Below are 242,994 nucleotides of genomic sequence, written 5' to 3' on the forward strand. Positions count from 1 at the left end.
CCTTTTGGCTTCTTTTCAAATTCCAAATCTTCTCTCAGACCCTTGACCTTCTTTCTTAAGCTCTTTAAAAGGCCTTGAGATCTTCTTTGACACATTTCAGGGGTATAATGAATAATAATGCCTTGCCCTAGCTGGTTTGCTCATTGGTTAGAGCATAGGCCTGCAGACTGAATGATCTTGGATTCGATTCCAGTCAAGGGTACGTACCTGGGTTAGGCTCAATCCCTGGCCCCAATCAGGGATCACCTGGGAGGCAACCAATCTCTCTCTCTCTCTCTCTCTCTCACACACACACACACACATAATGGTATACACTTATATCTGTAATACCATTCCATAGTTTACAAAACTCATTCACACACATTTAATTCTCACAATAGTCCTGGAAAGAAGGGATCATTCCCATTGTATAGATGAGGAAACAAGCTCAAAAGATTCAGCTATCTGCTAAAACTCACGTAGTAAGTGACAGAGCGATAATGAAGTCTACTGCTTTCTGCTTTTCACCAAAGTTGCCTTCCATGAGTCTGTGTGTATCAAGCACAGCAGTACTTTTTCATGCATTTTCTCTATATAAAGCCAATTAAGGGATTTGTGCTCTTCTTGTTGACTATTTTAAAGGTTATTAAATTATTACTGGGGAAAAATATGACTTTGTGAACATTTAAGGAATAGCAAGAAACATTAGAAATGTGGAAATCTCATTAAAAAAGTAGAAATCTCATCTTATTAAATAACTAGAGTCCTGGTGCAGGAATTCATGCACGGGTGGGGTCCCTCAGCCTGGCAGGTGATTGGGGCCGATCAGGGCCTGCCAGGGGGAGGGACCATGGGAGGTTGACTGGAAGCAGGAGGTTGGCTATGGCAGTGCACTGACTACCAGGGGGCAGCTCCTGTGTTAAGTGTCTGCCCCCTGGTGGTCAGTACACATCATAGTGACCGGTCAACTGGTTGTTCGGTCACTTAGGCTTTTATATATATAGACTATATATAATTTGTGCACTTGGGGGGGGGGGGAGGGGGGTCCCCCAGCCCGGCCTGTGCCCTCTTGCAGTCTGGGACCCCTCGGGAGATAATGACCTGCTGGCTTAGGCCTGCTCCCGGGTGGCAGAGGGCACGTCCAATCCCTAGGTGCAGCCCCTGGTCAGGCTCAGAGCAGGGCCGATTGGGGAGTTGGGGCGCCGCCCCTTCATGCACAGAGCAGGGCGGATTGGGAGGTTGCGATGCCACCCTCAGTCACACTCAGGGTAGGGCCGATTGGGGGGTTGGGGCACTGCCCCATGTCACACTCAAGGTAGGGTCGATGGGGAGGTTGCGGCGCCACCCCCTGTCATGCACAGAGCAGGGCCAATCAGGGGGTTGGGGCGCTGCCCCCTGTCACTCACAGAGCAGGGCCCATCAGGGGGGTTGGGGCACTGCCCCCTGTCACACACAGAGCAGGGCCGATCAGGGGGTTGGGGCGCTGCCCCCCGTCACTCACAGAGTAGGGCCGATAGGGGAGTAGGGGCACCGCCGCCTGTCACACACAGAGCAGGGCGGATCAGGGGGTTGGGGCGCTGCACCCTGTTACACTCAGGGCAGGGCCAATGGGGAGGTTATGGCTCTACCCTGTCACACACAGAGCAGGGCCCGTGGGGGGGTGGGGGTTGGGGCGCCGCACCCTGTCACACACAGAGCAGGGCCGATCAGGGGGTTGGCACGCTGCACCCTGTCAAACACAGAGCTGCAGGGAAATCAGGGGATTGGGGAGCTCCCCCCTATCAGGCACAGGGCAGGGCTGATCAGGGGGTTGGGGCACCGCACTCTGTCACACACAGAGCCTCAGGGCGATCAGGAGATTGGGGAGCTCCCCCTATCAGGCACAGAGCAGGGCTGATCAGGGGGTTGGGGCGCCTTCCCCTGTCACGAACAGAGCAGGGCGGATAGGGAGGTTGTGGCCCCGCCCCCTGTCACACACAGAGCCGCAGGGCGATCAGGGGGTTTGGGCGCTGCCCTCTGTCACGCTGATCCCGGTGCCGGGAGCCTCGCTGCTCCGCTGATCCCGGTGCCGGGAGGCATATTTCCCTTTTACTATATAGGATAGAGGCCTGGTGCATGGGTAGGGGCTGGCTGGTTTGCCCTGAAGGGTGTCCTGGATCAGGGTGGGGGTCCCCACTGGGGTGCTTGGCCAGTCTGGGTGAGGGGCTGAGGGCTGCTTTCCGGCTGGCGAGTGACTGAAGCTCCCAACCGCTCCTTCTTTTCTTTTTTTTTTTTTTTTTAATTCTGGGCCAGCTTTAGCTCTGAGGCCTCGCTGCTGAAAACATCGATACAATGTTGCGGTCTGGCTGGCTTTCAGTCCGGCTGGTTTCTGGGGTTTTGTTTAGCTTCTTATTTGCAACATAGTACATAGTTGCTTAGAGTTGCAGCTGAGAGGCCGGCAAGTTAGGCGGGGAACGTTGGAGTCTGCAGTCACTGAAGCAAGGAAGCCTCCCTGCTTGCTTCAGTGCATGGCTGCCAGCTGCCATCTTGGCTGACAGTTAATTTGCATAAGGATATGCTGATTAGCCAATGGAAAGGGTAGCGGTCGTATGCTAATTACCATGTTTCTCTGTTATTAGTGTAGACTAGAGGCCCGGTGCATGAAATTTGTGCACGAGGGGGGGGGTGTCCCCTCAGCCCAGCCTGCACCCTCTCCAATCTGGGACCCCTTGGGGGATGTCCAACTGCTGGTTTAGGTCAGTCGGACATCCTCTCACAATCCGGGACTGCTGGCTCCTAACTGCTCACCTGCCTGCCTGCCTGATCGCCCCTACTGGCCCCCCTGCCAGCCTGATCACCCCTAACTGCCTCTGCCTGCTGGCCTGGTCGCCCCCAACTGCTCGCCCCCCGCCAACCTGGTCACCCCCAACTGGCCTCCCCGCCGGTCTCATCGCTCTTAACTGGCCCCCCACACCAGCATGGTTGCCCCTTATTGCCCCCCCTTCTGGTAAGGTCACCCCCAGCAGCCCCCCTCTGCCGGCCTGGTTGCCCCTAACTGTCCCCCGCCAGCCTGGTCACCCCTTACTGCCACCCCTGCAGCCTAGTTGCCCCCAACTTCCCCCCCCCCCGCCAACCTGGTGGCCCCCAACTGGCCCCCCTGCTGGCCTAGTCATGCCTAACTGCCCCCTGTAAGCCTGATCACCCCTTCCTAGGCGCCCCCCCCGCAGCCTGGTCGTCCCCAACTGCCCCCACTGCCAACCTGGTTGCCCCACACAGCCTGCTGTTCAGTCGTTTGATCGTCCCTCACTGCCCACTCTGCCAGCCTGGTAACCCCCAACTGCCCCCCCTGCTGGCCTGGTCACCCCCAACTGCCCCCCTCCCTGCTGGCCTGGTTGCCCCTCACTGCACCCCCTGTGGCCTGGTTGCCACCAACTGTGCCCCCTGCCGCCTGGTTGCCCCTCACTGCCCCCCTCTGCCAGCCTGGTTGCCCCACACAGCCTGCTGTTCAGTTGTTGGGTCATCCCTCATTACCCCCTGTCAGCCTGGTCACCCCACACAGCCTGGTGCTCAATCGTTTGGTCGTCCCTCACTAACACCCTTGCCAGCCTGGTTGCCCCATGCAGCCTGCTGCTCAGTCATTTGGTCGTCCCTCACTGCGCCGCCTGCCGGCCTAGTCACCCCACACAGCCTGTTCAGTCGTCTGTTTGGTTGCGATGGCCCCTGGCTCTTTATATATAGGTTATCTGAGTAGAGTCAACTGAGGAAATAGAATAGAGGGGCTATGGGGATAACAAAAAATAGAAGCTGCATTTCCTAGCTAAAGGTTGAGAACATCAAAACATTTTCCTGAAGTGTTTCATAAAGAATTACTAAATGCCCAATACAAAGTACTTATGAAAAGATTTTGTGCTTCCATATATCAAATTAGTCTAGAAGAGAATCATTCCATGGTAAAGCTAGCATATGTAAAGCATCATCTCCTCCAAGACAGACAAAAACCCTACATTCAAGCAAAACCACAGAAGCTATAAGATCATGATACTACAGGATTTACACTCAACAGAATCTTCATTTTGCACATATTCACATCTTCCTTTGGCTTTTTGGAAGCCCTTAGCCAGACTGCCAGGGATGACACAAAGGGAGTCGAGGTGATGCAGGTGAGGGGCAGAGCTGGCCGGGAAACATAGTCTGCTTTACTCTGGCTCCCCCAGAGAACACATGGCCCACCCTTGTGAACCATGTTTCTGATGGGAGAATAATTGTCTTCAACAGGGTAATTAAATATTCCCATGTTCCAGGAACTATTTGAAGATAGCAGGGATAATTGATATACAAATAGCTCCATTAGAGGTTTGAACTTTATCTTTCAGCAGCCCATTTCCCAACTTTGCTAAAAATAGCAAAATTAACTCATTTTATTTTCTTTGTCTTTTCCTTCCCCTTCCTCTCCTCCTTATGAGCTCTGAAGAGGAACAGGCCTGGTTGGATTCCGAAATTGAATAGTTTAAGCAATTAAGATCTAGCTGTAGAGCTAAATATGATATATGAGCAAGGAGTCATTTAATTTAACACATGGATGATATGTTAAAGAACAAGCCATTATAACTTTCATTGTATTAAAAAATTATGTTAAGAAATTACACATTTCAAATGTGTCTAAGAGGGCAAAATAATTGTGTATTTCATAAATGCATTCACTAAAAGGTACCTTTAAACAGGGAATTCGTTGGATGCATTAAGAATATTCAGATTACACACAGGAATAATCCTTTTGCTTAAAATGGGCTATATCTGTGGCTCTGGACTTATAGTATTTTTCATGCCTTTTTCTTAAAATATTTTTCAGGTACTAACTCATTAACTAGATGACAGTATCTGTTCTACTTTCAGAAGGGGAAACTGAGGCTCTAAAAGAACCTGGGGAAGAACCTGGTTGCTGATCCCTATTTCTGCAATAACAGACCTTCATAAGTTCAGGGCCACTGCCTAATAGGTAGAGTTGCTCTAAAAGCAGTTTATTTTTTTAAATTGACATATAATTGACATAAAGTGTTCTCTTAGTTTCAGATGTATAACATAATGATTTGATATTTATGTATATTGTGAAATGATCACCACAATAAGTCTAGTTAACATCCATCACCACACATAGTTACATGGTTTTTTCTTGGGCTGAGAACCTTGAAGATCTACTCTCTTAGCAGCTTTCAATATGCAATACAAGATTGTTAACTATGGTCACCATGCTGCACATTACATCCCCAGGACTTATTTATCTTATAACTGGAAGTTCGTACTTTTGATCCCCTTCAATCATTTCACTCACCCCACCCCAGCAGTGTATTATTAAAGCAAAATCAGTAATAGAATAACACACTATGATTTTTGCCAAAATAATTTTCAGCCAATTAGTTGAAAAAAGCCATATACATTGGATATGGGGTGGGGGAGACTATTTACGTATATTTTAAAAATACACAGCCTTCATGCACTTGCCCAGCAAAGAAATACCCCTACCGTGGCAATGGCTGGATATCTTTAAATAAGTGAAAAGTATCTAGTAACTGAAACAGGAGGACCCACGTGTGCCAAGGCAGTGTGACATTTCAGCACCAGCCTGTGGCTGCCCACCCCTCTGGGCTCTGATCGCTATCCCCCACAGGCCTTGTTTGCTATCTCGCAGGCCTTCCATTTCACCAGGGCTTGCCTTCCAGCGGCAGCCAATACTGCCCTCGGGGAAAGAGCCTTCTTGGCAGCTGGTTCAAGATTGTGAAGTGATGACCCAGTTCTCTTCAAAGTCAAACGGGAGGGAACCGTGCTGAGGGGCAGAGACAGGAGGGCCAGACCCCTCCTCAGGTCCTGCTGGAGCAGCCCTGAATTTCAGAGATGGGAAGACCGTCCTCCCCACAGCCTTTGTTTACTAGGCACAGGCTCAGGCGTTTTTTGTGGGAGACCCAGAATGACAACTCCTGACCCTGCTCATATTAACATTCTGATGTCAATTACACATTATAAAGCCACTGAATTTTCTCTCTCTCTTTTTTTTTTTTTTCCATGAGTGGAAAAGAACCAAGAGGCTTGGCATAAAAAAAAAACTTGGGGATCTATTGCAGTTCTAATAATGACTGAATTCCCTTGTTACTAGTAAGCAGACAAGTTGGAATTAAGCCCTGGTTTGTGAGATGTTACTGCCACCTGATAAGTACTCCTCACAGTAGAGTCCAGCTCAGACAGTCAACAGCTCCCCAAATTCGGCCCAGCCCCAAATTCAGCCCTGCATTCCTCTGACTGGTCCCCAAATACCCTCTTTGCTTGGATCCCTCACTCACTTCTTCTGTGGCCAGAATAAATACTTCCCATGCTGTCCCTGCCCCCACCCCTTGCCTGGCTGCTGACATACTGACCTGTTAAAAGATGTAGCTGATGCTTGAACCTCAGGTTAAATGCTGCTTCCTTCATGGAGATTTCCTGAGTGTCCTCCAAACATCTCTCTCTCTCTCTCTCTCTCTCTCTCTCTCTCTCTCTCCCTCCCTCCCTTCCCTCTCCCCCTAACCCCCTCTCCCCCTCTTTTCCTTGATTATTCTGTCTGGTGCTGTGGGTGTTTCTATGCCTGTCTTCCTTAGCTCCCCCAGTGGATTGAATCTTTGATCTCTACACCCAGAGCCACTTTTTCATCCCCTTCAGCACCTGGCACATGGAACACACTCACCATATTAACAATTAAGCCTATTTGGAGTAGATAGAAACCAAATGGAAGGGGCAAGGAAGAGACTAGGGCAGTGGTTCTCAACCTTGGCTGCACATTAGAGTCACCTGGGAATCTTTTTAAAATCCTGATTTCTGAGCCTCATCCTCTGGAAATTCTGTTTCTTTGTTATGGGGTGGGGCCACAACATTAGTAACAAAGAAACAGAATTTACAGAGGATAAGGCCCAGAAATCAGGATTTTAAAAAGATTCCCAGGTGATTCTAATGTGCAGCCAAAGTTGAGAACTACTGGACTAGGGGGTCAAGAAGTAGAGGCAGAAAAAAAAAAAAAAAAAAAAAAAAAAAAAGAAGTAGAGGCAGAATGTCGGAGGGGAAAGACAGGGGAGCAATACACTGATTGTTCATAGGGCAGCAGGGTTGAATATAGACAGTTTTTCAGCAAGTTTGATGGAACCAGGAGCAAAGGACACTACAGGAGGGTCTGCATTGACGGGTGTTGCCCATAAAAGGGCCCACAGAACTCGGGCAGTGGAGCAGAGTGTTAGTGTCTCAGAGCAGCACCCCCTCAGGAAACGCCCTGTAACAAACACACTGTCCATATTCTTGCCAGAGCTAAATTCTACCCACGCGGGTGCTGAGGAGGGGAAAGGCCTCCGTGTCCAGGGTGATCACAGTCCATTCCAGAGGTTCCTGTTGAGATGACCAGTGCTGTTCAAGCCACTCAGCAGGTTCCGGATTAGAAAATAGCATGGCCTCAGGAGACATTCCTCCAGCCCAAGTAGATATGAGCCTCTAGCCTATTTTTTTAATTTTCCAGAAGAAGAATTTTATTCCTTTCTTTTGGGGGAAGGACAAGAGCAGGGCAAGGTTTTTTCCTTAGTCACTTAGGTTAGTTAAGGCCGTGTCAGGGGACGACTGAAAAGTGTTTTGTGAGGCCCTGGTCCAAGGAAGGCAGGTAGCATTGCCATCCAGTCCTGAGCTCTCTGGACCTTAAATAGCAGAGAGGACCCTGCCATTTGCTATAGCCACTGGGCAGGTTAGATTGTATATAGAATTTTCCTTGTGCTTTCTGGACTCTGAAAATAGCCCAGTGGCAGGGGTGGTGAGTGGGATGAGGAGTGGGTTGTGGTGGGAGGAGAGGCATTTTTTCCAGAATCAGGGTGAAGTCACATAGTGAGAAAGGAAAGACCGAGAGACCCGGAGTTGCCCCCCACAATGGGCCTCAGACTGTAGGCCAAGAATAACCACAGTGTGGGGGAGAAGAGCCCCAAATAACTGGAGGCAAATCCTGACTAAAGGCTATTCTTTCAGAAATGTATGCAACCCTGGTGATGAAACCTGAAATGGAGCCTGAGTGATTGCCTCACTCAGAGATCCTGGCGAGCGCTGCCAGCTTTGCCAGGAGTCAACCAGCAGAAGAAACAGGGGCTTTTGTTATTATTTCCATGGGGGTGCAGCCTTTTCCCTCTAATTCTTAAATGCTTTACTTTGCAGTCAGCTGCACTGCTCGGCGCAGCTCTTTGCCTGGGTCTACAGCATCTTGGGATATCATAGTGTGTGTACCCATCACCAGAGGCCCAATCCAGACTAATCGCCTTGTGGGCAATTCAGGGCACCCCACACAGAACCCAGTTCTAATTCTGACCAAACAAACAGACCCATGAGTTAGTTGTCTGAGGGGTTGCACTGTATCCTGCCTACCTTTTTCCAGGAGAGCTTCAGACTAGAAAACCCTGCCTCGTAAAAACCGGATGTGGTTAATTTGAAACAGCTTTAGGGGCAGTGTAGAGAAAAGGAGCCAAGGGCCTTTTAGGGACTCATTTAAATCAGTTGTCATTGTGGGCTAAGTTGTGTGTGTCCCCCCCCCCCCCCCCAAATTCATATGTTGAAGCCCTAACCACAGTACTTCAGAATGTGACTGTATTTAGAGGTAGGGTCTTTAAAAGGGGGATTCAATTAGAATGAGGGTGCCCTAGCCAGTTTTCTCAGTGGTTAGAGTGTTGGCCCGTGGGCTGAAGGGTTGCAGGTTCAATTCCCATCAAGGCCTGTACCTCAGTTGCAGGCTCCATCCCGGCCCTGGTCAAGTGGTGTGTAGGAGGTAACCAATTGACATGTCTTTCTCACATCGATGTTTCTCTCTCTCTCTGTCTCACCCCCTCCCTTCTATTCTCTCTAAAAATCAATGGAAAAAAAATCAATGGAAAAAATATCCTCAGGTGAAGATTAACAACAAAAAAATTTTTATTAAATTAGGTCATTAGGGTGGACTGCTATCCTTATTAGAAGAGGAAATCTGTACACAAAGACAGAGGAAGACTATGTGAAGACACAGGGAGAAGGTGGCCATCTACAAGGTGAGAGGCCTCGGAAGGAACCAATCCTGCTGACACCTTGACCTCAGACTTCAACCTCCAGAACCAATTGTTGGTAAGCCCCCCAGTCTGTGGTTCTGTCTAATGGCAGTCTGAGCTGACTAATACGCTACGCTGAGGTGTAGGGCATCAGGAACAAGGCCTGGGAGAGGGAGGCAAGGATTGGAGACTGAAAGGAATGCTCTGAAATGATAAGAGCTTAAATGGACTGTTCCAGGTGAGGAAGAAGGACAATTGTAAGTAAGGCTGGATTAGTAAAAGTAATAAACTGCTCTAACTTTCCTCCTTCTGTTTCAGTTCCCCTATCCCATCCACCCTTCCCTTTTCACAGCTGCCCATATTGTTTTCATTGGTCCTTGCCTGTCTAGGGCCTTATTATGTCTCTCAGGAGTATACACAATTTTTTAGGGGACCCTGGAGATGGAAAAATACCTTGTTCCTCCCTCAGGAATCTCTGTTGGTGGAATTTCATGATGGTGGTAGAGAAAGAATTTAGAATAAAGGACTTTCCTAAGTGGCCCTCAGATTTCATCACTCTGGAGACTGCCTCCTACTTTTATTTTAAGGCTGCCCTGATTGAAGAAGAAAATGATGTTTTAAAATTATGGACTGGGTTGTGAAAGTGAGTTTAAAAATTGAATAAAATCTCCAATATGGAGTTCTCAGATGCCTGTCTCTTGGTGTCAGATCTTGATTCTTGATTAGTATCTTAAAACAAAACCAACAGCCCAACATAATTTAGAGAAGGGCCAATATTGGAAATTCTGTTGAGTGGACTCAGTGCTCCCTGTAAGTTTGTGTCTTTATTTCTCCATGTGTAGAACTGTGGGTCATGCTACCTACGGCCTCCTTGCTCAAAATACTGTCAGGAACATTCAAGATAAAAAGATATTCAGGTTCCCTGCCCTGGCCAGTGTGGCTCAGTTGGTTGAGCATTGTCCCATGTACTGAGAGGTTGCCAGTTCAATTCCTGATCAGGGCACATGCCTGGGTTGTGGGCTCGGTCCCCAGTATGGGACAGGCGGAGGCAGCCAGTTGATGTTTCTCTCTTTCCCACTCCCTTCCTCTCTCTAAAATCAATCTAAATATATATAAAGCCAGAGACCAATGCTGTCACGACCATAACGACCTAATGACCAGTCGCTATTACACCCACTGCGGCCAGCGAACCAGCCTGATCTGGGCCGATCGCCCCAACATCCTAATCAGTACAGGGCCAGCCAGCCAACTGCCTTGGCTGGCAGAAATTTTGGGTCCTGGGACCTTGGAGTTGCTCGGTCTCAGTCTCGGGCAGCTGCGCGGGCAAAGCTCTCCTTTGGTGGAAACGGACCCAGGATCAGGGCGCTGGAGTCGGGGATGGGGTGGGGAGGCTTCCTGGTGGCCACAGCAGACCCCGTGGGCTGCGCACAGCACCTGGGTGTCTGGCCCTGGTCGGAACAGCGGCAGGAATAGGGGCCGCGGGGCACAGGGGGCAGTGGCACACAGGAGCCAGGAGGTGTGAGGCCCGACATGGGCTCTTACCCCGCCGCCGGGCCCAGCAGCACCAGCAGGTGGGCCATGATGTGCAGCGAGGTGCTGGGCCACAGACAGGAGGGGAAGCGAGCCAGGAGGGCAAGGCCCCATGCCTGCCAGAGCCCTGGTGGCGTGGGTGGGCCCAGAGCTGGAAACCCTGGCAGGGTGGGCGGGGCTGCATCCCTACACCTTATCAGCTTTGGCCTTGGAATTCAGAGGTCAGCCCCACTTTAAGAGAGAGGATGTGGCGGAAAGTGGCAAGGCCACAGGAGGGGTAGGAAATGTGGCTATCTTTGGGAAACACAGCTGCCGCAGTTTTCAGTAACTATGAACAGATAATCTTTGCTCTTGCTTCTACAGAAGAGGAAGCTGAGACTCAAAGAAGGGAGCCTCCCACAACACCTCACCCACTACTCAGACCTGACTCTGTGCAGCATTGTTTTCGTTGAAAGTAGAGGATCCAAAATGTTTTTAGATCTTTGCTATTTTAGGCAGGAAAGAATTTAGCACAGGGAATTGGTGCTTGGGAAATCATCAGAAAGCTGGAGGAGTGAGTATTAGGCTGGGACCCCCAGAAAAGACTCCCTGCCCAGCAGGAGGAGCTGTCCCCTCAGCCACAACTGAATTCTAGAACACTTTGGCACAGCTGTGACCCGGGGATCAGAAAACTGCTGCCCCCGCAAGTGCCCTCCAGCTCCCACAAAACAGGTCATTGGGCACTGCCTCTGCCACAACTGCCTGTGCACAGCCTGGATTCCACTGCAGAAAACCTCCACATCTCTGCAAACATGATCACCAGCAGCAAACAGCCCAAACTGCAGGAAGATGCCTCTGCCCCACTTCTGCCTTCAAAATATTGTGCAAGTGCACCCAATCGGCAGAAACGAATTCATATCCAGAAACCTAGCTGCGAAGGAGTTTGGGCAATTTCAGACATCCGTCTAGGAGTGAGATCTTGCCAATGCACCTCATGTGCCTGGTATTGATAAAAATGGGGCCTGGCTGGTTGGGCTCAGTGGTTGAGCATTGATCTATGAACCAGGAGGTCATGATATGATTCCTGGTCAAATTTTGGGCTTGATCCTCAGTAGAGGTGTGCAGGAGGCAGCTGATCAATGATTCTCATCATTGGTGTTTCTATCTATCCTTCTCCCTTCCTCTGAAATCAATAAATACTTATTTTTAAATATATTTTATTGATTTTTTTACAGAAAGGAAGGGAGAGGGATAGAGAGTTAGAAACATCGATGAGAGAGAAACATCGATCAGCTGCCTCCTGCACACTCCCTACTGGGGATGTGCCCACAACCAAGGTACATGCCCCTGACCGGAATCGAACCTGGGACCCTTGAGTCCACAGACTGATGCTCTATCCAATGAGCCAAACTGGTTAGGGCAATAAATATTTTTTTTAAATGGGGTCATGCTGTATATATGTGTTATAACGAGTTTTTCACTTCATAGATCACTAATGTCTTTCCTGTTAAAACCATACTTGGAGAACATTATTTATTTATCATTCATTTTAATTGATCTCAGAGAGAAGAAGGGAGAGAGAGAGAGAAACATTGTTCCATTGTTTCTTGCACTCACTGGACTGGGTATTGAATCTGCAACCTGGGCATGTGCCCTGACTGGCAATTGATCCACCACTTTCTGGTGTATGGGACAATGCTATGCTGGTACCCTGACCCCAAATTCCAGCTTCTAGAACTGTGAGAAAAATATATTTCTGTTGTTTAAGCCATGCAAATTTATGATATTTTGTTATGGCTGTTTGAGCTGACTAATCTATTTTAATAAAAGGATAATATCCTAATTAGACCAGGTGGACCGGACATCTTCCGGTCGTCCTTCTGGACAAAGCCATGGTGGCAGGGGCCAAGGCAGAGACGGTTAGGGGTGATCAGGCCGGCAGGGGAGCAGTTAGGGGAGATCAGGCAGACAGGCAGGCAGGTGAGCGGTTAGAAACCAGCAGTCCCGGATTGCAAGAGGGATGTCCGACTGCCAGTTTAGGCCTGGTCTCCTGAGGGGTCCTGTATTGGAGAGGGTGCAGGCTGGGCTGAGGGACTCCCTGTCCTGTGCATGAATTTCATGCACCAGGCCTCTAGTAAAATCATATTTTAAAAAAATATTCAGGTTTCCAATAAATAATGGGTATGTATCTAGTGCCAACATACTTCCTAGTAGAAGTGGGAAATACAGTAAACTGAGATGTGAGTTCTCCCTTTTAACTGTTGAGATTGGAAGGGACTACTTGCTTTTTTCTTTTTAAGAGAAAACACTCATTTTGCTCATTAGATTGTTATAATTTTCTTTCTAATAATAGGTCTGGAATTGGTAGAAATTCCCTGAAACTGTGGAAGGAATGGCTTCTCATCTCATTATAATTTTGATAATTATAGCTAACAACAGCTCAGTTAGTTGACATCATTTGGAAGAACTGAAACTTATCTCTGAGTGTCATGTTTTGATAGAATCTCTTCAAAATCCATCAGACATCCATTTTTTCTTCTTAAACATGGTCCACTGGGTACAACTTAGATGTTTTATTCCTTGGGGTCATCATAACATTCCTGTTATTCTGAGGAGTAACTTGGTGATGTTGCCCTTGAGGTTAAATGATCATGTTTTAATCTACTGCAGGTGTCAGAAGCTCTGGTGACAGTTTTGAATGCCATCTCAACCTGCTTTACTGCCTTTCCAATGGTCCCCGATTTCTTTTGAGGACCCATGTATTTCTATTTGGGGCTCAAAGATTGAAACACTTGAGCTCAGCTAAGCCAATTAGCACATTGCATTCCCCTACCTAGGCATGTGATTTGCCCAGAGGTGAGCAATGCCCCCAAGCAGGTCCAGAGTGATGTCAGCCTCTCTAGTTCATGCTGATCTTTCTCTGGATGTGAAGACAAAGCGGATAGCCTGGGTCTGTCAGCAGTCATCTTGCCACCACTGGTGAGTCAGCTTAGGATGAGGCTGATATCAAGGGAGGCAGAATGGAAGAAGAATCAAAACAACACTTTGGTGACATTCTCTAACCACTGGATCAACCATTGCCTAAAGCTCTCACTACCTCTGGATTATATTTTTATGAGACTTTACATGAAAAATTTTCTTATTGTTTAAGCCAGTTTGAGTTAGCTTTTCTGCTTTGTGCATCAAAGAGAGTCCCAATTGACTCATAATGTAAAACAATTTAGTACTTGGACTTGGTATAAAACCTCTTTGGTAACTCAGAAGATATTGTTGGTACACTTTCCGGGAGTACAAGGGTATCCACCTATTCTTTAAATTGTATATATGTATTATATGCACTTTGTATAGATGATATTTTAGTATAAAAAGAAAATAATTAATATTTTATACCCATCTAGGCAGAATGAACAATAACATTTATTTTAAAATATTTATTGAATGTCTATTTTATGCCAAACATGTTCTAGGTCCTAGAGATATAGGCATGGGATAAGAAAAAAACCCCACTAAAAAGATAAATTTTTAAAAAACTATATATATATATATATATATATATAAATGTCAGGTAAGGATATGTGCTATGAAGAAAAGCAAACCATGCTAAAGGAAAGACAAAGATGTACTGGTATTTTAGGCAGCATGGCTGGGAGGCCTCTGACAAGATGACATGTGAGCCTTGTCGATATCAGGGATTTGGGAAGAGCTCTCAGCAGTGGGAACTGTGTGTGCAAAGGTCCTGAGGTGAGAGTGAGCTTGGAGTGCTCTGGAAACAACCTGGAGGCTGGTGGGCTGGAGTGCAGGGGGGGGGGGGGGGGTTGGTGGTAATCAGAGAGGCAGCCAGGAACACAGCCTCCTAAACTATGGCAAGGACTGATTAAATTCTGAGGATGAGGGGACATGTTCAGAGGATTATGATTAGGGAATCTTAGGATTTGACTCAGCATTCAGAGGACCACTGCTGCTGTGTGAAGTGTGTAGAGAGAAAGGGTGGACATGGGTGGATGGTTAGGACGCCCTTTCATTATTCCAGGTGAGAGAAATAGTGGCCATAGGGATAGTGACAGGTGGTCAGACGCTGAAGGTGTCTGGGAAACTTTGTCAGGGAACATGGATTGGATGTGACAAGAGAGACCATGAGAGGACTCGAGATACCTTAGGAACCCTTGGAAGAGGAGCAGGTGTGGGGAGAGAATCAAGAGTTGTGTTCTGGACCTGTGAAATTGGTGATGCCTGATGAGATATCCTAGTGGGGCTCTGGTAGGCAGATGGATATACAGATGTGGAATTGGGAGAACATGGGGCAGTGTTTAGAGAAGCTTTATTTAGCCTTCCCATTAGTTAGCCTATCAGTGACAGGTGGAAAACAAGACAAATCAATGGATGGAAACTTCATGAGAACACTGGTGGTCTTTCTTACAATTTCCAAAATGTAGTGGCTCGAAAACTTTGGAGGGAGCTCCTGAGGTTGACTGGTTCCATATTTGATCAGGAAATCATGCTATTGGAGGATACTACACGGATGACACGAAAACCCTCTCTGTGTGCAGGATCCACCACTACAAGGCAATTTAAACTGCGCTTTGATGCTGCTTGCTTCAGCAACCTTCGAAATAGCAAAATGCACAGGCCTGCAAGTGAACACACAGGTTGTTGTATCTTTTGTCCCCAAAGTCACGAGCACTGTGGATTCTGTCCTTCTGCATCTGATGCCATTCTCCCTGCTCAGTGACTTAGGAGCCTGTAAATACAGCAGCAGTATTAGGAGCAGATAATGATCCTGCCTGTGACTTTGGGGAATGTGGGAGACCCTGCCCTGGTGCTTGGTAACCTCTGACCTTTGTCCTCCAGCTCTGTGCAGCCTAGGCTGTGCTAACATGAAACCATAGGCCATGCTGATTCCCGGGGCTCTGCCTCTTCCATTCTGTCAGACACATTTATACCTTAGCCCTTGGACTGGTTCTCTGTAAAATGGCTTAATCTAGATTACAAAATGAACACCATATGTAAATGTTCCAGGAGCTCAAATAAAAAATGCTTGCTTAACCAGCAGAATTCCTTCTCCACTTTTTTCAAAGGGAGAAGGCAAGAAGAAGAAGCATGACAGAGCATTAATAACTCTTCAGATGGTCCCGGAGAACTCTTCCCGTGGAAAGATTAAAGGGTCCCTTGAGGCACTCAGCCGAAATATCATCCTGTAGTTTTGCATTCAAATTAACTAATGAGATGAGCCTCTGGTCTCAGTTTCCTGTCTTTGGTTATAATTGTTGTTGCAGACTTCCTATTCCTTTCCTGCAGCTCTTCCTTCTTTGGCTATGATAAGTATTAATGCCTTTAATTTTTCATTCCTCCTTTGGGTCTGGAATTCCATTAAGAGTGAAGTTTTCTTGTTTTCCAGTCTGCCTTTTTCAGCAATGAACAATTTTCATTTTCTATCACAGATGTTTCTAGGTTAGTTTTTAATTCAGACCTTCACTTTTGTTTTTCTTTGTTCTAAAAAAAAAAAAAAAATGAGAGGCTTGGCAGGCTTCTTTTTCTTTGTTTTCCCTTTAGAGTCCCTGATTTGGGCTTCCAGGGGGTGGGTCAATTCCCTGAAATTATAGGTGACATTTTTTGTGTGTGTGTGTAGGAGTATGTGCTTCTCCCACCCCCAGAGAAAGATGTATTTTTATTAAAATAAGTTCAAAAACCCTGCTTAGCCCTAACCGGTTTGGCTCAGTGGAGAGACTGAGGGGTCCCAAGTTCGATTCCCGTCAAGGGCATATACCTTGGTTGTGGGCACATCTCCAGTAGGGGGTGTGCAGGAGGCAGCTGATCAATGTTTCTCTCTCATCGATGTTTCTAACTCTCTATCCCTCTCCCTTCCTCTCTGTAAAAAAATCAATAAAATATATTTTAAAAACTCTGCTTAATCATTATAAGGATGATTGCTTTGGGCAAAGCTGGTGATTTATTCTTACCATACCTGGGAACAAACAATCATATCTTCTAGAGACTGTAGGGGGAAGGCTATTTCCTTTTCTCTTAGAATCACAGAGAATTTGAACCAAAAATGATTTCCCCTTCCCCACACCTCTTCATCTTTCTACAATTGTTGGAACAGATTTCTCAAAATGGTAGATGATCTACCTCAAACCTCACAGCTAGGTAGTTGCAGAGCTGGGTCTAGAACCCAAGTCTTTTGGTTCTTGGTTCAATATTCTGTTTGCAGTCCATAGTTCATCAACAGCAAGATAACATGTCGCATCCTAAATTCGTCTCTCTCTATTAGAGTGCACCAGTTCACTCTCTCTTCAACAGAATCAATTTCATTCCAAGTCCCTAAGTAAAAGCATCTAAATAATCTTTAGTAATTGAAAAGAAACCTTCCAAACCATGTAAAGGGTCTGTATGTCATAAACTTAAGATATCATATCTTGTCCTTCCCAGCCTCCAAAGAACTTACTTTTGCTGATTGTAGACTCCAATCATTGCATTTATTACTTATCTCTTTGCCTCCATGCTCCTCATTTCCCCCAGGATTTTAGAGGCCCTGAAGAGAAGGACCTTCTCTTTTTTAAAAAAAATATATTTTATTGATTTTTTTACAGAGAGGAGGGGAGAGGGATAGAGAGTTTGAAACATCGATCAGCTGCCTCCTGCACACTTCCTATTGGAGATGTGCCCACAACCAAGATACATGCCCTTGACAGGAATTGAACCTGGGACCTTTCAGTCCGCAGGCCGACGCTCTATCCACTGAGCCAAACCAATTAGGGCAAGAAGGACCTTCTCTTGAATGCATTTCTATCTCAGAGAATCTAGCACACAGCCCTTTTGATAATGCAGATGTTTGTGGAACATTAGCACTATTTACACATTCCATTACATTTAGGACATTATCTAGGTGTCATCTCTGTGGACCATAATTTATAAGTTCAAATACCTTCAAGAGTCAGGCAGATACTTTAAATTAATGAAGCAAAACAAGTATAGAACCATAGGGGTAGTGAAAACAACATAAAACTGGGAATTTCATGCCCCACTACATTAAAAAAATTTAAAACGCACTTTAGAGGCCAATCTTCCAGCTATGGTGTCATGAAAAGGTCAGCAAATACTCCCTCTCTCCCCCCATAAAAGCAAGTATAAAACTGGACAAAATTGTCAAAATCAACCCTTTTGGGGTCGTGGAAATTGGCCAAAGGCAGACAACAAGTTGAGAAGCATTTACTCATACAAAATAGCTAGGGGCTTTGTCTTGAATATCACTGTACTAGTATGTCCTGCATCTGGAATGGTGCCCAATAAACATCTCTCTGTTTCAATGTACCCAAACCAATTAAGTTTCTCCCAATACTCTTATATCTTCTAAGATTTCATCTAATTTGATCTTTTGATTTGTCATCTAAGGTCAGCATTTCTTTCATATCATAGAGTAGTAGTTATTCAGAATTAAAGACACAAGAACCACAAAAACCTGTAAGAGAAGTTCTAATGTCCAGTGAAAAATCAATGGTGATTTTAATTTGGGATGAGAACGTTTAATGTTAAAATACCTTAACTGCAAAATGACATCCTAATTAAGTTATGAGAAAGTATACCATCTGATTTCTATAGGTAGGTAGAATGCATCTGTTTTTATTTGAGTCCCCAGAATAAAGCATTATGTATAATGGGATTGTGTCTGATTTCACTTTGAAAGATGGCCCATCATAACAGGTGGGTAACTGAATGGTGCTCCACCATTTGAAGGTACAGGAACAGTTATTAGAAGGCCTAGAGTAGAGCTCCACACAGCTACATGGCAATACATCCTGGAGTGCTCTCAAGGGGTCAAGCACAGTTCTAGGAGCTTGATGTCATCACTTCTCTTTATAACTAAGAGTTACTCAGCAGCACATAAAGAGTAACCTCATTTTTGTAAAATAAAATAGTATGTTTATACTCATACAAAAGATTTAGGAAGAATAAACATCAAAATGTTAATAAAAGTTCTGGGTCTTCTCAGCATAAGTGAGTGACTTCTCTGTATTTTCCAATCTTTTACATCAAATGCTTATTAATATTGTCACCAACAAGTGGGAGGGTTTAAAATAGCTGCTGGAAAGAATAAAGATCTGTTGCACAGAGGTTTTTCCACAAAATATTGCCAATTCCTTACCTACTCACTCCTCAGGGGCAGGGAGAGAAAGGGGTCACTTGAGAGAGCACCCTTAGCCAGCAAATTAGCAAAGCTCATAAGATCAGAACATAAAAGGCATGAAACTAGAAGTTAACTACAATAAAAACATTCAAACATATAGAGGCTAAGTAGCATGTTATTAAACAATGATTGGGTTACCAATGAGATCAAGGAAGAAATAAAAAACTTCCTGGAAACAAATGAAAATGAACACACAACAATCCAAAATCTGTGAGACACAGTGAAAACAGTCTGGAGAGGAAAGTTCATAGCATTACAGGTCTACCTCAAAAAAACAAGAAGAGTTTCTAATAAACTATGTAACCCTACAACATAAAGAACTAGAAAGAGAACAACAAGAAAAGCCAAGAATAAGTAGAAGGAAGGAAAGAATAACAATCAGAGCAAAAATAAATGACATAAAGACTAAATAAATAAATAAATACCAAAGAGCAATGAAACTAAGAGTTGGTTCTTTGAAATGATAAACAAGATTGATGAACCTTTAGCCAGACTTATCAAGAAACAGAGAGGACCCAAATAAATAAAATCAGAAATGAAACAGGTAGAGAAACCAAGATGGCGGCATAGGTAAACACCGGAAATTGCTGCCTCCCACAACCACTTCAAAAATACAACAAAAAGACAAAAGGGACATCATCCAGAACTACAGGAAGGCTGGCTGAGTGGAAATTCTACAACTAGAAGAAAGAGAAAAGCACACTGAGACTCAGAGGAGCTGTGGAAGTAAAGTGCAGAGGTACGGAGGCTCGAGTGCGCACGGAAAGGGGCTGGCACCTGAGGACGCAGCTGTCTTTTTGAATCGGGAGGGAGTCACAAGCTCCCGACTGCTCTGAACTCTGGTTCCGGGAAGTCTCTGGGGATTCAGGGCTCATACGGGGAGAAACTGGACTGTCTGGCAGCAGGCAAAACTCGGAACTTGAGGGCGGCTTTCCCTCAGAGGTGCTTGCAGCAATTACCAGGACACTGAGACGCGGGGCCCCTTAGGGCAGGGCTGAGGATCAACCATAGCTGCTTGCTCTGCCCTGTTGATTCCTAGACCCCGCCCCACCCAGGCTGCAGCAGAGGCTTTTGCATATGAATGCCCTGACCTTTTGCAACCTGAAAATTACCTAACAAATTGCAGCTGGGCCAGACAGTCCCAGAACTTCCAAGAGAAGGCCCAAGGCCCCACAGCAGCTTGCATTGCTTCACAGCTGGGCCTCACCTGGGCACCTCCAAACCCCAAAAAAGGAAGGGGAATCTGCAGATCTCTCCGTAGCTCCTGCTGGATAGTCTCAGGCAGAGGCTAAATTAGCACCTCCTTAGAGATCCAAGTGCCAGTATACCCAGTGGTCAGAGTGGGACCATCCAATTACAACTCCTCAGATCCATAAGGGACACACTCAGGGGGCAGACTCAGTGAGCACCAAAGCCCCACTGAAGCAAGTCTTGCCCCAGAAGGGTGTCTCCAGCACAGAAGTTCTCCCACTGCAGACACAGCTGATTCTCACAGCCAATTGGCCTGGAGGTCAATTCCTCCCAGTGATACCTACAACAATCAAGGCATAACTACAACAAGACTGTGCACAAAGCCCACAAGGGGGTGCACCAAGAGTGTCCACCTCAGGTAACTGAGGAGGCTGAGCCACTGGGCCCTATAGGACACCTAGCACACAAAACCACTCTACCAACACAGGGAAGCATAAAAAATGCGGAGACAAAGAAACAGGTCACAAATGACAGAAATGGAGGAAAGCAAACGACTGGATATAGAGTTCAAAACCACATTTATAAGTTTATTCAAGAATTTTCTGGAAACCGCCGATAAATTTAGTGAGACCCTGGAGGATATGAAAAAAGACCAACTAGAAATTAAGCATACACTGACTGAAATAAAGAATAATATACAGAGATCCAACAGCAGACAAGAGGATCCCAAGAATCAAGTCAAAGATGTGAAATACGAAGAAACAAAAAATACCCAACTGAAAAAGCAAAAAGAAAAAAGAATCTAAAAATATGAAGATAGTGTAAGGAGCCTCTGGGACAGCTTCAAGCGTACCAACATCAGAATTATAGGGGTGCCAGAAGAAGAGAGAGGGCAAGATATTGAAAACCTATTTGAAGAAATAATGACAGAAAACTTCCCCTACCTGGTGAAAGAAATAGACTTACAAGTCCTGGAGGCGCAGAGAACCCCAAACAAAAGGAATCCAAAGAGGACCACACCAAGACACATCATAATTAAAATGCCAAGAGCAAAAGACAAAGAGAGAATCTTAAAAGCAGCAAGAGAAAAAAAGTCAGTTACCAAAAGGGAGTACCCATACGACTGTCAGCTGATTTCTCAACAGAAACCATGCAGGCCAGAAGAGAGTGGCAAGAAATATTCAAAGTGATGAATACCAAGAACCTACAACCAAGATTACTTTATCCAGCAAAGCTATCATTCAGAATTGAAGGTCAGATAAAGAGCTTCACAGATAAGCAAAAGCTAAAGGAGTTCATCACCACCAAGCCAGCATTATATGAAATGCTGAAAGGTATTCTTTAAGAAGAGGAAGAAGAAAAAGGAACTCTTACCATTTGCCACAACATGGATGGAACTAGAGAGCATTATGCTAAGTGAAATAAGCCAGTCAGAGAAGGATAAATACCACATGATCTCACTCATTTGTGGAATATAATGAACAACATAAACTGATGAACAAGGACTGATCCAGAGACGGAGAGGCATTGATTGGACTGTAGGGCCTTGGAGGGAAGGTAGGGGAGGGTGGGGGTAAGGGGGAAAGATCAACCAAAGGACTTACATGCAAGCATATAGGTCTAACCAATGGACACAGACAACGGGGAGGTGAGGGCATGAGCGGGGGGGCGGGGGGGGGGGGGGGGCGGGTAGGGGGTAATGTGGGGAAAAGGACACATATGTAATATCTTAATCAATAAAAAATATATTAAAAAATAAAAGTAAAAAAAAAAGAACACTAAAAAAAAAAAAAGAGATGATACAGCAAAAAGATATGCTCAGAAAATTGTAAACCAAAAAAAAAAGAAATGAAACAGATAAAGTAAGAACTGAGACCACAGAAATATAAAGAATTGTAAGCAAATACTATGAACAACTACATGCCAACAAGCTGGACAACCTGGATGAAATGGACAAATTCCTAAAAGAATACAATCTTCCAAAATTGAATCAGGAAGAATCAGAAAACCAGGATAGGCCAATAACAACTGATGAAATTGAAGCAGTAATTTAAAAACTCCAAGCAAACAAAAGCTCTGGTCCAGACAACTTCACATGGGAGTTTTACCAAACATTCAAAGAAGAATTAACACCTATCCTCCTCAAACTATTCTAAAAAATCCAAGAGGAAGAAACACTTTCAAACTCTTTTTATGAGGTCAGCATTATCCTAATTCCAAAACCAGATAAAGACACTACAAAGAAAGAGAACTACAGACCAATATCCCTGATGAATATAGATGCTAAAATCCTCAACAAAATATTAACAAATTGGATCCAGCAATATATTAAAAAAGATCATGACCAAGGGGGATTTATTTCAGGGATGCAAGACTGGTACAATATTTGCAAATCAATAAATGTAATACACCACATAAGCAAATTGAAAGACAAAAATCACATGACCATATCAATAGATGTAGAAAAAGCATTCAATAAAATCCAACACCCCTTTATTTTAATCCTCACCTGAAGATACTTTTCCTTTGATTTTTTTTTTAGTTTCTGTGCTAACTTGCCCACCTCTGCACCACTGAATTGCCTGCCTGCACTCTTTCCATTGATTTTAGAGAGAGTGGAAGAGAGAAAAAGACAGAGAGAAATATTGATGTGCAAGAAACACATCGATTGGTTGCCTCCTGCACATGCCTGACCAGGGCCCAGGCTGGGGAGGAGCCTACAACCAAGGTGGAGGTGCGTGTCCTTGACTGGAATCAAACTTGGGACTCTTCAGTTCACAGTCTGACACTCTATCCACTGAGCAAAACCGGCTAGGGCCCAACACCATTTTTGATAAAAAACAAAAAACAACTCTCAGCAAAGTAGGAATAAAGGGATCATATCTCAACATAATAAAGGCTATATATGACAAACCTGCAGCCAATATCATACTCAATAAGCAAAAACTAAAACCATTTTCCCTAAGAACAGGAACAAGACAGGGATGTCTGTTTTCACCACTCTTATTCAACATAATACTGGAAGTCCTAGCCACAGCGATTAGAAAAGAAGAAAACATAAAAGGTATCCAAATTGGAAAGGACCTGCAAGTAAAAATTGTCATTTGCAGATGACATGATATTGTACATAGAAAACCCTAAAGACTCCACCATAACACTACTAGATTTAATAAATGAATTTGGAAATGTAGCAGGATACAAAATTAACACCCAGAAGTCTATGGCATTTTTATACACCAATAATGAACCCTCAGAAAGAGAAACTAAAAACAAATTTCACTGCAACAAAAAATTTAAGATACTTAGGAATAAACTTAACCAAGGAGGTAAAAAGCCTGTAATTGGAAAACTACAAAACGTTGGAAAAATAGGTAGAAGAATATATAAAAAGTGGAAGAATATATTGTGTTCACGGATTGGTAGAATTAACATCATTAAAATATCCATACCATCCAAATCAATGTATAGATTCAATGCAATCCCTATTAAAATACCAACAGCATATTTCATAGATCTAGAACATTTATTCTAAAAATTTATATGGAACCAAAAAAGACCCTGAATAGCTGCAGCAATCTTGAGAAAGAAGAACAAGGTTGGAGGGATCACAATACTAGATATCAAGCCACTGTAATCAAAACTGCCTGGTACCCACCCTAGCCGGTTTGGCTCACTGGATAGAGCGTCGGCCTGGGGACTGAAGGGTCCCAGGTTTGATTCTGGTCAAGGGCATGTACCTTGGTTGCAGGCACATCCACAGTGGGGGATGTGCAGGAGGCAGCTGGTCGATGCTTCTCTCTCATCGATGTTTCTATCTCTCTATCCCTCTCCCTTCCTCTCTATAAAAAATCAATAAAATATATATTTAAAAAAACACAAAAACAAACAAACAAAAAACTGCCTGGTACTGGCACAAGAACAATCATATTGACCAGTGGAACAGAACGGAGACCGCAGAAGTCAACCCAAGTCCTTATGCTCAATTATTATTTGACAAAAGAGACAAGAGCATACAATGGAATCAAGACACTCCCTTCAATAAATGGTGTTGTGATAATTGGACAGATACATGCAAAAAAATGAAACTAGACCACCAACTTATACCATACACAAAAATAAACTCAAAATGACTAAAATAAACTTAAATGTAAGTCATGAAACCATAAAAATCTAGAAGAAACCATAGGAAGTGAAATCTCAGACATTTCTCATAGCAACATGTTTGCCAATACAACTCCCAGGGCAATGGAAACAAAGAAGAAAATAGCAAATGGGACTACATAAAAATACAATGCTTCTGCACAGCAAAAGAAACCATCAACAACAACAACAACAAAAAGGGATCCCACTGTATGGGAGAACATATTCACTAACGATACATCTGATAAAAGCTTAATTTCCAAATTTCCAATATAAAGAACTCATACAACTTAACAAAAGGAAGACAAACAACCCAACTAAAAAATGGGCAGAAGACCTAAATAAACACTTCTCCAAAGAGGACATACAGATGGTCAAGAGACATATGAAGAAATGCTCAAAGTCACTGATCATCAGAGAGACGCAAATTAAAATACAATGAGGTATCACCTTGCACCTGTTAGAATGGCTACCGTCGTTATATCAACAAGCAAGAAGTGCTGGTGAGGATGTGGAGGAAAGGGAACCCTGGTACACTGCTGGTGGGAATGCAGACTGGTGGAGCCACTGTGGAAAACAGTATGGAGTTTCCTCAAAAAATTAAAAATGGAACTGCCATTTGACCCAGTGATCCCACTTCTAGGAATAAATACTAAGAATCTCAAAACATGAATCAGAAAGAATATATGCACCCCTATGTTCATAGCAGCATTACTTATGGTAGCTAATATCTGGAAACAGCCCAGTGCACATCAGTAGATGAGTGGATACAAAAGCTGTGGCACATTTACACCATGGAATGCTATGCAGCTATAAAAAAAGAAGGATCTCTTTGAGACAGCATGGAGAGACCTGCAGTGTATTATGCCAAGTGAAGTAAGCCAGTCAGAGAAAGGTAAATATCTCATGATCTCACTCATATGTAGAATCTAATGAACAAAATAAACTGATGAACAAAATAGATCTGGAGATATGGAAGCATGGAACAGACTGATGAATGTGAGAGGGAAAGTGGGGGTGGGGGGATGTGAGGGGAGAGATTAACCAAAGATTGTATATGCATATATGTATAACCCATGGACACCGACAAAAGTGTGGTGAAGGCCTGGTGGGGCAGGAGTGGGGTGAAGGGGGTAAGTGGGGAGAAAATAGGGGACATCTGCAATACTTTCAATAACAAAGATAAATTTTAAAAAGAGTAAGTTACCAAATAGTGCCTGCATTTAACAACATACACACAAGTAAAAGTGCGTGGCTTTGAAAATTAAAGAATTTTAAACTTGTTAAGCCAAAAGATATTGGGAAGAATTATTAGGAAAACAGATATGAAAATATTTGCTTGAAGAGAACATTGGAGAGCAGTAAGAAAAAAATCCTCTACTTGTATAACAGTGGTCAAGTCTGGGAGAGCAAAGAGAAGCTAACAGGAGTAATGAGATTTGAACTGAGCAAGAGTTTGATTTTATGATAGAAATGAAGGCCTTGAATTTGCCACTGATGACTAAATATCCCCTGGGAGGACTTTATGATCAGTGTTTTACACCGTCTGGAGTAAAGTCATTCATTTTATTCATTCAACACCCATTCAATACCTGAGCCCTTACCACACACCACACACATTTTTAGGTGCTGGGGATGTTGCTCTGACCAAGATAAACAAGGTACCTATTCTCATGAAATTCACTTCTAGTAGAAGGGTCAACACACAGTGTTGCCCATCACACCTCATACTCATGGCTCAGGATGGCTATTGATCTCCAGCTATTGTATCTTCATTCCAGAAAGCAGGGTGAAATGAGATAAGGGAAATTTTTTCAGAGTATCCACATAGCACAGTGCTTACATGTTACTGGCCTAAAGCCTAGTCACATGTTCACATCTAGCTGCAGGAGAATCTCAAAAATGTAATCTTATTGCTGAGTAACTAACATAGAAGGGAGGACTGGGTATTGGAAAGTAACTAGCACTCTATGCCACAATCTGTAAGGAACGATTAGAAAAGTTTCAACCTCAGGAATAATCATGATAAAATTTCATGGCCCTTTGTAAGCATATATGAAAAACTTATACAAGCAGGTCTGCAATAACCTTTTCTGAAGCAAATAAGACAGAAACAGAGGAGAGGGGCTTAAACAGAATGAAACTAGGTCAGGTGCAAGAAAGATTGTATGGCAGTCAAGTGATCAGGATTACACAGTGTATGTGACTAATAGGGCTCCATATTGAGTGTTATGACTGGTGGTTCTTATAGAACAGAATTTTGTGTGTAAGTAATATGTACATTTCTCGTTGGCTGAATATCATCATCATATTCTCAAAGGCATATGTGAACAAAAATGCTTAGAATTACTATACCTGATATGATGTAGAACAACTCTCATTCCCAACTTCAAAAAATTCTAATCAGGATTTTTTAGTAAGTGGGGCATTCAATGGTGCTGATATTCACATTTTAGTAAACCGTCCAGTGCCTTTTCCACCTGTTTCTTTCCACACCTTCTGAACTCCTCTCCCATCTTCTCTCTTCTCACAGCATATAGGCTTCTTTCTGTCAAGTGAGATGGGAATGCTAATTTATTTGACATGATGCTCTGAAAAAAATAATGAGGGTTTTAGTTTGCCATACCATCAGGGCAGTTAATGCTTATTGGACAGGCCAGTTTTGGCCCCAAATGTCCACTGTGATTATAGTCCCAACCCCCAGGGCATTTTATGAGACAAGTTCTAAGAAGGGCCTGAAGTTGCCGAGAGTAGGGATTTCTTTTTTTCTTTCTTCCTTTTTTTTTTCTTTCTTTCCTTTCTTTTTAGGTGGTCAGTAAGTTTATTAAGTAAATGTCAGTAGGAAAAATGCCCTTTTTCTCTCCGGTGAGTTTAGTGAGGTGTGTGTGCATCACACATTTAATGGTGTCTAGCTGGCTTAAAATATCCCTTAAAAAAAAAATAACCTGCCTCAGCTCAACACTGAGGCTTCAAAGTTGAGTACAGATTTGTCAGTCTGTTCCATGCTTCATGTCTCTGGTTTGTTCATCACTTCCTGAGCCTACAACAGTGCTCAATAAATAACTAAGTTAATTAATTTTGTGTTCTGAAAAATCCAGCTGTAAGAGAGAAAAATTAACCACCTTTTGATTCTACACAAAATAGTGCAAGTAAAATCTACAGATAAAACAACTTAAATAACAGTTTTAACTTCCGCCTTCTCCAACATTCTTAAAAGTACCAGGCCTCCCATTACTTAAAAGTAACGCCAGCCCGAGGCCTCCGGAAGGCCTGCCCGGAGGGCTCCCTTTAGTTAAGAGGGGCTCTCGGTGCCTCAACTGTTTGTACAAACAATGTGGTTTGTATTAAGCATGGGCTTTCCTGCTGGGGTCTGGAACTTGGCTGTGTGCCAGGTACTGGATGCCCCCATGATCAGGAACAAAATCTGGAGGCACTGAGTCTCTGCTGGCAGCATTTCGGTGCTCCCCTGTGACTGCCCGGAAAGGGGACCTTAGGGGCCTGTGCTTGATTCCCCCCGAATTCTCCACTGGAGACTTTGCAAATTTTGCCCTGTCCTTCCCCTGCAATAAATCAAAGCCAGGAGTCCTCCTAATGAATCTGCAAGCCTGGGGGTCTTGGGAACCCCAATCTATTTAGCAAAACAAAGTCAATGTTTATTCTTGCCAGTTTTTCCTCCCCTTGAACACAGAAATGGCTAAACTTTTTAAAAAAATTGATTTCAGAGAGGAAAAAAGAGGGAGAGACAGAAACAACAATAATGGAAAGAATCATTGATCAGCTGCCTCCTGCATGCCCCACACTGGGAAGGGAGCCAGCAACCCAGGGCATCTTCTCTGACCAGGGCATCTGCCCTGACCAGGAATCCTACCCTGACCTCCTGGTTCATAGGTCCGTGCTCAACCATTGAGTCACACCAGCCGGGCAATGGCTAAACTCTTGTTTTATACAATAAGTTGCCTATTATTACTAATAACTTAATAAACTTGTGTGTCTAAGGTAAGTGTCTATAGATTAACCAGTGGTCTGCAATCTGTGGCTCGCGAGCCACATGTGGATCTTTGGCCCCTTAAGTATGGCTCTTCCTAAGCCTTAGGAATACCCTAATTAAGTTAATAACAATGTACCTACCTATATAGTTTAAGTTTAAAAAATTTGGCTCTCAAAAGAAATTTCAATTGTACTGTTGATATTTGGCTCTGTTGACTAATGAGTTTGCCAACCACTGGATTAACCTGACAATCAGTCGCAGGCATTACCTTCCGTCTCCACGGGGTCCTGCCTCTCCCTAAGCTGAGACCTTCCTCCTGGGGCACTCTGGGCCCGCTCCCCAAGGTGGGACCGCGAGGACTCCCTGGACTGCCAGGCGCTCTGGGTGGAGGCGGCACCATTGCCCACGTCCTGAATATCTCAGGAAGCTCTTTCTCCACACTTGCATTCAACTATTTTACTCAGATTCCTCTTATTTATTGCTTGTTTGCATAGCGCTTTTTTTTGCTACTTTAATCCTAACCTGCTCAGGCAAAATTTTGTTTCTAAACTAAAGTCTGCAGTGGACTCAATGTCTTGCTGGTAACAGAAAGAAATGGCTGTAGGCAATCTCATGTCGGGGTGCTAAGCCGCCTCAGGCACAGGACAGGAGTCACTAGAACTCCGTGTTAGCGAGAGGCTGGCGCCCTCTGCAGCTGAGCGGGCATTCGCAGTGAACCCGGCGGCAGGTGAGCTACAGAGCTGTCTCACCGGGTGGAGCTGCCCTGGGCCCGTGCGGAAGCAGGTTCTGGGGCGCTAAGCCGCTGCCGCCAGGAAGCCGCCTTCCACCTCCGTGGGGGAGCAGAGGACTTGCTGCCGCAGCGGGTACTCGCCTTCCTGGTCTCCACCAGGTTCCGCCGGGTGGCCTAGCCCCGCACCGCGTCCCAGTTCTCAGCACCCAGGCCCGCCTGCCTGTCTCCCGCTCCCAGGGTCCAGGGCACGGCTGCCTTACTGAAGTTAGAATCATTTTTCTTGCAATTATTTAAAATGTTCCTCTCAGTTTCTTCTAGGAACCTTTTTGACAGCAGCCCTCTTAAATCAAGCTGATGTTGGAAATGCTGTAGGAATTTCACTAAAGTTGACAGCAGGGAAACGTTTAAAGAAGTCTTTTTAACCAAATTTGTCCCCTACAAACAAAGCTCATAGATTTTAGGACACAGTCTTTTCCCCAATGGTGGTGCTATTGCCCTATTGTGGAGACAAATCTGTTTTTATCTACAGCGTGGCATCCACCCTGATAATGGAACTTCTACATCTTAAACTTTCGATTTTTCCCAATATTTCTCTGCATGCTATTCTTAGAGGTAAATTTTAGAGGGGAAAAAAAGTTGTCATGTTGAGGCAAAAAAAAATCCCATTAGATTTTTATTGACACAGGGCCAAAGCCAACTAATTTGAAGAAAACATACTTTTGTAATCTTCCATCTAAGAATATATTATACAACTCTATTTATATAAGATTTTACAATATTTTCAACAAAATTTTACACTTCTTCACATTTCTCATTAAAGTCATTCCTAGGTATTTTGTTCATGGCTCTTCTGAATGAGTCATAAACAAAATACCAAGTAATGTTTAATTATAGTTCAAGTAATTTTTAATCAACTTACTTTGATTTTCTAAGCCACACAGTTTGTCATTCTTAATGCACATATATACTAATTTAAACAAGTTATAGTCACATTTTTAAATATGGAAATAATCCAAGTCATAAAGCATACTGTTAGTAGAATGTATATAGTGATGAAAATTATGCTGATAAAGAGTTTATAATAACATAAGAATTTATGTCACAATATTTAGTGAGAAACGAGGATGAGTTTAAAATGTATATGCTTTCCTAAATTTCACTATACTCTATAATAAAGATATATTGATTTTATAATAAAATCAGAGGCCTGGTGCATGAAATTCGTGCACTTGGGGGGGGGGTCCCTCAGCCCGGCCTGCGCCTTCTCACAGTCTAGGACCCCTCAGGAGATGTTTGACTGCCAGCTTAGGCCTGCTCCCTGGGGGGGATCTGGCCTAAGTCGGCAGGCAGACATCCCCTGAGGGGTCCTTAGTGCTGCCGCAGAGGTGGGAGAGGCTCCTGCCACCACAGCTGCGAGCCTGGCTTCTGGCTGAGCAGTGCTCTCCCTGTAGGAGAGTACTGACCACCAGGGGGCAGCTCCTGCATTGAGTGTCTGCCCCCCTAGTGGTCAGTGCAAGTTAAAGCAACTGGTCATTCTGCCGTTTGGTCGATTTGCATATTAGGGTTTTATTATATAGACTAGAGGCCCAGTGCATGAAAATTCATGCACTGGAGTGGGGGGTCCTCAGCCCAGCCTGGCCCCTCTCACAGTCTGAGAGCCCTCAGGGACGGGAGGTGACCTGGTGATCAGGGGAAGGCGATGCCCCATCATACCTCTGCTGCTGCCAATGCCGCAGCACAAGCCTTGGCTGGCCCTGGTTACCTGAGCCTTGGGCAGCCCTGGGCGGCTGGGGGGCTGAGGGGACTGGGTGCCGCCATCTTGTGGCTATGAGCGCCACCATCTTTGAGGGTGTGGCAGTCAATTAGCATATTCCCTCCTTATTGGCTGTGGGTGCTGCCATCTTTGCGACAGCGTGAAGGTCAATTAGCATATTCCCTCTTTTTTTTTTAATTAAATCTTTATTGTTCAGATTATTACATTAGTTACTCTTTTTTCCCACCATAACTCCCCTCCACCCAGTTCCAACCCCACCCTCTGCCCTCACTCCCCACCCACTGTCCTCATCCATAGGTGCACGATTGTTGTCTAATCTCTTCACTCACCCCCACACCCCTTTCTCCCCTCCCCCCCCAAGAATAGTCAGTCCATTCCCTTTCTATGTCCCTGATTCTATTACAATCACCAGTTCATCAGATTATTTATTCACTTGATTTTTAGATTCACTTGTTGATAGATGTGTATTTGTTGTTCATAATTTGTATCTTTACCTTTTTCTTCTTCTTCCTCTTCTTACAGGATACCTTTCAGCATTTCATATAATACTGGTTTGGTGGTGATGAACTCCTTTAGCTTTTTCTTATCTGTGAAGCTCTTTATCTGGCCTTCACTTCTGAATGATAGCTTTGCTGGATAAAGTAGTCTTGGTTGTAGGTTCTTGGTATTCATCACTTTGAATATTTCTTGCCATTCCCTTCTGGCCTGCAAAGTTTCTGTTGAGAAATCAGCTGACAGTCGTATGGGTACTCCCTTGTAGGTAACTGATTTTCTTTCTCTTGCTGCTTTTAGGATTCTCTCTTTGTCTTTTGCTCTTGGCATTTTAATTATGATGTGTCTTGGTGTGGTCCTCTTTGGATTCCTTTTGTTTGGGGTTCTCTGCGCTTCCTGGACTTGGAAGTCTATTCCTTTCACCAGGTAGGGGAAGTTTTCTGTCATTATTTCTTCAAATAGGTTTTCAATATCTTGCTCTCTCTCATCTTCTGGCACCCCTATAATTCGGATGTTGGTACGCTTGAAGCTGTCCCAGAGGCTCCTTACACTATCTTCATATTTTCGGATTCTTTTTTCATTTTGCTTTTCCGGTTGGGTGTTTTTTGCTTCTTCGTATTTCAAATCTTTGACTTGGTCCTTGCGACCCTCTGGTCTGCTGTTGGGAGTCTGTATAATATTCTTTATTTCAGTCAGTGTATGCTTAATTTCTAGTTGGTCCTTTATCACAACATCGAGGGTCTCATTAGATTTCTTGAGGATCTCACTACATTTATCGGTGGTCTTACCAGTCTTTTCGAGGGCTTCTAAACAGTTCTTTAAAGACCTTAAAAGTGTGGTTTTGAACTCTATATCCAACAGTTTGCTTTCCTCCAATTCTGTCGTTTGTGTCCTGTTTCTTTGTCTCGGCATTTTTTTATGCTTCGCTGTGTCGATAGAGTGCCTTTCTGTGCTAAGTGTCCCAATTACCTAAGGTAGACACTCTTGGTGCACCCCCTTGTGGGCTTTGTGCACAGTCTTGTTGTGGTTAAGCCTTGATTGTTGTAGTTATCACTGTGAGGAATTGACCTCCAGGTCAATTGGCTGTGAGAATCAGCTGTGTCTGCGGTGGGAGAACTTCTGTGCTGGAGACACCCCTCTGGGGCTAGACTTGCTTCGATGGGGCTTTGGTGCTCACTGAGTCTGCCTCCTGAGTGTGTCTTTTATGGTTCCACGGAGCTTAAAGCTGGATGGTCCCACTCTGACCTCTGGGCTTCCTGGCTCCTGGATCTCTAGGGAGGTGCTAATCTAGCCTTTGCCTGAGGCTATCCAGCAAAAGCCTCCCTGCAGGGCTTGGGCGGGGCGGGTCCCACGGGATCAACAGGGCGGGGTTAGCAATTATGGCTGCTCTCAGTCTTGCCCTCAGAGGCTCTGCTTCTCAGTGTCCCAATAGTTGCTGCAAGCCCCACAGAGAGAAAGCTGCCCTAGGGTTCTGAGCGATGCCAGACAGTCCCGCTTCTCCCATATGAGTCTGGGTCCTTAGAGACTCGCCCGGAACTGGAGCTCAGAGCCTGAGACTCCCTCCCGATTGAAAACAACCGCGCCCTCAGCCTCCAGCCCGCTCCATATGCACTCCGAACCTTAGTATTTTACTTCAGCACTGTGCCTCCTCTGAGCCTCGGTATGCTTTTCTCTTTCCTCCTAGTTGTAGAACATCCACTCAGCCAGCTTTCCTGTGGTTCTGGATGATGTCCGTTCCGTCTTTTAGTTGTATTTTTGAAGTGGTTGTTCGAGGCAGCAAACTCCCGTGTTTACCTATGCCGCCATCTTGGTTTCTCCTCAGCATATTCCCTCTTTATTAGATAGGATACCATATACCTATATATAATTACAACTATTTAACAATATGTAAGGGACATAGTTTTTTTTAAAAAAAGCTATAGAAACATATAATTGTGACTGTACTTGGATATCAGAATTACAGATAATTTCTTCTTTTCCTAAAAGGTCTGCGAAATCGTGTGGTACTCTTTAATGGGAAATGTATTTTTAGATCTTTTTGCATCCTTACTGGCTCCCTGTCTCCTCATGATAAAAATCTAAAATTCTACGCATTGCATTGAAGGATCTTTTTTCCTTAGGGCTGACCCTCTTCCACGAGCAGTGTGAGATCTGTGCAGTCACACAAGGAGCTGATGCTGTTGTATATTCTTTGTTTTTATATTTTATTTTTATTTTTAAATTACAGTTGGTGCATAATATTATATTATCAGGTGTACAACCCTGTGATTAGACATTTATATGACTTATGAAGTTATCACCCTGATAAGTCTAGTACCATCTGTTACCATACATAGTTATTACAATATTATTGACTGTATGCCTTTGTCCTGTACTTTACATCCCCATGAATATTTTTGCAACTACCAAATTGTACTTCTAAGTCCCTTCACCTTTTCACCCATCCTCCAACCCCCTTCCCATCTGGCAACTGTCAAAATGTTCTCTGTATCTATGAGTCTGTTTCTGTTCTGCTTGTTTATTTTATTTTATTTTAATGCCACTTATAAATGAAATCATCTGGCATTTTTATTTCTCTGTATGACTTACTTCACTAGAATAATACTCTCTAAGTCCAATAGATGTTGTTGCAGATGGCAAGATTTCATTCTTTTTTATGCCTGACTCATATTCCATTGTATATATGCACCACTTCTTTTTTCATTCATCTATGGATGGACACTTAGATTGTTTCCATATCTTGGCTATTGTAAATAATGCTGCAATAAACATATGGATTGTGTATGTCTTTTATGATTACTGTTTTGGGTTTCTTTGAATAAATATCCAGAAGGGGAAATACTGGGTCCTTCTTTGTCTCTTGTTGTATATATAGCCTTTGTCCTAATTTTCATTTTGTCTTGTATAAGTATGACTACCCAAGATTTTTTTGTTTCCATTTTCATGAAATATCTTTTTCCATCCCTTAACTTTCAGTCTGTGTCTTTTAATATATATATATATATATATATATATATATATATATATATATTTCAGAAAGGAAGAGAGAGAGATAGAAACATCAATGATAAGTATGAATCATTGATCGGCTGCCTCCTGCATGCCCCACAATGGGGATCAAGCTTGCATCCCATCCGCATATGCCCTGACTGGGAATTGAACCTTCTGGTTCATAAGTCAACGCTCAACCACTGAGCCATGCTGGCTGGGCTGTGTGTATCTTTAGATCTGAAGTGAGTCTTCTGTAGAGAGCACATGTAAGGATCAATTTTGTTATTCACTCAGTTTTTTGATTGGAGGATTTCATCCATTTTCATTTAAAATAATTATTGTTAGATATGTATTTATTGCCATTTTATTATTCATATTTTAAATCTTTTTTTCTTCTTCTTTTTGAAGAAGACACTTTAACATTTCATTTCCATTTTATTTTATTTTTGTTAATCCTCACCTGAGGATATTTTTTCCACTGATTTTTAGAGAATATGGAAGGGAAGGGGAGAGATACAGAGAGAGTGCTGGGGCTGACCAGCAGCCCCTGAATGATGGATGAACAGGTTACTCAGACAGTTTCACTGTGAAAGAGAAGGCTAAGGGATGGCCCGGCTGAAGAAGCCAAGCAGCCTCGATTGCCTGCCTCTTTAGGCTTTTATTGGAATTTTTATCTTTAGATACAATCAGTAGGGTAAGTAATCTTGGGAGGACACATGTGTTTACATTATCTTCTAGGCAAGGGCATCTAGGGATTAAGCATAAGGATTCCAGTAAACACCCAGGGGTCTGCACAAGCACAGACTTGTTTGGAAAGGTCAAGGAATAATCAGGGGTGCCGCCTTCGACACTCCCCTAAGTCTCCCCTAAGTTGGAACTCTGATAAACAGGGCAGGTGGCCTTCCACACACTTCTCCTTTCTCAGAATGTCCTCCTTACAACTTTCCAACCAAGTTTCTTCTACTCCCCAACAAGAGAGAAACATCAATATGAGAGAGACACATTGATTGGTTGCCTCCACACATGCTCCAACCTGGGCTTGGGATTAAGCCTGCAACCAAGGTACATGTCCTTGACTGGAATTGAACCTGGGACTCTTCAGTCTGTGGACCAGTGCTCTAACCACTGAGAAACCCAGCTAGGACAACATTTCTTGTAATACTGGTTTGGTGGTGATGAATTCCTTCAGCTTTTTCTTGTCTGGGAAGCTCTATATCTGTCCTTTGATTCTAAATGATATCTTTGCTATTTAGAGTAAACTTGGTTGTACGTCCTTGCTTTTCATCACTTTGAATATTTTGTGCCAATCCCTTTTGGCCTGCAAAGTTTCTGTTGAGAAATCAGGTGACAGTCTTATGGGAGTTCCCTTTAGGTAACTAACTGCTTTTCTCTTGCTGCTTTTAAGATTATCTCTTTGTTATTCACCTTTTGCATTTTAATTATGATGTGTCTTGGTGTGGGCCACTTTGAGTTCACTTTGTTTGGGACTCTGTACTTCCTGGACTTGTATATCTATTTCCTTCACCAGGTTAGGCAATTTTCCTGTCATTATTTTTTCAAATAGGTTTTCAATTTCTTCTTTCCTCTCTTCCCATGATGAGACTGTTGGTACACTTGAAGTTGTCCCAGAGGTTCCTTAAACTATGCTCATTTTTTAAATTCTTTTTTATTTTTTACTGTTCTGATTGAGTGTTTTCTGCTTCCTTATCTTTGAAATAATTTATTTGATCCTCAGCTTCATCTACTCTACTGACTCCCTGTAATGCATCCTTCATTTCAGTTATTATATTCTTCATTTCTGACTGGTTTATTTTTATGTTTCCTATCTCTGTTATTATGTTTTCTATATCTTTGATGAAGTCCTCACTGAGTTCCTTTACTCTTTCACTAAATTTATGGAGCATCCTTCTAACCAGTGTTTTTAACTTTGTTTTTCTCCATTTTGTTTAGTTCTTTTTTCTGGAGTTTTGTTCTGTTCTTGCATTTGGGACATGTTTCTTTATCTCCTCATTTTGGCAGCCTCCCTATGTTTGTTTCTATGTATTATGTAGAGCTGCTACTTCTCCCAGTCTTGGTAGAGTGGCCTTATATAGTAGGTGTCTTATAGGGCCAAGTGATGCAGCTTCCTCAGTCCCCCAAGTTGGGTGCTCCAGGTGCAACTCCTGTGTGGGCTGTGTGTACCTTCCTGTTATAGTTGAGACTTGATTGCTATTGGCATGTTAATTGGAGAGATTTACTCCAGGGTGATCAGTTGTGAGGACTAGCTATGAACATCACGGAGGATCTGCTGCACAGGGGTTGACCCAATAGAGAACAAACTTCAGTGAGTCTCAGGTACCCACTGAGTCTACCCCTTAGTTGTGTTGCTTCTGAAGGTGGATGGGTGGTGCTCTGCTGTGGTTTAAAGCTTTCCACTGGTTTCCCTGTCTCTGGGGCACCCTGGGATATATAGGCCAAAGTCAGCTGCTGCCTGTGCTGTGCCCTGGTTTACAACCAGTATTATTCTGACAGATGTAAATAAAAATCTATCCTGAAGGAAGGCACTTTCATTCAAGATCTCAGGATATACTGACAAATATTGTTTGTCAAGTCAAAAATAAATCTGCCCTGGCCAGTGACTTCAGTGTTTAGCATCTGCCCGCGTACTAAAAGGTCACAGTTTGGATTCCCTGTCAAGGACACATACCTGGGTTGCATGTTCAATCCCCAACCCTGGTTGGGCATGAGCAGGAGGCAACCAATGGATGTGACTCTCTCACATCGATCTCTCTCTCACTTTCTCTCTCTCTCCCTCCCTCCCTCCCTTCCACTTTCTAAGTATCAATGCAAAAATATCCTCAGGTGAAGATTATAAAAAAAAAGAGAGAAAATAAAATCTGGCACATGCAGAAATAGGGAGCTATGATAGAAAAACGAAACAAAACAAGACAAAACAAAAAAACCAACAGAAGCACCATACAGCAGAAACATGTTCACAGACTTTAGACTAGAACTATCAGATGGAGATTTAATATATTTAAAGAAATAAAAAGCAAGCTTGAAAATAATTGAAGGGAACAAGAAATGATAAAAAAAAGTCATAGCAGATTTGAACAATAATTAGAATTTAAAAATGAAAAATGTAACTAAAATAATAGCTCAAGGCATACTTTAAAAAAATATATATTTTTATTGATGTCAGAGAGGAAGGGGGAGGGAGAGAGAGAGAAACAACCATGATGAGAGAGAAGCATGGATCGGCTGCCTCCTGCACGCCCCACCCTGGGGATCGAGCCCACAACCCGGTCATGTGTCCCGACCAGGAATTGAACCCGGGACCCTTCACGATGCTCTATCCACTGAGCCACACCAGCCAGGGCAAGGCATACTTTTAATAGCATTGAACACACAAGAAGACAAAACTAGTAAAATTTAAAGAAAGAAAATAAAATAAGAAATTACTCATAAAATAGTACATTGAAACAAGAGTGGAACCCAGAAGATAGTGAGGAGATAACTTTAATGTGCCAAAAGGAAATAAATGCCAACCTAGAATTCTACGCCCAGGGGAAAATATCTATCAATATTGCAGGCAAACAAAAACTAAAATAGTTCATTACCAGGTGAAGTACACATAAAGAGAGTCATTTCATAATGTTAATTTTCAACTTAGTAGGAAGATATTACAAATTTAAATTTGGTTAACAATAACCTCAAATACATGAAGCAAAAATCTGACAGAAATCCAAGAAAAAAGAAACAATTCACCATTCACTCTGGGACACTTTAACTTTCTCAGTCATATGAAAAAGTAAATTTAAAAAATAATCTACACTAATAAAAGAGAAACATGGTAATTAGCATACAACTGCTACCCTTTTCATTGGCTAATCAGTGAGTATATGCAAATTAACTGTCAGCCAAGATGGCGGCTAATTTGCATATGTCGGCTCCAAGCCACAGACTGAGGCTTTAGGCCTGGGTAAGGGAGGAGCCAGCCAGCGATCCGTTGAGCCAGCGATGGTTGATGGCGGCGATGGCGGGGGGAACCGGGGTGGAGCGAGCCAGCCAGCGATCATAGATGGCGGTGGCGGAGGGGAGCTGGGGGTGCCCTGGCCCAGGCCTAAAGCCTTGGCCAGAGGCTTTAGGCTTAGGTCGGGGAGGAGCCAGCCAGCGATTGTTGATGGCGGCGGAGGTGGGTAACCAGGGTGGAGCCAGCCAGCAATCAGCTGAGGAGGGAGCTGGGGGTGCCCCAGCCCAGGCCTAAAACCTCGGCCTGAGGCTTTAGTCCTGGGTCAGGGAGGAGCCAGCCAGTGATCGTTGATGGCTGCGGTGGCGGGGACCTGGGGGTGCCCCGGCCCAGGCCTAATGCCTCGGCCAGAGGCTTTAGGCTTGGGCCGGGGAGGAGCCAGCCAGTGATCCTTGATGGTGGTGGCGGCCCAAACCAGGGTGCAGCCAGCCAGTGATCCTTGATGGCCACGGTGGCTTGGAGCTGAGGGTGCCCTGGCCCAGGGCTAATGACTTGCCAGAGGCGTTAGGCCTGGGCAGGGGCCAAACCAGCAATTGGTGTGAACTACAGAGGAAACACCTTTTCTGACCGCTCATTGGCTAAGCTCCCTGTATGCCACTGGTAATATTCTTAGTAACTTTGGTAATAAGAGTCCAAAAAGTGATCTAGGGTTGTTTTTTTTTACCACACTCCTGGAGAAAAAAATGAAGGTCTGCTGCTGGAGGGTTAAGAAACGTCATATCCTGTCCTAGCCAGTTTGGCTCAGTGGATAATGCCTCGGCCTGCCCAACGCAGATTCTGGGTTCAATTCTGACCAAGGGCATGTACCTAGGTTGCAGGTTCCTCCCTGGCTCCAGCCCAGGTCAGGGCTCATGCAGGAGGCAACCAATCAAAGTGTTCCTCTCACTTTGATGTTTCTCTCTGTCTTTCCCTTTCTCTTCCACATTCTCTAAAAATCAATGGAAAAATATCCCCAGGTGAGGATAAAGAAAGAAATGTCATATCCTATGAAAGACACTTCTTGAAAATGCCTAAAGTAAGTTGTCATTTTTTCATGGTAAAGGGACTGGAGTCCGTGTTGATGAAAACACCTTGGTGGCTGTGGTGACTGGCAGTGGCTGCAACAGTGCGGTGATGGGGCTGGTGCCTTCCCCTGATCAGCCCGGTCGACTCCCACAAAGGGAGGCCAGACTGTGGCTTAGGCCCGCTCCCCAAGGGGAGCAGGGAGCAGGTAGTAGGACATCCCCTAGGGCTCCCAGTATGTGATAGGGGGCAAACTGGGCTGAGGGAACCCCCTCCCCAGTGCACAAATTTTTGTGCACCGGGCCCCTAGTAATAATAATAAAAGGCTAATATGCAAATTGACTGAACGGCAGAATGGCCAGTTGCTATGATGCACACTGGCCACCAGGGGGCAAATGCTCAATGCAGGAGCTGCCCCCTGGTGGTCAGTGCACTTCCATATGGGGAGTGCCACTCAGCCAGAAGCTGGCTCATGGCTGGCCAGCGCAGAGATGGTGGCAGGAGCCTCTCCCACCTCTGTGGCCGCACTAAGAATGTCCAACTAATGGTTTAGGCCCGATCCCTTGGGGGCCTAAGCCTTTAGTCAGACATCCCCTGAGGGCTCCCTGGCTGCCAGAAGGATGTCTGACTGCAGGCTTAGGCCTGATCCCCCAGGGAGTGGGCCTAAGTCAACAGGTGGACATCCCCCAAGGGGTCCTGGACTGCAAATGGGCACAGGCCGGGCTGAGGGACCCCCCCCAAGTGCACAAATTTTTGTGCACTGGGCCTTTAGTAGATAATATTTGAGGAACAAGTAGCAAACAACTTAACACATATACAGACCACTACTACAGAATTTCAGAATACTGCCTTTTCATGAACATGCACATTACAAAATGGACCATTCACAGCCTGAAATATTATACAATGAGAATGAGTGATATGCAGCTATCCACAACAATATGGATGAATCTCACCAATAATCACATTGAGAAAAAGATGACAAAACAAAAATATATATGCTGTATAATTCCATATATGTAAAGTGTAAAAACAGCCAAACTAATCAAGGCTATTAGAATCTAGAATAGTGATCACACTTGGGGGATGTGACTGGAACTTCTGGTGTTCTGACAATGTTCTGTGTCTTGATCTGTGTGCTAGTTACATACCAGTAGGTGTGTTCAATGTGTGAACATTTATCCACCTGTAATTTACAGTGTGTGCACTTTTCTATATGTATATTATAATTCAACAAACAAAAAGTTTTTTAGAAAATGACTATAATGGGCTGCAAAGAAAATTTCAACAAATATCAAAGAATTAAAATCATACTAGATATGATTTGAAGACAGTGAGACATAACTAGATATCTATAACCAAAATATTATAGATTATCTCTATTTTTTAATACCTCTGTGTTTGGATATTGAAAAAAAAACATATTTCTGAATAGCCTATGGATCAAATAAGATATTACAAAGGAAATTAGAAAATGTGTTGAATCCTTGATAAAGAAAATATTACATATAAAAATTTGTGATGGCCCTAATCTGTTTGGCTCAGTGGATAGAGCATCGGCCTGTGGACTGAAGGGTCCTGGGTTTGATTCCGGTCAAGGGCATGTACCTAGGTTGCAGGCACATCCCTAGTAGGGGGTGCGCATGAGGTAGCTGATCGATGTTTCTCTCTCATTGATGTTTCTAACTCTCTATCCCTCTCCTTTCCTCTCTGTAAAAAATCAATAAAGTATATTTTAAAAAAATTTGTGATGGAATTATTGAGACTTTCTATATGGCCCATATTATGTTTAATTTTGGTCAATGTACCATTAAGCATTTAAAAAATGTTTGTAGTCTGCAGTTGTTGGGTGATTTTATACCTACACACTTGTTTATTAGCCTTAATATTTAAATCTTCTATATCCTTATTGATTTTTTTTGTCTCCTTGTTCTCTCTCTAAAATTTCCCATTCTGGTTATGAATTTCTCAATTTCTCCTTAGAGCTCGGCCATTTTTGCTATATGTAATTAAAGATGGTATTAATGCACTGAAATTTACAATTGTTTTGTCCAGATGAATTGACTCTTTTATCATTAGGTAATGTCCTATTTATATCCAATGGTTTTCTTATCTTAAGGCCTACTATAAGTGATATTTTATAGCTAGCTTCCAGTTTCTTTTTCATCTGTGTTTGCATGGTATCTCTTTCCATTCTTTTACTTTAAACCTTTTAATAAAGGTGTGTCAAATAAATGAGATATGGTTGTTGAATACCTAACCAGCCAGACCATGTTTGTTAATTGGAGGGTTTAGTCTGTTTACATTTAATGTAATGAGTGATATACTTGGATTTAAATCTGTCATCTTACTTCTTTTAAAATTCCATATGTTCTAATTTCTTTGCCCTTTCCCCTTATCTTCTTTTAGATTAACTAAGTATATATTTATCCTACTGTCTCTTCGTTATTAATGTATTGGTTACACAATCTTTTTTGTTTTTCAATCCTCACCCGAGGATATGGTTTTTTAAAAATTGATTTTAGAGAGAAAGGAAGAGAGAGAGAGAAACATAGAAACATCAATGTGAGAGAGAAACATCGATCAATTGCCTCAGACCCCAACCGGGATTGAACCCACAACCTAGGTATGTGCCCTGCCTGGGAATTGAACCCACAACCTTTTTTTTTGTATTCCCACAATGTTCCAACCAACTGAGCCACCCAGCCAGGGCAATTACACATTCTTTTAATATTTTAAATGGATTACCCTAGAAGATAAAATATGCATTCTAACGTGTTATATTAAAGTCTAACATAAATTTTTACTTTACCACTTCCAGGACAATACAATGGCCTTTAAAAAATATATATATATATATATATATATATATATATATATATATATATATATATTTGGTTTCAGAGAGGAAGGGAGATAGAGATAGAAACATCAATGATGAGAGAGTATCATTGATTGGCTGCCTCCTGCACGCCCCCTACTGGGGGGGATGGAGCCCACAACCCAAGCATATGCCCTTGGCCGGAATTTAACCTGGGACCCTTTAGTCCGCAGGTCAACGATCTATCCACTAAGCCAAACCGGCCAGGGCACAATAGCCTCAAAATCTCTTAATTCTATTTACCTATCTCCATATTTTTGTTATTGTTCTCATATATTTCAGTTCTTTTTATATTTTAAATTCTATGCATTATTGCTGTTGTTTTATTCATTAAATATATTATCTCTTTTGCTTCCTTTATTTCTTTTCTTCCCTTCTTTCTCCCCTCTTTCTTTCCTTCTCTTCCTCCTTCCCTCCCAGCCTCCCTCCCACCTTGCCTTCCTAATTTCTATGCTTCTACCTGAAAATATTTTTCACATACCTAAAGAATCTCTTACTATTTCCCTCACTGCAGATCTATTTGAGATGGGTTTACTCAGTTTGGGTTCATTTGAAAATATTTTTATTTACTTTCTTTTTTGAAGAATATTTTTTCCGTGTATAAAATTCTAGGTTTGCAAATGTTCTCTTTAAGCCCTTTAAAGATGTCATTTTGTTGTTTTCTGGCTTCCATCTTTTTTTTTTAGCTTGTTTTAAACTAGCCCACATCCTATAGAGCAGACGATAAGCACTGAGAGGCCAGCTTCAGTATTATTTTTTCTCCTTTTACGAACTCCAAGAGTGGTGTTCAAATCAGATGGAAAAGGGAACTGGAGGGTTCCATTTTCTTTTCTTGAGTGCTTAGTAGTCAGTCTTAACCTGACAAAGGGTCTCTGAAAAAAAAATCAAATAATGTATTCATATTAAATATTAAAAACTTTCTGAGAACAGGAATAAGAAAAGACTACCCATTATCATTTCAGCTAAAAAAAATGCCACAAAACTATAAAACAAAAAACCACTATATGACTACAAAGTACATAAATAACACTAATACTATGTGGAGATGACATGACAATACATGTAGAAAACATAAAATAATATAAAAATGTGAGATTTTAAAATAAATTTAGCAAGGACACTGTATACAAAGTTAACATCAAAACCAGTTTTATATCTATATGCCAGCAATAACAAAAAAAGTAAAATGAAAAAATTTAAATAGTACCAGAATAAAAAATATCTATGAAAGTTGTACAATATTTCTACACACACACACATACACACTCACACACACAAACATTGAAAGAGGAAAAAGGGGAACATCTGTAATACTTTCAACAATAAAGATAAATTTAAAGCTTAAAAAAGAGTATAGTATAGTAAATACATAACAAATACCTAAACCAGTAAAAAAATTGAATGAAAATAAATAAAATAAGTGGAAGAATATACCATGTTAATGTAAGAGACGTTTATGGACATATTGTCATTATGCCAATAAACTCTATATTTTCTATAGTTGATAAAAATTCAAATAAACTATGTCAAAATGCCCTGTATTTTCTACAGATTTAACGTAATGCCAATTAAAATTAGAGGGTTTTATTTTTTTGCTACAAATTGACAAACTAATTCTACAACATCTATACAAATATAAAGGGGCACAAAGAGCTAAATTAATCTTGAAGCTGAAGAACAAAGTGGGAGAATTTACACAATTGTATATCAATGCATATTAAAAGCTACTGTATTTAACACAGCTTCATAAACAAGAAAAAGCTAGAGTTCATCACCACCAAACCAAAGTTATATGAAATGTTGAAGGGCATTATTCATGAAGAAGAAGGAGGAGGAGGAGGAGGAGGAGGAGGAGGAGGAGGAGGAAGGAGAGATAAAAATATGAACAATAAAATGGCAACAAATACATATCTATCAACAATTGAATCTAAAACTCAATATAGAACTGGGTGGGGAAAGGAGGAGGCGCACAGAGACCTGAGCTTCAAAATGGGTGAACTGCTAAGACAGGCAACCTGCAGATAACCAACCAAGACAGGCTGTAACAACCCCAAGAATGTTATTAAAGCAGAATTCTTTTTTAAAAATATATCTTTATTGATTTTAGAGAGGAAGGGAGAGGGAGAGATAGAAACATCAATGATGAGAGAGAGAGAGAGAGAGAAAAGAAACCAAGATGGTGGCATAGATAAACACCGGAGATTGCTGCCTCGCACAACCACTTCAAAAATACAACTAAAAGACGGAACATACATCATCCAGAACCACAGGAAGGCTGGCTGAGTGGAAATTCTACAACTAGAAGGAAAGAGAAAAGCATATCGAGACTCAGAGGAGGCGCAGTGCGGAAGTAAAATACTAAGGTGCGGAGGTGCATGTGGAGCGGGCTGGTGGCTGAGGGCGCGGTTGTCGTTTTCAATCGGGAGGGAGTCCCAGGCTCTGAGCTCCAGTTCCGGGCGAGTCTCTAGGGACCCAGACTCATACGGGAGAAGCGGGACTGTCTGGCATCGCTCAGAACCCTAGGGCAGCTTTCTCTCCGAGGGGCTTGCAGCGATTACTGGGACACTGAGAAGCAGAGCCTCTGAGGGCAAGACTGAGAGCAGCCATAATTGCTAACCCCGCCCTGTTGATCCCGTGGGACCCGCCCCGCCCAAGCCCTGCAGGGAGGCTTTTGCTGGATAGCCTCAGGCAAAGGCTAGATTAGCACCTCCCTAGAGATCCAGGAGCCAGGAAGCCCAGAGGTCAGAGTGGGACCATCCAGTTTGCAGCTCCGTGGAACCATAAAAGACACACTCAGGGGGCAGACTCAGTGAGCACCAAAGCCCCATCGAAGCAAGTCTAGCCCCAGAGGGGTGTCTCCAGCACAGAAGTTCTCCCACTGCAGACACAGCTGATTCTCACAGCCAATTGGCTTGGAGGTCAATTCCTCACAGTGATAACTACAACAATCAAGGCTTAACCACAACAAGACTGTGCACAAAGCCCACAAGGGGGTGCACCAAGAGTGTCTACCTCAGGTAATTGGGACACTTAGCACAGAAAGGCACTCTATCGACACAGCGAAGCATAAAAAATGCCGAGACAAAGAAACAGGACACAAATGACAGAATTGGAGGAAAGCAAACTGCTGGATATAGAGTTCAAAAGCACACTTTTAAGGTCTTTAAAGAACTGTCTAGAAGCTGCCGATAAATTTAATAAGGCCCTCGAAAAGACTGGTGAGACCGCCAATAAATGTAGTGAGATCTTCAAGAAGACTGGTGAGATCACCGATAAATGTAGTGAGATCTTCAAGAAGACTGGTGAAACCCTGGATGTTGTGATAAAGAACCAACTAGAAATTAAGCATACACTGACTGAAATAAAGAATATTATACAGACTCCCAACAGCAGACCAGAGGATCGCAAGAATCAAGTCAAAGATTTGAAATACGAAGAAGCAAAAACACCCAACCGGAAAAGCAAAATGAAAAAAGAATCTAAAAATATGAAGATAGTGTAAGGAGCCTCTGGGACAGCTTCAAGCGTACCAACATCCGAATTATAGGGGTGCCAGAAGAAGAGAGAGAGCAAGATATTGAAAACCTATTTGAAGAAATAATGACAGAAAACTTCCCCTACCTGGTGAAAGAAATAGACTTCCAAGTCCAGGAAGCACAGAGAAGCCCAAACAAAAGGAATCCAAAGAGGACCACACCAAGATACATCATAATTAAAATGCCAAGAGCAAAAGACAAAGAGAGAATCCTAAAAGCAGCAAGAGAAAGAAAATCAGTTACCAAAAGGGAATACCCATATGACTGTCAGCTGATTTCTCAACAGAAACTTTGAAGGCCAGAAGGAAGTGGCAGGAAATATTCAAAGTGATGAATACCAAGAACCTACAACCAAGACTACTTTATCCAGCAAAGCTATCATTCAGAAGTGAAGGCCAGATAAAGAGCTTCACAGATAAGAAAAAGCTAAAGGAGTTCATCACCACCAAACCAGTATTATATGAAATGCTGAAAGGTATCCTTTAAGAAGAGGAAGAAGAAGAAAAAGGTAAAGATACAAATTATGAACAACAAATACACATCTATCAACAAGTGAATCTAAAAATCAAGTGAATAAATAATCTGATGAACAGTATGAACTGGGGATTGTAATAGAATCAGGGACATAGAAAGGGAATGAACTGACTATTCTTGAGGGGGGAAAGGGGTGTGGGGGGTGAGGGAAGAGATTGGACAATAATCGTGCACCTATGGATTAGGACAGTGGGTGGGGAGTGAGGGCGGAGGGTGGGGTGGGAACTGGGTGGAGGGGAGTTATGGTGAGAAAAAAGAACTAATGTAATAATCTGAACAATAAAGATTTAATTAAAAAAATAAAAATAAATGAACAAAATAAACTGGTGAATAAAACAGAATCAGAGGCATGGAAGCATGGAACAGACTGAGGAATCTCAGAGGGAAGTGGGAAGGAAGGGCGGGAAGAGATTAACCAAAGATCTTATCTATGGACACAGACAGTAGGGTGGTGAAGGCATGGGGTGGGGCAGGAACTGGGTGGAGGGAGGCAATGGGGTGGGAGGGAGTGAGAAAGGGGGACATCTGTAATGCCATCAACAACAAAGATTAAAAAAAGAAAATAATAGTCGCTGACAGTAACATGAGGGACTAAAAAAAAAAGTAAATAAACCACTGCAGCAGAATTCAGAATTGAGAAACAGTCACTTGGATTATGACAAAGGTAGCAGGACAAAGCAGTGAGCAAAAGATGGTCTTTTTATTAAATGGTGCTGTGTATGTAGAAAATCAAACTGGATTTCTACATGGAAAAAAATGAATCTCAGCTCGTACATTATACAAGAACGAATAAAAATTTCAGATGGATTTGAGAATCTAAATGTGTAAGTTAAAACAAGAAATCTGCAGGAACTATGGCAACCAATAATCAGATATGGCTATTTCAATTTAAGCTTAAATTAATTAAAATAGTAACATTAAAAATTTAGTACAGTTTCAACTAGCCACATTTTAAGTGCTCAGTATGTCCTATATATGCAGATATAGAAAATTTTCAATATATAAGAAAGTTCTCTACTGGACAGTAATCTATATATATAAAACCCTAATATGCAAATAGACCTAACAGCGGAACAACCGAACAGCCGAATAACCAAACAACCAGTCACTATGCTGTGTGCTGAACACCAGGGAATGCGCACAGAACATGGAGGGCATCAGCAGCAGGCAGCAGAGTGTGGAACATGGTGGGCATCAGTCGCAGCCGGATGGTGGAGCAGGTGAGCGGGGGCACCAGACTAAGGCTGGGCACTGGTTGCTGTCATCGGGGCGAGCCTCTGATGGTTACTGAAAATTCTTTGCTTCCACACGCCACAGTCCCACCAGGTGCTTGCACCTGCTGCTGGCACCAGCCCTGCTCACACTCGCTGCTGATACTGGAGCTGCCACTTGCACCCGCCTCTGGCACCTGGTGCCAGCCCCAATTGCTCTGTGCCATCAGCGGGTGTGAGAGGCAGCTGCCGGCCCTGATCTCCCCTCAGGGCTTCTCCACCTCCCCCTGCTCCTGAGGGGTGATTGGGGCCGGCAGCTGCCGCTCACACCCACTGCTGGTGCCAGAGCCACTGCCAGTCCCACTCGCACCTGCCCCAAAAGCTCCGCGCCATCAGCAGTGAAAGTGGCAGCTGCTGACTCTGATCACCCCAGGGCTTCTCCACCTCCTCCTGCTCCTGAGGGGCGATTGGGGCCGGCAGCCACCTCTTGCAACGCTGCCAGCGATGGTCCAGCTTACATCCGCTGCTTGCACCCACTGCTGGTACCGGCCCCGCTTGCACCTGCAGCCAGTGCCAGAACCGCCACTTGCACCCGCTGCCAGTGCCCAGTGCCAGTCCCAATTGCTCAGCACCAACAGTAGAAGTGAGTAGCAGCTGCCAGCCCCGATCACCCCTGAGGGCTTCTCCACCTCCCCCTGCTCCTGAGGGGTGATCAGGGCAGTAGCTGCTGCTAGCACCTGCTGCTGGCAGACAGGGGACTGGGGGTTGTAGCGGGAAGGGCTGGGTGGGGGTGCAGAGGATGGACCGAGACCCACCCCTGTGCCCACAGCAGTCTCTCAGCCCACAGTTCCTTTCAAGGTGCACAAATTCATGCACTGGGCCCCTAGTGTTCTATAAAATAATATAAGATCATATATTCATGACTTTAAAGTAGGCTGCATGTTTCTTACAAAGATAGAAAGGGTACTAAGTAGAAAAGAGAATATTGATAAATTAGATCTTATTAATACCAGGGGTTTCTGTTAATCAAAAAATATAATTAAGAAATAGGGAATATTTCTATATACCACTGTAGAATAATCATCAGTTTATATTTTTAAATGAAGAATCAAAGTGGAGAAAAATGTGTAATGTATGTTAAAATAGCTTAAAAGCAGAAGATAGACACATATATTTGCTTATATTTTATATATATACTTACATTAAAACAGAAATAGTGAAAGGATAAATCATAAAATATGATGACCTATAAGAGGAGAGGACTAGAGTGGAGGAGCAGGGATAGTAGATGCTAGACTTCTCTAAATATTTTTCCTTTTATAAATTTATTTTGGAACCATGTAAACATTTCACATAACTATTAAAATTAAATTTTAAAAAGCAAGTCCTCAAAGGACTTGTATACATGCATATAAGCCAAACCAATGGACATGGACAACAGGGGGATGAGAGCATGAGGGGGCGGGGGAGGATGGGGGTTAATGGGGGGATAAGGACACATTTGTAATACCTTAACTAATAAAGAATTTTTTTAAAAAAGTAAAAAAAAAAAAAAAGCAAGTCCTAACTTTGAAAGGAACTTGAAACAAATGAACCTAACTCTGAATGTAGTGTGTGGCTTAACTACACAGAGATAAACTATTCCAAGATACTTTAAAATACAATAATTTGCACTGTGAGTGCCTAGTGAGATATACCCTACAAATGAAAAGAATGGCAAAAATAGAAAACTGTTACTGTAATCATATTGTTGGTGAGGTGCTGGTATTGTTTTCTAAGTCTATTGTTTGAGTAGTATGGCAGTAACGAATGAGTAATTATGTTGATGTAAATGAAAACCAGTTTTGTTTTGGAAGATTGATGAAATAAGTAAAAACCTTATAGTGCTGAACTTGGAAATATTAGTATTGAACTTGTGATGCCTAAATCTTTTTAAAAATGCACAGTAACTGAGGATACCTAGAAACACTAATTGAACCCTGTAGCAATAAGCCCACCGATTGTCCAGATTATATCTCTAAATATCATCTCCCAAAAAAAGGAAGTGAAGGGTCCTTGGAGACTAGTTGATTCCAGGTCTGAGACAGAAAATTTACAAAATGAACCTGGATATTTGTAATACCAGAAAGCAGACATTATCTTTAAAATAAATTAAATGAGCCCTAACCGGTTTGGCTCAGTGGATAGAGCGTAGGCCTGCGGACTGAAGGGTCCCAGGTTCGATTCTGGTCAGGGGCATGTACTGTGGTTGCGGGCACATCCCCAGTAGGGGGTGTGCAGGAGGCAGCTGATCAATGTTTCTCTCTCATTGATGTTTCTGACTCTCTGTCCCTCTCCCTTCCTCTGTAAAAAATCAATAAAATATATTTAAAAAAATAAATTAAATGAGTCTGTCATTGCAAGAAAAACAACTGACAGTATTTGCTGTGAATGATAACATGTAAGATTTTGAATGAGAATTATAATTTTGGAAAACTTGTGTCTACCACTGTGAGCTTGCTGTTTCTCAATACTAAAAGACTCATGAGATCAGTGGTGTTGACAAATGTGATTTTTTTTGTTATTGTATAATAACATGTGTCTATATTTAGAAGATCTGCATAGCTCTGTGAACCAATATTTCCCAAACAACCAATAAACCTGACTTTTATAAAGTATATAGTGGAAGGGATGAATGGTGTTAGCATTTCAATATCACTTATGTAGACTGTTCAGTATTCAATTATTACATTGCATGAAAAAATAATACAAATCTAGAACTAAAAAACAATGAGATACTAGTACACACCACTGTAAGAATGAAAATTTTAAAGGTAGGTAATGCTAAGTATTACAAAAATGTAAAATAATGGGGACTCTCAAATACTGGGAGAGTAAATTGGAACAACTATTTGTGAAACTGTTGGCAGCATTAAAGCTGACCATACACCTAATAACCAAGCAATTTCCACTACTAGCTACATATGCAGTAGAAATGTGTGCCAAGAGACATGAGAAAAATATTCATAGCAGAACTGTTTGTAATAGCAAAAAATAAGTGACATAATGTCCATCAACAGAAAAATGGGTAAATAAATTGTGGTATATTCATACAATGCAATACTAGTATATAGCAATTTAATGAATGAATCATATCTATACACAACAGCCTAAATGAATGTCATATGTATAATATTGAGTGAAAGGATTCAGACAGAAAAACATAATCATACTATATGATTCTATTTTTATAGTGTTGGAACTCATGATAATGGTTATATTTCAGAGGGGAGCAATGATAGGGGAGGATCAAGGGAGTTTGGAGGTGCTACTATTGCTCTTCTGTACCTCTGTAGTGGTTACATGATTGTGTTGGTTTTGAACCCTGTTATACACTTATGATATGTGAATCTTTATGTGCATTTACTTCAGTTAAAATTTTTAAAAATAAGGTTTGTGTGAAGCAGCTAATATCATGCTTAAGTGGAAAATTTTCAGCTTTAAATCCATACATTAGAAACAACAAAACTTGAAAATCAGTAAGCTAAACAAGAAGCTAGAAAACAAATAGCAAATTGTATACAAAGGAACTATAAAGTTGGAAATAAAGTTAAGAGCAGAAATCAATAAAATACAGAGCAAATATATTAGGAAAAACGAGAGGTGACAATAACTAACATCAGAATTGAAGAAGGTGGGTAAAGACAGGGGGAAAGGGGGACATCTGTAATAGGGTCAACAATCCTATCTAATAAAAGACAAAAAGGGTAATGAACCGTACCTCCGCTACACTTCCCATTGGCTAATCAGGACAATATGCAAATTAACTGCCAAGAAAGATGGCGGTTAATTTGCATACATAGGCGCAATGCTGGGAGGTGAAAGGGGAAAGATGGAAGAAGCCCCCTGTCACTCGGTGATCAGAAACCCAGGTGGCAGCTAAGAGCCAGGTGGCAGGGCAAAGGTGGCCCTGGGGCTCAGATGGAAGGAGGTGATGGTGGGGGCCCCCGCCCCCTGTGCGGCCTGTAACGTGTGTGGCCAGGCCATCAGCGGGGGGGGGGGGGGGGGGGCTCAGAGGGAACGAGGCGATGGCGAGGGCCCCACCCCATGTGTATCCTGCTCCGTGTGCAGCCTCGGCCAAGGGCGCGGGGCTCAGACGGAATGCGGGAATGGCGGGGGGGGGGGGGGCGCCCTGTGTGCATCCCGCCCCGTGTGTGCCCCAGCCATGGGCATTGGGCTCAGGAGGCTCGACCAGCAAAGCGGGACTGTGGATTGGGAATGGGCACAAGGCAGACCTCCTGGTCCTTCCCCTCAGCTGGCAGGCTCCTATCAATCTTCAGTTTCTACTGAAAGGAATGTGGTGCCTCCACTGTGCAGCCTCCCAGAACTTGGACTCGCAGGCTCCGGAGTGGAGACTTCAACAAGGACTTCAGCGCCTGCTCAGGGGAATAACCGCCACCTCCCTACTCCACAGCTGCTTCTGTGTCTGCAAGAAACTGCTCATGCTCCTCTCTGTGACATGGGTGGGGCCAGAGCCTGAGTTGAGGGCTTCCACCATAGCATAGCAGCTGGACCAGTGCAGGGATAGAGAGAGGGAGGGCGGGGAAGGATCAAGGGGGAAGCCCTGGTTCCCTGCTCCTCCTCCCACAGGCATGGCCCTTGCTGCTGTTGTGATAAAAGGAGTTGTGTTTTTCTAACTCTGTCTGGGTAAAGGAAACAAGTGTCTGTTGACTTCTGATCTTATTCTCAGAGCTGCCAGTTAATCCCTCTGGATGCATCATATCCAACCTCCATAGGATCCGAGGGGCAGGATCAACCTTCGTTCTATAGTTGAGGAAACTGACCAATAAACACAGGTGTCTCATGCCTCAGTGTTAACTCCCACAGAAATCTCCAGGTAATGACTCAGATTCTATATCTAAGGGTATATTTTCTTCTGTTTTCATGTTTAATTCAGCCCCAGGAATCAAATAATACAATAAAGAATAAAATGAGTTCAGAGGGCTCAGCATTGTATTCCCAGGGCTTTTGGTCCCACACAAACCTCAGAGCTCAGTTATCCTGAGATGAAAGGAAAGGAAAGAGAAACGTGAAAGGTTTCCCAGCTCAGTTACAGAGACATCTCATAACCACATATTAAGGACATGACATTAACTTAGGGATGGAAAGGACACAAATGGAATAGAATATGGAGCCACTTGGAGTGAGCAGGCCAGCAGGGGGACAATGGGGGCAAGCAGGCAAGTAGGGGGTGGGGGCAGTTAGGGGCAAGCAGGCCAGCAGGGGGGCAGTTGGAGGCAAGCAGGCCAGCAGGTGGGGGCAGTTAGGGGCAAGCAAGCTGGCGGGGGGGGGTAGTTGGGGTGAACACACTGGTACAGGGGGCAGTTGGGGGTGATCAGGCTGGCGGGGGGGGCATTTGGGGGCGAGTAGGCTAGTGGCGGGGTGAAGTTGGGGGCAAGCAGGCTGGTAGGCAGAGTGGTTAGGGGCAATCAGGCAGGCAGGCAGGTGAGTGGTTAGGAGCCAGCAGTCCCAGATTGTGAGAGGGATGTCTGACTGCCAGTTTAGGCCCGATCCCTGTAAACCAGCAGTAGGACATCCTTCCAGGGGTCCCAGATTGGAGAGGGTGCAGGCCGGGCTGAGGGACACTCCCCTCCGCCCCCGAGTGCACAAATTTTTGTGCACCAGGCCACTAGTCTACACTAATAAAAGACAAACATGCAAATTGACCATACCTTTGCTACGCCTAAAGCTACGCCCACCAACCAATCTACTATATGCAAATTAACCCAACCAAGATGGTGGCAGGCAGCCACAGAGCTGGAGCAAGCAGGAGGCTTGGTTGCCCCAGTGATGGAGGAAGCCAAGCTTCCCGCTTGCTGTGGCCCTGAGCTCCACTCACAGCAAAAAAGTTTCAATTATAGAAGGTAAATAAATCCCAGAATAAAAAAAAAGAAAAAAAGGAGAGGCTGGGAGCTTCTGTCTCCAGGAGGCTTGGCCAGCCTGAAAACAGCCCTCAGCCCCTCACCCAGACTGGCCAGGCACCCCAGTGGGACCCCCACCCTGATCCGGGACACCCTTCAGGGCAAATCAGTCGGCCCCCACCCGTGCATCAGGCCTCTCTCCTATATAATAAAAGGGTAATATGCAAATTGACCCTAACAGCAGAACGATTGGGAATGACTGGTCATTATGACACACACTGACCACCAGGGGGCAGATGCTCAATGCAGGAGCTGCCCCCTGGTGGTCAGTGCGCTCCCACAGGGGGAGCTCTGCTCAGCCACAAGCCAGGCTGATGGCTGCCAGTACCGCAGTGGTGGTGGGAGCCTCTCCCACCTCCTCAGCAGCGCTAAGGATGTCCAACTGCAGCTTAGGCCTGCTTCCCACTGGCAAGTGGACCCCTGAGGGCTGCCGGGCTGCTAGAGGGATGTCTGACTGCCATCTTGGGCTTGATCCCCCAGGGAGCGGGCCTAAGCCAGCAGGTGGACATCCTCTGAGGGGTCCCAGACTGCAAGAGGGCATAGGCCAGGCTGAGGGACCCCCAGAGTGCACAAATTTTTGTGCACCGGGCCTCTAGTTAATAAATAACACTGTATACACACTATATATCCTGGCAAAAGAAACTGCTTTAATTCCAGAAGAACAATACATTGATATAAGATTGCTATGATCAAACTATAATTTTCATGTGGAATATTTAACAAAGTCAGTTGTACACTGTTGTGCATTTTGCTACAAAAATACTTATTATCTAAAAAATTTTCCAATGCACTTAACTTTAAATGTTAAGTAGAAATTTATATCTCAGAAGTACTATCTTAGATAACAAACTAAAAAATAAAATTGCCCATTAAGAATTTTAATGAAAAAATTGACATGAGACACATGCTTTCTGCTTGTTGTACAGTGTGCCAATTTTGTTTATATCTGTTAAATATTGTCAGTAGGAGAGATACAGATATGAATGTTTCTCTAAATTTCTTAAACTCAGATTTGAGTATTGTAAACTATGTTAAAATAGATTGTAAACTAAAATAAGCCAGAAGAGCTTAGAATTTGAACAAAATATAAACAAGTATGCATTAACATGATTCTGTATGACTCAGGCACATAGTTGAATTGATAAAATTAGACCCATTTCAAAGGATTTTTGTTTTATAAAATTCAAGCAATAAGTATTTTATTTCTAGAATTCTGTTATTATTATTAAGGCATTCAGTGAACACAATGACAAGCATTTTTTTTCTAAAGAATCAAGATTGGGTTAATATGCAATAGGATAGGAATAAATAAATAATAAATGCCTGTGTGACTTACAAATACTCCAGCTTGATGAAAGTTACTTCACCCATGTTTTTATGCATTATATATTTTTTATATATAAGGAAATATCCAGCCCCAAAAGTTGTTAGCAGAGAATGGACTACCTAAAAAGTGATCAACAATGATGGAAAAAGATTGCTTAACTGGATGAATGGGGTGCCACAATATTCCTGCATGTAATGAACATTATAGCTTTGTTACTTTATCACTTATATAAGTTTAAAATTTTAGTCCCGGGGGACATTTTTCTTCATTATTAGTTATTTTTTTCCTTTTAAATAGTTTTCCTTCTAACTTCAGGTCCATTGGTTTTCCTATCACTTATATATTCTTTTCTAATCTAGTCAAAATGTGTTTCTCAAATAATTCTTGACTCCAAAACTTCATGGACATTACTCATATTCTCATCTGAGTAATAAAAGAAATAAATGGTGAGAGTTTATGCATTGTTTTGATACCTAAAATGTTAATATTTTGTGCACCATTTTCTCCCTTAAAATTAATTCCATTTTAATTTGCATTCACTGCAAATTTCACCTGTAATGAAGTGCCCCTCTGTTTAACTGCATCTGTGGAAAGAACTGATGGAGCTTTACCATATTGGCTGAGATTCGGAAAAGGCTACAGTCAGGAGCCTGAGAGATATGAAAGGAGCCACTATCTGCCTCCCCTGCTACCACTTTTGTAACCAAGTGTCCAGTTCTGGTAGAACAGAGCACAATTTCCACAGGGACAGAGCCATTCCTGGGCAAGGGAAACAAGATGACAGGAACATTGTCCTTCCCATCTACCACAAACAAGTTCATGGCCACAGCTGCACTTCTGAGAGGAGTTCCACCATAATGGGCTTCCACATGAAAGTGAAACCCCTTGAGCTGCTGAAAGTCAAAGGAAGTTTTGGCAGCGATAGCCCCACTGGATGATTCTTCTACCACCAAGCTAGAGGCTGTGTGCCCTTCAGAGATAATATGCAACAGTTCATACAAGACAAGGCCATTCTTCCCCTGGTCCGGGTCATGGGCAAACACGGGCCTTAGGTTCCAGAAACATGTTTTTAGACATGAAAAAGTTCCTGTTGAGGTTGAGGAAAGCTGGATATACTGCCTGTGAGTGCTAAGCCGGTCGAGCCACCACCTAAGGCGGTGATCAGGACCCGCCATTCGCTGACCTGCTCCCAGTTCAGGGAGCCATAGGTTAGTAAACTGTAGTAATTGTCAAACGAAGCCTTCAGCTTAAAAGGGCCTCTATTGGACATGCTACAAATGACCTTTCCATTGGGACCGAAGTCCTCGTCCCCAAGGAGAGAAATCATTGTGTCAGGGCGGTGTCCTTGGAAAGTGGCCTGTAGAGTCAGCAGGTGCACCTCGGGGGCACGATCGTTCATGTCAGCCACTCCCACCAGCAGTTTGGCGGTGCTGGCAAGACAGAAGGCACTTGGTCTCTCGCCTGGATGGATGCCTCCAACAGTTTCAGGAGGATCTAGCAAAGCAGCTCCCCGCACCTCCCCATTTCTAGGGTGCACTTGAGAGTGGTTTCGCAGCTTTGCTTGTGTGCTATTGTTTACTGAGTTCCGGATTTCCCCACTGGGGCCTTCAGCCAGGTCCGAGGCCTGAACTCGAATGACTCAATCCCCTCCGGTACATTCTCTGGCACCTCTGCGCCATAAACTGTGCGCTCAAATGCAGGTGCATCGTGGTCTGTGTCCACCAGAGCTCGTGGTCCGCCCCGCATTCCCGATGGATGAGCGCCAGCCGGTGGGTGGCGCGCTTCTCGGGATCCAGAGCTTTCTCCAACCAATTCCGGCTACTCGCTGCGGCCCACCCGCAGCCCCAGGTGCAGGCGAAAGTGCTGGCTGGGACTCAGGCGGTAGCTTAGCACCCCGTTGCTTCTCTGGTTGGCATCTTGGGCATTAGGGAGAGGAAAGCGGGCCCCAGGCACCAGGAACTTGGGGATGCGCAGCTGCAGCGCTGGCAGGGAAGTGAGGTGAGTTGTTGGTATCCAGAATGTGAACGCGCATCTGATGTGGTTCCAGCGGGTCCTTTTGCACCGGCGGGTCAAGACGCAAGCAGCTTTGCGGTCCGCGGGCTCTCGGACCACCAAGCTACCACTGGCCATCTCCACCTGAAGTAGGGGCTGGTCGTGGCTGAAAAGGAAGCGAAAGTTCCGCAAGGACAGAGCACCAGCTGACATCCTCAGTCCAAGGTGACTGTTGCTACGGCTCTGCCCCGCTGGGTCTCCTCCAACACTGAGTATTCCAGCTGCCCCGCGGCAGAGCTGCAGGACACCCACAAAGGCCCGCACCGTCCACACCCCGACCATGCTCCAAACTCCCGGAGAGCAGGAGCCGTGGTAAAGAGCAAGGCCAGCTAGCCGCTGCTGCCCGCTAGAGGGCAGAGACCCGGGACGCCCCCTCTGAATACCGGGATCTCCCGGGGCTGGCGGGGGTGGGGGCGTTGGGGGTGGGGAGATCGGCCTGCTGGACCAGAGGCTAGGCAGCCGTCTGGCAGAGGAGCGCAGCGCCACCTAGGGATGCAGAGACGAGGTAACTGTCCGGGCTTGGGAAGCGCCGCCTCCGTTCCTAGCGGGCTGGGATCTCGCCTGGAGGCCTGGCAGCGGGAGCCGGGCAGGCAGGAAGATTCTCCGAAAACCCAACACATCTACCCTTAATCGGTGTTTCCTAGGACAACGCCCCGAGGCCACCCCGGTCTTAGCCTCCACAGCCTCTGCCTGAGAACTGTAACTGGGCTAAGCTCAGCTGGGTTTCTCTCGGCAGCTGTCAGTCCCCAAGGCACGGACCCAGGGGTCTCCCACAGGGCCCCCTGAAGGCGCGGGACTCTGAGGAACCCCGGGTCTTTATGATGTAACTTTCATCCATCTCTTAAGCAGATCTGAAATGCATTAATTTTTAGTATACTGAGGCTGCTTACTCACAAGGTTAGCTTTGGTTTCTGTTTTTCCATGGACATTTTCGGTCCTGGGCAGCCAATCATCCCATATTTTAATTTCTTTTGTATGAATAAGGGGAATGCATTTCAGATCTGGAATTACTAGGTAGCTGTACTGACAGAAACTCTGGCGTGGACCTCCTTTCGACCTAGTTTTGTCCTTAGGTGGTCACACAGAAGACAGAGGCTAACTAGTTTTCCGTAATCCCACCTGAAACTGTGTCCTCTCCTTGCACAGCAATCAAACCTCTGAAAGCACTGGGGGCTCTACACGCGGGGACTACACAGGCCCCATGGCAGATGTGTAACCCGAGGTTAAATACTAGCCCTGAGTCAAATAGCTAAAGGATGAGATTGGTTCACTTTGACCTCCTAAATGTGCCACCTACCAAGAACCTTAAAATAAAAGCTACAAAACGTAAAGACAGAAAGCAATGAAGACAAATGGCTCTTTTGTCTAAACCATTCCTTGGAACTTGTGTGGAAGGAAAAGAAGAATAAAAACACAATAGAAAGCAAGGAAATTCTAAAAGAACATGAGGATTTCAGAGAAGCCTATGTAGCCAGGCATCAGAAATTTTCATTTAAAAAATCAAACACTTATGTAATTGATATGTAGAACTGATTTTAAAAATTCAGGTACTACAAATAGGTTAACTAAAAGATCATTTCTACCCTAAAGATAAATTTGAATTTGCTCTACTCAATTTTTTCAAAGCTTAATTTTAAGAGGGTATATACACATTTTTTTTTTATCACTGATTCCCATGTGTGTAAATTTTAACACTGGATATTAACTGATAAAATTTTAAATATTTACTCTCCCTAAATTTCCAAAGAAAACTGTCCAAATAGGCTATTTCTTGGTTCTTTCTGTAGTTTACACAAAATAAACTTTCACCTGATTTGAATTCTTTCTGCAGTGATGGTGACCTATCCATCCATTCCAATGCTCTCCTTAATAAGCAGCATGCAACTAACAGAAACTATCCAAGAATAAAGTTTATAGCCAGAAAACAAAAACATTTTCTTTGAAGAAACTAACTGGCTCTCCTACGGAGGGAGTAAAAACAATACTTTAGCATGAGGCTATGATCAAGGAGACCACCCAGTCACCCAGGAATGCCAGTGGTCCCTTCTCATGAAAACAGACACTCAGAGCACAGAAATAAGCAATGTCATTCCCACTTTCCCATCAGGGCCTGTCTCCTGTTCTGGACCTGTCACCAGAACTGGCCACACTGAAATTCTTACTGTTCTCTCTTGGGAAGCACAGCCACCAGAAGCCCTCAGTTTATGGCCCACTAAGCAGTGTCCCATTTCCAGTCTCCACTACTGGTTCACTAGGCCCTTCCCTTCTTGGTTCTCTCCACCAACTGACAGCCTTCCAGTCTGCTCATCCCAAACTCTGCCCCAGCAGCACTTGGGCACCAGAGCTCTTTCCTCATGCCACCTCCTCCCAGAGTCCACTTAGGGGGGAAGATACTGGAACAGTTTTCCCTTACAAGGGGTCTGCTACTGCTGGCAGCCTGACGTGGAACATTTTCTAATAGAAACAATTATAAAGGGTGGTCAAATTCCATTATATTATTAGTACAACAGTCCAGCTATTTTATGAATTAAGTAGGTTTTTATAGTAACACTAGGGGCCCGGTGCACGAAATTCGTGCACGGGGAAGGAGGGGTCCCTCAGCCCGATCTGCACCCTCTCCAATCTGGGAGCCCTCAGGGGATGTCCTACTGATGGCTTAGACCTGCTCCCCATGGTCCTCTGCTCTCTGCGGACCTGCCTGCTTGAGGCCACCGTAGGCCTGGTGTCTGCTCTCTGTAGGGGCTTGCCTGTCCTTCGCCGCTGGGGTCAGGGGCAAGCAGCGCCCTGCTGTCTTCTCTCTGGTTCGCCACCGCAGGGGCAAGCAGGGCCCTGGTGTCTGCTCTCTGTGGGGGCCCTGCAAGGCACTGCTTGCCCCTCGCTGCCACGGCCAGTGGCAAGCAGGGCCCTGCTGTCTGCTCACTTGCTGCAGGGGACATTCCCGCCCCCCTCCTGGCCGCTTGGGTGTGCGCCAGCTTGGAGTGCCTGGGTCCTAGGGATGTTCCCACTCCAACCCCAGCCGCTTGGCACCTGCAAGCATAGGCCGGACATTCCGGACTTCGGCCACTCAGGGCCTATGCACAGGCCTACAGGCTCAAAGCGGCCTGGCTCCAGAGGATGCCTGTCCCTGTGACAGGGCTGTGGCCAGTTTCCCCTCCTGCTCCCAGCCACTCCTGCTGGGTTTCCCCTCAGCTCCCAGCCAATCCTGCTGGGTTTCCCCTCCCGCTCCCAGGCTCTGTGGTGGGTTTCCCCTCCCGCTCCCGGGCGCTGTGGCTGGTTTCCCCTCAGCTCCCGGGCGCTCAGGAGGGTTTCCCCTCAGCTCCCGGGCGCCTTGGCGGGTTTCCCCTCCCGCTCCCAGGCGCCTTGGCGGGTTTCCCCTCAGCTCCCGGGCGCTGTAGCCGGTTTCCCCTCCCGCTCCCAGGCGCTGTCCATTCACCTCCCACTCCCAGGCGCTGCCCATTCCCCTCCGAGCCACTGCCCCTCCTCGCAGCCGCTGTGGCTGGGCTTGCCCTCCCACCTCCTATCTCCCACCTCCCACCTCTGCAGCCTTGGCTCCGTTTCTGTCCTTGAGGCCTCTACTTAGCTCCTTTCTGTACCTCTTGGCCTCCATGTTGTCCTCAGTCTTCCCTTGCAACTGGTATATGCAAATTAACCACCATTTTTAGCTTCTATAATTGAAACATTGTATCTTTTGGAGCTGTTGCTTCAGGAGCTGAGAGCCAGGCGGCAGCAGGCCTGGGAACCTTGGCTTCCTCCGTCACTGGAGCAAGCAAGCCTCCTGTTCCGCTTCCAGCTGCTTGGCTGCCCACCGCCATCTTGGCTGACAGTTAATTTGCATAGGATATGCTGATTAGCCAATGGGAAGGGTAGCGGTTGTACACCAATTACCATGTTTCTCTTTTATTAGTGTAGATAATATTGTTTCTATGGGAAAATTTGTTCCAAGCCTTAACCAACAATCTACAAATTTTGAAATTCAGTCCCAGATGTGAAATGAACATTGTTCACATCCAGTATACGATCTGAAGAATCTTTACACCTACCTTAAAAATGACTAGAAAATACAGTGTGGTTTGAAAGTTTAATATTCAATACATTATTTCTTTAATCCCAAAGACAGTTCAGATTAATCTCCTGTTTAGTGTTCAAGCTTACAAATATTTGTGTTGGTCTGTTGATAAGATGATGAAATAAATTATTTGGGTGCTGGTTGGTCATAGACATTCCCTTCCAATTCAAGGCAAACTATTGCAGTAATTGGGGGAAGGACCAGAGTTGGCAGGGTGTTTATATTTTCTAGAGGTGGGAATTGTAAGAAAAGAGGGAAGATGGCACTATATATGAGGTTCCTTTTGTGCAAACTGCCAAAATGACTGCTGGAGGCACTAGGCAACTGCCTAAGTAAGAGGTTTATTAAGTAGTAGATTCTTCAAGTTTGGAGAGCTCTTAGAGGTTGGCCACTTCGTCATTTCTAGATGGGGACATCATGACTCTGAGAGTTAGTAACCCAAGGTGCTACGCCATTTAGTAGCAAATATGTGTTGGAAACCCAGGTCTCTTTCCTGTCCTTCACTGTCCATCTCAAAGATGGCAGGTTTACACCTTTTTAATTTCTGAGGGGCTAAACTTATACCCTTGGTGTGATCTTGCATATTCATGTGTGTTGAAATACCAGAAATGGATAAATCATGGTAACAGAGAGCTTCTATACCATTTGACAAGTCTAGGTGCTGATTTGAAATTATTTCTGTGTCTAGGATAATTTTTGACATGGTCACAAACCTGTAGTTTGTTAAGACTCCCATTGACCTGACCCCTGAGGCTCTTCCCTTAATTGGGTTTCTCCTGGAGTCACTCTCTCTATTGAAGGGATTATCCAGGAATCTCTGCCTTCTGATTTCTGGTTAACTTGTTGGCCTCCCTTTAGGATGTCAACCCAGCTCTTCAGGGGATGCCTAGAGGGCTGTGGTGGACACCATTGGAATCTCCTCAACTTCACAGACCACTTGGGGCTCCTTCTCCTGATGTCCTTGAGAGTCTCTCTGTGGAACTGTTCCTGGGGCATTTTTGTTGCTAGCAACTCCACCACTTCTCCTCATGGTTGTCATATTTGCCTGGTTGATGGTAACATCCCACAGGCTCAGATCATACAAGCTCTGAGGTAGAGCAGCTTAGAGAACTCAGAGACCTTGTCCCAGAACAGGGGATTTCCTTTAAAGAGACAAAGGCACTGGGAACCTCTTTGCAGATGCAATCTGACACCAACCTGAATTTATGAAACAGGTTAAGGTGGGGTTGCCCTAGCTTGAGCTGTGCAGATTGGGGACCCCAGAACTCATGGAATCTCACCGTATCCCCAAAGGCATGTCTGAAAACCCAGGGTCTCAAAAAACATAGTTTAAAAGTATGCCGAGACCTATATTGCTCCTTTTAAAGGTGAGCTTTGGGGATGGGGGGACAAGGAGGGATAAACCAAAGAACTTACTAGATTATACTTATATGAATAGCCCATACCCCAGTGTGGTAGGGACGGCCCCAGTGAGGTTGAAACTGCCCCGGTGTGGTAGGGACGGCCCCAGTGAGGTTGAAACGGCCCTGGTGAGGTCGGGACGGCCCCGGTGAGGTTGAAACGGCCCCCATGAGGTAGGGACGGCCCTGGTGAGGTTGAAACGGCCCCAGTGTGGTAGGGACAGCCCCGGTGAGGTTGAAACGGCCCCCGTGAGGTAGGGACGGCCCCGGTGAGGTTGAAACTGCCCCGGTGTGGTAGGGACGGCCCCGGTGAGGTTGGAACGGCCCCGGTGAGGTCAGGACGACCCTGGTGAGGCTGTAACGGCCCTGGTGAGGCTCAGACGGCCCTGGTGAGGTTGAGACTACTCCAGTGAGGTTGGGACAGACAAAGGGGACCAGTATGGACTGATGAACAGGAGTAGATACAGAGGTAGAGCAACATTGAACAGACTGTCAAACTACAGTGGGAAGCCTTGGGAGGGTTTGGGGGGGATTAAGAGATCAACTGAAGGACTTATATGCATGCATATGAGATTAACCAATGGACACAAGACACGGGGCGGGGGGGCGGGTGGTGGGTAGGGGCCGGGGGAATGTCAAGGGGGGGAAAAAAGGAGACATATGTAATACTCTTTGTAATAATTTAAGAAATAAAAATTATTTAAAAAAAAATGAATAGCCCATAGACACAGGAAATAGGGTGGTGAAGACCTGGAGGTGGGTGGGGAGGAGTAAAAGGGAGGGGCGGGGAATGGGAGACATCTGTAATACTGTCAACAATAACATATATACGTGAGCTTTGGAGCCCAAGTGGTATGCCGAATTGCATAGGGAGTATCTTTTCTTTGACCAATAACTCCATGAGCAACAGTGAAGAGGTGGTTTCAATGATTTTTCTCTCTTAATTCTACCAGGTTGTTTGTGTGTGTACATGTACATGGTAAGGATATATATGTGCTTATTCGTGTTAAGTCTTTACCCAAGATTGAAGGGTTACCTATTAATTCCAGGGACAGTGGTGTCTTATGTGCATTATTTCACTTAGTCTTTACAACAAATTAAGGAGGGCAGGTCAGTTGCCCATGGTGAGTGGTTTAGAGTTCATCAAACTCACAGCTGTTTGACCCTCTACTCAGGCATCCAGTTACGGCTAAAATGGAAATCCACATGGCCAGGCCAGGCTGGCTCAGTTTGCAGATATTTAACTTCGTGCCCTGCACCACATTTCTCATGAAACAATTTCCAGAATAAGGGTGTAAAAGAGCTAGACTTGGTGCCAGACATGAAGAGAGCCTCTTGAACCATCCAGTCTGTCTTATGTGGGTTGGGTATTCAGGCTAATTATTATGAATAATTTAGGTAGCACTAATGAGCCCTATAACTCAAGACCAAAGCTTAACTAATCCCACAACTAGAAGACAAAATGATGTAAAAATGTTGTAATTTACCTCCCAGAGTTTAATGTTGTGTGATTTTTGCCATCTTTGAAACAGTTAATTTGTATATTTGACTTCATACAGCATCATTTCCTACGGAGAGGCTAGGCAGGCTTGAAAGGGAAAAGCAATGAAGTTTTCACGTGAGCTAGAGATCCTTTAATCTTTCTTGGACCCAAGTTTCCCCAGGCTTGTTTTTTCAATCCAAAGTGTGACTCCCTTCCAGTATTATTTACATTCTTATTAATTTTTTACATTCTTTTTAATGTTTTAGATGATGGAACAGAGAGTACCTCATTAAATTTTCCCGTGCCCTCAAATTTGATTGGTGACTATGACTATGAGAACCAGACAAGATTAAAAGTGACTTAGCTATGTGATATTAGATGGGTGTAAACTTGGAGCTAGTACTGACAAGCATGGGGTAATAGACTTAAGGAAGGAGAACATCTGAACCATTCAAAAAGGGGAGCCTGTCCAGTGACGTGTTGCAGGAACATGACATAATGTGAATTTAGTATCTGAGAAACATGAGGTAATGAAGACTTCCTAAGAAGCACACTTTTTTTGGGATTGCTATTAAATTTGGAAACTTGTGATTGAAGCATGGCAAAATACAGTGAAGGGGTACAAAAATGATTAAAAGTTTAGAAAGTAGGTTCTATAAAGAAATTACTTACTGCCCTAGCTGGTTTGGCTCAGTGGATAGAGCATTGGCCTGTGGACTGAAGGGTCCTGGGTTTGATTCCTGTTAAGGCCATATGCCCCAGCTTGATCCCCAGTAGGGGGTGTGCAGGAGGCAGCCAATCAATGGTTCCCTCTCATTATTGATGTTTCTATCTCTCCCTCTCCCTTCCTCTCTGAAATCAATAACAAATATATTTTAAAAAAGAAACGAGTTATAGGTATGATATTTCTTTACCAAGATGAGGTACAACTGAATTATAGCATCCAAGTATGTTTAACAACGTTTATTTGTTTCTTTATTCAAGTTAATATTTACTAGTATGAGCCACTGTGGAGTCATGAAGATGGTACATTCCTGCAGTGGCAGATTTTCTCTATTTCATGCTAGAATGGGGTGAGGAAGAAAAAGACAAAAAGGCCAAATTGAAGTCAAAACATATGGATACACTGAGATTTATTATTAAAGTTGTAAGAACCTTGGTAATTAAGGAAAAATGGGATTTCTTGCTCTGACTGAAGAAGACAGTAGAATAGTATGTTTATGGGGAGTATTTGAATATGGCAGAGCAAGAAATGCTGGTGTTTCTGACAGCCTTCCAGTCTCCCCATCTAGTTAAATGTATTTTAACTAGAATGTAATTTTAACTTTTTAAAATTTTTATCTTTATTTTTTAAAATATATTTTTCTTGATTTTAGAGAGGAAGGGAGAGGGAGAGACAGAAACATCAATGATGAGAATCATTGATCGGCTGCCTCCTGCAAACTCCCCACTGGGGATGGAGCCTGCAACCCAGGCATATGCCCTTGACGGGAATCAAACCCGTGACCCCTTGGTCCACAGGCTGAAGCTGCAGGCCGATGCTCTAGCCCAACGGTTCTCAACCTGTGGGTCGTGACCCCTTTGGGGGTCGAACGACCCTTTCACAAGGGTCGCCTAAGACCATCGGAAAACACATATATAATTACATATTGTTTTTGTGATTAATCACTATGCTTTAATTATGTTCAATTTGTAACAATGAAAATACATCCTGCATATCAGATATTTACATTACGATTCATAACAGTAGCAAAATTACAGTTATGAAGTAGCAACGAAAATAATTTTATGGTTGGAGGTCACCACAACATGAGAAACTGTATTAAAGGGTCGCGGCATTAGGAAGGTTGAGAACCACTGCTCTAGCCATTGAGCCAAGCTGGCCAGGGCTTATCTTTATTGTTGAAAGTGTTACAGATGTCCCATTTCCAACCCCTCCCCCATTGACCCCTTCCACCCCACACCTGCTTTCCCCCCTCCCCAGGCTTTCACCACACTATTGTCTGTGTCCATGGCTTATGCATATATATGCATATAAGTTCTTTGATTAATCTCTTCCCACCCACCAACCCACCCATGCTTTCCCTCTGAGATTCCACACTCTGTACTATGCTTCTATGTCTCTGGATATATTTTGCTCATCAATTTATTTTGTTCTTTAGATTCCATATATGAGTGAGATCATATACTTGTCTTTCTCTGACTGGCTTATCTCACTTAGCTTAATACTCTCCAGGTCCCTCCATGGTGTCTCAAAGGGTAAGAGATCCTTCTTTTTTTTTTTTTTTTACTGCTGCATAGTATTCCATGGTATAGATGTGCCACAGCTTTTTTATCCACTCATCTATTGATGAGCACTTGGTCTGTTTCCAGACCTTAGCTATTATAAATTGCACTGCAATGAACATAGGGGTACATACATTATTTCTGATTGGTATTTCGGGTTTCTTAGGATATATTCGTAGAAGTGGGATCACTGGGTCAAATGGAGTTCCATATTTAAATTTTTGAGGAAATTCTGTACTGTTTTTCATAGTGGCTGCAGCAATCTGCATTTCCACCAACAATGTATGTACTGGGGTTTGTTTTCCTCCACATCCTCTCCAGCACTTTTCATTTGTTGATTTGTTAATGGTAGCCATTCTGACAGGTGTGAGATGATACCTCACTGTCATTTTAATTTGCATCTCTCTGATGATTAATAACTTTGAACATTTTTTCATATGTCTCTTGGCCAACTGTATATCCACTTGGGAGAAATGTCTATTTAGGTCCTTTTCCCATTTTTAATTGAATGGTTTGTCTTCCTTTTGTTAAGTTGTATGAGTTCCTTATATATTTTGGATATTAACCCCTTATCAGATGTATCATAGGCAAATATGTTCTCCCATACAGAAGGCTTCCTTTTCATTTTGCTGATGGTTTCTTTGGCTATGCAGAAGCTTTTTATTTTGATGTAGTCCCATTTGTTTATTTTCTTTAGTTTCCCTTGCCTCCAGAAGATGTATAGGCAAGCATACCACTATAAGAAATGTCTGAGATTTTGCTGCCTATGGTTTCTTCTAGGATTTTTATGGTTTCACGACTTACATTTAATTCTTTTATCTATTTTGAGGTTATTTTTGTGTATGATGTAACTTGGTGGTCTGGTTTCACTTTTTTGCATTTATCTGTCCAATTTTCCCAACACCATTTACTGAAGAGACTGGCTTGACTTCATTGTATGCTCTTGCCTCCTTTGTCAAATATTAATTGAGTGTAAAGGCTTGGGTGGCTTTCTGGCATCTCTGATTCCTTCCATTGACCTATATGGCTGTTCTTGTGCCAGTACCAGGCTGTTTTGATTATAGTGGTTTTGTATTATAACTTGATATCTGGTATTGCGATCCCTCCAACTTTTCTTCTTTCTCAAGATTGCTATGGCTATTCAGGGTCTTTTTGGTTCCATATAAATTTTTGGAGGATTTGTTCTAGATCTGTGAAATATGCCATTGGTATTTTAATAGAGATTGTATTAAATCTATAGATTGTTTTGGTTAGTATGAACATTTTAATGATGTCAATTCTACCAACCCATGAACATGGTATATTTTTTAGACTTCTTAGTATATACTTCTAAAAGTGGGATCACTGGGTCAAATGGCAGCTCCATTTTAATTTTTTGAGAAAATTCCAGACTGTTTTTTTATAGGGGTATAACAATCTGCATTCCTACCAGCAGTGTACTAGGGTTTCTTTTTCTCCACATCCTGGCCAGCACTTGTTGTTTATTAACTGATTGATGGTAACCATTCTGGCAGGTGTGAGGTGGCACCTCATTGTCATATTAATTTGCATCTCTGACAATTAGTGATGTTAAGCATTTTTTGATATCTCTCTTGTCCTTTTTATGTCCTCTCTAGAGAAGTGTCTATTTAGGACCTCTGCCCATTTTTTAATTGCGTTGTTTGTCTTACTTTTTTTGAGTTGTATGAGTATTTTTTATATTTTGGGAATTAACCCCTTATCAGGTGTTAGTTCTTCTTTGAAAGTATAGTAAAATTCCCCTCTAAAGTCATATGGACCAGGGCTTTTGTTTGCTGGGAGTTTTTAAATTACTGCTTCAATTAATCAGTTGTTATTGGCCTATTCAGGTTTTCTGATTCTTGATTCAGTTTTGGGAAATTGTATTTTTCTAGGAATTTTTTCATTTCATCCACACTGTCTTGCTTGTTGGCATATAGTTGTTCATAGTATTTTCTTATAATCCTTTGTATTTCTGTGGTGTCGGTTGTTACTTCACTGTTTTCATTTATGATTTTATTTATTTGGGTCCTCTCTGTTTCTTGATGAGTCTGGGCAATGATTCATCAGTTTTATTTATCTTTTCAAAGAACCAGCTCTTAGATTCATTGATCTTTTATATTGGTTTTTGGTCTCTATGTTGTTTATTTCCACTCTGATCTTTATTATTTCCTTCCTTCTACTTACTCTGGGCTTTTCTTGTTGTTCTCTTTCTAGTTGTTTTATTTGTAGTGTTAGTTTATTTAGAGTTTTTTCTTGATTCTTGATGTAGGCCTGTAATGCTATGAACTGCCCTCTCATAACTGCTTTTGCTGTGTTCCGTAGATTTCAGGTTATTGTGTGTTTATTCATTTTTTCCAGGAATTTTTTAATTTCTTTCTTGAGTTCATTGGTAACCTATTAATTGTTTAATAACATACTATTTAGCCTCCATCTGTTTGAATTTTTTTGAGAGTTTTTATTGTAGTTGATTTCTAGTTTCATGCCATTGTGATCTGAGAAGATGCTTGGTATGGTTTCAATCCTCTTGAATTTGTAGAGACTTATTTTGTGTCCTAACATGTGGTCTATCTTTGAGAATGTACCATGTACACTTGAGAAGAATGTATATTCTTCAGCTTTGGAATGGAATGTTTTGTTAAATGTCAATTAAATCCACCTGGTCTAGTGTTTTGTTTAAGGTCTCTGTTTCCTTGTGTTTTTTTTTTGTCTGAAAGATCTATCCAGTGATGTCGTGGGGTGTTAAAGTCCCCTACAATGACTGTATTGCTGTTGACCTCTCTCTTAAACTCCTCCAAGAGCTTTTTAATATATTTAAGTGCTCCTATATACGGTGCATAAATGTTTACCAGGGTTACATCCTCTTGTTGAATCCATCCCTTTGGTATTATGTAATGGCCTTTTTTGCCTTTGCTTTGAAGTCTGTTGTGTCAGATATAAGTATTGCAACCTGAGCTTTTCTTTTCATTTCCATGGAAAAAATTTTTTTCCATCTCTTCACTTTCATCCTGTGTGAGTCTTTTGTTTTGAGGTGGGTCTCTTGTAGACAGCATATATGTGGGTCATGTTTTCTTATCCATTCAGTTACCCTGGGTCTTTTGATTGGAGCATTTAATCCATTTACATTTAAGGTTATTATTTGTTGCCATTTTTATTCTTTATGCCTATGTTTCTCTCTATATATATTTCCTCTTATTTTTTAAAAAAATATATTTTATTGATTTTTTACAGAGAGGAAGGGAAAGGGATAGAGAGTTAGAAACATCAAACATCAATGAGAGAGAAACATCGATCAGCTGCCCCCTGCATACCCCCTACTGGGGATGTGCCCACAACCAAGGTACATGCCCTTGACCGGAATTGAACCTGGGACCCTTGACCTCTTGTAGCCCTCCCCACCTTATTTCCTCTTATTATTACAGCAGTCCCTTTAACATTTTTTGCAATGCTGGTTTGGTGGTAATGTACTCCTTTAGCCTTTTCTTGGGGGGAAGGGGGTGTCTGGGAAGCTCTTTGTTTCCCCATCTATTTTGAATGATAGTCCTGCTGGATAGAGTAGTCTTGGTTTCAGATCCTTGGTTTTCATTACTTTGAATACTTTGTGCCATTCCCGTCTGGCCTACAGTGTTTCTGTTGAGAAATGAGCTGACAGCCTTAAGGGAACTCCCTTGTAGTTCACTGACTGTCTCTCTCTTACAGCTCTTAAGATTCTCTCCTTGTCCTTAATGTTTGCCATTTTAATTATGATGTGTCTTGGAGTGGGTCTCCTTGGGTTGCTTTTGTTTGGTATCTTCTGCGCTTCCTGAAATTGTGTTGCTTTTTCCTTCACCAGCTTAGGAAAGTTTTCCATCATTATTTCTTCCAACAGGTTCTATCACTTGCTCACTTCCTTCTCCCTCTGGTATCTAGAATGTGAATGTTGTTTCATTTCATATTGTCCCAAAGTTCCTTAAACTGTCCTCATGCTTTTTAAGTATTTTTTCTTTTTGCTGCTCTGATTGAGTAGTTTTTCCACCCTATCTTCTAATTCACTTATTTAATCCTCTGCTTCATTGAGCCTGCTTTTAATTCCTTCCAGTGTATTCTTTTTTCCTCTTTTCTTTTTGGTTAATCCTCACTTGAGGATAATTTCCCATTGATTTTGTAAAGAGAGTGGAAGAGAGATGGAAAAACAGAGAGAAACACTGATGTGAGAGACACACATCGATTGGTTGCCTCCTGCAGGAGACCAGATCAGGGCCTGGGCTGGGGAGGAGCCTGCAACCAAGGTTCATGACCTTGACTGGAATTGAACCTGACCCTTTGGACCGAAGGCTGACGCTCTATCTGCTGAGCCAAACCGGCTAGGGCTCCAGTATATTCTTGAGGTCAGATAAAGTATTCTTCATTTCTGTCTGGTTCTTATTCATAATACCTGTATATTTTTTCATGCCAATGTAGCTTGCACTAAGTTCCTTGTAATTCCATTAAGTTCCTGGATTTTCCCATTCAGTTTCTTGTAATTGGTGCTCAGTTCCTGGAGCATCTTTACAACCATTGTTCTGAAATCTATGTCTGATAATTTGCTTGCCTTGATTTCTTCTAGGCCTTTTTTGGGCAATCCCCTCTTTTCTTTAATTAAGGGGTTGTTTCTTTGTTTCCCCATTTTGTGTTTATATCTGTGTATTATATCTATTTGCTATGACTTCTAGTCTGTGAGGTGGGCTTTTGTAATGAATGTCCTGTGGGACCTAGAGGTGTGTTTTCCTTGTACTTCTGAGCTATTTGCTCTAGATGTGTCCCTTTTGTGGATATTGGGACTATTTTGTTATGATTTGATTTAGACTATTATTGTCCCTTTTAAGGGAGGACACTTCTTTGAGGCTGGTTGTGAGGCTTAGTTACTACCACCTCACGTGGGCTGTTGTACAGGTGCAGTCTCTATGTTGTTTCTTCAGTGCTCCTTAGTCAAAATATACCCAATCAGCTGTGCTTTTCTTTTTTCCAAGCTAACTGCACTGTATTTTAGCTGTAAATACAGTTCGTGGCTGGGAGCAAGGGCATTCAAACTTCTGTTAGAGTGCAGCCTTTTCATTCTTTCTAATTCTTTAAGTTGTAGTGTTAGGGAGTTTATTAGAGCTTTTCCTTGTTTCTTGAGGTAGGTCTGTAATGCTATGAACTTACCTCTTCAGACTGCATTCTATGTGTCCCATATATTTTGGGTCATGGTATGTTCATTTTCATTTGTTTCCAGGAAGTTTTTAGTTCTTCATTGAGTTCATTGGTAACCCATTCATTGTTTAGTAACATGCTATTTAGCCTCCATGTGTTTGAATGTTTTTGAGTGTCTTTTAAAAATATTTTTATTGATTTCAGAAAGAAAGGGAGAAGGAAGGAGAGATAGAAACATCAATGATGAGAGAGAATCACTGATTGGCTATCTCCTGCACACCTCACACTGGGGGGTAAGCCTGGAACCTGAGCATGTACTCTAACTGTGATGTCCTGGTTCATAGGTCAATGCTCAACAACTGAGTTACCCTGGCAGGAATTGAGTGTTTATACTGTTGTTGATTTCTATTTTCATGCCATTGTGATCTGAGAAGATGCTTGATATGGTTTCAATCTTCTTGAACTTATAAAGACTTGTTTTCAAATACATTGAGGCTAAGTAGCATGTTATTAAACAATGAATGGGTCACCAATGAGATCAAGGAAGAAATAGAACTTCCTGGAAGCCGTGGCTGGTTTGGCTCAGGGCTTAGAGTGTCGGCCCATGGAACAAAGGGTCATGGGTTTGATTACCAGTCAAGGGCACATAACTCAGTTTCAGGTTTGATTCTTGGTGCCTAATGGCAGAAGGCAATCAATTAATGTGTCTCTCACACATCCATGTTTCTCTTTCATCCTCCTCCCTCCTTTCCACTCTCTCTAATAATCAATGGGAAAAAAGAATCCTTGCATCAGGCTAGAAGGGGACCATGGGGAAAAAAGAAGATATATGTAATACTTTCAACAATAAAGATTTAGAAAATATATTCTTGTATAAGGATTAAAAAGCAACAACAAGAAAACTTCCTGGGAACAAATGAAAATGACCACACAACAATCCCAAATCTCTGGGACACAGCAAAAGCCATCCTAAGAGGGAAGTTCATAGCACTACAGGCCTACCTAAAAATAAAACTTAATAATGAACTATTTAACATTACAACTTAGTGAATTGGAAATAGAACATCAAGTAAAGCCCAGAGTAAGTAGAAGGAGGAAAATAATAAAGATTAGAGCAGAAATAAATGACATAGAGACTAAAAAAAAAAAATCAATGAAACTAAGAACTGGTTCTTTGAAAAGATAAACAAACCCTAGCTGGTTTGGCACAGTGGACAGAGCATCAACCTGTAGACTGAAGGGTCCTGGGTTCAATTCCAGTACAGGGCATGTACCTCAGTTGCAGGCTCCTCCCTGGCCCAGGCCCTTGCCTGGCTCATGAAGGAGGCAACCAATTGATGTGTTTCTCTCACATCGATATTTCTCTCTGACTTTCCCCCTCTCTTGCACTCTCTCTAAATACCAATGGAAAAATAACCTTGGGTGAGGATTAAAAACAACAACAACAAAATACAAAAAGGAAAAAAAAAGATAAACAAGATTGATGAACTGTTAGTCAGACCCATCAAAAAACAAAGAGAGAGGACCTAAATAAATACAATCAGAAACAAAAGCTGAGAAGTAATAAGTGACATCACAGAAATACTGTGTAAGAAAATTTTAAGAAATTGCTATGAAAACTATATGCCAACAAGCTGGATAATGTGGATGATATGGACAAATTCCTAGAAAAATACAATTTCCCAAAACTGAATCAGGAAGAATCAGAAAACCTGAATAGGCCAATAACAACTTAGGAAATAGAAATAGTAATAAAAATAACAAAAGCACTGGTCTGGACAGCTATATAGGGAAGTTTTACCAAACATTCAAAGCAGAACTAACACTTCAAACTAACACTCCTCAAACTATTCCAAAAAATCTAAGATGAAGGAACATTTCCAAACTCTTTTTATGAGGCCAGCATTATTTTAATTCCAAAACCAGATAAAGACACAACAAAAAGAGAGAATTACAGGCCAATATCCCTAATGAGCATAGATGCTAAAATCCTCAACAAGATATTAGCAAATCAGATCCAGCAGTATATTAAAAAGATCACACAACATGACCAAGTGGGATTTATTCCAGGGATGCAAGGCTGATACAATATTTGCAAATCAATAAACGTGATACATCACATAAACAAATTGAAAGACAAAAATCACATGATCATATCAATAGATACAGAAAAAGCTATCGACAAAATCCAACACCCATTTTTGATAAAAACTCTCTGCAAAGTGGAAATAGAGGGATAATACCTCCACATAATAATGGCCATATATGACAGATCTATAGCCAACATCACACTGAATGGGCAAAAACTAAAACCATTTTCCTTAAGAACAGGAATAAGACAGGGATGTCCACTTTTACCATTCTAATTCAACATAGTACTAGAAGTCTTAGACACAGCGATCAGACAAGAAGAAATAAAAGGTATCCAAATTGGAGAGAAGGAAGTAAAACCTTCATTATTTGCAGATAACATGATACTGTATATAGAAAAACCTAAAGACTCCACAAAATAACTACTAGATTTAATAAATTTGGCAATGTAGCAGGATACAAAATTAACACCCAAAAATTGATGGCTTTTTTATACAACAATAATGAATTCTCAGAAAAAGAAACTAAACAAACAACCCCATTTTCAATTGCAACAAAAAAATTAAGATACTTAGGAATAAACTTAGCCAAGGAAGTAAAAGTCTTGTACTCAGAAAACTACAAGATATTGAAAAAAGAAACAGAGGAAGATATAAACAAGTGGAAGAATATACCGTTTTCATGGATTGGTAGAATTAACATAATTAAAATGTCCATACTAACCAAAGAAATCTATAGAATCAATGCAATTCAATCCTTATTAAAATACCACCAGCATATTTCACAGGTCTAGAACAAATAAATTTTGGAGTATTTGTTCTAGATCTGTGAAATATGCTGGTGGTATTTGACCCAGTGATCCCACCTCTGGGTTATATGCTAAGAAAACCAACATACCAATCAGAAAGAATATATGCACCCCAATATTCATAGAAGCACAATTTAAAATAGCTAAGATCTGGAATCAGCCCAAGTGCCCATCAGTGGATGAGTGTATAAAAAAAGATGTGGTATATTTACATCGAATACCATGCATCTCTAAAAAAGAAGGATCTCTTACCCTTTGAGACATCATGGAGGGACCTGGAGAGTATTATGCTAAGTGAAATAAGCCAGTTAGAGAAAGACAAGGGTCATATCATCTCATTCATACATAGAATCTAAAGAACAAATAAACTGATGAGCAAAATAGATCAGAGACATAGAAGCATGGTACAGAGTGTGGAATCTTGGAGGGAAGGCGTGGGTGGGTTGGTGGGTGGGAAGAGATTAACCAAAGAACTTATATGCATACATCCATGCCCATGGACAAAGACATGGTGAATGCTTTGGGGGGAGGGCAGGTGCGGGCTGGAGGGGGTCAGTGAGGGAGGAAAAGGGGATATCTGTATAACTTTCAATAATAAAATTAAAAATTTAAAAAGAGCTTAGTACCATGACTAGCACAAAATATGATGAATAAATATTACCCGCTATATTCAGTGTTCTTAAGATTCTGGTCCTCTATATCATTAGTCTGCTCAGGATGCCATAAAAAAAATACCAAGGATTGGTTGGCTAATTTTCTTGCAGTTCTGTAGCTGCAAGTACAACCTCAATGTGCCATCAGGGACTTAATAGTGAGGCCTTTCTTCCTGGCTTATATATAGGCATCTCCTTGCTGTGTGCTCATATGGCCTTTGTTTGCTTTCACATGGAGAGAGAGAGAGAGAGAGAGAGAGAGAGAGAGGGAGAGAAAGAGAGAGAGAGAGAGAGAGAGAGAGATATCTCTGGTGCCTCTTCCTCTTCTTATTAGAACACCAGTTTTATTCAATTAGGGCCCCATATTTATAACCCCTTTTAACTTTAGTTTCTGTTTACAGGCTTGATCTCCAATACAGTTACATTGGGCATTAGGGCTTTAACATATTGATTCAACAGAGACCCCATTCAGTCTATGGTATCCTCATTAACCTGACATTCCGGACTCATCTCTCTCTAGTAACACTCATGCCAGGTTCTGCCACAGTAGTATTTCATCACTAAAATGTACACCCTGCCCTCTTTTCTAGTAAAAATTATGACCAGTTCAAACTTCTGAAGATTTCTCCAGTACAAATAATGACTCCTTTTTTTTTGCTCCTATGGTACTTTGTTCAAACCATTAATGTAGCTAACTCAAGAATAGTATTTACCAATATGCATATTTATTTCACACTAGAGGCCCAGTGCACGAAATTTGTGCATGGGGGGTGGGTCGCTCAGCCCGACCTGCACCCTTTCCATCTGGGAGCCCTCAGGGGAACCGTCTCCAATCCAGGAACCCTGATGGCTTAGGCCCACTCCGTATGGTTTTCTGCTCTCTGCGGGGCCTGGCTGCTCCGTGCCTGCTGCCCAGAGGCTCTCCATGGCCCAGAGGCTCTCCACATCCCACCCCAGCTGCTCCACATGCACGCTGCCCAGAGGCCCTCCGCAGCCGGGGCGGCACGCTTGCCTCATTGCTGCGGTGATGAAGCAAGCATTCCATCAGGCCACTCATACTGCCCGCTCTCAGCGGCCACCCCCCCAGGACTGGGGGACTCTGGTGGGGCTGAGGGGACTGGGTGCTGCCATTTTGTGGCTATGGGCACCGCCATCTTTGTGATGGAGTGATGGTTAATTTGCATATTGCCCTTTTACTAGATAGGATATGGTTTGTATTAAATCCCATAATCATTATATGTAGTTACTATTAATAAGCTTATTTTATTAATTTCTCAAGTGATCCTCAAAGAGGGTATTTATTCAATACAATCTGTGAACATAAAAAATGTGCTTTTTTGTAGATGATGGTACCTTTAAATGATTATGAAGCATTGAAAGAGGAGCAGGTTTTTTGGAAAAAAATGTTTGACTTGACACATATTTAGTTTGAGATGCATGCAACACATCCAAATGTGAAAATATTATATACTTGTTTAATATAGCCAGTCTTGGATTGATACACAAGTTGGGCTTTGACCTCATTTTATAATATTAGCACAAGCAAGTGATAAGTGACAAATAATCTCTTTTATTCTGTGTTAATGAAGAATAATGCTAAATTATCTCTTTACTCTATTTACTTGCTCAATATTCTTCTTCTTTCCACTCTTTCCATGTATTTTAACTTCTAAACTACTAATTTTTAATATCATAAAACTGGACAGGATCTGAAGTAACTGGGATCTTAAGAGTTTATCTAAATTAGTTACTTTCATTTGTAGATGAAGTAAGCCCACTATAGCTAGTTAAGTAGTTAAGTGACTCATCCAAGGTCACAGTGAGTTCTAAAATAAGAACTAACATTCATATTTTCTAATTCCAATCATAAGTCTATTCCATTATACCAGCAATTCCTGAACAATATTCTTCAGAACAAAACTGCGAGAATCTCGGTGAATAAAATAATTTAAATGTGTCTTTTAACACTGAATACAATCCTCTCTCTTGAACAGTTATAATGAACAACTTGTTTAACTTTATTGAACCCAACATCTATATATATAAAAGCCAAGCGACTAGAATGACCAACGACTGGAACGACTGGAACCACTGGTTGCTATGATGTGCACTGCAGCTGGCCAGCCAATCTCCCACGTCCCCTCCCCCAGCTGGCTGGCTCCAATCGGCCCTGATCAGAGCAGGCCAGCTGGACCCCACTTGTGCACGAATTCATGCACCAGGCCTCTAGTTTAAAGATAAAAACCATTCTCCACCATCTGAATATGGTTCGGGCACTTTTAACAATTCCTTTTAACTACAGCAAAGATTGCTGAAGTCAGAAATAAAGTATAATGCTAATAGGAAATGCTTTGGGAAATGATGTACTGTGTCATCCTTTACTAGTACTATGACAATACTTGGTTTAAAAGGAACTCAGTATGCTTTGTAAAAACATTTATCCTGCTGAGATAAGGTTAGGATAATGCAAAGAGTTTTTTTTCTTTGATAGATTGATGGTGTTATTGGAAGACATAGGCCATATAAATTAAATAATTGCATTATGAAATGAGAATGAAATAGTTTTATTAACCTGTCTAGAACTTACTAATTTTATTGTAGGGTGGATTTTTTAAAAAGACTTGATTTCTCCTTGGTAAGTGGTGGTACAAATACACTAAAATAGGAGTTGAGGACTTCCAGTTGGAGAATTGTTCTTTTCATGGAAATGTGTAGGACACAGGTAATGAAGCTATTGTGCTTTTATTTTTCATGGAAGTTTTGGGAAAAACAGAAAAAGAATTAAACACAGAGTTAGAGTTTGATAATAAGAAATTAATTTTGTTACTGTGAAGTAGTAAAGAAAAATCACAGATCAAGAAATATTCCTTTTTTTAAAACTTTGTTATTCAATCCTCACCTGAGGATATGCCTTTTTTATTGGAGAGAGAGAGAGAGAGAGAGAGAGAGAGAGAGAGATATCTCAATGTGAATGTGAGAGCAATGTGAGAGAGAAATGTTGATCCCCACAGGAGCCCCGACTGGGGATGGAAACAGTAGCTCCTTGGTATAAGGGATGACACTCCAAACAAATAAGCCACACCAGGTCAGGGCAAGAAATATCCCATTTTTAAAAAAACATGTTTTTATTGATTTATTTTAGAGAGAGAAAGGAAGGGAGAGGGATAGAGATATAGAAACATTGATGAGAGAGAAACATCAATTAGCTACTCCCTGCATGCCCCCTACTGGGGATCAAGTCCAAAACCTGGGCATTTGCCCTGACCAGGAATCAAACCAGTGACCTCTTGGTTCATGGGTTTAAACTCAACCATTGAGCCACACCAGCCTGGCAAGAAATATTCAATTTTTAAAACTACATTTTAAAAGAATAGCTTTTTCTCCATATCTATAGATAATAAAATCTATCTGTATATTAATAGGAAGAAAATGACTGTGATGTACTATATTTCTATACATTAATGGGAAGCAAAAGTGTGGCAGACCTCTGAATTGTGATTTTAGAGGTATGCCTCTTTTAGGCTCTATGAACACAAACCCTTTATCTTTCAGGAAGAGAAATAATTATGCAAGATGTAAACCACCATGCAAATTAATTAGACACTAGAGGTCCGGTGCACGAATTCGTGCATGGGTGGGGGTCTGGGTGGCCTGCCCCAAATGGGGTCGATCAGCTGTGGGGAGGGGCTCCAGGTGGTTGAGGGGACAATTTGCATATTAGCCTTTTATTATATAGGATTTAAGTGTACTAGTCAATACTATATCCCTGATCCCTCATTTGCTGGAAGATAGTGAATTCTTAAGTTACAGTAAAGTTCCATTCCTTCACTAATACTTACTGAAATCCAGCATTGTTCAAGGCTCCATACTAGCTACTATGAATAAGACAGGTCCTTGGCCTCCATAAATTTATATCTTGGGGAAGAGTAAATAATTCTTTGCAAATATAAGAATGACAGTAATTGTCATAAGTAGATAAGGTAGGTACTATGAAATTTTAGGAGCCAAACTTTTTACTTTAGAGATGGTAAGGACTGAAGAAAGCTTTATTAAAAAGTGGCTTTTTTAAAAAAAAATATATTTTATTGATTTTCTACAGAGAGGAAGGGAGAGAGATAGAGAGTTAGAAACATCGATGAGAGAGGAACATCGATCAGCTGCCTCCTGCACATCTCCTACTGGGGATGTGCCCGCAACCCAGGTACATGCCCTTGACCGGAATCGAACCTGGGACCTTTCAGTCCGCAAGCCAACGCTCTCTCCACTGAGCCAAACCGGTTTCGGCAAAAAAAGTGGCATTTTTACTAAATCTTGAAGAATAGGTAAGGTTGGTTTGCAAAAAATAGTGTAAAGGAAGTAAAAATTAGGAGGAAGTCTATGGTTATGAGTCAGGCACTTTGAACAATTCTTTTTAACTAAAGCAAAGGTTGCTGAAGTCAGAAATAAAGCATAAATTAGCAAAACCCTCTTACTTGCAAACTGTAAGGAATCCAACAAATTTTGTCCTTTTTAAAATTCAAAGGTCAGAGAATGGTAAGATCTCTTCCTTTGAAGCAGCACAAAGAGAAGTTTCCACACCCACTAAGTTTAACTGAATGCCTGACAATGATTCAAACCTGGACTTTAGCTCAGGTGTTCCCATACATCCTACAGTCTCAAAAAGTAGAAATGAGAATGCTCTACCATTTACAAACAGGCTACTTTCAATCTGTTTTCCTACAAATAGCTTTGTCATTCTGCGTTACACCTGGTAGAGACATTTCTAATTCACATTATGCCACGTTTGGTTATGTTTTTAATAGTTGGTTCAACTTTATATGATTTCTCCAGGCACAGAGGCTGATGGCCTTCAAACTAATGGGGGGATCTCGACACAAATATGTATGTTTCTTCACTGAGACTCAACCATGGTCTTAGCATAAATATTACAAGTTTTAAAGAATAGGCTATGCTCTAGGCCAGTGGTTGGCAAACTCATTAGTCAACAGAGCCAAATATCAACAGTACAACGATTGAAATTTCTTTTGAGAGCCAAATTTTTTAAAGTTATCAAGGGGCCAAAGAGCCACATGTGGCTTGCGAGCCACAGTTTACCGACCACGGTTCTAGGCCCTAGCGCAGTGATGGTGAACCTATGACACCCGTGTCAGAGCTGACACTCGAACTCATTTTTTTGGTTGATTTTTCTTTGTTAAATGGCATTTATATAAAATAAATATCAAAAATATAAGTCTTTGTTTTACTATGGTTGCAAATATCAAAAAAATTCTGTATGTGACACGGCACCAGAGTTAAGTTAGGGTTTTTCAAAATGCTGACACGCCGAGCTCAAAAGGTTCGCCATCACTGCCCTAGGGCTTGGACTTAGCCTCCAGCTAAGACCACAGCAGTGTGCAGAGGAAGCGTCCAGGATTTCAGAAAAATGGCAGCGCCCAGGGATGTGGCGTGCCTGCCAATACCAGAGCTTCCACTCTGCCGCGGCGGGTGTGGCCGTCTGCTGGAGCATCCTTTTACACCAAAAGGTGGCGGGCTCCATTTCCCGCGGGGCACATACCCAGGTTGCGGGCTCCTCCCCAGTCGGGTGCATGAGGGGGCCACCCATTCATGTTTGTCTCTTACAGCGATGTCCATGTCTCTCTCTCTCCCTTCCTCCCTGTAAAATAAAAACAACTCGGGCCAGGGACTGAGCTCAGGATGACCAGCGGCTTCCACAGAGGTCCGCACCTCTTTCCACGCCCACTTCCGCTTCCGGGGAGGTGACTCCCGGGTTCCTGGGTGTGGTGGGGGTGGGAGCGAGAGAGGAGCCGGAAGTGGGTGGTTCGGTACTTCCGGTACGGGAAACTTAGCTGCCGCTGGAGCGGGCTTGACAGGCGCAGTCCCTGCATGCAGGTCTTTCTCCTTTCGCCGGCCTCGCGTCTAAGCTTCCAGCGGCTTTGGCTCTGCCGTCCCGCAACTCCTGTCTCCAGAGCCGCCCCTTCCCCATGTTCCGGGGCGGGAGTCCTGAAAGCCAAGACCCGTTCGCCGGTACCCCATCATGTCCGAACAGACTAAAGAGCTGGTGGAGCTGGTGTGGGGCACCAAGAGCAGTCCCGGTCTCTCTGACACCATCTTCTGCCGCTGGACACAAGGTACCCGGGCCGGGCTCCCACTTCCAGCGCCGCCTCCTTTGCTCTGGGTCCGGCCGTGGCGCTTCTCGCGCGCCCCGCACTCTGTCCCAATTCCCACGCCCCGCTCAGGAACTGGACTTGCTAGAAACGCCCCGCCTGCCCTGGAGGGAGAGGTGGAGGAGGAGAATGGTTACATTAAAGCCCGAGGCGCCTCCGCCGCTCCCGGGACTGCCCTGCGGCTGGAGAGGAGAAGGGGTGGCTGCTGGGCTGCGGTGACACCGAGGTGTGCCCTGCGCCCGGGGGTCAGTGTCCCGAGAAGGGCTGTGGTCGCCTGAATCGTGGGCACCTAACAAGGCTGTCTGCTATTGGCGTTTGGTCTGATTTTAAAGGGAGGGGAGTCCCCTGTAAAGTAGAATGGCTAATCCCAAAAGCAGTTTTGTTGTTTGTGTTTTAATTATGTGGTTAGGCATGGTACTCACTACATAAAGACAGTGTTGGTTGCTACAAAGTGTTTTCTTCACCCAAAGTATCTCCGGTTTTGAGATGGTTTAGTATCAGTTACAGTTAAAAAGGTATATAAATCATAGCATTTCCGGTGGCAGTCTAATTACCCAGTCAAGATTTCGAGTTATATAAGAAGTTTTATTGATAATATGAGTAATACTGAAATAACAATCACATTTATTAAATTTATGCACTGTGCCAGGCCCTTCACTAGGCACTTTATACCTAATTCTTAAGTTTTAGTACTATAACACAACGGACACATCACTTAAGGTGACTTAAGGCTGGCAAGTTAAGTGAGGTTAAGAGCATAGTCTTTTGTTAGTAAGGTATCAGTAATGTAGGTGTGTATGTAAAACAGGCCAATAAATAATAGCTATTTATAACTATTATTATTAAAACTTTTTTTAGAGAATACCTGTTCTCAAAGGATTTGGAGGAATTTTACCATAGTAAATCTGTCCCTACTTCATAATGTGTATTCTGTAATATAAATTCAGGTATAAGTAAACCTTTCTGCCTCCCAGATATTTATCTTTTAACAGCTGGTAAAAATTAGGATAATAATGTATTATCATCAGGTTATTTAGTCTATCACTATTTTTTGCAGATGAGTCATGAAGGAAGGGTAAATGACCAGGCCAAAGTCGCACACAAATTGATAGAAATTGGGAGTGAATTTATGTGTAATTAGTTTGGCTCTTTTTACACATTTGCTTAAGTCATGTAACTAATATTTTCTGAAAGGTTGGACACCCACATTTGCAGATTTTATTTTGAAAACATACTTTCCACTTTGATTTATTTATTCTAATTGTGAACAGCTGTAAAGTACACAAGACTGTGGAGGATTAAGAAACTTTTACTTCCCCTGGAATTAGCCAACATTAATTAAACATTTACAGTGTAGAAAAAGATAATATTCAGCTTAATTTATATTAATACTATAATGTAGATTCAAGGAGAATTAAGAGAGGCAGTTCTTGTAATGGTTAAGAGCAGGCTTTGGAATAGGCATACTTGAGTTCTTGGTTTAAGCTATTCTTTAACTTATTTAAGCCTCAGTTTTCTTCTCTGTAAAATGGAGATAATAGAAGTGTCAATCTTATAGGGTTGTTGTGAGGATTAAAGACATGTAACTATACTTACATGCTTAGCACAGTACCTGACATATAGTAAATACTCAGAAAATGGTAGCTTAATTTAAAAAGTGTTTGGTTGTAGAGTAAGGCAAAGATCTCTCTCTGGTAGGCACTTGACAATTACAAGAAATTATTATTTATTTGATGGATAATCATTATTTAAAATAGAACTTTATAATGACATTCTAATGCTCTGCCATCTTGTAATCAACCTAAGTTCCTTAACAAGATTCATTCAATCAATACCATTTCAAAATAAAGAATTTATTTATTTTTTGGCTTTTTAGAGAGTGCAGTTATATTGTGTATATGTAATTCTTCAAGGTCTTACATTGATCAAGGTTTCAGGCAATCAAATACGTGTTTTTAAGTTTGTACCTCTGAATCAGAAGGATGTTGTTACTGGTTTTGCTATATTAACTGTTTTATTCATTCTTAGAGACAGAAACCATTGTGAACAATTGCTGTGGCAGTCATTTGGGATTATGGGACTAGGCACAAGAGACACTGCTCTGCTGTACTTGCCTTACTGCATTCATAATGTGACATTAACTTTGGCTTTAATTCAGTCTGTAACTGTGCTTTGAATTGGCAACTGTAATCTCAATAGTCAGTTGGAAGCAAGTTATAGGTGCCAGTAGTTTGGAGTAAATATTTATAAAATTATCTAGGGATATTTCATTTATGAAACTATATTGATTGGTCATGTTAAATTGTTGTTTTTTAAATCCTCACTTGAGGATATATTTTTACTGATTTTAGAGAGAGAGGATGGGTGGGATATATATATCACTTGGTTGCCTTCTATATGTGCCTCACCTGGGGATGGAACCCACAAGCTAGGTATGTGCCCTGACCAGGATTTGGACCCACAACTTTGTATGGGAAGGTGCCCCAACTATCGAGCAGGCTTTGGAATAGGCATACTTGAGTTCTAGGGCAGGTCTTATTAAATTCTTTTGATGTGTTAAAACAGTAAGCTGCAGGAGTTTACATAGTACAAAGTCTCGCCCCCCACCCCCCTGTCTTAATTGATTTGGCATTTTTAGATAATATGTTAAACAACAAGCCTCAAGAGTGGCACATCGTTGTTGTTTTTTAAAAATCATTTGGCAGTTGTAGATAATTCTCTCCTCTCCTGCAAATCCTTTTTTTTTCTTCTTTTAAAGAGTAGAGTCTTGGGGAGTTTGCCAGTTTTTATTTTAAAGGAAAAAGTCACATAATTTAAGGGTTTCAAGTTTTTTAACTTGGAAAATTTTTCTCGCCTGCCTGCTCTCCTTCTACTCAGTTGAGGAAAAGCATATATTTTTCTACCTCCTTATTTATAAGCATCATTTATTCTCCTCTCCCTTCTTCCCACAAACTACAAGTGTTCCAAGGCTCTGCAGCTTAGATTTAGTAGGGTGGGAGAGAAGATAAATAATAAATATAATATAGCAAAAATTAAGTATATATAATAGTTAGAAGGTAAAGAAATAGGGAGTTATGGAATGGCGTAGCCTGGATAGGCCTCATTTGAAGATGAGATTTGAGCAAACACTTCAAGTAACTGAGTTAGTAACGCAGATAACTGAAAACAAAAAACAAAAAACAAACAAACCAAAAAAACAAAACCCCACAAAAAATAAACAAACCCAATGTTCCGGGCAGGGAGAATGGCCATTATAAAATACTTAATACAGAATATTCCTGGCTTTTTGTTCAAGGAACAGGAAGGAGGTTAGTTTGGCAGAAGAGGGAATGAGGGAAGGGGAGAGTAATAAAAGATGAGGCAAGAAAGAATATGTCCCAAATTATATAAGGCTTTATAGGCCATTTTAAGCTTTGGCTGTTATTCAGAATGCAATGAAAGGTCATTGAAAGACATAGAGCAAAGGAAAGACATATGGGACAATTTTTTAAAGGATTGGTCAGACTGCTGTGTTTGAGGATAGACTGTAGTAGTTTGAATGAGACAACAAGATCAAATGAGAGATAATTGTGGTAATCCAGCGGCTTTGGACCAGGTTATTAGTAGTGGAGATTGTAAAAAGTAGTCAGTTTGATCACATCCCAGCAGAACCAAAATAAAAGTTATCTAGATCGAACAGAAGCAAATATTAATCTCATTATAAATGAAAACATTTTGACTTACTGGAATTTGTTTTTTTTTAAAATTTACATTCTTTATTGTTTGGAATTTGTTTATTTTAGTATTGATCGTCTAGCTCATTGTTTGGTAAACATTTTCTGTCCAGGCGAATGTCTTTATTAACTCATTTCTGCCATTGCTGCAAAAGCAGCCCTAGATAATATGGGTGTGGCCATGTTCTAACGCTGCATTTACAAAAACAGCCTGATCTAGATTATAAACTGAAAAACCATTTTCCCCCTTTTTAGCCCCCTTTCTCCAAATTTTATTATGGTTTCACATAAGGATTAGCCAGAAAAGGAGAAACCCAGTTTTGCTATTTATAACAATTCAGTGTATGGTGGGTTTTTTTGGGGGGGTGGTGGGGAGATGGCGGGGGAGGTCTAGTTAATTGAAATGAGAATTTTGGACTTGCAGTCAAGGACAATTTTTGTTACATAATATAAAAAAATGAGATTTAACAAATAACTTAGGAAAACTTAGGGATTAGTTAAGATATAAGTATAAAATATATTTAGGAAATAATACATTTGGATTCAAATTCCAAAATATAGTTGGATGCTTATTATAAAGTGATTTAACATTTTACCAAAGTTATAAAATGATACACAAGTATCATTAATTTTTTTTCCAAAATGAGGATAAGTTAAAACTGTGGATCATATCATTTTAGAGATTTTTGTTGCTGTTGGAAGCCTTTTATTTCTCTAAATTATAGATTTTTTCATTCTCCAACATACCTAAATTATTATTCATCTAAAATCCAACTTTTTAAAACTCAGTTTGTAATTTTATATGATAGTTTGTTTCTTAGTCTTTTGAATATATAATCTGTTTTTTAGTTCATAATATCTTATATTTGTATTATGATTTACAGTTTTTAAAAATCTTATTTAATCCTTGCAACTATCCTGAGAGCTAGCAAAGGATAAATGTAGTTATCATTTCTATAGATGAGGAAACTAAGGCCTGGTGCAGATGTGACTCAACCAATATCATGTAACTTGTAATGACAAGCCATGTCTTCCTGTGGCCTTTTGTTTACATGGAAGACTGGAAAGGTAGAGGCAGTAATTGTCAAACTGGTTTGAATACTATAAGTCATATGAAAATAAGAGACTGGAAAATTCAGAAGTTCATGGCTGAGATTTAAGTTAGTTGTGAGTTATAAGACTGATAAAGACTTCTATGTCTGCAGTACAATGGAATGTGATACAAAATGGAATATTTAGGATCAGAAGTTTTTGATGGCTATTTCTAATGTAATCAGAAAAAAACAACCATTTTATGATAAATTAATTCCATTTAAAACTAGGAAATGATTTGATAGAGAACAGATGACAAGAAAAATAACTATGTCCTTAAAAATTCAAACTCAAGTGAAACCTTGTAAAAGGAGAAACCTACTTAGCATAGTCCTGTTTTAGGGTAGAATACTTAATTTTTATTTAGCTGACTTCATTTCATTTTAAGCTCCAATAACCTTTGTTTATTATCAGTTAACACACTCAAATATATGTACTGTAATTGAACAGAATTTGGCATAAAGCAGATCTGCCTAGAATTTTCTCCATGGGGTTTTTATATCTAAAGTACAAAAGCAACTCACTATAATACAGTTTAAACTATAAGCCCACCCATGGTTCTTGAAAAATGCATTACATTATTAGTAATTTTATGGAAGGCAAGAATATAAACCCATTACTGATTTATATTTCTTACATATCCTGAAAGTTTGACAGAGCCTAATTTTGCTTTTGAACATAGGCCCAACACGAGGGACTCTTTCCTTATTCCCAGTAAGGGAAGAATTAGACAAATAGTGGAGGCCTCTGGCTTTGCCTCTTTTTCCTAGGTTAGACCTCAGATTTGGTTGTCTTAACATGAAAACCAGCACCATTTCATTTGTCCTTCTTAAAATTTCCCCATCTGCCTTACCTCTTTCCAGTCCTCCATTTAGCCTGTCATCTACTTCTCCCAGGCTACTGTGTATTGCTAGAAAAAATTGTGGCCAGCAAGAGTACAAATGTAGTAATCAAACCTTAGCTGAGCCCTCAATGTTTCTCTTAGTTCTGTATACTTGCTAGCTTATATGTTTTTCAAAATTAAAATTCGCCTCTTTTATTTCCCTCCCTCTTAATGAGTAGCATCTCTTTATCTAAATATTTTACTTAGAAGCCAGCTAAGAGTTATTTCTCCTGGGTCAGTGGCTGTCAACTTTTTTGAACTCAGGGCCCCTTTACACTCTAAAAATTATTTGGGATTTCAGTATGAAAAAAGAAAAATTAGTGAGACCTGTGGCATTGTTCTACATTTTTGCAGATTTCTTTAATGTCTAGCTCATCAGAAGAAACTGGATTCTCCCCCTTGCTTCTCCATTTAGTCTGCTGCAATATGTTGTTTTGGTTGAAGTGCATGCAGAAAATTCAGCCTCACACAGATACATAGTTGCTAAGGAAGGGGTATTGTAATAGCTTTTTCAGACAATTATGGATATTCTTCTTTGATAATACACTACTATAAGTGGTAGTTTCTTAGAGGTTAGTTGCAATACAGAATCTGAAGCCATATCTGTAAACTTTTTGTGCTCTGTTAAATTGAAATCCATTGTTTGGTCTTGTACTTTGAATGGATCTTTTACCCATACATTAGTTTCTAACAGCATGCATTGGTCATTTGGAAATTATCGGTCCATTGGTTTATACAGAGCTTTCAAATGTTAACACATTTCATTATATTATATCAAAGGTCACATTTATTATTATAACTACTGATCTCATTAGAGAATGAGTATTGAGAAGCTGTGAAGCTGACAGTGGTAGACACAAGTTATTTAGAATTTTAGTTATTGTTTGAAACCTTGAAATGTTATCAGTGGCAAAAATAATCAGTTATTTTCCTTGAATTATCAGGCTTACTTCATTTGTGAGAAATTGTCTGCCAAATACTCATGTCTGAATAATCGTAGTTTGTCAGCAGCACCTCACAGTAAAAACAGGGCTCCACAATAAATCAGATCAGCCTGCAGTTGAAACAATTGTTCATGAGCTTTTCTTTGAGACAGCTATCAACCTTAGTATGTAGCAGAAGGGCTTTATGGGTAGCTTCATTTTGTCACATAGAATATTTTTTAAATGGGCATTGTATTCATGGTCAAGATTTAATAAAATTAGTAGTTTTTACTGCATCAGTAAGGACATGTCTAAATTAGCTATCTCTGTGTGTTTGAGAGCATATGGTAGTGTTTATTAGAGCAATGACTGCTGGTATAGCTCAATGTCACTGCCTTGATGTGTGTTTAAGGCACCGGCAGTTTAACTCAGTATTGCTTTTGCACCATTACTGTGAATGAAAAGGGCAAGGAATGTATTGGTATGGCCATGAAAATGATGTTAACCTCTAGCAGATCAGCCAAAAGGGTCTTTGACTTCCAGAGCTCTGTAGACCTTACTTTATCCACAGCTAGCACCACCTCACCACTTTCTCAGCTCTTTCAGGACTTAGAATCCTTAAACTTCTTCTTTCCCACATAATCATTCTTTTCATTTTTTAAAACTCAGCCCTTTAGTCTATAAAAATACAGTGGGGCCTTGATTTACGAGTTTAATTCGTTCCGTGACGGAGCTGGTAACTCAAATTACTCGTATGTCAAATCATAAAGTGAACGAGTGAGACACGTGATGCTGGGCTGATGTGGCGTTCACTGTGACGTTCGCTGCGCCAACTAGCGGTGGGGTATCTGAAGCTGGCTCGTAACCCGAATTTTAGCTAGCAACTCAAAAAATTGGCCCAGAGACGGCTCGTATCTCGAAAAACTCGTTAGTCGGGACACTCGTAAGTCAAGGCCCCACTGTAATTATTCTTTATCCAGCTATCCTTCACACTGTCATCCTTTTCCCCTTTACTTGTTTAACAAGTAGTTTGCATTTACTGTTTCTCCTTGTATTCTGAATCACACCATAACCCTTTAAAATAGGGCTACTCTCCCCAGTGCTCTAAATTTATTTTTTTAGTATTCCCAGTGACATGCGTAATTCAGTTTTGTAATTTATGTTTTAACTCAGCAGCATTTGTACTGATTGACTAGTCTTTGCTTCCTGATTTTTCCCTTCTAGGACCTCAGTGTATTTTTCTCTTACCTTTTTAATCATTGTCAATCTCATTTGCTGACTCACACTCTGTTCACTTTTGGTTCTTAACTTCATTATCTTTGTTCTTCATGTTCTTATTCATTTTAACTGTCAAGCTGATGTTTCAAATTGCTATCTTTAATCCTAACTCCCTACCCCATGATCCAGACCTATAATTCCCATCCATTCTGAATGTTGCCAAATGGTTGTCTTATATTTTTGAGACTTAACTTGACATGCCTAGAAACAAACTCCCATTATCTTCCCTCCCAAAACTTCAACAATAATTTACTGAGCATTAACTATATGACATAGTAGGAAAACAGTGGTCAGTGGAACAGACAAGCTACCTATAAGGCAAGAAATTTAATAAACAAGTAACAAACAGTGTAATTACAGAATATGTGTAGTAAGTACTGGTTGTGCTGAGATGGTAGGAGAGATCTACTTAGATAGGTTTGTCAGAGAATATATATCTGAGGAGTTAATACCTAGATTGAGTCCTTGAGAATGACAAGGTTTCAGCTATATGAAGAGAAAAGGAGAAAGAATATTTCATGCAGAGGGAATAGCAAACATCAAGGCCCCAGGTAAAGACCTTGGGATGTTCTAAGGGCCTAATGCCTCTGTAGATGATGAAAGTAAGAGTGAACTAAGGGAAGGTTGGATTGATTGATCATACATTGTCTTTAGGTCATAAAAAGGAGTTTGCATTTCATTCTTATTTTTTTTTGTTTTGTTTTTTGTTTTTCTATGCATTTCATTCTAATTGCAGTGAGAAACCTTTGAAATATTTTAAGCAGGCTGTGACAAAATTACATTTCCATTTCTAAAATATTCCTGTGGTAACTATGGTGAACCCTTGTTGAGGGTGGGGGTGGGGTGGAATGGAGAGATCTGATTGGGAATTCTTCACAGTATTCTAGGTGAGAAAGAGATGATGATGGTTTGAACCTGAAGGTAGACTAGAGATGTGATAGAAGTGGACAGACAGAAGGTATGTTTTGGAGCCTTGAACTAAGAGGATCTTATCTTAAGGTGAAGCCTAAAGGTCAAGTTGGAGTTTTATCAGAGAAAGGATTAGCATATATTTCAAGCTGAGGGAACATGTTCAAAGAGTAAGAAACCAGAAAGAAAATTGATATTTGAGGACCTGAGAGAAGTTGAGCATGCTTGGAGTCTTAAGAGAGAGCGTGGAAAAGGATGAGGTAGGAGACATATCCAGAAGCCAGATCACACAGGACCATGTTAAAGTGTTTAGAGTTTGTCTATGTCTGCACTAAATCCTGGGAGTAGATGAGTTACCCTGGGAGAATGTGTAGAGTGAAAAGAACATAGATTCTAAAGCCAACACCTGAGGAACATTAGCATTTAAAAGGAGTTGATCAAGGAGACTGAGAAGAAATAGAACAGTTTGGAGAAAAAGGAACCAATAAAGCCAAGGGACAAAAGGTTTTTAAGAAGTCAGTGGTGCCCCAGCCGGTTTTGCTCAGTGGATAGAGTGTAGGCCTGCGGATGAAAGGGTGCCAGGTTCGATTCTGGTCAAGGGCACATACCTGGGTTGCAGGCTCAATCTCCAGGAGGGGGTGTACAGGAAGCAGCCAATCAATGATTCTCTCTCATTGATGTTTCTCTCCCTCCTTCTCCCTCTTTGAGATCAATGAAAAAAAAAAAAAGAAAAAAAAGAAGTCAGTGGTCAACACTTCCAATGATTTTCTGGGAGATTATAAAAAGAAAAGACTTGAAGAAATAGCTTTTATTGGTCAGTTTCTGAGGGGAGGGAGTATTAGTTTGATTATTTGATCAGACCTAACAGTGAGAATGAGTTTGTGTAGCCACAGGCTGAAATCAGATTATTGTGGATTAAGTAAATTGTGAGATAAGGAAATTTAGACAGTGCATATAGACAACTAAGTGGGCTTTGATAGAGTGATTGGTGATTAGAATTTTTGGTGAAATGTCTTATTTTTTTTATGGTCAAATGAGTTTTTAAGTTAAAACTTTAATTTTTTAGAGCAGTTTTAGGTTCACAGCAAAATTTTGGGGAAGGTACAGAGATTTCCCATATACCCCCTGCTCCCACAATAATATGCATAGCCATCTCTATTATCAGTATCCTCCACTAGAATGATGGGTACCTTTGTTACAATTGATAAAGCTATATTGATACATAATTATCATCCAAAGTCCATACTTTACATTAGGGTTCACTTTTGGTGTTCTACATTTTATGGGTCTTAACAAATGTAAATGACATGCCAACATTGTGGTATCATAATGTTGTAGGCGGTGGGAACAGCACCAGGTATTATACTAGTGGGGTCAGACCAAACCTGGGTTTAGCAACCTCAGTACTTGGGTTCTGGCTAGGAAAGAATTCAAAGTCCAGACCCAAACTGTAAGAGAACATTTATTGGGTAAATTAAAGAGGTAGAAATAGTAATTCCTAGAAGAAGTGGTCTTAGGAAACAAGTTATAGAGGTAAAGGAAGGGCTCTTGGAGCTTGGGAGTGAGGAAGCTAATGGTAAAGTGCCTGAGTCAAGGAGGAGGAGGGGGAAGGAAAAGGGAAAGGCGCAGGAGTGTTCCCTGGAGAGAGAGCACACTGAGTCCTCTATCCTAAGTGTTTTTAAGGGTAGAGATTTTAGCGGGGGCGGGGGGGGGGGGGGGGGGGGGACGGCAGCGCGCAGATCCCAGGAGAAGATCTCAATGTAATATTCAGCCGTTTTCTAGGTGTGTTCTTTCAGGGTTGTGGTCTCCACTGATTGATTGGTTGACACCAGCGCAGGTGGTCCTTATTCAATGCAGCTGGTCCTGAGGTTGGTTTTGTTGAAACTGAGGCATAGATGTTATCTCTAGGGAGGAAGAAAGGACAGGGGGTCCAAACTGCTTGACCAGCAATATCCTAGGGGAGGAAAAGTCACTGGGGGCAAGGTCCCACCCTACAATTGATTGCCCTTTGCTGGGCACCTGGCCCATGGTCCTTGCTCTGCTCAAGTCTGTCTAATTGCCTACAACAATAGTATTTTCAGTGGCTTAAAAATCCTCTGTGCTTCACCTATTCATCTCACATCTCTCCCTTCTCCTACCCACTGGCAATCACAGATCTTTTTATTGTCTCCATAGTTTAGTTGGAATTATACACTGTATGTAGCCTTTTCACTTTGGTTTCTTTTATGTAATAATATGCATTTAAGGTTTCTTCATGTCTTTTCACAGCTTGCAAGCTCATTTCCTTTTTTTTCATATTTTACAAAGAATTTTATTTATTTATTATTTTATTGTCTAAAGTTTTACATATGTCCCCTTTACCCCCAATTGACCACCCCCTCATTTCCTTTTAACACCGAATAATATTCTATTGTCCAGATGTACCACAATTTATCTATTCACCTTCTGAAAGATATCTTGGCTGCCTCCAAGTTTTGGCAAGTATAAATAGAGGTTTATAAACATCTGTTTGCAGGTTTTTTGTTGTGGACATATGTTTTCAACTCCTTTGGGCAAATGCCAAAGAATTTTTGGTGGATCTGAAGGTGTTTTTGTTCTTAAATATATGATACACATATAAATACTGTTTGCAAGAGATTAAATGGTAAAGAGAGAGGAAGTGGGTTGGGATGGGATCCTCTACATCTACAATTTAAAAAAAAAATTTTATTGATTTTTTTACAGAGAGGAAAGGAGAGGGATAGAGAGTTGGAAACATCAATGAGAGAGAAACATCAATCAGCTGCCTCCTGCACACCCCCTACTGGGGATGTGCCTGCAACCAAGGTACATGCCCTTGACTGGAATCGAACCTGGACCTTCAGTGTGCAGGCTGATGCTCTATCCACTGAGCCAAACCAGTTAGGGCTACAATTTTTAACCTTTTTCATCACATGGCACACATAAACTCATTACTAAAATTCTGCAGCACACCACAAAATACATTTTTGCCGATCTGACCAAAAAAAAAAGGTATAATTTCTGATTGATTTACAAAGATAAAAATAATAATTACCTACCCTTTTTTGCTCCAAAGTGATTTTAAAAAAAATCAGGTGTCTATACTTGTACATAAAGATTTCTAGTATCATACCAAGAATTAACTAATCAGATGTAACCTTATTATGCAAAGTGACCAATAAGATTATATGACCTATCCTTTCTAATAAAGAGGTAATATGCTAATTGACTGCCCTGCCCTCAAAGATGGCGGTGCCACACAGCCACAAGATGGTGGGGCCCCGTCCCCTCAGTCCCGCTGGGGCAGCAGGCGTGCCTGCCTCCAAAGTCCCCCAGTCCCCTCAGTCCCCCTGACACCCAGGGCTGGCCCAAGGCATATGCAAACCTTGGATGGCGGCTGCCCAGCCACCCAGGGCTGCCCGAGGCTCAGGTAACCAGGGCCGGCTGAGGTTTGCGCTGCCAGCAGTGGCAGCAGCAGAGGTGTGATGGGGCGTCATCTTTGCCCTTGAAGGCTCCTGGACTGTGAGAGAGGTCAGGCTGGGCTGAGATACGCCCCCCTCTAGTGCATGAATTTTCATGCACCGGGCCTCTTGTGTGTGTGTGTGTGTGTGTGTGTGTGTGTGTGCGTGCGCACCAGAGGCCTGGTGCACAAAAATTTGTGCACTCGGAGGGGTCCCTCAGCCCGGCCTATGCCCTCTTGCAGTCTGGGACCCCTCGGAGGATGTCCACCTGCTGGCTTAAGCCCGCTCCTTGGGGGATCAGGCCCAAGCTGGCAGTCAGACATCCCTCTGGCAGCCCAGCAGCCCTCAGGGGATGTCCACTTGCCAGCGGGGAGCAGGCCTAAACTGCAGTCGGAATCCTTAGCGCTGCTGAGGAGGCAGGAGAGGCTCCCACCACCACTGCAGTACTGGCAGCCATCAGCCTGGCTTGTGGCTGAGCAGAGCTCCCCCTATGGGAGTGCACTGACCACCAGGGGGCAGGTAGCTCCTGCATTGAGCTTCTGCCCCCTGGTGGTCAGTATGTGTCATAGTGACCAGTCATTCCCAGTCTTTCTGCTGTTAGGGTCAGTTTGCATATTACCATTTTATTATATAGGATAGAAGCCTGGTGCATGGGTGGCGGCCGGCTGGTTTGCCCTGAAGGGTGTCCCGGATCAGGGTGGGGGTCCTGCTGGGGTGCCTGTCCAGCCTGGGTGAGGGACTGATGGGTGTTTGCAGGCTGGTCACACCCCCTGCAGGGTGGGGTTCCCCCCTGGGGTGCCTGGCCAGCCTGGGTGAGGGGCTGATGGCTGTTTGCAGCTGGTCACACCCCCTTCAGGGTGGGGGATCCCCACTGGGATTCCTGGCCAGCCTGGGTGAGGGGCTGATGGCTGTATGCAGGCTGGTCAAGCCCCCCCCCCGCCCCCCCCCCCCAGTGGGGATCTTTACCCCATAGAGGTTTGGCCAGCCTGGGTGAGGGGCTGATGGCTGATTTCAGGCTGGCCACACCCCCTTTAGGGTGGGGGTCCCCACTGGAGTGCCTGGCCAGTCTGGGTGAGGGGCTGAGGGCCATTTTCAGGCTGGCCAAGCCCCCCCCCCCCCCCCCCCCGACGGAAGCTCCCAGCCTCTCCTTTTTTTTTTTTTTCTTTTTTTTTTTATTCTGGGATTTATTTACCTTCTATAATTGAAACTTTGTAGCTTTGAGAGGAGCTGAGAGCTGGCCAGGGTGGGTGGGAGGGAAGCTTGGCTTCCTCCATCGCCAGGGGCAACCCACTCCTGCTCGGTCCAGCTCCGTGGCCACGGCTGGCTGAAAGCAGGTATCTGGGGTTTATTGACCTTCTATAATTGAAACTTTGTTGCTTTGAGTGGAGCTCAGAGCTGGCCACGGCAGGCGGGAAGCTTGGCTTCCTCCATCATTGGGGCAACCAAGCCTCCTGCTTGCTCCAGCTCTGTGGCTGCCGACCGCCATTTTGGTTGGGTTAATTTGCATATAGTCGCTTGGATTGGCTGGTTGGCATGGCTTAAGGCGTAGTGAAGGTACAATTTGCCTGTTTGTCCTTAATTAGTGTAGATCAGGGGTCCTCAAACTATGGTCCGCGGGCCACATGCCAATACAAATACTGTATTTGTTCCCGTTTTGTTTTTTTACTTCAAAATAAGATATGTGCAGTGTGCATAGGAATTTGTTCATTGTTTTTTTTTAAACTATAGTCTGGCCCTCCAACGGTCTGAGGGACAGTGAACTGGCCCCCTGTTTAAAAAGTTTGAGGACCCCTGGTGTAGATATTTACGGTTCAAGACGGAGCATTCACAGTGGATAGCTATTGTGTTGGCTGTTGTCATTTTTTGACAGTCTAAGGCAGTGGTTCTCAACCTGTGGGTTGCGAACAATGAAAATACATCCTGCATATCAGATATTTACATTATGATTCATAACAGTAGCAAAATTACAGTTATGAAGTTGCAACGAAAATAATTTTATGGTTGGGGGTCACCACAACATGAGGAACTTTATTAAAGGGTCGTGGCATTAGGAAGGTTGAGAACCACTGGCTAAGGGAAAAGAGGTCAGTGCCCCTGACTGAGTAATCAGGTATTGCAGGTTGTAAAAATTCCTGCAGCACACCTGTTGGAAAATCACTGCTCTACACTACTTATTACTTCACTTGCTATCACGTAGTATCTCAAGCTAGACACTTCAGTCAGCTCTAATTTCTTTTGTACCAAGCCTTTGTCCCACTTGCAGGTATTCATCACATCTTAATGTTTACCACAGAAATATTGTTTGGATATAGTTTCTCCTCCACACTGTGTTGCTTTTATCAGTTTGGCACTGTTTCTATAGGGCTGTTGAAACAACTTCATCCCCATTCTAGTCACTTACAAAAGAAAAAAAAGTATGATAATATTAGTACTTGTCAGGGTACTGTTATTAACCTATTATTAACCTCTTGTCAGTATTCCCTCCTCCCTTTACCATCTCCTCTATCCTACCCCTATATTGCCTTTCAGCTACATTAAATTTCCCTTTGATCCATAAACGTGCCCTGCTCTTACCCTGTATCCTTTAATAAAGGTTTTCTTTACCTGAAAGTTATCTTCCCACCCTTGCCTCTCTGGAAAATTCCTATTCTAGATCAACCTCAAAGTCACCTGTTATAATTTGACTTGGGGCAGAGTAAGTCATTCCTTTTTTTTTTGTTAATCCTCACCCGAGGATATTCTTCCTATTGATATTTAGGGGGAGAGAGAGAAGAGAGAGATTGTTTGCCTCCCGCATGTGCCCCACTAGAACTGGGGATCGAACCTGCAATCCAGGTAGGATCCCTTGACTGGGAATTGAGTCCAAGACCCTTCAGTCCGCAGGCTGACTCTCTAACCATTGAGCCATGCCAGCCAGGGCAGTCATTCTTTTCTGTATCCACAACTCTGTCTTCATACTTCTGTTTTAACATTCATTTCTTTATTTTAGTGTTTGTTTATTTATTTATATGTCTGTCTTCCCCTGAACTGTTGGCTCCTCCAGACTACGGACTCATTCATTCATATATCTAGATGCTTGGTGCATTATCTGATGCTTATTGAATATTTGTTGGATGAATGACTGAAATATAATCTTTCATGAAACTTTACATATTCCTAGCCTGTTGGAATTGGAAGTGATCATTTTAAAGATGACTGAGGCCTACAGATGTGAAATGATTTCCTAAAAGTTATACACATAGTAACTCAATTCTCACTTCTGTCCTTGTGCTGCAGTGTGCCAGTGCTCTCTGTGGCAGCTTCTACTAGCTGCTCTCAGACAGTATTGGTTGGGGAATATTTAAATTAAGACAGAGCCAATGTGAGTACATTCACTGCTATGTATGATACCATTTAATAATTTTTAGCTTATAGAATGTGAGACAGAAAATTGGGACAAAAAATACATGTACTGTATGGAAAGGGTCCTAAAATTTTGTTTGAATTCAGTAGATTGACTAGTCTTCAAGTAAATGAAATTATATAAAAGTCAGATTTGGTATCCTTTTCCACACTTTATCCCCCTAGTCCACTTAGAGGGGTCCCTGGATACAAAATATTGTGTGTGCATGTGTGTGTAAGTGTTTATGTGCACTGTGTGGGGAAGCATAGGTTCCATATCTTTTTTCAAAGGGTTCCTTGATCCCCCCCAAAAGTTAACACGGCTTCTGACTTGAAAATATGTTGCTGTGTGATAAGTGATCTTTCTCAAAGCAAAGTACATTAAAAATTCTTTTAGCTGCTACTTGAATTACATTTTTAATCTCTGCTACTTGCTTTCATTTTTAGGGTTTGTGTTTAGTGAATCAGAGGGATCTGCATTAGAACAGTTTGAAGGTGGCCCCTGTGCTGTTATTGCACCTGTTCAGGTAACATAGACTACTTTATCAACTCCTTAGAGGGACGTGTTCAAACATTTCATACTTTACTTTTTGCTTTCTAATATATATGCTCTGTAATCATGATGCATGGTCAGTTACCTCTCAACTTTTGTTCATGTAAATTGCTATAGATATAAAAAATATAAGTGCATTCAGCGGAGACACAACAGTATGGTGATTGCCAGATGTGAAGGGGGTTTGGGGGAATTAGAAGAAGGTATAGGGGGAATAAATAGTGATGGAAGGACACTTGCCTTGGAGTGGTGAACACACCAATGATGTATTGCAGAATTGTACACCTGAAACCTATATAATTTTATTAACCAATTTTATTAAATTCAATAAAAAAGAAAAAAAGTGAATTCAGAACATGAGTAGGTTACACAGCAATAGCCTTTGGAATATTATATGTGTGTGTGTATATATATATATTTTAAAAATACGTATTTTTATTGATTTCAGAGAGGAAGGGAGAGAGATAGAGAGATAGAAACATCAATAATGAGAGAGAATATCATTGATTGGCTGCCTCCTGCACACCCCCTATTGGGGTCGGGGGCAGATCGAGCCTGCAACCCGGGCATGTGCCCTTGGTCGGAGTTGAACCTGGGACCCTTTAGTCCGCAGGCTGATGCTCTATCCACGGAGCCAAATCGGCTAGGACTGGACTATATTTTCAAGAAAACATAGTAAGTGTTCCCTGATTTTCAGAAAATGAGGAATTAATGATCATGTCATTTTTCTAATACAATGATCCTGTTGAATAATAACATTTTATACTACAGATAAGTACATTATAGCAATGATACTATTTTTATTTGATCTCTCTATAAGAATGATATTCCTAAAATGTTGAATATTTTCATGACCTAAAATTTTACAAATTTTTAAAATAATTTGGCAGATTATACTATTTTAGGGTATAGTTTTGGCCTTTAAATTAAAATTAGTAGCAACTAATTTAAAACAGAATTTGCAAAATAAAAAGATTTTTTAATCTTTATTTCTATTTTATTAATCCCATAAAAGATAGGGTTAATCTGAATATATGTATTTGATTTTGAATATTGATGTGTAACATTGTTTGAATTTCAAAGACTGATTTGTTATAACCATTACATTGTTAAAACCAAAAATTGAATTTTCAGTTTACTGTTACACTTATGTCTGAAACAGCAATGTAACTTTAGAACTGTTACAAAAGAAGCTTGAATTTGTTGTTTATGTTCAGTCAGCAGGTTTTGAAAATAAATATTTAATGTGGTATTTATTAATTCATTGGGCATAAAGAATGCATTCCTGAACTGTTAGCTTCAAAGTAAATTTCTCAAAACTTATACTTTATACACTTACATTATTAAATGAAAAGTATATTCCTTGAAGGAGGGGGGAAAAATCTCCCTTCATGGCAGATTCTAAAATAATATCCTTTTAGGTCATTATTTTATTTCTTTAAAGAGTTGATATATTTTTTACATTAGTAGAATTATTAAAAAATTAAGAAAAAATTGAATGTTTGAACTTTGCTTGGGAGTTACTGAATATAAAGAATAAAATTTAACCATAAATTGATTAGAGAAATTATGTTGAATAACAGGCAAATTTTGGTTGCTAGTAGGAATCTTATTATCTAAATTTGAAGATTCCTTGTCCTTCTCATTTCCAATAGATTATATTAACTTTGCCCCTCTTGTGCCATTAATAGTACTTTCAGGTCTTTATTTATTGTAAGTCAATGAATGTAATTAAATGCAAGATATACCACAGGAGTTTTTTGTTTTATAAGATTCATTACATTTCCAAAATGGCAGTTATTTTTGCAAGTGGGGTTGTTGTATAAAAAAAGATAATTGTAATGTTCAAAATCCTGATGTGTCTTTGAGGTAGTAATTTAGTTTCATAGTCACATAAATCTTTTCAGTCATAGAGGAATTTTGTTTATATTGCAATTTCAAGTAAAAGTCAAAACTAAACCATTAAGAATAATGAAGGGAAATGAGCAAGTCCAGGTATTAAAACTTTTTAAATTATAAAAAATAAGATATGCGCTATTGCTAAAAGAATAGTCATATTATAGAACCAAGTAATCAGTGGTGGAGAAAAATGAAGTTTACTGAATTTCACTGATATGACTGGTTGGCAGTTTGAGAGAGAAAAATGAATTTAGATAATCTCATATCATATACCAAATATATTCTTAAGGTCATATTAAACCACAGAAAAACTAAAAGTAATGTATTGTCAACCATCTAAGAGAAAGTATGAGTTCCAGACTCAGAAAAACATTTGCAGTGAATATTAACAATAAATAGATGTTGTCTTTCTTAAACAAAGAATTTGAACAAATTAGTTATAAAACACAAAGACCCCAGAGGTGAAATGAGCATGTATGTGCAATCAGAACAGGTGAAATGGTGCTGGACAGCCAAAGAATCAAGATGTTCAACCTCAGTAGGAACCCAAGAAAGTACAAATAAAACTGTAACTAGAGTCTACTGCTTACTCTTTTTAATCTTTAAATAGAAAATAATTGCCAGTACATGTAAGGTAGGATATGCTGGCATACTCATATATCACTATATAGTACAAATTTGTACTTAGATTTTGGAAGGAATTTTACATTATAATTGGAACCATGATAATGCAGTTTTTTTAAATGTAATAATTGTACTTCCCTGTGAATCTTTCCTAAAGAAATAACCTTTAATATGGGAAATGTTGTAGTCAAGAAATAGCTTTTATATTTATAGCAGCAAAAACATTGCAAACAACTTAATGTATAGTAATGTAGTATAAACATGAAATAATATTTATGTAAATTTTGATAGCTTGATAGAAATTTGGTGATTAAGAATTACTGTTATGAATTCTGTGGGAAACATTAAAATGGAAAATAATCACATTGTATACTACTGCTTTCAAACGCATATAAATCAGAATCATCACAGTAACCTCTTTTTCTTGAATCTACCCCCTAGAGATTCAGATACAAAAGATGGAGGCATAAGAATTTGCATTTTAGATAAGACTAGGATGCGATAGCCCTTGAACTGCAGTTTAAGAAGGAAACACTGTACTACCCTGAACTACTTTCTATTAAATCAGCAATGTAACATCGTTGGTTCATGTAAGGAAAGGTTAGAAATCAGTTTGTTTTTTTCTCTTAAATCTTACAGCTGTTTTATTTAAACCAGGAAGTTAGAAGCTTCTTATAGAGTGATGACTCATAGTGGTATTCTTGTATCACAAATCAGAGCTAACAGTGCAGAATCACTCTTGTATTTAGATTTCTTTTCCTCCAAGGAATCAAAGAGAAATGTGGACTTATTCCTGTTTTATAGGGCTTTCACTTTACATTTTTTTTTTTCACTTTACATTTCTTTAAGTTTCCAGTCATGTGTCTGATTTTGAGTCAGTTCTTCTATTTATCAGAAAATCATATTATGAAAGAAGAATTTTATGGACATAGAATTAAGTTTATAATAGTATGTCCTGGATAAATAATTATCCTCAGTTACTGTTGAATGTGAAGGGGAGCCATTTGAAATTTTCATAGTGCTATGCAAAAGATGAGAAAGGTGGTGCAAATTAGTTTTTTTATATTTTAAAATAAAAGAATGATATAAAGTATATTTGTGATGCGTGGTAATAATTATTGCTTTAATTGTATAAAGGCATTTCTTTTGAAGAAGCTCCTGTTTTCTTCTGAGAAGTCTTCTTGGAGGGATTGCCCAGGTATGATAGCTATCTTATAAACATTTACTCCATCCTCAATTTTACAGGTGACCTATGCAACATTCATTGGCAATAGTTAAGTTAAAATTATCTATTCTTAAAAAGTGCACTATCAATGAGATATTTTTCCTTAGGTTTCTTTTTTTTTTTAAGCTATGTTTTTATTGATTCTTAGGGAGAAGGAGAAAGAGATAGAAACATTGATGAGAAAGAAACAATGACTGGCTGCCTCCTGCACGCCCCTTACTGGGGATCGAGCCCAAAGATGGGCATATACCCTGACGGGAATCGAACCCATGACCTCTTGGTGCATGGGTTGATGCTCAACCACTGAGCCACACCAGCTGAGCATGTTTCTTATTTTTGATATTTCAGGAAGATTCATGGTCAGTGACTCCAAATTTTTAAATGCATATATTTCCAATTTGGTATTCCCAAGACATATAAGACAGGATAATATAACTAAGGGAAAAAGCTTTGGCCTCTTGATAAAATAAGGATAGAGAGCGCCCTAAACTGTTAAATTACAGCATATTATAAGGAATAATTGTTTTATGTTTGTTTTGTCTTAGCTCTGAGCAGGAACTCAGTTATCTTTGTATTTCTGCATCTTTTAGTATAATGTCTTACACAATGCAAATAATATTGCAAATAATTGTGAATTAAATTGCAAATGAAGCTGCCATAGCTTCTGCAATATGCTTAGGTCAGAGAGCTGTATGGTACTACCTGATAATTCACTTGACAGCTTACAAAAATCTTACACAATTTTATGTGGACTTCACAATACCTTGTGAAAGGAGGTAGAATATATTATAATCCCAGTTAGTATAAGGGCAAAACAACTTGCATTCTAAACCATGCCCATAGTGATTTTGAATTTAAGAGTTAAAAGTATCATTGTCATGTATTTTTTATTCGTTAATAGTGGGAATGCAAAATAAAGTTTAGTAGAGAAGAGACTATTCAAAAGATAATATTAACATCAACATTTTACTAATTAGATTGCTTGCACAGAAATATATTCTTATTGATAAAAAATGTATATGCATTGTCATAAATGTCATATGCTATGGAGGTTATAAAATGAATGACACAGTTCCGGCCTTTAAAGAACTTTAAATCTATTAGGAGAAATAGAAACCTCCCTGTAGCATACAATTTTACATAGGCTATGTATACATCTTATCCTCTTTGAAAGTTTCAGAAAGCAATAATACTTCTCAAAAAGGGGAAGGTGGCTAAGGTTCAGGAAGAAATTGAGCATTTGTGCAAAATCTATAGTTCAAATCACTGTAATACAGTATTAGTAGCTTCTATTTTATGCAGCATAACAACAATGGCCCCTGCTCATCTAATAGGTTGTGGTATTGTTTTGCTGAGGGTATGTTATCTCATTATCATAACTCTATGGGACAAGAAGGTCAAAGACATTAGATTAATTCAAAAATGGGGGAAAAAGAGGTCTCAACACGCCCTTACATTGTGCCTGGTTCTACAATAAAGGAAACCTCGTGACTTAAATGTTTCATTTGCAGGTAAGAAAGAGTTGATCTTATCAGGTAGCATATTTTTTTCTAGTAATGTTTAATTCTGCATTTTTTAGGATTCTTTTTCTCAGTAATAGAAATATTTAGTAATGGTGACATTGTAACCCTCAAGCACATTATTTTTCTAAAATATAATTTCAGATCAGTTGTTTGGATTTTTCCCCCACTTGGAATGCTTGATTTTCATTAAATGAAAACATTCTTAAGATTGTTATTCACGCCTGGATTTTTTTCCCAAAGGAAACCATTGTAATTTGTACTTCGGTTATTTTTAGAGGAAGAGCGGAAGGAACTCCTTTGTCACACCTTATGTGATATTTTAGAAAGTGCCTGTTGTGACAACTCTGGATCATACTGCTTGGTTTCATGGTTAAGAGGAAAGACAGCCGAGGAAAATGCTAGTATTTCTGGGAGTCCTGCAGAGTCTAGTTGCCAAGTGGAACATTCTTCTTGTAAGATACATTTTTTTCCTGAAGTATTTTCTTATACCTTTGTTTTAATAAAACTATTGACAATTTTAAAGAAAAAAGAATTAAAAATTTCATAACATGTCTCTTTTTCAGCAGAAGCTTAATTCATGAATCTTAGTATTTTTCATTTCCATTTTGATTATTTCATATTTATTTATTTATTTAAATATATTTTATTGGTTTTTTTACAGAGAGGAAGGGAGAGAGATAGAGAGTTAGAAACATCGATGAGAAAGAAACATCGATCAGCTGCCTCCTGCACATTCCCTACTGGGGATGTGCCAGCAATCAAACCTGGGACCTTTTAGTCCGCAGGCTGACGCTCTATCCACTGAGCTAAACTGGTTAGGGCTCATTTTGATTATTTTAATTGCTAAAGGACATTGCATTTGTTTCTTTTTGCTTTCATTTTTGGGGTTTAAAAAAAAAAAGGAAATGCATTTCTTAAGTAAAAAAAAAATTCTCCTGCTTGATGACATTCTCTGTGAGCTTTGAAACTCTCATTTAGAAAGTTTAAAGAACGTATTTATATATACTTTAATTTCAAATGCCTTAATGTTTACTTTGGCATTAGGGAAGAAAAGGCTCTTTTTTTTTTTTCAGAAAATTTCTTAAAATAGTTTTTGTTACTTTATAGAGCAAAGATGGGGACTTTTTTTTTTTTTCATTATGTTTCCCTTTCTCCTGAACTTTTTGGATATTGTTACTGTATATGAATTATTTTAAAGTAATTGTAATGATGAGTTTTAATTTTGCCTTCATTTAAGTTTTTTGTACTTTGAAGATTTTTCTTCAAAATAAACTAAATAATTATTCTCATTATAAAAATAATATATTCTGTAGTCTTTAGCGTTTGAAAATTCTTATGTAATTGGCCTAAAAACTACCAGAATGAACTAGTGGTATAGAAACTAGATAAAAAGAGTTGCTGTCTGGTTTTTCTTTACAGGACCTATCTTACTAGCAGTTGGCTTTTGATAATTGGTACTTCCAAGCGTTTATATAGAATAAGTGACTTATTCTACCTATAATGCATTTCATTAACATTGGAAATTATTTTTAAAGAAATTAGACAACCGATTCCTAGAAAGTAAATTTTGATTGTGATATACATCTTGCTTTCCCTGTAGGACTGTCTGTGATGCACTATTGCCTCCTTGAGCTAAAATGTGTCTGTGATGTCAGCATTTTCTCTTCTACCTCTGCAGTTACATTGGCGAATTCTAATAGCACATTTGCAAGGAAGAATTTTAAAAATTTAAACAGTTCAATGACGTTTTTATTTTCAGGCCTTTCAATACAACCTTTCAAAAAATTTAACATTTTTAGAGTTGATAATACAATTGAAGGAAACGAGTGGAAAATATTCACTAGGTTGATAGTTAAAAATGTCATTAAGATTAAAAAAAAAAGATTATTTTTAAATATTTTCTAGGTTTGACTGGATTGCATGTAAGCATATTTAATAGTTTCATTAAAGTTAATCAACATTTTGACAATAAAAGTTGAACTAATTAAAAGTTATTTTAAAGATTAGGTGCTTAAAGTTAGTTTATATTCAAATATAAGAAAATAGTAAGATCTTTTTGTAACATTTTTTATTAGTATCTTAGTATATACTGTGTACTTATTATGGACTGTGCTGTACATTTCATAGTAATAGGTTGAGTGGCCTCATGATACGTTAAATTTGGTACTTCAGGAACTAACTTAGATGGGCATACTATATTGAATTCCTCTTCAAAAAACATATTTTACTGATTTTTCCAATTTACTTTGCCTCATTTTAAAAGTGGACATGAATAAAACCAGATTTAAATTTTTTTTTTATAATCTATAAATTTGAAAAGTTTTATTAACTGAAAATTTAAGAAATTTACTTTAGATGTTGATAAATGAAATGAACTTACACTAAAATTTGTATTCCATGTAACAACCTATTTTACCTGTTCTTTCCTTTATTTCCAGCTATGTTTTTTTTGTGTTTTACATTTTTCCATCATCCTGCCTGCTAACTTTTTTATTTTGCTTGCCTCCTTTCTCTAAGTTACTATCTTTATGTCAACTTTTGTAGTGTATGCCCTATAAAATTATTTAGATAATCAGGTACAGGAAAATTAGTACAATTTGGAAAACATTAGGTAGAATTTTTATTTTATCCTGAAATTTTAAATGTGAACTATTTTCCCCATTGTCAATATTACATTCTGCAAAAACATTAATTTCATTGGCTTGTGTGGTGTGTATAGTTTTGGCTTCTGGTAATGCACACTTGTTTGCAATAGTGAACACTCAGGTTCAATTTCAGTTTGTTTCCCACACAAATTAAAAGATTACTTAAGCCATTGGATTTTTAAAGATTTTAAAAAGTAATTTCAAACATTTGAATATTGATACTAGACTTTGAAAGGGTAACGTAATGTGACCTTTTTAATTGTAAATCAAAAATTGAGAATTAATATTTGAATGTATTAAGATTTGCTTTATGAATATACCAGTGGCCCGGTACACAAAATTTGTGTACGGGTGAGGGGGTGTCCCTCAGCCTGGCCTGCACCCTCTCCAATCTGGGTAGGACCCCTTGGGGGATGACTGGCAGTCAGACATCCCTCTCACAATCTGGGACCGCTGGCTCCTAACTACTCACCTGCCTGCCTGCCTGATCACCCCTAACCACTCTGCCTGCCGGCCTGCTCGCCCCCAACTGCTCTCCCCTGCCAGTCTGATGGCCCCCAACAGTCCTCCCTGGCCAGCCTCATGGCTCCCAACTGTGCCCCCTTGCCAGCATGCTTGTCCCCAACTGCCCCCCCCGCTGGCCTGCTCGCCCTCCACTGCCCCCCCCTGCTGGCCTGCTTGCCCCCAACTGCCCTCCCTGGCTGGCCTGCTCACCCCCAACTGCCCTCCCCGGCCAGCCTCATGGCCCCCAACTGCCCTCCCCTGCTGGCTTCATGGCCCCCAACTGCGTCCCCCTGCCGGCCTGCTCACCCCCAACTACCCACCCCCCCCGCCAGCCTGCTTGCCCCCACTGCCAGCCTGCTCACCCCCAACTGCCCCCCCCCCCCCACCAGCCTGATCACCCCCAACAGCCCCCCACTGCTGGCCTGCTCGCCCCCAACTGCCCTCCCCTCCTGGCCTGATCGCCCCTAGCTGCCTCTGCCTCGGCCCCGCCACCATGGCTTTGTCTGGAAGGAATCCCGGTCTAATTAGCATATTACCCTTTTATTAGTATAGATATAAGCACATATGAAATTGTTCATTGTGATAAATTGAGTAGGCATTTTTACTCATCTTTAAAGACTTTATCTTTGGGGAGCCAAGACTCTCAGGATTGAAATCTTAGCTCTGCTGTTTATTGCTGTGTGCACTTGAGAGGATTCTTCTCAGTGCCTCAGTTTCCGCTTCTGCGAAATGAGGACTATTAGGGTTGTTATGAGGGTTAAGTGAGGTAAGACCAGTAGAGCATTTGGCAAGGGGCCTGGCACTCAGAAAAGTTCTAAATAAGCATTACCTTTGATTTAAAAGCTTTCTTTGGTTTTTAAAAATTTATAATGGTGCTGTATTAATAAATGTAATCTAAGTAAGTTACTGAAAACTTCTCAACAGTTATATTAATTAATGCGGAAACAAACTTAAAGCTGTCCTTGAACCTGTATAGTTTCAAAATGCTGTGCCTTTTTATACGCATAATAATTAAGCTATCACTGTAAAGATTTATATTATAAAGAGGAAGGTTAGCTAGATGATTTTACTTGGATATATGGATTGAAAAATGATATGAAAGTGCAGGACACGTTACAATGATGTGTGAAGCACTATGATTTTTCATATTTTATAAACGATCCTAGCATAACTGAATTGAAAAGTGTATTATTTAATACTTCTACATTCTCAGTATTATATCCATTTTAGGTATAATCATGGTAACTAAAATGTTGAAATATAAATTTATATAATACTAAAGTTGAAAATAAACAGGATTTTAAGGGAGTGAGAAAAGAGGGAAAATTTTGATTGCTTGAAAGTATTTACAGCCTGCTGTGTGTATCTTGTGTCATTTATTTGCCATGTGTAGTGCTGAAAAGTGTCTTTTATGTATAGCTGCCTTGGCTGTCGAAGAGCTTGGCTTTGAGCGATTTCATGCATTAATTCAGTAAGTAACATTGGAACATTTAAAATACTTACCTTGTGGACACATTGCCATTTTAATTTTGTTCATACTGGGGAAAGGTACTTAGATTTATATGCCTGAGATTAATTTGTTTTCAAATTAAGAAATAATTTGTAAATGTGTACTTAAATTATTCAAATTCCTAAATTAACTATCAAAATACACTTTTTATAACACTAAAAGCTTTTTCATCATGACAGTGAAAAAATAATTTTAGCTTAATGTTTCTCTGTCCTGAGTGAGTATAAAGGTTTCTAGTAGAATAACTATTTGAATTATTTATTGTTTATCAAAATATACTTTCTATAGTTTTCATTAAAGCTGCCATGTCTTCATTAGATCATTTAAACTTTTTATTACAAAATAAAAGGGAGGATAGCTATGTTGATAGAATTATAGGTGGCATTTGAAATATAACATTAATTTTTTAAAAAAATTACAAATGTACAAAAGTCAAATTTTGTTTGTTCTTAAACTCATCTTTGAAGAGGGCCACTTTATTCCTTAAATAACTGTATAATTATTGACGAATTTATTGGTGCCAGTTCACCTAAGGGATGAAGACATTCCCTACCAAGTATGCATTCTGTCTTAATGGCGTATATTATATATAGTGATAGTTGTCAGCAATAGCTTTTGCTTTTAATGGCTAAATTTATATTTGAAAATTTAAGACACAAAAATCTCCTGTTTGTATATATAAATTTTTAATGTATAAGACAATTTAAGAATTTTCCCATTTATGAATGTAGTAAACCTTATGATGGTACTCATATTTAATTCTTTTCACCCCCAGGAAAAGATCATTCGGAAGTTTATCCGAATTAAAAGATGCTGTCTTGGACCAGTATTCAATGTGGGGAAGCAAATTTGGAGTATTGCTTTTTCTGTATTCTGTGTTATTGACAAAGGTTTGTTGAAGAAGATGTTTCTGCTGGCTTTTATTAGTTAGAGTTTAGTATATTTTTCCTGCTATGAGGACAAAATTTATTCTTGATACTGTTTCTAAATCTCAGAATAAAACTCTCTTATGCTAATAATTCTCTTTCCTCCCACTCACTTGTTCCTTAACCAGTTTGAAATTGACTTTCACCCCTACTCTTCTGGACTGCAGAGGTTATCAATAATGTGCTATGTATAAAATGCACTCAGTTCCTCTGAATTTTATTTTCTTTGCTCTTACCAATGTCTGGCAATTGATACCTTAACCCCTTCTGGAAGCTCTTTCTAACCCCCACTCCCTTTTTTAACTCATCTGATAAATCATTGCACTAAGTTCTCTTTCTGTAATGTCTCATAATTTTTTTGTTTATCTTTCCATGTTTACCTGTTATATTCTTCTTTCTCTTTTCCACTAAGCCTTTTTCCCCCACTAAGCTTTTATATTCCACTAGAGGCCTGGTGCATGAAATTCATGCATGAGAGGGGGGGTCCCTCAGCCCAACCTGCACCCTCTTCATTCTGGGACCGCTGGCTCCTAACCGCTCACCTGCCTGCCTACCTGATCGCCCCTAACTACTCTGCCTGCCAGCATGGTCGCCCCTAACTGTCCTCCCCTGCCGACCTGGTTGCCCCTAACAGCCCTCCCCTGCTGGCCTGGTTGCCCCTAACTGCTCTCTCCTTCCAGCATGGTCGCCCCTAACCACCTCTGCCTCGGCCCCTGCCACCGAGGCTTTTTCCGGAAGGACATCTGGAAGATGTCCGGTCTAATTAGCTTATTACCCTTTTATTAGTATAGAATTTCAGTCCCTGGGTTCTATATTCTGCTTCTTTTATGGATATTTTATTCCCTCAGCTTACCTTTATGTGTTTAATTCCAATATGTATAATACTAGTCCTGCCCTTTTCCCCCAAGTGCCTGTTAGTCCCAGTTATCTAACTAGACTTACGATGCTAAAATCAAACTTCTTTCATTTGACACATGTTTACTGAGTATTGACTATATGTTAGGCCCTGGGCTGATAATGTTGGGATAGAATTGTACTTAATGGTTCCTCTTCAGTGTTGTAAAAACAATTGACACGTTAATGATTACTTCCATTATGGCAGCGTTTTTTGGGGTGTGTGTGTGTGTGTGTGTGTGTGTGTGTGTGTGTTTGTTGCATGCACAAAGCAGAAGGGAACATAGTAAAGGTATACCTAAGTTTATTTGGTGAAATGAAAGGGGGGCGCCTTGTATAGTAGGGATCACTCAATGAATGAGGAAAAGTTTTCTAGACAGAAAAGCTGTGGGAAACTCTTGTCTCTTGGCCACCAACATGCCATCTAGACTGAGGAAGACCCAAAAACTTCAGGGCCACATGAGCCATGGCCATGGCCGCATTGGCAAACAGGAAACACCCAGGGGGCCGAGGTAATGCTGGTGGCTTGCATCACCCAGGTTACTTTGGGAAAGTTGTTATGAGGCATTACCACTTAAAGAGGAACCAGAGCTTCTGCCCAACTGTCAACCTTGATAAACTGTGTACCCTGGTTAGTGAGCAGACATGGGTAAATGCTGCCAAAAGCAAGACTGGAGTTTCTCCTATCATTGATGTGGTGTGATCCGGCTACTACAAAGTTCTGGGGAAGGGAAAGCTCCCAAAGCAGCCTGTCATTGTGGAGGCCAAATCCTTCAGCAGAAGAGCTGAGAAGAAGATTAAGGGTGTTGGTGGGGACTATGTCCTGGTAGCTTGAAGCTACATGGAAGGAAGTTCATTAAAATGTCCACAATTTTAAAAGAAAGAAAAAAAAGCTGTGGGAAGATTTTCCAAGCAGTGTGGATAGCAAGTATCTATAATAATAAAAGCGTAATATGCTAATTACACCGGATGTCCTTCCAAACAAAGCTGGGGCTGTGAGGGAAGCCCAGGTCCTGGGTGCCTACCAGCCGCCAGGGAAAGGAAGGCCTACTCTTGCACAAATTTCGTGCATCGGGCCTCTAGTAAAGGTATAATCAATTGGGGGCATGACACGTGTCTGGGAACCATAAGTGGTTTCATATTACTGGAGCATAAGCCACCAGAAAGGCAAATGTGGAAGATGAGACTGGGCAGTTATATAAATAAGGTTTAACGGTGAAGGTTCTTGTATATTATGCAAAAATACTTTAGATTTCATTTCAAATTAGAATAAAACAAGAATTTTCAACAAGGATGTAACAAGATCTTTTTGTTAATAAAAGGTTCCTTAAAATGGGATAAGAGTTGTGTTGGAGGGAGTTGGTGTGTGGAGTATCAGTCTAGAATCAGGAAAACTAGAAAAGTGTTAATTGAAATAAGTGAACCTATGCTAGGGCAGCGAGTGTGGAAATGGAAAAGAAAAGGAGCATATTTAAAAGCATGTTTTAAATTTAGAAATTTAAAACATATAGGAGGATGTTTAAGTGAAAGTATCAGAAGTACTTGGTAGTTGGTCAGAAGTGGTGGAGACCAGTGGTAGAGGTATCTAAGATGAGGCTTCTTATGACTTCGTCTTAACTGTTCATTATTTTGCCAGTTTTTTATGCTCAAGACTTTGGATACCTCCTCTGTCGCTTGTCCTTTACAGCCATTAAGCCATCATGTCTAGTTGTTCTTCTTTGAATCTGTCTTTGAAATGATGTCCCCGCCCTCCTCAATGGTTATGTCACTTGTTCCTATTGTTCAGTTTGGCTTTATCAGACTAAAACATTGTTTTGTTTTGTTTTGTTTTGTTTACAAGGAAGGCAAGCGCAAGATCTCATACTTGTTTGTGTCCTTCTACATGTACTTATGCAATCATTAAATGTTTTGATCATTGATTAATCATCTCTTTAAACCTTAGAAGTGACCTGTTATCTGGTAGAACTAATGTTAGATTATCTTTATCGTTTTGGAGTTGTGCCTAGGTCTTCTTGTAGTGGTCCAGTATCTACACCTGTTGGGATTTGGATGCCCTTCGGGGGATTAAAAATATCAAGAAAATAAGAAGCTTCCTACCATCTTAATTTATATTTTTGTCAGTACACATATGAATTACTAATATTTGTGAGAACACACAATCAGAAGCAAACCTTCCATTTTGTTATGTATTTTCTTTTTTTTAAAAAATATATTTTATTGATTTTTTTACAGAGAGGAAGGGAGAGGGGTAGAGAGTTAGAAACATCGATGAGAGAGAAACATTGATCAGCTGCCTCTTGCACACCCCTTCCTGGGGATGTGCCCGCAACCAAGGTACATGCCCTTGACCGGAATCGAACCCGGGACCCTTCAGTCCTCAGGCGGATGCTCTATCCACTGAGCCAATCCGGTTAGGGTTTGTTATGTATTTTCTTATGTATTTCTTATACCTTTTGTGATTTTAAATTTATATCTCTATCAACATTCATATGTGTATGTATTTAGTACCAATAAATGACTTAAGAAAATATATCAGGTGATTTTTAAATGACCTAAGAGAACATATCAGATGCTTTAGAAGGTATATTAGTTTTGAATTTAATTTAACCTAAAGTTAAATGAATATTAACTTTGGATTAAATAATTTTCTCTTTCCTCCTCTTGAAATTTAAACATTATTTCTCTATCCATTTAATCAACATTAGATCTATTATGTATATCCTTTATATAGTGCCCATGAAAGAAAATAAAAAGATATTCATGGAGAAACTACTAGTTACCATTATCATCTCAGGTGCACCCCTAATTCATATCTGGTTAGTTTTTTGGGAGAAAAGTTACTTAAATAATTGTGTTTTATTAATTTATAGTATGAACTGGTTAATTTTTAAGCTATAATTTTCATTTCTAGTTTTTAAAATAAGCCAAGAATATTTGCTTTCTTTAGGGCATTGAAAACATAAAAAATGAAATTGAAGATTCAACCGAACCTTTGATCGATCCTGTGTATGGACATGGCAGGTAATTATCTAAAGTCTTTCTTCTCCTCAAATGGACTTTAATTTAAGAACTTGACTTAGAATAAAGTACTACGGAGCCAGAAAATTTTGCTTGTCAGTTGTTGACAGCATAAAGTCTTTGAATTTGAGCAGTCTTGTGCTGTATGCATTGCTTGCCTTATGTATGAAATGTAATTTCCACTTTAGGTTTATATATGGAGTGCGTTTACTGTAGCACATATTTTGTGGTGAGATGGCCGGGGAGTATTGTAACAACTTCTTCTTGATGTTTCATTTATGAAACTTTATCAGATGAAATTTATTCATTTTGACTTAGAAATAAGTGTATCCTTACCTATTTATAAATGCTTTCCTGCTTGGGTGAAAATTTTTTTTCTTATTTTTCTCTATGAAACTACCCTCTTTCTCAGGCTTTTTAATAGCTATTTCTATTAAAATTGACAAGACAGTGATTATCAACTCACTCTAAAAAATAAGTACTTTTTGCCCTGGCTGGTGTTGTTAGGTGGTTAGAGCAGTGGCCCCCCCTCACCGGGAGAGTCTTGGGTTCTCCCTCTCTCTCTTTCTCTTTTCCTCCTCTTTTCTCCCTTCCACTCTCTCTAAATATCAATGGAAAAAAATATCCTCAGGTGAGGATTTACAACAACAGCAAAAGTGCTTTTCTTTATAACTTTCTGCTTCAGAAGTTAAAATTAACACATTTCATCAAACACAAAATAACATTTATATATGTATTTTAAAAGATGATTACATATAGTAAGTAAATTATTAATCTAGGTATCATTTTTTTAAAAATCAATTTAAATATAGTATCTTAGATAAAGTTGTTACATTTATGTGAATAAATAGAACAATAGATACCATTGTGATGATTCATTTAGTGATCCAGTTAATAAGGCTGTTTTTCAGTGAGTGTATAAAATGAAAAATACAAGGTTTTTCCTTACTTTGTTTCTTAACATAATTTAATGTAAAAAGTCATTACCTTATGCCTTACCATAAGGATAATTTTATATGAAAATTAGTTTATTCATATTTTAATTATTTTTTAATTTTTATTAATAGTCAAAGCTTAATTAACCTCCTATTGACGGGACATGCTGTTTCTAATGTATGGGATGGTGATAGAGAATGCTCAGGAATGCGTAAGTATATTCTTTGTGTATTTATCTCATTTATGATTAATATTTAACTATAATATAATTGGTTGTTACTCATCTGTTCAATGGCCCTGCATTACTTAGAGATTAAGGTAAGTGCCTTATAATCGAAGAATCATTTACAGTTTTCAAGGCACCATAACATGAAGACATTGACTTTGGAGGCAAACTTGGCCTCAAATCTCAAGTTACTTACCGTCTTAAGCCTTTAGTTTTTTGTAGTGTAAAATTGGGATTATAGGACTATCTTCTTTAGAAAAAGTAAAATATACATCTCTTTATATAATCCTAGTACATTTTCATGCAGCAGTATCTAAGTCTAGAACACTAGCATTTCGCTTAAAATTGAGGAGAATTACTATACGTATTGTAATTTGAAATATTATCTTTGAGAGTCTGGTGGTTTTTCCTGTATTACTTTTAATGTAAATACTTTCCTTTAGGATGCTGCACAAATTTAATGTCATCTGAATTTTAAACCACTACCCTCTCCATGACTACCTCCATTTCTGGTCTTAGTTATTCTTTCCTGTAGCTTCATATGTTGCAGGACATTGAAATGACATACCTTTGGCCAATTCATTCAGTTAAGGCAGCGGTTCTCAACCTTCTGGCCCTTTAAATACAGTTCCTCATGTTGTGATCCAACCATAAAATTATTTTCGTTACTACTTCATAACTGTAATGTTGCTACTGTTATGAATCGTAATGCAAATATCTGATATTCAGGAAGGTCTTAGGCGACCCCTGTGAAAGGGTCGTTTGACCGCCAAAGGGGTCGCAATCCACAGGTTGAGAACTGCTGAGTTAAGGAGATCTAGTACATTGCTCTGAATAAAATGCCCTTCAGCTTATTGCTGAGTCAGTCTAAATTCATGTTTTTACCCATTCAACTTATATTGAATAACTACTGTGTACCTTATATTGAAGTATGTAGTAGAGGACAGGAAGTTCCATAGTACCTATAGTTCACAGGGACATTTCTTTCTTTGTTCCATATTTAGATAAAACTGTCAACAAATGTCAGAAGCAAATATGATTGAGAAAATAATAGTTACTGATTTTTGGTCCCATTTAAATGATTGTCTTGATCTTAAATTTGAATTTATCTCGAATTTAGAAATATGTATAGTCAATTAACAAAAACATGAAAGTATATAACATTAAGGAAAAAGTCAGTAGAAATTATATAATTTCAGAATTAAAAAGCACCTCTTGAGAATATTATGCTAAGTGAAATAATTCAGGCAGAAAAAATCAAGAACCATATGATTTCACTCATGTGAGATATAAATAAGTCAGATGGAAAAAGTCAAGAACCATATGATTTCACTCATGTGAGATATATATGAACAATACAAATAAACAAACTAAAAAACTCAGACAATGACAACAGTATGGTGGTGACCAGAGGGAAGGGTAGTAGTAAAGGGTAAAAGGGGTAAAATATATGGTGACCGAAGGAGATTTGACTTTGGGTAGTGAACACAATGCAATATACAGATGTTTTATAGAATTGTACACTGCAACCTATATCATTTTATTAACCAACTAGAGGTCTGGTGCATGAATTTGTGCATGGGTGGGTCCAGCCGGCCCACCCCTGATTAGGGTGGCGGTGGGGGGTGATTGGGGAGTGGGCTCACCGGGGGGAGGGACCGCAGGCGGTTGGCCAACTGGCCCCACTTCCTGGTCGAACTCCTGGTTGAACTCCCAGTTGAACTCCTGGTCCAGGGGACAATTTGCATATTAGGCTTTTATTATATAGGATGTCACTCCCAAATCATTAATACAATTTTTAAAAATTATATATTTTCAGAATTAAAAAGCATCTCAGCATGTCCCAACCCTTCAATTTACTATTTAAGAAATTTAAGAACTACCCTCCTTCCCTACATTAGATAATATATGGAATTTATTCACTACATGATGAGGTTAGAATGAGAACCTAGCTTGCTAATTTCTGGCAAAAAAGTCAAAATTTAAACAGTAAAGTTCACAGACAAATCGCTACAGAAATTATCTTGCTGAACTTTTTTGTAATTGAGCCCATTCTCTTCTTGAATCCTCATTCTGATTAATACCTAAAAGCATTTCATCCTGCCAATAAAAGGTGTCAGTCTGTCTTGAGTAATAGCAGGTTTTTTCTCTCTCTCACCCACGTTGGCTTCTGCACATCTCCTCTTTCTTCTTCTAGCGGTGGTTTCTTGGCACTGGGTATCTTATATCATCTGAGATGATTAGGAAAGGAATACCTGGTTCCTGTTCATCTTTGGTAGAGGTACCTCATCCCACTTGGCCTCTGTCCTTGCTACCCTTGTGTGCTGTGGCTCAGAACTCTTTCCACCTGGACTTTTTTTTTTTTTTAAATATATTTTATTGATTTTTTACAGAGAGGAAGGGAGAGAGATAGATAGTTAGAAACATCGATGGGAGAGAAACATCGATCAGCTGCCTCCTGCACATCTCCCACAGGGGATGTGCCCGCAACCCAGGTACATGCCCTTGACCGGAATCGAACCTGGGACCTTTCAGTCCGCAGGCCGACGCTCTATCCACTGAGCCAAACCGGTTTTGGCACCACCTGGACTTTTGTGCCTTGCTCTGGCTCTTGGTGCTAGTTATTGTGGTCCTTCTTTCTACACATTCTGCAGATGTGCTCTCAGGTCTCGTCTGTTTCCAGAACCAGAATATTCTTTCTGTCTCCCTAGGCGTTTCCTTACCCAGCCTCCCATATGCTTTTTTTCTGGCCGTGTACTACCTTTACAGAATAGCAGTCAGTTATCCAAATTTTGGTTCTTGATATGTATAAATTCATCCTTTTCTGTTTGTTAAAATATTAGCTTTCAAAGCTATTGTCTTGCTGTGGATTTAATTTAAGAATAGTTTAAATATCAAAACTAAGCAATGACTTTGAAATAATTATTTTGGAAAAGAAGATAGCTAGGATATACTTCTTGCATTTCTCTTCAGTTGTTAGGAATGTTGACTTGAAGTTGAATTTGTTTTCAGTAACTTAACTTAAAATAAAAATTTATATATTCATTCAGCATTTATTGGATGTTTTTCTGCTGTGACAGGTATTACCTGTCTCAAAGGGATGATGTAATTTCTAAAATGCCTCAACTTGCCATAAGAAGAGCTCAGCTTTCCCTCAAAAGCATACACACCTAGTTTGGGAAACAAGACATACACACAAACAACTGTAGTGCAAGGTAAAATGAAGCATGTTGAAATAAAGTATTACAGAAGTTCAGAGGAAGGAGAAAACTCTCCCTGCTGTGTTTATGTTGGGGTAAAGGAGAGTCTTTAAGTAGGAGTTAACATTTTAATGGGGCTATTTGGAATGAGCGAGAGGGTATTTGGGGAAGAATTCAGGTCATGTTTAGGGACAGGGAGGCAGATCAGTCTGATTGGAACAGTGGTTCTTAATCCTGCTCATATTATCATTTAGGGAGCTTAAAAATATGTCAGTGTCCTGGCCATTGTGGCTCAGTGGTTAGAGTGTTGGCCTGCACACTGAGGAGTCATGGGTTTGATTCCCGGTCAAGGGCATGTACCTAGGTTACAGTTAGATCCATGGCCCCTGTCAGGGCATGTGTGGGAGGCAACCAATCGATGTGTGTCTCTCATCTCACATTGATGTTTCTCTCTTTCTCCTTCCCTGTCTCCCTCTCTTTCACTCCCTAAGAAGCAATGGGAAAAATATCTTCAGGTGAGGATTAACAAAAAAAGGTTAAAAAAAAAAGGTCAGTGCTCAGGCCCCAGCTGAGAATGAATGAATGAATGAATGAATGAAGAGAGAAAGAGAAAAAGAGAAAGAGTCTCTAGATCAGGGGTGGGCAAACTTTTTGACTCGAGGGCCACAATGGGTTCTTAAACTGGACCGGAGGGCCGGAACAAAAGCATGGATGGAGTGTTTGTGTAAACTAATATAAATTCAAAGTAAACATCATTACATAAAAGGGTATGGTCTTTTTTTTTTTTTTTTTTTTTTAGTTTTATTCATTTCAAACAGGCCGGGTCTGGCCCGCGGGCCGTAGTTTGCCCACGGCTGCTCTAGATGGTGGGGCCTGGGCATGATAATTTTAAAGTGACCCCTACTTAGATGATGCTAATGTACAGTCAGGTTTGTGAACCAATGGATAAGAGCATTGGATCTGTGAAGGAGACTAGTAAGACGAAACATCATAGGTGTAGTGTTGGGTAAGAACACAGAGAATTTTAAATACTAAGAAGTTTTAAAATTTAGTTGGCAAGCATTAGGAAGAGAGGCATTGAAAATGTTTAAAAAGAGCAATAACATACGACATAAAATAAGAACAATAATTTGTCAGTTTGTAGAAAGTATTGAATGGGTTGACATGTCAAAAGCGTGTAGTCTAGACAGGTAAGAGGTAATGAGATGAAAATGTTCATGGCAAAGAAAGAAAAAAGATATCAATTAGTACTTGTGTACTTTATGCTGAGCAATATGTTTTGGATATGTATCTTCCTAACCTCAATATCTATAATAATAAAAGTGTAATATGCTAATTAGACCAGACAACCTTCTGGATGAAGCTGTGACAGTGGGGGTTGAGCCCCTTGCATGAATTTCATGCATCAGGCCTCTAGTACATTTATAAAAACTGAAGCTCAGATAGTTGAGTAACTTGCCCAACGTTGAACAGCAGAGGCATAACTGCTTTTGACTACAGCCAAGGCCTATGTTCATGACATCGTAGTACTTGCCACCTGCTGTAACAGTGCCTCTGAGAGAGAGAACAGTAAAGTAGGCTCTATAGAACTCAGCAACTAGTTATATATGTGAAGGAGAGATACAAATAACTATTAGGTTTTTAAATAATGCTTACTAAATTAATGAACACGTGTAAGAAACATCATGGCAAGTATGCTTGAAATCACTGTGTATATTTTGGTGGTGGAAAAAAAACTTTGTCCTTAAGTATTTCATTTTATTTGAAGAGTAGTTACGACTATTGATTAAGAATGCTCATTGTGCAGCAGTGGCAAACATTTATTTAACAGCTAGAGGCCCAGTGCATGAAATTTGTGCCTGGAGGCAGGGGTCCCTCAGCCCAGCCTGCACCCTCTCACAATCCAGGACCACTGGCTCCTAACAGCTCGCCTGCCTGCCTGCCTGATCATCCCTAACCACTCTGCCTGTCTGCCTGATCATCCCTAACTACTCTGTCTGCCTGCCTCATCACCCCTAACCACTCTGCATGCCTGCCTGATTGCCCCTAACCACTCTCCTGCCTACCTGATCGCCCCTAACTGTCTCTGCCTGCATGATCACCCCAACCGCCTCTGCCTGCCTGCCTCATCACCCCTAACCACTCTGCATGCCTGCCTGATCGCCCCAACCACTCTCCTGCATACCTGATCGCCCCTAACTGCCTCTTTCTGCCTGCCAGATGCCCCTAACTGCTCGCCTGCCTGCCTGATCTCCCCTAACCACCTCTGCCTGCCTGCCTGCCTGATCACCCCTAACCACTCTGCCTGCATTCCTGATCGTCCCTAACCACTTGCCTGTTTGCCTGATTGCCCCTAACCACTCGCCTGCCTGATCTCCCCTAACCACTAACTTGCCTGCCTGATTGTCCCTAGCCACTCACCTGCCTGCCTGATCACCTCTAACTGCTTGCCTGCCTGCGTGATTGCCCCTAACCACTCTGCTTGCCTGCCTGATTGCCCCTAACCACTCTGCCTGCCTGATTGCCTATAACTGCTCGCCTGCCAGCCTGATCGCCCCTAATTGCCTCTGCCTCAGCCCCCACTGCAGCGGCTTCATCCAGAAGGTCATTTGGCTGTCTGGTCTAATTAGCATATTGTGCTTTTATTATTATAGACTAGAGGCCCGGTGCACAAAAATTTATGCACTCAGCGGGGAGAGGGGGGTCCCTCAGCTCATCCTGTGCCCTCTCGCAGTCTGGGACCCCTCAGGAGATAATGACCTGCTGGCTTAGGCCTGCTCCCGGGTGGCAGAGGGCAGGCCCAATCCCTAGGTGCAGCTCCTGGTCGGGCTCAGAGCAGGGCCGATTGGGGAGTTGGGGCGCTGCCCCCTGTTATGCACAGAGCAGGGCGGATCAGGAGGTTGCGATGCCATCCCCAGTTACGCTCAGGGTACAGCCGATAGGGGGGTTGGGGCACCGCCCCCTGTCACACTCAAGGCAGGGTCGATAGGGAAGTTGCGGCGCCACCCCCTGTCACGCACAGAGCAGGGCCGATCAGAGGGTTGAGGAGCTACACCCTGTCACTCACAGAGTAGGGCCGATAGGGGAGTTGGGGCACCGCCCCCTGTCATACACAGAGCAGGGCGGATCAGGGGGTTGGGGCGCTGCCCTCTATCACCCACAGAGCAGGGCCGATCAGGGGGTTGGGGCGCTGCCCTCTATCACCCACAGAGCAGGGCCGATCAGGGGGTTGGGGCACTGCCACTGTCACACTCAGGGCAGGGCCGATGGGGAGGTGATGGCTCTACCCCGTCACACACAGAGCAGGGCCCGTGGGGGGCGGGGGGTTGGGGCGCCGCCCTCTATCACCCACAGAGCAGGGCGGATCAGGAGGTTGCGATGCCATCCCCAGTTACGCTCAGGGTACAGCCGATAGGGGGGTTGGGGCACCGCCCCCTGTCACACTCAAGGCAGGGTCGATAGGGAAGTTGCGGCGCCACCCCCTGTCACGCACAGAGCAGGGCCAATCAGGGGGTTGGGGCTCTGCCCCCTGTCATGCACAGAGCAGGGCCCATCAGGGGGATTGGGGCTCCTTACCCTGTCATGCACAGGTTGGGGAGCTCCCCCCTATCAGGCACAGAGCAGGGCTGATCAGGGGGTTGGGGTGCCTTCCCCTGTCACGAACAGAGCAGGGCGGATAGGGAGGTTGTGGCCCCACCCCCTGTCACACACAGAGCCGCAGGGCGATCAGGGGGTTTGGGCGCTGCCCCCTGTCACGCTGATCCCGGTGCTGGGAGGCATATTACCCTTTTACTATATAGAATAGAGACCTGGTGCACGGGTGGGGGCTGGCTGGTTTGCCCTGAAGGGTATCCCGGATCAGGGTGGGGGTCCCCACTGGGGTGCCTGGCCAGTCTGGGTGAGGGGCTGAGGGCCGTTTTCAGGCTGGCGGGTGACTGAAGCTCCCAACCGCTCCTTTTTTTCTTTTATTCTGGGCTGGCTTTAGCTCTGAGGCCTCGGCTCTGGCCTTTCTTTACCTTCTGTATTTGATACAATGTTGCGGTCCGGCTGGCTGAAGCCCGGCTGACTAACGCAGGTTTCTGGGGTTTTGTTTAGCTTGTATATTTGCAACATAGTTGCTTAGACTTGCAGCTGAGAGGCCGGCAAGTCAGGCGGGGAACGTTGGTGTCCGCCATCACTGGAGCAAGCAAGCCTCCCTGTTCGCTTCAGTGCATGGCTGCCGGCCGCCACCTTGGTTGTCAGTTAATTTGCGTATACTCACTGATTAGCCAATGGGAAGGGTAGTGGCCGTATGGCTAATTACCATGTTTCTCTTTTATTATATAGGATGCCAAGCAGTATTCTTATTACTTAATGACTATAATCTGTATATTTTTCCATTTCCTCACTTCATTCTTATAACTACTCTGAGAATGTCATAGAATAAAGGAAACTGAAGCACATAGTAGCTAAGTATCTCTTTTCGTTTCATGCAGCTTAATCTCAACATAAGAAATGTCCAAACCTGTAAGAATTTTTGAGTTTATTTGAGCCAAATTAACAACAATTGCCAGGAAATAAAATCTCAATGAATTGAGAAAATGCTCCAGAGAATGGCGGTTTTGCACTTTATTTTATACATTAGAATCAAAGGAGGGAGGCATAAAAAAGGTTAAATGAAATTCATTGGTGGTAGATTAGGGAGGTGGGAGAAAGCAAAGAGGTGAAATCTCTGAGATTGGATAAAAAGTAAAAGGGATAGACATACTTCTTTTACATTGTGGGTATAGGATAGTAAACAATTAATTATTTTTGTTGTTCTTAATCCTCACCCAAGGATATTTTTTCCATTGATTTTTTTTTTAGAGAGAGTGGAATGGATGGGGATATATATATATATATATATATATACAGAGAGAGAGAGAGAGAGAGAGAGAGAGAGAGAGAGACATCAATGTGAGAGAGACACATCAATTGGTTGCCTCCCACATGTGCCCCAACTGGGGCCGGGGATTAAGCTTACAACTCAGGTATGTGTCCTTGATCCGAATCGAAACCATGCCACTTCAGTCCATGGGTTGATGCTCTAACCACTGAGCAACCAGGCTAGGGCAACAATTACCAGTAATATTTACCAGTACATAGAGATAGTAGGCAGTAGAACATGAAAACAATGAGGGGTTTTGTGGTCTTGTGTTCTGGTGGGTGATTATGCCCTGAGGGGTCTGGAAATAGGGGAATTACTGTGACATTTCAAAGGTATCCTATATAATAAAAGCTTAATATGCTGAGTGTCCAGTCATCCGTTCAACCAATCAAAGCATAATATGCTAATGATATGCTAAGGCCACTCAACTGCTCACTATGACATGCACTGATCACCAGGGGGCAGACGCTCTGATCAGTAGTTAGCTTGCTCCTGGGATCCAGCTGATCAGGACTGAACTAGACGGGCTGAACATGCCCTGGAGCCCTCCCGTGGTCCCTTCCCGGCTGGCCAACCTCCCGTGTCCTTCCCTGGCCCCGATCATACACTGGTGGGGTCCCTCGGCCTGGCCTGCGCCCTTGCAATCTGGGCTGAGGACCCCCCCCCCCCTCTGAGTGCACAAATTTTGTGCACTGGGCCTCTAGTGTTAACATAATACAAAAAGACAACAGACAGGCTTAGTTAAGATAAAGATTGACCTTTGTCAAGGAAGCTACAGACTTAGGACATGACTAACTGCCATGATTTACTTTTAGTTAGGAAGTTTTAATTTCACACCATCCTGTGTGGTTACTTTAGGTCTTTGAGTTTGTAAGGCCCACCATGCAGCCTTACCCGAGCTTGTCAGGTTTAGTATGTGGCCCCTTTTTCATCCACATTAATAAATAGCAGAACTGAGATTTGGACCACAGTAGTCTGATTCCAAATAACCAGCATATTTAATCATGATAATATACTGTCTTATATGCTATATTAACAGAATCTTGAGTAAGGTAATAAATGTGAAATGATTTGGAAGAAGTTTGTAATTACATTTCACAGTAGCCCTGAGAGGTCATTTACCCCATTAATAAGAGAAATTGAAACTGAGAATTTAATCCAAAGACTCTTGTCTGTGATATAGTTAGTGAAGGAGACTTGGTATATCTCTCATTCAAGGAGAATGAGGACTAAGAATAAATTATGAGTGTTCACCACCCAAAGTTAAGTCTCCTTCCATCACCATTTATCCTGCTTTTACCCTTTCCTACCTTCCTCCACCCCCATTTCCCTCTGATAATCACCATACTGTTGTCTGTGTCTATGAGTTTTTTTGGGTGCTGAACATACAATACAATATACAGATGGTGTATTGTAGAATTGTACACTTGAAATCTAATATTTTATTAGCTAATGTTACCCCAATCAATTCAATAAAAATTAAAGAATAAGCTATGAATTTAGTAATTAGCTAGGTCTTTGCTTTTAAAGAGCAATTGAGATAGAAGCATGATCATAGGGAGTAAATATTTTAGCATCATCAGCAAGAAAGTTTGCTGATAAAAGGATGGAATGAGAAGATTTCCATTGCTTGGTCATAACAAGGCCAAGAGAGGTTATACATAGTTTTTGTTTTAAAGGCCCGATCACCTAAATTGTTTGTTGGCCAAGGAAGGGAACCTCTTTTAATAGAAGCGATATTAAATGGGATCAAGAGTAACAGTAACCTCAGAAAGATGCACAGTTCTGGTAAAACAGGAAGCAAGAATGTGATGAGAAAAGAAAAAGTCATTTAGAGGTGTGAAAGATTTAAATTGGGGAACTCTTAAGATTTGAAGTTTGCTGAGAGAGTGGACATTTCCAGGACATATAAAGACATGAAAGGGTTTGAATCAACTGCTTAAAGAAGGAATATAAAAAGGGATTCTGAGAGAAATTTTTAAGTGTGTAATCAACAGTAGATTTGAGATGAGGTTATGGAGGATTATTTAGAGTGTGACACCGAGGAAAGTGTGTGGTCAGGTTTTTTCCTAGCACTAATCATGGATCTGGCACTGGGAGAGAAAATAGATGCTATGTGTTTTCTTGGATAATAGGATATCAATGCTTTTCTGTTATATAATAAACATATTTCCCCCCCAGTTTGTCATTTCCTTTGAGTTTACTTATGGTGAACATTTAGATAGTTTCTCTTTGGGGTTGTTACAAACATTGCTACAGTAAACATTTTTGGTATATGTCTTTCTGCATATATCCAAGTAGTCCTAGAGAATAGATTCCTAAAAATGTGTGTTAAAAATTTAGACATGTGTTACTTTTTTTTACACACAGGTATACAAGTCATCTGTTTAAAATGTACAAGTCAGTGGTTTTTAGTATGTTCTTAGAGTTGTGCAGCCATCATTGCATCAATTTTAGAACATGTTTATCATCCCAAAAGGAATCCTTATACCCATTAGCACTCCCAGTAATTTTCTCCCCCACAGCTCCCTGTGTAACCTTTTGAGGAACTGTTAACCTTTGATAGACAATGCCAAATTACCTTCTGAAATGTACCAACTGGCAAAGTACGAACTCATGCTTCCAACAGTATAGAGAGTTCCTATTTTTTCTGCATCTTGGCAAACACTTAGATCTATCCATCTTTAATATATTGCCAGTCAGTTTATTGACAAGTAATAGCCTATTTTAAGTCACATATCTCTGATTTCTAGTGAGCCTGTGCTTGATCATTTTTGTGTGTGTCAGCTTTTAGTATTTTTTCTTTTGAGAAGTACCTCTTTATCACTTTGGCATTTTTGGGCCAGGGGTTATTTTTTTAAAATCACAATTTCTAGGAGCTCTTTATAAATTCTCTCAGTTCTTTGTGTGTTAAATCTGTGTTGCAAATATTTTCCCTCATTCCATTCCATCTCTGTTAACTTTGCTAATGGCATCTTTTAATGTTTAGCTCTTTATTACTTTTTCTTTTCTTTTCTTTTTTTTTTTAATGTGACCTTGGACAAGTTACCTAACCTTTCTGAGCCTCAGTTGGCTCAACTGTAAAATGGGGATAATAATTTTTTAAAAATTCTGTATTGTTGAAAGTATTACATATTTCCCCCCTTTATCCCATTGACCTCTCCAGCCTGCCCCCGCCCCCTAGCCCAGGCCTTCACCCCCCTATTGTCTGTGTCCATTGGTTATGCTTATGTGCATACAAGTTCTTTGGTTGATCTCCACCCCCCCCTCCCCTCCCCTGCCTTCCCTCTGAGGTTTGACAGTCTGTTCCATGATTCTATGTCTCTGGATCTATTTTTGTTCATCAATTTATGTTGCTCAATATATTCCACAAATGAGTGAGATCATGTGATACTTATCTTTCTCTGACTGGCTTATTTCACTTAGTATAATGCTCTCCAGGTCCATTCATGCTGTTGCAAATGGTAAGAGTTCTTTCTTTATTACAGCAGCATAGTATTCTATTGTGTAGATGTACCACCATTTTTTAATCCACTCATCTGTTGATGGGCACTTAGGCTGTTTTCAAATCTTAGCTTTTGTAAATTGCGCTGCTGTGAACATAGGGGTGCTTATATTCTTTGATTGGTGTTTCTGACTTCTTGGCATATATTCCTAGAAGAGGGATTACTGGGTCAAATGGAAGTTCCATTTTTAATTTTTGAGGAAACATCATATTGTTTTTCACAGTGGCTGCACCAGTCTGTATTCTTACCAGCAGTGTACGCGGATTCCTTTTTCTCCACATCCTTGCCAGCACTTGCCGTTTGTTGATGATAGCCATTCTGCCAGGTGTGAGGTGGTATCTCTTGTTTTGATTTACATCTCTTAGATGATTAGTGACTTTGAGCATTTTTTCATATGCCTCTTGGCCTTTTGAGAAATGTCTATTTAGGTCCTTTGCCCATTTTTTGATTAGATTGTTTATCTTCCTTTTGTTAAGTTGTATAAGTTCACTATAAATTTTGGAGATTAAGCCCTTATTAGATGTAACATTGGGAAATAGGTTCTCCCATGCAGTGGGCTCTCTTGTTTTATTGATGGTTTCTTTTGCTTTGCAGAAACTTTTCATTTGGATGTAGTCCCATTTGTTTATTTTCTCCTTAGTTTCCATTGACCTAGGACAGTGGTTGGCAAACCGCGGCTCGAGAGCCACATGCGGCTCTTTGGCCCCTTGAGTGTGGCTCTTCCACAAAATACCATGTGCGGGCATGCATGTACACTGCGATTGAAACTTTGTGGCCCATGTGCAGAAGTCGGTTTTCGGCCTGGGCGAGTCTGTTTTGAAGAAGTGGCGTTAGAAAAAGTGGGGGGTGTGGGTCAGTCTGGCCACGGGAGACGCAGTGCAAGTGGGCTGCGGGATACGCAGCTCGGGGGAGGCGCGCGGGATTCGTGCAGGAGTTGAGGATGAGAGAGTTGGAAGAGGTCGACCTCAGCGAACGTACCTCAATCAGATTGAGGACGTTTTTAGCAAAGGCCAGCTTAGGAGTACCCTAATTAAGTTAATAACAATGTACCTACCTATATAGTTTAAGTTTAAAAAATTGGCTCACAAAAGAAATTTCAATCATTGTACTGTTGATATTTGGCTCTGTTGACTAATGAGTTTGCCGACCACTGACCTAGGAGATGTATCCGTAAACATATTGCTATGAGATATGTCTGAGATTTTGCTGCCTATCGATTCTTCTAAGATTCTTATGGTTTCCCATCTTACATTTAAGTCTTTTATGCATTTTGAGTTTATTTTTCTGTATGGTGTAAGTTGGTGGTCTAGTTTCATTTTTTTGCATGTATCTGTCCAGTTTTCCCAACACCATTTATTGAAGAGACTGGCTTGATTCCATTGTATGCTCTTGCTTCCTTTGTCAAATATTGACCATAATGACTTGAGTCGATTTCTGGGTTTTCTGTTCTGTTCCATTGGTCTATATGTCTGTTCTTGTGCCAGTACCAGGCTGTTTTGAGAACAGTGGCTTTGTAATATAACTTGATATTTAGTATTGTGATCCTCCAACTTTGTTCTTCTTTCTCAGGATTGCTGCAGCTATTCGTGGTCTTTTCTTATTCCATATAAATTTTTGGAGAGTTCTTTATTACTTTTTTTCCCAAAGAATTACCTACTATCCTAACTCCAGTCAATTCTCCATAGATAGGAAACATCTACTTTATCAAATAAATTTTCCCATAGTATAAGTCATATTTTGGACCCTCCTATCTCTCTAATCTATTTGTGAGTTCGTATGCCAAAACAACACCATTATGTAATGTTATAAAACTAACTAGAGGCACGATGCATGAAATTTGTGCAATGGGTTTGGCCCTCGCAGCCGCGGCGGCTTGCCTCGGCCCTTGCAGCCCCGGCTTCGTCCAGAAGATCATCCAGAAGGACGTCTGGAAGGTCGTTTGGCTATTTGGTTAATTAGCATATTATGCTTTTATTATTATAGATAACATTTGATATTTATTAACATATATTTCCTAATACCATACTTTTTCAAAATTGTGATAGTCATTTTTACATTATTCTAATTGATTTTTTTTCCAGCTATTTAAGTTTCAGTTTTAAGAAATCTGTTAGGATTTTGATTGAGGTTACATTAAATTTATAGATTATTTTAAAGAAGTTACAGCTTTACAGTATTGACCTTTTCCATTTAGATTGTTTTATCTCTTTTAATGAAATTATATACTCTTGATTATATAGAATCTATAGATCATTTAGTTCCTGAAACCATGTACTAGTATATTACTCTACCTTAACTGTAGAACTGTCTTTTGTTTCTGCAGTAGCTTAGAAATGTGGTAGAACTAATGGCCTAATTTCCTTCTTGCCCACCCCTTTGTCCTTTACAGTGGCTACTGTCATATATTTAAAACTAAATCAGATCTGGATACTCTTAACACCATTGAATGGCAGGCTTATCCAAGCACTGAAAATCCAAACTTCCTACTTAGGCTCTCAAATCCTGTTGTGATGTGGTCTCTGGTTCTGTTCTACCTGCCATCTGTCTGCATTTTGTACTACTGCATGAGCTTCGAGCTGAGGTTTTCTTTGATTTTGTTTTTCTATAGATCAATTTTTCCATGGTCTCTTCTATCTTAAAGGAATCTCTGTTTGTATGTATTATACATGCATTCTTTTGTATGTTTATATGATGATTATTTTTATTTTGTTTTCATTTTATGTGATTGAAGTAGTCAGCAATGGTAAACTAGAAACCTATTTGGGTTATCAGAATTAATGAGAAGAGAAAAGGTTTTAAGTGCTTGTAAAATGTTTATTATTGTTGACAGTATTATAGATGTCCCTTATTTCCTCTCCGCCCACCTCCACCAATCACTCACCCTACTTTAAGCCTTCCCTACACTATTGTCTGTATCCATGGGCTATGCATATCTCTCTATATAAAACCTAATATGCAAATAGACCAAATGGCAGAACAATAGAACAATGGAACAACTGAACAACTGGTTGCTATGACGTGCGCTGACCACCAGGGGGCATGGATGGAACATGGTGGGTGTCGGCTGCAGAGGGATGGTGGAGTAGGTGAGCAGGGTGCCAGACCAAGGCGGGGCGCCGGTTGCTGTCATCGGGGCGAGCCTCTGGTGGTTACCGAGAATTCTTTGCTCCTGCATGCCATGGTCCCACTTGGCGCTCACACCTGCTGCCAGTGCTGGAGCCGCCACTCGCACCCGGCGCCAGTCCCAATCGCTCTGCGCTGTCAGTGGGTATGAGCAGTAGCTGATGGCCCTGATTGCCCCTGAAGGCTTCTCTACTCCCCTTGCTCCTGAGGGGCAATTGGGGCAGCAGCCGCCACCAGCCCCAATCACTCTGCGCTGTCAGTGGGTGCGAGTGAGGTTGGTGCCGTCAGTGTGTGGGATTGGCAGTGGCGGGTGTGGGGCTGCTGGCAGACGGGACTGGGGACCACGGCAGGAGGGGCCAGGCAGGGGTGCGGAGGATGGGCCGAGACCTGCCCCTGTGCCCACCTCAGCCTTGTGGCCCACAGTTCCTTTCAAGGTGCACGAATTCATGCACTGGGCCCCTAGGCTATAATAATAAAAGCATAATATGCAAATCAACCAAATAGCTGAATAGCAGAACGACCGTCCGGACAACCACACTATGGCACCGACTGGCACCAAGCCAGCCAAAGCAGGTGCAGTGTGATTGGTTGGAGGGCCCTGCCATTGCCCCATGATCACCCCGCAGAGGGTGGCCCAGGCCACTGACCAGTGGGCTGCGGTGGGTGGGCGTGGCCACCCTCTGTGGGGGCGATCCATTGCGGAGCCCAGGCTGGGTGGCCAGGGCCTATCTCTTTGGGGTGACTGATCGTGGAGCCCCACAATTGCAATTGATGCCCCAAAGAGGGAGGTCCAGGCTACCTGGTGGTGGTGCTGCGGCGGGTGGGTGGGGCCTCCCTCTGCAGGGGTGATCCATCGTGGAGCCCCGGCTGGATGGGCAGGGCCTACCTCTTTGGGGCCCAGCACTGTGGTGAGTGGGTGGGGCCTCCCAGGGCTGGGTGATTGATCACGGGGCTCCTGGACTGTGAGGGCGCAGGCTGGGCTGAGGGTTCCCCTCCTCCCAAGTGCATGAATTTTATGCACCGGGCCTCTAGTATGCATATAAGTTCTTTGGTTAATCTTTTCCCCTCTGAGATCTGTCATTCTGTTTCGTGCATCCATGCCTCTGGACCAATTTTGTTCATCAGTTTATTTTGTTCATTAGATTCCACATATAAGTGAGATCATGTGATATTTGTCTTTCTTTGACTGGCTAATTTTGCTTAGTATAATGCTATCCAGGTCCCTCATGCTATCTCAAAGGATAAGAGATCCTTCCTTTTTCCATATGTATAGTAATCCATTGTGTAAATGTACCACTTATTTTTTAAATATTTTATTGATTTCAGAGAGGAAGAGGGAAAAAGAGAGAATCTCGATTGGCTGCCTCATGTACACCCTACAGTGGGGATTGAGCTCACAGCTTGGGCATATGCCCCAACCAAGAATTGAACTGTGATCCTGGTTTGTAGGAGGTCAACCACTGATCTATACTGGCCAGGCATTGCATCTTTCTTACCTACTCATCTCGAGATTGGCACTTGGGCTGTTTCCAGATCTTACTTATTTTATACTAGAGGTCCGATGCACGAAATTTGTGCAAGGGACGCAGCCCCGGCTTCGTCCAGAAGGTCGTTCGCTGTCTGGTCTAATTAGCATATTATGCTTTTATTATTATAGACTAGAGGCCTGATGATCAAAATTCATGCAAGAGTAGGCCTTCCTTCCCCTGGCTGCCTGCATTGGCTTCCCTCTGGCACCCTGGACCTGGGCTTCCCTCTGGCTGCTGGCAGACACCTGGGACCTGGGCTTCCCTTGCAGCCCCGGCTTTGTCTGGAAGGTTGTCCAGAAGGATGTCTGGTCTAATTAGCATATTATGCTTTTATTACTATAGATATCACTGTGGTGAACATAGGGGTGCAATGGTAAATGGGATTGTTTATTCTTTCTGATTGGTGTTTCAGGCTTCTTAGGATATATGCTTAGAAGTAGGATCACTGGGTCAAATGGCAGTTCCATTTTTAATTTTTTGAGGAAACTCCATACTGTTTTCTATAGTGGTTGTACCAGTCTGCATTCCTACCAGCAGTGTACTAGGGTTCCTTTTTCTCCACATAATCTCCAGCACTAAGTGTTTGTTGATTTATTGATGGTAGCAATTCTGGCAGATGTGAGGTGGTGCCTCCTTGTTGTTAAACATCTACACTAATAAAAGAGAAACATGCAAATTGGTGTCACTCCGCTACACCCACCAGCCAATCAGAGTGACTATGCAAATTAACCCAACAAAGATGGCGGTTAATTTGCATGTGCAGGCATGGAGAGAAGACTGAAGGCTCTGGCCGGAGTGAAGACTGAAGAGGCTTGGCTTCTCTGCTGCGGCTGGACCAAAGGCCTGGGTCCCCTGTGCCGGAGAAAAACTGGTGCCAGCAGCCAGGGGAAGGAAGGCCTATTGCGTGAATCTTCGTGCACCGGGCTTCTAGTTTTTTATATGTCTCTTGGCCATCCGTTTGTCCTCTTTGGAGAAGTGTCTATTCAGGTGCTCTGCCCATTTTTTAATTGGGTTGTTTGTCTTTTGTTGAGTTGTATGAATACTTTATATATTTTGGGAAGTAACCTCTTATCAGATGTATCATTGACAAATATGTTCTCCCTTACAGTGGGTTCCCTTTTCATTTTGATGCTGTGTTGTTTTTTTTTGTTGTGTTTTTTTTGCTGTGCAGAAGCTTTTTATTTTGATGTAATCACATTTGTTTATTTTCTCTTTAGTTTCTCTTGCTCTAGGTCAGTGATGGTGAACCTTTTGAGCTCGGCATGTCAGCATTTTGAAAAACCCTAACTTAACTCTGGTGCCGTGTCACATATAGAAATTTTTTGATATTTGCAACTGTAGTAAAACAAAGCCTTATATTTATGATATTTATTTTATATATTTAAATGCCATTTAACAAAGAAAAATCAACCAAGAAAATGAGTTTGCGTGTCACCTCTGACACACGTGTCATAGGTTCGCCATCATTGCTCTAGGTGATGTATCTGAAATTTCTTTTGCATGAGAAGTCTGATATTTTGCTGCCTGTGTTTTCTTCTAGCATTTTTATGGTTTCATGACTTCCATTAAGTCTTTTATTCATTTTGAGTTTATTCTTGTGTATGATGTAAATTCTTTGTCTAGTTTCATTTTTCTTGCATATACCTTCCAACTTTCCCAACACCATTTATTGAAGAGACTGTCTTTACTCCATTGTATACTCTTGCCTCCGTTGTCAAATATTAATTGAGCATAATGTCTTGAGTCAATTTCTGGATTTGTAGGTTCTCTGTTCTGTTCCATTGATCTATATGCCTGTTTCTGTGCCAGTACCAAGCTGTTTTGATTACAGTGGCTCTGTAGTATATAGCTTGATATCCAATATTGTGACCCCTCCAACTTTGTTCTTCTTTCTCAAGATTACTGTGGCAATTCAGGGCCTTTTTTTGGTTCTATGTGAATTTTTGGAGTATTTGTTCTTGGTCTATGAAATATGCCATTGGTATTTTAATAGGAATTGAATTGAATCTATAGATTGCTTGAGGTAGCATGGACATTTAATGATGTTAATTTTACCAATCCATGAACACAGTATATTCTTCCACTTGTCTATATCTTCCTCTATCTCTTTTTTTAATGTCCTGTAGTTTTCCACGTACAAGTCTTTTACCTCCTTGGTGAAGTTTATTCCTAAGTATCTTAATTTTGTTGTTGTTGCAATGGATTCCTACTGCCCCATGCTCCGTGGGATCCCCTTCCTTTCTCTGTTCCTCTAGATTGGGGATCCCTGTAGGGTGTTTGGGGACCCCACGCTCCCAGAGACCAAGGGCTGTGCTGCTGCACCTTTCCTCCAGCTTTCCAGCTGTTTAAGTTAGCTCACCCTCTCTGCATCTCCTCCTGTCCCCTTTCTGCACTCCCACTCACAGTATTTCAGATCAACTGGTTTTTCAAGCCCAATGCTCTGCAGTTTAGGGGCAAGTCGGGTCTGGTGTCGGGAGCAAGCAGACAGAGCTTCCTGCTACTCTACAGCCATCTCAGAATCCCCTGTAAAAAATATATTTAATTAGTTAGAACTAAATTGCCGGGTAGAAAATATATAGGACTCCCAGTTAAATTTAAATTTCAGCTAAACAGTTAATATTTTTAGTGTAAGTGTAACTCATACAGTAGTTGGAATATATTTAATACTAAAAAAATATTTTTCTTTTTTTAAAATATATTTTATTGATTTCAGAAAGGAAGGGAGAGGGATAGAGAGATAGAAACATCAATGATAGGAGGGAATCATTGATTGGCTGCTTCCTGCATGCCCTCTACTGGGGGGGAATTGAGCTCGCAACCCTGGCATGTACCGTTGGCTGGAATTGAACCTGGGACCCTTTAGTCCGCAGGCCGATGTTCTGTCCACTGAGCCAAACCAGCTAGGGCCTAATAAAATATTTTTCATCTGATATTTAAATTTATCTGGGTGTCTTGTGTTAACTCTCTAGCAGCCTGACTTCTTTTTCTTTTTCTTAACATGTTTTTATTGATTTTTAGAGAAAGAGGAAGGGAAGAGGGATAGAGAGGTAGAAAAATCACTGAGGGAGAAACATCATCAATTGGCTACCTCCTGTACACCCCCTACTAGGGATGGAGCCCGCAACCCAGGCATATAACCTGACCAGAATCTAACCGGTGACCTCTTGATTCACGGGTTGATGCTCAACAACTGAGCCACCCAGGCCTGGCCACTTTCTTAAATATCATCAACCCTTCACCTCTCATTTGGTAAAATTTCGTCATGAGTATTTTTAAAAATAAATCTTTATTGTTCAGATTATTACAGTTGTTCCTCTTTTTTCCCCCCATAGCTGCCCTCCACCCAGTTCCCACCCCATCCTATGCCCTTACCCCCCCCCCACTGTCCTCGTCCATAGGTGTAAGATTTTTGTCCAATCTTTTCCCGCACCCCTTTCACCCCCTTCCCCCTGAGAATTGTCAGTTCACTCCCTTTCTATGCCCCTGATTCTATTCTATCCACCAGTTTATTCTGTTCATCAGATTTTTTATTCACTTGATTTTTAGATTCACTTGTTGATAGATATGTATTTGTTGTCACTTTGTTGTTCATAATTTTTATCCTTACCTTTTTCTTCTTATTCCTCTTCTTGAAGAATACCCTTCAGCATTTCATATAATACTGGTTTGGTGGTGATGAACTCCTTTAGCTTTTTCTTATCTGTGAAGCTCTTTGTCTGACCTTCAATTCTGAACGATAGCTTTGCTGAGTAAAGTAGTCTTGGTTGTAGGTTCTTGCTATTCATCACTTTGAATATTTCTTGCCACTCCCTTCTGGCCTGCATAGTTTCTGTTGAGAAATCAGCTGACAGTCGTATGGGTATTCCCTTGTAGGTAACTGACTGTCTTTCTCTTGCTGCTTTTAAGATTCTCTCTTTGTGTTTTGCTCTTGGCATTTTAATTATGATGTGTCTTGGTGTGGTCCTCTTTGGATTCCTCTTGTTTGGGGTTCTCTTCGCTTCCTGGACTTGTAAGTCTATTTCTTTCACCAGGTAGGGGAAGTTTTCTGTCATTATTTCTTCAAATAGGTTTTCAATATCTTGCTCTCTCTCTTCTTCTGGCACTCCCATAATTCAGATGTTGGTACACTTGAAGTTGTCCCAGAGGCTCCTTACACTGTCTTCATATTTTTGGATTCTTTTTTTTTTTTGCTTTTCCGGTTGGGTGTTTTTTGCTTCTTCGTATTTCAAATCTTTGACTTGATTCTTGCGATCCTCTAGTCTGCTGTTGGATCTCTGTAAATTATTCTTTATTTTAGTCAGTGTATGCTTAATTTCTGATTGGTCCTTTTTCATATCCTTGAGGGTCTCACTAAATTTCTCAGAGGTTTTTAGAAGATTCTTGACTAACCTTATAACCGTGGTTTTGGACTCTATATCCAGTATTTTGCTTTCATCCCTTTCTTTCATTTTTGACTTGTTTCTTTGTCTCCGCATTTTGGCTGCTTCCCTGTGTTTGTTTCTATGTACTGGGTAGCTGCTAAGTCTCTTTGAGTTGATAGAGTGGCCTTGTGTGGTTGGTGTCCTATAAGGCCCAGTGGCTCAGCCTCCCCAGTCACCTGAGGTGGGCGCTCTTGGTGCACCCCTTTGTGGGCTGTTTGCACAGTCTTGTTGTAGTTAACCCTTGATTGCTGTTGGTATCACTGGAAGGAATTGATCTCCAGGTCAATTGGCTGGGATGACCAGCTGTGTCTACACTGGAAAATATGTTGCACAGGAGACACCCTTATGGGGCAGGACTTGCTTCAGTGGGGCTTTGGTGCTCACTGACTCTGCCCCCTAAGTGTGTCCCTTTTGGATCTGAGGAGTTGTAATCTGGTATGGTCTCACTCTGACCACTGGGTACACTGGCTCTTCTATCTCCAAAGAGGTGCAAAGTCATCCACTATCTGGGGCTGCCCAGCAGGAGCTACAGAGACATCTGCAGATTCCTCCTCTTTGTATGGGGTTTGGAAGTGCTCAGACGAGGCCAAGCTGTGAAGCAAGGCTGGCAGGGCCTTGGGCCTTCTTTTGGAAGCTCTGGGGCTCTCTGACCCAGCTGAAGTTTGACAGGTTTTAGGTGAAAGGACAGGCCATTCGTATGCAAAAGCTGATATGCACAGCTTGGGTGGGGTTGTAAATTGGGTGGGACGGGGTCTTTGGGAATCACCTGGGCGGAGCAAACAGCAATGAACCAGACAAGTCCCAGGTTCTCTGCATCCCGCACCCCTGTGCAGGAACAGTGATCACTGTGAGCACCTCTGAGAGAAAGCCACCCTCATGTTCCTGTCCCGATGCCAGACAGTCCAGATTCTCCCCATATGTGCCTGGGTCCCCCAGAGTCTCACCGGGAATTGGAGTTCAGAACAGTCGGAAGCTTGTATCGCCCTCCGGATTTAAAGAGCAGCACATCCAGATGCCAGCACTTTCCGTGCCTCTGCACCTCATTTTAGTCTTAATGCACCTTCTTCACCTCTCTAGTTGTGGAACTTCTTCCACTCAGCCAGCCTTCCCGCAGTTCTGGGTGGTAGTTGTTCTGCCATTTAGTTGTGGTATTGATGTGGTTGTGAGAGGTAGCAAGTACAGGTGCTTACCTATGCTGCCATCTTGCTTCTCCGCCACCTGACTTCTTGGTAATCCAAGCAACCAGTAAGTGGGTTTAAAAAGCTGCCCACTTTCAGAAATTGGTTTCACAAGAGTCATGGCTCAAACTGCATGTACTTTGCCTGTTTGATAGGCGATAACTAAGCCTTCCTTATTATTTTATTGCAGCTATTCTAATGTTCTTATAAAAGAAGTATTTGTTATTAAAAAAATTTTTTTGATCCTCACCTAAGGATATGTTTATTAACTTTAGAGAGAGAGCGGGGGGGAGGGGGGGCAGGGAGAGAGAAACATCAATGTGAGAATCATCAGTCAAACCTGCAACCTAGGTATGTGCCCTGACCAGGAATGCAGCCTTTTGGTGTATAGGATGACACCGCAACTAACTGAGCCACCTGGCCAGCCTTTAAACATTTTTTTTAAACTACAGATTCTTTACTTACTTGAGGACCCTACATAGTTTCATCCCAGCTAATTTTTTTTCAGCCATCATGAACCTATACTTGAACAAAATCATGCTATTTGCTTTAATGTCTTTGTTCATGCTACTCCTTGTACCTAAAGACCTAAATCCCTCCCATCTATCTATGTCTGTCCAACCCTTTAATGCCCATGTCATATGCTGTCTCTTCCAAGGAAATCTTCCTCATTCTCAGAGCTAAAAGGGATCTCTCTTACCTCTGAGCATCATGTTCAACATTGTAACCAACTATTGTTATTTGGGTAGGGTGATTTTTTAAAATTAAGAATATTTAACATAAGATCTACCATTTTAATGAAATTTTAAGTTAAGGTGCAGTATAATGATAGATAAGAACTTTTGCAACTGATCTCTAGACTTATTCCTCTTACATAATTTGAACTTTGTATGTGTTGAATAGCAACACCCCATTTCCTCCTCCTCCCAGGTGCCTGCAACCATAAATCTATGCTGCTATGAGTTTGACTACAGTATTTTAGATACCTCATGTAAGTGGAATAATGTAGCATTTCTCCTATGATGAGCATATTTCATTAAGTATAATGTCTTCAAGGTTTATCTATGTTGCCACATATGGTAGGATTTCCTTCTTTCGTAGACCTGAACAACATTCCATATCATGTATATGCCACAATTTCTTTATCCATTCATTCGTAACTGGATATTTAGGTTATTTCAACATCTTGGCTACTGTGAATAAATAGTATTGCGGTGAGCATGGGAGTGCAGGTATCTCTTTGAGATCTTGATTTCAATTCCTTTGGATTAAATACCCAAAAGTGGAATTGATGAGTCACATGGTAGTTCTATTTTTAATTTTTTGAGGAACCTCCATACTGTTTTCCATAGCTGTGCCGTTTTACATTCCCACCAACAGTCCACAAGGGTTCCAGTTTTTACACATATTCATCATTTTTTTTAATAGTGTCCATTCTAACGGATATGAAGTGATATCTCATTGGGTTTTGATACTGCATTTCCCTAATGATTAGTGATGTTGAACATCTTTTCACATACTGTTGGCCATTTCCATGTATTCTTTGGAGAAAGTTTATTTAAGTTCTTTGCCCAGTTTTTAATTGGATTATTTGTGGGGTTTTTTTTGTAACTGGGTTGTAGAAAGAGTTCCTTTTATATTTTGAATATTAACTCCTTATTAGATATGTGGTTTGCAAAGAGAGTCTTGTCGTCTTTTTCTCCACATACCTACACTATACTTTAGCATTGTTTTTTTCAGTACTTGGCACTCAAGGTGTGTTTATTAAATAAATTTAAAGCAGCTACCTGGTTTACAGTCAGCATCAAATTTGAAAAGCCCAAGTGGAACTTCTATAGATACTCTATGACAGCAGTGAGAAGTAATAGTTGAGAATGGAGGAGAACACTATAAAAAACCAAACTTGGGAAAATAAAATTCTGCATGTATTTACAGTCTCATGGACTGAAGCAAATAAGGGTTGATAGGGACTGATAATGCTTAATCTTAAATGCTAGGCTGAGAAAAAAAAAATTAGGCCCAGCTCTTATGGCTTAGTGGTTGAGCATTGACCTATGAACCAGGTCATGGTTCGATTCCCAGTCAGGGCACATGCCCAGGTTGTGGGCTCAATTCCCAGTGTGAGGCATGCAGTAGGTAGCCGATCAGTGGTTCTCTCTCATCATTGATATTTCTCTCTCTCTCTCCCTTTCCCTTCCTCTCTGAAATCTAATATATATACATATATATATATAGTTAAAAAAATTAGAACACCCTAAAATATGACATAATTATTAGAATTTTCTACAAATGTAAATAAACTTTTAGACTTATTGAGAAAAGTCTCATAAATAAGGGACTATTATATCATTGCTCTAATTAAAAATTTGTACAATAATAAATATTCTTTTTTAAATTGAGTTTATTGGGTGACATTAGTTAATAAAATTATATAGGTTTCAGCCCTGTGTTGCTCAGTGGTTGAGTGTTGACCCAGGAACCAAGAGGTTGCTGTTTTGATTCCTGATCAGGGCACATGAGGGGGTTACAGGCTCTATCCCCAGTAGGGGGAGTTCAGGAGGCAGCTGTTCGATGATGTTTCTCTCTCACAGATGTTTCTATCTCTATCCCTCTCCCTTCCCCTCTCTCTACAAATCAATTAAAACACATATTTAAAAATTATATAGATTTCAGGTGTACAATTCTATAATACATCATCTGTATATTGTACTGTGTGTTCACCACCTCAAGTCATGTCTCCTTCCATCTCTGTTTATCTCCCCTTTACACTCTTTGCCTCCCCTCAGCCCCCTTTCCCTCTTTAATCACTATACTGTTGTCTGGGTCTGTGAGGTTTTTTTTTTTTTTGTGACTTTTTTTTTTTTTAATCCCTTCACCTTTTTCACACAGCCTTCCAAACCCTCTCCCCTCTGACAGTTAACAGTCTGTCCTCTGTATCTATGAATCTGTTTCTATTTTGTTTATTAGTGCATGAATTTGTGCACTTGGCCTCTAGTTGTAAATAATGCTGCAGTGAACATAAGTGTGTATATATTCTTTTGAATTAGTGTTTCGGGTTTTTTTTTTTTTTTTTCATATATATCCTCAGAAGTAGATTTGCTGGATTATAAGGCAGTTCCATTTTTAATTTTTTGAGGTAACTCCATACTGCTTTCCCCAGTGGCTGCACTAGTCTGCTTTCCCACCAGCAGTGCACAAGGGCTCCCTTTTTTCCATATTCTTGCCAACACTTATTTGTTGACTTATTGATGATATCCATTCTGACAAGTATGAGGTGATATCTCATTGTGGTTTTAATTTGCATCTCTCTGATAATTAGTGGCATCTTTTCATATAATAATAAATATTCTTGATTTACTTTAGCTATCTAAAGCAGGTAAATATTATATATTTTGTTTAAGGAAACAAAATTAGTACATTTTTAAAATAATACTGTCCAGACTACATGCTTAAACATGTGATTGCTGACCTAATATGAATGTTTTTTTATTCAAGAACTATGAACTGCTACTTTGTTGTATAGAGTATCCTGACATTATTATAAATATACTATTCTAGATATTTGTTTAAAATTCCAAGAAAAAGGATGATGTAGTAGCTGATCGTAACACTAGGTGGTGGTAACTGATTTTAGAAATTAAAGCGTGAAATGTTACATTTAGTGCTGCTTACATTTCAGAAGGAAAGGAGGGGAAAATATGCCAGGCTATACAATACCATTTCTACCTGTTTGGGCTTCTCACCTCTCCATCTTTTTCCTTTGAATGTTATAATCCAATGCTTCTCAAATTTGTTGGTCTCATGCCCTTTACACTCTTAAAAATTACTGAGCATCCTGAAGAGCTTTCACTAATGTGGATCATAAGTAAATAATGATTAGTGTTTTTTTCTTGTTAGAAATTAAGACTGAGAAATTTAAAAAGACATTAATTCATTTAAAAATAACAATAACACACCTAATACTTATTAATATAACTATTTTTGACAAAAATAACCAATTTCCAAAAAAAAAATAATAAGAATTACTTTGTTTTAAAAATTTTAAATCCCTTTAATGTCTAGGTTATTAATAGATAGCTGGATTTCTATATTTGTTTACAGATTCAATCTTTTGGAATATAACATATCATTTAGTCTCTGGAAAATTTCACTCCATATTCGTGAGAGTATAAGAATAAAAAAGGCAACTAATGGCTTTGTATGAAAATCACTTAAATATCACATAGTCTCTCAAAGGGTCTTGTGGACCCTGAAGAATCCAAAACTACAATATGAGGACTATTGCTCTACCTCCTCCATGCCTGTAAGATGTTAATGAAGACATGCAAACTATATGCATACGTACTTTGTATTAACTTTGAATTTACAAATACTAAAGTTTAAACTACCAGTTTTTGGCTTATTCCATCTGTATGTTGTACTTAAGGATATATTTACAACAGAAATGACTGAGTAGATATTATCACATTAATTGATAAGAAAAACGTAATTTCCTAATAGAAAAAAGGACAAAAGATGACCATAGTTGAAAGATGCAAATATACATTATGTTCATAGGACATAATTTTTAACCAGAAAAAATACTTATTAGAATACATATGGCCCTAAATTATTACCAGAGTTCGATTCAGTGTATATTAGCTGAAATCTGTAATCTGTGAAGACTTTGATATCATCACAGTTACACCTCTGTTGTGAAGTAATCGCTTATCTCTTCATTCTCTATGCTTTGTCTGTTCTTCCTGATCTGCATCTACAACATCAACCCTTGTCTCTATGCTAATGATTCCCAACACTGTCCAAACCAACCTGACCTCTCTTCCCTGTGTTCCCCAGCCTTACTTCCAGTTGTGTATCTCTAGGTAGAAGTCCTAAAGGTTCCTCAGTCCCAGGTTACATAAAACCAAACTCATGTTCTCCCTTCAGATCACTCTAGCACCTATTCCTCCTTAATTCTCTCTTTTAGTTAGTCACCGTTTATCAGATTCCTCAGGCTGGAAACCTTTAAGGAACCTTTGACAATTTTTTCACCCCTTAAATACACTGATTTTTCATGTCTCTTTGCTGTTTGCTCTGCCTTGAATTTTCTTCTTATCTTAACCTGGAAAATGACTACATATACTTAGATCTCAAACGTTACCACTTCTGTAACGCAATTAGCAGATGTTCTTATATCACTATAAGTGTGTGTTTAGGTAAACAGAGAGAGAGAAAGCACACATTGTTTTTTCATCTCTCTCCCTTGATAAATTATTAGCTTTGTGAGGTAGGTACTGTGTTCTATTCATCTTTATTTCCCCAGTCTTTAGCACACTTCGTAGGTTTATTTATAGGAGAGAGAGAATGGTATCAGTTGTCCATGTTTCAAGTATTGTGCAGGTAGTTCACTGCTGCCCATGTTAAATGTTACAAATTATGATTAGCATATCTTTTCCAATAATTCCTTAGTTTCAGGGGGAAATGCCTCCATTATAAAAGTTAACACTGAGTATAAAGTTTCATAAATACATTTAATATACACCTGAAGTATCACAAACCTGATCTAATGGTATTTATAATGAGTAGTACTATAATTATGACTTGATGTTAACTCTTAACAATAAAAATGTGCTAGGTTTAAGTATAATTTGGGGTAAAAGTTTTGGTATAGAATATATCTATACATACATATTTCCATGTAAGTACTTTTCAGATTTATGTATACTAATACATGCTAACTTCTGTTTGCAGAACTTCTTGGTATACATGAACAAGCAGCTGTAGGGTTCTTAACCTTAATGGAAGCTTTAAGATACTGTAAGGTAAGTTGATTTTTAAGGTACTTTGGTCTTTATTCACATGTTCACTGTTGTGGATAGTATTTTTCTTCTCTGACAACATATTTTAGCTTACTAATGTTATTATATACTCTCATCAGATTATTGCTGGTCTTCCTTCCTAAACTGACAGGCGTATTAAGGGAAGAGTTAAGCTGGCTGATCAGAGTTTCCTAATTTTGAGGTTTGTTTCTTTTCGAGGGTGGGGGGAAGAACCCAGTATATTGTGGAAATAGAGACTTCTGTTGTTGAATATAAATATATTTTTTGGTAAACTGAGGGAAAAGGATGTGCTGTTTCTTCCTTACAACTAACGGTATACTTCACTAAACAACTGGTAGTACTTTATTGGGCAAAGAAAAAGAACCTGCTGAATGCTGAAATTCTAACTTCTGATTGTTCCATCTGAAAATGATTTCACACTGACAAGCAGAAATCCAAGCATTTAATAGAATTAAACTCCTTAACACATATGTGAAAATTAGGAACTGCCATGAAACTTCATTTATTAATATATATTTTATTGCTTTCCTACACAATCTGAAATAACTATTGGCTGTTCCAGTGGTCTTAAATCATTAGTGATTTGCAGTTAAGGTGTCCTCATTTTGGAGGATGAAAGAAGACAATGTTATTTTTTACTTCTGAATGGTGGTTCCATGGCAGTGGTTCTGGTGGTGGTGATTAGTTTTAGTAACAGTGTCTTGTGCCCTTCCTTCCTTCCCTTTTTTTTTTTTTTTTTAACCAGACAGCATTCCTCTTTCATGACAGTCCTTGGACAGGGGTGATACGGGCATAAAAATCAAACAGGTTTCATCCAGCTCTTATTCATTTTAGTTATCGTAAGGTTAAACTGTAGCAGTTCTTCTTTTTAGTGACTTTAATTATACAAGCTAAAATTATTCTGAGTTTGCCTGGCAACCAAAGAATGAAATTCCATCTTCTCCTAGCTTGCGCACGCACACATACACACAAAACAGGAACTGCCATGAAACCTTCATTTATTGGTATATATTTCATTGCTGTATAGAGGTGATACATATATTAATTAGCTTGATTGTAGTGATATTTACACAATATATACATATATCAAAACATTAAGTTGTACACCTTAAATATATACAATTTTTATGTCAATGATATTTTAATAAAGCAGTTTTGTAAAAAGTGTGTGTGCGCGTGCACGCACATCTTGCAGGAGGTCAGGGTCTGGAAATGATCTAGTTTGACATTTTCACGGAGTGGTCTGTAAGGCCCTGATGGTCTGGATCCTGTCTGCCCTTCCAGAGCTGCATCGCTCCCTCCATTGCTGTGTCCGGCCATGCTGGTCTCCTGTTGTTTCTTAAACAGGCCAAGCCCTTTTCTGCCTGACAAGCCTTCATATTTACTATCATTTCTGCCAGAAATATTCTACTCTCCCCTTCAGGTCCTACTTCAAATGGTGCCTCAAAAACCCTTTCCTTGATCATCCCCTCAGTGGATCATCCCAACATGATTTCATAGGAATAATCACTCTGTACTTACTTTTTTTATAATTTTGAATTTGTTTTTTGTCATCCCTAATGGAATATAGACTCTTTGAAGGCAAGCAGGCACATTGTTTCTGGGTACATAGTAGGTGCTCAATAAATATTGTTGCATGAATGAGTGGAAAATTGCACTATAACTGTAGGCTTTACTAAATGTGTGCTTTAGCTTTGCTTTAACTGTTAGGCACAACAGAGCAATATCTGTTCCTCCAGGACTTTAGTAGAAAGTTAACAGCTGCTGTGTGTTCTCTTGTTATTCTCTAGTATTCTAGCAGCAACTATGGTGTTATATAAGATTTAAAGGGTTTTTTTTTAGTGGCAGGACACAGCATATTGACACTCAGATAGAGGAAAGACAGATCTGTTAGTTACTGACAGCTCCTAACTAGAGCTGGGCCACATAGGGGTTACACCTGGGAACAGGCCAACAGCAAGCTTATGTGTGGGAATTGAGGGTAGAGTTAGCTAGGTCTCATGGGCTCAGTGTGGACTGGCTAATTTGAATTGTTTCCATGAGCTCAGGGGCTTAAGGGCTGTCCCTGGTCGTGTTGTTCCTGGTTCCAGGGCCATTAGGGCAATGCATAATGACCTGGAGTGTGAGAGACTTCTAGGGAAAGTGGTTGGGGTTTGGACTTACTCAGCAGTCTTTTTTTTTTTTTTTTAATATATTTTATTGATTTTCTACAGAGAGGAAGGGAGAGAGATAGATAGCCAGAAACATCGATCAGCTGCCTTCTGCACATCTCCCACCGGGTATGTGCCCGCAACCCAGGCACACGCCCCCGACCGGAATCGAACCTGGGACCCCTCAGTCCGCAGGCCAACGCTCTATCCACTGAGCCAAACCGGCTTCGGCCTCAGTAGTCTTTTTTAAGGGAATTGACCAGCCTCAAGCCAGGGCCTCAAAACTGAGTCAAGACAGAATTTTAAAAAACCCACAAAACTCTATTACATGGAGCTGTTTATATGTATATACTGTAAGTTTCATTCTCAAAATCTATATACATTTACTTTGTACCAGATGTTTAGAAAAATGACATTAAGGAAATATTTGTGTTTGTATTAGTTTTGTGAATCTGAGCATTTTCCTGTTTGGTAGTGTAGTAAATTGCTCTTTAGAAATGAAATTAACATTTTCATGTCAATTTAACCATATATGTTTATTAACACAAATAAAACGGTATTTCTCTCTTCTCCCCCTTTCTTTCTGTGTATATATATACACATGCATGTGAACAAAGAAGGTGACCCAGTGCTTTTGACTATGCCCTTTAAAAAAAACAGATATATAACTCACATAACATAAAATTAACTATTTTAAAGTGTATAATTCAATAGTTTTTATGTATTTTTTTATGTATTTATATATGTTATGTATTTATAAGTTAATGGAGAGTTCCACTTTTTGGTTGTTATGAATAATACTGCTATGGACATTCATGCATAAGTTTTTGTGAACATGTTTTCATTTCTCTTGAGTATATACCCAGGAATGAAATTGCCTGGTCATATGGTAATTATATGCTTAACTTTTTGAGGAACCGTCAAACTGTTTTCCAAAGTAGTTGCATTATTTATTCACTCTTGATTGATTTTTTATTATTAGAAAACACTTCATGAGTCCAGCCTTTATTTGCCTTTTGATCCTACTGTGTGTAATCTTACCCACACTTTTTACTTCTATGATGATTAAGTGTATGCGCACGCACGCACACTTTTTTTTTTTTAATCTTCACCCAAGGATATGTTTTTTTTTTTTTTTTTTATCAATTCTACAGAGAAAGGAAGGGAGGTGGGGGGGGGGAGAGAGAGAGACAGAAACATCCATATGAGAGAGAAATGTCGATTGATTGTCTCCCGTATGTGCCCCAACCAGGGGATCGAACCCGAAACCTAGATATGTGCCCTGATCAGGAATTGAATCCTGCACCCATAGGTGTATGGAACGACATTCAACCAACTGAGCCACACTGGCCAGGGTACACACTTTTTCTAAGAAAGAAACTTAAACTGACCAATCTCAGAGGGAAGGTAGGGGTGGAGGAGTGGGTGGGGAGAGATTAATCAGGGAACACATATGTGCATATATGCATAGCCCCTGGACATAGATGATAATAGTTTGGTGAAGGCCTGGGCGGGGAGGGAGTTCAGGGTCAAGAGGGTTCATAGAGGAAAGAAAGGGGGACATCTGTAATACTTTCAACAGTAAAGATAAATTAAAAAATAGTTAAAAGAAACTAAACAACCTCTAAACTTTTCACAAGAGGCAGCGTGATGGAATGGAAAACCACCACATTAGGAGTCAGCAAACCCGAGTCTTAGTTCCAGCTCATACTAGTTAGCTGTTTGTATTCCAACAGGGCACTGATCCCATGTATTCCTCTGTGTCCTTATGTAAAATTGAAGGGCTTGCACTGCACACCTCTGAAGTGCCTTCTACTCTGACCCAGTGATCAGAGCTTTTCCTTTTTCTTTGTCCTTTGGCTGTTATTCTCTGTTGTTCCCAAACTGCCCTTTACGCTACCGGTTCATCTTTGCCATTGGCACATCCAACGCATCCCTTGCATTATAGGACAACAGAGAATAAATTCTATCCCTCCTAGTGATAAGAATAAATTTTGAAGGGCCCTGGTGGTGCCTTGAAAGCAGGGTATCATATCAGGGCTGTTTGTAATTAGGAAGAATAGTTGGCCCTGACTGCTGCAAGTAGCCACTTGGAATTTCCCATTTCTAGGGAGTCTGTGTGAGAAAAGAAAATTCAGCACATTTGATTGGTAAGGTTAGTTGTTTTTAAGTAAAAATCTTTGTCCTCATAAGAGTGTGGAACTGATTGGTGTGGATGTGGTTGGATTTCACAAGTCTATTATTTTCTCAGTCACACAAAAAATGATATTTCCAAATTTTTGGAACTGCAGTGTTTAGAGATTAATTATATAACCCTGAAGCCAGGTTATAGGTTTAACTCTTTATACATTTTAAAGAGACTGCATATTGTAAACCTTTGAACTTAACTCCTACCATGAAGAGTCAAGTGATAGGATTCTTTTATATACTTAAATGTTTTACATATTTTGCTTTAGAGAGATTATTATGTTACCCTAGGTTCTTTGAAGACAGGATGTTCTTAAGACTTTTTCCCTTATTTATTCATAAATCTACTCATTTGTTCATTTATAATGATTTTCCTGATCAAATTATTATGATCAAGTGTATGGTTTTTGGGTTTTGAGATACCAAGCTGACATTCTAGAAGTGGCCATGCTATCTAGGAACTTTAGTAAAACCTGAGAATGATGCTTAGGGTTAAACTATTGGTTCTGGCTGTGTTAAGTCTGTGTTGTTGTTCTGTGTAAAGGCACAACATAAGCTTAGCCCTGATAGTCTTTATAACATTGACTTTATATTCATTGGTAATGACCTTTATGGGTAAGGCATTCTGGCACAGTATTATTCATTTAAATATGAATTGGACACCCTGGTTATGTTTCAGATATTCATGGGCATGTAAATAGGCAGTATAAAATTTTCATTTGTTTGTTTATTTTGCTACATTTGTTCTAGGTTGGTTCTTACTTGAAATCTCCAAAATTCCCTATTTGGGTTGTTGGCAGTGAAACTCACCTCACCGTATTTTTTGCCAAGGTATGTTTACAGTAGGATTTTTTTTTTTTTTAAGTATGACATCAGACAAGTAATATAGGTTATATTTAGTATGGATCTTTGTGCAAACATCAGTGTATTCCCACTAACAAACGGATTGTTCCAAAATCTAAAATATTAACACAAAAGAATGTATTGTACTGCTCCAGTTTTGGAATTTCAATAAAATCTGTCATGACTCAGTTATAACTTCTTTATCTTTGCTGACTTTAGTGCTTTGCCAAATTGCTTTTCTTGTTTTTATATATTTTTTGTTGTTGTTTGTCTGTTTTTTAAGGGATCACTTTTGTTACGATAAAGTTTTGGATTGTTCTTTTGCAGAAAAGATTAAACTTTCACATGATATACAATAATTTTAGTTATAATATGTCTTAGGAAAATATTTTAAAATTTATTAATAGTTGAATGGTATGAAAAGTACTCTTTTAAAATGGAATATTTCCTATAGTTTTAATGTATATATGGTTACAATATTGAAATAAGTCAAATGTATTTGAACATGTTTATTTTAAAATTCTGACAACAAAGCCTTTTTTAAATCCTAGCCTTTAACAATGTTTTTTCTACAATTGAGTGGTTCAGTGCTTTGGAGTCAGACAGCTTTTGTTTTGAATCCTAGCTGTTCCACTTCCTAACATTGCTCTCGGCCCCTTTTCTTATATTTAAAATGGGGATTAAGAATAGTACCTGGCTCTTAGAGTTATTATCAGGCTTAATATAAAATATTTAGCAATACTATTACAAGTTAAATGTTCAGTAAGTCTTAGTTGTCATCGTCATTTTCATTCTATAAACATTTACTAAACCTTTCTGGTATTCCTAGAGAGAGTTGCTAGATGTTGGCCTGAAAGGGAAAAGATATAATTGTGTTTTTGAGGTTTTTTAATTTGAGTGCGCTTTTTATTACTCCATGTTTTTTTTCAGCTTGTACTTGCTAATATAAGTTTATTTATATCTGTAAGAATTATGAATAGAATAAATTATAGCAAAGACTGAAATGACAATGCTGAATTTTGTGGGTCTATTTTCTTATTTATTCCTGTATTTACTTTTATTGTGCTGGTAAAAGTCCAGCTGTGGATTTAGAGAAAGTTATATGTACTTACTTTTTTATTTAAACAGGGAAAGCTATAAAATACAAGTTAAAGTACAGACTCATATGTTACATTTAGTCTGAAAGCTTTTGCTGTTTGTTTCCCTCTTAAAAGTGGAGAGGAAGAAGTTAAAAGCATCATTTAAACTATGGAAACTGAGCAACTTCTAATTCCTGAATGAGTCTATTTGACTAATTTTTGTATTAAGTGTTATAAATTTCCAGATAAGAAAATCAAATTTTTAAGCCAATTATTTTATCTCCAACCCTATTCTTTAGCATTAAGAAAACTAATAAATTCTGTGAAACTTTGTTTCAAATGTAAAAGATAATAATATGAAAATATTTTAAATCTTAAATTTTATGATTGATATTTAAGAAACTAGAGGCCCAGTGCATGACATTCATGCACGGGTAGGGTCCTTAGCGGCTGCCAGCTGTTGGCCAGGGCCTCCCTTCCCCCGGCTGCCAGCTAGGGCCTCCCATCGCACCCTCGTTGGCCTGGCGCCGCCTGCTCACCTGCTCCACCATCCCACCGTGGTCCTGCTTTCGTTGGGGCCCATCTAGGCCAGCAGCGCCTCTACTGCTGCCCACTGCTGCCAACGCCACATTGCTGATGCCTACTATGTTTCATGCCGTCCCCTGGTGGTCAGCGCACGTCTAACTCCCGGTTGGTCGAACTCCCGCCTGTAGGAGCAATTTACATATTAGCCTTTTATTATATAGGACTAGAGGCCCGGTGCACAAAAATTTGTGCACTGGGGGGGGGGGGGGGGCCCAGCCCGGCCTGTGCCCTCTCACAGTCTGGGACCCCTCGGGAGATAACGACCTGCTGGCTTAGGCCTGCTCCCGGGTGGCAGAGGGCAGGCCCAATCCCTAGGTGCAGCCCCGGTCAGGCTCAGAGCAGGGCCGATTGGGGAGTTGGGGCGCCGCCCCGTCATGCACAGAGCAGGGCGGATCGGGAGGTTGCAATGCCACCCTCAGTCACGCTCAGGATAGACTGATTGGGGGGTTGGGGCACCGCCCCCTGTTACACTCAAGGCAGGGTCAATGGGGAGGTTGCGGCGCCACCCCGTCACGCACAGAGCAGGGCCGATCAGGGGGTTGGGGCGCTGCCCCCTGTCACTCACAGAGCAGGGCCAATCAGGGGGTTGGGGCGCCGCCCCCTGTCACTAACAGAGCAGGGTCCATCAGGGGGGTTGGGGCGCTGCCCCCTGTCACTCACAGAGCAGGGCCCATCAGGGGGTTGAGGAGCTCCCCGCTGTCACTCACAGAGTAGGGCTGATAGGGGAGCTGGGACACCGCCCCCTGTCACACACAGAGCAGGGCGGATCAGGGGGTTGGGGCGCCGCACCCTGTCACACTCAGGGCAGGGCCGATGGAGAGGTTATGGTTCTACCCTGTCACACACACAGCAGGGCCCGTGGGGGCAGAGGGTTGGTGCACTGCACCCTGTCACACACAGAGCCGCAGGGCAATCAGGGGATTGGGGAGCTCCCCCCTATCAGGCACAGAGCAGGGCTGATCAGGAGGTTTGGGCGCTGCCCCCTGTCACGCTGATCCCAGTGCCGGGAGCCTCGCTGCTCCGCTGATCCCGGTGCCGGGAGGCATATTACCCTTTACTATATAGGATAGAGGCCTGGTGCATGGGTTGCCCTGAAGGGTGTCCTGGATCAGGGTGGGGGTCCCCACTGGGGTGCCTGGCCAGGCTGGCTGAGGGGCTGAGGGCTGTTTTCCCGCTGGCAGTTGACTAAAAGCTCCCAACCACTCCTTGTTTTCTTTTTTTTTTTTTTTTATTCTGGGCCAGCTTTAGCTCTGAGGCCTCGCTGCTGAAAACACGGATACAATGTTGCGGTCCAGGGCTGACTGAAAGCCAGTTTTGTTTAGCTTCTTATTTGCAACATAGTAATAGTTGCTTAGAGTTGCAGTTGAGAGGCCGGCAAGTGAGGTGGGGAACGTTGGAGTCTGCAGTCCCTGGAGGGAGCAAGCCTCCCTGCTCGCTTCAGTGCATGGCTGCCGGCCGCCATCTTGGCTGACAGTTAATTTGCATAAGGATATGCTGATTAGCCAGTGGGAAGGGTAGCGGTCGTATGCCAATTACCATGTTTCTCTTTTATTAGTGTAGATGATTCTATTGTCAAAACAGCAGAAGACAGAAGGTTAATGCAAGGAATAGTGTTAATTCAGCTATGTAAATATGCAGGCATTTTGTATTCAAGCCATAATAATATATCCTAGTTTTAGAAGATTAGGAATGTTTCCTTGAAGAACAGGTGTTTAAAATGAGCATTGAGGCATCTGATTAAACTATGGGAAGAGGGAAAAAAGAACTTTCCCTATATGGGAAGTATTTGGAGCAAACAGCTGCAGAAAGATGGAGTACTAGCATGGTGTGAATAAAGAAGAGCTGGGGCACTAAGCATTCAGGGGGTCAGGTGAAAGATGAGGCTGCAAAAGTAGGCAGGCCCTGCAACTCTATTCTAAGAGTAATGATAGCCCCTAGATTTTTCAAAAATTGGTGGGGGGAATAGGTTGGGGGTAGATGGGAAGGAAGGGAATGGTTTTAAATTTGCATTTTGGAAAGATCACTCTAGCTAATTCTGGAAAACAGACATATTGAAGGATAACTTAGAGTGGGTAAACAAGACTTCTTTAGTTTTTGAGGTAAGCAAAGAATATGGTAATGTTGGTAGAGATGGATAGAAGCACATACATTTGAGAGACTTAATCGAGTTAAACTGACAAGATTTGGTGATAGATTGCATCGGAGAGATAAGAGTTAGAGAGGTCTCATGACCTGTGTTTTTACTGATTAGATCTTCAAGCCTCAGAAAGAACTCAGTAGCTTTGCTATTGTAGGATGTACCCATGATTTATTCTTCTTTGGGCACACCGACCAGGTCAAGAGGAAAGATTGAGATACTACAGTTTGGGAATAGTTCAGCCAAATAATCCCTACAGTGAGGTTTACAAGTCCTGCTCACAAAGATAATGCCTTTTAGTTTCTCAAATATTAGCAGAACACCAAGGGTCACCAGACATTTGAGGAATGCTTCCATGAAAAACAGAGTCAGAACAAATAGGGGAAAATGAACTCAAAAGAATGTAGATATTGTAGGACAGTGCAGGGATCAAATGAAAACTTAAAAAAACCCCACAAAAAAACCTAGGAGAAGTTAATATATCCATAAAACTATGGAGGCTCTGAGAAAAAAAAATTAAGAAAAAAGAGAAACTGAAAATTTACTGAAAGAATCGCAAGACAAATTAGAGAAATCTCCCTCTAGCTTGTTGCAATAGTTTCTAACTGATAACCATGCTGTTGCCCTTTTTGGAGGCTTTAGTATCTTCTCATTTCAGCAATTAAAATGACCCCAAAACTTTATGTCACTGTTCTGCTCAAAACCTGATATTAGTTCCCCTTTTACTAAGAATTAAAGCAGAGTTCTTGGAATAACCTACTAGTCCTTCCCTCACCTCATTGGATTCCCTATTTCCTCTGTATTCTTATTTCCTATTACTTCTCCACATACTAGCTTTCTTGGCCACACTGGCCTTTCCTCTGCCTCAAAAACGAGGCAATGTTCACTTTGCTTAAAATGATCTTGCCTCAGATGTTTGTATAAAAGATTCTTTCCTTTGGATCAATAATCTAATGTCACCTCGTTAGTGAGGCCTTCCCTGCCCATCTTTTCTAAAATTTTAACCCCCTTGTTCTGGCTGAGTGGCTCAGTTGGTTGGAGCATCGTCCTATACATCAAGAGGTTGTGGGTTCTATTCCCAGTTAGGGCACATACCTAGGTTACAGATTGGATCCCTGGTCGGGGTGTGTATGGGAGGCAACAGATCAATCTTTCTCATACAGATGTTTCTCCCTCCCCTCCCCTCTCCTTCTCTTTCTTTCTCTCTCTAGTATGTATTTTATTTTATTTATTTATTTATTTATTTATTTATTTTTTTAAATATATATTTTATTGGTTTTCTACAGAGAGGAAGGGAGAGGGACAGAGAGTCAGAAACATTGATGAGAGAGAAACATCGATCAGCCGCCTCCTGCACACCTCCTACTGGGGATGTGCCCGCAACCGAGGCACATGCCCCTGACCGGAATCGAACCCGGGACCTTCCAGTCCGCAGGCTGATGCTCTATCCACTGAGCCAAACCGGCTACGGCTCTAGTATGTATTTTAAAAATTGAGTTGAAATTCTCATAAAATTAACTTTTTCACATGAACAGTTTAGTGACTTTTAGTATATTCACAGTATTGTGTAACCACCACCTGTATCTACATTCTCATCCAAAACATTCTCATCACCCTAAAATAATAACCCATATCCATTAAGCAGTTACTTCCTATTTCCTCTCTGGAGCCCCAGCAACTACCAATTTGCTTTTAATCTCTATGAATTTACCTCTACCGGATATTTTATATAAATATAATCATAAAATATGTGACCTTTGTGTCTGGATTCTTTCATTGAGTATGTTTTTGTGGTTCATCCTCATTGTAGCATGTATCAGTACTTCATTCCTTTCATGGCTGATACTCCATTATATGCATACTCCATTATATGCATACTGAAGGCCCGATGCACGAAATTCATGCAAGAGTAGGCCTTCCTTCTTCTTGGTGCTGCCAGTACCGGCTTCCCTCTGGCACTCGGGACCCAGACTACCCTCCCACTGCCAGCAGGCACCTGGAACCCGGGCTTCCCTTGCAGCCCCGGCTTCATCTGGAAGGTCGTCTGGAAAGATGTCCGGTCTATTTAGTATATTATGCTTTTATTATTATAGATAACACAATTTATTTGTCCATTCATCAATTAGTGGACATTTGCTTTGTTTTCACCTTTTGGCTATTGTGATTGTGCTGCTGTGAACATTCCTACACAAGCACATGCTTGAGTCCCAGTTTTGAGTTCTTTTGAGTATATACCTAGAACTGGAAATGCTGGGTCATATGGCAATTCTGGGTTTTACTTTTTTGAAGAACCACCAAACTGTTTCAGCAGTTGTATCATTTCATATTCCCACCAGCAACATGCAAGGGTTCCAAGTTTTCCACATCTTTGCTAACACTATTATAATTATTACTAGAGGCCCAGTGCACAAAATTCGTGCACTCAGCGGGGGGTGGTCCCTCAGCTTGGCCTGCACCCTCTTGCAGTCCAGGAGCCCTCGGGGGATGTCCGACTGATGGCTTAGGCCCATGGGGAGCAGGCCTAAGCCGGCAGTTGGTCATCCTTAGTGCTGCCGTGGAGGCAGGAGAGGCTCCCGCCACTGCTGCTACACTCGCCAGCTGTTAGGCCGGCTTCTGGCTGAGTGACGTTCCCCTTGTGGGAGTGCACTGACCACCAGGGGGCAGCTCCTGTGTTAAGCATCTGCCCTCTGGTGGTCAGTGTGCATCATAGTGACCAGTTGTTCCGCCATCAGGCCAAAACCGGCTCTTCGACATTCCCCGAGGGGTCCCAGAGGGTGCAGGCCAGGTCGAGGGACCCCACAAGTGCACAGTTGGGGTCGGGAGGGACATGGGAGGTTGGCCAGCCAGAGAGGGGCCACAGGAGGGCTCCAGGGCATGTCTGGCCCATCTCGCTCAGCCTAATCGGCCGGACCCCAGCAGCAAGATAACCTATTGATCGGACCGTCTGTCCCCTGGTGTTCAGTGCACATCATAGTGACTGGTCGACTGTCTGCCTCCTGGTGGTCAATGCATGTCATAGTGAGCAGTTGAGTAGCCTTAGCATATCATTAGCATACTACGCTTTGATTGGTTGAATGGCCAACTGGACAATCGGACGATTAGCATTTTAAGCTTTTATTAGGTAGGATGATTATTATTACCACCACCATCCTACTGCATGTTAAGTGGTCATTGTGGCTTTGACCACCTTGTTATATGTTTTTGGCCATTTCTGTATCATCTTTGGAGAACTAATCTATTCAGATTCTTTGCCCATTTTATAACTGGTTTGTTTGTCTTTTTGTTATTGAATTGTAGGGGTTTTTAATATATTCTGGAAAATATGCACATAGTATATATTTTGCTCATTTGTTTTATATGTTATCTGTGTGTCTCAGTAGGTAAGTTTTTGTATGTTTTATTTCTTTCTCTTTCCCAATGCCTAGAACAGTGCCAGGCAGTGTTAGTGCTCAGTAAGTCTTTGTTGAACAAATAAATTTCAGAAAGCACTGAGGAAAGATTTATCTCAACAAAAAATTTGATATAACTATGTTTGTATTTAATAAAGGGGACAAGGGGCTTAATAGTACTAACTTGTTCTAGGACATAAGAATTCAGTAGATCAAGAAATAGCAGTTAATGCATGTAATATTCCTATCTGGAGGTAAAAACAGAAGAACTAATTTTTGCTCTTCTACCTAATCAACTTAAGCATACATACATACAGATTCTTTCTCCAGATTAATGAATAAAAACAAGTTTGATGAGTATCCTATATAATGAAAGGCTGATATGCAAATTGTCCCCTCAGGAGTTCTACCAACCAGGAGTTCCATCTCTTGCTATGACGTACACTGACCACCAGGGGCCGGTGTGGAATGAAGGAAGGTCCTGGCCAGCAGCCGGAAGGCCCCGATCAGCTCTGATCACCGGCCAGGCCTAGGGACCCTATTCATGTATGAATATTGTGCCTTGGGCCTCTAGTTTGTAAATAAGCAGTCATACTATATACTCTGTAATATTTAAGGTTTATGTTCATAGTTTGATGGTAAATAAAAAAATAGTTTCTATTTAATGAAATAACTTCTTACCTATCTGTTTTGGTTTTTTCTTTTGAGATGAACAGTTAACTTTCAGGACTCTATGTAACTATAAAAGAGTTGTTAGCTTCATGATTTTCAATTTGAGTGCCAAAATATTTACTTAATAAAGTTATTTCTTATTTGAGATACCCAGTGGCTCAGGACTTAACTTTTCACTTTTATTGGAACCCTCTTCCTGACCCATGGAAACTCACTGAACACATTTTGTAGTATTAGAAGAGGTTTTTCACAATTCAGTTTTATTTGAAAATGAATGATAAAAATAAATTTAATAATAAAATTTTATGGACAGGTTGTAAAACTTCAGTCATCTATAACCATCTTCTTTATCTTACCTTCTTTAAGTGTTTAAATTTAACTACCATGTTTTATAAATCATCTTAGTTTTCTATCTAACACAAAGTGATCTTTTCAGAGAAGAAGGGAGAGGGAGAGACAGATAGAAACATCAATGATGAAAGAGAATCATTAATTGGCTGCTTCCTGCATGCCCCACACTGGGGATCGAGCCCGCAACCTGGGCCTATGCCCTGACCAGAAATTGAACTTTGACTTTCTGGTTCATAGGTCAACACTCAACCACTGAGTCACGCCGGCTGGGCCAAAGTGATCTTATTTCTCATCACGCATCTGTATCTGTGAAACAACTAAACTGATATTGTACTCTTTGACATACGTATCTTAGGGATTATGGTTGAAAGAAATACTTATAAGTTACTCTATGTAAATGGGAGTTTTATACTTATTATTGAGGGGAAATAGCACAGAATTTAACTACAGAGACCTTATAGGACGTCAGAGTTATCAAGCAGCAGGTGTCTCACAGAAACTTTTAAAAAGAGGATATGGGTGAGGTAAAAAGCAGTAGGTACATGAACCTGTTCAAAGAAGGGGAATTTTTTAAGCAGGCCATCTGAGCTATGGCAGAATAAAACTTCAGATCTGCACACTGGGAGAGAGAGTACCCTGTGAGCATGGGCAGTGTCTTCAGAAATTGTTCCATGGTGCTTTTGATGGGCTTAGTTAAAAACTTGCAAACCTACTGCATAGGTTAAAGGAATTATTTTGAGACAAAATGGTTAAAGAATCTAAAACCTGTATTTATCTTTTTTAATTGCCTTCCCTTTTTTGTCTTCGTTTGTTATATTTTGGTTTTAAGAATAAATTATTTGGGTCACTTTTGTAATTTCCTCTTGAATTGGAACTAATTATGAAATTAATTTTAATGCAAATTTAAGATGAGGGCTTTAAATTTTGAAAGTATAAATATGATATTAATAGTAATAGAATTATATGTATAAAGTGGTAGGCAAAATAGATTTGCCTTTTTTTTTATTGTGCATTTGAATCAGTGTGGGGTGACAGTGGCTAATCCAATATGAAAATAGTTGGAACCTATCTATAGCATCTAGTTTCATCTTCAGAAGATCAGTGACTAATTTCCTTGGTAATCTGGTTCAGACTTTCTTTTGAAGTTGGGTAGATGAACTTTACATCCTTTTTTATTCTCTTTTATGGTTATAAAAGAACTCTTTGTAAGTGTGTGCAGAGTGTCACCTTTGACCCTCCCTATGATAAAGCAGGTTTTCCTTTCAGGTAAGAACACATGAGAACACATTACTATTTAAATGCAAAAATATATAAAGAAACAGAATTTAAAGTGAAGGAGAAACAAAACATTTAACTGTTCCTTAGTGAGCTGACTGTTCTTACTGTGGTATCTGTTACTGGGAGTCTGAATAGAGTTCTTTTCTGTATTGCTCTTTGGTGTAACATTAGGAAGACTACTGCTAGTAAGTGTTAGAGATCTTTTTTTAGGTGTTTAAAAATCGGACACTTCTATTTTACCAGTAACACATTTTAAATAAAGTAAGCACAATTTTAAGGAAATGAAGTAGAATGATGCTTTATAGGTTTTACTTGATATAAAGAAAATTCACCTCTATCTTTGTTAGGTAAAAGTGAATTGGAATACAATTAAATTCACAGCTGGGCATTTTATAATAGAGTTTTCCTATATTTTAATGCATGTTAGTTATTTATGTTAACTAAATTTTAGTTTGTTCATCTGTTTAGATTTCATGCCTTATCTACTATAAAAAATTAATTTAAGAAGCTAAAGTACTTGTTTTTATAGCTTAAATCATAAACTTGTCATGTGACTTTTAACAACTATCTTCAAACCTAAAATAGCAACTTCAGACAAAGGACCCTACCATTAATCTTCTGTTATTTGAACTACTTGTAAAGTTTGGGTAGAAGTCTACATAGACTAACAATTTTCAATTATTTGAATTATTAAAAAACCTGTGAATTTTTACCCACAAATTGTTTCCTAACTGCTTAGTAAACCATGATCAGATGTCTAGGATTATGCCAGTGATTATCATGATAAGACTTAAACTATTTTCATTTCTAATTATTATAATGAGAAAGGATCAATATGTAGTATACTCTTGACTCCTTAAAGTGAAAACTAATTGCTTTTATTAATTGCTCTTTTCTGCTATTCTGAGTGCTCTCATGCAGCTATTTCTGTATCTGGTTTTTATAAATTTTCTTTTTTCTTAGTTATCTCAATCATGTCAGTGATGTCAACCTGCTTACTGAAAGTAGTTTTTGCCTTTGAGTTTGTTTCTTATAGTTTTTTTGTTATAGTAGAACTCAAATAATTGTGTAAACAAGGTGAAATGTCACTGATAGAAGGGCCTATCTTGAGTAAAGTCTGTGAGTTTTAATTAGAATCAGTATTGATAAGTTCATACCTCCAGCACTCTTTCTATAATTGATAAAAATAATTGTAGCAAATAGAGTTGATTGCAGAATAGGGCAAAAGACCTCACATAATATATTTAATATATGATAGTAAGTGTTAACAGTTAATGATTTTATTTTTCTGTGCTTTTGTATATTTATCCTCAGCCCAGAATGTGCTGATCAAAGTCCTGCTCAGCACTCATGGTCCAGCCTTGATATTTTTCATGTAATGACTGCTGATTCTCTTTCTCCCTTCTTGCTCCTATTCTTTCTTCCAGCTTCTTACCATTTTGTGTTCAGTGGTACTCCCTAACTCATCTGTTTTCCACAGTACTAAGTATAGTAAACATTAGGCATTGTGCTAAGTACTTTTGAAATACAGAGATTAATAATACATTGTAATAGCTTACTGTTTACATTTACTGAGTGTTTTCTGTGTGTCAGACTCTATGCTAAGCATTTTACATGCATTCCTCATTTAATCCTGAAAGCCACCCTCTGAGGTAAGTACTATTTCCATCTACATTTTATAGTCTGGTGCCAGTGAAAAATAACATCTCCAGTTATATACTAGTGAGTACTTTGGCCAATTTTAAAGCTCAAATCTTCTGACTCCTGAGCTTTTACTTACTTCTGTCCCTTAGGAAACAAGTCATTTTACTAGGGTGGAATAGAGACTGGAAGAGGGAAAGGTGGGTACAGAGGAGATAGATGATACTTGAATTAAAGGATATGGTAACTTTTAGGATTGGAAAAAGATGAAGCAAAAAGATGAGAGATGTGGAATGTGAAAGTTCATACTACATGTGGAGAATAGTAATTGGTTCAGTATGGCTGAACCATACTGGTTGTGCTAGAAGATTAAGAGGGAAGCAGAGGTTGGGATCAGATATAGGACCAGATAAGATAATCATTTATTCCCAAACCATCTTCACTATACTATGTTTGTGTGTGTATCTTGATATGAAAGGCTAAACAGGGATATTCAAGGTATGAATGTGCAGCATATTCATAGAAGTAGAAAACCATCTTAATGAACAGTAAGAACTTCCCTGTAATGCTATGATAAAACTTAAGAATATTAGAAATTTGAGGAGAAACCAAGATGGCGGCATATGTAAACACCTGAAATTGCTGCCTTGCACAACCACTTCAAAAATACAACTAAAAGACAAAACGGACATCATCCAGAACCACAGGAAGGCTGGCTGAGTGGAAATTCTACAACTAGAAGGAAAGAGAAAAGCACACTGAGACTCAGAGGAGGTGCAGAAGTAAAGTGCAGAGGTACGGAGGCTCCCGCGGAAAGGGCTGGCAACTGAGGACGCGGTTGTCTTTTTCAATCGGGAGGGAGACACACGCTCCCGCTCTGAACTCCAGTTCCGGGCTAGTCTTTGGGGACCCAGACTCATACAGGGAGAAACTGGACTGTCTGGCATCGGGTGGAACTCAAGGGTGGATTTCTCTCAGATGTGCTTGCAGTGATTACTGCGGGACACTGAGACCCGGGGCCTCTTAAGGCCAGGCTGAGGATCAGCCAGAGCTGTTTGCTCTGCCCTGTTGATTCCCTGAGACCCCGCCCCACCCAAGCTGTGCACAGAGGTTTTTGCATATGAATGACCTGGCCCTTTGCAATCTAAAATTAACTAACAAACTGCAGCTGGGTCAGAGACCCAGAACATCCAAAAGAAGGCCCAAGGCCCCACAGCAGCTTGCATGCTTCACAGCTGGGCCTCATCTGGGCACCTCCAAATCACAAACAAAGAGGAGGAATCTGCAGATCTCTCCATAGCTCCTGCTGGGTAGCCTCAGGCAGAGGCTAAATTAGCACCTTCTTAGAGATCCAAGTGCCAGTGTACCCAGTGGTCAGAGTGGGACCATCCAGATTACAACTCCTCAGATCCAAAGGGACACACTTAGGGGGCAGAGTCAGTGAGCACCAAAGCCCCACTGAAGCAAGTCTTTCCCCATAAGGATGTCTCCAGCACAGAAGTTCTCCCACTGCAGACACAGCTGATTCTCACAGCCAATTGGCCTGGAGGTCAATTCCTCCCAGGGATACCAACTACAGTCAAGGCTTAACTACAACAACACCGTGCACACAGCCCACAAAGGGGTGCAGCAAGAGTGTCCACCTCAGGTAATTAGAGAGGCTGAGCTACTGGGCCCTATAGGACACCTAGCACAGAAAGCCACTCTATCAACACAGGGAAGCAGCCACAATGCAGAGACAAAGAAACAGGTCACAAATGACAGAAATGGAGGAAAGCAAACTACTGGATATAGAGTTCAAAACCACGGTTATAAGGTTTTTCAAGAATTTTCTAGAAACCGCCGATAAATTTAGTGAGACCCTTGAGGTTATGAAAAAGGACCAACTAGAAATTAAGCATACACTGACTGAAATAAAGAATATTAGACAGAGTTCCAACAGCAGACTAGAGAATTGCAAGAATCAAGTCAAAGATTTGAAATATGAAGAAGCAAAAAACACCCAACCGGAAAAACAAAAAGAAAAAATAATCCAAAAATATGGAGATAGTGTAAGGAGCCTCTGGGACAACTTCAAGCATACCAACATCCGAATTATAGGGGTGCCAGAAGAAGAGACAGAGCAAGATATTGAAAACCTATTTGAAGAAATAATGACAGAAAACTTCCCCTACCTGGTGAAAGAAATAGACTTACAAGTCCAGGAAGTGCAGGGAACCCCAAACAAAAGGAATCCAAAGAGGACCACACCAAGACACATCATCATTAAAATGCCAATGGCAAAAGACAAAGAGAGAATCTTAAAAGCAGCAAGAGAAAAACAGTCAGTTACCTACAAGGGAATACCCATACGACTGTCAGCTGATTTCTCAACAGAAACTATGCAGGCCAGAAGGGAGTGGCAAGAAATATTCAAAGTGTTGAATAGAAAAAACCTACAACCAAGATTACTTTACACAGCAAAGCTGTCGTTCAGAATTGAAGGTAAGATAAAGAGCTTCACAGCTAAGAAAAAGCCTAAAGGAGTTTATCATCACCAAACCAGTATTATATGAAATTTTGAACGGTATTCTTTAAAAAGAGGAAGAAGAAGAAAAAGGTAAAGATACAAATTATGAACAACAAATACACATCTATCAACAAGTGAATCTAAAAAGTAATTGAATAAAAAATCTGATGAACAGAATAAACTGGTATATAGAATAGAATCAGGGGCATAGAAAGGGAGTGGACTGACATTTCTCGGGGGTGGGGAGCGGTGTGGGGGGTGCGGGAAGAGACTGGACAAAAATCGTACACCTATGGATGAGGACAGTGGGGGTGGGGGGTAAGGGCAGAGGGTGGGGTGGGAACCGGGTGGATGGGAGCTATGGGGGAAAAAAGAGGAACAACTGTAATAATCTCAATACTAAAGATTTAATATAAAAAAATAAAAAAGGGCAAAAAAAAAAGAATTTTAGAAATTTGAGTACTGTGACTATTTTTTCACAGTCAAACCTTATTTAAAATAGTGGAAAAGGTGGTAAGACTTGTTGTGGGGGTGGGGAGGTAGGGTTACTCTGTCTCTCACTTTCCATTAATACTAATCCAAACCAGAGAGAAACCAAGATGGCAGCATAGGTTAATGCCGGAGTTTGCTGCCTCGAACAACCACTTCAAAAATACAACTAAAAGACGGAACGGACATCATCCAGAACCACAGGAAGGCTGGCTGAGTGGAAGTTCTACAACTAGGAGGAAAGAGAATAGCATACCGAGACTCAGAGGAGGCGCAGTGCTGAAGTGAAATACTAAGGTGCGGAGTGCATGTGGAGAGGACTGGCGGCTGAGGGTGCGGTTGTTGTTTTCAATAGGGAGGGAGTCTCAGACTCTGAGCTCCAGATCCGGGTGAGTCTCTAGGGACCCAGACTCAAATGGGAGAAGCGGGACTGTCTGGCTTCGGTTGGAACTCGAAGGCAGCTTTCTCTCCGAGGTTTGCAGTGGTTGCTGGGACTCTGAGAGGCAGAGCCCCTGGGGACGGTACTGAAAGCAGCCATAACTGCTGGCTCTGCTCGCCCTGTAAATCCCCGAGGACCCGCCCCGACCAAGCCCTTCACAGAGGCATTTGCCGGATAGCCTTAGGCAAACGATAGATTAGCACCGCCCTAGAGATCCAGCACAGAAGTTCATCCACTGCAGACACAGCTGATTCTCATAGCCAGTTAGCCTGGAGGACAAATCACCCCCAGTATTACCGACAACAACCAAGGCTTAACTACAACAAGACTGCGCACAAAGACCACAAGGGGGTGCACCAAGAAAGCATGAAAAAATGCAGAGACAAAGAAACATGACAGAAATGGAGGATATAGAGCTCAAAACCGCACTTTTAAGGTCTTTCAATAATTTCCTAGAAACTGCCGATAAGCTTAATGAGATCTATAAGAAATCTAATGAGACCCTCGATGTTGTGATAAAGAACCAGCTAGAAATTAAGCATACACTGACTGAAATAAAGAATAATATACAGACACCCAACAGCAGACCAGAGGAGCGCAAGAATCAAGTCAAAGATTTGAAATACGAAGAAGCAAAAAACACCCAACCGGAAAAGCAAAATGAAAAAAGAATCCGAAAATATGAAGATAGTGTAAGAAGCCTCTGGGACAGCTTCAAGCGTACCAACATCAGAATTATAGGGGTACCAGAAGATGAGAGAGAGCAAGATATTGAAAACCTATTTGAAGAAATAATGACAGAAAACTTCCCCCACCTGGTGAAAGAAATAGACTTACAGGTCCAGGAAGCGCAGCGAACCCCAAACAAAAGGAATCTAAAGAGGACCACGCCAAGACACATCATAATTAAAATGCCAAGATCGAAAGACAAAGAGAGAATCTTAAAAGCAGCAAGAGAAAGAAACCCAGTTACCTACAAGGGAATACCCATACGACTGTCAGCTGATTTCTCAACAGAAACTTTGTAGGCCAGAAGGGAGTGGCAAGAAATATTCAAAGTGATGAATACCAAGAACCTACAACCAAGATTACTTTATCCAGCAAAGCTATCATTCAGAAGTGAAGGTCATATAAAGAGCTTCACAGATAAGGAAAAGCTAAAGGAGTTTATCACCACCAAACCAGTATTATATGAAATGCTGAAAGGTATCCTTTAAGAAGAGGAAGAAGAAAAAAAGGTAAAGATACAAATTATGAACAACAAATATGCATCTATCAACAAGTGAATCTAAGAATCAAGTGAATAAATAATCTGATGTACAGAATGAACTGGTGATTATAATAGAATCAGGGACATAGGAAGGGAATGAACTATTCTTGGGGGGGAAAGGGGTGTGGGAGATGCGGGAAGAGACTGGACAAAAATCGTGCACCCATGGATGAAGACAGTGGGTGGGGAGTGAGGGTGGAGGGTGGGGCGGGAACTGGGAGGAGGGGAGTTATGGGGGGAAAAAAGAGGAACAAATGTAATAATCTGAGCAATAAAGATTTAATTAAAAAAAATACTAATCCAAACCTATAAAACTTAAATTACTAGTATTGTCTGGGCTATAATTTCAGTCTTTTTAGGCATTCATTTTCATATGAAACATGTGAAGTCCATATATGTGGAGATTCCTCTATATGCAGCTTGTATTGTTAAAACCAGTGTCAGTGAGTAGCATGAGGGAAGAGGCAAGAGGAAAAAGTAGGCCAACTAGGAATAGGAAGAGCAGATATTATGCATATGGAGCAAAATAAAGCTCCTGCCAGAACATTGTTTCATTTCCTTTTGACAGCTTCTTGAATAACAACTGTAAAATTTCAGCAGTTTACACAGTAGTGTTTAAGAAGGGGCAATGAGAGCAGTCCACCCCAGGTAGGAGGAAGTTGTGTAGATTTGCCTGCATCTGACGATGATTAAAAAAGAATTTGACAAAGTCAGCTGTGTTGTATTTAAATTCTCTGCAAACAGCGCACCCTCTTTGTGCCTATACTGGGACATAGCCACTCCTATCATACCCCCTCTTCAAACACATGCATCAAAATTTATTTCTCTCTTAATTTACATGTTGGCTGCAGGTTTGCTCCATGTGCTTTCATGCTAAAACCTGGACGGAAGGAGCAGCCTCTGACAGTAATGTACGGTTCTCCTGGCAGAGGGGGAAAGGGAAAGACACCTGGCAAAACCACAGATGGCACTAAAACTTCTAGGAGCTAGCATGATGTCACTTCTGCTTACATTGCTCTGGCCAAAAGAAGTTACTGGGCCAAATCTGGTATCAGTGGATCGAAGAAGTAAACCCTTCCCACAGAGAGGTACTTCAGGCCCCATAGCAACACGCAGTGATAATATAAATCAAGGAAGGGAGGTGCAAGGAATCTAGATTAATAATATCATTTATCACCATGGTTGCTTTGTGTTCAGGTGATTTAACAAAGTTTGAATTCAAATGATATAAAGCATCTTTACTAGAAATAAGGAGGCACTTTCTGACTATCAGATTGATTTTTACACCAATGGTTATATAATGCTAACTTTTAACATTTAAAAAAGTCAGATAGCCTGGTTGGCATTGCTCAGTGGTTTGAATGCCAACCTATGAACCAGAAGGTCATGGTTTGATTCGTGGACGGGTACATGCCTGGGTTGTGGACTCAATCCCCAGTGGGGGATGTGCAGGAGGCAGCTGATTAATGATTCTCTCTCATCATTGATGTTTCTATCTCTCTCTCCCTCTCCCTTCCTCTCTAAAATCAATATAAATAAATAAATAAATAAATAAATAAATAAATAAATAATAAAAGTCAGATCTTTTTTCTTGAATATGCAGGTGTTCATATGCCCAGAGAGTAATAGTTTATGTAAACTGTTTGAAGTCCATTCATCAGTATTAGTAATTGTAATGATTATGCTAAATCGTTTGTTGGAGACTTTTCCTCCTACTTCCTTATTTCCACTTGTACCTTTAGAGTTTATGTTTTTCTGGAGAAAGAACCTCAAAGGACTTTGCTTTATATTTTTTACCTTTACTTCTCTGCTGATAGAACACAAATTGATGCCACACAGTAATGGGCTGTTGTGGAGATAGCCTGGGACTTTTGCACATTATTTGGCAAATAATGGAAAAGTAAGAAAAAGCCCTATCAGGTTTGGCTCAGTCGATAGAGCATCGGCCTGCGGACTGAAAGGTCCCAGGTTCGATTCCGGTCAAGAGCATGTACCTTGGTTGCGGGTACATCCCCAGTGGGGAGTGTGCAGGAGGCAGCTGGTCGATGTTTCTCTCTCATCGATGTTTCTAGCTCTCTATCCCTCTCCCTCCCTCTCTGTAAAAAATCAATAAAATATATATTTTAAAAAAATAAAAAGAAAAGTAAGACAAAAACCCACTGTCCTACCTACTTTGAATTGATGGCATTAACTGAATTGTGTGTCTAATACTGGCACTGAAGAACATGGTATACTTGAGAACATTTGGTAATGTTTAAAACAATCTGTTTGATATAGTTCCCAAATTACTTTCACAAGTATAGTTAGTAAAGAGTCAAAATCAAACATTATAAAGTGATTTAGTAAAATTTTACTTAAAGCTTAAAGGTAAGTTATGTACTAGCTAACTTTATTTTTTTGGAAGAGCTCCTAGCACCATAAAATGTCTGCAAGCTAAAATGTAATTTATATATGTGTGATCATTTCTAAAGTTAGATAAGGCTCTCAGAGGTTTTTTGATTACTCATGACAGCAGATTGCTCTTGATAATGATGAAAAGTATAATGAATAAACTTTAAAGACCTTCCCAGTAGTGAATTACTTATACCTAGCCAACAAACTGAATACAGACCTTCCTTGTATTTCAATAGGCGTTTAGAAGGTTAGCTAGTATTTCCACATTTTAAAAGGTTTATGGTGAACAGTGAATAATTATGCTGATAGTACATACAGAGCTACATGAAAAAGATATTTGTTTCATGACTGTAGGTAATTAGATAGTCCCATTACAACTTGGGTTTTTTTCTTTCTCTTCTGTAGCACTTTGCCAATTCAGGAAAATTGGCCGAGGCTAGATAATTTTAAAAGCTATATTGTCTAGCAATCCCTGTTGACCAGTAAGTAAATTGACTGATTTGAAATTGTTTGCTCTAGCATTCCTCTGATAAAAGCTTCTGGTTATATTCGAATAATGTGGAGAACTACTTATAGTATAACAATAATTTTGATGGTAAGTCAGAGTTTAAATAGCTAAATAAAAGTGTTTAAATATTTGACTCTTATGTTAAGATCTTTTCCTAGTCAGGTACCTAAAAGAGTTTCAGGTAAAATACATATTGAAAATTTCTTCTAAGTACTGCGATTAGTGATGAAAAATAGAAAATGCTTAAAGCATCCTTGCTGACTTAGATAACTTGGAATTACATAATTGGAATCTTTATTTATAGCCCAACAGTTTTTTTAGGGTGGGGGGTTAATATATGTTTAACTTTTTATTAGAAGGTAATTTTCTTAAAATAATTTTAATACCATTCATGGAAATAAGCATATAGTAGCATATTTTTTTCTCTCTTTTATTAGATTGTGAACTTAAATGTACAGACTGGATCATTCTGTACCATCTAATAAGCTTGACAATATTTAAAACATTATGGGTGTGTGGATATTTATATGGTGAAAATATATTAAATATGTAATCTAAAAGTTCTTGCTGTGTTAAGCCTTGGAAGTGGGAAATGTGAGGGTTAGAATCCTCTTCTTCATATTGTTTTTCACACTTACACAGTTATTACATGAAAGTTTTATTTTACTTCATCCTTTATAATTAAATCATTTTATATGTAGTGAGAAAAATACAGCACTTTTATTTTCACTAAAATATTTTGCTTAAGATTGCAAAGGACTCTCAATTGAATGGAATTCTATGCTTGCTATTCAATCTTACTATGTAAATATGAAACATTTAATATTAATTTATCACCAGATTTGCTACATGGATCATTCTGCTACAGATCTTTAAACCAGGAACCTTGTTCAGAAGTGCTTAACACTCCGGTGTGGGGTGAATTTCCCGCCAAAATATAAGATGGCGCGGGCAATTATTTAGGTTTCCCGCGCAAAATCAGGGATTTTTATGATACCTATTACCCCAATGGGTATGAAACGGTTCGCATACGCAGGTAGGTATCTTTGTGAACGGCAAACAAACAAATATTTGGTAATACGCAGTTACAATCGGCCCGAGTTTACACGTTTCCCGCACTCCACCGCAAATCTATGAACCGAGTTAAGACGGCTCCCGCGGAGTACGCGCAATTCACGCGAGCCGACTTAACTCGTTTCCCCCACTCCAAGTGTTAAGTAAAATAAATTGGTAAAAATTTGGGTTAGAATTTGTAATTTTAAATCTAATTAGGAAGTTAAAAGTTCAACATTAAACACTTTAATGGGAATAGAAAGTGGTTTTGTAGTTTTTATTATTTCATCTGCAAACATTTAAATAAGCTTTAACTAAGAGATTGTTTTCTATAGTAATCTAAAAAGCATTCTAAGTACTAAAATAAGCAACACAATAATCAATGTAGAAGACTACTGATATGCAGATGAAAATTTTTGGAATGTGTTTATTAGAATTCACTGTAATCTTTTTTTTTTTTTTTAATGCCGTACTTACTTTTCTCTTCCCCCACCCCTGTAATATAAACACACCTTAAAATAAGTAGTAGGTTAAGAACAGTTAATTCCTAAGGAGTTTAGCAAATAGCTATTAGTATATCACTGAGACCTAAGGAGCAAAGCAAGGTGTTTTTTCAATCATTCAAGACACAATTTACTTTGTTAGTAATGACAGTTACCGTTGATAGTTTTACGATGTGGAACCTGACCAATACTACTGGTTTGTATTTTGGGAGGAAAAAAAGAAATTTCTGTTTAAGTAGTTCACATATAGGTTTTTTATTGTTTCCTCACATGCAGGTTTGTTTCAAACTTCTAAACTTCAACCAATAAGTTGTCTAAATTTCTTTTTGGAAATACTCTATTCTGATGTCTTTGAAGTAATCTACTTTCATCTGTCTCAGTATCTTACCTGGTAGGTTCTCAGCCTTAATCTCTACTGCAAAAATCCTAATTCTACTAGCCTATGAGAAGCATACAACTGGAAACCATGACATTTTCATCGTATGCCAGGCATTAAGATCTATTCTAATGAAAGGGTAATATGCTAATTAGACCGGATAGACCAGACGTCTTCCGGACGTCATTCCAGACATCCTTCCTGACAAAGCCGGGGTGTGGCTAGCCTGCAAACTGCCCGTGGCCCCTTGCCCAGGCTGGCCCCGCCCCCCAGCGGGAACCCCCCACTCAGTCCAGGGCCCCCTTCAGGGCAGGTCAGCCGGCCCCCACCCGTGCACCAGGCCTCTATCCTATATAATAAAAGGGTAATATGCAAATTGACCCTAACGGCAGAACGACTGCTGGACCAGTCACTATGAGGCGCACTGACCACCTCTTGGCCCTTTCCCCAGCCAGCAGGCTCCGATCGCCTGATCGCCACCCGCAGCAGCGGTGGGGCCAGTGAGTGGGTGGGAACAGCTGACCCCTTGGTCCCTTCCCTGGGCCATCAGGCACCGATCACCCGATGGCGAATGGGGAACTGGGGGTTGGTGGCAGCAGGGGGCGGGGCTGGCTGCAGGCAGCTGGGGAAGATGGCCCTGACCGCAGGCCAGGCCTAGGGACCGTACTCGCGCATGAATTTCATGCACCGGGCCTTTAGTAACTCCATAAATGTCTAACCACTAAGCTGTACACCTGAAACTAATATAAAATAATATTGAATGTCAACTGTAATTGAAAAAAAAAAGAAGATATCTCCATGTGCTCTACTTGGATGTTTAACCATCACCTCCAGACTCTGAATGTTCAAAATCAAATTCATTCTTTCATTAAAGCTGATTTCTCTTCCTAACTACTTTTTCTCACACAGTTCATGGTCCTCTTAACTCTTTCAGTTCCTCCACATGCTATGCTACTACACATCTCCCTGCCTTTTGCGATTCTGTTCCTTCTAGCTAGAATTTTCTCCTTCAGATGAGAGCCAAATGCTTCTTTGTGAACCTGTTAAGACATCTTTTTATCCCCAGGTGTATCCCAAAGAAGGTATGTTTAATAACTGTTAGAGCATTTGGGTAGACATATAATTTATTGTTTAAATTGTGAGTCAGCAAACCATGGGCCACAGGCCAAATCAAGCCACCAATTACAGAAAAAAAAAAATGCACACACCCTCTGCTCTAAATGAGCATTTGTTAAATCATGGTCCATCAGTTTTGCCCAAGTTTCAAGTATCAGGCCAGCATATACAGCCTATTCAAATAAGAATACTAGCATTTTTTTTAAAGCCTAAGCTTTTTATATTTTCATAACCAGAGCAAGAGATATGCGGTGAACTTTTCATTAAGTCTACTTCAATTCCTTTCTACATTAGCGTATTGTATTTTTAATTTGTAGCATTTGGAACTTAGACACAGGCATTAGGTAGTTAACTTTAAATTTTTTTTGTGCTCCTGCATTTTCTGAAATCTTTAAATGCTGGAGCATTTGATGTAAACCTTTTTCTGTGGCTAAAACTGGAATCTCCCTTGTTCGCCTAACTATAAACACTGATAATTTCCTATAACTTCACTCTATAAGAATAAAGTAATGTTTCAATTATATTCTCTGCTACCTCTTCCCTCAAAAAGATTTTTCGCTTTTATTGGCCAAGAAAAACAATATTCCTTTTCCCTCTATTTAGATCATATTATTAAGTAATATTTAGAAAAGTCAAAGTAATGTTTTAAAACTCATTTCAATCTTTTCCTTATCACTTACTGGTAACAAAGGAAGGTTGAAATGCAACAGATGTATCCCTATACATTCCCCTCTGCATAAAATCTCATGCACAGCTGTACACCTTTTCCTCAGCCAGAATTTTAGTTCCATTGTTCATCCACAAATTCCTACAGTCACTTAAAGGGAAAAATTGAAAAAAGAAGTAGCAATGGAAATAGTTAAGGGACCTAAAGCTTATAGTGGAATAAATGTAGAAAATATTGCAATTAAGGTTTGGAAGTGATAAAAGATGCTAAATAATAATAATAATCCCAATATTAATAATTGTTCCCTAAAGCTGAGAGCTGATGCTATCATCCTAGCTTTGTTATAAAGTTAATTATAGAGCTAAGGTTATGTTCCTCACATATCAGAAAAGGGAAAGAGTTTTAAGAAATATTGTTCAGCCCTAGCTGGTTTGGCTCAGTGGATAGAGCGTTGGTATGCAGACTAAAGGGTCCTGGGTTCGATTCCAGTCAAGGGCACATGCCTGGGTTGTGGGCTTGATCCCCAGTAGGGGGCATGCAGGAGGCAACTCTCTCATCATTGATGTTTCTATCTCTCTCCCTCTTCCTCTCTAAAATCAATAAAATATATATATATTTTATAAAATATATATATATATATTTTAAAGAAATATTGTTCAAAATAGGTTAAATGAACACACATAACTCAAGAATCTGGCAATATTTACCACAATTATAGATGAACTCTTCCTTTAACCTAGCAAGCTTACTCTGATGCTTTGTCTTACAGATACAATGACACATGTATGAAATTACATGTTCAAGTTTATTTGGTGCAGTATTGTTTATAATAGCAAAAGATTAGACACAGTCCAAGTATCCAGCAATAAAGGATTGGATCATAAAATCAGAAAGACATTGTAAGTTAGGCTAGATGAAAACATGTCATTTGACTTGCTATTTTTTACAAAATAATATTGAAAATGCAGGAAAAGGATAACCTAAAAGTTGCTATTAAGGGATAGCAAATGAGAAATAAATACCCATGACCAAATCTTACTATGTTGTAAAATATACTTTATTTTTTGATACATAAAAAATGTGGAAGAGCTTGCATAGATTGCCTTGTTTTGATCCCCATTTAATTTATAATCCCATGTAAGCTGAACATAATATTATGGGTGCTCAGGCACCTAATCTCCTGGGTGAGAACTACTCTAATAGATTCTTACAGTTTGTTTCTTCATCTCTGAGGTAAAGGTGGGTTGATTAAGACAAAAGTTAATTGCTACATTTTTAATAAAAATTTATTACTATAGAGGAACAGCATTTTAATTTGTATTTATTATTTGTAACCCGCAACATCTTTAAAAAGATTCAAGATGGTAAATAGGGATACTTGAGAATTTGTTCTCTGATGAGGTTTGTCTGAGTGAACACAATATAGACAAAGCCTGAAACTAAAGCTGTGAATACAGGAAAACTTCTGGAGCCTAGAGTCTGGGTTCATGTCAGTTAAATAGTAGAATTTCCTAACAGTTTAAATATGTGGAGTAAAGGTTTGTGAAGAATCCAAGATAACACTGAATACTGTCTTGATTTATCATTATCTATATACTAGAGGCCCTTAGCCCAGCATGTGCCCTCTTGCAGTCCGGGACCCCTCCCTTGTTACTGCCCACCTGCTTGCTGCTTCCTACGGCTTGGCTTGCTGCTCCTTAGTTCTGCCACCAAGGCCTTGGGTCTGCTGGGTGCCGGGCCTGGGGGTTTGTGTCTCTGATACCCCCAGCAGCCCCAGCACCAAGGTGGCGGGCCTTGGGGCTGCTGGGTACAGGCCCCCCATTGCGTGTTTGTGTCTTCTATCAGGCCCCCAGCAGCCCCAGCAGCCCCAGCACCACCTAAATAACTTAAAGGAAACTTTATTTAGTCTTCTTTTAAAAGCAATCTAGTTTAAAAGTGAGTTGCAGTTAAGACAGAACAAAGAACATGGTACCTAAGAGTGAGGTAGACTGACAGAGGAGAGGCTGGGCACTGGTCAGGGGCTTACATGCCAACTGTTCTCCACCTGGGAAATGATGTAAAATCGGTTTCTTTAGTTTTCTGCTTAATGGTCTTCTCCAGCACTGACATCAGAGGAGCCGCCTTCCAGCCCATAGGCTGCTTCTCAGAGTCGAAATTTTCGCCATAGGCCTCTGCCTAGGACAGGACCTCTGCACCCCCAGGGTGCATAAACACACAGGGCTTCCATCAGGCTCTGCTGATACCGGGGCGGGAGGCCTCTCAGCTCCGCTGATCCCGGGGCGGGAGGCCTCTCGGCTCCGCTGATCCCGGGGCAGGAGGCCTCTTGGCTCCGATCCCCGGGCGGGAGGCCTCTCGGCTCCGTTGATTCCGGGCCGGAAGGCCTCTCGGCTCCGTTGATTCCGGGGCCGGGAGGCCTCTCGGCTCCGCTGATCCCAGGGCGGGAGGCCTCTCGGAGGCCTCTCGGCTCCGCTGATCCCGGCCTGGCTGCCGCCGCCATCTTGGCTGACAGTTAATTTGCATATGCTCACTGATTAGCCAATGAAAAGGGTAGCGGTTGTATGCCAATTACCATGTTTCTCTTTTATTAGTGTAGATAAGAGCCTAATATGCAAAGTGTCCCCTTGGGAGTTTGACCGGGAGACTGGGAGTTCGATTGTTTGCTATGACATACACTGACCACCAGGGGGTGGTGCAGAATGAAGGGAGGCCCCATCTGGCGGCCCCGGCGGTAGCCGCTAGGGACCCTACCTATGCATGAATTTTGTGCACTGGGCCTCTAGTAAATTATAATATGAATTACTGTGTAAAGAAATGAGTTATGATAGAGAATGAGTTGTATGGGAAAAAATACTAGTCATTTTGCCTTTCCAGTATTTCCTTGGAGTTAAGAAAATTTAAAATTCTGGACATGCAGGACTTGATTGTTGATCTGTGGCTAGGTTTGATATAGCATGCTCCCTAAAGTAACAAATTTCAAATGCATTGCTATGTAATTGTTTTCTAGCATATACCTCTGGATTTAATTTTCAAATATTTGAAAGCTAGACTATAAGTTATATTTAAGTAATATTTCTTCTTGTTTGGACTATAATGTAAAGCAAATGTATAAGTCATTAATTTTTACAGACTGCATTTTTATAGTAATTACCTATATAATATTAGACTTTAAGTGTTTTTATAAAAAGCTTTGAATGTCATTCTCAGAACAGTTCTCTATTGTTGAAGGATTATTCCCATTTTTTAAGGCCCAGAGATTTTGTGATTTATTTAGTCACCACTCTATGATATAAATATAACTTGAAGTCTTCTACCTCCAAATGCCATCATTTCTTTGTCCTATCTTAGTATTTGTTCTCTTCATTTTTAATGTCCTGGTACTGTAACTAGAGAATATCATGCTGTTTATCTTTTCAGGATATGGCTTTGGTTGCCCCTGAGGCTCCTTCAGAACAAGCCAGGCGAGTTTTTCAAACCTATGACCCAGATGGTAAAATATTTTATTATTTTATTAACATTGACTCTGTGTTTTATATCTTTATACACTTGAAATAGGTTGATATTTACCTGAGTTGTAGTCACAAGAGTTGTTGAGTTATTGAATCAAACGTAGGTTGCATTTCTTCAACATTTTAAATTGGAAATGTGAAAATGGAAACAAAAAGGGATACCTAAGTGCTCATCAAGTTCTGACATGGTATGAGGTTTGCGTGTTTCTCAGGGTACTGAATTATGGCTACTTGAATCTTCATTCCTTATACTCAGTGTCAAATGGGAAAATACCACCTTCTGAAAAAGCTCTTTGAAAAGTTAAGTCATTTCCATGCTTTTTCATTTACTTATTAAACAGCTCTTCCAGAATATTTTTATGTGAGATATAATTGACATGTAACAGTCTGTAAGTGCAAGGTATACAATGTGTTGCTTTTACATACTTATATACTACAAAAAAAATTGCTACAGTAGTGTTAGCTAGCACCACTATAATATCACATAATAATCTTTCTTTTTTATAGTGAGAATAATTAAGTTCTATTCTCTTAGCATAACCACCATTCTACTACTTTTACAAATTCAGCTCTTTTAGAATTCTACATATAAGTATAGGATTTGTCTTTCTCTATCTAACTTCTTTCAATTATTATAATGCCCTCAAATTCATTCATGTTACAAAAGGCAAGATTTTCTTATTCCTCCTGCCTGAATAATGTGTGTGTGTGTGTGTGCGTGTGCATGTTTGTAATCCATTTCTTTATCCATTTATCTGTTGATGGGCACTTACGTTGTTTTTATATCTGGGCTATCATAATGCTGTAGTGACTATGGGCGTGCACAGATCTCTTTAAACTACAGATTTGAAGTCCTTCAGATATATACCTAGGAGTTCAATTTTTGAGAAACCTTATACTGTTTTCTTTAATGGGTGTACTATTTTACATTCCCACCAATAGTGTATAAGGGTTCTCTTTTTCTATACATCCTTACCAACATTTATCTCTTATATTTCTGATAAAAGCTATCCTAATTGTTCTAACAGGTGAGGACTGATACCTCACTGTGATTTTGATTTGCCTTTTCCCGATAATCAGTGATATTGAGCATCTTTCCATAAGCCTATAGGCCATTAGTATGTCTCCTTTTTTTTTTTTTAAGATTTAATGAACACCTCTTTTTTTTTGAATTTATCTTTATTGTTAAAAGTATTAAAGATTTCCCTTCCCCCCACCCCCATTAATCCTCTTTCTTCCATCCTGCTCCAGTCCCCTCCCCAGGCCTTCCCCCACACTATTGTTTATCCATGGGCTATGCGTATATGCATGTTAGTTCATTGGTTAATCTCATCCCCCTCACTCCCCTTCCCTCTGAAATATCTGAGTCTGTTGCATGCTTTAATGTCTCTGGATCTGTTTTGTTCATTAGTTTATTTTGTTAATTAGATTCCACATATAAATGAGATCATGTGATACTTGTTTTTCTCTGACTGGCTTATTTCAGTTAGTATAATACTCTCCAGGTCCCTGCATACTGTCTCAAAGGGTAAGAAATCCTTCTCTCTCTCTCTCTTTTTTTTTTTTTACAGCTGCATAGTATTCCATGGTGTAAATGTACCTCTGTTTTTTAATTCATTCATCCATTGATGGGCACTTGGGCTGTTTCCAGAATTTAGCTACTTTAAATAACACTGCTCTGAACATTGGGGTACATATATTCTTTCTGATTGGTGTTACTAGCTTCTTAAGATATATTCCTAGAAATGGGATCACTGGGTCAAATGGCAGTTCCACTTTTAATTTTTTGAGGAAAATCCACACTGTTTTCCATAGTGGTTGTACCAGTCTGCATTCCCACCAGCAGTGTACTAGGGTTCCTTTTTCTCCACATCCTCACCAGTACTTGTTTGTTGATTTGTTGATGGTAGCCATTCTGGCAGGTGTGAGATGGTACCTCATTGTTGTTTTAATTTGCATCTCTCTGATGATTAGTGACTTAGAGCATTTTTTTCAGATATTTCTTGGCCATCTGTATGTCCTCTTTGAAGAAGTGTCTATTTAGGTCCTTCATCATTTTTCAATTACACTGTTTGTCTAACCCAGTGGTTCTCAACCTTCTAATGCCACAACCCTTTAATACAGTTCCTCATGTTGTGGTGACCCCCAACCATAAAATTATTTTCATTGTGACTTCATAACTGTAATTTTGCTACTGTTATGAATCGTAATGTAAACATCTGATATGCAGGATGTATTTTCATTGTTACAAATTATGTTCAGGGGGATGAACATAATTAAAGCATAGTGATTAATCACAAAAAACAATATTTGATTATATATGTGTTTTCTGATGGTCTTAGGCGACCCCTGTGAAAGGGTCGTTCGATCCCCAAAAGGGTCGCGACCCACAGGTTGAGAACCGCTGGTCTAACTGGTGTTGAGTTGTATGAGTTCTTTGTATATTTTTTGAAATTAACCCCTTATCAGATGTATCATTGGCAAATGCGTTCTCCCATACAGTAGGTTCCCTTTTCATTTTGAGGCTGGTTTCTTTTGCTGTGCAAAAGCTTTTTATTTTGATGTAGTCCAATTTGTTTATTTTTCCCTTTGTTTCTCTTGCCTTAGGTGATGTATCTGTGAAAATTCTGTTATGTGAGGTATCTGATATTTTGCCTGCCTATGCTTTTTTCTAGCATTTTTATGGTTTCATGACTTCCATTTAAGTCTTTTATCCATTTTGAGTTTATTCTCGTGTGTGGTGTAAGTTGGTGGTCTAGTTTCAGTTTTTTTGTTTTGTTTTGTTTTGTTTTGTTTTGCATATACTTGCCCAATTTTCCCATCACCATTTATTGAACAGACTGTCTCTATTCTGTTCCATTGACATATGTGTGTTTATACCAATACTATACCGTTTTGATTACTATAGCTCTGTAATATGGTTTGAAAACAGGGGATGTGATGCCACCAGCTTTGTTCTTCTTCCTCAATATTACTTTGGATATTTGGGGTCTTTTGTGGTACCATACAAATGTTAGGATTGCTTGTTTTATTTCTGTGAAAAATGCCTTGGATCTTTATAGGGATTGCATTGAATCTGGAGATCTCTTTGGGTAATATGAACATTTTAACACAATTAAATCTTTCAGTCCATGAGCTTTCCATTTATTTGTGTCTTCTTCAATATCTTTTATCAGTGTTTCATAGTTTTTAGTGTCCAGGTCTGTTATTCCCTTGGCTGACTTTATTCCTAGATATTTTATTCTTTTTTAAACAATGGTAAATGGGATAGATTTTTATTTCTCTCTGATAGTTTATCAGTTTATAGAAATGCAAGAGATATTTGTATATTGATCTTATATACTGCAAGTTTTGAATTTGTTTATTCTAACAGGTGGTGTTTTTTTTTTTGTTTTTGCTTTTTTGGTAGAGTCTTCAGGCCTTCCTATCTATAATAATAAAAGCTTAATTTGCTAATTAGACCAGATATCCTTCCGGACGACCTTCAGGACAAAGCCGGGGCTGTGAGGGAAGCCTGGGTCCCGGGTGCCTGCTGGGGTCTAGAGGGAAGCCTGGGTCCTGGGTGCCTGCCGGTGGCTGGAGTAAAGCCTGGGTCCCGGGTGCCAGAGGGAAGTCTGGGTCCCAGGTGCCAGAGGGAAGCTGGTGCCAGCAGCTGGGGGAAGGAATGCCTATTCTTGCACGAATTTCGTGCATCGGGCCTTTAATATATGATATTACTAGAGGCCCAGTGCACGAATTTGTGCATGGGTGAGGTCTGGCTGGCCCACTCCAATGGGGCCCGATTGGGACCAGGCCAGTGGGGGAGAGGGGCCATGGGCAGTTGGCCAGTCAGCCTCACCCCTGGTCGGGGTGGGGAGGCAATAAGGATGGGGCCGGCAGGGGCTGCAGGTTGTGGACTGGCCGGCCCTGGCCCTGATCTGGGTGGGGAGGCTGATCAGGGGCTGGGCCTACCGGGGGGAGGCGCCGCAGGAGGTTGGGGGTGCCGATAGGGGCCCTGATTGGGACAGTTGGCTGCCACAGTGCACATCATAGCGACTGGTTATCTGGTTGTTCCATTGTTCTGGTCACTTGGCTTTTATATATATAGACTAGTGTCCCAGTGCACAAAATTCATGCACATTAAAAGGGGATTAACTAGAGGAAATATTTTAATATTGCTATTTGTCCTTCCTCTATAATAGAAGTGTCAGTGATGAAAGAAAATTAGTAAAATGTATATGAAAATCTTCCTCCTGTCAGAGTCTTTGGCGCACCAGGGGACCCAGAGTCAAGTCCCTGCCCATCCACATGTGCCTCAAAATTGCGTGAGTTCCAGACCCAGCCAGCCCCCCCGCCCATTGGGCTAGATCCAGATCCAGCTGGTCTCACTCTTGTCAAGCTCAGCTGGGTGGGGGGCATGGCCTGAGGTCCCCCAGTCTGGTGCCGGGGTGGGGGGATGGCCTCAGGTACCCTGGCCCGATTCCAGGGCAGGGGGTGCGGCCTGAGGTCTCCTGTCAAGCCCTGCTGGGCTGGGGGGGGAGGGCATGGCCTGAGGTCCCCTGGTCTGGTGCCAAGGCGGGGGGTGTGGCCTGAGGTCCCTCATCAAGCCTTGCCGGATGGAGGGGCGAGGCCTGAGGTCCCCTGTCAAGCCTTGCCGGGTGGGGGGCATGGCCTGAGGTTGTCTGTCAAGCCCTGCTTGGGGGTTGTGGCTTGAGGTCCCCTGGCTTGGCGCCAAGGTGGGGGGCGCAGCCTGAGGTGCTCCGGCCTGGCTCTGGGGCAGCGGGGGTGGCCTGAGGTTCCCCGTCAAGCTCTGCTGGATGAGGGGCACAGCCTGAGGTCCCCTGGCCTGGCGCCAGGGTAGGGGGGGTCGCAGCCTGAGGTCCCTTATCAAGCCCCATGGTGAGGGAGGGTCGTGGCTTCAAGTCCCTGCTGATTGCTTGTTAAGGCTCATCACGGGAACTCGGCCTCTGCTATGGGTGCAGCCATCTTGTGTTACAGAAACCTCACCTCTGCTGTGGGCGCTGCCATCTTTGTGGTGGAGTGATGGTCAATTTGCATATTCCCTCTTTATTATATAGGATGTCATTTTGCAAATGGGACAGTTTTACTTTTTCTTTCTGATTTAGATGCCTTTCATTGCCTTTTTTTCTTTGTCTTAACTGTTGTGGCTAGGACTTCCAATATTATGTTGAATAAAACTGTTAAGGGTTGACAGCCTTATCTTGTTCCTGATTTTAGAGTTTTGAAAAGCTTTCAGCTTTTCACCCTTGAGTGTAGTAATAGCTCTGGGTTTGTTATATATGGCCTTTATTATGTTGAGGTACATTCCCGCTATATCCACTTTGTTGAGAGTTTTTATCATAAACAAATGTGGAATTTTGTCAAATTCTTTTTCTGCTTCTAGTAAGAGGACCATTTTTATCCTTCATTTTGTTAATGTGCTGTATCACATGGATTGATTTGTTGATTTTGAACCATCTTTGCATTTCTGAAATAAATCACACTTGCCCATGGTGTATGCTTTTTTAAAACAATGTATTGTTAAATTTGGATTGTTAATATTTTGTTGAGGTTTTTTGCAACTATGTTCATTGGGATATTATCCTGTAATTTTCTTTTCTTATGGTATCCTTGTGTGTTTCTGGTATCAGGATAATGGTGCCCTCATAACATGAATTTGGAAGCATTTTCTCCTGTTTTTTTGGAAGAGTTTGAGAAGGATTGGTATTAATTTTTCTTTAAATGTTTGGCAGAATATTCCAGTGAAGCCATCTGTTCCTGGACATTTTTTGGTTGGGAGGTATTTGATAACTGATTCAATTTCCTTACTAGCATATCTGTACTGATTTTCTATTTCTTCATGATTCAATTCTGGTAATTTGTGTGTTTCTAGGATTTATCTGATTCTTCTAGATCAGCAGTTCTCAACCTGTGGGTTGCGAACAGTGAAAATACATCCTGCATATCAGATATTTACATTACAATTCATAACAGTAGCAAAATTACAGTGATGAAGTAGCACCGAAAATAATTTTATGGTTGGGGGTCACCACAACATGAGGAACTGTATTAAAGGGTCGCAGCATTAGGAAGGATGAGAACCACTGTTCTAGATTGTCAGTTTTGTTGGTATATAATTATTCATGGTACTCAAGATTTTTGTTGTGTCAGTTATATTGTCTGCTCTTTCATTTCTGATTTTATTATTATGAGTCTTCTTACTAGATGAGTCTAGCTAAAGGTTTATCAATTATACTTTTAAAATCCAGCTCTTAAATTTCATTACTCTTTTCTATTGTCTCTATTATATCTATTTCTCTTCTGATCTTTTTTCTTTTCTTCCTTCTACTAATTTTGGATTCATTGTTCGTCTCTTTCTAGTTCCTTGACATAAATATCCTAACTTTACCCCTCAAAATTTAAATTTGACTATATATTCAACTTGATCAGTGAATTTTATATTTTCATGTTACTAATTTGTGTCCTTTTTTTCAGCTTATAGAATTATCTTTAGTATAGGGCAGGTCTCATTTTTAAAAATATCCTCAGCTTTAGTTTATCTTCAAAAGTCTTTATGCCACCTTCATTTCTGAATGACAACTTACCTGGATAGAGAATTCTTAGTTGACAATTATTTGTTTTGAACACTTTGAATATATATTATCGCTGTCTCTCCAGGCTTGTTAGGTTTCTGCTGAGAAATCTGCTTATAGTGTTATCAATATTCCCTTGTATGTGATGAATATTTTCTCTTTCTGCTTACAAAATTCTCTATTTGTCTTTGATTTGTGAGAGCTTGATAATGTTGTGGGGTCTCTGTATTGAATATCTTTGGGGATCTTTGAATCTCCTATACTTGGATGGTCATATCTCTCTCCAAATTTGGGAAGTTTTCATTCATTATTGCTTTAAGTAAGTTTTCTGTTCCTTTATCCCTCTTTTCCAAGACTCCTATAATACAGATATGCTTATTTTCTGTGGTCCCCCACAATTCATTTAGGTTTTCTTCACTCTTTATTTTTTACTGACTTAATAATATTCTGATATCTGCCCTCACAGATATTTTCTTCCGCCTGATTGAGTCTGCTGTTCAAGCTACCTATTGGGTTTTTAATTTCATTCACTGTATTCTTAACCTTGAGAATTTCTGTTTAGTTCTTTATTATGATTTCTATTTACTTGTTAAACTTCTCGTTTTGAAGTCCATTGGTAGTTATGTTGTTTTGACACCTTTACATTTGTGTACTAATTATAATATAACTAAAGTATAATAGCTGAATCACTTTAAAACCACATCATACGTTGAATTCCATTGTAAATACCATGTAGAAATTTAAGTTGTTGGATCAGTGAAGTACATTGGAACTCTGAATGGTCTCAATTATCTTTATGAATACACTTTATTCTATCTTAAAACTTTAACTCTTGAAGATCTGCTCTTTTCATTTCTGAAAATTTGACTCACAGAACTTCTAGGAATAGTCTTGTGCCACTTAACAATTGGGATGCATCCTGACAGTGCGTCATTAGGATATTTCTATTTTGTCCTTGTACAGACATCATAGAGTGTACTTACACAACCCTGATGGGATAGCCTACTACTATAATTGTATATGCTATAATTTTCTATGACTGGCAGGGCAGTGGGTTTGTTTATAACAGCATCACCACAACATGAGTAACGTTGTGCTATGATGTTAGGACAGCTACAACATTACTAGGCAATAAGAATTCTTCAGCTCCATTAAAATCTATGGAACCACCATTGAATATGCTGTTATATGGCACATGACAGTATGTCTATTCTCTTAGTAGCAGTATAACTTTTAGTTCCTTTTAGGTCTATGAGTCCATTTTCTTTTATATCAAATGAGAGTAATGAGACCTATTTCTTAAGAGTCAATCTGAAGATGAATAATGTTATAGAAAATACCCTGTCCAATGCTTAAAACATAGTAGGTATCTATAAATGTCAATTCCTCTCTCTCTCCACCTCATTTTCATTGGTGCTTGTATTGCTGATTTGACTGAGTTGTTTTCTTCCACTATGCTTTTTCCATAACTTAACACACACACAAGTTTATTTGCTCTGGGATTTAATAATATTTTAAATGCTAGATAACATTTCATTCTAAATCTTTAGATAGGAAGTAAAATAGACTTACTACAGAATGAAATTAGCCCTAGAGTAAATCAGCAGCTTTGAGTCATTGCCATGTGAAGCACATTGAACTATATAATGGATGGTGACAAATTTACAATCATTCTCTTGCTACTTTGAATCTTCTGATAAAAAAAAAAAGAAAGAAATCATTTCTATTCCTAAATATATCCAATATATTTTGAGCTAAGGGCCAAACTTCTTCCTATAGGATAGATTTCATAAACTATAATAACAAGTTAATATGAAAGTAAGATTGATGTTAATAGTGTTAAGATTCAAAGAAATGGTGTGATTATAATAAACCTAGATTAGTCAGCAAGCTATCATGAAGACCTGAGGAAGAATTGCATTGGCAAATGGAAGCTTAAAGAGAAGAAAGTGATATGTGTGTGTGTATGTGTGTGTATATATACATATATATATACATATATAAAGTTATAAATATATACATATATAAAGATATATATATATACATACATATATATATATATATATATATATATATATAAAAATAAATAAGTTGCTGGTTATTTCATGGTAGCGATTTATATGTATGAAATTGCCAGCAAAATATTTGACCTGAGTGAAAAGACAGGGCAGAAGAAAAATAATTTGTAGTGTTTGCTAGAGGCAAGAGGTTATTTGAATTTTATAAGAAGTATATTTCAGAGAATGAGTTGAGCAGTTTCCTGTGGCATACCCTCTTAAGGATTTATTTAAGGTTATATGTTTTTTTTCCTGCCATTTCAAACTCTGTTTGAGATGTCACCTTTTCTGTATCTCATATTCCAAAGGAGAGTACCACTTTGCAACTCTACAAAGACATATATAAGTGCTTGTTCTATTTCAGGACATGTTTCTACCCATACTAATATAAATTACAGTATGAGATGTAAAAGCCTTCCAGAATGGAATATTATAAGATGAAGTACTAGTATGTACGATGGCATGATGGAAAAGCTGTACATATTCCCAGAATTTCTAGTCAGGTCTTAATAGTGCTGCTTAATTTTTATTTGAAGTGCATGTCTAAGATATCAAACATACTCTTATCCCACTGTAACTACCACATACAATTACAAAACCAAACATATGGTTTTCATGTGATCTGCTTTTTTAGATACCCCTACATTTGTGTCATTGGTGAAAATCTTAGAACTGAAATTAAAACTGAGTGAATGAGTTTCTTGAGAAAGGAAACATCTAAAGAAATGATCAAAAGATCTTAAATGATAATAATTTATTGAATAAAGGCATAAAGAAATGTCTTCAGAGCAAGGAATATTCACAGATAGGAGACCTGAACTTCTAAAAAGCTAATGTTATAACGCTGATTTTAAAAAATCCATCAGGAGTGCAAAGGTACTAAAACTAAGGTTTTAAAAGTAGGATACAATTGTCATAAACAATAGGTTTGTTTGCTTTTTGCAAAATAAAAATTGTAAAATATTTTTTAATTGATTTCAGAGAGAAAGAGAGAGAGAGAGAGAGAAACATCAATGGTACGAGAGGATCACTGATTGGCTGCCTCCTACATGCCCTCTACTGGAGCCCACAACCCAGGCATGTGCCCTTGACTGGAACCCTTCAGTCCATAGGCCAACACTGAGCCAAACCAGCTAGGGCACAAAATTTTTCTTTTTTATCATTAATGAGATAGCAGGCTTGTACTATTCATTTTCTTCTACCAATTTACAAGGGAAGTTAGAATTTCTTATATTACCAATACTAAAAGTATAACCAGTGGCAATTTTTCAGAATTGAGTCCTCATAGATACTGTACATATGAAAATAAATTTGCTCTGTTTTTACTAGAGAAAGAAAATTATTGATTAAATAAAATGGTTTTCATCTATATAGTTTTGTGTGACAACTTAGCAGCACTATAAGCTGAATTAAGAAGAAAGCATTAAAACTTGTTCGGCCACCTTGGAAAAAGTATCTCCTCCTATATATTACTTATCATGGAGAAAATAAACAGCACTTTTTCATCTGTATATCACTGTTATGGTTTAGCTCTATATAGTTCACTCTTAGAAGGAGGATTAAAAATAAAATTTTCCATTTTTAATCTATTTAGTTATTCAGAAACTCATCTGTTAATCTAATTTTATTTTTTCCCCAAACGTATATTTTCTTCTTTCAAGATTTAAACAAATCAGGCTTTCTCAGAACACTTAATATACTTACCGTTCTTACAAGCTTCTGGGTAGTTCCACGTTCCGTTTAGCAGAGGTTGCTATGGGGACAATTGTTCTTTGTCACCCTCTTCAGAATGTTTGTAGGATAATTGACCTAGAGGGAAGCTGAAGAAAAGAGAATTTGAGTTCTGGTACCCATGAATATTTTTGTGCTTAATGGCTCCTGCCCTGGCTACTACTCATGTGTTTGACAGTTAGGTATACCCGTTTGGCACTGTTAGCACCATGCTTTAGGTATGTTATGAATTAAATGGACTTGTGCAGGCTAATCACTACTTATAGCATTGACACTATGAAACTACATTTTTCAGTGTTCTAAACAGGTGATTTATTAATGACCTTTTGAAACATAACCCTGATTTATAAAGGTGGGCCTGTTTAAAAATAATAATTATGTCTGGCTTTACATGGAACGTACAATTTATAAAGCACTTTACCTGTATGGTCTCATTAAAACCTTCCTTAAACCTAGGAGATAGGCAGGGATTATCATTACCATTTTGTTCTTAAGAAAACCAGTCTTGTGGCAGTTTGTGAATTCTTGAGAGCTGGAAGCACTCCAGTTGGTATTGGAAGCCTGGATTCAAATACCACCTCTGGTACTCATTAACTGTGTGATGTTAGGCAAGTTCACAACCTTAGTTTTCTCAGCTGTGAAATGGATTTAATATCTATATGATTATTCAAATACTCAATAACTTGACCATATTGTTGTTTTATAAAAAATTCAAAAATGTGTGACATAGAGCTTATTCAGTAATGTCCAAAGCCACAGGATTCTACATAGATGGAATTTGAAATAGACACAGGTTTTCACACTACACCTAATGGGTTTTCAAAATTTGCTTTCTTTTTTCTCTTTTATACTCTCCCCCTGGTAGAATTACATATAAAGAGGCAACCCTACTAGTATTTGAGCCAGGAATACATAGTTTGATTTAAAAGGAGCCCCTTAAATACTATTTTTAAAGTGGCTAAAATATAGTGAGAGCCATGTTTTGTCTGAATGATTTCATTGTACTGTATTCTTTAATCTTTAAGAATAAGTTTACACTCTGGCTGGTGTGGCTCAGTTATTGGAGTGTCAGCCTGCACACCAAAGGCTTGCAGGTTTGATTTCTGGCCCTGGTTGGGGCATGTGCAGGAGGCAACCAATCGATGTGTGTCTCTCACATCAATGTTTCTCTCCCCCTCTGCCTCCCTTCCTCCCTTCTACTATCTCTGCAAATCAATGGAAAAATAAATACTCAGGTGAGGATTAACAACAACAAGAATAATTCTACTTATAGATTGTTTCAATTATAGCAATCCTTAGATATTATCTAGAAATTGCCTTTTGTTTAACTCAGTCTTTTCTGTTCCTTTTAAATGATACATCTCTTTCTCTTTTATTTATTTATTTCTGTATTGATTAAGGTATTACATATGTGTCCTTATCCTCCCATTGCCCCCCCCCCCCCCCCCCCACTCATGCCCTCACCTCCCTGGTGTTTGTGTCCATTGGTTGGGCTTATATGCTGCATACAAGTCCTTTGGTTGATCTCTCCCCCTTACCCCCACCTTCTCCTACCTTCCCTCTGAGGTTTGACGGTCTGTTCGATGCTTCTCTGTCTTTGGATCTGTTTTTGTTCATCAGTTTATGTTGATCATTATATTTCACAAATGAGTGAGATCATGTGATATTTATCTTTCTCTGACGCTTATTTCGCTTAGCATAATGCTCTCCAGTTCCATTCTATACTTTTGCTGCTTCCCTTTCCTCCCTTTTCACTGCCTTTCTTCATCTTGCTGTAATGTTGTCATCACTGTTTGTTTCATGCTGTTCCTGCCATAGTTTTTCTGTATCTTGCCACCATTTTTTGTTTGTTTTGCAATTTTTCCATCACATGATAGAAGTAGTTCTACAACACAGGCAATAAATTACTCACTTCTTTCTGAACTTCATATGTTCAATTCACAAAACTGTTTTTTTAAAAACTATGGTGCCTGAACAGAGTAGTTTGTTGAAACTTGAAGTGAGGACTAGCTTGAATAATTAAATGTAACAAATGTTATTGAGCAGGTACTTGTGCCAGGACCGTGCTAGGCCCTGGGCTTATGGAATCCCTGCCATTAAGGAGCTCCTCATCAATTGGGAGCCAGCTGAGCAAACGGCAAAGAAACCAAGGAAAGCTGAAATATGAAAATATCTTAACTTTGCCTAGGGGCAAAAATCACGTATATGTTATTAAAATTTTAAAATAATAGGTAAAGTATAATACAACATTTAGTAAATATATAACAACTATTAATTATTTGACTAAAGTGGCATTAATTTCTCCCTAACTAGCTCTTGGTTTTCTTTTCTATTCCCAAGAAACTTTACTCTCTCTCACTTACAGTGGTTTGGAAATGTTACAGTCTCAAATGTTTCTCCCCTTTCCCCCAGCCTCTTCACAGGCTGTGACTTGCCCTTTGTTAATTCCTGACATTTGCTTTCTTCCTGCAGCACCCAGTTTAGCTAGTGTCCCAGTTAAAACGGATCTGACAGGCTCCCCCTTCAGGCTGTTCCTTATATTCCCTAATCTTTCAGAACGGAACCCATGACTGGTACTTCTTTCTCTGTAAAATAGAACTCTGATTTCTGCACAATTATGAAATGGTTCTTTTACCCAGGAAATTACAAACTCACCTAACTAATTTTCATCACTACTCCTTGCACTGAGCTATTTCTACTCTCAACCTCTAGGAGGTTGGCACTTTTTGCAATCTGTTTGCTTGTTTAAAAACACACCAAAAAACCTATTTTTAAACATACAGCTTTTTCCTCTTTTTTAAATGTTTTAAAACAATTTAACTGTCTTCTAATATTTACACAGTCCTTGCTTACCATCACAATTGCTGTGCCTCCTTTAGTTCTCCCCATTGCAGAACCCCCATTCCTCTAAGCTTAAGCTTATAAAAGTCCTTTTTATATTAATGTATTTAAGTTCTTACTCAGGCATTCAGGTTCTACTTTTTCTTTTAGTGCTTTTTTGGTGTGCTGACTAGTCAACCAATTGTATTCTCGTAGATTTCCTCTGCTGTTTTTTTTACTGTGTGTTGAGGTCTTTATCATCATTGTGTCTGTATTTCCATATCTCTAATGAATCAGTTGACTAAATACTAGTTTCATCTGGTTTTAGACTTAATGATTCTGTTCTTTTTCAAGAATTGTATCAAGAATTTTTCTTGATAGGAATGATTAAAGAATAAAGTAATGCCAAAATAAATGTTTCAAAGAGATAAGCATTTTCCAGATCTCCTCTTTCAATTGTGGGTAAAGTCTTTGAGGTATTGAGAAAATTATATTACAATCTCTGGTTTTAAAATACTGTATGTACAAAATGTAGAGTCACTGACTTATTATAGTTATTCTTGTACTCCAGAAAGTGTTTACAAGTTGTAAATCTCATACATACCTTAGAAATGTGTTGGGATATTTAAGCTTGAGGTCGTGTTTGAGTTAAGAAGAGCACTTTGTTTTTTCCTAGCTGTTGTTTGTGTCTTTATCCAACCAATTAGCTCTTTCTGGGGGAGAGGGGACTGAGTCTCGGGCTATGGCAAGAATAGATAAGGCTCTGCCATTCACTGCTCCTGGAGATCAGGATAATTCCACTGCTTTTGTCAAGTCAAGTGGATCCACATGATAGCCCACAAGCAAAGAAACCGTTGTAGATAATTGTTCCTGCCTGCTAGTGGCCAAATGAAGACTGTTTTGCATTCAGAGATGCTGAACTTTTGGCTGTGACTTAACTAAGCAAAACAAGTATTTTTTTTCCTACATTTCAAACTCATCAAAGTTAGGCTTATAGAGAATAAGTTCTTTATTTGCTCTACCTCAGACTACTGGTAACTTGACAAATTGGAATTATTCTAAACCTTCACTTTTTAAAATTCATTTAATTACCCTAAATGAATATTACCTAGCCTTTTAGTCAAGGTCAGTCTATCTTCAAATGGATAAGCATCTGCTTATGAAGTTTAAGAAAACACCATTTTGAAATCATAATTACTTTATTCCTTTCTAATAGAGACAGAGGACATGCCACATCCTGAAAGCAGCTACACTTTATTCTGTTATTTGATTGTGGAAGCAGGGCTTTTGGACATCTTGTTCTCCATGACATGATTTTTTTTTAAAGTGTCTAATCCCCTGAAAAGGATATTGTGTTAGAGACAGTCTTCAGGAATGAGTAAATGGGTAGAAGAACTCAGGCACTGTACATTTAAGGGAATAAGCAACTTGTTTGTTTAAAACTACTGTTATTTCACACTGTTCTGCAAGCTTTTTGTGTGTGTCACATTCTATTGCATCATTAGAGTTTGAGCCATTTGCTAGTGCTATTTCCTTATCAAGCCCAAGAAAAGGATTTTTCTTAAGGTAGTCTTTATCAACATTTGATCTACTTTGCACTTCAACTTTTAATTTTTTCCCATTAAATCTACAGCTTTTATTTGAATCAAGGCTGTTATAAGGATATCTTTTCTTCTTATATTGTCAGTTTTCTAAATATCAGTGAAACATTAACATTCTTCAAAAAGTTAAATAACATTGTGATAAAAGGAATATATTGAAGATAAAGAATTATTTTAACTTGATTTCTTAAAGGAAATTTAAAGGTTTACATTGTTTATTGAAAGATATACCTAATTACTAAATATTTGTTATAAGTAGAAACAAACTTCTATCATTTAAATTTCTAAGCCTGTTTCAAGAAGCAATTTGGCTTTAAGGTTTCCTTCAAGTTCTCAGAAACTAACCTTGAAAATAAATCTTTACCTATGTGCCCCAGAAAACTAATATAAGAGAATGTCTAATAATAATAGGCATTGTACCTAAATAACCTTAATAAGCTGTTCTTAACTCTTTACATACATTTTATATGATTTTTCACTGGAATATGATCAGTAGTAATAGCATTTCTTGAAGTAAACTCATAATCCAGGTTGTTTCATTTCCCCCCAGATAATGGATTCATATCTGATTCACTTCTAGAAGATGTGATGAAAGCGTTGGACCTTGTTTCAGATCCTGAATAGTAAGTAAATAGGAAGTATTATTTAACCAACTCAAAAATTCCATTTAATTTAAAATACACAGTTTTGCTTTTTAAAAAAATCTAAACCTGCATATATGAAGCGTAGTACTTTATATAAAGCAAAGATTTAGGAATAAATCAGACTAATCAGTATTATAGTACAAACTTGATATACAAAAAATGAACTTTCCTTCCCACTATTCCTACTACGTACTTATACTGCTGAAAATGTGCTAAAATATAAATGTCATTTTTTAACAAACTAAATATGTCTTTTTCTCACTGAAACCTTTTCCATTTAAAAAAAATTTTGCCCATATCTTTAGTAGCTTCAGTGAAAGTCGTGATAGGTCTGTATAATGTCTATATTGCTAGCCCTTGAACATCTCTATGTGATTAACCAGTTAACTGCCACACGTCCAAAACAGAAATCATCATTGTATCTGTAGACGCTTGTGGCATACAAAGGGTTAAACTAATTGAGCCAAAACCTTGTAAGAGACACAGAATATCACAGAATATAATTTTTCAGTAGTGAAAGTATCAAAGTATTGACTAACATTAATATTATGTCACTGTCTTCAGTCTCACTGTTATATTTGCACATTTGCTGCATCTATCACTTCTTCCATAAATTTGGGATCTTTATTATGCATGAGCACAAAGTGCTTCTTCTTAAGTGGATACATATCTTGATCAAATATGGAAATAAAATAAAGATCACCTATGATGTACACTAACTTTTGTTTTACCTGCACAAGTTGTTTTCCTTCTGAAAAAAATTTTTTGGCAATGAACAAACTTTAGCTTACAAAACATTTAAGGAAAGGATTCAGCAAAAACAGTGTAAAATATATTGATGCACATAGTTTTTAAAACTTGACCATATTTTGTTTTTAAATAAATCAGGTGTGTTTTCTTTGAAAGTATGAAATGCATATGTACATTTACAAACTAATCACATCTGATTTAATATCTGAATCTTACTACTTATAGCTATGATGTTACCCATTCCTAACAGACATAATTGCTGTTTCCAACTTAAAAGAATTGAACTAGTCCAATAAATGAAAAAATAGTAATTAATGTATTTCCTCTAAACTGATTTCCAAATGGAGATCATCTTTTTTTCATTATCTTAATTTGCAAAAGAGAATTGAACTCAGGTATTTTTGGTTACTGATAATTCTTACAACAGGAAGGAGGAAAAAAAGTGATTTTTTTTTCAGTTTTTACATAGATTATTTAATTGTTCTTCTTTCCTTAAAATACATAGCATACCTTGAATTATAAAGTTACTATAATTTAGTCAGATTGTCTTTCTAGAAGTAGCTAAAAGATTAGACTCAGTTATTCACTCTGTATTTTGGTATGGTTTATAATACATGATGGCCCATAAATTAACAGGGCAAATTTAGGATTAATGAATTAGATGAATTATATACAGTGTGACCTTACCTTCATTTGTTTCATGTCATAACCTCCTGCTCTTACTCAGACCCTTTAAAATGTCACATCCTTTGCATGTTTAATAATAAGGCGTATTTAACTTGGCATTTATAGTTTGGGAAATAACATGGAGAATGAAAAATTTCTTTTCAGAAAATTTTCATTTTAAAAACCCTTCCAACTGCAGTCTGCTTTTTTCTCTGCCTTCTTTTTAATCACACATAATACTTTTAACCAGCCGTGGCTACACCTACATGGTAAGAGCTGTGCAAAGCACTATCTAGTTTAGGCTGCTACTGGACAATCAAGTATATACCACTTATAATTCACTATACCTTAGCTCTTTGAGAATTATCTTACCTTTTTAAACTTCAAGTTACATTGCCTAAGAATTTTAAGCTTCCACCTCAATTGGTTCTGGAAAGCTTTAGGTGATGTTTTTGATGCACCATTTCCTTTTGACCCTGTTTCTTTTTCTCCTTGAGCTTAAAATAAACATTTTTAAGTTAAATGCCTCATTTGATTGTTAAATTTAGGCATACCTATGAAGCAAAGAGAATTTGCCTTTGGGGGATTATAAGTCTGTGCTTAGAAGCCTAAATTTTTAAATTACTTTACCTAATAAGGAACTGTATTCCAAAGTCATCGTCATAATTTAAATTCTAAATAGTAACAGAATACTCTGGTTTAAAAATAACCAAGTTTTGGCAAATCAGATGTCATTCCGTGTATTTGTCATTAAAAGGCTAAAAAGAACAGTTCTTAAGATTTTTGGCAGTCAACGTGTTATAGTACCAGTAATTTAATCATGAAAGAAGAAAAATAAGCTTTTTTTCCTTTGTTACCCACTGTTTTTTGTTTTGTTTTTCTCTCTCCCCACAGTATAAATCTCATGAAGAATAAATTAGATCCAGAAGGATTAGGAATCATACTATTGGGTCCATTTCTTCAAGAATTTTTTCCTGATCAGGTAATGTAATTGAAGAAATGTTTTGTCCTATTGGGATGATCATCTGTGATTGTTTTAGCACTTTTATTACTCACTTAAAATGTTCTAACATGTAGATATGAGACTAAAAAAGCAGTATTGTGTAAATACTTTGCTGTTACAGAGAGGATTGAAGGGTATGTATGTGCCAGTATAGTAATACAGAACTTTGAGGTAGAGGACCAGTGGAATATAGTGTATACTCCAATATGTACACATAATGATACTGTTTTTATAAAGAAAGGTCAAAATTCAGAAGTATGGCGAGTAAAAAGAGAAAGATCTTTATCCATTCCCACCCCTGTTTTCCTTCTCTTAGGTAACTAGTGTCAATAGATTGGTATGTATCTTTTTAGAAGTTCCTAAATACTAGAAAGAAGGTAAAGGAGCCTATATAAAGTGAGAGTACTGCTAGTGAACCTAAGTTCCAGGAGACTTTTAGGTGAGTCGAAGAAAAACCTTTGAGTGGAGCTGTGCTGTTTCATGTTGGGACATGTTTTCCATTAGGCTCTGATAGCTTCTCAGTTAATAAGAAACTATGCTACTCTCAATACTCTTTTAGGTTATGTCTGTGTCCTTGGAAAGCCAATTCTACAGCCTACATTTGTCTTTTGTGTTTCTTATTTAAAAAAAATATATTTTATTGATTTTTTACAGAGAGGAAGGGAGAGGGATAGAGAGTTAGAAACATCAATGAGAGAGAAACATCGATCAGCGACCTCCTGCCTCCTGCACACCCCCCGCTGGGGATGTGCCCGCACCCAAGGTACATGTCCTTGACTGGAATCGAACCTGGGACCCTTCAGTCTACAGGCCGATGCTCTATCCACTGAGCCAAACCGCTCAGGGCGTGTTTCTTATTTAAGTGGAGGAGTTACCATAAACCAAATTATTTAGCTAGGTACATTGTGATCATTTCATTAGATATCAGCATAGTTTAAAGTTCATTGTTTCTATTCTACCTCTATTATAAAAGAGATGTGTTGTCAAGTAGAAAAATATCCAAAATTTATATAGAACTCATACAACTCAACACCAAACAAACAAATAATTCAATTAAAAAATGGATAGAGGACCAATAAGACATATAAATGCCAACAGATATATGAAAAGATGCTCAACTTCACCAGCTATTAGGGAAATACAGATCAAAACTACAATGAGATACCACCTCACACCTGTTAGGAATGGCTGTTATCAACAAGACAGAAAATAAGTGTTGGAGACGGTGTGGAGAAAAGGAACCATCATTCACGGCTGGTGAAAATGTAAACTGGTACAGACACTATGGAACAGTATGAAGGTTCCTCAAAAAATTAAGACTAGAGTTAACTATATGACCTAGCAGTCCCTCTTATGGGTATCTCCCCCCAGAAGTTGAAAACATTTATTTGCAAAGATATGTGCACCCCTATGTGCATTGCAGCATCATGATTCATGCTGGTCAAGACACGGAAACAATCAAAGTGTCTTTCGATAGATAATTGGGTAAAGAAGATGTGGTGCATATACAATTGAATACTACTCAGCCATAAGAAAAGATGAAATATGGATGGACCTTGAGAATATCATGCTAAATGAAATAAGTCAGTCAGAAAAAGCTAAGAACCATTTGATTTCACTCATGTGGGATATAAAACTGAAAGTCATAATTACAGACAACAGTATGCTGGTTACCAGAGGGAAGTGGGGTGGTGGGATAGTAAAAGGTTAAGGGTACCAAATATATGGTGGTACCCTATATGATTTGACTTTGGTGGGCATACAATGCAATATACCGATCATGTATCATAGAAATGTACACTTGAAACATATATTATCTTCTTAACCAACTAGAGGCCCAGTGCACAAAAATTTGTGCACTTGGGGGCGGGGGGTAGGGGGTCCCTCAGCCCGGCCTGTGCCCTCTCGCAGTATGGGACCCCTTGGGGGATGACCACTTGCTGGCTTAGGCCTGCTCCCCAGGGGATTGGGCCTAAGCTGGCAATCAGACATACCTCTGGCAGCCTGGAAACCCTCGGGGGATGTCCACTTGCCAGCGGGGAGCAGGCCTAAGCTGCAGTCGGACATCCTTAGCGCTGCAGAGGAGGCAGGAGAGGCTCCCACCACCACCACTGTACTGGCAGCCATCAGTCTGGCTTGTGGCTGAGCAGAGCTCCCCCTGTGGGAGCTCACTGACCACCAGGGGGCAGCTCCTGCATTGAGCGTCTGCCCCCTGGTGTTCAGTGTGTGTCATAGTGATCAGTCATTCCCAGTCGTTCTGCGGTTAGGGTCAGTTTGCATATTACTATTTTATTATATAGGATAGAGGCCTGGTGCATGGTTGGGGGCTGGCTGGTTTGCCCTGAAGGGTATCCCGGATCAGGGTAGGAGTCCCACTGGGGTGCCTGGCCAGCCTGGGTGAGGGCTGAGGGCCGTTTTCAGCCTGCCCAAGCCCATTGGCGAAGGAAGCTCCCAGCCTCTCCTTTCTTTCTTTTTTTTTTTTTTATTCTGGGATTTATTTACCTTCTATAATTGAAACTTTGTTCCCTTCAGTGGAGCTGAGAGCTGATTCCGGCTTGCTCCAGCTCCGTGGCCACAGCTGGCTGAAAGCAGGTATCTGGGGTTTATTTACCTTCTATAATTGCAACTTTGTTGCTTTGAGTGGAGCTCACAGCCAGGCCGCAGCAGGGGGGAAGCTTGGCTTCCTCCATCACTGGAGCAAGCAAGCCTCCTGCTCGCTCCAGCTCTGTGGCTGCCGGCCGCCATCTTGGTTGGGTTAATTTGCATACATTCGCTCTGATTGGCCGGTGGGCGTGGCTTAAGGCATAGCAAAGGTACGGTCAATTTGCATGTTTGTCTTTTATTAGATTAGATGTCTCCCCAATAAATTTAAATTAAAAAAAGAAAAATAACAGTGATAGGATGAAAATGTCAAGATAAAATTATTAAATTTCAAGATATAATTGTTAATTTGAGGTCTCAGATTTAAACTATCTTTAACAGTAGACAATATTATTAACATTTTTTTTTAGAGATCTTTTTTTTTAATTGCTAAAAGTATCACAAAGGGTATTACATATGTGTCCTTTCCCTCCCCCCCCCCCCCCCTCCGCCCTTGACAATCCCCTGGCCTCCCCAGTGTCTTATGTCCATTAGTTATGCTTATATGCATGCATACAAGTCCTTCGGTTGATCTCTTACCCCCCTCCCTCTTGCTCCCCAACCCTCCCTGGCCTTCCTGCTGCAGTTTGACAATCAGTTTGAGGCAGCTCTGCCTCTGTATCTATTATTGTTCAAAAGTTTGTAATGGTCTTTATTATCCATGAATGAGTGAGATCATGTGGTATTTTTCCTTCATTGACTGGCTTATTTCACTTAGCATAATGCTCTCCAGTTCCATCCATGCTGTTGCAAATCTTGGTAATTAAAAAAGAAAAAGGAACCCATATTTTTAAAACTGGTATCTGTTATGATTACTGTGAATAAAGAAAGTGAGGTAAAATTCAAAAAGTAACTAAGGATTTCACAATATAGCTATTAGACTTTTAAACTTTTTTTGTAAATGCTTTATGAAAAAATATTCTTTTTTCTGATATTGTTAGCAAGACTCTTGGATTGTGATGCCATTTGTTCATACTCCAACTGCTAGGGGTTTTTTTTAAAGTTATTTTTTGGACTCTAATACTGTGTTTTAGATATCTTAATAAATGTTTAATAAATTTTAGCATTTTAAACTTTTTTTGAGACAATGATATTATTTTTATTTTAATTTATTTCAAGGCTGCTGTCAGAACATTTTAGAGAAATTACATGATACTGCTTATAATTATTCTAAGAACTTAATAGTTCAAGAAATTAATTTTTTAATTTTAGTATTCCTTGAGGTAATTAAAGAGAATTCTGGACCCCTTCTCTTTTTCCATTTGATTATTCTGTTTGTTCTCTCCAAGTTCATGCCTTACTGCTTGCTTATTTCCTGCTATTATTATTCTCCTCAACAAACTCAGCATCTGAACCTGACTCATCTCATTGCCCCTGTGTAGTTCATGCTCTTTCCTCAACCAAAGCATGTGATTCTGCTCTTGGTTCCCTGTAGAGCAGTGGTTTCTCAAAGTGTGGTGTCCAAGAACTTGTTGAAATGCAAATTCTAAGGTCCTTCCAGACCTAGTGAAGTAGAAGCTTTGGTGGTAGGGCCCAGCAGTGGGTTTGAACATACCCTCCAGAGGATTCTGATGTGATGTGCCAAAGTTTGAGACCCACTGGACCTGTCATTCTTACCTACTCACACCCTGTAAGAGTTCAGACCTCTCAGTGTCACAGAACTTTTCTGATCAGAGCTCAGACTGAAACCCAAAATATGGTCAGTTCCAAGCTCTTTGTCTCGTAAAACCAAAGAATGGATTCACGGACAAAAATGATGGGAAGAAAACAAAGTTTATTGGGGGGTTGGAAACAAAGCTTCGGGTTTGGGGCGGGGTGGCGGTGGGGAGAGTGGGGAGGGATATACGAACTTACTGCTGCAGGAAGGGGACCCAAAATGGTTACCTGCTTAAGCTCTTGGTCTAGGAATATTCATATACTCTGCTAGCTTTTTTTTTTTTTTTTTAAGAGAAGAAAGACTTTATTTTATAAATTAAATTCTTTATTGTTGAAAGTAGTATATATGTCTCCTTTTCCCCCCATTTGCCTCTCCCGGCCCCCAGCACTCATCTTGCTAGCTTTTGATTGATCCCTTCAAGGAATTCTGGCAATATCCAATTATATCAAAGTTCAAGTTCCCACCTGTGGGCGGACCTGATTGAGGACTGCCACTTCAGGTTTTGAGGTGACAACACTGTTCCCTCCCAGTCGGGTTCCACCTAGCTAGTTTTAGGTCCTTTGTTTGCCTCCACATGGTCCCTGCCCTGGCTGTCTACCTAGCTCTGTTTTTCTATCTCAATACCACTGATGTCCTCTTTCTCAATAGTCACAAAATGTAAATAGACTCTATCCTTCATTTTGGCCATTATTCATATACTGCTTTGTACCTAACAGACCACTATAGTGACACTATAGTAAACATTTAATCACCAGGAATATATTAAGTAAAGTTATAAAACTAGTCAGAGGGACAGCCAGGAAAATATTTTAACTTTAGTAATCTTTACAGATGCTTAAAGTAGGTGCTATGGAAGTGCATTCTTTGCTATGAGACAGAGGCGGGGGAAGATACTTGAAATACTCATAAGCATTTCAAGGCAATCCTATCTAATAAAAGAGAAACATGGTAATTAGCCATACATCCACTACCCTTCCCATTGGCTAATCAGGACGATATGCAAATTAACTGCCAGCCAAGATGGCGGCCGGCAGCCATGCACTGAAGCGAACAGGGAGGCTTGCTTGCTCCAGTGACTGCGGACTCCAACGTTCCCTGCCTGACTTGCCGGCCTCCCAGGTGCAACTCTAAGCAACTATATTGCAAATATAGAAGCTAAACAAAACCCCATAAACCTGCATTAGTCAGCCAGGCTTCAGCCAGCTGGATCACAACATTGTATCAAATACAGAAGGTAAACAGCCGAGGCCTCAGAGCTAAAACTGGCCCAGAATAAAAAAAAAAGAAAAAGAAAAAAAGGAGCGGTTGGGAGCTTCAGCCTGAAAACGGCCCTCAGCCCCTCACCCAGACTGGCCAGGCACCCCAGTGGGGACCCCACCCTGATCCAGGACACCCTTCAGGGCAAACCAGCCGGCCCCCACCAGTGCACCAGGCCTCTATTCTATATAGTAAAAGGGTAATATGCCTCCCGGCACCAGGATCAGCGTGACAGGGGGCAGCGCCCAAACCCCCTGATTGCCCTGTGGCTCTGTGTGTGACAGGGGCGGGGCCACAACCTCCCTATTCGCCCTGCTCTGTTCGTGACAGGGGAAGGTGCCCCAACCCCCTGATCAGCCTGCTCTGTGCCTGATGGGGGGGGGGGGCTCCCCAACTCCCTGAACACCCTGCGGCTCTGTGTGTGACAGGGTGCAGCGCCCCAACCACCTGATCGGCCCTGCTCTGTGGGTGATACAGGGCGGCACCCCCCCCCCCCCCCCCCACGGGCCCTGCTCTGTGTGTGACGGGGTAGAGCCATAACCTCCCCATCGGCCCTGCCCTGAGTGTGACAGTGGCGGCGCCCCAACCCCCTGATGGGCCCTGCTCTGTGCGTGACAGGGGGAGCTCCTCAACCCCCTGATGGGCCCTGCTCTGTGTGTGACAGGGGGCGGTGCCCCAACTCCCCTATTGGCCCTACTCTGTGAGTGACAGGGGGCAGCTCCTCAACCCCCTGATCGGCCCCGCTCTGTGTGTGACAGGGGGGAGCTCCTCAAACCCCTGATTGGCCCTGCTCTGTGTGTGACAGAGGGTGGCGCTGCAACTTCCCTATCGACCCTGCCTTGAGTGTGACAGGGGGTGGTGCCCCAACCCCCCAATCGGCTGTACCCTGAGTGTGACTAGGGGTGGCATCGCAACCTCCCAATCTGCCCTGCTCTGTGCATGACAGGGGGCAGCGCCCCAACTCCCCAATCGGCCCTGCTCTGAGCCCGACCAGGGGCTGCACCTAGGGATTGGGCCTGCCCTCTGCCTCCCGGGTGGCAGGTCATTATCTCCTAAGCCAGCAGGTCATTATCTCCTGAGGGGTCCCAGACTGCAAGAGGGCACAGGATGGGCTGAGGGACCCCCTCTTCCTCCGCCCCCCCCCCCCCCCCCCCCCCAGTGAACAAATTTTTGTGCACTGGGCCTCTAGTTTATTTATAATAGAACAGCAGATGCAGCTACCACATATTAAGCATGCACTATGCTCCAGGCACTATGTGCTTTATAAATTAGGTAATATTTTTCCCCATTTTGGCATTGAGGAAATTTAGGATTATAGAACTTAAGAAATTGTTTAAGGTCATACAGCTAGTAAGTGGCTGAAACAAGAGTCTAATGTTGATCACCTGACCCCAGAGACAACATTTTACCACTGTGTCAAACTACCTTTTGATATTTCAGTATTTTATGCCAGTTGTTAATGACTGGAACTAGAGAATATAAATTGTATTCAAAATATTTATATTGTAAATTAAAGTACATTAACTCTGAAAATCAACAGCCAAATTATTTAAGTAACTAATTCCATTGATTCATGTATACAGTTGAAATGATGAAATAAATTGTTGATTTTTCTATTTGTTGTGAAACATTTTGAGTAGGATACAAAAAAGTTATAAGAGAGCTTGGATTTTAGTTGCAAATACAAGAATGAAAAGTTAAAAAATTGAAAATTTAAATTATCTTTCAAAATAACAACTGGAGAGATGATGCAAAGTAGAATATGATTCTTTTCCAAGTTAATTTTGAAAAAATTATTGTTATAAAGGTCCCAAATTATAAACAACTTAACTAATGTGTTCAAGAAAAACTTTGCAGAAACAGCCTTGAACAAGGTCTTGAAAATGAAAGGAGAGAGAAAGGCATTTGAGAATATGCAAAGAGCCAAAAACAAAAGGTCTTTTCATGGGAAAATGAGTAACATATTCACCTAAAATGAGAATTCAGAAAGGTGAGTAGTTGTAGATAAGACAGAAAAGGTAGATTAGGTCTTATATTGTAGGAGTCTTGGTTGCAAATCACAGAACCTCAGCCTGAACTGACTTAAGTGGGAGGGGTGGATATGAATAGGAAGGAGTAGCTCAGAGGATTTGAAGAAGCATAAAAAGCAACAACACTAGGTCTTCTAAGACTGGGCAGTCTCTCCATCTTGTATCCTTTCTCTCTCCGGAGTAGTTGCATTCTCTCAGCGTATTTTTTTTCAGTTGCCAACAGCTCTCTTCCCTTAGTTCCAATTGGAAAATTCCAAGGAGGGATACTCGTCCAGCTAAGTCACATTCCCATCCTTATTTCAATCAGATGTGGCCAGGAAGACAAGGGATAGGCCCAGGACAACAGCCACAGGCCCCGAGGGAAATCATTGGAGCCAGGCACCTTCAGTGGCACCAGACCATTCATCGATGCCTTGAATGCTAGGTTAAAAGAGTTGAAAACTTGATCTTTAGCTAACCAAGAATCAAGTGTTAAGACAGTAGGAATAATATAATTAGTTTTTCTGAAAGTTTAGTATAATGATCCATACAATATCCTTTCTTTATTGGATGTTGTTAAAGTCTCTAACCACTAATTATGTTTTCATTTCTTACGATGCTTGCTATTTTCACCATTTAATAGTTCTCAATACTCAAATGATACTGGGGGGATGGAAACCCCTATTCAATACTGTGGACCAAATTGGAAGTATTGGTACATATATGTTTGTGGTCTGAGTAAAAGTAATATTTCTGTTCTTTCACACTTATTGAGAGGAGCAAATTATATACAACCAGAAAAAAATCAGAGATAACATTTTAGGAAATAATTTTGTGTTTTAGAACCTTGTTCTTTAAAAGGAAGTTAATGTAATACATGCATGGTATTGCAGAAGTAATTTTGTGTTTTAGACCTTGTTCTCTAAAAAAATTACAGTAATACATGCACAAAAATCAACACTTTTCTACTTTCCTGCCTCTTCCCAAGAAGCAACTATCTCAGCTTTTAGATTTCCTGGTAGTTAACTGTATAAATTTAAGTTTCTTGTTTTATCAAATGATTTCCCCATCAAAGGATGAGGATTTCAGAAACTTGCATTTTATTTTCAATTGCTAATTATAAATTGCCTGATATAAAGATATAATTTAAAGTTTTAAAGTACTTTATTTCTAATAGGGCTCCAGTGGTCCAGAGTCTTTTACTGTCTACCACTACAATGGACTGAAGCAGTCAAATTATAATGAAAAGGTATGATAATTCATTCACATAGTGATTTGTCTTCACCTGGGTTGATAAAATAAATATATGAATGTATGACAATGTTTGATTCTCACAAAATTGTTACCTAAGGAGATTATTCCAAGAGTCTCTACTATTACAAGATATTTTAGAACAGGTCATATTTTGATTTAACCAATATAAGGTACTCTGAGATTTTCATTGGAATTTTGGAGTAATAGTTTCACTGTGACAAAATAACTACATCTCTGTGCATGTTGTTATCCTTGACTATGTGGATATTACTAAATCAACATTATAGTTTAGTCCAGTGAAAGTTACTGATCAATTCATGTGAAGAAAGGGGTAATAGATTTTTGATGAGAAAAATATTTTTAAATGATTTAAATTAATAACCATAATAGTTTAGTTAACACTTATGGATCATTTATCTGGAATTGTATTAAGTACTTTGTTTTATCTGAAGTTTCCTTCCACCCTATGAAGTAAGTATGGTCTGTATATTCCCATTTTACAGAAGAGGAAACTGAAGCACAGAGAGGTAAGCTCCTTGCTAAGGTCGAACAGCCAGTTAAATGGCAGAGCTGGGGATGAAACTTAGTCTGCCTCGGAGCCTGCCTTCTTACCCACTATGCTTTGTTGCTTTCCTTTTTGAGTGAATCATTGAAAAAGGCACCAAGGTGACTTATTTCCCATGTACTCACCTGGTTTAATCCAAAAGTTGGTCTCACTGATATACCCTTTTGAATTAAATATTAGCTTTGTCTACATATATCATATATCTGTTATGTTTGCATGGTTTTCAGGTAGCAATCACAATAGATATATATATATAACTAATATTAGAAGGAGTAGAGTGAGGCCTAACACGTTTTTTCATTTAAAACAATCATGCTGGTTTCATAATTATCTAAATTGAGGATGGCTATAGAAAATAGATTGTAATGTACACTAAATACATAATTTTAGTTAGAGCAAATAAAAAACTGAGGCTTATATTCCTAACAAAATATAAATTAGATGTGTTATTAAATTAGGTCTAAAGATCATTTCACGAGATAATAATTTATTGATATATACATAGTAAAATAATATAAATTTGATAATAAGAAGACTTGGATGCTATTTCCTGATGTATTAATGAGTGCTTCATCTAGATTTTGAAATTTTACATAGCCTTGTAATAGGAGGTACTTTAGAATCACTACTCACCCACACAATCCCAGCAAGGTAGGTCAGTCAAATATTATCCATATTTTACAGATGAGGCATCTGAGACAGGGAGATTAAGTGACTCACCCAGGGTCACACAGGAAGTCACTGGCAGAGCAGGGATTGGAACTGAGTTCCTGATTCCCAATCCTGTCCGTGGTCACGCTACCTGTATATAGTAAGTTAATATCATGCTCATGACAAGCATCTGACATACTAACAAAAAGATCAGAAATCAAAGATGAAATATTCTCGTGGCAATAGTGTAGGAATATAAAGCAAAGCATGTATGTCATTAAGTTGCAGAGGTATGATGTTATGAAGTTACTTAGGTGCTAGAAATATGGTGGACTATCTAATAAGATACTATTCAAAATATCTGAGGAAACAAAGGGAGAAAGCTGGCCAAGTGGGAGGGAGTGTGATCCAGCAGCTGGCACAAGCTCTCGGCCACAGAGGTAGGCACAGTGCTTTGCCCAGGCAGCTCTGCTGGAATCAGAATAAAGTTTTTCTCATGCTCACCTGCCAGTTTATATTTGATATGATCATTGCCACTGCATATAAAGTACCCGGTAAGTTTTACATATCAACCTTTCTCTTTGATTTTTTTTTCTATCCTGACATCCTTTTTAACTTTTTAGCATGATTTTTCATGCAGCTAAATAAAATAACTTGAGTTGTATTCTTTGTAGACAACGTTTTAGAAAAGAAAGTTTTACTTGGGGGCGGGGGTGATTAAAAAGCATGAGTTGTAGTTTTAATTGTAAATTTATTTCATCAAAACTAGAAACAAACTAATATATTAACCAAAATTTAAAAAAATGTATTTCACTTTAAAGTATGTCTTTAGAGCTTCCTAAGAAAGGAGTAGATTCATGAAACCAAATTATCTGACCTACTAATATAACATGCCCTATTCCTATATTTAATGTGTCTTCTAAGGAAACTCCTATTTAAGGGTAATGATGTGATTTCTTTTGGTTCCTCAGTCAAATAGCTTATGACTTTTATATTGGAAGAACATAATTGCAATCATGCGTATCAGCCATTGAATATGTAAAAATCAGTATATGTACTTTGAAAGAAGGCACTCTAAATCTATTCCTTTTAAATTATACAATCAATTTCCCTTGGACAAAAAGAAATTAATGACTGAATGGCTTAATATACACAGTGAGCCCTTATAATAAGTCAGGGCTCACATAGATACTTCTAAAAGATTGTTATTATAAATTAATCAGAATAAAATATTTTTTGATACCCACCTTCCAGTTTATATTTGATATGATCATTGCCACTACATATAAAGTACCTGGTTAGTTTTATATGTCAACCTTTCTCTTTGATTTTGTTTCTGTCCTGACATCCTTTTCAATTTTTTCTCCATAATTTTTCATGCAGTACAAAGTACAGTCATGAGAAGTGTTTCAGACATATTTAATACAATAAATAGCAAATTTCATTGGCAGACATCCAAATTGCTTTTAGCTCTGGAAACTTATTGCTTAAATTGAAAAAAGAAAATTAAGTCTGTAGAATATAGAGCTATATTTTTATTGTAGCTTTTTATTTTGTGAGGCAACATGATCATCTAAGAGCCTCAATATTAAAACAGTAGGAACTATATAAATTGTTATATAAATAATTTCTTCCAAGTGATATATGTTATTTGAAAAATGAATTTTCTTTTATCAGAAACAGTGTGCTTCCAGATTTTTAAGTGCTTTTTCTTGTCATAAACTTACAATCTAAAAACCAACTGGTCATCTAGCAGTTAAATCTGTATCTCCATCTTGTTTCCATATTTTCATATTAATCAGTAAATAGATATTCTTGCTCATAATTTCTGTCATAATAAAATTAGATGTAAAGTTTCACATGAAATAATATGCGGTGCCTTATTTGCTAGCCTATGAAAAATTTTGTATCCCTCATAAACATTTGCTGAGAATATTGATTTACCTTAGTGACTTTATTTTGTTCAACAGGTCATGTATGTGGAAGGGACCGCAGTTATTATGGGTTTTGAAGATCCCATGCTACAAACAGATGACACTCCTATTAAACGCTGTCTTCAAACCAAATGGCCATACATCGAATTACTCTGGACCACAGATCGCTCTCCTTCACTAAACTGATTTGCATAAGTATTTAAAAGGAAAATTGTAATAGCAGATGTTGAAAGAGGGTTGTAAGACTGGCAATTGGCTATACACTGGTATCACTGACTAATTGTAAATAACATAAGAACACATTTTCAGTGTTTAAGATATGTTTAAATTATTTATGTTAAAATTTACCCTATTTTAACTCTGTGAAATTTACTAGCAAAATTAAGCTTTAATCAAAGTTCACCACTTTTGCAGTTGGATAATTGGTCATTTATCAAATTACAAATATTTAATACTACAGCATTTGTATATTGAGTATCAAAGTTACTATTTATAAACTTCTATTTTAGGGTTTTATTTCATTCAGGTATATTATATTGTTTAAATGATTCTGGCTTGCAATATATCAGTCTCCATATTTAAATGCAGAGTTAATTTTTATTTCTTTTTAAAAATCTGTTTCCCATTAGAAATACTAATAAATAACAAATTATCAACTTGGATCTTTTGACAATTGGCTTAGCTCTGGCATGTTTATAAAAAGTAGAAACTATAAAGGAACATTACCATTTATTCACAGATATATAGAGAATGTATTTTTTAAAAAGATAGTAAAGAGAATCTGTTTAATAGTCTTAACACTGTTAACTCTTACTGTATTGCCAAATACACTCTTCTAAACTTGTCCCAACAGCCCTGTAAGCCAGGTTTTTTTTTGTAAATTTATAAATATGATAAATGCATGAAAACATCTGTTATTAGTATATTGCATTATTTATTATGATCCTAGTGGATGGCCTAAATAAACACTTTTCTTTAAATGTACCTTTGCATAATTTTTTTACAGTAGTGTCTCAGGATAAGTAAATTCTTTTAAATGTTTCTGCCCAGTAACCCTGAGCGCAGCATAGAACAATTGCCTAATGGAGTCACATACCACCTTGAAAAGGAAACCAAATCTAACGGTTACCTAAGAGCTCTGTAACTCACCCAGCTAGAAGCACCAGAACCTGGGTGGCAGCTGTCTGGACCAGTGGACAAAAATACAGAAGCCTCATCTTGTTTATTTTAGAGAGAGAATTTACTTTATTCTGATAGGTCTGTTGCCTAGCAATTTGAAAATTGAATAGCCAGAGATACTTTCTTTCCATTACTTTCAAGGTAGACAGTTGTTTAGTACCTTAGCAACTTCAAGACTGAACTTCCTTCAGCAGTATAGTTGAATATGTGTTTCCTCTGTTTGGATATTATTTTATTTTTATAGACATTGGAAATTATAAGTAGATTTTATCATAGGAAATAGTGGCACAAGATTTTATGTATAACTTTTGGTAAAATTATGTTCAGGAGTGTGATACTAGCTACTAGACTTATAGCTGTAAAATATTCAGTTTTTTTGTGAATTTAACTACTTTTGAATTTATATGAAATATATTGTTCTAGAATTAATTCTCAAACTCTGTTCCTAAATCCATAAGGATTACGGAAAAGCATAGATTTTCTTATAGACATTGAACCTAAAAAATAGTATTATTTTCTTACTGTTACTACAATAACAAACCATCCCAAAAGTTCATGGCATAAAACAATCATTTTATAAGTTATGTGGCTCAGGAGTTTGAACAGAGCACAGTGAGTATGGCTTGTCAGTTTCTAATCTGGAGGTTCAACTGGAGACTCTGGAATTATCTTTACTCACATGAGTGGCATGACTGGAACCTTAGCTTGATCCAATCTACACCAAACAACTTTGGATATGTCTTATTTTGATATGTGTGTGGGACATTTACCAAGATAGACTGACTGTATACTGGACCATAAAGCAGTTTAGAAAATCCCAAAAGATATATATTAAGCAGGATACTTCTGAATAATCCAAGAATCAAAGAAATATTGAAATGGAAGTTAGAACATACTTTTCACAATAAATGAAAATAGGACATAGCAAAAATTATGGGATGTAACTAAAGCAATGCTTAGAGGGAAATGTATGGCTTTAAATACAGGGTGTCCTCCCCAAAATATATCTTTAACAGCTTATAGTTCAATTAATGTTTCTTTTCAGATTTAACACATTGAAATGAATAATTATTCAAAGTGTGTATACATTTTTTGAGACACCCTGTATATATATATTAGAAAAGAAGTAAGTTTGGAAATTGGAAACTTAAGCTTTCACCTCAAGAAATCCAAAGTAAATTTTAAAAAAGTAAATAAGACAAAAAGGAAGGTATTCACAAGCAAAAGAATGAATTTGGAATCCTACTTCACACCATATGCAAAAATTAATATAAAATGACAAGAAATACAATTATATGAGCTAAAACTATAAAATTCCTAGAAGAAACACAGAAGTAAACCTTCATGACTATGGGTTAGGTAATGGTTTCTTAGAAATTCCAAAAACACAGACAAGAACAAAGATAAAGTAGACTTCAAAAGTAAAACTTCAGTGTGTCAAAGGACATCATCAAGAAAGGAAGATGAAGGGGAGAAACCAAGATGGCAGCATAGGTAAACACGGGAGTTTGCTGCCTCGAACAACCACTTCAAAAATACAACTAAAAGACGGAACGGACATCATCCAGAACCACAGGAAAGCTGGCTGAGTGGATGTTCTGCAACTAGCAGGAAAGAGAAAAGCATACCGAGGCTCAGAGGAGGCGCAGTGCTGAAGTAAAATACTAAGGTTTGGAGTGCATGTGGAGCGGGCTGGAGGCTGAGGGCGCGGTTGTTTTCAATCGGGAGGGAGTCTCAGGCTCTGAGCTCCAGTTCCGGGCGCGTCTCTAAGGACCCAGATTCATACGGGAGAAGCGGGACTGTCTGGCATCGCTCAGAACCCTAGGGCAGCTTTCTCTCCGTGGGGCTTGCAGCGACTACTGGGACACTGAGAAGCAGAGCCTCTGGGGCAAGACTGAGAGCAGCCATAATTGCTAACCCTGCCCTGTTGATCCCGTGGGACCCGCCCCACCCAAGCCCTGCAGGGAGGCTTTTGCTGGATAGCCTCAGGCAAAGGCTAGATTAGCACCTCCCTAGAGATCCAGGAGCCAGGAAGCCCAGAGGTCAGAGTGGGACCATCCAGCTTTAAGCTCCGTGGAACCATAAAAGACACACTCAGGAGGCAGACTCAGTGAGCACCAAAGCCCCATCGAAGCAAGTCTAGCCCCAGAGGGGTGTCTCCAGCACAGAAGTTCTCCCACCGCAGACACAGCTGATTCTCACAGCCAATTGACCTGGAGGTCAATTCCTCACAGTGATAACTACAACAATCAAGGCTTAACCACAACAAGACTGTGCACAAAGCCCACAAGGGGGTGCACCAAGAGTGTCTACCTTAGGTAATTGGGACACTTAGCACAGAAAGGCACTCTATCGACACAGCGAAGCATAAAAAAATGCCGAGACAAAGAAACAGGACACAAACGACAGAATTGGAGGAAAGCAAACTGTTGGATATAGAGTTCAAAACCACACTTTTAAGGTCTTTAAAGAACTGTTTAGAAGCCCTCGAAAAGACTGGTAAGACCGCCGATAAATGTAGTGAGATCCTCAAGAAATCTAATGAGACCCTCAATGTTGTGATAAAGGACCAACTAGAAATTAAGCATACACTGACTGAAATAAAGAATATTATACAGACTCCCAACAGCAGACCAGAGGGTCGCAAGGATCAAGTCAAAGATTTGAAATACGAAGAAGCAAAAAAACACCCAACCGGAAAAGCAAAATGAAAAAAGAATCCGAAAATATGAAGATAGTGTAAGGAGCCTCTGGGACAGCTTCAAGCGTACCAACATCAGAATTATAGGGGTGCCAGAAGATGAGAGAGAGCAAGATATTGAAGACCTATTTGAAGAAATAATGACAGAAAACTTCCCCTACCTGGTGAAAGGAATAGACTTCCAAGTCCAGGAAGCGAAGAGAACCCCAAACAAAAGGAATCCAAAGAGGACCACACCAAGACACATCATAATTAAAATGCCAAGAGCAAAAGACAAAGAGAGAATCCTAAAAGCAGCAAGAGAAAGAAAATCAGTTACCAAAAGGGAGTACCCATACGACTGTCAGCTGATTTCTCAACAGAAACTTTGAAGGCCAGAAGGGAATGGCAAGAAATATTCAAAGTGATGAATACCAAGAACCTACAACCAAGACTACTTTATCCAGCAAAGCTATCATTCAGAAGTGAAGGCCAGATAAAGAGCTTCACAGATAAGAAAAAGCTAAAGGAGTTCATCACCACCAAACCAGTATTATATGAAATGCTGAAAGGTATCCTGTAAGAAGAGGAAGAAGAAGAAAAAGGTAAAGATACAAATTATGAACAACAAATACACATCTATCAACAAGTGAATCTAAAAATCAAGTGAATAAATAATCTGATGAACTGATGATTGTAATAGAATCAGGGACATAGAAAGGGAACGGACTGACTATTCTTGGCGGGGGGGGAGAAAGGGGTGTGGGGGTGAGTGAAGAGATTAGACAACAATCGTGCACCTATGGATGAGGACAGTGGGTGGGGAGTGAGGGCAGAGGGTGGGGTTGGAACTGGGTGGAGGGGAGTTATGGTGGGAAAAAAGAGTAACTAATGTAATAATCTGAACAATAAAGATTTAATTAAAAATAAATAAATAAATAAATAAATAAATAAAAAAGAAAGGAAGATGACAACCTATAAAATGGGAGAAAATATTTGAAAAGTATGTATCTCATAAGAATATGCATCTAGGATGTATAAGGAACTCAACTCATATAAAAACAAATATTTTTAAGCGGGCAAATGATTTGAAGAGATGTATCTCCCAAGATGACATACAGATGGCCAATAAACACAAGAAAAGATGTTGAACATTAGTGAAATGCAAATCAAAACCATTTCACACCCAATAAGATGTTCAAAATAAGAAAGACAATAACAATTGTTGACAAAGATGTTGAGAAATTTGGACCCTCACCTTGTTGGGGGGTTGTAAAATGAAGTCTCTAGAAAAGCAGTTGTGCAGTTCTGAAAAAAGTTCAATAGAGAGTTAGCATATGATCCAGCAATTCCAATCCTTGGTATATACCCAACATGAAAGATGAAAACATATATTCACACAAAATTTTTATGTGAATATTCATAGTAGTGTTATTCATACTAGCCAAAAATAGAAACAACTTCAATGTCCATCAACTGATGGATTGATAAATGAATATAGTATATACAGAGAATAAAATGTTATTTGACAAGGAAAATGAATGAGTTATTGATACATACTTCAATATGGATGAATCTTGAAAACATACTAAGTTAAAGAAGCCTATCATAAAATAAAACTAATTATATGATTTCATTTACGTTGACTATCCAGAAATGGCAAACCATAGAGTCGGGATTAGCTGTCACCATTGCCTAGGGTGGAGGTGAAGTGGAGAAACAAGATTGGGGAACAACTGCTAATGTGTATTGAGTTTCCTTTTGGGGTGATAAAAATGTTTTAGAGTAGATAGTGGTGGTGATTACACAATTCTGAATATACAAAAAAACTGTGAGGGAAAAAAAGACAAAAGGAGAAGTCAATGAAGTAGAAAGCAGATACATAACAGGGAAAAAAGTAAGCAAGGCCAATAGTTCTCCAAAAAACCCCTAATAAAATTAATAACAATATATTGAAAATATTGAAATAACACATGGTAAGAATTCTATACCTGTCAAAAAAGACTCACATACAAGCAAAAGCTAAGGGAGTGCATCACCAATAGACCTGCCATATAAGGAATGAATACTAAAGGGAGTTCTTTAAGTGGAAGTTAGAGGATGCTAATTATCTTCAAAAACATAAGAAGGTGGAAAAAAAAATACTGTAATGATAAATATATATCAAAGTTAGATTCTGTAATATGGTTATTATACTGCATAATTAAACACTAAAGTTTTAAATACAAACAGTAAAAATCATAACTATAATCATCTGTTATTGGACACACAATATAAGAAATATGCAAGCTGTAACATCGAAAACCTAAAATATAAAGAAGAGGATAAGTAAAAGTTTAAAGTTTAGGAATGCTATCAAAGTTATCAATTCAAAATAGGGTGTTATATTTTAAGATATTTTATATAAGCCTCATGATAACCACAAGAGAAAAAATCTGTGGTAATTATACCAAAGAATGTGATACAGAAGTCAAAGCATACTGATATAAAAAAAACATCAAAACACAAAAAGTAACAGCAGGATAAGAAACAAAACAAACTACAAAACAACTAGAAAACAATTTTTACAATTGCAAAAGTAAGTCCTTATCCAACAATAATTACTTTCCATATAAATGGATAAAATTCTCCAATCAAAAGACATAGAATGGCTGAATGGATTAGAAGACAATATTCAATAACATGTAGCCATAAAGGACTGACTTTAGCCTTGAAAACATACATAGACTGAGAGTAAAAGGATAGAAAATTATTTCTAGGACACTGGTCAAGATGCCAGAGTAGGTAAACTCTGCAGGCCTCCTCCCACAACTACATCAAAATTACAACTAAATTATAAAACAACCATCACTGAGAAACAACGGAAGACTAGCTGAACAAAATACACCTTAAAGCAAAGGCTGTAGCCCAGCCGGTGTGGCTCCGTGGTTGAGCCTTGACCCATGAACTAGAGCAGTGGTTCTCAACCTTCTGGCCCTTTAAATACAGTTCCTCATGTTGTGGCCCAACCATAAAATTATTTCGTTGCTACTTCATAACTGTAATGTTGCTACTGTTATGAATAGTAATGTAAATATCTGATATGCAGGATGGTCTTAGGCAACCCCTGTGAAAGGGTCGTTCGACCGCCAAAGGGGTCGTGACCCACAGGTTGAGAACCGCTGAACTAGAAGGTCATAATTCAATTCCGTTGGGGCACATGCCTAGGTTTTGGGCTCGATCCCAGTGGGGGGAGTGCAGGAGGCAGCTGATTGATGAATCTCATCATTAATGTTTCTCCCTTTCTCCTTTCCTCTCTCTGGAATCAATTAAAAAAACATTAAAAATTAAATAAAGGCTGTAACAAGAGAAAAGAAGGTCAGCTTATTATTATAAAGGGATCCGACAACAGAATATAACTCACAAGTATCTATACCCCAGTATAGCAGCACCTAAATATATAATGCAAATATTGATGGATATAAGGGGATCGGCAATAATACAGTAATAGTAGGGGAATTTAACACTCCATTGACATCAATGGATAGATCTTCCAGACAGAAAATCAACAAAGAACTAGTGGACTTGAATGACACATTAGCCAACATGGACCAGTCAAAAATACTACCTCCCTAAAGGATTTGGTACACAAACCTACTGGGGATGGACAGAAAAATATAACTACATTTAAGATATTCAAGCTCCCAAACAATCCAACATTTTATGGAATGGGCTATGGTTTTTAGCAGGTTCCCGAAGTGGGTTTTTGTAATGTCACTTACAATGTTAATCACTGCAATTAAATTTTGAGCTTTCACAGGCAGCAACAGATCTTATTCACATATGTAGTTCTAATAACAGTTTATAGATTAAATTTGGACTTGATAGTGGAGTGTTGAATTGTTATTCAATAAAATATCCATTTGTAATCCATTATAATCTTCACCTGTAAGGGAAGTTTCATAAACTGATTTTTCTTTTAAACTGCTGGGGTTACAAGTTTCCCCCAGTTGTCCTCAGTAAATGTAATACCTAGTCCAAACATGATAAGAGATGAGTATGGAATAAAAGAACCTATTAAGATTCAACGGACTAGAGTTCCCATACTCCCCTCCCCCCAAAAAAAATTTTAAAAATGAGGATATTGGGTGACCCAAATGAAACTTGACTGATGAAATTTGAAGCAGGGTCGGTTACAAAATTACCTAATTTTGTAGGCAAATGGGATAGGCAATGGGATAGAAAAGACTACTTTAGGTAGAAAGCATTCTCTCTCCTAACACAGAGCCAAACTGTGAGGGGCCAGCTTTGGTTTGGCTGCAGAGGAGTGTCCTCGGTTTTCAGCAGGAGCAGTGGGACTGGGGTAGATTCCTGTACTGAGGAGTTCAGGCCTGGTACTTAGATATCTAGGAGGAAGCTGTGGAAAGTGTCTTGAGTTTTGGCAGAAAGTGAGGTAAGAGAAGGCCAAATGCAAACAACCTGGTTCAATTCTTTTTTAAAGGTATCATAACCAGGATGTGAGAAATTAGGAGCCAGAACCAGGCATTCCCAAAGGGGTGGAATCCAAGATGGTGAAACTCAAACAGCAGACAGGAGGGGCTGTCCAGAAGGATAGGTTGAATTCATGTTATATCCCCACTACACAGATGAGAAAAGGGAAACCTAGAGATTAAGGTCCAAGGTCAGACATTGGTAAATGGAAGAGCAGGGACCCAAAGACAAGTCTTTGAGTAAAACTTACCTGTCCCTGAGCCTAAGGCAAGGCTAGATTGTTAATTAGGGAGTCCTTGGTCTTCAGGGATTGGCCCAAGCAGATTACCCTTCCTCCTGCAGGCAGTTCCTGGCCGCCTGGACCTAACGCCGTCTATTGTTGGTGCTTCTAGCTCAGCTCTGCTGCACTGGTTCATCAGCCACTGTCCACCTCCACCCTCTTCCTTTGTGTAAGAAAATGAGAGGGAAAAGCGGAGGAGCAGAGAGGCTCTCTTGGGTGGTTCATCTTTGTGAGAGCATCCCCTCCTCATGTTGGGGTTGGGAGAGGGTATGTGGTCTCCCCTCCCTGAACCCGAATGGGAGCAGCATCAAGAGAACTTTCTGAGTCAAGAACAAAGCACCTCCTCAGACAGCAGATATGGGGATATATCAATATGCCATTCTGAACAAGAAGGAAGAGAATGGGAGCAGGGATAACATGGCAGCGGAGCTTGGGAGCCCCAGGGGATGTAGCTGAGCTTGTCGTCTCCAGGCCCAGTTGGGATGGCTGGCTGCCCACCAGTATCTAGTATGTCCCACACCAGAGGACTGTGCAGAGGGAGCCCCTTCGCACACTAAAGAACTCACCCATGGACCTCCTAAGACAGTGGTGGGCAAACCGTGGCTCACGAGCCACATGCGGCTCTTTGGCCCCTGGAGTGTGGCTCTTCCACAAAATACCACATGTGGGCGCGCACGTTCAGTGCGATTGAAACTTCTTGGCCCATGCGCAAAAGTTGGTTTTCGGCCGGGCAAGTCTATTTTGAAGAAGTGGGGGGTGTCGGTCAGTCAGGTGACGGGAGACAGGGCGCAGGCTGGCCGCAGGATACGCAGCGCGGGGGAGGCACGCCCGATTCATGCAGGAGTTGAGTGAGCCAGTCAGTCCACAGTCTCATTGTGCAGTGGTTAGTGCTAGTCGCGTCCGCAAATCGCGCACGGGTGACAAAAGTACCTACTTGAAGCATAAAGTTACCTGTATTTTTCCAACCAGCTGCAAATCCTACAGGTATTTTTGTCACCAATTTAAAAATTGTAATTATTTTGTGTTGGTGGCTTTATTATTATAAAATGAAACATTTTTTTAGGTGCCCTGTTTGACATGGCTACAAAGAAGAAACAAAGAAAAACGGAAGACGAAAACCGTGAATTTAAAGTTGAATGGACCGAGACTTTCGCGTTTATTCAAAACTTAAATAGCCTTCCGACCTGTCTCATTTGTCAGGAAAAATTGGCGCATAACAAGAAATCAAATTTGGAGAGACACTTTACAACTAAACACGTGTCATTTAGTACTAAATATCCTGTCGGTGATGCAAGGAAGAAAGCAGTTGAGGAACTTCAGAAGAGTCAAGAAAAATCAAGTTCTATATTTAATTACTGGATGCAATCTTCCAACAATGTTAATATTGCAAGTTTTGTGGTTAGTCAAGAGATTGCTAAGAGAGGAAAACCATATACAGACGGTGAATACATAAAAAGTTGTTTTATAAATGTATCTGAAGAGCTATTTTGAGATTTTAAGAACAAAGCAGATATTCTAAAAAAAATTAAAGAGTTACCATTGTCTGCTAAAACAGTGAAAGATAGAACAGTCAAAATGTCTTCGAATATAACCAACCAGCAAGTCGAAGATCTTAAGTTGGTTACAGCTTTATCAATAGCAGTTGACAAGTCTCGTGACATAAATGATACAGCGCAAGTTTCACTTTTTGTACGATTTATTTCACCTACAGGTCCTAAAGAAGAACTTTTAGGATTATTGCCACTCGAAGGTCAAACACGTGGAGAGGATATAGCAAATGCTGTAATTGAGTGCATTGAAAAACATCATATTCCACTAGATAAAATTGTCTCAATTTCAACAGACGGGTCAAAAAGTATGACCGGCATAAGAAACGGGTTTGTTGTTATTTTGAAAGAAGAAATTAATCATGAGATATTTACTTACCATTGCATCATTCATCAAGAAGCGCTTTGTGCGCAGACATTTCCAGAAGAAATTTGCAAAGTTATGGAATTGGTGATTAAGATTATCAACTCCATTATAGCTAAAGCTCTTAATCATCACCAATTTAAAAAATTTTCAGTTGAAATGGAGAGTGAGTACGCAGATCTTCTGCTGCATAACAAGGTACGTTGATTATCAAGAGGAAACGTTTTGAAACATTTCACTTCCTTATTAACAGAAATTAAAGCATTTCTCCTTGAGAAGGGTGTTCACGATCCAGAGCTAACGAACGATCAGTGGATCCAAAAATTTTATTTCATGGTAGACGTTACGTCTCATCTAAATCAGCTTAATCTTAAACTACAGGGGAAAGGAAACACAGTTTTTTCAATGTTAGAAGTTGTTTTATTCGAAAACAAATGATCTCTTTTTGCTCAAGATTTTGAAAGAGAAACTTTGATTCACTTTCCAAGCCTGTTGAAACATCGCCAAGAAAATAATTCTGATATTGACATTTGCTACTCCAGCTTTTATTTCCTTTTCCATTTGCATGTTATATTTTCTCCCCATCCCTTCACTTTCAGTCTGTGTGAATCTTTTGTTCTGAGGTGGGTCTCTTGTGGACAGCATGTATATAGGTAATATTTTCTAATCTAATCAGCTACCCTATGTCTTTATTTTAAAATATATTTTTATTGATTTCAGAAAGGAATGCTAATTTTAAAAACATCAGGAATGCAAAGATAGTAAAACTAAGGTTTTTAAAAGTAGGATACAGTTGTCATAAACAATAGGTTTGTTTGTTTGCTTTTTGCAAAATAATTTAAAATATTTTTATTGATTTCAGAGAGGAAGAGAGAGGGAGAGAGAGATAGAAACATCAATGATGAGAGAGAATCATTGCTTGGCTGCCTCCTGCACACCCCACACTGAGGATCAAGCCACAACCTGGGCATGTGCCCTGACCGGGAATTGAACCATGACCTCCTGGCTCATAGGTTGATGCTCAACCACTGAGCCACACTGGCTGGGTGTGTTTAGACCATTTACACTTAAGGTTATTATTGACAGGAACTTATTTACTGCATTTGTTCTTTATAACTATGTTCCTCTCTCTATATATTTATCCTTCTTACAGAACTCCCTTTAACATTTCTTGCAATGTTAGTTTGGTGGTAACGTATTCTTTTAGTCTTTATTTTTCTTTACTGTGAAGCTCCTTATTTCACCTTCAATTTTTAAATGACAGCCTTCCTAGATAGAGTAGTCTTGGGTTTAGGTCATTGCTTTTCATTTCTTTGAATACTTTATGCCACTCCCTTCTGGCCTGAAGTGTTTCTGTTGAGAAATCAGCTGACATTCTAATAGTTACTCCCTTGTAGGTAACTATCTGTCTCTCTCTTGCTGCCTTTAAGATTCTTTCTTTGTCTTTAATGTTTGCTATTTTGATTATGATGTATCTTGGAGTGGGTCCCTTTGGGTTCATCTTGATTGGAATTCTCTGTGCTTCCTGAACTTATATGACTTTTTCCTTCTCCATGTTAGGGAATTTTTCTGTCATTATTTCTTTAAACAGTTCGGTATTCCTTGAACCCCCTCTTCTCCTTCTGGTACTCCTATGATGTGGATATTGTTATATTTCATGTTGTCCCCAAGTTTCCTTAAACTATCCTTCTGCTTTTTCATTATCTTTCCCTTTTGCTACTCTAATTGGGCACTTTTTTCTACCTTGTCTTTAAATCACTGATTCTATCTTCTGCCACATTCAATCTAGTTTTTATTCCTTCCATTGTATTCTTGATATCAAATATGTTATTCTTCATTTTTGTCTGATTCTTATTTACGGTTCCTATTTCTTTTTCTTCATGTTATGGGATGTATTTTCTATGATCATTTTTATTATTTGCAGCATAATTTTTTAAAACCAACCTGATTTCTTTTAATCTATCAAATAAAACCAGCATTGTTTATTTAAACTTTGCAGGGTGTGACATAACGTAAAAGGAGCTTCTGAGAAGGAGCTGGAAGAACTCAGAAATCACATTTTAGTCCTTACACATAACGCAGCACATGGTGGAGGTAATGCAAGCCCCAGCCCATGTGCTCTCTGCTAACTATATAGGCCACTATTTTAAAATAGACACGGGCAGGGGAGCACAGAAGGTGGTCGGATGAATTAGTTACTCTTTCTATGCTCACATTTAAACTTCTCACAAGAGAATGTGTGGAGCTGTGTGTCTAGTTAAGCTTCACTCCTCAGTCCAGCTGCCGGAGAAATGAAAGCATCTGTCTTTACCGAGCGATTAGGACCAGGGACAGTTTCACGGCGCTGCCTGGTCCTGACTGAGTCGGGAAACCCAGCACTTCTGAGAAGTGGGCCTCATGCACAGCAGCTCATAAAGCAGCTCTTCGCCACTCAACTAACTTCGGAGACTAAAGCAAAACCAGAATTCCCCTCTTGGGCACCAAAGTTTAGATTTCATTATGATCTTTACCTGAGCTCAGGTCCAATGTAACGACATTTTGTAATTGGTGTCTTAAAGCACGGAGGTTAGAAAATGGCTTTGGCCTCAAGCCTGGATAAATCCTTTCGGAGCTGTGTGTCCTAAGACAGATACCCTAACCTCTCTGTGCTTCAGCTTCCTGACCCAAAATTCAGAGTTCATTCATTCATTGAATACCTAATGGGTGCCAAGCACTGTTTTAAGAGCTGGAAACATAATAATAACAAATATGTTTGGTCCAAATTCTCAGGAAGATGACATTCTTATTGGTGGAGAGATTTATAAAAAATTAATTAGCATGAAAATTTTCAGTGAGTATTAGGTGTTGTGATGGGGACAGAACAGAGTGGTGTGGAGGAGGGTCTTTAGACAGAGTTGTCAAGGAACCCTCCCTGGGAGATGGGATTTAATCTGGGTCCTGAAGGACAAGGACGAGGCATCCACGCCCAGCGGGAGGGCACCGGCCAGGCAGCGGGGCTGCCGGGGGAAAGCGGGAAGGACGAGCGCTCCGTGAGCTCTGCGCGCTGAGTGGGAACGAAGCAGGACGTGAGGCAGGGATGGGCGCCACCGTGCCGGGCCTTGGCGGCCCTGGTACAGTTTGGTTGTACTTCTGAGTCTCTGGGAAGTCGTTGGAGGGCTCTCATCAGGGTGGCTGTGACGATGATCCCAGCCAACGCACGAGGGGCTCAGCACAGGGAACCCCGGCTCAGGGTGAACACTCGACAGGAGATGCCGTCATCGCTGTGACTGGGTCAACCCAGCAATGCACCATCCAGGCAGTGCCTCACTGAATAGCCCCAAAGATGCTTCTCTGGTTCCTCAAGTCTCTGTAAGTGTGCCCCTGGCTGTTATTTGTCACCTGTTGCTACTGTCAATAGGTCTGCGTGTCACCTTTGCACCCACACCTGTTCTCATTTGGGCTGTGCGAGGGCCGCCTGGCCTTCAGCCATTCCCCTCTGACGCCCTTTTCTCAGTCAGGCTGCGTGGGGATTGGCTAAAGGGCGGTGAAAGGTTATATTCCAAGTGGACATAGACTTCCGGGCCTGCTTGTACCTTCCTCACTGCCGTTCACACGGGAATCCGCAATCGGCATCTCGGGTAGGCGTCTCGGCGTCAGACTCGCCCACATCGAACCACACCTGCCGGCCGGGCACCGGGAGGGAAGGGACCCTGCCTCGACCCTGTCGGCGGGTCTGCAGGACGACGTGCAAGTTAATTTCTGGTTCTATTTCTTGTTTCATGCTGTTATACTTCCAACTACGTTCTTTGTAATTCTCACTAAGTTCCTGGACCACTGTTGGAACTATTTGTTTGAACTCTCTATCTGATAAATTGCTTGCCTTCATTTCATTTATCTTTTATTTTTTGGGGGAGTTTTCTCTTTTTCTTTCATTTGGGAGTGGTTTCCTTTTCTCCCCATTTTTCTGTCCCTTTGCATTTGTTTCTATGTATTAGATAGAACTGCTATGCCTCCCAGTCTTTGTGGGGGTGGCCGTATGTATTAAGTGTACTATGAGACCCGGTGGTGCAGTCTCTTTGATCTCCTGCCCTTTTGTGGTTATTTGAGCTCTCGTGTAAATGGGTCTTGATTGTTATTGTCCCATTAATGGGTTGGATCTCCTCTCAGGCTGGTTGTTGTGCAAGTGCTGATAGAACAAAACAAAACAACATAACAAGAAACAAAATAAAAAAAAAACATAGGACCCCTGCAACAATGAAAGCAACCACAAAAGAAAATGACAGCCTTCCTAGATAGAATAGATAGAACTAGTAAAGAAGAAAGAGAACAAGATAATAGAAGAAAAGAGAAAAAATAGGAAGATAAAAAAGTGGGAGAAAAAAAGGAGTATGAAAGGGCAGAGGTAAAAGAAAGAAAATAAGAATAAAGACTAGGGGAAGCAAAATGGTATAAAAGAGGAAGAAAAATAGAATGAAAAGGGAAAAAAGAGGAGAAAGCAGAAAGACATAAAATAAGAAAAGGAAGAAAAAAGAGAAAGCAGGAGAAAAAAAGAAAAAATAAAAGGAAAGAGAAAATTAGAGATACAAAAGAAAAAAGAGAGACTAAAATAATAACCAAGCAATTAAAAACATAAGAAAATAATGAAAAATGGTGAGGTAGAGTTGGTCCCAGTACAGTTTAACACCTCTTGGGAGCTCCCTTTGAATCCTGCTCTTCTGATGACTAAGGCTGACATTTGTCTGCTGATTCTGGGCTTTCCAGGAGGTACTTTGGTGCTAGCCACTGTCAGAAACAGTCCTCATTTGGCTCAGCAACCAATTCAAAGCTTCAAGAAATTCAGTTTGTGTCCGTCTCCACAGGACTTGGTTGTGTGTGGGAGGCACCAAGCTGCATTCTAAGGCCAGTTTGTTAGCAGCATGGGGCCCAGGGATGGGTCAGCAAACTTCCCCAGGTTCCCGGGGCTCTGCCTCTGCCCGCCTTTGCCTGCCTGCCAGCTGTCAGTCTTAATCGCTGAAAGGTCTGTTTCTAATCTTTGCTTATCTTAAAACCTTCAGCCTGATGCCATGGCCAGTGCACCAAAAGGTTGCAGGTTCAAATTCGAGTGAAGTGCACCTACATGGTTTGCAGGTTAGATCCCTGGCCCAGGTCGGAGCTGCATGCAGGAGGCAACCAATCTATGTGTCTCTCTCATCTCTCTCTCTCTCTCTCTCTCTCTCTCTCTCTCTCTCTCTCTCATCTCCCCTCTCCCTTCCTTCCTTCCACTCTAAAAATCAATGAAAAAAAAAAAACCCTTGGCTGAGGATTAACAACAACAAAAACCCAGTGACAAAAACCTTCATTCTGAGAGTCAGACTCCTAATAAACAGAAATATAGAGGCCCACCACAATTTTCTGTAGCTGGGGAGGCTGGTGGTGCCATCCTTTCTCTCTCTCTGCCCTACCTGCTCCAGATCACCAATATCTTCATGACAGAGCTTTTCCACCTGCCACCCAGTGGACATACCCTTGATCACCTGGTTCTGGTGGTCCACAGAGGTTACTTTCACTAGTCCCACAGGACTGTAACAAAGAAACAGTTCTTAATTCCTTCAGTGAACAGGGAGCAGACAGAAATACCCTTTTCCCAGTCCTTTCCTGGAAAAGGTCTTCTGCGTACTCTAAAAGCTGCAGCTTCTAATCACCTGCATCCAGGGACTGACATCCTCCCCTTTGGGACACTGAAAGGTTTTGGCACACCCTCAACTACTAAAATCAAAGAAGGTGGCTTGGAGAATCACAAAGGTTAGAGAGACAACCAAGATCTGCAGTGCTGAATCGTAATGTTTAATCGCCTACAGGAGACCACTCCCTCAAGACTAGGAGAGTTGGCTCTTTTAATTAATGCACAGAGAGTCAAGAAAAATGAAAAACGAAAAACAGAGGAATATGTCCTAAACAACAACAAAAAGGAGTTAAAAGTTAAGAAACAGACTTTAATAAAATGAAGATGAAATTTGCTTGATTAAAAATTCAAAATAATTTCTCATAGAGCTCAGGAGAATAATACATGAACAAAGTGAGGATTTCAACAAAGAAATAGAAAACATAAGAAAGTACTGAACAAATTACAGAGCTGAAGAATATAGTAACAGAACTTAAGTTCAATAAAGGGGTTCAACAGCAGAACAGATAAAATGAAAAAAGGGGATAAACTCAAAGACAGGACAGTGAGATTCACTCAAAGAGAAGAGAATTTTAAAAAAGGAATAAAAAATAGTAAGGGCAGATAAAGGTACCTATGGAACAACATCAAACAGACTATTATTTGCATTATGGAGGTCACAGAAGCAGGGAGGGGGAGATAGTAAGTTTATTTGAAGAAACAATGGCTGAAAACTTACCTGATCTGGGAAGAACAACAACAGTCCTCCAAATCCAAGAAGCCCAGAATGTTCCATATAAGATGAATCCAAAGAGACAAACACTGATACAAACTATAGTTAAATGTCAAAGTTGAAGACAAGAAGAGAATCTTTAAAGCAGAAAGAGAAAAGCAACTTGTTCTGTACAAGGGAACCTCCATAAAAATATCAACAGATTTTTTTTAGCACATTGGAGCCAAAGGGAGTGCCAGTAGATATTCAAAGTGCTCAAAGAAAAATGTACCTGCTTAACCAAAAATACTCTACTCAGAAAATTTATCCTTTAGAATTAAGGAGAGCTAAAGAGTCTCCCAGACAAGCAAAACTAAAGAAGTTCATCACCACTAAACTGGTCTTAGAAGAAATTTTCAAGAACTCTTCAAGATGAAACAAAAGGATGCTAATTAGTAGTAGGAAAACATGTAAAAGTATAAATTGTTCTAGTAAAGATGAATATAAATTCAGAATACTCTAATATGTTGTTATGGTGACTAAACCACATATAAATCTAGTATGAAGGCTAAAAGACAAAAGTATTAAAAATAACTATAATTACAAAATTGGTAAGAGATAAAAATATGTAAATTGTGACATTAAAACATAAAAATGAGGGAGGTTTAAAAATGTAGTTTTAGTATGCATTCTAAATTAAGTTGTCATTAGCTTAAAACTAGGCTGTTATAAATATGAGGTATTTCATGGTAACCATGGCAAATGGGGATGGCTGGTCACCTACTACATACATACACAGCAGAGGATCTGGGAGAATGGGCACCAAAGCTTTAACAGGACTTAATTCTCAGAAGGAATGTGTTAGATTCCTTTTATTTTCTTTGTTATGCTTAGTTGTATAATCTAATATTTTTCCATAAGTGTGTGTGTGTGTTGATAGCCTGATCAGAAAAAGCACACATTTATTCCAATTTGACATTTTAAAAAACTTGAATACAGCCTCTAGAACTATTAATAGCTGTGAAATAATTTCCAAAATATAGACTGAGTCAAATATTAGCAGACCTCACAATATGAGAAAATCTTCTGGCCCCAGACACAACATGGTATCAATTTACCAGCACGAAGCAAATGTACCCTGGGCATGCTTTCTGCACTTTAATGCCTTGACAGCAAACATGGAAAACACAATATAAGTGGTTTAATAAAAGGCAAGTTATGCAGTTATATTAGTACGCCATGTTCTTAGTGCTCAGTAAGAAATGGAGATTGTCCTTGTTTCTGTTCCATTTAATACAATGACACTTGTGATATAATCATTTCAAAGACTATGACTTTTGTGTTAAAACTTTGTCATTGGTTGGTAGGCTTATGTAATTACATGATGAACTTGATAGCATAAAGATAGATTTTGTGATTTATACTTAAATTCAGTGATTGTATTCCTATTCATTTAATTTCCTTAACATTTGAAATGTTCTTAAGTTTAATACATACTTTGAAGTATATTCGGGGGGGAGGTCCAAGAACTTTAATGAGGGGAAAATGGGGTATTTTCCTTATTCTTCTAGTACCCAGGGACTAGTTGCAAGAGGCAGGGCAGACAACTGTGGCAGGAAGGCCAAACTGTGGCGCAGCCTTTAATGGGACAGGAACAGCTTAGCAATCCACACAGAGATTCTTGAGTCCCAGTGGGATCATCTCCATTTCCTTATTTAGTACCAGCAAGCTGTTAATAGCTTGACTAAAGTCTTCCCAGTTGCTGTATTTTTTAATACTTCCACATGAGATTTAGAATGTCTGACTTATTAAGAGAAAACACAATTTTTTGGAACTGGGAAGCACACACGATAGTCTCTGATTCCGTAAGTCAGCTTCTTATAGCTAAACTCAAAATACACACACACACACACACACACACACACACACACACAGCTGTGGGCCAGGACCTCATGAAAACAGAGACATAACCCTGCACCCTCAGCCCGTTTCAGAAACCCAATGCTTCTGATTTAAACAGCTCACTTACATTACTAGAGTCAATTTGGCCATAATTGCAGATGCGTCTGAAATCCTGCCTTTTGAATCCAGCACAATTTTCAGACTGTTACACTTATTGCCTCAGCTCTCTCTATTGAGATTTTGTGCTTATCACTCTTGGCCTTAATTACGGAGCCCAAATCAAGTACCTGGGATAACATTACTGCTATATAAACTCCCCTCTGGCTTTGCCCAAGACAAAAGGTCTTTTTCAACAATTGCATTAATCAAAAGCAAGTTGTGCTTTGGGCTTTACTGCTCTCAAAAACACAAAAACAAAAGCCAAGCTGCACCAGAAAATACTCCTCCTATCTTGCCCAAAATGCATCTCCCGCTTGTCCCTGCTTTCTCACTGCCTCACCAACCCCCAGTCCCCACCACATGCAAAGTGAAAAAGGTCGATTTTTTGAAGGATTTATGGAAAACTTACCTTGTGTCCACTATTTTAAATTTTAGAGGAGCTATGTGAGATGTCTATGGAGTATCCCCTTAGGGAAGATGCAGCTTTACTTTCACAGAACTGCGCACAGAGAAAGTCACAGGAGTCCTTGAAGATACACATGGGCTGGCAGCAAGCAGAGGTCTAGGCACTGGTGGCAGGAAGTCTGTAGGAAAAATAAGCAGGCATGGGAGCAGTCAGCCTGCAAAACTGGTACCCCAAGGTAAGTGCTTGGGCTCAGGCAAACTCAGGTACCCAGCTGGAGTAACACGTGAGCCACTGAGTGTGGGAAGTTGACCTCACTGAAAAGGGCTGTCACAAAGGCAGCTCATTAACTCACACTGAGCCCCCTTCCACATTCTCCTATAATCATCTCCTCACCAACCCGCCTGCCTTCTGTTTTATCTCACACTTAGAAACCCAAATCGTATTTCCTAAGCATGCTCTTGTTATGCTCCCCTCACCCACAGAATCTATCACTGGCTTTAAGTTGATTAAATTGTGTGCTTTTTAATTGAATTTATTGGGGTGACAGTGGTTAATAGAATTACATAGGTTTCAGGTGTACAATTCTACAATATATCATCTGTATATTGTATTGTGTGTTTACAATCCCAAGTCAAATCTTGCATCACCATTTACCTTCTTCTACCTCCCCCCATACCCTCTTCCCTCTGGCAATCACCATACTGTTGTCAGAGTCCATGAGTCTTTATTTTCTTTGTTTAACCCCTTCACCCTTCTCACCCAAGTCCCAGCCTCCTCCCCTCTAATAGCGGTCAGTCTGTTCTCTGAATCCATGAGTCTATCTCTACTTCGTTAGTTTATTCTGCTCATTAGATTCCACATATGATTGAAATCATTTGTTACTTTTCTTTCTCTGACTGGCTTATTTCACTTAGCATAATAATCTCCAGGTCCATCCAGGTCCATCCATTGCAAAAGGTAAAATTTCCTTTTTTTTTTTCTTTACAGCTGAGTAGTATTAAATTGTTTAATGTACCACAGCTTTTTTATTCACTCATCTACTGATGGGCACTTGGGGTGCTTCCAAATCTTGGCTATCCTCCTATCTAATAATAGACAAACATGGTAATTAACCATACCTCCACTATGCTTCCCATTGGCTAATCAGAGTGATATGCAAATTAACTGCCAACCAAGATGGCGGCTGGCAGCTAGGCAGCTGAAGCGAACAGGAGGCTTCCTTGCTCCAGTGATGGAGGAAGCCAAGGTTCCCCGCCTGCCTGTGCCCAGCTCTGAGCTGCACTCTAAGCAACAATGTTGCAATTATAGAAGCTAAACAAACCCCAGAAACCTGCTTTTAGCCAGCCGGCCTCGGAGCTGGAGCTGCAACAAAGTTTCAATTACAGAAGGTAAATAAATCCCAGAATAAAAAAAAAAAAAGAAAAAAAGGAGAGACTGGGAGCTTCAGTTGCAGGCTTGGCCCACCTGAAAACAGCCCTCAGCCCCTCATTCAGGCTGGCCAGGCACCCCAGTGGGACCCCCACCCTGATCCGGGATACCATTCAGGGCAAACCAGCTGGCCCCCACCTGTGCACCAGGCCTCTATCCTATATAGTAAAAGGGTAATATGCAATCTGACCCTAACAGCAGAAAGACTGGGAATGACTGGTCACTATGACACACACTGACCACCAGTGGGTAGACGCTCAATGCAGGAGCTGCCCTCTGGTGGTCAGTGAGCTCCCACATGGAGGAGCTCTGCTCAGCCACAAGCCAGGCTGATGGTTGCCAGTACAGCGGTGGTGGTGGGAGCCTCTCCTGCCTCCTCAGCAGCGCTAAGGATGTCCGACTGCAGCTAGGCCTGCTCCCCGCTGGCAAGTGGACATCTCCCGATGGCTGCCAGGCTGTCAGAGGGATGTCTGATTGCTAGCTTAGGCCCAATCCCCTGGGAAGCAGGCCTCAGCCAGCAGATGGTCATCCCCCGAGGGGTCCCAGACTGTGAGAGGGCACAGGCTGGGCTGAGGGACCTCCCCCCCCAGTGCACAAATTTTTGTGCACCGGGCCTCTAGTCTATACTAATAAAAGGGTAATATGCAAATGGTCGGGACACCTCATGCATAACGATCGATCAGCAGGAGGGTGCGTGCGCAGCAGGCGCATGTGGGCGGGGACTTGCAGCATTGGGGACTTGTGTCACGCGGTCACAATCCAAAACCAGGAGGCTCCACTGGGGGTCTGGAGGCTTCCTCGGCTCCGCTGGGGGTCCGAAGGCTTCCATGCAGCCTGGCCCAGAGGCAGGGCCTGGTGGAAGCCTTTTTGCGGTGAGGCCTGCGGGTCCCTTGGCTCCATGCAGTGAGGCCTGGGGGTCCTGCGGCTCTGCGCAGTGCAGAGGTGGGACCCCCAGCTCTGGCCTACCTCTTTGGGGCAATCCCTCGAGGAGCCCTGGATGGGTGGGCGGGGCCTACCTCTTTGGGGTGATGGATTGCAGGGCTGCCACACTGTGACAAGGCACAGGCCAGGCTGGGGAATTCTCCACCCCCCTGGCCCTGAGTGCATAAATTTTGTGCACCAGGCCACTAGTTGTAAATAACACTGCAGTGAACATAGGGTGCATATATTCGTCTGAATTAGTGTTTCAGGTTTTATCATATACTAGAGGCCCCGTGCACAAAAATTTGTGCACTCGGGGGTCCCTCAGCCCATCCTGTGCCCTCTCGCAGTCTGGGACCCCTCCGGGGATGTCCACCTGCTGGCTTAGGCCTGCTCACCGGGGGATTGTGCCTAAGCTGGCAGTGATACATCCCTTGGGGGATGTCCACTTGCCAACGGGCCAAAGCTGCAGTTGAACATCCACAGAGCTGCTGAGGAGGCAGGAGAGGCTCCCACCATCGCCAATGTGATGCCTTCAGCCTGGCTTGTGGCTGAGCAGAGCTCCCCCTGTTGGAGTGCACTGACTACCAGGGGGCAGCTCCTGCATTGAGCTTCTGCCCCCTGGTGGTCAGTGTGTGTCATAGTGACCAGTCATTCCCAGTCGTTCTGCTGTTAGGGTCAATTTGCACATTACCGCCCTAACGGGTTTGGCTCAGTGGATAGAGCATCGGCCTGCGGACTGAAGGGTCTCAGGTTCGATTCTCGTCAAGGGCATGTACTCTGGTTGCGTACACATCCCCAGTAGGGGGTGTGCAGGAGGCAGCTGATCGAAGTTTCTCTCTCATCGATGTTTCTAACTCTCTATCCCTCTCCCTTCCTCTCTGTAAAAAATCAATAAAATATATTTGGGGAAAAAAATTGCATGTGCACATTACCCTTTTATTATATAGGATAGAAGCCTGGTGCACAGGTGGGAGCCAGCTGGTTTGCCCTGAAGGGTGTCCCAGATCAGGGTGGGCAGGGGACCCCCAGCTCCCTACGATCGCCCACGCCGCCCCTGCTCGCGATCGCTGGCTCTGCCCATGCTCACGCCTAACACCTCTGGCCAAGGCATTAGGCCTGGGCAAGAGACCCCCAGCTCCCCACCATCATCAACTCGGCCCCTGCTCCCTGCAATTGACTGCTCCGCCCTAATGCCTCTCACCCAGGCATTAGGCCTGGGCAGGGGACCCACAGCTCTCCAAGGGACCTCCTGCTCCACCCCTTCCCAGGCCTAACGCCTGTGGCCAAGGCATTAGGCCTGGGCAGGGGACCCCAAGCTCCCACCATCAGCGACTGTGACCCTGCTCCCCATGATCACTGGCACTGCTCCGGCCCAGGCCTAATGCCTCTGGCCAAGGCATTAGGCCTGGGCAGGGGACCCCCGCAGCTGCAGCCTCCCAAGATCATGGGCTCCACCCCTACCCAGGCCTTACGCTTCTGCGTTGGGCCCGGGCAGCGGGGACCCCCAGCTGCAGCTGCCCCTGCCCCGGCCTAACACCTCCTCTGGCTGAGGCGTTAGGCCTGGGCAAGGGACACCCCCAGTTGCAGCCGCCTGCGATGTGGGCTCCACCCCTGCCTGGGCCTTACTCCTCTGGCTGAGGCGTGAGGCCCCGGCAGTGGGGACCCCCAGCTGCAGCTGCCCCTGCCCAGCCTAACGCCTCACTAACTCCTCTGGCCGAGGCCTTAGGCTGGGCTGGGGGCCCCCCGCAGCTGCAGCCGCCCCCACCCCCCATTGTGGGCTCCGCCCCTGCCCAGGCCTTATGCCTCTGGCCGAGGCGTTAGGCTGGGCAGGGGACCCCCGCAGCTGCAGCCGCCCCTGCCCCGGGCCTTACGCCTCTGGCGGAGGCGTTAGGCCCGGGCAGAGGATCCCCCAAGCTGCAGCCGCCCCCTGATGGGCTCCACCCCTGCCCGTGCCTAATGCCTCTGGCCAAGGCGTTAGGGCAGCGGGGACCCCCAGCTGCAGCCGTACCCCCACCCAGCTGCAACCGCTCCCTGATCGTGGGCTCCGGGCAGCGGCTGCAGCCACCCGGAGATCCCTGGCTCCACCTCTGCCCAGCTCCCATTGCTGGCTCCACCCCTACTTCCTGCTATCACTGGCCAGAGCGACAAAGGCCAGGATTCTCCGATCATGGCCGGGGGCAGGGCAAAGGCGGCCCTAGGGGCCGCCTTTGCCCTGTCCCCCGGCTCTTGGCTCCCCCCTGGGTTTCCGATCACTGTCAGTGCCAGGGGGCTTCTTCTGTGCTTTCCATTTTGCCTCCCTGCATTGTGCCTACATATGCAAATTAACTGCCATCTTTGTTGACAGTTAACCGCCATCTTGGCTGGTGATTAATTTGCATATCTCGCTAATTAGCCAATGGGAAGGGTAGCGGTCGTACGCCCATTACCATGTTTCTCTTTTATTAGTGTAGATATCCCCAGAAGTAGTTTTGCTGGGTCATAAGGCAGTTCCATTTTTAATTTTTTGAGGTAATTCCATATTGCTTTCCACAGTGACTGCACTAGTCTGTTTTCCCACCAACAGCGCACAAGGGTTCCCTTTCCTCTACATACTTGCCAACACTTGTTGTTTTCGATTTGTTGATGATAGCCATTTTGACAGGTGTGAGGTGATACCTCATTGTGGTTTTAATTTTCGTTTCTCTGATGATTAGTGATGTTGAGCATCCTTTCATATGTCTTTTGGCCATCTATATGTCCTCTTTGGAGAACTGTCTATTCAGGTCCTTGGCCCATTTCTTAACTGGATTATTTGTTTTTTGGTGTTGAGTTTTATCAATTCCTTACAAATTTATGACATTAAGCCCTTATCAGATGTATCATTGATGAATATGTTCTCCCATTCAGTGAGTTGTCTTTTTATTTTGTTGACTAGAGTCCCGGTGCACGAATTTGTGCACCAGTGGGGTCCCTTGGCCTGCAGGATTGGGCCGAAACCGGCTCTCCAACATCCCCCAAGGGGTCCTGTATTGCAAGAGGGCGCAGGCCAGGCCAAGGGACCCCACCAGTGCACGATCGGGGCCAGGGAGGGATGCGGGAGGTTGGCCAGCCAGGGAGGGACTGCGGGAGGGCCCCAGGGCATGTCTGGCCCATCTTGCTCAGTCCCTATCGGCTTGGACCCCAGCAGCAAACTAACCTACCAGTTGGAGCATCTGCCTCCTGGTGGTCAGTGCACGTCATAGTGAGCGGTTGAGTGGCCTTAGTATATCATTAGCATATTACACTTTGTTTGGTTGAACGGACAACTGAATGACTGGACACTTAGCATATTAGACTTTTATTATATAGGATGGTTTCCTTTGCTGCACAAAAACTTTTTAGTCCCATTTTGTTTATTTTATTTTTTGTTTGTTTCCCGTGACCAAGGAGATATACCAGAAAAAAAAATATTGCTAGGAGAAACATCCAAGATTTTGCTGCTTATGTTTTCTTCTAAGATTTTTATGGTTTCAAGTCTTAACATTTAAGCCTTTAATCCATTTTGAGTTTATTCTTGTGTATAGTGTAAGAATGTGGTCTAGTTTTATTATTGTTTTGCATGTACCCAACCAATTTTCCCACCACCATTTGTTGAATAGACTATCTTTATTCCATTATATGTATTTGCCTCCTTTGTCAAATATTAATTGACTGTAGAGATCTGGGTTTATTTATGGGCTCTCTAGTCTATTCCATTGTCTATTTTTATGCTGCTAACATGCTGTTCTGATTACTATGGCCTATATAAGATAGCATGATTCTCCCAACTTTGTTCTTCTTTTTCTTGATTGCTCTAGCTAGTTGAGGCCTTTTGAGGTTCCATATAAATTTTTGGAATATTTTTTTCTAGTTCTGTGAAATACACCATTGGTATCTTGATAGGAATTGTGTTGAATCTATAGATTGCTTTGGATAGTATGGACAGTTTAATGATGTTAATTATTCCTATTGATGAACACAGTATATGCTTTCACTTATTTGCACCTTCAATTTCATTCTTCAGTGTCTTATAATTTTCTGAGTATGGGTCTTTTACATCCTTGACTAAACTTATTCCTATGTGTGTGTGTTTTTAAGCAACTGCGAATGGGATTGTTTTCTTAGTTTCCCTTTATGATAGTTCATTATTGCTGTATAGAAAGTGCAACTGATTTCTGGATTTATTTCTGTTCTGCCTGCTACTTTACTGATTTCATTTATCAGTTCTAGTAGTTCTTTTTTTTTGGTAAAATTTTTAGGTTTCTCTATACCAGTGATGGCGAACCTATGACACGCGTGTCAGAGGTGACACGCGAACTTATTTTTTTGGTTGATTTTTCTTTGTTAAATGGCATTTAAATATATAAAATAAATATCAAAAATATAAGTCTTTGTTTTACTATGGTTGCAAATATCAAAAAATTTCTATATGTGACACGGCACCAGAGTTAAGTTAGGGTTTTTCAAAATGCTGACATGCCGAGCTCAAAAGGTTCGCCATCACTGCTCTATACAGTATCATGCCATCAGTGAATAATGACAATTTTACTTCTTCCTTTCCAACATGTGTGCCTTTTATTTCTTCCTGTTTGATTGCTGTGGCTAAGACTTCCATCACTATGTTGAATAAGAGTGGTGAAAGCAGACATCTTGTCTCGTTCCCAATTTTAAGGAAATCGCTTGTAGTTTTGACCATTGAGTATGATGTTGGCTGTGGGTTTATTATGTGGCCTTTACTATGTTGAGGTATGTACCCTCTATTCTAACTTTGCTGAGAGTTTATTCATAAATGGGAGCTGGATTTATTAAGTGGTGTTTGGATCTATGTATATGAACATGTGGATTCTATCCTTCCTTTTGTTTATGTGGTGTATCACATTTCTTGATTTGCTGATATTGAACCAACCTTGCTTCCCCAGAATAAATCCCACCTGATCATGGTGTATGATCTTTTTAATGTATTGCTGGACCTAGTTTGTTAATATATTGTTGAGCATTTTAGCATCTATGTTCATCAGGGATATTGGCCTCTAATTTTCTTTCTTTGTAGTGTCTAGATCTGGTTTTGGATAATGATGGCCTGGTAAAATGAGCTTGGGAGTCTTCCCTCCTCTTGAATTTTTTAAAATACTTTGAGAAGGATAGGTATTAATTCTTCTTTTAATATTTGGTAAAATTCCCCTGTGAAGCCATTTGGTCCAGGACTCTTGTTTGTTGGAAGTTTTTGTTTTGTTTTGTTTCTTTTTTTAAAAATTTTTATTACTGCCTCTATTTCACTAGTTTTAATATGTATATTCAGTTTTGGAAGATTGTATATTTCTAGGAATTTATCCATTTCTTCCACATTGTCCAATTTGTTGGCATATAGTTGTTCACAATATTTTTTTTTACAATCCTTTGTATTTCTGTGGCCTTTGTTGTTACTTCTCTTTCATTTCTGATTTTATTATTTTGGTCCTCTCTTTGTTTCTTGATGAGTCTGGTTATAGTTTCATCAATCTTGTTTATCTTTTCAAAGAATCAGCTCTTGGTTTCATTGCTCTTTTGTATTGATTTTTTAAGACTCTATTTCATTATTTCTGCTCTGATCTTTATTATTTATTTCTTCTACTCATTTTGTGCTTTGTTTGTTGTTCTTCCAGTTTCTTTAAATGTAAAGTTAGATTGTTTATTTGAGATTTTTCTTGTTTTGTGAGGTTGGCCTGTAATGTAATGAATTTTCCTCTTAGAACTTGTCCTGTGTCCCATAGATTTTGGGTTGTTGTGTTCTCATTTTCATTTGTTTCATGGTATCTTTTGATTTCTTCCTTGATCTCATTGCTAACACATTCGTTGCTTAGTAACATGCTATTTAGCTTCCATGCCTTTGTGTATTTTTTCAGTTTTTTTTTTCTTGTGATTGATTTCCAGTTTCATACCATTATGGTCAGAAAATATGCTTGATATGATTTCAATCTTCTTAAATTTATTGAGACTTGTTTGGTGTCCTAATGTGTGGTCTATCCTATAAAATGTTCTGTGTGCACTTGAAAAGAATATATATTCTGCTGCTTTGGGGTAAAATGCTCTGAAAATAGCAATTAAATCTATCTGATCTAGTGTGTCATTTAAGGCCACCAATTTCTTGTTGATCTTCTGTCTGGAAGACCTATTCAGTGATGTCAATGGTGTGTTAAAATCCCCTACTATGACTGTATTACTGTCAATCTCTCCCTTTATGTCCATCCATATTTGCTTTACATATTTAGGTTCTCCTATATTGGGTACAGAAATGTCTACAGGGTTATATCTTCTTCTTGTATTGCTTCCTTTATCATTATGTAGTGTCCTTTATCTCTTACTGTAGCCTTGGTTTTAGAGTATATTTTGTCAGATATATGTATTGCTATCTTAGCTTTTATAAAAATTTCCATTTGCATGACATATCTTTTCCATCCCTTTACTTTTATTCTGTATATATCTTTCCTTCTGAGGTGGGTCTCTTGTAGTCAACATATATATGGCTCTTGTTTTCTTATCCACTCAGCTTGTCTTTTGATTAGAACATTTAACCCATTTACATTTAAAGTTATTATTGATAGGTATGTATTTATAGCCATTTTATCCTTTTAATTATGTCCCTCTAGTTTGTCTTCTTCTTCTTCCTCTTTAAGCAGGCCCTTTAACATTTCTTATAATACTAGTTTGTTGGTAACAAACACCTTTAGATTTTTATTGTCTTGGAAGCTCTTTATTTCTCCTTCAATTTTAAATGATAGCCTTGCTGGGAAATGTAATCTTAGTTTTCATCACTTTGCACAGTTTATGCCAATCCCTTCTGGCCTGAAATGTTTCTGTTGAGAAATCAGCTGACAGTCTTATGGGAGCTTCCTTGTATGTAACCAATTGTCTTTCTCTTGCTGTTTTAAGATTCTCTCTTTGTCATTAACCTTTGCCACTTTAATCATTATGTGTCTTGGTGTGAGTTTTTTTGGGTCCGTATTGTTTGGGACTCTCTGTGCTTCTTGGACTTTTTCCTTTCACCATGTTAGGGAAGTTTTTGGTCATTATGTCTTCGAATAGGTTCTCAATTCTTTGCTGTCTTTCTTCTTCTTCTGTTGCCCCTATGATGCAGATATTGTTACACTTCATGTTGTCCCAAAGGTCCCTTAAACTATCCTCATTAAAAAAATGTTTTTTTCTTTTTTGCTGCTCTGACTGGGCATTTTTTCTACCTTGTCTTCCAAATTGCTGATTCAATCCTCTGCTTCATCCAACCTGCTGTTTATTCCCTCCAGTGTGTTCTTGATATCAAATATTGTATTCTTAATTTTTGAGTGGCTATTTTTTGTTTTATGTCTTTTTTTTTCATGCTGTTGTAGTTCCCTGAGCATGCTTATAACCATTATTTTGAACTCTATATCTAATAAATTGCTTGCCTCCATTTCGTTTAGCTCATTTTCTGAAGAATTCTCCTGTTATTTTATTTGAGGCTTGTTTCTTTGTCTTTCATTTTGGCTGCCTTTTTTGTTTGTTTCTACTTATTAGATAGATCTGCTATGACTCCCAGTCTTAATGAGGTATCCTTGTATATTAGATGTCCTGTGGTATCCAGTGGTGAAGTCTCCTTGATCTCCTGAGCCAGGTGCTCTATGAATGTCCCTTTTATGGGTTATGTGGACCCTCCTGTTATAACTGAGTCTTGATTGCTATTGACTCATTCATGCATGGGATCAATACTCAAGCTGACTGACTGTGAGGCTCAACCCTAACCATGGTGTGCAAGGTGCTGTGCAGGGGCTGACCACACAAATCCAAAATCACCTTAGGAGGGTTTGGTGCCTGCTGAGATTTTCCTTTGGATATGCTGTTTGTGAGGCTTATTGAATCCTGCTCTGATGTGGTCTGAAGCTGGCCACTGGGTATGTTGATTCTGGGCCTCTTGGAAGGGACTCTGGTGCAGATCAATGTCAGACACTGTCTGTGCCTGGCAACCTGTTTGGAACTATAAGTTATCCACAGTTTGTGCTGCCTCTTGTGGGCTTGGGCGTGTGCAGGAAGGACCAAGCTGCACATCAAGGCTGGCTTTTTCCAGCACTAGGCATGGGAGCAGGTCAGTGAAAGTCCCAAAGCACCTTGAGACTCAGCTGCCTGTTAGGCTCAGTCACTGAAGGAGCCTCTGGTGGAATCAGGGCTAGTGGATCTCCTGTGAGAGGGAAGTATCCCTCAGCCTCCAGGAAAGATGGTGGGTGTGGTCCCTATTCCAAGACTCTGTCTTGGATTTTGCCCTGACCTTGGTCGGGTGGAGTCACTAGGAGTTGAGCGGTTGGGGCCTCCAGAGCCCAGAGGTTGAGTCTGCCATGTTGAGGTTCTTGTCCCAGCATCAAGAAGGGTTCAGCAATCTGGAGAAGGCTATGCGTAGATTAAATAAGAATCCAGAGATGAAGCATAATTTTGAAAGGCATTTGGGGGTCAGAGGAGCTTAGCTAAAGGAGCTAAGTTCTAAGGCTTAAGGTCTTAAGGTCTAAGGTCTAAGATCTTAAGTCTAAGGTCTCCTCGTCCCAGGACCCCATGCTTTTTATTAACACAACTTGTCCCGAGGCGAGGCAGAGATATACACTTCAAAGGGTCAGGGTTTCGTATAGAGTCCATTGTCAGAATGGGGGAATTAGCCTACGGCTGTTCAGGTGTTTGGCCAGTAGGAGGCAATAACATGTAGATTAAGATGCCCTTTAACTGTCTTACAGCCAAGAAATCAATTTAATGTATCCTATTCAGGTTTGAGGAAATGCCTTCAGCCATTCCCAGATGCAGCCCTGCTGTCATGGTGGAATTGGTCTCCGGCACTGCCAAAAGCTGAGGTGGTGGTTCTATTGGACCTCTTGTGAGGGTGAAGCACTAGTCAGGTTCACAGAAAGTGATGAGAATGGCCTCCACCTCAAAACCAGACAACTCAGTCACTGACATCCTTTGAGTCTGCCCAGACCTCTACACATTGGCCAAGGCAGCTGACTCTTCTAAAGGCCTCTGATTATTCAACTAGTACATTTCATTTAAGATCACAGAAATCCCTCTGAGCCCATCCTATTAATTTTTGTCTTTGTACTATTTTGAGATAGCACTAGTTATGTATATCTACCTATGTCTTAGTGTTTAAATGTATTGTTTTTATTTATTTATTTATATATTTATTTATTTTTAATTTTTTACAGTATACAAAATAAATATATTACCAGATTGTAGATACAAAATAATTAGCCATTTACATGCAATAAACATTAATATTTTAAGAAAAATGATTTTAAATATAATAATACTTGAGACCCAGTGCACGAAATTCCTGCACTTGGGGTCAGGGGGTGGGGGGAGAGTTCCCTCAGCGCAGCCTGCACCCTCTCACAGCCCGGGACCCCTCAGGTGTTGTCTGACTGATGGCTTAGGCCCGCAGTCAGACATCCTTACGTTGCCATGGAGGTGGGATCCGCCACCACTTCTGCACTCACCAGCCGTGAGCCCAGCTTCTGTCTGAGTGGTGCTCTTCCTGTGGGAGCGCACTGACCACCAGGGGGCAGCTCCTGCATTGAGTGTCTGCCCCCTGGTGGTCAGTGCGTGTCATAGTGACCAGTTGTTCAGCCGGTCAATTTGCATATTAGCCTTTTATTATATAGGACTAGAGGCCCGGTGCACAAAAATTTGTGCACTCGGGGGGGTCCCTCAGCCCAGCCTGTGCCCTCTTGCAGTCTGGGACCCCTCGGGGGATGACAACCTGCTGGCTTAGGCCCGCTCCCTGGGGGATTGGGCCTAAGCTGGCAGTCAGACATCCCTCTGGCAGCCCGACAGCCATCGGGGGATGTCCACTTGCCAGCAGGGAGCTGCAGTCAGACATCCTTAGCGCTGCTGAGAAGGCGGGAGAGGCTCCCACCACCACCACTGTACTGGCAGCTGTCAGCCTGGCTTGTGGCTGAGCAGAGCTCCCCCCATGGGAGCACACTGACCACCAGGGGGCAGCTCCTGCATTGAGCATCTGCCCCCTGGTGGTCAGTGTGTGTCATAGTGACCAGTCATTCCCAGTCGTTCTGCTGTTAGGGTCAATTTGCATATTACTATTTTATTATATAGGATAGAGCCCTGGTGCATGGGTGCGGGCCGGCTGGTTTGCTCTGAAGGGTGTCCTGGATCAGGGTGGGGTGCCCGCTGGGGTGCCTGGCCAGCCTGAATGAGGGGCTGAGGGACGTTTTCAGACTGGCCACACCCCCTTCAGGGTGAGGGTCCCCGCTGGAGTGCCTGGCCAGCCTGGGTGAGGGGTTGATGGCTGTTTGCAGGTTGGCCACAGCCCCTTCAGGGTGAGGGTCCCCACTGGGGTTCCTGGCCAGCCTGGGTGAGGGGCTGATGGCTGTTTGCAGGCTGACCAAGCCCCCCAGTGGGGATCCTCACCCCATGAGGGTGTGGCCATCCTGGGTGAGGGGCTGATGGCTGTTTGCAGGCTGGCCACAGCCCCCAGCCACCCAAGCTCCCAGTGGAGGCTGGCTGGAAGCAGGTATCTGGGATTTATTTGTCTTCTATAATTGAAACTTTGTTGCCTTGAGCTGAGGCCACAGCCGGCCAGGGCAGCAGGGAAGCTTGGCTTCCTCCATCACCAGGGCAACCAAGCCTCCTGCTTGCTCCAGCTCTGTGGCTGCTGGCCGCCATCTTGGTTGGGTTAATTTGCATATAGTCACTCTGATTGGCTGGTGGGCGTGGCTTGGGGGTGTAGCGGAGGTGCAGTCAATTTGCATGTTTCTCTTTTACTAGATTAGATTACATGCAATAAACATTAATATTTTAAGAAAAAATATTTTAAATACAATAATATTACCAAAACCTGTACTAACATAGTATAATATCACAAAAGTTGTAGGAGATATTAAAAATCTGCAAATAAGAGAATTACTTCTATTATATTCTAAAATATTTTTTTTTCTCTGGCTCTATGTATGTTCCTCAGTTTATGTTATTCATTATATTCTACAAATGAGTGACATCATGTGATATTTATCTTTTTCTGACTGGCTTATTTCGTTTAAAATAATGCTTTCCAGGTCCATCAATGCTGTTGCAAATTGTAAGAATTCCTTCGTTTTTACAGCACCATAGTATTCCATTATTTAGATGTACCACAGTTTTCTAATCCTCTCATCTGCTGATGGACACTTGGGCCATTTCCAAATCTTAGCTATGGTGAATTGTGCTGCTATGAAAATAGGGGTGCATATATCCATCCCCTCTGATTAGTGTTTCTGATTTCCTGTGATATATTCCTAGAAGTGAGATTACTGGGTCAAATGGGAGTTCCATTTCTAATTTTTTGAGAAAACTCCCTACTGTTTTCCACAGTGGCTGCACCAGTCTGCATTTCCACCAGCAGTGCATGAGGGTTCCTAAATGATTTAATGTTTATTTGGCACCCTATTTTAAGTAAAAGATCATATCAGATAGTATGGGGATACAAAGTAGATAAGCACATTATTCTTGTCCTCAAAGAACTAATAATCTAGTAAGATAAAAGAAACAAGACAAGAAGTCAAGGGTTAAATAATAATGAAGCAATTAAGAAATAGCTCAGTACTGCTGGTAACTGCTTATGGGATCAGAGGGAGAAAGCCCACTTGGACTACGTATTCTTCTGCAGTTCCTTCCCTACATGCAGGAAGTGGCAGTGATTTTTTTCACTGAGTCTTACTGGATATTTTGGGGCCAGCCCTTTCAACTACCTCAAAATGGGAGTTTAGACCTGAGCTGTGATGTTCCTTCCATCCCAACAACCTAGGAAGGGTGTGGGATAAAGGTCACTTGACCACTAGAGATCCAAGAAGTAGCATATTTGAGAGGAATTTAAATCAGAGCCCTGCAGAATGTCCAATCAGAAATTTAATCTAAAGAGGCCAGGATTGGAGAAAAAGAAAAGAAGTGGAGAGAAAACACAGGTGCAAGCATGACCATTGACTAGAAGCCAAAGAAGCTGGTGTAAATTAAAAGATTTGAAGCAGAGGGTGGGCAGAGTCTGGGAACATTCCCCAAGTCTAAGAAAATAGTTGCAATATCTTTTATTTTTAAAAATTGTGCCGAAACCGGTTTGGCTCAGTGGATAGAGCGTCGGCCTGCGGACTGAAGGGTCCCGGGTTCGATTCTGGTCAAGGGCATGTACCTTGGTTGCGGGCACATCCCCAGTGGGAGATGTGCAGGAGGCAGCTGGCCGATGTTTCTCTCTCATCGATGTTTCTAACTCTCTATCTCTCTCCCTTCCTCTCTGTAAAAAATCAATAAAATATATTTAAAAAAAAAATTGTAACCTAGGTTTTAGTGGGATGACTCATAAAAAGGTTCACTGAACTTAGACACTATCTCCTACCAGATTAGACTCTTTCTCACCAGGAAGAAAGGGATGGTGCTAACCTAGAAGGGTTTACCCAGGGCAGACCCTAAAGTTCCCTAGAACATTTCTAGGGGAAGGGTTCCCTCACCTACCTCTCTGACCCAGATACTTCCCAGTGGCTAATTTTAACACCATTGGTTACCCAAAACCTATTCCAACATACACTTAGGTGTCTGAGATGGAGAAGGGAGGCTGGAGTCTTGGTGAGCTAAGTGAGCATTAATAAAATGCATGGTGTGTGAATACCTCGAAGATAGTATTTTCTGTTTCCTTGGAGGGTCAGAAGTTGTGGCTCCAGGAGCTGGCTTGGGCAGGATGTATATAATGTCTAGAAGCGAGCCCAAATTCACAAATCTCTCCTGGCTCCCTCCCCCAGGGCCTAGCACTAGTTACTGAACTCCTTATATGCATATGCTGATAGCTTCCTTAATCCTGACCTGCTGTGGTAACAGTGGTGCCAGGGAAGGCAGGGGACCAGCAGGAACAGAACAATGATTGATATTATAGGGAGTGTTCTGGCCAGTGAGCTATGGTGAGTCATTAGAACCGAATTCTCTTGTGAGTACATAGAGCATGTGTTGTTGTTGTTTTTTTGTTTTTTTTTTTTGTAAGAGGTGCTATTCTGGAGTTCTCATTTGAGTATCAATTGATATAATTCATGTGGCTGATAGTCTGTATTCAGTAAACTGTGGAAACCAGACTTGGAAGGTCTAGGATAGTTGGCTGTTTCTTCTGACAACAGAATCACCTGTGAAGTTAAGACTACAGATTATTGGGCCTCATTCTAGATCTACTGAATCAGAATGTACACACATACATTTTTAGAATTTCACAAGTGATTCTGAGGCATGGTCTACGTGGTAAACTACTGTTCTGAGACAATGTTCTACAAGTCTGGGGTTCAAAATGATGAATGAATTCTGCTATCATGAGTTCAGTTAAACTGTGGAGCTGTATGGGGCCAGGTAATCAGGGGAGATGTTAGATGCTTAGGTTATCTGAGTAGGCAAAGGTCTTCTTGACAAACAGGATGACAGTTATTGATTTAGTGATTAGCGAAAGATAAATGTACCTTCACTATGGGGCTTATAGACAATTACTTCAAAATCTATTTGAGATTATTTCACTCTTGGAGGTACAAGGGAAAAGAAGAATAAATTGTAGTGTGTGCTTAAGCATTTCCCAAAGAATATTATTTTGAATATCTTTCTTGGAAGAGAAGTGAAAAGTCATAGTACATATTGTTTAACTTAGATATTGATAATTTTTTAAATGTTTAAAACTACAAAGTCAATCAGAGATAACCTTCTTCTGGTCAGTTTGACCTAGCCAGATACATCTCTATTCCTAAGTATTTCATTCACTAAGTTAAATAAGGTGGCACAAATAGAATTTAAGTTACTACTCTTCTTACTAGACTTGAGTAAATAGGCCAATGGGTTGTACACACTATCAGAACAAGAACCAATGGAAACAAGGCTCAGCTCTAATAACAATGAGATGGGAGGAAGAAACGAAGAGTGATAGACCCTATAAGAAAACAGAGAGAGCCCTTTGAAAAGTGGGACCACTATAGGGAACATGTTGAGATAGTCATCTTCTTCTGGAGGATATTCCCATAGGGAAAACAAAGACAAAAAATGATATCCCAGTAGCAGTCAAGCCAGGATACAAGCAATTTGTAACATCATCTCCTTTGCCAGCCACATTTATTCCCACCCTTGAAAATATCCTCCTTGGGAGTTTGGATAGAAAAATAGCTGGTAGATAATGTATTGTTGCCATGACTTCCTTCTTTGATACATAGGTCACATTTCATTTTAAAATTCCTAGTGTTGAATGCTCAATTTGATTAAGAAAAGAATGGGTCCCAAAGGTCCAAATTTTAACTAAATCAGTCAGTCAGTCCACGGACATGTTCCCTAGTTGGCAGCATGGTGTCATAGCAGATATAAGGCTACTGAAAGTCTTGTTGGATCATATTTAATGTTTTAAATGGACCTAGTGGTCACCTGGGGTGTTGCCACAGCACAAAGTACATGGGCTCAGCCTTCCATCGTTGCTATGTAGAGAGGATCTTGGTAGCACACATATCTGTTGACCAAGAGTTCTCTAGAGAACAGAACCAATAGGCTGTGTATGTGTGTACATGTGTGTGTGTACATGTGTGTGTGTGTGTGAGAGAGAGAGAGAGAGAGAGAGAGAGATAATAGAATGTTAGATTATTTTAAAGAATTGGCTCACACAATTGTGGAAACTGTCAAGACTAAAATCTGCAGGGTGGTCAGGCAGTCTGGAGACCCAAGAAAGGGTAAACATTTCAGAACGAGTCCAAAGGCTGTCTGCTGGAAGAATTCTCTGCTGCTTTGTCTTTTCATCTGTTCAGGCCTTCAGCTGATTCAGTGGTTCTCAACCTTCCTAATGCCGCAACCCTTTAATACAGTTCCTCATGTTGTGGTGACCCCCAACCATAAAATTATTTTCATTGTGACTTCATAACTGTAATTTTGCTACTGTTATGAATCGTAATGTAAATATCTGATATGCAGGATGTATTTTCAGGGGTCGCGACCCACAGGTTGAGAACCACTGATGAAACCCACCCACATTATGGGGAGCAAGCTGCTTTACTCAAAGTCTACCCATTTAAATGTTAATGTCATCCAAAATATTATGCTAAGTGAAATAAGTCATACAGATGAAAACAAATACCATATGATTTTGCTTATATGGGGAATCTAGAAAACAAAATAAAAGAACAAACAAAACAGAAACAAACTTATAGGTATAGAAAACAAACTGATAGTTGCCAGATGGAAGGGGGATTGGTGGGCTGGGTGATAAAGGTAAAGGGATTAAGAAGTACAAAGAGGCAGTTACAAAATAGTCACAGGGATGCCAAGTACAGCATAGGGAATATAGTCAATAATCCTATATAATAAAAGGCTAATATGCAATTGTCCCCTTGGGAGTTCAACCGACCGGGAGTTCGACCACTCGCTATGATGTGCGCTGACCACCAGGGGGTGGCGCAGAACAAAGGAAGGCCTTGGCCAGCAGCCGGCAGCTGGGGGAAGGAACGCTCCAGCCAGCAGCTGGAAGGCTCAGATCAGCCTTGATCGCCGGCCAGGCCTAGGGACCCTACCCATGCATGAATTTCATGCACCGGGCCTCTATTACTGTAATAACTATGTATAGTATCAGGTGGGTACTAGACTTATCACTGTAATTACTTTGTAAGTTATATAAATGTCTGATTACTATGTTGTACACCTGAAATTAATATCTTATGTGTCAACTATAATTAAAAATAATTTTTTTTAAAGATGAAAAAGAAAACTTCCTAACACATACCCAGAATAATGTTTGAACAAATACTTGGGCACTACAACCCAGCCAAGCTGACACAGACACATAAAACTAACAATCACAGTCCTGAGTGGGCGCCCTAATCAGCCTAGACCACTGCTCCTCACACATCAGAGAATAGCAGGTATAGGTAGTCAGCAACAGGGTGTCCTTCCCCCAGGTTGTAGATAGGTGGACAAAAGAACTAAGTATGGATGAACATCAAACCAATAAGAGTGCCTGTCTGGCCAAATTATACATTCCCTCTGAAAATCAGCGTTGGAAAGAATGAGAAAGACCAATAGTTCCATTTGAAGAACATCCTTGGGTCCGGTGCATGTTGGCATAAGGTCTTTAATGAGAATAAAAGGACATGTGTCATGTTCTCAATTCATTGGAGCAAAGTATTTATAATCTCTTTAGAGTGAAGGGAGGAGTGGAATCTCATGCAGTTCATACCCCATTCTGCTGGGATATTTACTTTTAAATGCTTTGCAGTCTGTATTTCAGGCTTTTGTTTTCCATTTGTTTCCCAGAAATCAAATTAAAATATCTCTGGAAAAACTCTTAGTAATGTTATGGATCATGTCCATCTTATGAGTTTCACAGGAGTTCACACAAACTAGACATCTATTCTATAGAAGAATTTGGCCAAAGAATACTATTGTGACTCCATTCAGTGTTGTTAAGGTTACCACTGTCCGTGTTGAAAAGCAATTCACGCATAGCCAGTAAAATCAACCACAGTAGCAGAGAAGCCATTGTTACTGCTGCTGAGTGAGCCACTGTAAGGAACCTTATCACACCCGGGAGGATCTGCAGTTAGGGGTCCAAGTTTGGGTCAACTCAGTGAACCAAAGCAGCTATATACAGGACCTACATGAGTTGGGCAGGGTATTAGAGCAGGTCTAAGAGAAATGAGGCAAGTGACAGTGTTAACAGATCCCTATCCACTTTCTCTCCGGTAGCTTGTAAACTCCAGAAGAGTCTTTGTCTGAGTGTGTCCCCAGAATCTGGCATATATCTACCTGTGCTCACTGAATTTGTGTTAACTGGCTGATCAAAGAAAATCCAAAGCAATCTTCCTCAAAGTACTGATACATAATCCTAGCAGTCAAAAAGGAATGGAACTCTTTTTGGCTAGTGATTAATTTTCAATTAATTTAATTATATAATAACTATCATCTCTGCACGTCTGCTTGCCCCTCTGTAAAATGAGACTGGGGAACGGCATATGTCCTTACCACCCATAAAATGCCCAGGGACACATTCGATAGGTAAATATGCCAGGGTGGGTAGCACCCAAACTATTCATTCACAACAGCTTTCCCTTCCTAGAAGACGGACGGAAGGTCCTGGAAGGTTTTACCAGGCTGTTAAATTCCTTGAGGCAGAGACTGCGCATCTTATCCTCAGCACCTAACATATTGCCTGACATCCACAGAACGTGCTCAGGCAATGCTTCGGCAACGCTCATATGCATGGTCCCATTCTTGCCAAGAAGAGAGATTGGAGCACGAAGGAATTTCAGGAAGCCTGTGATAAACAGAAAGCTGGTAAAATGAGCAAAGATTATTACAACGGAATACCAGGAAGAATTCAAGGAGTAGCAGACAATATTGACAAAGACAATAATTCCTGAAGAAAACAGCTAGGACATTGAGTAGGTGGAGGTAGGTAGAAGACAAAAGGGAAGAAAGGTAACTCGACCCCAGTGAGTACTTATCCTGCCAGGAATAGATGGTGACATATATGAAAAGATGGAGATTAAGAAATCGGGTCCTTAGTGAGATTCAAAGAACAGGGAAGTAGAGTTCCCAGTCTTAAAGCGTTCACACATTATACTCTTTCATTGACGGCAACCTGGACTTTCATTCTTGTAGAGCAGTGAATCTTGACCAGCTTTGAGGAGCTGATGAGGTATGGACCCCTCTCCCAAGAAAAAAGTTTATATGATTCATTTCATTGTAGGTGGGTTTTGTTCATATAGAAAAACTATGTAAAAGATGTGTACTTAAGTTTTTCATGGAAGAATGAACATGTACTTCCTGAAATAAAATGGAACTAAATTAAAATTTACAAATAATAAATAAAAATAAAATTTTAACTTTGCCACATTTCAATAAGAAGTCAAATTTTGTTTGCCTTGAATAGAAAGAAAATATAATGAGGCCTCTGTTACAGTGATATTCATATCAGGGTAATGTTTGACATTTATTCAATTCTGACCTTCCTTTCTGCTGGCCATAAGTGCTGAACATTCCCATACCCAAACTCAGAAGAGGTAGTCAGCAATGTCAGAGTTCCACAGCTCACTGTCAGAAGAGCCCGGCTGTGTCAAGATTCACTGGAATCCTCCCAGTTATCTGAATTGAATTAATGCCCCCATAATTTCCTTTGTCTACGAAGTGACCTTAAGCAAAATCTGCTATTGTCCTCAAAGAGAAGAGGCTTTAAAAGAGATATGAGTCACAAGCAGGACTTACTCTGTGAGGAGCCATGGACTTTCTCATCCCTCTGGCTCTATAATGCTCTCGCCGCCTCTCTCATGCCACTCATTCCCATTCCCTTCCATAGTTGAGTCCTTGCCTCTTCCCACCCACCAACAGCCTTCTCCTCCCTATACACATCTCCATGGGACAGCCAAGGAGGACCCCGCCCCTACTGTAGCTGGGGAGAAGGGCAGCAACCCACGTGTGGCCTGAACCACTTTCCCCAGAAGCACATTAACAGCGGGGCCAGGTTTTACGGTAACTGTTCCCATGATGAGGCAGTATGTGCTGGCCTTTTGACAGTTACATTTGTTCCTATCAAAAAAAATATATTCCAAGTTCCATACAACCCATAAAAACTGGTTTCTGGGGCACAATCTGTTCAGAGCCCAGCCACTGCTTGCATATGATGTTATACTACATGAGTATACTTGATGCTCTATGTACACGAGTTTCTCCCTCACTAGTTTTAATAGAGCAGTGATCCAGATGTATTTTATTCCTATGAGAATATATGGTTTATGTCTGTCCATGTCCCAGTTTTCAGATACAGTATTCAATGAAACCTGTATCATTAAGGTAAATACTTCTAACCACTTCTGGTTTCACCATTGCCAGGCAGACTTTTCTTAATAGTTTGTTCTAAGAGCAGAGTGGAAAGCTATCATTTTCTGTGTAATTCTACAGAGCCATCTTGGGCCAATAGAGCTAATAGGGAAGCTGAAAACATACTGGGATGTCTTGATTAGAGAACTAACTTCCCTCTCCAGACTGATCTTCCCAATTTGGTAAAAGTTGAGCTTTACTGTGCTGCATCTCCACTAATTCGTAATCATCTCTGGCCCGTTCCTCAGAGGCCAAGATCTCCACGGAACATTAAATTGGACACGGAGGGAATGTCCTTGGAAGACTACACACTCCCATGCATTTTGAAGTCCTAATCACATCACTGTTATCTTCACTCATTATTTAACACAACGAAGCTGTGCTTTTAACTCTGATGTGTGAGTAATTGAACACACAAGCAGGCTGATGTCTTGCCTCTCACATTGTTATAACCGAGTGGTGTCTCTTGCTCCCACCAAAAACACAAATCATCACAGCAAGCTCTCTGTGTTTGTGATGGCAAACCTCCAAAACAGTGTTGTTTGGCAAAAACAGGAGTGTTTTTAGTAACAAAATCCAAGACACTACATTCTCAAACCAGCCTCTCATGGGCTAATTAACTAACCATCTGTTACATCTGGCCCCAAACTGTTAACTCACAAACTTGATTATCTTCATGTGTGAAACAGAGCTAGGTGAATTTTATTTTATTTTACTGTATCTTACCTTTCTGTCATGTAAGTCAGAAATCCAAATTTATTTGCAAATGTTCTCTGGATGTTTGAAGCCCTCTGGATAATTTACTTTTTTTCAGTTTCTTATGGAATTTTTTTTAACATACTTAAACATTTAGGGTTCATCTACCTAAATATAAGAAGTTATTTGTATCAAATAGCACGATGTGGGATGAAATGAAAAGAAACTCCAACTCAAAATGATGTAAACAATAAAGCCTATTTCTGGCTCACATCCCTGGAAAGTCAAGTGGCAAAACAGATGGCAGGGTGGCTCACTAAGAACTCCAGCCCATTTTATTTTATTTTAAATCCTCACAAAAAGGTTGTGTTTACTGATTTTTAGGTAGAGAAAGGAGAGAGAGAAAC

At 40.6% G+C, this 242,994-nt stretch overlaps 1 protein-coding gene, 1 non-coding gene and 1 pseudogene across 5 annotated transcripts; 1 reads left to right on the forward strand and 2 right to left on the reverse strand.

The window, feature by feature from the left end:
• Positions 1-42,594: 42,594 nt before the first annotated feature.
• On the reverse strand, positions 42,595-42,727 carry LOC139001395 (small nucleolar RNA SNORA61). The gene has a single exon (XR_011469989.1). It is a non-coding gene; the product is annotated as a small nucleolar RNA SNORA61 (small nucleolar RNA).
• A 12,274-nt stretch (positions 42,728-55,001) lies between these two features.
• On the reverse strand, positions 55,002-59,465 carry LOC139010276 (protocadherin alpha-C1-like; annotated as a pseudogene).
• Positions 59,466-80,299: 20,834 nt separating this feature from the next.
• MINDY3 (MINDY lysine 48 deubiquitinase 3) lies at positions 80,300-202,370 on the forward strand. Of its 4 annotated transcripts, none has more exons than XM_070428503.1 (15): positions 80,300-80,592; positions 96,716-96,795; positions 100,482-100,542; positions 102,368-102,544; positions 106,661-106,712; positions 107,527-107,641; positions 111,519-111,592; positions 112,657-112,736; positions 140,345-140,415; positions 145,521-145,601; positions 171,484-171,556; positions 186,907-186,979; positions 189,311-189,398; positions 198,160-198,231; positions 201,423-202,370. In XM_070428503.1, exons 1-15 carry the CDS (start codon positions 80,499-80,501, stop codon positions 201,570-201,572), a joined length of 1,341 nt encoding a protein of 446 aa, XP_070284604.1. In that variant the 5' UTR covers positions 80,300-80,498; the 3' UTR covers positions 201,573-202,370. The 4 variants fall into 4 exon arrangements, with proteins under 4 accessions (XP_070284604.1, XP_070284611.1, XP_070284619.1 ...); XM_070428510.1 differs by having other exon boundaries at positions 186,937-186,979; XM_070428518.1 differs by lacking the exon at positions 102,368-102,544.
• The last annotated feature ends 40,624 nt before the right edge of the window (positions 202,371-242,994 follow it).

The sequence above is a fragment of the Myotis yumanensis genome, unplaced genomic scaffold, assembly GCF_028538775.1.
Source record: "Myotis yumanensis isolate MYYU_CA2020_CCGP unplaced genomic scaffold, mMyoYum1.0.hap1 SCAF_1, whole genome shotgun sequence".
NCBI classification, from domain to species: domain Eukaryota; kingdom Metazoa; phylum Chordata; class Mammalia; order Chiroptera; family Vespertilionidae; genus Myotis; species Myotis yumanensis.

Coding starts and splice junctions, on each gene's coding strand:
- MINDY3 (XM_070428503.1), top strand. CDS start 80,499: ATGTCCGAACAGACTAAAGAGCTGGTGGAGCTGGTGTGGGGCACCAAG. Junction 111,593..112,656: donor CCTGTGTATGGACATGGCAG/GTAATTATCTAA, acceptor TTTTATTAATAG/TCAAAGCTTAATTAACCTCC. Junction 186,980..189,310: donor CTTGTTTCAGATCCTGAATA/GTAAGTAAATAG, acceptor CTCTCCCCACAG/TATAAATCTCATGAAGAATA.